General features: G+C 37.7%; 1 protein-coding gene across 2 annotated transcripts; it reads right to left on the reverse strand.

The window, feature by feature from the left end:
• Positions 1-22,289: 22,289 nt before the first annotated feature.
• Positions 22,290-190,267, reverse strand: LOC306888434 (nectin 1b-like). Of its 2 annotated transcripts, none has more exons than XM_079446734.1 (6): positions 189,540-190,249; positions 129,800-130,174; positions 127,690-127,989; positions 125,304-125,421; positions 118,335-118,486; positions 22,290-22,958 (listed from the first exon to the last, which is right to left on the reverse strand). In XM_079446734.1, the coding sequence occupies exons 1-6, from the start codon at positions 189,592-189,594 to the stop codon at positions 22,807-22,809; spliced, it is 1,152 nt and encodes a 383-aa protein (XP_079302860.1). In that variant the 5' UTR covers positions 189,595-190,249; the 3' UTR covers positions 22,290-22,806. The 2 variants fall into 2 exon arrangements, with proteins under 2 accessions (XP_079302860.1, XP_079302859.1); XM_079446733.1 differs by lacking the exon at positions 22,290-22,958 and adding an exon at positions 91,519-95,663 and having other exon boundaries at positions 189,540-190,267.
• Positions 190,268-288,358: the final 98,091 nt, after the last annotated feature.

Here is a 288,358-nt window from a genome sequence, read left to right on the forward strand (position 1 = left end):
AACCAATTCAACCAAGAAAAAATGGCTTTAATAAACATCACATTTGTGTTTACATTTTCATTTACTGAATTTACAAAAAAATAAAATAAATTATATTAAAAACAAACAAACAAGCCCAGTTCAGTTGAGAAAAATAAATAAATAAATAACAAATTACTAACACAATTAGATACTTTTTTATGGAATGATGCAATATTGGGTAATATTGTTTTTTATTATTTCCATGTTTTTATTGATTTTAATGTCTATTTCACTTTCTTTTATGTAAAGCACTTTGAATTACCACTGTGTATGAAATGTGCTATATAAATAAACTTGCCTTGCCTTGCCTAACACTTTAGAATAGGGGACACTTATTCACTATTAACTATGACTTTTCCCTCAATAAATTCCTAATTTGCTGCTTATTAATAGTTAGCAAGGTAGTTGTTAAATTTAGGTCTTGGGTAGGAGTAGGGGTGTAGAATAAGGTCATGTAGAATAAGGCGTTAATATGTGCTTAATTAGTACTAATAAATGGCTAATATTCTAGTAATATGCATGCTAATAAGCAACTAGTTAAGAGACCCTAAAATAAAGTGTTACCCAATATTGCAATGCATTACTTTTAAAAGTCACTAACACTGCGAGTAACCAAAAGGGGAATTAATTATTAGCTTTATTGAACTGAAAAAAAAGCTATTAAAGAGGACTTAGAATCGATTTTGAACCCTATCTTTAATGCAAAACCTAACTAGTATGTTGTAGGCTTGCTGAAAACCAAGCAGGGGTGCATTTCCCAAAAGCATAGTTAGCTAACTATGATTGTTAGTTCTATTGAACTCTATTGGTAATGACGGAACTTGCGACCATAGTTGTTTTTGGGAAATGCACTCCAGGTCTGTAAAATCATGTGCATTAACATGAAGAGTCCAGTCGTTTCAGCAGTCAGTATTATTTTGCATACAGCAGGTCAACTCATGAGGTCTGCCATCTTTAAATACAACTCGCTTTATGTTGGTGACTATTATGGAACAGTTTTGCTAATGGAATAAATGAATCATGGCTTAAGTCGCATTGTCATTTTTAATAATTATTTGTAATAATCTCTTATCATTTTTGTCCATCTATAGGTCCACACAACCAAAATGCTCAAGCTTCAAAAAGTACATAAAGACATCAAAATAAGAGTGAGCAAGTTATGATACGTTGGACTGTTAAATGGTTAATTTTGGTAACATTAGATCACTTCATTAGTTAACATGAAAAACAATTCTAAAGCATTAATTAATATTACTTAATTTTAATGTCAACATTTACTAATGAATTATTAAAATCAAAAGTTATAATATTATTTAAAGGACCTAAGCTAGTTAATGCATTAACTGACAATAAGTAATGAGACTGTTAACACATTAAATTAGGGAACACTACTCAATATTAACTAGTTGCTTAGTATGCATAGTATTGGCTGATTATTACTACTTATAAAGCACATATTAATGCTTTATTCTGCATGACCATATTATATCCCTTATCCCTTAACACTACTCAATACTTAAACAAAGCTACTACAACAACTACCTTACAGCAAATTAGGAGTATATTGAGGAAAAACACCGGTTACACTTTATTATGATAGTCCAGTTTAGACATTCTACTAACTATAAGTAACTTTATAGCTACATATCTACTACATGTCAACTAATTATCATTAATTTGCAACTACATGTCTACTAACTCTCAGAGTAGACTGTTAGGTTAGGTTTAGGGTTAGTAGAATAAGTTGACATATACTTGCAAAGTTTCTCATAGTCAGTATGTTGTATGTTGTGGACCCATCAAAATAAAGTGTTAGAAGATATTAAGCAGGCAGTCTACTAATACTCTAATCACTACTAGTTGACATGTAGTTGCAAAGTTACTTACTGTTAGTAGAATATCTAAAGTGGACTATCGAAATAAAGTGTTACCAAAACACTTAGTTAATAGTGAATATGTGTTCCCTAATCTTAAGTGTTACCTTTACATTTGTGCAATGCACAAATATTTAGCAGCACGTTTAGTTAAACTCTAACTCCTTCATTGCAGTAGTTACACTGCAGAAAGCATTCAATCACCCGCTGTCTAACCCAACCCATGACCTCACACATAACACTTCAGCACACCTGGGCCTCGGCACACACCTGATGTGGTTCTGGAGAGTTCCATGCAAACACCCGATATTCAATTTTACTTCAAATAAGTCACCAGTCACTGAGTTTAGCAAAAACGGTAGAACGACATCTGGTGAGTCATAAACTCTCCAATTTTCTGCAATGTAATTTCATTCATAAAGCCTGAATATTCTAATAAAAGCCAGTTCCCAGAGGAGAACTCAGACAAAACTCAAAAGCAGATGTCAAACTGCCACACACATGTACACAGAAGCTCATGCACGCAAGCACACATTCTCCCACGCAAGATGTAACAAGAATGTGGGTTCATACAAAAACACACATCTGCGCGCACACATACATACACGGACGCTGCTCCAATAAGTTTTTGGGTGTCGTTATTTGCATCGCTTGAAGGAGACCCAAATAATTCTCAGTGACAGGTGAGCTGCGCAGGAGTTGCCATCTAATTTCCAGAAAGAGGAAAGCTCTTTCCTCAAAAATGTTAGCAGTCAAACATCATCCTGCTCATTCTGACAAGATGTCTGCGCTGATAGATAATAAAGCACGATCTCTCTGTGTGAGTGTATGTGTGTGTGTGTGTCAAAAATAGAGCAAGGGTAAATGCTGTATAACACTTCTATATTTTACACAAATGCACTAAAACGTACATTTCTAGAGACAAACACACCGCCTCATGTCGCTGTTGAGTTGCATGACCTTTCCACGAGGCCAAATGGGCTCTGTAAAGTCAGGGCTGCTTTGTGCATGAGTGCCTCTCTCCATTTCCTTTTTTATACACATCACTTCCACTTCACATCACCTTATATCACACCAGAACAGAGGCGTGGCACTGGCACACGGCAACACACACGGCCTGTATAAACTCTCACTGCAGATAAACACACATTCATAGTCAGAATAAAAAATAAATAAATACAAATAATAAAAATTAAAACAAAGTGAAATTTGCATTGAGAAAAATCAAGCATATTTTTGAACCATTAAGATTTTTCCATTTATGCACATTATTATGCAAATTTCTAAATACGCATTCTCATTATTGTAATGCATGGAAGCCTGTTTCTGCCTGAATTAAAACAAACAAACAAACATACATATATAAATAAATTTTATCTCACAATTTGAACTGAACTTTTTTTTTTTCTTAGAATTGCAAGATATAAACTCAGAATGCTGAGGGGGGAGGGGGAAACACAATTACAACAATGTTGTACTTTTTCTCCATATTTGCATTTCACAATTCTAAATTGTACATATTTTTTTTTTATTATTATTATTATGAGTATATATATCCCCCAGAAATGCAAGAAAAAAGTCTGATTTATGAGGTATAACCTCTGTTTGTGAGTAATAAAAAATAATATTTTATAAATGTTTAATTCATTTTAAAAAGTCATTTATTTATTTGTTTGTTATTCAGTGGCATAAATGGGCTTCCATAGTAATACAATGCATCCAAATAAGTTTTTTTTTATTTTCACTATTCTTACACGTTACATAATGATTATGTGAATGTGAAGGGACTGAGTGATTAATTGTCATTACAATAATAGCTTTATAAGCCTAAGAACATGCCTACATTTTCTTTAAACTTTGCTCTTTTTCTTTTGAAGTTGTGCAGAAAAAGGCTTGACACATGTTCTTGACAGGTTTCTTGACATTCACCCAGACAGAATCGCACACACATGGTGTTGAAAGCCTAATGGTCCAGCCTGTGGGCTGCCAATACAAAGGTTGCATGTTTCACTACCAAAAGGATCTGAGTCAGTAACTAAAGAGTTTCTGTGCTCACTGTGGCCTCAAGCAAAGCACTCTACCCAGAGTCACTTTTAAAGGACTGTGCCTCAAACGATTGAGCAGTAATTTGCTTAAAAGGGGTCATACAATAATTTGAAATATTATTTAATATTTCTTTTCTAAGGTTCACTCATAAGTCAAGATTTCTTGCATCCAACAGAGTCATAATTTAGTTGTTCCATGACCATTTTCCACCTTCTCTTCCACCCATACTGTTAAATGGATTGCTGCTGTGCGTTTAAGATTTCCTTGTAAATAGAGTGCTCCAGGTATGTCGTATTTTTCTAGGCCTGGAAATTAGTTAGCATTTTAGTACTTCCGATTTCATCGTCCTGAACTCAATTGTTTTTGTTTAGTTTTTTTTTGGAATGGGTTTTTTGTTAAATGCCTGAAAGAAGATCTGTGGTCAACATAAGCTCAAGATATTTTCACTTTTTTATTTCATTGTACTTATTTATTTATTTTTATGCAACTTAATGTACATCAGTAAAACCAACGTTTACTTGTTTTGAAAAAGGAGGTTGCATCACTCTAAAAAATGCAGGGTTAAATACAACCCAGTGCTGGGTAAAATATGGACGAACCCAGCAATTGGCTTACTGCCCAGAGGGTTGGGTTAAACATTTGGCTGAAACCAACCCAGCATGTGTTCTGTCCAATATTTACCCAGTACTGGGTTGTATTGAACCCAGCATTTTTTAGAGTGTAACAAGTGGCTAACTGGGAATACAGAGCACATACTATTGGGAACCTTCAGAAAGATCTGCAGAGCTGTAGGTGCTACATACAGCCAGCTTTCCCAAATGTTACTCTTTTTGTCAGTTTTATTGGTGTTTAGGAACAGTTTCCACTTCCTCTTAAATATCTCACTGATTAAATTAACTATGAACACTAAATAGGCAGCAGTAATATGTAAATATGTGTAGCCATGTACTGCTACATCAATCCACAAAGCTATGGAATGAGTTGCTCAGTTTTATTGCACTGGAGAAAATGTTTTGAATTTTACCTTAAAATATTTTTAAAAAATAGCTGATTGACTCAAATGTGAATGGCTCGTAAGCAGAAATGGCCCATATTTCAAGTCACATTATTCCATGGGGGTCATTGCAACTTTCATTGCTATGGATGGCGATGCTAACCTGAATGCTTTCTCCAGGTATTGCTTCCTTGTTACAGACACACTCATCCATAAATAAAAGATGAAACTGAAAAAGAGCTCTAAAAAGATAAATAGTTGAAGAAATGGAACACGTACGTATGCACTTTTCACACAGACAACAATTACACACGATAATGATGATGCATTATAATTAATATAAAAGCTGCCAAGAGTTTATAATTCTACCAAATCACAAATCTGCATATGCATGCAAATGTTGCTCTAAATATGAGTAATGTAACTGCCAGTCTAAACACTTCTTACAGGCTGTGATAAAAGAATCAGTGAATAGTGCAGTGCTTCTAGAATGTGCAGTTTATTTTACTACCACGCTGTGAGGTGCTATCATCTTGTGCACCTCTCGTTCACTGTCTGCTGTTAAACAAATGAATATGCAAAGTTTCAGGGTTAAGTACAATTGTGTGTAATTAGTTGCAAGAAAACAATCTTCTGTTATTGTTTGGTCTATTGTTTTTTTACTAAATGTCTAGTGCAGAATCAACTAATTTTCTGCTGTAACGTCAGTACTGCACAGCAAAAATGACCTCATGTGTGTCCAGCCTGCTTCTATTTAAATTTGAGACAGACACACGGTGCAGTTAGAGCAGACTGGGTCTTCTTGACCCGTGTCCTCAGAAGCTGCTCCCAACTGGCCACAGCTGGAGACAGATGTACTGTATCGATGCAGCGTCCAATCAGCAGCTGCCCGCTGTCGTTAGACTAACATGTTCCTCTATCCAGAAAGCTGTCAGTATCTGGATTTTACACGACTAAAATAAACATTCACCAATGCTAAAAATGCAAATTGATCACTATGTAAAACAACAGGGATGCTCTGAACAGTTGCTCTCTAATTACAGTACTTAACAAATTTTATTCCTCAGATGTAAGTCTCTCTGCTTAATGAATAAATGTAAATGCAGCAAATTCTAAAATAATTATTTATTTCCAAACCTATATTCCCAAACATGATGCTCTGACATGTATTAAATACATAGCACACACAAATACTGGGTAAAAATATCTTTAGATTAAACTATTTTTAATCAGCACTTTTTGGTAAGAAAATCCCTACATTTTGAAGCCTTCACATTGGGCAGTGTTGGGAAGGAAGTTGTAACCTCTTTTTCAGTATCTCAGCTGTTTACATAATAGTGGAGCTTTTCCAGTCTCAAGCTACTTTCCCATAAAGTTGGTGTAGTGTGACAAAACATAACTGTTTTAATGTCACATTGTATAAAGCAGGTACTTTCATAGCGGAGCGAGCTGAGGTTAATAATCAAAGATAATCCTCCTTAAACTCTAGTAGTTTTCAGAATCAGAATCATTTTAGCAAATTGGTTTGTTTGCAGGGTTCATGTACACTGACTCACTGAATTACTGAGAAAAATGAAGAAAAAAAAGTTAGCAGTTAATTGCTTCTATTAATTAGTTTTATATGACTCAGTTAAACAAAGATGGCAATCACTTTTACCTATAGTTTTTGTTTCCCTTTTCTTTTTTGTCTGTTCAAGTTTTTAAGCACCTGTTCAAGTTTAGTTATATAATCTTTACTGAAATAGCCTTTTAATTAGTTTAAAAAAAGATCACTACTTTTTCCAAAAAAGCAGCAAGATTGTAGTTTAACTACATTAAATTACTAGTAGCTTTAATGCTACCTCCCAAAAATGTGCCTAAGAATCCTTAAGGTACGGTGGCCGAGAGAGCTCAATGCACTGCAAATAGAAAAAAAACACCAGCAAATTAAGAATACAACTTCATCAATTTGACAACACACATGCTGCAAATGCTCAAAACACAACCGAATAAAGAAATGTACTGCAAAAAGAAAAAAACACCTGCAAATTAAGAAAACAACTTCATCAATTTGACAAGACACACACTGCAAATGCTCACCACAGAAACAAATAAAGAAATGCACTGAAAATAAAATTCTTTATTTGATTGTGTTGTGAGCATTTGCAGTGCATTTCTTTATTTGGTTGTGTTGTGAGCATTTGCAGTGCGTTTCTTTATTTGGTTGTGTTGTGAGCATTTGCAGTGCGTTTCTTTATTTGGTTGTGTTGTGAGCATTTGTAGTACATGCTGTCAAACTGATGAAGTTGTTTTCTTGATTTGCTGGTACTTTTCTATTTGCATGTGTTTTCTGAATTTGCTGCATGTTGAGCTCTCTTGGCCACCGTAGTAAGGGAATAGTTCACGGAAAAAAATAAATAAAAATAAATGTTGTTTGTTTGTTTTCATGAAACAGAAAATAATCTAAACGCAAATGTGTAGATTATTTTCCATTCATTTTTTAATGGGTGGGGTGACCAAATTCAATGACAAGATGTTATATAAATAATGATGAATAATGATAAATAATGTCAGTCTGTTTCTCACAGAAAAAGGCTCTGGGAGCCTTGAGATATAGTGCATACCCCTGGGAGTCATCTGGACCAATTTTGTGGTACTTTCATTGTGCTTTTTAGTAATTTTGGAGCTTTCACAGCCCCAGTTCTTATTCACTTTCATTATTTTGAAAGGGATAACCAGAATATTCTTCAAAAATTCATCTTTTGTGTTCCACAGAAGAAAAAAAGTCACACGGATTTGACAGATTTTTATTTTTTAGTCAACAGTTAATTTAAAATGCTGTCTGGGTAGGTAGCTCACTAGGTTTTGGAACAGCTAGAAAGTATGTTTTTGTGTGTGAGAGAGAAACACAGACTTACAGAGAGATACACCTTGAAAGACAGCGTCACTTCCAGATGCACCATTATCTTTCTTCAAAGCGACATAATAATGAAAGCCAGCTAAATAATTCAGAAACTTCCTCCGTTCCAGCTTCTCTTTTCAGAAAAAAAAGATCACTCCCTCTTTGATCCCATTTTGAATTAAATGTGCTTGCTCTATAGAGAAAATTGATGTAATTATTGATCCAATTAGACTTATGAGGTACCACAGTGGTTTACCTTTTTTTCCTTATTGGGTATCAAGCAGAGACACAGAATAGTGCTTTAATTCAAATGTTTACCAGGTATGAATCACAGCGCTGAAAAATTGATTTGACTACTAAAATCCACCAGGAAAGAAAAAACCACAGACACAGCAAGTGCATGGAAAATAACTTGCGTTTCTGCCCAATGAATTCTGTTGCATTTCAACTGCATTGGTTTAAATGGCACACCATACTCTAACAATCGTATATCTGATGAATGAAGACAATGACACTCAACACTTCTTAAAAAAAAATGGAATTAAGCACAAAAGTGTAAAGAGCAGTCAACATATTAGTTGGTTTGCCATCACCTAAAAGAAAAATCATTATAGGCTTTATGACACTTTGAAGTAATTAAGGCACACAGATAAACAAACAAACACACGCACGGAGAATCTATTTAAAAAAAACAAAAAAAAAAAACACTGCACACTTCACACCATGGTAAAGGCGTAAACAAGCCAAATTATACCTTTTATCAGCATTTCTAATGAACAAAAAAATTAAATAAAACATAATAAATCCACTGCCAGGCGAAGACTTAATTTCTTCACTTTATTTAATTCTTATTGACCTTGCTTATTTACATGTATTCATCAAGCTTCTGCATTGCGATCAAATTCCTGATCTTGAAATATGAATTCAAGGAAGCAGGATTAAAAATGAAAATGAAACTGAAACTAGTTCATACACCACATATAATATTTCCAGAAATTTAACACTTGTATGATAATGCCACATACAGTCACGAATCTGGTTCGTGGCCTTCTGTGTGACTGCCACAAGAGGTCATCTCTCCATCATATTGACTCTCACACCACACATCACACTGGACTGCATTTCCCATCATCCATTGCACTGATGACACACACAGCTGAATGCACGGATCACACAGCCATTTCACTATCACACGCTCACACCTGAGAATTATCACACAATCACACACCCTACTTAAACTATGGACTTCCTTTCACAGATGGTTGAGTATTGTCTAGCGTTTAGCACTCTCTTAGTGTTAGCTACTTACCAAGCCTTTCCGTGTTTGTTTTTGTGTTCAGTCTCCTATATTGTTCTGCGTTTATCACTCTCCGAGTGTTAGCTGCTTTACAGAGCCATTCCTAGTCTCTGTTTCTTATTTTAGTTAGTCTAGTCTTTTCATGTTGCTTTGTTCCTGATCTTCTGCCTTGTATCTTGGATTAACCCTTTGCCTTCCATTTGGACTCTGTTTGCCCCTGCCTGGACCATTGCTCGTGTACCTGGATTACCTCTCTTGTCAAGCCCTCTGGATATTGTTCGCCGATCGAAGACCACGCCAGTTTGCTTTAGTGCTCCTCTCTCTTGCCCTCAATATACCTGTTTGCCATTTGTTCGACCCTACCTGTGTTTTTGACCATGTCTATTAATAAAAGCTTGTACATGGAACCCGCACACCTCCCATTTCGTTCGCCATGTTACACATACAGTATGTAAGCAATAGTTATCATATACACACATATGCACATTTGCACAAAATATTTATATCCAAATGCCACTGGAGGTAAGACATCTGCACTGAAATTTGGAAAGACAGCAAGACTAAAGCCTGAGACACACTGCACGATTTTTGGCTGTCACAGACGAAAGATTGACATAGTGAAACAATCGTGGAGAATCAGAAATCGCCATGATTGTTTCGTCTGGGACAGCGGAAAATAGGGGCGTGTGTCTCAGTGAGATAGCTATGTTTAACAATTCAATAATTAAGTTTTTTTTTTTTTTTTTTTTTACCAATTCAGTAAACAAGTTAAAGGTTGCCCAGGTTAACCACCTGGGCAGAGCACATGTACTTTTTTCCCTTACACTCCAAAGTGCTTTTTTTTTTTTTTTTTTAATAAATCAATGCTATTGGCCACACTTACGTTTGTCTGCCTGTTTTAGAAATCTTTAGCCAGTGAGAGGTATTAAAAAGAGTTTGTGACTAAATCGTGTTGGATCCGCTCAAACTGTCGGTAAAATCTCATAACTCAACCCCTTCTATTTGGACTGAATGAACTGAAGTCCCACAGCAGCTGAACAAAGTCTTGCAAGGGTAAATAAAGATATTGTTGTTTGTCTGTGTACTTGGCGGCAAACAGATTTTCCTTTTGAAATTAGAAAATCAAAATTGGGAATCGAGCGTTCACTCGTTTTTTGATTTAATATTGAAAGTACAAAAATGAGAAAACAGCTCCTTTTTCATTTTTTTCCCAAGAAACGGAAAACAAGAGTAATTTTCATTTTTCGTCCAAGCGTAGAAAAATGTATAAGCAGCTTGAATATTCGATTTCTACACGTGGGCAGGAATTAAACGCCCCTTTCTGCTTCAATTCCCGCCCACGTGTAAAAATTTAATATTCAAGCTGTTTATACATTTTTCTACCCTTGGACGAAAACCGAAAATTAAGCTGAATTCTTTTTCGTTTCTTGGAAAAAAAAAAATGCAAGAATGAAAAAGGAGCGGTTTTCTAATTGTTCTACTTTCAATATTAAAACAAAAAATTAGTGTACGCTCGATTCCCGATTTTGGTTTTCGAATTTCAAAAGGGAAATCCATTGGCCACCAAGTACACAGACCCATATGGTTCATGTTTACGCCAAAGATTTACACTGTTAATATGCATATATTCGCTAGCTAGCTAATTTCTTAATCTAGTAATTCTATACTTTCTGTTAATCTTCACTTGTATAAATGTAGTAAAACATGGTTTTATGTAATGTTTTAGTAACTGAAAAAATAAATAAAAATACAGAATCAGATCAAGGTGATATTTTATCATTTTATCATGATACTTTATATTGTATCATGCAGAATGTAATCTGTAGGCCTATATATTCTGTATGTATGTATAAATAGGTTTAGGAGGGGAGATCTCTGGTACAATTCATACTTTTCACTGCAACTGTACTTTTCACAATATTATTTTTTTTTTCATTGCTGGCTTATTTTACACCTTCTTGAGACCAACATCCTTGGTCCTCCACAGTTTCAAGTTTTTGCCAGGTATGCACAGACATGTTGGATATGGTATAGTGACGGTATGGCTATGGTTTGTTATAATCTCCCATTTTGGCTGGAATTGTGCTGGACGTAATTAAATTATTTTTCAAAATAGTTTTGAAAAAAAATACTTGACTCATTGCTTAATTACCTTCCCCTTTTCTCAATGACATGGGCTACATAAACAGGTTAACCAAGTAATACAATTTAGCTTATAAAACAAAATAGCTAAAAAGATATTCTAACTATATTACTACGGTTATTAATACTGAATAAGTCTAAAGCTTTTGAGACTATTATTTTGTGTTATTTAATTTGTCATTAAGATGTGACCAGACCAAAACAAAAAAAAAGGGGGGGGGGGGGGTGCCCTTTTTCAGTTTCAGCACATGCCCCTCAAACGGTCAGTGCACAGCCCTCCCGGAAAGGCGCTCTGGAGGCCTCTCAGGACACACACGGACAAGATACAGGATGGGGGCCACCAGAGCAGAACAGACAGGTCGGACAAGGTGGAGCGGGGAGCTTAGAATGCCATGCCGGTGCAGGGAACTCAGGAGGCCATGGCAGATGGTCCTAGTGTCCCCTCGGCCCGGACACTCCATCCACAGTCCTACCCAAAAAAAAAAGAAAAAAATCCATGGGGTAGCTAGGGGGTATCAAGAGACCTCTAGGGCTAAACAAAGAGGACAGGACAGCCCACGGGAACAGGAAGCCCTCCTAGGGCTGAGCTCGGATGCTGAGGCTTCCTCTGGGCATGACGAGGAGTCAGGAGCCCACCCAGGGTCACTCAGCAACCGCCTCCACTTCAGTGACAGGAGAGGCCCCCGACGAGTCTCCGTGGAAAACCAAGACTCCAGGGACATGGCACGACACTCCTGGCCGTTATGTGTAGACTGGATCCACGGGAACTTGCTAGCGGGCCGGCGGGCTTGGGAGAGCCGTGGACGGCGACCTCCCGTGAACAGCGGGCTTGAGGGAGCTGCGGACGGCGGCGGACAATAGGGACTTGCGGCGATCCCGTTGAACTCCCACACAGCGGGCTATGGCAAGAAGGACGAGTGGCGACTTCCATGCCGCGGAGGAAACAGACAGCCAACAAAATAAAAACTTTTCAAAAAATGAACAAAACAAAACAAGGTGAAGGGGCGCCGCTTACGGTTATGGTCTGGTCTTCTGTCATGGTGCACACAGCAGGGAGGAACAAGGAACACAGAGACGAGGATGTAAACTCAAATAACAGTCTTTAATGACTCCAAACAAGGCAGACACAGACACAGACACAGACACAGACACAGACACAGACACAGACACAGACACAGACACAGACAGGAACACCGGGGAGTAACGAGTAGACCCGATCAAAACTAACTAAACAGACAGGACTATAAATACACAGGATCATCATAGATAATGAGACAAACACAGCTGGACAAAAATTAACTAATAATCTCACTTAACAAGGACAGGAAACAAACCAAATAAGGACACAAGAGGCGGGAACACGACACACGACAGAGGACTGACACCTACTGATGTAACCTGCAGATTTATTATTATTATCTTATTATTATTATTATCTATTTTATTTTTTTATTTTCTTGGATATACCAGTTCAATATAAATTTAGTCAAAATGTCAAACTTCAAAATGGACCCAATACTATATATATATATATATATATATATATATATATATAATTTTTTTTTTTTTTAGCAAGTTCTTGGATGTTAACAACTATAAATCCTTAGGCTGTGTCTAATGCAAATGTGAATCCAGTCTTCCATTAGGTAGGATTTAAAGTGTGCTGACATGAACAGGCCTACAGGTTAACTGGTGCATACAAATATTTGAACCCGCTTGAACGGTGCTGTGGCCAGCATAAGAGTGCATGAAACATAAGAGTGCAGGTTTTCACGAGGATGTCTGGCCACCTTCACAACCTGCCCTTCTCCTTGGTCTGTCGGCCATGAAAGGCTCAAGGCAGCTTAAGAGGTGAGATTTGACAGGGATAGAGAGAAAAAACATAGCTAATCCCTGCTCTGAAAATAGTAATCTATGAGAAAGAGTTAGGAAGAAGGGGAGGAGACAGAAAAAAAAGGAAAATTACTTTCTGGAATCCTTTGACAAAGGAAGTGAGGCTATCAGTGGAGAGATGCCGTCTAAATCCGTAGAGAAGAAGAGAAGGTTTAAATATGATGTCTTTTTTTTTTTTCGATCAGAGCTACAACCTGGCCTGTCACCGAATCCAAGTTTATCTTGTGTTTCTTTATGACTTCAGGTCCGGATCTCCATGGGCAGGATGTGAAGTGAGGCCAGTCTCTGGCACCTTCATTGATCTCTGTTGATCACAATCTTATTTGGTAATTTAAATGCTAATGACACTTCTAATTGTGCAACAGGGGGAACGCAATTTGAAATGGAGGAGCCAATGATTTGCTGGTCTTTGTATCAAATAGGATCCTCTCTACTGTTAAAAGAGTGAGGAAATGACATTTGGGATTTTATTATGATGTGCCTCCTTCATCAGACCAGACCCAGACTAAATTAGCTATCTATCTGTCTGTCTTTCTATTAGTCTGGCAATCTATTTATTTGTCCATCTGTCTCTCTGTCTCTCTATCTGTCCATCCATCTATCTACCTGAACGTCTGTCCATCTATCTGTCTGTCTATCTATCTGTCGGTCCATCTATCTGTCTTGTCTATCCATCCATCCAGGTATCTGTCTATCCATCTGTTTATCTATCCATCCATCGGTCCATGTATCTGTCTGTTTATCTGTTCATCTGTGTATTTCTATCTGTTTATCCATCCATCCATCCATGCATCAGTCAGTTTCTCTGTCTGTCTGTCTATCCGTCCGTATGTCTATCTATCTGTCTGTCTATCCGTCCATCTGTCCATGTATCTATCGGTCCATCCATCCATCCATGTATCTGTCTATCTGTCCATGTGTCTATCTATCTGTCTAACAGTATATCTGTCTGTCTATCCATCCATCTGTCCATGTATCTGTCTGTCTATCTGTTTGCCCGTGTATTTGTCTGTTTCAACCATCCATATACAGTTAGGTCCATATATATTTGAACACTGACACAATTTTCGTAATTTTGGCTATGTATTCCACCATAATATAATTAAAATGAAACAAAGCTTAAAGTCTGCACTTCAATTTCATCTTGATTAATTCGATTGGTTGAACAAAAATATAGCATAAAACGCTTAGGAATTACAACCATTTTTATCAAAATTTTTCCCTCCTTTATGATGATTTGCCAGGGCTTTACTACAGCTGACTTCAGTTGTTCTTTGTTTGTGGGTCTTTCTGCCTTTAGTTTTGTCTTCAGCAAGTGCATGCTCAATCGAGTTGAGATCAGGAGATTGCCTTGGCCGTTGCAGAATATTTCACTTTTTACCTTCAAAAACTCCTGGGATGCTTTTGCTGCATGTTTTGGGTCATTGTCCATTTGGACTATGAAGCGTTGCCCAATCAACTTTGCTCCATTTGGCTGAATCTGGGCAGACAGTATATCCCTATACACTTCAGAATTCATCCAGCTGCTTCTGTCCTCTATCACTCCATCAATAAACACCAGTAACCCAGTGCCACTGGAAGCCATGCATGCTCATACCATCACACTGCTCCACCATGTTTCACAGATGATAGTTTATGCTTTGGATCATGAGCTGTTCCAAGCCTTCCCCATATGTTTTGTCTTCCTGTCATTCTGAAACAGGTTGATTTTATTCAGACGTCCTTTTTTAAATGTGTTTTGGCAAAGTCTAATCTGGCCTTCTTTGCACCTTGTGGCGAACCCTCTGTATTTGCTCTCGTGAAGTCTTCTCTTGATTGAAGACTTTGACAGTGACACGTCTACCTCCTGGAGAGTGATCTTCACTTGGCTGGATGTTGTGAAAGGGTTTTTATTTACCATGGAGATGATTCTCCGATCATCCACCACTGTCGTCCTCCGTGGATGTCTGGGCCTTTTTATGTTGAGCTCACCAGTGCATTATTTTTTTCTCTGAATGTACCAAACTGTTGATTTGGCCACTCCGAATGTTCCTGCAATCTCTCTGATGGATTTTTGTTTTTGAAGCCTAACAATTGTCTGTTTAACTTGTAAGGAGATATCCTTTAACCACATGATGTGGTTCACAGCAACAGCTTCCAAATGAAAATGTCACACAATCAACTCTAAAACTTTAACCTGCTTAATTGATGCAGAAATAACGAAGGAATAACCAACGTCTGTCCATGAAATGGCTTTTGAGTCAATTTCTCTAATTACTTCTGGTCCCTTCAAAAAGGGGGCATGTACATATTAAAGAGCTGTAATTGTTTTACCTTCCCTCCAATTGTGATGCGAATACTCTCAAATTAAAGCCCAGAGTGTGCACTTTAAGCCCATATTCATTATATAACTGTAACTTGAATATGTTTTGGTCAACAGCTAAAATAATAAACAATTGTGCCTGTCCAAATATACTGCATATGGACCTAACTGTATGTGTCTGGCTATTTGTCTTTTTATCTGTCCGTCCTTCTATCTGTCTGTCTATCTGTCTGTTTATCTATCTGTCCGTCCATCCATGTATCTGTCTGTCTATTTGTCTGTTTATCTGTCTATCTGTCCCTCCATGCATTTGTCTATCTATTTAACCTTTTGCTTAGCTGTCTGTCTATCTGCCCATGTCTGTCCGTCTGTTCATCCATCCCTTTATCTACACAGACAGACAGACAGACAGACAGACAGACAGACAGACAGACAGACAGACAGACAGACAGATAGACAGATAGACAGATAGATAGATAGATAGATAGATAGATAGATAGATAGATAGATAGACCGTTATGTGTCATTTAGGCCACGGTGAGAACTGAGAATTATGGGAATCGACTATTTCTGACGGACATCATAAAGCCATCAAGAGGCACTGAGTCCACATATTCTTATAGATGTTCCTGTTACCAGATTCTTTGTCATGACTCTGAAAAGCTTTGATTTGTACTTCACCTTGATTTCAAAACGACTCTATTGTGACATTAAACACTGCATAAACATCACAAAGAGTGATACATGATCCTCTCCAAAGAAAAAAAACAACTAAACATAAATTAATTAATTAATTTCAAATGATCATGAAAAATATTATATTAATATAAATAAATATTATATAAGGAATATTATATTATAGTATTAATCTATTTAGTGTACAGCTTTCTCTATACTGTCCCCAAACAGTTTTACTGTCCATTACACCAAAATGCCAAAATCAGCATTCAATGTCTGAAAACTAATTTGAGGAAGTTTCATTTTTTAATATTGCATGTAGTCAAAACGGTTCCTAATAGAATTACAAACATAGACAAGCACAGATACGACAGCTCTACTATCACTGAAACACCAACAACAAGCAGCAGGAGATGCAGACCAATGTTCACCAGGGACTCATATTCTGGACATGCAGACAGAAACATGCTTGCAGGCAACACAGGGAGAGAAAAGAGACCAACGGACTTTAGAGAGTTTTAGCATATTGAGCAGAGTTTGCAGTGTCAGTCAGTGTAAAGTAGTCTTTATAAGTAAGGCTAGATGAGAATCCTCTTGAGGAATGATTGTTACACAAATAACTTTTCCTCGAAAGAGTGCATGATGAAAGCGCACACTTCAAAAAGCTCAACTTTGTAGCTTGCACACATCATTTAGGCCTTTCTTCATCTCTGGCTACTGCAAAGTCATCCAAAAACTGTACTGCGTTTGTGGTCTGGTCAAAACTATTAAAACTTTGGCTGGGCAGTACAAGGAATTCATACAAACTTTTTTTTTTCTTTTCTGAGACATATGAATATCAGAGAAACAGGGGAGTTTTTATTTATTTTATTCTTTTTTGCACCTCATGTCTCAAACTTTGATATAATTCCTTGATTTATCTGATACAAACTAAACTAGTTTATAAATCTACATGTTTTACTTTAACATTAACATTGGATCATAATTTATGGTGGTAATTAAATTTATTTAAAATAATCATTATGTCACCCCACATCACATTAAACAGGAGGACTTGTAGATTTGGATGATTCTGTCATTTTACTAGTAATTCCATTACAAATCACAAATCTATTACAAATCAATGGAAGCCCAAAGTAACACAAAGCAAGTAAATAAGCAAGTGAGTGAATGAATGAATGAACGAACGACTAAACAAACAAACAAATTAATGAAATTCTTATTATTGTGATTTTGGGTTCCCAATTATGCACTGCAAAAAGAATAAAGAAAAACAAGTAATCTTTAGTATTGTTGTCTTCTTTTCCAGTAAACAATGAAAAACAATGCTAGTGGGGTGTGAAAAATAAAAGGGAAAATATATTAATATATAATAATATATTATTAATAATAATCTCCTAATCATCTTTTTTTTTAATGCTCAAATGCTGCTCACACAGAGCTCAAAAAAGACAGAACTGGAGGCCATCATGCCACACAGAGACTCTATGAGGGGAAATTCAGAAAGGTGGTTGACTAGGAGGCTGTGGCCTTTACTTTCCTGGTGGGGGATTCGGGTTTCTCTGGGGCCTCAGTCCCAGGGGCCTCTGGCTTTGTCACACAGCTCTCAGCCACAGCGATGCTGGGATCCATGGAGAGAGAGAAAGAGTGGTTACTGAAGCAAAGCTGCAGAGAAAGACAGCAAGCGAGAGACGAGAGGCTCATTTGTTCCTAATTCATTCCTGTGAGATGAAATCAGCGTGCTTTATTTGTCTCTTTAGGCCTGTCGATTGATTGCGAGAGAGAACGTGGGCAGATGCCAGGTCTTTAGCAGGCTTCTCCATCTTAGGTGCCGTTTCACAGGGTCGACTGAAGCGTATTGACTCTTGACACAGATAAAAGGTGCGACTGGATGCGTGTTAGAGCTACAGCCGAATGCTTTGCTTTGACACTTATTGCAGCTGCATGGGGTGATTTACATTTACCGACAAACACAAGTGCTCCATTTACTGCTGGGTGGTAAATTTTGAATTCTTGTGGGAAAACAATAACACTATGTTAAATTAAGATGATTTGAAAACCCCTTTATTTTTTCCTTCATAAATAATGACAGTCATGACAAACAAAATAAATTTAGGCAGGAAAAATAAGGCATCCTGAGTAAATCACAGTGGGACAGAAAGTGAAAGCAAACAAACAGCTAAGAGGCCTACAGTACAAACTGATTTAAAAAAAAATAAAAAATTGTGAAGCTGTAAATAAAACAATGATTAAACAATCATTTTTTTTTCTTGATCCTAAATTAATTTTTCTCTTGATCTCAAGTTAACAAAAGTTATTTTCTCTACATAAAACAAGCAGTTTTGTCATTACACAAATTACGAGAAATCTTGTGCCTTGAAAGTGAGACTGGTGTTTCATTCACGACGGGTCGGCAATAACGTTGCATACCTAACTTCTTTCTCAAGTGCCAAAACAGCTTTAGTTTTGTCGAGATCACAAGAAGATTAAGTTGTGATCACAAGAAAGAAAAAAGTAGGCCTTTTTAGGCTTCCTTGGGGCTACAAGAAAATTCTATTTCAGTCCTTTTACTTCAAAATTTCGTACAAATGAATAATTAAGTAAATGTGTTACTTGCTGTTTCTTCGCACATAACTGCAACATTTATTAGCAATTTTCTACACCATTTTAGTGCATTTGCTATTAAAGTGAATGTTATAAATATCACGAATTATTAAATCGTAAATGTGTATGCCGGTTTGTTAAAATATTGTTTAATAATAATAATACAGACCACCGTTCCAACTGATGCTTAGACCTGCTTCCAAACTCAAATATCAAGCTTTCAAATCATAAAACGAAATGGCATGGATTTTGTGAGAGTCTCTCAAATGAGCATCATAATTTCATCTCTGAGGTAATTAATAACTGTGCCAGATTTCATGCACCCTCACACTGGTTTGCCAGGGCGATGTTCCCATGAAGGACAGAAGCCAACACTCTCCAGTGAGGGATTAATTACCCTCTCAGAAGGACAGATTACACTAACTTTAAATATCACAAGTTAAATGGTGATAAACGGCAATATGCTGATTTACTGATCCTAGTGACTCAATGTGGGTTGAAAGTAATATTAGAGTCCCATGGCAGAGAAAGAAAGCCATATGTCTGCATATTCATCTCCCAGCGTTTATATTTTATATGAGGGCAGTGGCCACACTGAATTTTGGCCTGCTCACTAAGCATTCTGGGAAGGATCTCAGAGGGAATAGTTAGCTGGAAACTGGTTGCAAGTCCTGTGCAATATGTTTCAGCAGTCTCTGCTTCACAAATTAGAGAAATACTGTTAGGACTGAGTTACCCAGGACCACATCAGGTCAGAAATCAGTGTTACATGATGCACATATTGCTGATCAACTATCACTCACTATCTTCATTCATAACATTGATATCTTACATACTGTAAGAATGTGAAATATCGCACATTTACCTATAAAAGACAAGATCTGATCAAATTATTTACCACAAACACAGTAAATGTATCTTGTATTTGGTCATTTTAAGTAAATGACAGCCCATGGGTGGACATTATGCAAATGTGTTACTTTGTGACGTACAGTCGTAACAGAATAAGATTCGAATTCCTAACGACTCATTTAGGTGATTGCGAGCTGACTCTTTTTTTGATAGACAATAACTTTATATATCGTGCACTTTCGGTTTCACAACTTTGCAGAAAGTTTGTTCACATACTGCTACATGACACACTGCATGAAAGGTAATATTCGAAACGGCGTAATAGGGGCACTTTAATGATGGATTTGGTGTTTCTTACAAATACATAGCTTTTCACTTGAAATGACGTTAATTGATGGTCTGGAGTCATATGGATTACTTATGGATTATTGTGATGTTTTATCAGCTGTTTGGACTCTCATTCTGACGGCACCCATTCACTGCAGAGGATCCATTGGTGAGCAAGTGATGTAATGATACATTTCTACAAATCTGCTGAGATGAAGAAACAAACTCATCTATATATTTTCAGCAGATTGATTGGTTGATTGTTTATTTATTGTGAACTATTTCTTTAATAACCTCTGTCAGGAAATGCTGAAATGTCCCTGCTTATAGCTCTTGCCTTTTTGTGTAATAGTATGCAATTATGTTTAATATACTTGCTTGGAAAGATTTAAAGTGAACAATGATCAAAATGATAGTAAATGACCTAATTTTGACTATATTTTTTGTTATTGTTCAGATTATGGTCACATCAGTGCAGTGCAGACAAAAGCACCCTTGGGTGTCAGAGAGGAAGAAAAAGCGGCATGAAGATGTCATGGGTTTTTTGTGAAGTTTTCATGCGTCAGCAAGTCACTAGCATGTTCCCCCTATTTGTTTTTATAAGCCACTGGAACATTTCCCCTTTAAAACATCTCCATTCTCACCTAATTTCATTTATAAAGTTATATGCCACAGACAACATCCACACAAATCAATGTACTTTCAGTATGTAGTATTTATCTTTGTAACTTGTCTTTATTTTATGCATTAGTTTAAAAATTGTATTAATCTTTTCAATAATTTAATTATTAACATTTTGTTTCAATAGTCCACTTTAGACTATAACTACATAACTATAAGTAACTCTGCAACTACATGTCAACTAAATTTCATTAGAGTAATAAATATTAATAAAAGCAATATTATGGTCTTTTAAAGTATGTAATTTTTACGATTACTGCACACAGATTTTTTTGAGTACTTGTTCAGTTGCTATTTTAATTTTGGAAGCAGTCTGTAATTCTGAGACAATTTGTAGAATTGTTTCTATGATTTACTTAGGCTTATAATGCTTGTAGAAAACATGGACCAGAATGGTATAGCTTATCATTATTCATTTCTAACAAATAGCCTTCTCAACTATAGATGCTCCCAATCACCGATCATCAGGGCCAAAGTTTTGGTCTTTTCTGAGTTCCCATGTAGCCCCGAGTTTTGTGAAGTGTGCGCTTCAAACCGTTGACTGTCAAGTGTTCTGTTTATTTGTCATGCTTTGGGATTTGACAGGCTCTGGTGCTAATCTGATGTGTCTCCTGCAATCAGCCCTGATTGAAACACCTGTCTCTCAAATGGAGAAATGGACAAATCAGGTCTACATAGCAATCAGGAAACCTCTTTAACAAATAGATAACATGCTCTTAAGCAATCAAGTGCATCCACTAACAGAAAATGAGAGATGCATTCATAAATGCTTATTTTCTGGATATTTTAAGTGCGATGACCCCAAAGTATTGAAGGTTGTTCTTTCATTAAGGTACCTAGAAGCCCAGCATTATGATGGGATGATGCAGAGTAATACTTTCAGAAGTCTTAAATATTCACTCCAGTTGGGTCGCTGGAGTTTCTGAAGTGTAATTCTTCTTTATGACAATGACAGGCTCTGCATTACCGTTTCAATCACCTTTCTCCAACCTTTAAAAGCAATCTGCATTCATAAAAACTCATCTTTATGGCTATCCACAAATCATTCAAAATGCATTTTTATTAATTTATTTAATTTTTTTAACACTTTTACTTAATTATTTGTATTTATTTATTTATTTATTTATTTTTTCAACCACGATTGTAGCTGTCTGTCAGTGGATACAGATCACAACCACAATATATACGTTTTTAAATCTGATTTTACAGTGAAATATTACAATAGTAATATATATTATTTAACTTTTATTTTATGTTTTTAATGCATGTTTTCAAATAATAATAATAATAACATTGTTGTTGTTGTTTAAAACCATTTTATTTTACAGTGAAATGTCACAATAATAATATTAATTATTTTGTATTTATTTAGTGATTTTTATTTTATTTATTAACAGTACTACTACTACTACTACTACTACTACTACTAATAATAATAATAATAATACTTATAATTATTATCATTTTTATAATTATTAATTTTTTTATTTTTTTATTAAATGTTCCCTCCTGATGGAATAAAAATGGAACTCAATCCGAGCATCTTGAAGAATCGGCTAAAAACATATCTCTTCCATCTTTATTTGACCCTCTAACTCTAGCACTCTCTATTCTAATTATATTCTTTAAAAAATATATATATATACAGTATATCACTAGCTTTTCTAATCTTCTTGTATTCTATGTTTATTTTATTTATCATGCAATTAACAAAACCAAAAGTGGCCTCTATAAGCTTGCTCTATTCTTTTTCTATTCTATCTCTTTTCTTTTTATTTATTATATAATAAAAAAATAAATAAAAAAACTTGCTACGTGTACTGCGTTAAGCTAACTGAGACTTGTTATTGCACTTGCATATCATAACTATTTGTAAGTCGCTTTGGAAAAAAAGCATCTGCAAAATAGCTAAATGTAAATGTAAATGGTAATGTAATTGTTGTTGTTGTCGTCTTTATTTTTGACCGACTGACTGACTGACTGGCTGTTATTTAATTACAAAAGCAGAAACGTTTGTTTGCATTGTTTGGAGCAAGAGATTTGTTTGCATCTTGCTTTATGATTTCACTGAAATCCTATAAAGAAGATGAAACTTCTGTTCAGTGCTTCCGCTGTGTTACTGTAGATTGATCCCTGCTGTAAGCAATTGCATAAAGTGGTGGGGACAAAATTGGCCATGGAAAAACGTGTCCACAATCATTGTGAGTGAAGTACTTACAGATCGTTGTCTGTTTCTGTACGGGGCTTCTGTCCTCTCCTGTACACCATACATATTGTGGCCACCACTCCTACAATCAGACCGGCCACCACCACAACTCCCAAGATGCCAAAAATACCGCCAGGAGGTCCCTGTGGCATCGGTTTTTCTGCAGGAGAAGAGAAAGCAAGAGCATTATGAATTGTGCCTGATTCATCCCACCACCATTAAACAATCAACGATTCTGAATCACAAACATAAGAGTTTGCAGGCTGACACAGCACCAGCTGACCACAGATAATCAAAACATCATGTGTTTATACTCCGTTCATTCCTGCAGCGTGAAGAAAACGCAGTGTGGGATCAAGAATGCATCTTTTCCTCAGATACATTACTTAATCAACAATTAGGCCTAATATTGACAACAGGTTTTACTTTGGAAGCAGAATTCAAGTCAGTGTTTTTTTAAGAGGCACGATGGTTGAGGTCAGAGCTTAAAGGGACAGTTCACCTAAAATGAACATTCTGGCATTACAATATATACCCTAAAGTTGTTCCAAACCTGGCTGAGAAAGAAAGAAAGAAAGAAAGAAAGAAAGAAAGAAAGAAAGAAAGAAAGAAAGAAAGAAAGAAAGAAAGAAAGCTATGGAAATATCTTCTTTGGTGAGCAGCAGAAGAAAGACATTCATACAGGTTTGAAACGACATGAGGGTTAGTAAATGGTGAAGCAATTTTACATTTGGGGCAGAATATCCCTTTAAAAAGTATGATAACAGTGTTAGAAGCACAGCAATGAAAAATGAAAGTAGTGACACACATTTTCTTCCATTATTTGACATATATCTGAGTGTAATGGCTTATTGAAAAAGAAAATTGGATTTGGCACTCCAAAAATTGCAAGGTCAAAAAAAAAAAAAAACATGCATGGACAAATCGTTAACAGAAGGGTCTATATCTGCCAAAAAACAACCAAAACAAATTAATAATGTATCAAACACACATCTTATAATAAAGTTATTGGCATAGATCGTAATAACATAAAATTGTCTTTTTTTTTTCAGCTACACATCATCTTGAATGCATATGACTTTCTAGGCTTGTGCAAATTCAGAATTTTAGCAAACTAAAAAAAAAAAAAAAACACGGGAACTTGAACTGAAATAAGAAATAGAGGCCTGTCAAGCCACCATTGACATTTTATCTCGACTTTTTTTTTTTCTTTTTCTTTTTAATTGTAGTTGAATGAATCTGAAATTCAAAGTGGAATATGAATTTATTAGAATTTTAATTAATTAATTCATTCATAGGTTTAAATTTCAGTTCTAGTTCCTGTTTGCTATATAAATTCATATTGAGGAACAGAAATAAAATTTGCAAAGCATCATGGGAAAAATTCTTCCAAAAGGTCAATAATAACCATTTCTTTCTTTGGACTATTCTGGTTTTAATCTGGTCTGATTCTAATTTTTAACTGGTTATCTATACAAACTAACAAAGGCAGCAACAAAACACAACAACAACTTGAGTCCTTACTGATGTTACTCTTAAAAAAAAAAAAAGAAGTCAGTTTTACCAGTGCATTACAATGCAAGGTCAACGCAAGGTCAACGCATTAAGTCACTCTCAAAGTTTGCGAGAGGTTACATTCTCACAACCTTTGAGACTGAGAGCAAATATATGTGTGAATTTCAGTCGATACTGTTGAGGTGTGAAGGTAAAGAGGTTTCTTCTGTAATCCTTGCATCAGGGCTGAAAGCAGCAGTTTCCTTTGCATTTCAGTAGATAAAACTCAGCCTGGAAACACAAAAGCCACAGTGCAGTGATTTCCACAGGCTAATAATATTAGCTCCTTGCTAGATTGAACCGTTAACATTTACTTAAGTAACTGAGGTTGTTTTAGGACTGCAGTCAACCCACCACATAAATATTGTTTATGAATTTTTTTTTTTTTTTAGCATGTGGGCTTAGCAATAATGCATGAACTTAGGTGCTCCCTGTGAGAGCACTATAATTTTAGATGTTAATATTTATGCAAAAATGCCAGCAAAAACAGTCAGACATAATGCATTCCAGCAAAAGTACATTCTCACATGTAACCCAAGTGAGCAGCTGCTCGTGGGTGTTAAGCCACTGGGTTTTTTGGCAGACTATTGGGGCAAATATGTTCTGAAGACTGCGGCAGCTGTTGCTGACTTTATGATTGGCCTCCAGTTTGTGTCAAAAACAGTCAATGTTGGCTGCAAATGTCAACATGGCAACCGATTTCACTGTCAGGGTATCTCATAAAACTGGTGCAGTGGGACTGATGGCCAGCAGGGGGTGAGAGCGTTCACGGTGGCTCCATATGTACTACAATCAGTCACATGTCATAACTCGTCTGCATAGACTAGACTACCCATCCAAATTATGCTCAGACGTGCAACACTTAGATTTAATCACTAAATACAGCCGATGACAGAATTATTGTCGACAGGAACCAGGCCAAGAAATGTAATATAACTGAACACAATAAGCGAGAGCTCTTTGTGGCTTCGGTGCTCTTTTTCTAATGCTCATGTCATGAATAACATTTAATTCTGCTGTTTGATGGCGTTCTGGCTTGTTTTACAATAGTTTTTTGTGCTTCCATGGCTTTCTAGGAGATTGTGCTGTCATATACTGAGTGCCGAGTTTGATCGATTTGCTTGTTTGATTGATTTACATACAAGTACATTTACAGCCAGGAATGTTTTATTGCTCAGTGCTTGATCTTTCTTAGTTTGAAAGACTTTATGGAGGTCTCAGCTGTTTCATTGAAATATCAATTGTGTCTACTTTTGATAAAATTCATTAAGATAAATAAAACATTTACGCAAATGAGAGACAGAGAACGAGTATAGTGTGCTATAAAATTGACATGGTTGCAGTGGAAGAATTTGACGAATATTTTAAAATCTGAGCACAGTTTGACAGATAATTTTGAAACTCTAGAAGTGAAATATGTGAGGTTTTTTTTTTTTTTTTTTCAGAAAAATGAAAAAACTAAGAAGTAGGACATTTGTGTCTCTCTATTTAATCACATTGCTGTCTAGAAGAAACAACTCAGATATTGAAGAGATCTCATTTGTAATTTATATTTCCTGTGGGAGTTCTAACTCTACTGGTTTGAAATGTAAGACTGCAGTTGAAGTTAATTTCTCTGTGCAAGACTAGTTATTAACTGAAGCTAAGAGCTACATTTCGGCATAGCTATACATTTAAAATGGATAGAAAAGTATTAATTTGATGAGAGTTCATATTGGTATCTTTGACTTTTGATTGCATAACTTGGTATCTTGGCAAATCTGTGCACAGTTTGAGACATATTGATATCTATTCTGAAACTTTGGAATAAAAACATTAACATCTCAAGTAGAAAAAAAATGCAAGCAAAACCCTTGGATCTCCTTTTACGCTCTATTTATGCTCATTGGTGTCTAGAAGAAGTAAATGAAATATTAAAGAGATCTCATTTGTAACGTGTATATCCTATGGGAGTTCAAACTCTATTGGTTTGAAATGTAAGATTTCAGTTGAAGTGAATTTCTCTTGGCGAGTCTAGTTACTAACTCAAGCTAAAAGAGACAATTTGGCGTGGCTACAGAATTGAAATGGATAACACAGTATTAATTTGATGAGAAATACTGAAGTTCATATTGATGTCTTTGACTTTTGATTTTGTTGATTTGTTACCGTGAAAAATCTGAGCACAGTTTGAGATATTATTTATATCTATTCTGAAACTGCTTTCTATTTAATCTCTGGTGTCTAAGAAAAAAAAAAAAAAGTAATATTAAAGAGATCTCATTTGTAACTTATATTTCCTCTGGAAGTTTAAACTCTGTTGGTTTTAAATGTAAGACTGCAGTTGAAGTGTATTTCTCTTTGTAAGTCTGGGGTTGAAGCCAAGAAAGACATTTGGATCTGATATTAAGTGTCCAAAAAAGTAATTGGTACGTTCTAATAATGTGATATGAAAAAAAAACAAGATATGTCAAATACTTGACTATCATTGTTGCTAAGAAAGGGTGGATCTGTCTTGTATGAATCAGTATTTTTCATTAAACTCTAATCCTCAATCACTGGCTGTTACAAGATTATGAACACGGATTTATAAAGTTTCATCCATGCCAAAAACAAGTGTATGCATTCTCGCTGATTCAGTAGTACTAGAAAGATGGACAGAAAACAGAATAATGCATTCTCATGAATCTTTAACTGCTGAGTACTCCATCAAACATCAAGGCACAATGGCTCAGACTCACTTCCAGAGATCCTGAATTGAATGGCAGAGCAGCATTAGGATTCCGTCCTCAAACAGAGTCTACCAACCTCAATAAGCAAAACCTAGCAAACCTAGGGCAGAATCAATGGCTGCTCCCCTAGTGCTCTGAGAATCTCTAAACACTTTCAAGACTCTACTGAGTAAGACGCCTATCTATAGCCCCCATGATGCCTTTATTATTATCTGACCATGAATGTCTCTCCCGACAGGACGAAGCTTCTGTCCCTGGGTTTTTTTTCCCCCCTGGCAGCTTCTGATCGCTTGGCTGACTCTCTCTAGAGCACAATGACGGACATTCAGAGCACCACTTCACATAACGGCCGACAATGGCTGCGCAAGCCTCCACACCTGTAACCCGCCCCACACCGCTCTCACTTTGTGCTTGACACTCAGCATGGACAGTGTAAACAATTACATGTCTCTTCGGGACAACTGCTTTTGGGGCCCTCACTGACCTAAGGCGCTGTGCTTTCTGCAGTCTACTTGGAAGTAAAAATACTTCACAAAAAAGTATTCTACACATTGGTATTTTTAAAAGACAGACCAAAAATGACCATTAAATATAAAGACATTTGATAACGCTCTACATTTCATGCATGGTCACATGTCACAAGCTGTAAACTATACTTGTGGAAGCCTCAGATAGCTACACTGCAGAGAAAAGGACTGTGATTTTTTTTTTTATCTTTCTCTGCCAAGATATTGGGAGTGTCCCACCGAGTAGCCAATCAGAACCTCTGAAATCAAAAGCCGTTTGGACTGATGAAATTAATTAATGTTGAATTATCGATATAGTACAAAATAACATGCAGAAATACTTGCCACTTTTCACAAGTATGGTACCCATTGGTGTTGCTTGGATATTTTTAAAAGCATTGGAGGCAGAAAGCAAGTTTTTGTTGAAAGACCTTTTTGATATGTTAGATAAACTATTACATAATATTAACCAAGTATGGAAAGTAGAGTTTTAAACATATCAAAAGTCTCCCCTCTTAAAATGGTAATTTTGGTCTGTTCTGCTGTACTTCATAGGTCCTGATGTTCTTCATAGATCTCAACTGAATCCAATAATCAAAACCATAAAACTCAAAACCATGAATCTTATTATTTTAATCAACTTATTTTAAGTAAAACAACATGGACACTTTCAACAGCATGATGGGAAATTAAATAATTACATATGTATTGTTATTGTCAAGCTCGACCATTCAACCCTGTTACTGAAGTTTTTGAGAAAAAAAGCAATCAAATATGATTGATTGATTGATTGATTTATTGATTGATTCATTGATTCATTCAATCATTCATTTTATTTTAAATACATTTCTAAATGATAGACTTTTTATTCTTTATTCAAAGATATGTCTGATCTTCAGATCATTTTAAAGACAACATTTAGAGAAAAGGGGCATACAAAAAGGGCTTTCTGCTATGAGTTTTATTCCCATAACTGTAGTTGCCCTTTGGGCCTGTTTTCCATTGCCTTAATGCAGCAGTCAGATACAATTTTGTGTTACATAACACAAACACACAATGAGGACAAGAAAAGGTTCAAAATGCAATTTTCCTTTTATGGATCAGAGCCTCAGATACACTGCAGAGAAAAGGAATGGTCATTCTCTGCTAAAATACAGGGAGTGTCTCACCAAGTAGCCAACCAGAACCTCTGAAATCTCTTAAAAAAAAAAATAATAATTTTAATATATATGAAGAGTTTATTTGCAAAAACAGATAACTCTGTTTCAAAAATCATATCTTTTATTCTGTTATCATGTTTTTTTTATCATGTTTTATTGTGTTATTGTTTTATTGTGTTTTTATTAGGGGTTCAAGCTCGAAGTGCTGAAACCCTATTGTAACTGTTAGGATTTTTATTATTATTCTTCTTCCCTGATCGTGTAGAACAAACCGTAAGGCCTAGAGAGCTGAAACTTTGTCAGAAGGTAGTAGTCTGGCTCGCTACTCAGGCGTAAAGGCTCACCCCAATCGGCCTATGGGGGGCGTTACAGCGAACAAAAATGTGAAATCGCTAATAGCTGCTAAACCGCTTGTCGTAGACTAAAAAAAAAATAATACATTTTTAGAATCCTTCGGTCAAGGTGGACAAAAGCCTAAAAAACAAAAATCATATTCGCACTGTGAGGTACGGTTTTTGTGTCCAAAACCTACTTTTGCGAAGTAGTCCTAGGTTTTTCACCCAATCTAAACCAAACCAGTGCAGAAAAATTGTCTGGACAGTGACTATCAATAATTATCCAAAAAAAATTGAAATTTCGACTCACTGTCACAATGGGGCACCAAAACGTTCAAAAGCGGAGGGCCAATTTTATGAAAAAGGCTATAACTCGTGAACAAAATGAGATATCTTCACCAAAACTCGGTTCACATGTGTATGAGCTCAATCTTTGGTTAAATAAATAAAAAAAATGTGTAGCTCTGCCACTTGGTGGCGCTATAAAATGGAAAAAATAAACATAAAAATGGCTATAACTATGCAAGCGTTAGTCCAATTGACCTGAAAATTGGTATGCAGTGTCTTTGTCCAATGTGCCAAAATTGTCTTTGAGGACATTGGCGTAACTAAAAAAACATGACCGCCATCAGCCAATGAAGTTTGAGCACCTATTAAACAAGGTTAACGGTGGCTGATTGGAACGAAACTCAGTAGGCATGTTTGACCCATGGCCCTAAAGGTCTGTAAGAATTTTGAAAGAAATCGGCCACTAGTTGACGCTAACAAGATTTTTTGGCTCTGTAATCACGTGGTGTTTCACCCATCCACATAATATGCATATCATTTGATAGGTATCCACATAATGAGCAACTTTGCCTCAAGAAGTCCACTTGATTGGCTCTATCACTCTTTCCTCTCCACCTGTAGCTGGTGTGTGGTGAGTGTACTGGCGCCGTTGTACTGTGGCTGCCGTCGCATCATCCAAGTGGATGCTGCACACTAGTGGTGGTTGAGGAGAGACCCCCACATGATTGTAAAGCGCTTTGGGTGTACAGCAATACACAATAAAAGCGCTATATAATGCATAATTCATTAATTCATTCAAGAACCATTGCTGTCAATCAAACTGTTCATTAAATATTCGCAAATATGCGAAAAACCTACTTTTGCGAACTAGTCCTAGGTTTTTCGTTCAATCTCGTTCAATCTCATTCAAACCACTGCAGTAATATTCTCTGGACTCTCTAGATCAATAATTATCAACAAAATGTTGAATTTTATCCTTTGCTTAGCTACAATGGGGTCATTTAATAAGGGGGTGTGGCCGCATATATCCAAACGCCTATAAAACCTAAACAAAAACTCAAAACTTTGCGAAACTTGGTGAAGACATGTTACATATGACTCTTAACAAGCATGCGATGTTTTATGGATATCGTACCATAGGTGGCGCTATAAAATTAAAACATCAGTTTTCAATGTTTTATGTTTCAAATATCAAAACTTTATTTATGCATTTGTAACTGCAGGTTAGCATTCTATGTCTCTCTGAGTTGCATTCAACAGTGTGTAAATGCATCTAAATAACACTTCAGATTCATTGCAAAGATAAATTTTGTTGATACTGATTTCATTTGCTTGGTAATAGCCCAAATGCAAGAATTTGTCTCAAAAGATGATGCACACTTTTAGAAAAAAATGGCTGAAAAGTAAAAATGCCCATAACACTTATTGGAAAAGATTAATTTCTATCACTGATGTGAACTGACCACACATAATATGAAGAATATAAAAAAAAATCAGGAGCCAGCTGTCCATGGTAATCTTTAAGATACCAGCACAATAACACCCTCAGCAAAATATTGTCTAATTATTGTTATAGATAAAATCCCAGAAAATAATATCAAGATATAATTTTTTTGTCAATTTCGTACACCCCTAATTAATGTTATTTAATTTACATAATAATTGATTGATAATAATTGTTAAAATCAATATAATTAATACTTTTGGCTTATCCATAGTTTAAAGTCTGAAATGTAAAGTTTATCATTTTATAAAACGGTTTGTTTTTGTGAAAACTTGTATCTGAATACTTTTGGCAGTCATTTTACAGTTTAATACGGTACTATAGACATTGCCTTACCCCGCTCATATGGTATTAATTTTTCTTGTGCAGGTCTTAAAACAGGTCTTAAAAAGTCTTACATTTGAGTTTAAAAATCCTGCAGAAACCCTGTAGCTATCAGTTTTTTTTTACAATTATGCCAGATTATGATTACAGTAAAACCTGAAAATGACAAATAAACTCTTATGAAGAGAAGACTTGCAATAAGTATTGTCACTTATTTATTTTAAATATATATCTCTGCAACAAAATGTGTGTGCATGTATGTCTGTGTATGCGTGTATGTAAATATGCTTATAGAGTATTAACATACTAGTTAAATCATTTAATGTCTCTCTCTGTCTGTGTGTGTGTGTGTGTGTTGAGTCTGTGAGCCTATTCTCCATTTTGGATGTGTTTAACTGTCAGCCATACATCCAGGTTGGCCAAGACCACCTTAAGTGCTTGAACCCCGGTTATTGCTGCTTGCAGCTATATTTTTTATTTAATTATCTTAACCAGGTAAAAATAACCCAACTGCAGTTTGATTGAGATTAATTGGAATGCACAAGGAAAAAACATGATTTCTGAAAATTGTTAAAAATCTGTTTTTGCAAATTAACTCTTCATATATATGCTGTACACACACACACACACACACACACACACACACACACACACACTCACTTGTTCAAGTAGTAAATTGCACTTGATTTTGGTTTTATTATTCGCAAACAAAATAACTGTTTTCTGTTAAACACACCTGCAAACAGTTCCTCCCTTCACAAAATAAACTTTTCTCTCTTTTAAGGAGGGGGAAGAAAGGATAAAATCACTAAAGTCCAGTTACATACAGAGTTGTACAGCCGTGGCCCAGAAGGCTAAAATGATTCTGTCATCATGGCGAAAGAGCAAGGCTTTGTTACAGCAATTCTTATTAATCGCCTTGTTCAAGACCTAGCTCCATGAGGGATGGAAAAATCGATCCAGTTCTCAAAATGTATAGCTAAGCATACAGAAGGAAATTCAATTAGCCCCTGCAGGATGGTGTTACAGTAGTAAAGCCATGCATGCTGGAATATTCAATTAAACTTGGAAATGCATTGCTGCGAGAGGGAATGCAGGATATATTGAAAAGTCTTTTAGACTCAACTTTTTCCATTTAAACTTTAAGGTATTATCCATTCTTTGATTAAATTGCTGATGATCATGCCCAAGGAACTAGATTATGGAACACCTGTGCTTCAGGTTTGAAGACATGAGATATTAAAGAGCCTTTTTTAATGAGATATCCTGTCTTATATGCCAGATAAAGGACATCCCACAAGGGTCACTGACATTATACTCATTTCTGATGCTTATCTCTTATTTAACTACACATTAAAGATACATACAATGCATGATCCTAATGTGGTGCAGCAACATGCATAGTTATATACCGTACATGTATAGTATAGTTACATACAATATATACCGTATACAGTTGTGCTCATAAGTTTACATACCCATTGCAGAATGTGCAAAAATGTTAATAAGTGAAACAAAATAAGGGGGATCATGAAAATTAAGTTTTTTTAGTACTGTCCTGAATAAGCTATTTCACATAATAGATGTTTACATATACTCTACAAGACAAAATAATAACTGAATATATACAAATGACCCCATTCAAAAGTTTACATACCCGTGAATCTTAATACAATGTGTAATTTCCTGGAAGATCCACGACTGTTTTTATATTTTGTGATAGTTGTTCATGAGTCCCTTTGTTGGTCCTGAGCAGATCAACTGCCTGCTGTTCTTCAAAAAAAATCATCCAGCTCCTGCACATTCTTTGGTTTCCCAACATTTTCTGCATATTTGAACCCTTTCCAAAAGTGACTGTATGATTTTGAGATCCATATTTTCACACTGAGGACAACTGAGGGACTCAGACACAACTATTACAAAAGGTGAAAACATTTCCTGATGCTCAAGACAATGCATTAAGAGCCGGAGGATGTAAACTTTTGAACAGGATGATGTGTAAATTATTCTCATTTTGTTTGTTGATGATATATATATTATTATCTTGCTGGATCTGTCTTATGCTTTTGATACGGTCAACCACCAGATCCTCCTGTTAACCCTATTGAGAAAGGGCATCTCAGTGGTTTGAGTCTTACCTCTAAGATAGGTCCTTCAAGGTATCTTGGAGAGGTGAGGTATCCAAGTCACAACATCTAGCTACTGGGGTGCCTCAGGGCTCAGTTCTTGAACCACTTCTTTTTTTCTGTCTACATGGCATCACTAGGTTCTGTCATTCAGAAATATGGCTTTTCATATCACTGCTATGCTGATGACACTCAACTCTACCTCTCATTCCATCTTGATGATCCGACGATTGCTGCTCGCATCTCAGCATGTCTAACAGGCATTTCTTGCTGGATGAAGAATCATCACCTTCAACTCAACCTAGCAAAGACAGAACTGCTTGTAGTTTCAGCAAACGCATCACTTCATCACAATTTCACCTTCCAGTTAGGCTCATAAACCATAACTCCTTTAAAAACAGCCAGAAACCTTGGAGTTGTGATTGATGATAAGTTGAAATTCTCAGACCACATTGCTAAAACTGCCCGGTCCTGCAGATTTGCATTATAAAATATTAAGAAGATCAGGCCCTTTCTCTCAGAACATGCAACACAACTCCTTGTTCAGGCTCTTGTTCTGTCCAGACTTGACTATTGCAATGCTCTCTTGGCAGGTCTTCAAGCCAATTTCATCAAACCTCTACAATTAATCCAAAATGCCGCTGCAAAATTAATCTTTAATGAGCCAAAAAGAATGTACGTCACACCTCTATTCATCCATTTGCATTGGCTACCAATAGCTGCTCGCATTAAATTCAAGGCATTAATGTTTGCCTACAGAACCACCACTGGCTCTGCACCCCTTTGCCTAAATTCATTACTTCAGACTTATGTACTCTCTAGAAGCTTGCGTTCTGCAAGTGAACGGCGCATTATTGTGCCATGGCAACAAAATCACTTTCACAGACTTTTCATTAACTGTTCCCATCTGGTGGAATGACCTGCCCAACTCAATCCGAGCAGCTGAATCCTTACCAATTTTCAAGAAACGGCTAAAAACACATCTCTTCCATCTTTATTTGACCCTTTAACTCTAGCACTCTCTGTTCTCAGTCTTCTTTTTATTCATAAAAAACACACACACATTTGACCCTCTATCAATTGCATATATATTCTCTAACTGCTTGCTTTTCTTGTAAAACTATTAGTAGCTTTCTTTTTCTATTCTATCAAAAAAATTAAATAAAAATAAAAATCTATGTGTACTGTGTTAGGCTAACCAAGACTTGTAATATGACTTGCATGTTGTTGTTCTCTTGTTGTTTTTTTATTGCTTCTAATGTCCTCATTTGTAAGTCGCTTTGGATAAAAGCATCTCCTAAATGACTAAATGTAAATGTAAATAAATATATATATATATATATATATATATATATAAAAACTTTATTTTTTTTTTTCATTTAGTACTGGACTTCAGAAGCTACTTACATGTTTTCCAGAAGACAAATTAAGTACAATTTATCCTGATCATCCAATTTAAAAAGTATACACCCTTTAATATCTCCAGTCTTTCTCTACACAGAAATGAGATACATGTAGAGCGAAGTGAGGCTTTACTAGTTACCAACTTACCAAAGTAAAAAGTCATACAACAAAGTTTGAAAGCCTTTAGATTTCTGTATGAACTGCATGTCAGCAGTAGTTTCAATCAGTCACCGTTTATTTCTTTAAGGCATTTTAGGAGAAACATCTGAGATGCTTAAATAAAACATAACAGAGAACTCCATCAAGTCTTCTCAGCCATGAAAGAGCAACCTCTGAGCAATAAACCTTTCCTCAGGGAAGGCACATCAGACTTAACTTTTCTAATCAGCGCATAACGTGAATCTTTAGTGTCAGCCACCGAGAGAAAGATACATAAAGTTCACGGCAGCAGGAATCACTTTGCTAGCTGATCCTTTAAGGCCAAACCCCAGGGACTCAATATTATTCTTTAGTTGTTGTGATAGCGTGTGGTAAAGGCCATTGAATTATGTTGGAGTTAAATAATGGCCTATCAGTGCAACTGCATTACAGACAACAGGCTATTTTCTGCTGTAAGAGCAGCAGGCCTGCCCAGAGCTGTGATCAATAGGTTTGTAATGCACTATAAACTTTCAACAGGCGGCCGAGCTGGCAGGCCAGAGCAGCGGTCCCCCACCCGTCTCTAAAAGCATGACAGCCTGTTTGTGGATCATAAAAGAAGAATCACTGGGGCAGCATTTGACAGCCTTTCTGCTATGATTGCTCAGTTAAGGTGCTCTGTGAGCAAAGTAATTGAAAATTCTATTTGTTTTGACATTTGTGGCCATGAGATAAGAATAGAAAGTCCATTTAGGGGGAATCGCAGTTGAGTTACATGAGAGGATCTGATGAACTTTAATGGCATTTCGGGAAAACACTTTGCAATTCTTCCACGTTTTTGGAAGTTCAATAAAACTTTCATGGTTTGATGTGAATAAATCTTCTTTTGCTCTTTTGTGTATAGTAGGGCCCTATAAAATCTGCTTTATTTTTATTTTATTTTTTTGCCCCAAAATTATGTTTACACCTTTTAAATATTTCTGGATTCCATCTTAATGATTTAAATTTTAATAATCAAAAATTAAATTGAACTTTTGAAAATGTTCACAATTTAATATATATATATATATATATATATATATTAACAATAGCAATGCCCTATGAAATGTATTTTATTTTGTCTGTTTTAATTTCATAATTTATTTAAAAATATATTACAAATCATGGTAAGGAATGAATGGAACATTAACAATTTGATTAGTATTTTAAAATACAATCAAATTCAATTCATTTATTTTATTTGTGTATCTTTATGTATTGTTTTACAGTGACTTTGAGTGGTATTCCTTTAAAGAAAGAAAGAAATAAGAAGAAAAAGAAGAATGTTTAAATAAACTATATTGTTATTATTACTTTGAGAAGGATATTTTACTGCACAACAGTTATGTCAGTCATAATTATTCAAGTTAAACGTCTTAGGTTACGTATGTTACCCCAGTTCCTCGAGGGAACGAGACGCTGCATCCGAGAACGCTAGGGGAATGCCTTCAGCATGACCGCGCTCTGATACAAGTGTAATTTGTAAAAAAAAAAAAAAGGACGTGTGGTGGAACCGGCGTCAGCTTCAGGAACGAAGCAACCGCTCGTAGGGATGCCGGAAGTATGGCATCGAGACGCAGCGTCTCGTTCCTTCGAGGAACTGGGGTTACATACGTAACCTAAGACGTTCCTCTTCAGGAACTCGGAAACATGTAACTAGGGGGTGTCTACCCACTGACTGGCCACCAAGAGGGGCGCGGTAGGCCGGTAAAGCCACCACATAGACCTTCAGGGTGGAGTGGGCTAACCCTGCGGACGAACAGGCCTGCACGAACTCCAGAACTGTACCAATCAGGCAGTTGACTGGTCGAGCTGGCAACCTCTGCACCATGAAGTGACACTTCCACTCTAGGGTGTACAATTTCCTCATGCTGTGGAGGAAACGTGTAACTAGGGGGTGTCTACCCACTGATTGCCCACCGAGAGAGGTGTGGTAGGTTGAATTGCCGCCACGTAAACCTTCAAGGTGGAGTGGGTCAACCCTGTGGAGAGTTGGGCCTGCAGGAACTCCAGAACTGTACCAAACTGGCAGTTGACTGGGTCGAGCTGGCAGTCTCCGCACCAGGAATTGAAAAGTTTCCACTTCAAGGCGTACAGTTTCCTCGTTGAGGGAGCTCTGGATTGGAGGATGGTATCAAAAACCTCGGTTGAGAGACCGGAAGCTATGAGTTGCGCCCCCTTAGGGGCCACCCCCACAGCTTCCACATCTCCAGCTTGTGAGAGGAGATCCCTCCTGAAGGGGATCTGCTACGCCAGCCTGTACAGGGGGCTTGAACGCAGACCTCCTCGGTGGTTGATGTAAGAGACCACCGCTGTGTTGTCGGTACTATCGCACCAACACACGGTGATCTTTTAGGTCTGGGAGAAAGTGTTTCGGTGAAACACCGGCAGCATCTCCAGGCAGTTGAGACGGCGAGCACGCCACAGACCGCGGGCAGAGTGGCCCCGCACCCCAACCGGTGAGGGACCTGTCCGTCGCTAGCGTTACGCGGCGACACGGAGCTCCCAGCACCGGGCCCTGAGACAAGAACGAAGGTTGTCTTCACATGTCTAAGGCACGTAGGCACCGCCGCATGACCTTGATCATGCGAAGCGGGCTTCCCCTCGGGAACAACCCCTTGGTCTCGAGCCACCACTGTAGGGGTCTCATGTACAGCAGGCCAATAGGTATCACATTGGACGCAGCTGCCATCAGACCCAGCAGTCTGTAAAACTGCTTGACAGTGAGTGACTGGCCTTTTGTCACTCTCCTGACTGCCGTTTGGATCGACTCAATCCAAGCAGGGGACATACGTGCCTGCATCGTGGTCGAATCCCACACCACACCAAGATAAGTGGTTCTCTGTAATGGAGAAAGCGCACCCTTCTTGACGTTCCTGTCTTAACCCCAACACTTTCATGTGAGCGAGAACAACATCTCGATGTTGAGCGCCATCTGCACTGGTTGAGCGAGGAGAGTGCTAGGCCGAAGGGAAGAGCCCGATATTGGTAAGCTTTGCCCCCGAAAGCAAAACTCAGGAACTCCCTGTGAGTGGGAAGGATGGAGATATGGAAGCATGATCGATCGTGATAAACCAGTCATTGAACCTGATCTGAGACACAACATATTTGAGGATCTTGAACTTCAGTCTGCTGACTGAGCAGTTCAACTGATGCAGATCTAAAATTGGACGCAACCCTCCATCCTTCTTGGGAACTATGAAGTAGCGGCTGTAGAACCCGGACTCTCTTTCGTGAGGAGGGACCACCTCGATGGCCTCCTTCCTCAAGAGAGTACTCTACATCTCGTTCCATTACCAGAGCCTACTCGGGGCCCACTAGAGTAGGATTCACCCTGTTGAATCAAGGCGGAGGAGAACCAAACTGGATTCTGTAGCCTCTCTCAGGACCCATGGAGACACATTTGGCAGTAGTTTCCACACAGCCAAATAGTCTACTAAGGGAACCAGTCTCTCGAGACTGGCCTCCGGTGTAACCAGAGCGGCTAGCTCAGTGTCCTGGAATGGCACACCGGCAGGAGATGGCCGAACTAGCTACTCTAGAAACCCCTGAAGGGGTGGCGAGCATCTCAGCTCCACTAAATTTCCGGGCGGAAGAAAACTAAGATCGCTGCGCCCTGGAACACCGTACATGGCAGGCTTGGCAAAGCGATCTCCTGAGGGCAATGAGGAGGGACGGGCACCGTGTACCGCGGTGTACACTGCTCTTCCCCTTAGGGGCCTGCCCTCATAAGTCCTGGGCCATGAGCACCAGGACTGCCTAAGCCAAAGTTTCCTATTGAAGCGACTGTCCTCAGACCTGCGTCATCTTCAAGGAAGACTAGACTGGTAGAACCAGCGCCTGAAAGGCAGGAGCCAATGAGACACGCTTGGCAAGGGCTCCCACACCGCCAGGTGCCTACTAAGGAAACCAGTCTCTGGAGACTGGCCTCTGGTGTAATCACTGTACGTGGCAGGGTTGGCAGATCAGTCTCCTGAGGGCACTGAGGAGAGATGGGCACCGTGTTCCACGGTGTACGCCGCTCTTCTGCAGAGGGACCAGCCCTCAGAAGTCCTGGGCTATAGGCAGCAAGATGTTATAGCCGAAGACTATCCAGCGAGAATGACGGTCCGCAGATCTGCCAGATCCGCCAGCTCTATGCACGATCCCTGCGATCTCACTCGCCGCCATTCACGTCCACCTCCTCGGAGGAAGACAGGCTGAGCATCGAGCCCTCTCTCTAGGGGGAAGAACACGCTGGGCTTCCAAACTCAGAGAGCTGGTACTGGATCTAATGGGAAGGAAGAAGATAGGGGCTCGCCTGTCTTCATTCCCTCCACCTGATCCATCTGCGATTCCCACAAGCGCAGCCACCGCTCCGCCTCGGCGAAAGCGGGGCCGGCACCACAAGGAATGCAGGTGAAAGCTCCCTTCTCAAAGAGAGCCCTCTGAGAGCAAGCATATGCAGTGACAAACGCTCACAAGCTCCCTCGAGAGCTGACTCTACGTGCTCTGCTCTCAAGCAGACCACACACGGACTGTGTGTATCCCCAGCAGTGAAGAACACACAGCCTGTAATGCGATCTGCTCTTGCCCTTCAAGTGCTCTTTTCTCTGCACTTTAGACATAGTGGAGCTTATTTCAAGTGACAAACAACACTAAATAAGACTCACAACACAGATCGACAGACACACACAGAGTAGCGGTTGCTGAAAGACAAAAGCTGATGCCGGTTCCACCGCACATGCGTTTATGCTTCCTGGCCATTACGTCACCCGCCCGTGACGCCTCGCCCATCCATTGGACAGATTACACTTGTATCAGAGCGTGGTCACGCTGAAGACGTTCCCCTAGCGTTCTTGGACGCAGCTCGAGTTCCTGAAGAGGAACCAAACTTTTATTTTTATTTGTTTTATTTTTTAGTTTCTGTCTATCTGACAATACTTTCATCAAATGAAATAGGGAAATGCTCATAAAATGACATTCAGAGCAGCTCTGGAGATGACATGTTGATTGAGAATTTATTTATTTTAGGTTAATATTCACAGTATTAAGTTAATATTGCAGTATTAAGTGTATAACTCTACTTCTGATTTATTTGTCTAAATTCTACGACTCTGTCCATGTTTCCATGATTCCATTTGCATTTTCCAGGTGGCAGAAATCATAGGACCACAGACTTTAACAATATTCCCAGTCTCTGCTTTCAAGCCAAGTTTAAGCCCCCCGAAAGCTTTCTAAATAAGCAAAAATATTTGAAACCCACCTAAGTAACCAAATATTTGAAAAATCTAGAAATGCCACTTCTGTCTTGTCTCAGAAAGTGAAAAATTGTCATTGATTTTCAATGAGAGCAGAGAATCCACCCACATATAGACCTGTAGCATCCCTGTCAGCAGAGTGATGTCTCTGCCCCTTCTGGATACGACCTTGATGATTAGTGATGCAGCCTCCTCCTGGGTGACAGACACCTCCATCACCTGTCAAAGGCGCTAATGCAGCCCCCCTGAGCAGCTCCATGGCCTCAGATCCTTAACGTTTTGTCATGTAAGGTTCTTTGTAAGTTAACATTCAAAGGTATATACATCATATACAGTGTTCATGGTTACATTCTTGTTATATTTTAGTGCATGTCATGTGACAAAATGATATGAACGTTTACAGAAAGCACAATATTCAAGGATGGTCTGAGCTCCTCGGAACAAAACTGATCTCTAGTGTATATATAGTAAGTCAGAATTGTGAGATACAAGTTGCAATTACTTTTATTATTTTATTTATTTTTATTTCTTATTTTATTTAGTGGCAGAAACATGTCTCCACACTATATAGTTTATGTTTACATTGAAACATTATTCTAAAATAACAATGGCACCTTAGGGTCATGTAAATACCATGGTATATACTATTCATAAAGCACCTGTACTGTAGAAAATTACTGTTTTATACCACCATGGTACTGCAATGGTGCTTGTATGTTACTGCTAGTGAACGTTAGATTGGTTGCACTTTATTTTACAGTATGTGTACTTACAGTATAAGAAAGTTATTGTAATGGTTAGTAACTACATGGGGTAGGGTTAGGTTTAGGGGTAGGTACCTAATTATTGTAATTACTATAATAAGTACATAGTGTGTACATGAGAAACAGGACAGTAAAATAAAGTGCTTCTGTTAGACTCATACTTGTATACAGAAACAGCATCAGTGGAACAAGACAAAGTATAAGCAACCCAGGGAACTTCAGCACAATACGAACAGTTTATTAAAAGATAAACATTCCTCTAACGGCACTTTCATGTACCACACACAGTGTGCCAGACGTGAATGTGAGATCCAGCTTCCAGACACCACATGACATATCAGTTTCTCAATCTGCAGATGTGAACTTGTGCTCTGTATCTTATATCATGCTGAGAAGAATCAGATTTCATCATGGTTGGATCAAGGGAGGAAGGCTGGTATATTAATGCATGATGGTCACAGCAGGCTCCTTCCCCTTCAGAGCGATACAGGCCTCAGTGCTGGTCACAGTTCTCCGAGGGGAGCAAGGGCTGGGCCATGCAGATTTCCATTTGTTTATCATTTGAACTTTCTGCGTCATTAATTCTGCCGTCATTCTCCAGCCCGACTCACTGCATGAAATTCACCACTGGCTAGCAATGTGTTCCTGTTTGTGACCACTTCAAGTTGTAATTGATTATTGATGACATCATATGGTTTGTCATAAACAGTATTTCCTGTTTAGTAATATATCTGTTATTACGAGCGTAATGAGATAATCATGGGCAACCAGTTTTATTTATTTTTTCATTGTGTCCTTAATGAATAACATATTTGCCCCTTTCAAAAACCTAGTGAGTGGCCTTGCTTGATACTGTCTACATAGGCAGCTGCCTTCAAATGTATTATCCTTAATGAAATAGCAACATTCTCATGAGTATTCATATGCATTTCTAGCACACATACTTTTGCCTAAAGAGACATTTCAAATTCATACAAAAATAAATAAATAATTCTGTCATCAAAATCAGATATTTTGAAGAATATTAGTAACAGCTGACAGTAGCAATTGAATTCTCGAGGTCCAGAGTTGAAGTTTAAGTATTAACAACTTGTACAGTTGTGCAAATATTAACAATTTGGTTACATATAGGTTGATTTTATTGTATGTATAAGACATTAAGTTATTTTTTCAATAGCATTCATCAAAAGCAGTTGACTCATTTACTTAATTTTAAATGATACATTTCATTTTGTTCTGTGTGACCTCTGGTGCCAGCGTGCTTCAAAGGATTACATAATCTTAAACAAGACTACACTTTTTTTAGACCATTAAGTACACTACAGATGCACCATAAATAATTATAAATGCCAGGGGCGTCTGCAGGATTTCATATGAATGCACGCACAGAGGGGAGGTTTTTAAAAATATATATATTTTTTTGGTTACACTTTATTTCGATAGTCCACTTTAGACATTCCATTAACAGATCAAATTTTACTCTGTACCCCACACTAAACTATTGCATGCTGCCAGTGAGCATGCCACTTAAATGTAGTACTTTGGTACTATGTTTAGCCCTTTTGTAATAAATTATCATGATTAAACTTGTGTATCTGTTACGTTTTTCATTATGTCCTCATACATTATATGTACACATATTTGTATTGCTTTGACCATTCTCTGTAGATCCCCGTAGTTCTCTCACACCTCAATTATGTACAATACCTGCATGCTATTTGTCAAAAAGTACATTTTTGTATCTATGAATGTTACATACAATTACCTATTCATAAGTAATAAATGCTGATGGAAGTTTATGACCGATTCCGAAAATTCTCTATGAATGACAAAAATAGGTTTGCGAGAAAACCAACAATTAATTTAAATAGTTTGATTTTAGCTAAAGTTATTTCTTTCACTTTGTCAACCATCTTATATTTTATACTGACCTCATCACAATTGGTTCCGAGATTGACTTTAGCACAGCGTATACATGCTAAGCTTCCTTAAAATGGGACCAAAAGATGGCATAGTTATGTTTGCATCTGCAGCCCATCTAGTGTGCCTTAAAAAGCTGTCTAGGGTGGCACCTCACAAGGTATGGAATGATATTGTACATCTTAAGACTGTGTCAGTTCATATTAAGGATTGGCGCTACATGCATGCAAACATCTTGAATTATCAGGCACGCTTCCTTGTCAGTACATCTCATGCAGAGCATGTACCTTTGGTGTGAAAATGAGAGGAGAAAGGCATCTCAATTGCTATGTGAAGAGCCCTGTCACTCTACAGCTGAGTATTTTCTATCTTGGCCTTTTACCCTTTTAAGATCTTTCAAAAGTTTAAAGTGGCAAGACTCCGCTGTAACATGTTAGTCACACATTGCAGTATGAGTTGCGCATTAAAATGAGAGGCCCTGAAATTAGCTTGGCCCACCTGGACCAGACCTCCTCCAACTGATTAACAGTCTGTCACCATGACTGGCATGCTAGTAGTCTTAAATTGAAACAGGTTCAGCTACTGATTCTCTCACTAGCGTTTTCTCATTTTTGTCCAAATTGTCTTGAAAATATAAAAAAAGGCAAATTTGCTCACCCTCAGGTCATCCAAGATGTAGATGAGTTTGTTTCTTCATCAAAACAGATTTGGAGAAATGTAGCATTACTTCAATTGCTCATGTATGGATCCTCACAGTGAATGGTTCCCGTCAGAATGAAAGTCCAAACAGTTGATAAAAAAACATCTCAATAATCCACAAGTAATACACTCAACTACACAGTCCATCAATTAACGTCTTTTGAAGTAAAAAGCTCTGTGTTTGCAATAAACAAATCCTTCCTTAAAACATTTTTATCATGAAACCATTAATTTTAGCTAAAACATTAGTCCTCTATCCATATATGGCTTTCTCTAGTGAAAAAGTATTCTAATTTAAATCAGAATATGCCCAGAAAAAGCACTGTTTACAAGCAAAAATAGTCCAAAACAGTTCTAAATATATTTTGGTGGATTGTAATGTGAGAGGACAACAGGGAATGGACTTTTTTCACTGGATGAAGCATTAAGTCGTGGGGAAGTCGTGGCCTAATGGTTAGAGAGTCGGACTCGTAATCCAAAGGTTGCGAGTTCGAGTCTCGGGCCGGCAGAGATTGTAGGTGGGGGGAGTGAATGTCCAGCGCTCTCTCCACCCTCAATACCACGACTAAGGTGCCCTTGAGCAAGGCACCGAACCCCCAACTGCTCCCCGGGCACATAAATGGCTGCCCACTGCTCCGGGTGTGTGTTCACTGCTGTGTGTGTGCACGTTGGATGGGTTAAATGCAGAGCACGAATTCCGAGTATGGGTCACCATACTTGGCCGTATGTCACTTCACTTCATTATTATGGATTATGGCCAGATGCAATGGTTTAAAGTTAAAATGCCTTATCGATCAGCTTTTCCAGGGTGCAGTCCGGGTGCTGAATTGGCCTGCCTGGGGTCCAGATCTTTCACCTATAGAGAACATTTGGTGCATGATTAAACAAAAAATATGTCAAAGACGACCTCAAACTCTTCAGCAGCTGGAAACCAATATCAGGCAAGAATGGGACCAAATTCCAACACCAAAACTCCAGAAACGCATAACCTTGATGCCCAGATGTCTTCAAACTGTTTTGAAAGTAAAATGAGATGCTACACCATGGTAAACATGCCCCCGTCCCAACAATTTTGAGACCTGTAGCAGGCAACAAATTTGAAATTAGTTCATTTTGAGCATTAACATTGTAAAATGTCTGTTTAAACATATGTTATGTTATGTATGTTCTATTGTGAATAAAATATTGGCTCATGTGATTTGAAATTCGCTTAGTTTTCATTTTATTCAAATTTAAAAAAACGTCCAAACATTTCCAGAATCCGGTTTGTATATAGTTTCTATCTTCTGTTATATGACCTTCATTTTTCAGATGCATAAGTACAAATGCAAAATAAAAAAAGACTGCACTCCTTTTCTGGCTCTCTTCAATTGATGCACCATCAAATAGAAGGACGCATCTGCAAATGTATTAAATGTGTAGAGACACACACTCCCATCTGCATTAATGCGGTGCACATTAGACAAAACAGCTTTTTCAAAGCTTTTAATACTGCACTACGCACATCTCACATGGAAAAGGTTCCCGCTGGCCTGAATTCTTTTCCGAAGGCTCCACTGCTTAACGCAAAACACTGAACCAATAGCTTCTCCATACATCACTCCAGAGTTTCTGGGCACCTTTCAAGAAAACAGACTGAAAGTTTAGTAACTGACTTATGCCATCATGGCAATGAAAAGAGAATATGTCTGCCAATGATAGCCACCTGTTCCTTCCAAAGACTACAGTGATGGGTATGTTATTACAACCTCACACTCCTGGTGCCAAGACACTGAGACAACTCCATCAAAAACAGAACTGTCTCGAGAGAGAGAAAAAAAATGGGTGAGGAATCATGTGGGTACAGAGAAGATCTGCAAGCAATTTATGCAGAGTAGCATTGCTGCTTTTTTTATTTCCCCTTGTTTTTTTCCATGTGAGCCAAATACCACAGGCCCCAATAAAGAAACAGAAATGTGGTTTAATGAAGTTCATAAATCTGTGTTATTTGCTGCCAACTCAGAGCGCCACTTAATGTGTCTGCAGATCCTTCCCTCCTCGTTCACCCCGCTCCCGCCCACCCCATGCTAAATCCACACTCTCATTAAAGTTACACGTTTTCAAGCCTGTCTCCTTCAGAACCACAAGATCTTGATGTCATTCTGTTTTCCACTGCCATTTTCCCACTAACGCTCCATGGATGAAGACATTCTTCCTCGTCCTGACCGTGTCATCCATCCGGCCCTTTCGGTCTCAGCCCTACGTGCTGCCTTCTGGGAAAGCACCTCTGATTGTTTCTGATAGTTGTTCTTCACTACTCTGCAGAGGGCAACACTTTATTAAGGACAAATTGCTAACACCTGGTATGTGTTTATTAAGACAAATCTGGGCACATTATTGGCTTCTGAATCCTCTGGTACGAGGGGAGAAGCACCTGAGGCCATTCAGCCTCTTTGTGGCCCATAAACAAATAAATCGCAATAAAAGAACCACCCAGCTGTTATACCTTGTTACGAGACGGTAGGGCTTCTAATAATGTCGGAAATTTTTCTTTTACAAGTTTTTTTTAATATGAAGGCATTAATACGCCATTTGTTTTGTTCCAGTCACACACTGTACAAAGACCCACAATTGCAGCTTGTTTCCGACTGTGCTTTGGGGCTTTCTGTTCACAATGAGTAACTTTTTTTTGTAATTAAAGCTGTACTTTAACCTCAAATGCTCATGAAAATCCCATTCCTTCCCACCAAACAGAGATGGCTAAATAAATAGCAGTTGCATGACCACTCTAATGTGGGCACACAATCAAAAATAGATCATTATTTCCATTGTTTCCTGTCAGTCCGGTAAGGTCCAGCAGGAGATCTCTGTCTACAGGTAATCATCCTTCAAATATAATTGATCATTAAAATACCACAAACTGGGCAACTCAAGGCTTTCCAGCAGGCTGGGTGAAACTAACTAGCTCAAGATGAGTGTACCATTCAAGCCTGATGTCCAGCAGAGGAATACCATGAATGGTTGTATTCTTTTTAAAACTGAGCGTACACAATTTTTTTTTTGGTCCTTTACAATCATTGCTTGACAGATTGTACCTCCAAGTTTGATGTCCGTCATTATGACATGTCATACATTAAATTGGGGCTTGCCGTTTGTGAGAGGTATACCGAGAGGATAATTAATGATCAGCTCTAGTGAACTGAAAATGGCTATTAAAGAGGAGTGGATTCCCTATAAATGAAATCGATTCCAGATTCTTGATTCCCAATGCCTTGGAATCAAGAAATCTTTTTTTTTATTTTTGGAATCGATTCCCAGCCCTAATGGTTCACTTTACACCACTCATTACCGCCTTGCACTCACAAATGAGTGGAAATATATGGATAGTAGATATATTACATTATATTTCCTCCTTTCAACACCACAACTCGGCATATAGAAATCTCAGTTTCCTTCTTGTAAATATGAATTTGCTTAGTCATTCAAATGCTCTAACTCCATCTGAGGGGCACATATAACCCAAAGAAATCTTGGGTAAGACCCAAGACTGTTGACTGTTGATTGTGTTTTTAAACTCCATAGTGACATGAAATTTGAAAAGTATTGTAAAAAGCAAGCTCTTTCGATAATGTAGTTAATGTTTTGTCTTTGAAAGGAATATTTCTTATACTGTCAAAACATGGCAAAATTCATTGCATAGGATATTAAATGGCTGGTGTTGAGAATGTCACATTAAATAGACAAAACAGTGGCAAAATTCATATGCAGTGTGCACACAGAGACCTGTGTGTCTGGTCATGAGGATATAAGCAAACCCTGCATTTGTCAGCGCATCTGAATTATCACTCTGTCAGGCTGGCAATGGCTGGTTAGATGTCCCTTCTGTGACAGCTGAAATCACACGTACATTTCGCTCTAATTAACTGTCGGAGAACATAAGGAACTGTCATGCAGTCAGCTGGAATAAATTTAAAGCAATGCATTATGAAACTTTGAGATTTGAGTTGATGGGGCACAAGAATATTGTCAGGAGTTAGTAAAATATCTACTGACATGCTACTCCTGATCGTCTATAGAAGGTGTATTTTAAAGCAATATCAGACTTATTGTTTTGTAGGACTTTTTTGTTGCTGTTGTTGCTTTTGCTCAAAATATGGAATGTCCCAGCTAATGCATGACAGCTGACAACCCAGTGGACAACCCACTGGATAATGAAAATATTTCCAAACAAGGTCAAAGTACTTCTGCAATGCACTGTAGTGGTGTTTTAATCCAGAACAAGTCATTGTTTTTTGAACAGATTGGTTAAATGAATGACTTAGTGCTTTGATGAAATGTATCAAGCTTTCCAATGCTACTTATGAAACAGATAACAATCTAGGACAAATCGATTTACTACAATTAAAAATAACTTTCTAATTCCAGAGAGCTCCATTTAGGATTAAACCATTCACAATAATGATTTGGGTTTGCTAAAATTACAGTACACGTGTGAGAGAGGAGCATTTAGGACGAACCAATTCACTTGAATGATTCAGACAAATGCTACGTTTCAGAGAGAGGACCATTTAGAATGAGCCAGTTCACTACAACAAATCGGATTTGGAAGTTTGATAATTACCTCATTTTAATCGGCAATTCTTCGGGCTATTATTCTATAAGTTCTGGTGGAAATACAGTGAAATTAAAAGAGTGTTTTGTTATTAAATTGAAATTAAACACTACCACACCAATAAGCTAGTTATTTTCTCCTCAATACTGCACTGTATTTAGCTCCATATGTTGCTGTCACACCAGTGTCGGCTCTTCTAGTCCAATTTTGATACAATATGAATGATCTGCACACATGTGGTGAGGGTGTAGCTTTTGAATTGTTAGAGGCATATGCACAGCATATAAAGCACATTGGCAGCATGTACAAGTACCATAAATTAATTTAGCCAGTGAACTGCAGTGAGAGGCTTTGATGTCCCCTTAATGCTTTCCTGGTCCAAGGTCAGGTGTTAGATTTTATACGAAAATTCAATTCATTCAGTACCGTGAGCAGCCCCACCAAAGCCCTTTCTATAACAATGCCATTTCCTTCAACGTGCCAGGCTGCATTTTAATTTCAGGGCATCTATAGTATCAGCTCAAAACAGGAAACCCATAGTACTTTGGTAGAATCTGATTCTCTCTCCTTTTTTATTAGCAAAATTGCTGCTTCCTGCGAGCCAAGTGTCTCCACGGTTAGCATCAAGAGGTCAGCGCTTTAATTTCTGACTCCATTTAACAGCTTGCTGCACAAAGACCCAGGTGCCATGTGTAAATATATATATATATATATATATATATATATATATATATATATATATATATGTGTGTGTATATATATCAAATATATATTTGCGGTGTGTGGGTTTTCAATTAATCTATAAGCTAGGTAACGCAGACTGGCTTTCTGCACAGTGATTTCTGGCTCTCAATTCCAACTGCAAGCTCAGATAAACAGAACTCAGTATACAATGAGTTTACGTGGAGGCAGCTGACTTTTTAAATGATATTTCAATTATGTTTGCCCTCTAAATTTCTCCAAATCCTCACTTGTAGCTGGAATGTACTTATTTGATCTTTTCCTTTTCGTACAATTAACTGCAGCTGCAGTTTCCAGCTGATATTAACTTTAGTGCCAATAAACAGCAACAATTTATATTCTAAAAATGTTATTATAAATTATGAATATATGGGCAAATGAACAATTTCTAATTACTTTTTTTTTTTTTTTTGCATGGTTCCTCGCACAATACTTACACAAAGGTGCATGCAGTAATTTATGAACTAATGTACTACTAGCTCCTTATGCATGGCATTTCTGATGTAATAAACTTGATCGGAAGCTCACCTGGTACAGCGTTAAACTTGCAATTAAATTTGCATTGGTACAAGGCCTGTGGAACACGTGTCACAACACTCAATAAAAGAGCTCAAAGACGTGCAGAAGCAAGCTAAAATGGTGTGGTTGCATCCGCCAATTTATTTTTCTCATGTTTGCTTTTGTTGACACTATGTTTAAAGTAAGGTTTAATAGGTGGTAGGCCTATGTTATTCAACGCGAGAGCATTAACCTTACATCATCACTCACTGGACATTTAATTTCTGATGTGCTGTGATCAATGTAATAAAACACTGTTTCAGATAAAACTGAATGTGCTTTGAGTGCAACTCACTGGACATTTCACTTCAAAACTGCGGCCAAACGTGTAAGGAGCAATTAAATATAATTTAGCAGTCCGAAAACCAGTCAGTATCTTGTGTGACCACCATTTTCTTCACGCAGTGCAACATATCTCCTTCGCATAGAGTTGATCAGGTTGTCCACTCCTCTTCAATGGCTGTGCAAAGTTGCTGATATTGGCAGGAACTGGAACACGCTGTCATTTACGCTGATCCAGAGCATCACAAACATGCTCAATGGGTGACATGTCCGGTGAATATGCTGGCCATTCAAGAACTGGGATGTTTTCAGCTTCCAGGAATTGTGTACAGATCCTTGCAACATGGGGCCGTGCATTATCATGCTGCAACATGAGGTGATGGTTGTGGATGAATGGCACAACAATGGGCCTCAGGATCTCATCACGGTATCTCTATGCATTCAAAATGCCATCAGTAAAATGCACCTGTGTTCGTTGTCCATAACCCCACCGCCACCATGGGCCACTCGATCCACAACATTGACATCAGCAAACCGCTCACCCACACGACGCCATACACGCTGTCTGCCATCTGCCCTGTACAGTGAAAACCGGGATTCATCCGTGAAGAGAAACCCTCTCCAAAGTGCCAGATGCCATCAAATGTGAGCATTTGCCCACTCAAGTTGGTTACGATGACGAACTGCAGTCAGGTTGAGACCCCGATGAGGACGACGAGCATGCAGATAAGCTTCTCTGAGACGATTTCTGACAGTTTGTGCAGAAATTCTTTGGTTATGCAAACCGATTGTTGCAGCAGCTGTCCAGGTGGCTGGTCTCAGACGATCTTGGAGGTGAAGATGCAGGATGTGGAGGTCCTGGGTTGGTGTGGTTACACGTCGTCTGCGGTTGTGAGGCCGGTTGGATGTACTGCCAAATTTTCTGAAACGCCTTAGGAGACGGCTTATGGTAGAGAAATTAACATTCAATTCATGGGCAACAGCTCTGGTGGACATTACTGCAGTCAGCATGCCAATTGCATGCTCCCTCAAAACTTGTGGTATTGTGCTGTGTGATAAAACTGCATATTTTAGAGTGTCCTTTTATTGTGGCCAGCCTAAGGCACACCTGTGCAATAATCATGCCGTCTAATCAATGCCACACCTGTGAGGTGTGAAGACGAACACTGACGCCCTCCACAAAGAGGGTAAGTCACAGAGGGTCATTACTGAAAGGTGTGGCTGTTTACAGAGTGCTGTATCAAAGCATATTAAATGCAAAGTTGACTAGAAGAAAGAATTTGGGTAGGAAAAGGTGCACAAACATGGGATGACCACAAACTTGAGAATACTGTCAAGCAAAGCTGATTCAAACACTTGGGAGAGCTTCACAAGGAGTGGACTGAAGCTGGAGTCAGTGCATCAAGAGTCACCACACTCAGACGTCTTCAGGAAAAGGGCTACCAAGCCACTTCTGAACCAGGGACAACGTCAGAAGCATCTTACCTGGGCTGTGGAGAAAAAAAACTGGACTGTTGCTCAGTGGTCCAAAGTCCTCTTTTCAGATGAAAGTAAATTTTGCATTTCATTTGGAAATCAAGGTCCCAGAGTCTGGAGGAAGAGTGGAGAGGCACAGAATCCATGTTGCTTGAAGTCCAGTGTGAAGTTTCCACAGTCAGTGATGATTTGGGCTGCCATGTCATCTGCTGGTGTTGGTCCACTGTGTTTTCTGAAGTCCACAGTCAACGCAGCCATCTACCAGGAAATTTTTGAGCACTTCATGCTTCCTTCTGCTGACAAGCTTTATGGAGATGCTGATTTCATTTTCCAGCAAGACTTGGCACCTGCCCACACTGCCAAAGGTACCAAAAACTGGTTCAGTGACCATGTTGTTACTGTGCTTGATTGGCCAGCAAACTCGCCTGACCTGAACTCCATATAAGGTATTGTCAAGAGGAAGATGAGAGACACCAGACCCAACAATGCAGATGACCTGAAGGCCACTATCAAAGCAACCTGGGCTTCCATTACACCTGAGCAGTGCCACAGGCTGATTGCCTCCATGCTACGCCGCATTGATGCAGTAATTCATGCAAAAGGAGGCCCAACCAAGTATTGAGTGCATAGAAATGAACATACTTTTCAGAAGCCTGACATTTCTGTTTAAAATATTAATATATAAATATAATGTTTTTTATTGATCTTATGTAATATTCTAATTTTCTGAGACAATGAATTTTGGGTTTTCATTATATGTATGCCATAATCATCAAAATTTCAAGAAATAAAGGCTTGAAATATTTCACTCTATAGCCCTGTTCAGACGGGACTAGTTTTACAGGGGGTCATTAAAGGAATTTGTGTTTCACAGACGTACTTGGTGATTTTAATCCCGTATGAATCTGCAATGTCTGTGTTTTTCTCAGACAACCTCTGTAATAATTCCAGAGCAAATGACCTACTGTTTTTCAGCAAACTCAGTGATCCTCTGAGAAAACTAATCCTGTTCGAATGCGATGTCTGTGATTGCCGTTTAATTTTTTTTCACAACGCTATTCCTTGTGTGTTTTGGCCAATGTGAATTATCGTAGATGCTCTTACTGTGCGCACATTTTATATATTTGCCTCCCTGCAAAGGAAATTTAATTTTTTTTTTTTTATAATAATCAAATCAAGAGCCAGAGCACATAAACTGTTAAGACTGGCAATTGTAATATCAGCATCAGGTAAAATTATTTGTGTTCATTTCTGCACTCAATTACATAATATTTACTTACATATGTACCTGTCAGGGTTCTGTCACTTCGGTCTAGTTTATTCATGGTTTTGTGACGGAGCCCTGACACTCCCTTCTTGTCTTGTTTTCTGGTGAGCGCGTGGCTTCGAGTGTGCTCGAGCTGCGCGCTCTCTTGTCTGCGTGCTCTGTTTCATGTTGGGGCGTGGTGTTCGGATCCCGGCACTCCTGTCTTGTTCAGACTCTGTTCTGGTTTCGTGTCGGGATTCGGACACTCACGCTCCAGGTTTGTTCTTGCTGGGGAGCGTGCGATTTTGAGTTTGCTCGGGTCGTGCGCTCCTCTGTCCTCTGTCTGTGTGTGTGTGTTTTGTTCGGCACGCGGTTCGGTTTCGGCCGCATGCTTTTTCTTGTTTTGTTTTGATCTGTGCTTTCATGTTTGTCATGTTTTGTGAACATGCAGCTTATGAGTCTCCTCATTATCTGCGTGTTCGTGTCCTGTCTTGCACATGGCTAGTGATTTGTTTTGCTGGCCATGTGCTTGTGTTTTTGTTTTGTGTGAGCACATGGCTTGTCTTGTTTGGTTCTATGTGCCATGTGCTCATGTCAATTGTCTTGACCCCACCCACCTTGTTTCCTAATTATTGGTTAATTTTCCCCACCTGTGTTTACCTCATTACCCTCCTCATTTGCTCCCTTTATAATCTCCTTGTGTTTGCAGTCCTGCGCCAGTTCGTCGTCGTAATTTCCCCTGTCGTGTGCTGATCCTGCTTTGCCTTGTCGTGCCCTGTCCTGCCTTGCCAAGCCTGCCAGCTGTCCTGTTTTTCCCCTACGGGGTAGTTTTGGTTGGTTTTGTTTATTTTTATTATTAATAAAGCCCATTCTCTGCAGTACTGAGTCCTCGCCTCATCCCTTCTCCCCACAACCTTGACAGTACCTTTATGAAAATTAAACATGGGTTTACTACAAATAAATAACTAAAGTAAAAGTAAAGTAATCACACATTAACATGGTTTTACTATACTAGCCATTTAGCTTCACCATAGTATTTGTGTGATTATGGTAATCAATCCGAATGATACGCAATGCACGCATACAGAGCGTGTGATCTCTGAAACACCCAGATGTCCAAAACAGACCCTCCCACCTCTGTAACAAACACGGAGATGTTGGTCCCGTCCGAGTTGGTACATGCAGCAGCTAGAGTCCTTACTAGAACCAAGAAGTACAACCAAATTAGCCCGGTTCTGTCAACACTGCATTGGCTCCCTATCAAACATCGTATATATTTTAAAATCTTGTTAATTACTTATAAATCCCTGAATGGCTTAGCTCCTCATTACTTGATCGAGCTCTTATCACATTATAGTCCTCCACGTCTGCTGCGTTCTCATAACTCTGGCCATTTGATAATACCTAGAATATCAAAATCGACTGCGGGCGGCAGATGCTTTTCCTATTTACCCCCCAACTCTGGAACAATCTACCTAATACTGTTCGGGAGGCAGACACACTCTGTCAGTTTAAACTACATTAAAAACACATTTCTTTAACCTGGCTTACACATAACACACTAATACACTTCTATTATTCAAATCCGTTAAAGGATTGTTAGGCTACATTAATTAGATCAACAGGAAGCGGGAACACTACCCATAACACATGATGCACACATTACATCATAAGAAGAATGGCATCTACGCTAATATTTGTCTGTTTCTATTCTGTTTCTCAGTCTGTGTCCGGATCAGATGGTGGATCGGCGCCGGGAGATGATGTATGTGGCCCTGATCGTCGGCAGATGCCGGACACCTGGATGAGCCCCGGGAACATATCCCCAGTCACCGTAGCCACCCGATCCGGTCCGTATACAGCCCAGATGGTCACTGCAGTCACCAGATCCAGTCCGTATCCAGATCAGATGGTGGATCAGCACCCAGAGACGACCTCTACAGCCCTGAACGTCAGCGGAGACCAGGACACCGAGATGAGCGCCAGAGACAGATCCCCAGTGAGGACCCCGCCACTTAGACAGCCATCGGGAAAGACCACTGGAACCAGTTGATCCATTACAATCTGACTTTGCTGCAGTTGGAATTGAACTGCTGGTTCGTTTGGCCAGAGGAGAACTGGCCCCCCGACTGAGCCTGGTTTCTCCCAAGGTTTCTTAAGGGGTTTTTTTTCTGTCACCGATGGAGTTTTGGTTCCCTGCCGCTGTTGCCTCTGGCTTGCTTAGTTGGGGACACTTCATTCCCAGCGATATCGTTGACCTGATTGCAAAGACACTATTTTAACTGAACTGAGCCGGATGATGACATCACTGAATTTAAAAACGAAATGCCTTTAACTGAAAATCTTTTTTTTAATCTTTTCATTTTACATTATTGACACACTATTTTCCGTTTTTGATATTGTGCAGTTGCTTTGACACAATTTACATTGTTAAAAGTGGTGGTGACTTGACTTGACTTGAAAATCGCAGACGTCAGGTGATAAGAATCGAAACTCAAGTGTAGTTTAGAAAACTAGTCCCGTCCGAATAGGGCTTATGTTTAATGAATCTATATAATATATGGGGTTCACTTTCTGAAATGAGTGACAAAAATGTTTTGACCGTTTTCATGATATTCTACTTTTTTTAAAATGTACCTGTATATATAATTGTTTTGTTGTTTTTTTGGTGTTTGGCTTAGTGTTATGTTAGAATCATTATTATACTCATACCTTTTGTTCTTTAATATTTTGAATTGTTTTTAGCTTTATTTTTTGTTTTTCATTTAAATGTTAAGTTTTGACATTTTGTTGTATGCATTTGTCATTTTTATTTAATTTCTTTATTTTTAAAATGTGTATAGGTAGTATTTATAAAGTTTTAGCTTTTAGTTTTGGATCTATTTTAAGTTGTTTTAATACTACAATTGATTGCTTCTGCGTCCTCATTTGTAAGTCGCTTTGGATAAAAGTGTCTGCTAAATGACTAAATAATAATAATAACAATAAATAATAATAAACAATCCTTTATTTATTTGGTTTTGGAATGCCATTGGTTGAGTTAATGATGACAGAATGTTTATTTTTGGGTGAAATATTCCCTTAATGGTCAAGCTGGTTTTTGGAACATGGTAGATAGTCCAAGCATGGTCTTCTAGTCCAGCTAGATCCCCACCAGCTGGTAGTCTAGCTAATGGCTAATGACTGGCTAATATTTTGAACGGATTTTCAAGTAGGGACTATGTATGAAAATACCATGGTTTTACAATCTGATACCACCATAGTACCTTTGAAAAGGACAGTAAAAAGAAACCTCTACATTTTCCAGAGCTTTTTTTTTTTCTCCATCAAATATGGCTGACAGTCAAAAAAATAATAATGTGCATGTGTGGATCCACCAGATGTCAAAGATGAAAACATACATAAACATGTCATCACAGGAAGGGATTTTCAGCATATGTGGAAATATATAGCAAACTCACACAGGTTAATCAGGTACTTAAGTACACACATAAATTCTTCAGTTTGAATTATCTCATACAATCCATGATGGAAATGAAACGATGTGATGTGTATTTTCCACGTTTTCCCAGTATTTTTTAAAGCGCTAAAGCAGGCATCCTCAAATCTGGCCCACTCCTGCAGAGTTTAGCTCTAACCCTAATCAAACACACCTGAGCATGCTGATCAGAGACTTCAAGATCATTAGAAAATCACAGGTAGGTGAGTTTGATCAGGGTTGGAGCTAAACTCTGCGGCAGATTGGACCTCCAGGGAAAGATTTGAGGAACACTGCGCTAAAGTGATCATGTACACAGCTTTGCCAAAGTTTGAGGCACATGACTTCTCCATGCATCTGAAAAGGATATAGATGCCTTAATCATCAAGAAAGTGCATACTGAGGTTTATGAAGCAATTTGTTCACCGGGTTCATAGCTGGCAAACCTCAGAGAATGTCTGTCATGAATTCTATTAATAGTATGAATGTGGGGTCTTTCATCCCCTCCAAAAACACAAGTGAGACAAATAACACACTCTCGACGTCTCATTGATGGTGTGAAACACTAGCGCACCCTCTATCCATTTCTCTCAGCGGCCCTCCCCCATGCCTAAGAACAATACGCTTGATCCACACCTTTCTGTTATTGTTAAGGAAACACTGGAGCGTGCTCTCCAATCTAGAATGCATTTCCCCTTGAGCCCTGTCTCTGTCCACAGCCAAAGATTGCAAGCTGAGCGAGTGCAGGGAGACTGTTGAAAAATATAGAAGAATGGATCTAAAAGCCAAGGCAGGAGAGAGAGAATGTGAGAAATGGTTTGGCTCCATGGCAAAAAGAAAAAAACAACATTATGAGGCGAAAGCTGGTGTGGAGCGCAAAAGACAAAAGAGCAGTTGTGCAGCAGAGAACACATGGCCAACAAAGTTAAGCAAATGTTCAGCACAGCTGTAACACCAATAATAGGCACCAGCTATGTTATAATACGCATGTCATCCACATTTGTCGATTAAAGGGATAGTTCACCCAACAATGAAACAATTCAGTCAAAATGTATTGATCCCCATGTCATTACAAACCTGTATGTCTACAAACCTGTCATTTTCACTGAAAATCGACTACTTGGGAACCAATAGTGTTTGAGACAGCACTTGGCATTTCTCTAAATATGGATAAATGACATGATGCTATATTTTGTGTAGTTTTATGATGAACATGCTTTTAATTTATGAATTAAAAAAATTATATATATATATATATATATATATATATATATATTGGGTAACACTTTGTATAGGGACCAATTCTCATTATTAACTGGTTGCTTTTTAGCATGCCTATTATTAACTTATTTGCTGTTTATTAGCACTTATAAAGCACATACAGTATTCTGCATAACCATATTCTACATCCCTAATCCTACCCAATACCTAAACTAAACATCTACCTTACTAACTATTAATAAGCAGCAAATTAGGAGTTTATTGAGGCAAAATACGTAGCTAATGGTTTGTTAATAGCAAGAATTGGACCTTTAAATAAAGTGTGACCTACTTTTGATTTTGATAGGAAAATATGCAACACAATGAGGCTGTGGTGACATTTCTACAAAATGATACTATGTTGCTACTCACACGCATTGCAAAAGTGAAGTGACCAGTAAGTAGCAGAAATGTCTGGCGAGTGAAAATAAATATTAAAGGGGGGGTCCAATGCTGTTTCATGCATGTTGAGTTATTTAAACTGTTAAAGAGTTGGATTATCGTGTTAAACATGGCCAAAGTCAAAAAAAAAAAAAAAAACGATGGACGTTTAACAGTATGTCTGTGCCAAATACACACTTCCGGGTTTCTTACAAGTTTCAGAAAGTTTTTTTTTTTTTTTTTCGATCATGGCTCTTCGTGACGTAATGAAGGCTGGAACTCCTTACATTGGCACTTCTCCCGACAGAATTTTTGGATTTTTAATTTTTGGGCGAACTATCCCTTTAAAAGTGTTTTGAGATCATAACATAGTAATACGCAAGAAACAATGGGGGGGGGGGGGGGGGGGGGGGGGGGGGGATCTGCACTTGTAATAATAATTTGGTGACAAGGAATAAATGTTTTTGGTGTATCCTGCCACTAGTGGTTATTTCAGCTGGAAACTGCAGTGAATTGTATGTATTTTTATTTTTATTTTTTTTCCAGTGAGCCTGCATTGAAACTGTTAATAATTTATTTCCTGATAGTTGACAGGGAACAAAGAACTTAACTCTCATTTTAAGACAGAACATAAAATGATAAACATGCAAATTGTCACAGGGAACAAAAGAACTACTATCATATGATCATACAGTCCCAGTGCTCAGGGAGTAAATACAATACAGGAAGTATAACAGCCCACGTGAAGACAGGTAATCCAACCATCCCAGGCCAAAGATCAGCCTCAAGCGATTACATGTGATAGTCAGGGTAATAGACTATCAATTCCAGCACATCCTTGGTAAATTGACCAGTTGATTTGAAAGAAATCAGACACTTCATGGCAGAGTGCCACAAATTTCCTACCAGGACTGATGATGAGAGGGCTTAGGTCCACTCAGAAGGAGAAAATGCCAACTTATACTAGGATAAATGAGTTAGCAAAGTCAAATACAAAGTGTCTTTCATTGCTCAATGTCTACCTACACCCATCGTTTATGATGTCTCCTGATGGGAATTCTGTTCCCGCCTGATGCTTTTTGGGCAGGTGAAATGAGGCTATTTAATGCACAGCCTAATTTCACTTCACAACTTGCTGTCGGTGCACTGACTTTAAAGATGGGGAGGTGAAGAAGGTCATTCTCAAACAATGAGGAGGGGAATCTGCTGTCAGGCTGGGAGGGAGGCTAAGCTTAGATCTTCCTCTGGTCTCTTTAATAAGGATGACAATCGTAATTCCACATGCATACCATCTCATCCAGTGCCCAGACCAAAAATTGTCCCTTCCCTATCTACACACTGCTAAAGCACACAGGGAAATGTCAAAAATCTTGCCATGGAAGCTGCTCAGTTTCAACACACACACAAATGAATATACACTACAGTATATTTTAGGTGCTAGCTGTTATACTTTCACAGTAGCTTTTACTGTAGTACTTTTACAATGTAATACAATGACAGGAAAATGTAAATGTGTCCTACAGCAGGAAAATATTTTGCAATTTTTTTTAAATTGCTGTCAAATCTTGTAAAATCATTCATTTCACCATGGCATCTGAAAACTCTCACAGTCAAGCGTCATCTTAATGCAGACTGAAATACCCACAGAGAGGTCGCCCTGAATGAATGACCCTTACATAAAAGCGTAGCTATTCAGATGTTCTCATATGAAAACTGAGGTTTCTGGAATATTCAGGCATTTTTCATCAGTGCTTACGTTTTTATTATGGTGCCGAAATATGGAAATCCTATTAATTACAGTTTAAAATAGACCAATAATTCCAGAGCTGGACCCAACATTAACAATAAGAGCTACTTCATGTGTAAATGGCAAAAACACATGAGAAAAACACCCTTTTCACCAGGCGTTCATTTAAATTTGCAGAGGAATTTATGGCAAATCTTACAGGATGCCAGGCCTGCAGTCATTCTTTAAACACAAAGTGCTGTGACCTGGCTTATGGGTTTGAGAAACCAATGCAGGAAGTCATGAACATACACGCACACGCACACACACACACACACACACCTTATGCAAATAAACATGGCAAATTACTGCCTTTTGTCCTAGAAGTAAGGATGTTTTTTTTGTAGGGAAAACAGCTGAAAATGTTACTTATGATATTTATCTTTTTTTATTTTTTTATTTCCTCATTAAAGAGACCACCATGGAAGAATAATATACTTTCTCAGTTTATTTTATAGTGACAGCCGGACAATATTTACAAAAATGTTTTGGCATTTTACTATCAGATCCATTTTAGACACACAGTACATGATGCATAAGCTACCATGAAAGCTACTTGAGTTGAATGAAGACGAGGGAATTCATGTCCTGATATGTCAGCATGGAATCTGCACTGTGCAAACAAATTCAGCTTTCCTACAGGAACTAGACAGATGTACTAAAGCACAGTAATACACACACACACACATGCAAAAATGGCACTGGGGAGTATTTTATGTTTGAGTACACTCAAACACAAATACACATACACACACACTTAGGTAAAGGAAAACTGTGTGTTCTCATGCCTGGATGAAAGTGCCACACTGGAATCCATTCGTGCGGTTTAGCCTTGTCTTCAGTGATATGGCAAGGGTGGCCAAACAAAATAGCACTCTGTACACCTCACATTCTCCCTGTGTCTGTAAACGCTGAATATGACCATGGAAACTCTCCGTGCATCCAACCTTTGAGAACTGATCATCATATATTTCGCTTTTAATAATTCATTTCTCAGCGTGCTCTGATTTTCATATTAAAGTAAATTGGTCCAGGTATAATAGTCAACGTAAAATGCCATGACTTCAGCAGAGTTTCATTTTCCGGCTCTTGAATTCACAGACATTTGATTAATCTGGAAAGATTCTAATAAGGGAAAAAAGTGAGGCGAGCATCGCTAGTACTATTGCTCATAGTTAGTGTTAGTGAACTGAACAAATCCCTAACCCTGAGTGTTAAACTTTCATGTGTAATTTTATGTGCAACAGACATGAATGGTTACTTAAATCATGTAGCTTGTTGAGGAAAGGTGTAATTTTACTCTTCCGAATAAAAAGTACAGCTGCTACTGTAAGTAAAACAAAAAAAAAAGTTAATTGTAAAATATAAAGCCACTCTGTCAGACAAGTCAAAATTGTAGTACTAGAAACTGTCACACTTGCAAGAAATCTAGTCACATAGTGTAATATAAAGTCATGATTATGAGAACTAAAGATGCAGTTGCAATATAGAGTCACATTGCAAAATATATAGTCACACTTTAATATATAACATCACAATTTGTTTCTTACGAAACAAAGATGCAATTGCTTCATATAAGGTCATTGCAAATGCAAAAATATAGTCATGCGAGATATAGTCACATTTCGGGATATAGTGAAAATTATTTGCAATAACAAGAAATAAAATCAAACTCGCAAAATATTAAGTCACATTATGAGACATGACATCGCAATTACTAAAAACAAGGTTGCAATTGTGATACAGACTCGTTGTGAGATATAAACTCATAATTCAATTCACAGTTCTGAGAAACAAAGTTACATTTGCCACACATAATGTTACAAATGTGAGATATATCTTTGCAATTACAAGAAACAAAGTTGTAATTGCAAGATATAGACACACTGTGAGATATAAAGCTATGATTAAATTCGCAATTACAAGAAACAAAGTCACACTTGTGAAATATAAAGCTACTTTGTGAAATATATATATATAGTCACATTAGTATTTACAATTACGAGAAACAAAGTCACTTTTGTGGCATGTAAAGTCACACTGTGAGATATAAAGTCCATTTGCAAGAAACAAGGATGCTATTGTGAGATACATTTTTCAATGTATAATCACTTTTCAAGATATAAAGCCACAAATAACAGATATAAAGTTGCAAAGGTAAAGGTAAAGCAGCAGGACATAAAGCAAATATAAAAGTTGTAGTTGTTTGGTTTATTTTCCCCAAGCAGCTCTACTTTTTTTTTTACTTTAGTTGCTGAAGTAACCAGTAACTGCAATGCAGTAAAAATAACAATGAATCCGTCAAACAATGTGATGTGTTGTTAAATTGAGGTGTGTGTAAAGTTTATTCCTGACAGACTGCTTTTTGCTCTCTAGATTGCTGCTGCTGCTGCTGCTGGATAATCTAGTGTGTAGGTGTGTGTATGTGTCAGTGTGTTTTAATTAAATTTACATGTGAACTGGGAGAAGTTGAATTCAGAGGAGGCAAGGTGAAAAATGTCTCGTTTTCTTGTCTTCATTTTGAGGCTGCTTCTTATCTTCCTTTACTCTTGGCCACTGCTCAGGTTATCTCCCAAATTACTCACAGAACACATTTATTTCTCAAATGAATCGGGCTGTTCGGAGATGGCCCCTGCTACCAACCCTCCTCCCGACCAGCTGTGCAATGGTTTTTCATACAAAGTTGCGACGATTCACCAGAAGTGTGCTGAAGATCAAAGCTCACATCACACGGTGCCTGCACACACACAGGTTTAGTCATAAACCCTAAACACAAGAACACAGAGATATTTAAAACTCTAATCACACATCAATGCAGCAAAATAGCTGTCACTTTTGAACACACAATGCTTTCACGCTGTTTATATCGTTTAATGCTTCAGACTTTGATTCTACCCAACAGGTTTTCTGCTAGAACATCCAGCTTCAGCTAGCAGCTGTGTTTTGAAACATGGTAGCTAGTTTGTAGCTGGTCTAAGCTAGTCATTAACTTACCCAAGCTCGTAATACATGAGAATGCATTGACACAATGTATGGCCATTAATGGAGAAAGAAGTTCTTTGCAGCCACATGGTGTAGTTGTGACATCTGCCACTAGGGGCTAATGAAGGCCTGCTAACCAAACATTGACTTGAATGACACTAATATGTCAGACTCTTTAGTCTCGCCTAGCCAGACCTTCAGACTAACAGCAGAATGTCTGGACACCATAGCAGCTTTCATTGGCCAAGGACTGCCCAAGAGGCCATATGACCGATATGTAAAGCATCTAATTACAGTTTGTTTTGTTTAATGTCATGTTTAGGGGCCTGAAATGTAAAGTCGATGTTCCTACAATAACAGACTGGCATGCAGGCAATAAATCGTTCTTTCAAGAACGTTATCTTCAGTCGTCAAGAGTCTATGCCCGGAAATGCATCAGGTGGTCCAAAATGGTCTGCCCAGAAATTCTGTAGAAATCTACCAAACAGAGGAAACTCAGAATATGACGCAAACCTGCAATAATTAAATATGTTAAATAACACAAATGTATCTAATCTAATTTTATAAACCGATGTCTTTGCTGCTGACCTTTGATGATCCAGTTCAACCATACTAATAAGCAAAAATGACTTCAGATAAACTAAAAATTGTGCTTCGTTGTTTTTTGTTTTTTTTTATTGCTGAAGAGTGTTGAACATTCTTCTCCTCTGTTCTACTGTACAGACGTGAATTTACTTAACCTTCAGCCGGAGGTTTATTCATTACACTTTTTGGTGTGAAAGGGCTTTTATATTTGCTATAAATAGAACTACTTATATTAAAAACAAACAATCAAGCCCTGCTCGTGAACGTGAAAGTAACGAAAAAGTAACGTAACACATTACTTTCCATAAAAAGTAACTAAGTAACGTAATTAGTTATTTTTTTAGGGAGTAGTGCAATATTGTAATGCATTACTTTTAAAATTAACTTTCCCCAACACTGGACACAAGCTGGTATTCGATAATACAATATTTCATGATAATGAACATGCACAATATTGTTATCATAGGCAAAATACAGTGAATAATTATTTGTTACATTGATTTTTGAATGCATTTTAAGAATACCTTTCCCATCAACTGATTAAAATGCACAAAAAGGGCTACTTTAACACTGTTGCCGCAGGTTGTTTTTCATGTCCGCGGGTTGAAGTGTTTGGGCTAGTTTTGAGTAGCAATTGGGCAGGTTTTGTTGTGAAAACCTGACAACCACGGATGAGAAGTGCATGGCGGAATGAGTGAAGGAGACACACTGAATGAAAATGCACATTCACTCTTTGACAGCAGATGGTGCTGATGGAACAGCAGAAATACAGACTTTACCATGACAATCTCGTAAACAAAGTAGCCACACTACATTCTGTTTCTGGACAGGATTTTTACCTGTATTTGCTGAACAAAGTGTTGGTAAGTCCACGTTTATTATATTAGAAAAGCTATACACAAGTGTTCATTTCAGCAGGAAACTGTAGTGAATTGTTTTTACCTGTATAGGTACGTTTTTGGAGATTTACAAAAATGTACTTTAGGTAGAGGCGCATTTTTCCAGTGTTGGAAATTCATCCACTTATGTTTCACAGAAGAAAAAAAATATATACAGATTTTGGAACAACATAAAGGTAATGATGACAGATTTTTCATTAAAAGACAAAACAAAAGTATGTAATGAATTCTGCAGATATCATATTTAAATGAAGATGTATTTGTTGATATGAATCACATACTGTAGTTTACTTCTAGGTCATTATTACAAAAGAGCACTTTCTTTTTCATTTTCACTCAGAAGGGGTAAAGAGCAAAAACTGTTTTGCATATTTACAGGCATTTGTGTTCCACAGAGACGACAGATGAACCAAAACATCTTGAAATGAAGTACATTCACGGCTGGAGAAGTTTTATCAAACCCTATGCAACTTAAACCAAAAGCCATATAGCACTCTGAGATTTTCTGGGGACAAATCTCTTGAGAGTGGTACTCCAGAAGAACTGAGAAGTTAGCCTTGTTTATGAAACACAAAAGAAGGATTCTTAAACCTTTTTAGAAAAATCTGAAGGAAAACAATGACCACCGTATTATTTCAAGATCTTGTTCTGCCTGATGTGCCTGTATGTCAGGCCTGATTTCAGAAAACCTCGAAACTTGGCAGCATTTGTTTTCTTTTTGCTCCGTCTTTCACTCTCTTTTTCCTCATCCCCATCTGTTTTCAGTTTTCTCGGCATGTGTGACAAACAGCAAAGAAATTCCAAACTCAAGTCTCTCTAACCCCAACTACCCCCTTCCCCAATCTCCCTCCCCTCCCTCACTCTTTTCTTTGGCAGGGCGGCTTATGTCTCACATTTAATCATGATTACTTTGCCAGCCTGCAGGGCCTTTAACCAATTGTGAGGGGGGATAGAAAGAAACAGAGCTTGAGATGGACAAGAGGATATTTGGAAGCTGGCATCTCTTTAGATTTGGAAGTCTAACCATGTAACCAGCATGATGCTTGTAAATTAATTGGCAGCTACAATATATTAACTTAGTCACCACTGCAGATTTGAGCTGCTGTCAGATTTGAATGGCAGCCATTTTATCACAGTCACATCAGCTGGGGATGATGGGTGAATGGGGTGCCCTGAGGTGCATTGTGTTGGGGGTAATGGTACGGGATATGTTCTGGGAGGGTAAATTAATATAATCTGGCAAATTAATTATGCAAATGGAGTTCGTGCAGCCAATAACCCTGTTGGATCCATTGATCTTAAGATGGTAGTTATGTTTTGGGACATGATAACATGTTTGTAGGTGGTCCAAGTTGGTAAATAGCTGATCACTGGCTGTTCAGTGAGCGATCGTGTTTTCTTTACCAAATTAAATTGGTATGACTAGATGTTAGCTGGTTTGTTGTTATTCTAAGATGGTCTACCAGTTTAGACAAACTACGATTAACATTATCATATCAGATATGGGATGTACTTTTTACCCACATTTCCTGGGCTGCTTTTGGGGAAGCATCAGGGCCGTTGCTGGCCAATTGGGTGCCCTAAGCAGAATTGTATTTTTGTGCCCGCTCCCCCAAATATTATGGATGTAAAAATAAATAAATATTAAAAACACCCACTATAGGGGTCAAAATAGAACTTTAATAAAATATAAAAGTAAACAAAATTGTAATTTAATTGTATTATTTTAAAATTACAATTTTAGATCTAGACAGTTACCTATGGCTATTATTTTATTAATACAGTTGTCTGATTGATTTTATAATCACCAGCATTCAAAAATTACACAAAAGAAAATTGAGCAGTTTTACTACGATAAATGATACCATGGATCATTTTTGTAAGGGTTGTGATGTCCACATGTTTTGAAGATAGAGGCTGTAGCATTTCTATCCCAAAAAAGTGGCCAAAAATTTAAAATTAAGTGGATATTTGAATTAGTCTAAATGTTTGGTCAATATTAAAGAACTTGATCGTTCTGTAAGTGTATTAATATGTAATGTACATATCTATTTTGTATTACATTATGTATTTTAACAGTGTTTTTCAATGAAACCATATGATTATTAATTAACCAATCCTTATTGCCTCATTGTTTTTATATAATGCACTTTAAGTCATTTTAAAGGCTGTTTGTTGGCTTAGGTCTGTTTTTATAACCACAAAAAAAAAATATCTTAATACTTCTTTGTAAACTATTATTTGAAGTAACAAAACCATTGTTAATTTTAGGTTACCATTCATGGGTACAAGAACCATGAATTTTGGTTTTATTCGTAGCAAAACCATGGCTAGTTTTCGTAAGGGAGCATGGAAAGTCAGAGAGAATATTATATGTGTTGTTGGTGGTTAAATTATTACCGACATTAAAACACGTTATTAACGTCAACAGCCAAAAAAGTTTTACAGGATTATGAATGTAGGCTACCTAAAAGTGATGGCTTCATCTTTTTTCCTTTTTCTTTTCTCAGCGCCGGATTGCTGATGTCTTTTCACGGGCATAGCTGTCCATCAATTATGATAATTTGCTCTCAGCCGCAAAACATGAAGTGTGAGCGTTCACGGACACGTGTGATTAGCCTACTGCGTCTGCGTTTTTTGTAATTTTATATATATATATATATATATATATATATATATATATATATGTTAATGTTTTGATTTGTATTTATGTATATGTTAATTTTAATACTAATATAGAACGAAAGTGTTTTGTTTTTTTTTTCCCCGGGAGTTGGTGCCCTACGCAAACTTCGTATTCTGCATATAGGGAGCGGCGGTACTGTGTAGAATGGATCTATAGTTAAATTCAGATGGAAAAATCTTGGAAATCTAATTTAATCTAGATTTATTTTAGTTTACTAATCTTGGAAATCTAGTTTAGTATGGGTCCAGAAACTTTAACACCATTTTTGTATTAAGTGTTTTCAAGTTTACATTCTTGAGGGTGAAAAAAAAAAAAAAAAAAAATTGAAAAACAATAAAAATAATAAAATACTAACACTAAAATTATAAAAAAAAAAAAAAAAAAACATTCTAACATTTTTTCACAGCGATACATCTTTAAATATAAATAAATACAAATATATATTTTTTATGGTAAAACATGTTTAGTTTTCTATATGCATATAGTAGAAAAAAAAGGTTTAGAAATAGGTAAAATATTTTTTTTATTTTATTTTAATTGCTCCCACATCAATACTGACAATGCCAGTGCAATTTTTAGATCTAAATGTAAATATCCAGACCAAAAATGAGAGCTACTGCATTAACCCTGAAGCTAAATAAATAAATAGTATGTAAAATACATTGTTTACACACTCAGAAAAAAATAAGTGCAAAAAAATGGCTAAACAAAAAAAAACGGTATTTACAAGATGTTGAATTCTTACAATGTTAGAATTTAGAATTTTTTTTTTTTTTTTTTTTTTTTTTGACAGTGTACTGTAGCACATAATGCTAGCCTTTTGTCTTCCATGTGTGAGATTCTAGCATATATTAGGTTATCTTGTCACATCAGCTTCAGAGAACAACAAAACAATTTGTGCATTGGACTGGTTCTTTTAAATTTGCTATCTGTAGCGTGTACATTAGTTAGGCCTTTATATTTCAGTCGCTCACGAATTCCCCCCAGACAATTCGCAAAGTAAAGAAATATACAGAAACAACATTACTGATGTGACAGTACACACTCCTGCTTTTGATCTTATTGGAGAAAAAAACTGCACATGGCTTGTCACGCTCAGGCTTATAGAACTTCTTCTCTTGTCGACAGGGCTCTTGATGTTTGACGTGCTGTAGATTGTGGCAGATGTTGAATGTGAAATGAGGTACATTCTTTTAAAGGTCACAGGCACCACTCACAGGGCTGTTTACGGCCCTGAGTGATGAATGCGTACTCTACGCTGAGCTAGTTACCTGTGCCGAAGCGTAATTCCTTATTTCCATTTGTAAGTATGTGGATTTTAATGTTCAGAACCTCACGGTCATTATAGATGTATGGTTTTCTACCGAATTCCTCTTAAATGAGGCATGTCTATGAATGAATAAACACATTACTCATGTTTGGCTAAGATCTTAGCGTTTTTGTGTTTTTATAGCCATTGCGCTAGCTGAAATGTCATCCCTGACTCTGGCCCTGTGGTGCTGACAAAGCTGTTATAGACAGACGGAGTTGATAAAAGCAGACACCCAATAGGCTCTCTGTTCGCTGCCTGCCTGAAACCTTCCATTACACTGAAATGTCGCAAGCTAGTACAAGGAAGCCTGGTCCCATAATAAGGCAATGGGTAGTCTGTTCTGACTGAAACCACAAGGTGAGCTAGAATGTTCTGCCTTCAAGGTAGTACTTGGGTAGAATTTTGATGGCATGGAATCTAGAGCGTGTTGTAAAGAAGGCGCTTAAAGTACCAAGTGAGGATTGAGAGACACCTTGCCTGCCAATAATGAGATGGAATCCAGTTGTCTCTGCGCTGAGGCTTTGATGATGTGGTGCGTAATTACAGAACTATAAAAATGGAGACACAAATCCTAATAAGGCTTGATGAAAGCATACGCCTTCCGGGAACTATCAAGAGTAAACATGATCAACCATTACCACTTATTATGCATCAGTGTTGCAAGTCCTAGCTCAAATAGATTCAACTTGGTGAGTGGTGTGTTGTTTTCTCTATTTTACAGTAAAAAAATAAATCAATAATAATAATAATATATATATATTCAAAAACAGATAACTCAAAAATCATGTTTTTTCCTTGTGCATTCCAATTAATCTCAGTCAAACTGCAGTTGGGTTGTTTTGACTAGTTAAAAAAAAATATGATTTTTGATAAATATCTGTTTTTGCAAATAAACTCTTCATATATATATATATATAATTATATATAATTATTATGGTTTTATTTTTTTCTGTTAGTTGGGTTGATTACATACATGAGTGAAAAAAAACTAGTTTAAAAGTCGTGCCAAGTTCTTATAAATGTAATCTTTGTATTATTGAATTCATATGATTTTGAAAGTGTTTACACAATTTTCAAAATGCATTTATAAATGTATTTATTTCCTTCTCTGTTTCTGCCATGGGATTGGCATCCCATGGTAACTAGGGATTACACAAGCTTCAGTCTGGACCCAGCCCTTGCAAAGACCTGAGATGACCGAACACCTGAGAAGAGATGGTGCCAACCTCTCAGAAGAACTCAGATGATGCCAACTCTCAGGCAACATACAAAACTACCCAATTTTCTGTAAAGCTGCTTTGCAACGATTTGCATCATGAAAAGGGCTATACAAATTTGAATGGAATGAATTTATTTATTCTTTCTTTCTTTCTTTCTTTCTTTTTCTTTCTTTCTTTCTTTCTTTCTTTCTTTCTTTCTATTTTTGCAAGTTTGCTGGACTGTATGAGTTGATTTTGTGGCAGGGTTATTTTTTATATATATATATATATATATATATATATATATATATATATATATATACTAAAACTTTAAAAATAATAAAAAGTTGCTTCAAATAAAATGAGGGGGGGTGTAATCTAAAGTGATGCCTTGTTTCCCTCTTGTTACGTGTAGTTACTGTATAAGTGAAGTGCAGTGACATACTGCCAAGTATGGTGACCCATACTCAGAATTCGTGCTCAAAATCCATCCAACGTGCACACACACAGCAGTGAACACACACACACTGAACACACACCCGGAGCAGTGGGCAGCCATTTATGCTGCGGAGCCCGGCGAGCAGTTGGGCACCTCAGTCGTGGTATTGAGGGTGGAGAGAGCGCTGGACATTCACTCCCCCCACCTACAATCCCTGCCGGCCGGAGACTCGAACCCGCAACCTTTGGATTACGAGTCTGACTTTAGTGTAACATCCGCGGGCTGTAATCTAAAGTGAGGTCATGTTAGCAAAGGGCATGGAAAAATCAAGAGTTTGGAAACCACCAGCGACACCAGAAACCAAGAATGACATGTTCGGCAGAAAACAACAGAAGTTGATGAAAGACACATCATAAAAGCTGTGAAAATTAATCCTAAAAGACGTGTCTGTAAAATTACCAACAACTTCCAGAAAGCTGGGGTGATGCTCTGACAATCTACTGTCCTCAGGAGACTTTGACACAGAATTACAGATGCTTCACAGCAAGATGCAAACCTCTGACGAGCACCAAAAATAGAAAGGCAAGATTAGAGTTAGCAAAAAAGCGCAAAGGTAAGCCAGAAGAGTTTTGGAACTGTATGGACCGATGAGACAAAGATGAACCTTTATCTAAGTGATGGGAAAGCAAAAATGTGGAGAAAAAAAGGGAACTGCAAATGATCCCAAGCATACAGCCTCATCTGTAAAGCATGGTGGAGGTGGTGTCCGATTGAACATGAATTTCACCAGCTGAAGAGGAGAATAAAGGCAAAAACTCCCCAAAACAAGCAACAATTGGAATTGGCTGCATTAAAGGCTGGGAAAAGTATTTCAAAGGATGAGACCAAGAGTCTGGTGATGTCTATGGGTCACAGACTCACTGCTGTGATTGTGCGCAAGGGATCTGCAACTAAATAATAGCTTTTAATCTTTTATATCTGCCTTATGTTCAACTGTCCCAATACTTATGCTCACATCAATGAGTGGGATGAACTCTAAAAGTGCTGTTCTTTTTATTTGGTAAAACATGTATGTGTTGAAATGGCTAATAATAAAATGTGACATTCTGTAGTTTTGTCTCATATTCATCTTTTAATCATATTTGCTAATGTCTTGACTCCACAGCCAACAGAGCAATTTTGTCTTTACTGTTCCAATACTTATGTAGGGCACTGTATGTATACATGTATATATGTATTTGAGGTCAAAAAAAAAGGGGTCTAAAACATCACTATGAGTAAGCCATTTGTACTTAAGGGTGCTAATGGTGGGCTCTGGGGGGCCCGGTGGTGAGAATTTGTGATGTGAAGACTTGTTTGCCCAAATAATAGATGGGAAAGGGTAGTGACAGAATCTTAAAACATGTATTTTTACTTCCTGAGAAGAAGTGCAGGAAATAGGAGCAGTTTGATTGGTGTGGTTCAGATCTTAAAAACAAGACCAGATGGTACTGGGATTGAAACCTTGAGTATTGTGCAGCTGTTGTTCCCTTTAGGAGTACCTTGCAAATGTGCCGCTGTGAACTCCAAAAAGCACAGATAAGGGCCCAAGCACTTCCATGAACAGATGTGGCTACAACAAACAATATTAGGAGTCCGTGGCGGCATCTCCTTACTGCCGAAACCACATCAGATCTCTGCAGCTAATGACAACCAGCTGAGTGCTTAGAGTCACTGTTCTGGGATGGAGACAAAATATTATGCCCTCGGTCCCCAAGCACATTTTAATCATACAAGCCTCATTCTAAATACAATTAATCAAACTGCACACTCACTACCTGCAAAAACAAACACCCGTCCCGACATGGATCACTTGCTACTATAGACCATGCTGACAAAGTCTTATTGTTTTTCTAAATTTCTGCACAAAAAGCAATTGCTTTCTTGGGACTTAAAGCAGTTGAGAACATGTAAATAAGTCTATGCAAGTTGTAAGCAATCCATACCGTTGTTTATCGTCCATCAAATAGAAAGTAGCGCCCTCAGCCAGCGACTGACACTGCCAGCAAATTAAGACCTACAAAGTGCCTCTCCTCTGATTTCTCTTCAAGCTTCACCAAACAGGGTGCGAAAGCTGTCATGTGTTCCCAAAACTCCAGGCTTCACATCGATCAATGGCGGCTTCAAGCCAAGCGCCTCTATCTGCTTTCTCCTGCTCTGTGGCTGGTGGCACGTCACCAAGTGTGTTAGCAAGAGCCATCGTATGCTCGTATTGGGCTGCAGTGCCGGATTTGTTCTCTTCTGAAATAATTAAATAAATTTACTCCAGGTCTCGATGGTAGACCGATCAGCCACCCTTAACTGGAAGCAGTTTCCTTAGCTTTATATGTTTAAGTTCTGGGGTTTGGAAAAACAGTGATAAAGATTTTGAGAGAAAGTAACTTAAATAAAAGCAGCCCACTTACTCTTAGTCTTCACACATACAGCGATTTGTAGCAACAAAGTGACCAAAAGACATTCACTCCCAGTGAGAGTTGGTGATTGTGATGTGGACATGTCCAGAGATGCTACAAAGTTGAAGAAAGATTAAATGTATGCAAAAATTAAAAATAGCGACAGGCAGAAATTAGAGGGGTAGTTCATCTGTGGAACATGAAGATATTTTGAAAAAAAAAAACAAAAAAAAAACAGAGGGGTGCAATGTTGTTAATACCCATAGGCTTTTTTGTATGGACAAAAATATTGAAATATTCTTCAAAATATCTTTCAGTGTTATAAAGAGGAACATACACAAAATCATATTTTTTTACACAGTATGTAAACTGATTATACCACATTTTAGATGCTAAATGCTATGCAGTAATTTTTGCTGGACAATTGCTTACACAGTAATGCAAGGCATTTTTTTTTCCTAAACTTTGGATTCCACATGTATTTATCTTTTTTCTTGAATGTGGAAGACTTGCCAGACATATTTCTGGTGTTTCTTGTCAAATGAATAGGTTTATGAGCCGATTAACCTATGAAAATGGTTTTACAAAGCACATAGTTCCATCACTTTACAATGTCACAATGACCGTCTTTTCTCAGTGCCTCACTTGTCAAAGTTTAATGATTGGGTAGATGACATGAAGCAGCTCAATGTTAGCTACATTGAAGACAGATGGGTTCTCATATTCTACAAAAAGCTTCCAATTGGGGTGAAGTTCAATGGATTTGTCTACAAAATGGAGAAGAGCACACATGTAACTTAGTTGGGAAATATTTAAACTTATGTTCTGCAATCCATGCTAGATTTTCTCTGTGTTCTCTTGTTTGGATTGTTAACAGAAACCACTGCACATGCATGATCTAAATTACCTGGCATTGCTGTTTATTCTCAATAATTAGTGATAGCCTCAGATGCAGGATATTTTCATTCACTAATAGATATTGCATTTGTAGGTATCACGACAACCGTTATATTACTTTTCCATTACAGTTCATTTTTAGTAGCTATAAAACTGATTCCTTGAAAAATTATGACATTTAATCTGCAATACATGTCATTAGTGACCTTATTTTCAAAACCTATGGCCAGTTGTGCAGCCCACCAATAACATTAGGGTGTGCAGCAATAGGAACGCCCACTGCGACCAACAATATAGCCAATCTATGACCTCCAGAGAAACAATAATGTTGTATGTACACATGAATGGGTCCAATACTCTGAGCTCAAGTCAGTGGGGTATTTGGAGACTTATATGAGGTATATCAAAATCTCCCCTAAAGCATCATTCTTTGATTACACTGGAAGATGATGTGATAAGAAATTTCCTGTTTAATAGGCGGATTTTATGAGGTTGATATGAGCCATGATAAGTTGTAACATTGCTCTAGGTGTACTTCGCCAATATTTTTATTGGCTCTGTAACTACAAACTGCAAATTAAGAATGTAGATTTTGAGTTGATGTAATCAACCATGGTGGAGAAAGTATATTTTGTATTACAATATAATATGATTACAGATGTCTGGGTGCTCGTAATCTTAAATTATTGGCATTCTGTGGCATAAAAAGTGCAATATTGTTTCTTAAAGCATTGCGGATAACTGTGATTGTGAAACATAAATTGTATCCAGCTGATGTACACTGCTACACACAAAAATGAGAAATACATAATATGCATTATGTTTACTATCATTCACATCAACATATGTTAAGAAAGCCATTGGTTTGTTCTTCCATTCTACTGCACACATGCTTTCCATCATAGTACAGAGATTACGTTGACCTCTCTGTATATCAAAGGTTCAGTATCTGTATTTTATCAATTTTAAGGAGCCTCTACTGAATTCAATACAGAAAAGGTCTCTTTGTCCAGCACAATAGCAGTTCTGATTGATGGGACTCCTGAAAGAACTGCCAGAACAGAACAGGACCCTCTATTTCAATTCCCCGTAGGAGATGAGTTTTGTCAGTTGTCAAAATGGAGAGCAGGAGGGAAAGAGACGCTGATTTAGTCTTCCTTTCAGAGAGACAAGAGACCTCAGATAATTTATTACAGACTAATGGTGCAAATCAGCACAATTGGATCAAAGATTGTTTGACATACATGAACAGTTCTACCTGAAATCTTTCTTTAAATGCTCCTTGGCTTTGATTGGATTCAGTGTTTTGAAAGAGCACATCATCAAAAGACATGATAACGGTATTTTTTTTTTTCCATGCCATTTGCATGTCCTTTTTATAGCTCATCTAAAGATAGTTAATAGTCCTGTGGTGAATAAGTTAATTGTCCAGCTCTGTGGCCAGGTTTCACGACTGGACATTATTGATGATATTTGCCTTCTGAAGTGCTCATAAACTGGGGAGGCGAATTTCAAAAATAAATTTTGAGGTAAAAAAAGACCAAATAAATAAAGAAATAGTAGTTTACTGTAAAACTAATAATATTTGTTTTAAAAATCATTTATAGTGTATAAAATACTAATATTTAAAAATAAGTACAATGTATAATACATATTATTGGAGTATGTTTTACAAGAAATATTATTTCAGTCTTTCTACTTAAAATTGAATGTGTTACTTGCTGTTTCTTTGTAATTATTTGTGAAATTTACTAGCAAATACGTAAGTTTACGCGACAATGACTGTACAAAAAACGGAAACATCATTCCTTTTGCATACGGATGACAATGTTGTCAATATGATCTGTGAAAACGACTAAAACTGCTGTATTATGCATGCCGGGCCAGTATGTGGTGATGTCAATATTTATTTTCATAAATTTTCGAAACATTCTTCGAAACATTTTCGAAGCTAAAACTAAAACGGTGTTGTTTACAAAACCTTGCAAGAAACGCGTTTTCAAAAGTTTGCGTTTTCAGGCTCCTTAAATGCCATTTTTGGTGCAAATGAATGGAATGGAACAAATGAATAAACACCCCTGAAAGAAAATTATTTTCTAGCTTTATCAAGTAAACAAGCTACTACTCCATTTTCCCCATGTAACTAGAAACTATTTTAGACAAACCAGTCCCTAAACTGTGGTCTGTCACTTGTTCTGTTTAAGTGGCTGCAATGTGGACAAGACAAGGTCAAACGTGTGACTGCACAAAGCTAGTAATACTGTGACTCTTTGTGGAAAACAATTAGTTTAAATACAAATTCTGCTTTAAGCCTGTTAGCACACGTAGCATTAGCCCTTGATCTTAGATCAAAGGTGTGTTAGGACACAAAGAGCTTTGTAAGAAGGGGACGAGGAGGTCTAGATTCGGTTAAGAGTTGTTTTCTGTGTTTAACATGGCATGTTAGCACACACGCCTGTCCTCTGGCAGACTGCCCTATTCTGCCACTGCCTCCTACGGCTTGTGTTTATCGTAATAAAGAACAGCGCAGATGAAGCCAAAAATCTTTCCGCAGCTAGATAAAAAAAAAATACATTCAAATAGCTTTTTATCACTTATAACTTCCAAAGTTTGACAAACATTATAGGTATTTCCTAAAACAGTAATTAAGGAAACATAAAACAGCCACATGGAACGAAGGGATGGGAAGATGAAGAGATAATCAAAGCCAGTCAAAACAGAAGTAAAACAACAAAGCTGGAAGCAAAAGACGTAACAAGATCTACCGCGACCTTTGACCTCTGCTTCTATTGTTTAGCTCACCTTTAAGTTAAAAGCCGGGCTTCGACATTCCTTTAACAAGAGCAGCATTTGTCCTGTGTCACTTACAAATCCGAACAAAACCGTCTGGAGACCGGATCTCTTTGTACTGATGGACGCCAATTATTGTACTCAGACGTGAATGTCAATAGCTGGCTCGGTTTAGCCTTTAAAGCGGTTAAACACAAATATATCCTCTTCCCTTTGTTGTCACAGTTAAGAGCTACAACAGGTCAAAATACTCATAAATTACCAGAAACAAATATTCTCCAGTTCAAGGTCTTTTTGGGTTTACCAGGGTCTAAGCCAAAAAGCCGCTATCTGTTTTGTTATTCACTGCACCTCCCTCTCCGAGGGACTCTATTTAGAGGTTTCCCTCCCCGACTGCTTTTATTTGTGCAGCGTAGCCTGGAAAATTACAATCCTGGAGGGATTCTGATCAGACCATGTCAATTTAACACAATCGTAATCCACAAAGAGGAAGCATGTACTCTGACTCAACAAATCAGAATTCCAGAAGGAAATCTGTAAAACTGGAATGTGAATACAGCTCCATGTAGATGTTTCAAAGTCTGTCTAAACTATTGAACACATGTCTGTCACATTGTCAGGTGCAATCACCATACATAATTCAAATACAACTATAGTCAGTCAACCGCATTGTGTTCATTGAAGTATTAATTGTGTATTATTATTATTATTATCATCATTCATTTTTATTTATAAATAAATATATGCATGCATTCATTCATACATACATATTAGTAGGACTGAGTGATATGAGTATTTGATATGACCAATAATATTATCAATGTCAATCAATATTTACATTGAATTTCATACAATTTCATGAAGAAAGCATCCCTCATGCTTGTTAGACATCAATAATGGATGTACCCCCCCCACCATTCTAAATAAATAAATACATTGTATTTTATTTTATTATTTATTTATTTGACATTAAAATATTAAAAAAGTAAAATAACATTAACATACAAATGCATTTAAAGCATTATACTTTTTCCATCTGTTCAATCAACTAATGCAGTAATCTGGTTTATTCAACTAATGCAAAAAAAATAAAAATTCATTATTAATAAATTTTATTATAAAAATGATTATTATTCCCTCCCCCTGACTCCCATTGGTCATACAATGAATTCTAGGTTAGTTCCAACACACAAAACAGTGTTTAGAAAGCCCCACTGAGCCATGGTGTTTCAGGGCGTTAAATTATGATTGACTTGCAGTTGTTTCTGCTCACTAAACAGAGATAAGATGACGTATTTCCATTGAAAATACATTTAAGGAGACTGCATAGCGTGTCTATGATAAACATTGTTAAAACTGTATTTTGTTGTTCTACCACAGTTAAGAATGCAGTATGTACTGAGTGTCCCTGAGCTGCCTGGGAACAAAGGGCCGGAGTCTGACAGGGCTGAAGTTTGTTTGCATTTTGCAGGAATCAGCACAGAAGGGCAGCCTGGCAAATCCACACTAGTAACTTAATCAGTATCGTGGGCTTGTTGACTCTGCAGGTGAAGAGGAGAGGTTATAGACTCTGTCAGCAGGAACTTCACGCCGTGCATGCGCCACGGTGCCTACCAATATCTGACTGATGTCGAGCAGTCCAGGAGGACAGGTAAACATGTATTGGTTCAAATAACAACAGGTTGTGAAAAAAATATGCGTTTTTTAAGGCAAATAGTGTCACCGTTTTCACAGGTTTGCATCATGGGTGCAATACACACACACACACACACACAAAAAAATGATGACATACAACAAGCTTTTTTGACCATGTCGCCACATTACAAATGTTCCAGAGCTAGTTTCTATTTGATTCACGTCCAAACTGTTTTCTGGAAACATTTTCTGGACAATATATATCTCCAGACTATATTTCAAATCCCATGACATGACTTCCTTCCTTACTTTTACCGGGCCTGGGACGGTAATACAGTACCTACAGATAAAAGAGCTGTAGCAGGACAGAAGGGTCTAGTAACCTACCGTTAGCATGCATTTGTGAACATATTGCAAGTTCACTATATTATAAATCACCACAGTAACATTGCGTGACACTTGAACATACAAACAGAAGTCCAAAAATACAGCAAAAAGACATCTGGAGCTCAGCTGTGAGAACAAAGACTCTTTCCTTAGTTTCAAGGTGAAATGCAGTTAATGTTGAAAGCTTGCTCATTTAATAGTGCGTTTTTTTGTGTGTTTTTTTTTTACATTTAACCCAGAAATGTATTTTTCTAAGGGATTTTGGAGTCCAAAAGGCATTCATGACTAGATCAGCTGAGCAGACCACCAAAACATAAATGTTTTAATGTATGGCGAATAGAAACAAACTTGAGAGAGAGACTCATAAACTGTTAACTTCTTGGGAAATGAATTAGATGTTTTGGTAAAAGTCAGTTTGTATCTTCTAAGGATACAGGAAAGAATAAGGAAAGAGTTTTTGTTCTCACAGCTGAGCTCCAGATGTCTTTTTGTTGTATTTTTGAGTATTTTGAGTATTATTATTATTATATTTTGGGAAAAGTCTATGTGTATTTCTGAGAGATGGTTCTGCTTAGCATTTAATTGCTCAAATATTTTACATTTAAAAGTGAAAGGAAAAAAGTACAAGTAGAGTACAAGTAATTTAAAAAGGATATTTGATCCTGCTGTTGTACAATGCAATTTGTATGAAAATGTCAAATTTTTAGAGGAAGGAGAAAAAAATAAAAACAATATCAACCCTAAACCCATATGAAGATTCATATGAATTCATGCAAATTCTGCAAAACGTTAATTAGGTAGAAATTGCCATGACAGTGTGTTGGGCAGCTTTAAGATTTATGGCCAACAACAAAGAAATGGAAAATCCACAAGAAAACGGTGTGTTTGACAGCATTTTCTTTTTTAATACAATCATTTTGCTTGGTGTATAGTGCAGAAAAGTTTAAATCCTGCAAGTAACTTGGCAACAGTTTGTGTATATTGTGTGTGTTTTTAAGGTGTGGTACTGTAATTCATAGCAGATATGCTGACAGGCAGCTGCCTTGAGACATAAATACTCAAAATGTTTTTGTCGAATGGAAACTTATTTGATGTTAGCTATTTATATTGTACAGTTTTGTTTCTGCATGCTAAGTAAAAGACAAAGAAGAGGGAAAACAAATACGACAGTCTCAAGAGTCTAACACAAAGTCATATTGACATGTGAAGAAACAGACAATGCTCTTTCTTTTTCTCTCTCGCACAGCACACACACACATACTCAAATCTCTTAAAACCCAACTCACTTAGAAACTCCTCATTCGGATCCCCAGCCTACCCAGAATGCTTTAGCTGAACAGAGGTGTCAGCATTTCCACAGAGGCTCTGGGTTTTGAGTTCTTCTCTCTTGGCAGGCAACATTTAATAGAATAGTAATGTCCAGCTCTTAAAGGGATAGTTCACCAAAAAATGTGCTGTTAATTTACTCACCCTCAGGCCATCCAAGATTCGACTTGTTCTCTTCAGTAGAACAGGAAAGATTTTTAGCTGAAACCGTGGTCCTGATGATTCATAAAATTCAAGCATATACAGACAGCAAAATTATTATCCATGGGGCCTGACAATATATTGAGGTCTTATGAAGATAAACAATTGGTCTGTGCAAGAAACTGAACATTATTTATAATAAAATAAACCAAAAGTACCGTGAACTGGTACTTTTGAACAATTTATTTCAGTGAGCTGGTTAGATTCACTAGTTTGTTTACGTATTCACACAGTGTGGTTTCCTTATATACCAAGCATATAAAGTCAATAAACTTGTCTTCATCAGCTCACCTTTTTACATAAACAATGAGAAAATCTTTAATTTGGGCCCTTCATTCAAGAGCTCGGTGCTCATATCAGCGGCTCATTGGTCTTCGGTCCGAGTCAGAACTGTTTGCTCGGTTCAGTGACTGTTGGAGGAACACGAGCATTGAATGAGTTGGCAGAAACAGCATTATGGAACCATATACGCCGGTATTTAGGCTTATTACCAGTCGGAGTGACTGTAAATTGTACGAAGGTGAAGTTTGTTTGAGTAACTTGTAGATCTGTGCTGCTCAAGCCGCGAACTGTTTCAGACGGTCCGGTCCGATTTGGTGAACTGGTTCAACTCATTCACCAAAAAGAACCGGTTCAAAGGAATGATTCATTTGAAAACCAGACATCACTCCAGACTGTTAGCATAAGGTTCTGGATTACAGGTAATAATGCTGTAAATAATGTTCAGTTTCTTGAATGGACTGATAGTTTGGCTTCATAAGATAAAAATACATCACCAGGAGCCATGGGTAATAATTTTGTCTTGCCTGTATGTGCTTTTTGGACTCTCAAGTGCCTGTAGCCGCTGACTTACATTTTAGGAATCTTTACTGTTCTACTGAAGAGAAAAAGTCACCTACATCTTGAATGGCTTGAGAGGGGGTAAATTAGCAAATTTTAATTGTTGGGTGAACTGTACCTTTAATGTGCTGTTACTGAAGCATTGATTGTATGGGTACGCTGGCTCACTTTCATTTCAAAGATGCCAAACAGTTAATCCCAGAGACTTGATACATTTGTTTGCTCAGCAGCTCATTTACAGAGCTGTAAGTGAGATGCAAACAAACACACAACTAAAATGTGGTGCCATGATAATAGCAATAAAACAAACTCATACTCAATTAAACCCTTTCAAATATACATTTATGCAAAATTGATAAGCTTCTATGTGAGCTACCAAAGATATTAAACTGTTCAATTTGAGAGCATATCGCTACTCACTGCAAAGCATATATTATATAGATTTTATTGGATTTACTTGTGCAGAAATGCCAGAGGTGCCAAGGCGGTTCTATGCAGTTGCTAGGATATAGCGAGTGGTTGCCAGGGAGTTGTTATGCTTTTTTAGGGTCCAGCTGGTGGTTGCCAGGACATTGGTATGTGGTTGCTAGGGTGGCATATCTGGTAACTAGGGTATTTATATGTGGGTTGGCAATAAAGGTTGGTTGGTTGCTATGCCGTTTCTATGGTATTGCGGGTAGTTGCCAGTATGTTACTATGTGGTTGCTAGGGCGTTGTAGCTGGTTGCCAGGGTGTTTATATGTGGGTGTAAGGGTGGTTGGCAGGAAAGGGGTGGTTGCCAAGATATTGTTAGGGAGTTGTATGAGGTTACAAGGGTGTTACTATGCAGTTTCTAGGGTGCTGTGGCTGGTTTCAAGGGTATTTATATGTAGGCATTAGGGCGGTTTGCAGGGAAGCTTGGTTGGTGGTTGCCAGGATGTTGCTAGGTGTTGTAGGAGGTTGTCAGGGTGTTGCTATGCAGTTTATAAGGTGTTGCGGGTGGTTTCCACTACATTGGTGTGTGGTTGCTTGGGTGTTGTAGCTGATTGGCAGGGAATTTTATGCAGGTGTTAGGGTGGTTTGCAGGAAAGCGTGGTTGGTGGTTGCCAGGATTTTAATTTTATTCATCTAAATGACTGTTTTGTCTTTCTTTTGCATTAATACAGTCTTATGTTTAAAGACTGTAAATTAATCTCGGAGATTTTATCTCACATTAATATTAATTGTGCATTTAGATTTAGTCTTGTCTGACAAATGCATTACTAAATGTATTTCTAAATTGTAAATCTGTATTGTATTACTAAAGTGACAAGATTTAAATGGGTGACTCTCAAGAAACCTGTCAAGAACAGGTCTACAAAATAAGAAGTTACATTTAGTTAACATTTTTTTATATTTTTGCTACTTAGACTTAGACCCCGACAACCACAATACAAAGAAATCTAAACAAAATAAAATAATACTTAATAATTAAAAAAATAAATAAATAGTAATTCATGGAAATGTTTGCTGAGCTACTTTTAATTCATGCTGATCTAAACGAATGTATTGCAATAAAAAGTATAGTACAGTAACAGTAACAAACAAAAACATTTTTTTTTGCAATTAATAAACTGTTATTCAGTAAACCAAATAATTAGTTGCGCGGATGAATGAGCAATAAAACAAACAAACATTATATTAACAAACCATATGATTAAGAATTTTACAGTGTAAGGGAATAATTGCAGACAGAAAGTATTTTTTACACCACCGTGTTCTTACTCTTGTTAGGGTGTTGCTACAGCAAACACATTGTGGTTTTTGAATATGTGAAACTACATGCCCAAATAATAATCTATGTTTCATAACAATTTTTATCTCTCTATGGTACAGTATGAAAATATCTCAATTTGTCCCTACATGAAACACTGCATACAAGGAATTAATATTTCTGTATAATCCATGTAGGCTGAGGCAGTAGATCAAATACAGTTCTCTATAGCTGCATGTATAATGTAAAAGTATATTTGTATATTTTATGTGGGTTAGAGTGTCTGACAGCATGTGTACATGGAAAGCTGTCAATGCACTGGCTTCACAAGAAGCAAATAATGCAGCGGGAATATCAGAGAATAACCAGATTTACTGTCTCATAATGTCTCATGATTCATTGTAATGAAACACTTCTTGGTTTTGCTGCCATAAAAAGAAAATTACGAAAAAAAAAAAAATCTGTGAATGTGGAGCTCAAAGCAGAACCAGATTAATGAGAGTCTTCTTGACTTTAGTATAGAAGTGACTCTGTAGTGCTGACGTCTGTCTGGCACAGTGATAACAAATTACACTGACAACATTGGTGAGATATTTGGCACCTTCCATAACAGGGTACTGCTTTTTTTATCAAATGGTCAGTGATGTGCTAACTAAGGCATCAGTTGACTATCAGCCTCATAAGGTCAAACTAAATATTAAATGAGCTGTTTTTGATTTTCATTTTATACCCAATCCTGTAACCATCATTTTGGACATGTCTACAGACAGTACAGATTTACTCAAGCACATACAGTATCTATTGAGCTGTTTTCTGGCAATAAACTTACCACAGGAAACTACACCAGAATAGGTAATAGGATTGTAGATTTACCGTAAATTAACCTGTCACTCTATAGGGTCTTGCTAGGTGAGGTTTTACAGTCTTTGGCTAGTAGCTATTGATAACAGTTTGATAATTTGTACAATAACCGGTATAGCTGATAGTCATTGATTATCATTTTATTTATTCATTTTTGTTTTCCGAAAGTTTTGCGTGATCATTTTGTCTTTACAACTTGGTCTGAACATTTGTTAGATCATTTAATTATTTTTTTTTACAAATAACTTTGCTGGATTATTTTTTTGAGAATTCTGTTTTAAAACAACTTTGACTGATTTGGCATTTTCTGTTTACAATAAATTTGTCTGATATTTAATTTAGTCATTTGTCTCATTATTTCTTTGAAATTTTCCCCTAAAATAATGTTGTCTATCCTAAAAGTTGTCTGGCATTTTTTCCCTAAAATTATTATTTTATTTATTTATTTATTTTTCCTTACAATAACTTTGTCTGATCATTTTGTTTGGTTTTTCTTTGTCTGATTTTTTTTTAATCATTTGTCAGATCATTTGTTTATTTTTTTAACAATAACATTATCTGCTCATAATTTAAGTCTGTTCGTCTTACAATAACTTTATCTAAACATTTTAATTAATCTCTTGCCTGATCATTATCTTACAAAAATGTTGTCTGATCATTTGTCTGTTTTTTTTTTATTTCAACATGTTTGTCTGATCATTTGCTTGATAATTTTTCTCCAATAACTTTGATAATTTGTCTGATCATTTGTTTTATTAATCTTACAATAACTTTGATGAATTTGTTTAGATAATTTTGTCTTTACAATAACCTAGTCTGATCTTTGTTTTTCCCATAATAACTTTATCTGATCATTCTGTTTGATCATATGTTTTACCATTTGTTTGATATTTTAATCTCAGTCAAGAAAACCCCTGAGGTGGGGATGAGAATACAAACATTTGATATGTTTTTACTAGTGCTGTCAGTAAAAAAAAAAACGAATTAATCGCACGTTTCTGAAATTAATCGTGATTAATCCCACCTAACATTAAAGTTTTTAAATATACTTTTATATTGCAATAATTTCATATTCAATCTTCAAATTAATGTACAAACAACATATTTTTAATATTTGTTAATGGTATTTTATGACTGAAGGTCAGTGTCCGATACCAAGTAATACTGATTTCCCTATATATATAAAAAAAAATAAAAAATCCCCTAATATTTAACCATTGACTATAGCCATTGAACATTACATTATAATTAAGAGCTATCAATTTTAAAATGTATTAGATTTTAAAAACAACTTATAATTTAAGTGTACTTAAAACAATCTTCACACTCATTATACTAAACTCATTATAATAAATACTATATTTAGCTAGGCTACATATGCCCCTCAGCAGAAATATACAGAAATTGAATGAAGTTATCAAGCACTAAATTCTAAACTAAATACAGATAAATACTTACAGCTATATAAAAGTTATTGATTTCCTCTTTTTTATTTTGTTTTTGATGACAAACATCACAGCAGCTGGTTATTAGGTTGGTTTTGGCTGCTATTTCTTTAAGAGCTACTGCTGCTGAACGTAACGCGAATCTGACACGCATCGTATTCTCTCTCAACTCTCTTTACCTTTCCTGACCCATTTCAGGTTGGACCCATTTCAGTCTCTTCTAATGAGCTGACGAGTTGAATCGGGTGTGTTAGATGAGGGAGAGGGCTGCTCCAGGACAGTTTTGAAAATCATTTCAGAGACATGTTCTTAACATAACTCATATATAACATAGTATATGCTCGTATGGTTTTAAGGCAGCTTTAATTGCCTTTTTGGTAACTTCATGCCTTAACTGACCATGCACATAGTTTATTTTGCGCTTGATAGAGACTACACCGCGCTTTGACTCGTGCCTGCCACTGAAGTGAAGCTGGAGCACGTGTCTGAAACGTCTCCGGTTTGATGTGATCGTAAGACGTTCTGCGACTGAATAAATGCACTTCTTGTCAAGAAAAAACAGACAGCAGTTATGAGTGGGGTGGCCAACCCTAGGCTCCCACCCGCGTTAACGACGTTAAATAATTTTAACGCGTTAAACTGAAAAAATTAATCGCCTGCGTTAACGCGCTAATTTTGGCAGCACTAGTTTTTACATGTAATTTTTTTATTTATTTATGTATTTATTTATTTTTTTAATAACTTTGATATAATTGATCAAACAAGTGTCTCAAATACTTGCAGTAGCACTTTATTTTACAGTCCTGTTCCCCATGTGCATGCTATGTACTTATTAAAGTAATTACAATAACTGGGTAATATCTAGGAACTAACCCTAAACCAAACTCTACCCCATGTAGTTACCTGATATTACCAGTACTTTCTTAGGTATGTAGACTTTAAGTATAAAGTAAGTACATGTAAGTACACGTAGTGTAAAATAAAGTGCAACCACAAGTGCCATGTGACTCAGAATACATAAATCAATAATTGTATTGTTGACTAAACTCTGAACTCATAACTTAATTGCTTGCTCTGGTATTTGGGTTTATGATAAAAAAAATACATATATATTGTGGTCTTATCATAAACTGACAGCTAAACAAACAGAAGTGCGCAAAGAATACAGGATGTGTTCAATGTGTACATATGGTAAACCAGGTTATATTGAAATTATAACAGAGATACGGTTAAAACACTTGTCGTTTGCACATTAAAACATGCAAATATCTAAATTGACCTACCATTAATATAATCCTGACATATTATATTCAATATCGGTATAATGACTATGCCGTGCAGTGAATAACAACGCAAACCTAGGAAACAGCATGATTTTTGAGTGAACTGTTCCTTTAAGCACAAGATTTCATATCAAATTCACTATCTTGCTATGACCCTGGCTGTGCGGTTCATGGGAGAGTCTCATGTAGCCAAATTCCCTTTGCCTGCACTGCTGAGTGACACAGCATGGAAGTTCGCTGAGGGAATGAGGCTGATTCCATATCATTTAGGCTTATCACGAGTGAATATGCTTTCAAAGGCCCGTGGGGCTACAAAGAGAGCTTTGAGGATACGGACAGGCACAGCTGCTCTCCAGGAACCCTGGCAAGCAAGTCTGGACTCTCTCATTCCCATCTGCGATTGCTTTTCAGGGGTAGTTCAGCTGATCAAGTGCTGAATTTAAAAGCACTGGATGATAGAAAAGTAATTGCCCTCGCTGTGAAAATAGACCATGCACGTTGTATAACTTATTCACAATGAAAGGGGGAAAATATAGTGCTCTAATATTTTTTACTGTGATTTCTAAGTGCAGAAAGTGAATAATTTGCATTGCTCAAGAGAACTATCGCTTTGCGCGGTGGGGAGGCCACATCCAGCTGTTAGCGCTATTGGGATTTGGAGCACATAGTTGCAGTTCTCTTGTACACAGACAAAAGCTTTTTAAAAGCTGTGTCAAATTCAAGAGTTACAAGCCATTTAACTTCCTGAAACTAATACGAGTACAAATTTATGCAGTTTGATCTCATGCTTGCTCATCGGTATTCTTACGTAGGATGTTTGGATAGACAATAAAACATACAATACTGACATACTGACAAAATCTACAACAAAAAAACATTTTAGACTGGTCAGAACTGATATTGCTGGACCACAGCCATAGGTGACCAAATTCAGTTCACAATCACATAGTGGGACTTTAATTTAATAATGGTGGAGAAATCATTTTGAGAAAGAGACTGAATTACAAAATTACTTTAACTAAAAATAAATAATAAATGTTACAGTTTATTAAAAAGTGGCTCTTTTATAACATATTGATTTTGATCCTTTAACTGTTCCCTACTAAAAAAAATAAAAATAATAATATAATAATATGTTTAAAATACATGTATTTCAAGTCGTCATCTTTATTTATATAGCGCTTTTAACAATGTAAATTGTGTCAAAGCAACTGCACAATATCAAAAAAGGAAAATAGTATGTCAATAATGTAAAATGAAAAGATAAAAAAAAGATTTTCAGTTAAAGGCATTTCATTATTGAATTCAGTGATGTCATCATCCGGCTCAGTTCAGTTTAAATAGTGTCTTTGCAATCAGGTCGACGATATCGCTGGAAATGAAGTGCCCCCAACTAAGCAAGCCAGAGGTGACAGCGGCAAGGAACCAAAACTCCATCGGTGACAGAATGGAGAAAAAAACCTTGGGAGAAACCAGGCTCAGTTGGGGGCCAGTTCTCCTCTGGCCAAACGAACCAGCAGTTCAGTTCCAACTGCAGCAAAGTCAGATTGTAATGGCTCAACTGGTTCCAGTGGTCTTTCCGATGGCTGTCTAAGTGGCGGGGTCCTCACTGGGTATCTGTCTCTGGCGCACATCTCGGTGTCCTGGTCTCCGCTGACGTTCAGGGCTGTAGAGGTCGTCTCTGGGTGCTGATCCACCATCTGATCTGAATACGGACTGGATCTGGTGACTGCAGTGACCATCTGGGCTGGATACGGACCAGATCGGGTGGCTACGGTGACTGGGGATATGTCCCCGGGGCTCATCCAGGTGTCCGGCCTCCGTCGACGATCAGGGCCACATACATCATCTGCCGGCGCCGATCCACCATCTGATCCGGACACGGACTGAGAAACAGAATAGAAATAGACAAATATTAGCGTAGATGCCATTCTTCTTATGATGTAACGAGTACATCATGTGTTATGGGGAGTGTTCCCGGTTCCGGTTGATCTAATTAATGCAGCCTAACAATCCTTTAACGGATTTGAATAATATAAGTGTATTAGTGTGTTATGTGTAAGCAAGGTTAAAGAAATGTGTCTTTAATCTAGATTTAAACTGACAGAGTGTGTCTGCCTCCCGAAGAGTATTAGGTAGTTTGTTCCAGAGTTTGGGTGCTAAATAGGAAAAGGATCTGCCACCCGCAGTCGATTTTGAAATTCTAGGTATTATCAAATGGCCAGAGTTTGAGAACGCAGCAGACGTGGAGGACTATAATGTGATAAAAGCTCGCTCAAGTACTGAGGCGATAAGCCATTCAGGGCTTTATAAGTAATTAACAAGATTTTAAAATCTATAAGATATTTGATGGGGAGCCAATGCAGTGTTGACAGAACCGGGCTAATGTGGCCATACTTCCTGGTTCTAGTAAGGAGTCTAGCTGCTGCATTTTGGACCAAATGTAATTTGTTGATCAAGCGTGCTGAACAACCATCCAATAAAGCATTACAATAGTCTAACCTTGAGGTCATAGACGCATGAATTAGTATTTCTGCATTTGACGTTGAGAGCATAGGTCGCAATTTAGATATGTTTTTGAGATGGAAAAACGCAGTTTTACAGATGCTAGAAACATGGCTTTCAAATGAAAGATTGCTATCAAACAGCACACCTAGGTTCCTAACTGATGAAGAAGAATTGACAGAGCAGCTGTCAAATGTTAGATAGTGTTCTAGGTTATTACATGTGGGGTTTTTAGGTCTGATAATTAACACCTCTGTTTTTTTCAGAATTTAGCAGTAAGAAGTTACTCGTCATCCAGTTTTTTATATCGACTATGCATTTCGTTAGTTTCTCAATTTGGTGTGTTTCACTGGGCCGCAAAGAAATATAGAGCTGATTATCATCAGCATAACAGTGAAAACTAACACCATGTCTCCTGATAATATCTCCGAAGGGTAACATGTAAAGCGTGAAAAGTAACGGCCCTAGTACTGAGCCTTGAGGTACTCCGTACTGCACTTGTGATCGATATGATACCTCTTCATTCACTGTTACGAACTGATGGTGTTCAGATAAGTACGATTTGAACCATGCTAATGCACTTCCACTAATGCCAACAAAGTGTTCTAGTCTATTTAAAAGAATGTTGTGGTCGATAGTGTCGAACTCAGCGCTAAGATCCAGTAGAACTAATAAAGAGATACAACCACGATCAGATGATAGAAGCAGGTAATTTGTAACTCTAATGAGAGCAGTCTCAGTACTATGATACGGTCTAAATCCTGACTGAAATTCCTGACTGAAATTCCTCACAAATACAATTTTTCTCTAAGAAGGAATATAATTGCGAGGATACTACCTTTTCTAGTATCTTTGACAGAAAAGGGAAATTTGAGATCGGTCTGTAATTAACTAAATCTTTGGGGTCAAGCCGGGTTTTTTTTTATGAGAGGCTTAATAACAGCCAATTTGAAGGTTTTGGGGATTATCCAGTAATGAAATAATAATAACCAAAAGAGGATCTATGACTTCTGGAAGCAGCTCTTTTAGTAGTTTAGATGGAATAGGGTCTAAAATACATGTTGTTAGATGATTTAACTATCTGATGCGATACTGTAGCTGACGGCTGCATGGTTACAATTTTATCTCTGATAGAATTGATCTTGGAAGTAAAGTAGTTCATAAAGTCATTACTGCTGTGCTTTTGGGAAATGCCAACACCTGTTGATGCTTTATTTTATGTTAATTTAGTGACTGTATTGAATAAATACTGGGGGTTATGTTTGTTTTCTTCCAGAAGAGACGAAAAGTAATCAGATCTAGCAGTTTTGAATGCCTTTCTGTAGGATAGGGTATTTTCCCGCCAGGCTATACGAAATACCTCTAGTTTTGTTTTCCTCCAGCTGCGCTCCATTTTCCGGGCTGCTCTCTTTAAGGTGTGAGTGTGCTCATTATACCACGGAGTCAGACTGTTTTCTTTGATCGTCCTTAAGCGTAAAGGAGCAACTGTATCTAAAGTGCTAGAAAAGAGAGAGTCCATAGTTTCTGTTACATCATCAGGTTTTTCTGCGCTGTTGGATATACTGAGGAATTTAGATAAATCAGGAAGATTACTTACAAAGCAGTCTTTTGTGGTAGAGGTGATGGTTCTACCATACTTGTAACAAGGTGTAGAATTTACAGTTTTAGATATATGGAGTTTACACAAGACTAGATAAACATCTGAGATATCATCGCTTTGCTGCAGCATTTCAACATCACTAACATCAATTCCATGTGACAGTATTAAATCTAGAGTATGATTTCGACAATGAGTAACTAACCTCAATAGAGTTCAGAATGTCTGAATGAATGCTGATTCTAATGCATCTTTTTCATTATCGACATGCATGGATATTAAAATCGCCAACAATTAAGACTTTATCTGCAGCCAGTACTAACTCAGATAGAAAATCAGCAAATTCTTTAATAAAGTCTGTGTGGTGCCCTGGTGGCATGTATACAGTAGCCAGTACAAACATCACAGGGGATTTATCACTAACACGTGTTTCTCTAGATAATGTTATACGCAGCACCATAACTTCAAACGAGTTATACTTAAAGCCTGCCCTCCGAGAAATACTGAGAATATTGCTATAAATTGTAGCAAAACCTCCCCCTTTACGTTTCGGACGTGGCTCATTTTTATAGCAGTAATCTTGGGGGTGGACTCATTTAAAGTAATGTATTCATCTGGTTTTAGCCATGTTTCTGTCAAACAGAGCAAATCTAGGTTATTATCATTGATCAAATCATTTACAAAAAGAGCTTTTGTAGAAAGGGATCTGATATTCAGTAAGCCAAGCTTTATCAATTGTTTCTCTGTATTGTAAACATTTTTTTATTTGTTGAACATCAATTAGATTCTTACTCTTAATTTGGTTTGGACGTTTTCTGTATTTTCTAGTTCGGGGAACAGACACAGTCTCTATAGTGTGATATCTGGGTGAAGGAGTCTCTATGTGCTGAGAATTAACTGACTTCTGTGACGTGAGGCGGCTAGCAGATGGTCAGTTAGCCAGTCTGTCTGCTTCCTCACCTGGGCCCCAGTTAGTCAAGTACGAACTCTAAGACTATGTGCCATATTTCTAGAGAGAAGAGCGGCACCACCCCAGGAGGGAAGAACACCATCTCTTTTCAACAGGTCAGGTCTGCCCCAAAAACTCGTCCAGTTTTCTATAAAGTCTATACTAAGTATGGTTCAAATCTATTAACATATTTACTGACATATTGCTCGGGACTTACTGACATTAAAATTATAATTAAACTTTATTTGGAGTACTACTTGTGCGCAATGCACATTTCTTATTATTAAGCCTAAAATGTGTTTTAATTTCACTGTTGATGAGGATTATGATCTTTGAAGAATATCAGTTTTTAAATGCAAGATATTTAAAGTATTCTTGCAATAGTTCCACTTTAGCACAATCAAATATACTTCAGTATATCTTCAGTTGGACTTCAGCACTACTTCCGAACAATTAAAGTCCATTAAGTACAAAATTAGTTGTTATAATTTAGCAGACTTTAAGTATAGCAGATTAGTATACCAAAAGTACAATTGGGTATTTAGTACATAAATATGTAAATGCATTTGTAGTATACTTAGCATGAAATAAATGTATTCCAAATACACTTTAGTATGTTTTATTGTTCACTAGGGTAGTCAGTGTAATGCACAGCCTCTTGTGGCATATTGCTTTATTATAATCAATACTGTAGTACTGTATGGATACATTATTACAAGTATATTTTATTGTTTTTTGTATATATATATATATTTTGTACGTTATGTAAGAATAGCTTTAATACTCCATGGGTTATTCAATGTGACAGTTTGTATACCGTTTAAAATATAATACAATTTATTATGATCTATTTATTATAGACACTTTTCTTGTGTATATAAAATCATGCATGACCATCAAAATGGGACGACTCATCTTTGACTCATAAAATAATTAAATCAGATAAAGGTTAATTATTATTGTATGCTAACACTTGTATAAACAAGCATTAAAAAAAAAAAAAAAAAAAAAAATCTCAGATTTGCAGAACAAAGTCAATGTAATATTTTGAATATATTACAAAAAATATTTGTTGTAACATTAAATATGCTATACTATATTTTTATGTAAGAAGTGTGTGTGTGTTTGTGTGTGTGGCACTAAAACAGTGTTGCATAATTGTGAAGCGTAGAGAAGATATCAAATAAAAACATCATCTATATTGAGTGAACTGGGACAAAGCATCTTTGAACATTTAAATCATTTAATGTTTTAAAGCAAATACAGTTTACTTCACTGGGTCAACACATGTGAACAATATATATATTTTTTCATATCATTACCGACCTCAGCAGACATACATTCACACGGCTGCATGAAGACAAGATCTTTCTTTATGTTTTTGTGTTTTTTTTGTTTGTTTGTTTTGTTGCAGTTATGTACAAAGTCATTGTAATGCATCAACCCCACGTCTCTATACAGAATCCATTACCATATCAAAACTTATCAACCCAAGTCCATGTCGAAGTAGATTTATGGCAATAAGCTATACATCTCCAGTTATCTGAGCTGTCTAATTTGTTTTCTAGCTCAGCTTGCAATCAATGTCCAGACTTGAAACTCCTCTGTTTCTGTTCCCCTAACATACAGTAAACCCAACTATAGTTTCCAAAGTACATACATTATTTACAGTGGAATGTCAGGCTTTGAAGTGGGCAGTTAGAAAGACATGAGACTCTGGAATGCAAAAAAAAAAGACTTTATCTAAAAAAAAAAAAAACAGAAACATATAAATGAAGGAATACAAAGCAGTATTTCGTCTGTTGAAAAATATTTAAAGCAAAAAAAAAAGACAAAATATTATTTTCTTAGTATGCCCATGCCCTTATGCAGGCTATTTAATGTTGCTAGAAGCATCAAATTCAACTGATCCAGCAGAAAGGTTACTGTGAAAAGAAATAAGCTGATATGCGTATTAAAATTAATTATAGTCAATTGAATTCTCTTATTTGACATTTAAAGCCATAATAGCCATTTGGTAAATGGATAACTTGTGCTTAGCTTAAGAAAACATACAAAAAAGAACCATTAATTAACAAAACCCTGGGAGCACAGGGGTCAATGAAAAGAATGAAAGAGAAAGAGAAATTAAAGCAATAAAAAAATGACATATAAAATTAACAACTAATTAAACTTCTGGAACAAAAACTTGTGCTTTAGCTAAAGTGATGTCAGTCTCTTTAACCACAACCATGGTTATATAGCAGGTTTCCAGTTGTGAGCTGGTTAACAAAGAGCTGACGGACCGGCGATGGGTTGCTTTTGTATTTTGTCATCATACGAAGCAGAGAGAGAATATTTGTATTCATGAGGGTTTAAAAAACCTGGTAAAAACAGCTTTTGTAATACTTGAAGTCCAGGTGATGTGCTTTCCACCACACTGGTCAACTTGTGTAGATTCATATATGTATCATGTGTATGTTGTAAAAATGTACAGTGAGGGCAGACAATAACTCTAAAAAAAAAAAAGAAAAGAAAAGAAAAAAATAGTCAATATGTACAGGATTCAGATATATATATATAAAAAAAACCTTACATCTCACACGTCATAGGCACTGCAATTTGTATAACTTTACACATTGACCTTACTAATCTAAAATACAAGGTTTGCTAAGCAACAAATGTACAGTTTTTATTATGTGGTCCGTTTTAGGTCAGATCAAGATGTGCATGAGGTCTACCATCAAATTGTTTATTCATTTGTAGCCTAGGTGTAAACATATTACAAGTTTCCTCATATGACAGACCACAAGGAATCTTCTGCTGCAAGTTCTAGTTTGTTTATTATGTGGGTTATTTTAATAATGGCTTCATTTACCAGCTTTAATGCATGTTATCATTTTTAAGTCTCTTCTGCAGATTTTCTAATACAAAAAATGCCACCAGATTCCATGAGGGCCTGCTAACCTACAGTAAGTGGCGTTCATCTGGAGTTCCCCATGTTTTCAAGTCCGCCTAGATTGTCTGTGTGAATACAGCGGTCCAGCTTCCTAATCTCTCGTTTTGCAAAGAGCCTTGTTTAAGGCAGGCAAGGGAATTAAATATTTCATGGACAAGCCACGATAAATTCCACTAAAGCATTTTTTGAGTCTAGAAAGAGATATGGATACAGTTAGGGAGGTTATTTTTTTCTGGAAGTAAAATTATTTATTGGAAAACTGCCCAACCTTTTGCAATCACCAAACCCTGATGTAAAAAGTGCGATAAAGGCTGAACCAAACAAAGAGCGATTAAAAAAGAAATGCATGCATAAACAAAAGCCTTGAAGCTTGTACATTTTGCAGTCTAACAGGTATGTCAGGACTTTGACGAATATCCATTTTATTTATTTAAATACATACTAATTTGTAGACAACAGATCTGCTCCTCATAGAGGATCAGGAAGGATTTGGAAAGGAATCCAGGCTTTGCCGCAGATCCTGTGGTTTCAGAGATCCAGCAGTACATAACAAGCCTTTCTTTGATGCCCAGTTGCTGCCATGTTTACCTCCGATTTCACTTTGGCTCGAGACTTTTCCGTAATTTAATTTCTGTGCTTTTACTGCAACCTACTTTTTGGAAAAAACTACTTCCATCAAAAGGCTCTATATGGTGGTTGTCAAGCGCTACACGCCTGTGCCGTAATCTCCTGTGGAACTAAACATTACCATTGAACCTGTTCATATTTACAAGATCTTGAAAACATTTTGACCACTCCACATCACCAACTCTAAATAACAAACTCCCTGTCTTTATAACACATTATACAGGATTATCCTTTTGTGTCTTAAGAGGAAATATATTTTGGAAAGCATCGCTGTGATAACACTACACGTGATGGCACATCCGAGGAGGATCTGTGAATGGAGACTGACTAAGACTGGCATGGAGAATGAGGGGTGGGTAGGTGGGTGCAGTATATCTGTCTAGGCCCCGTTCTGCATGCTCAACTGCAGTGTGCATATGACTAACGCTGCAGATGTGTTCCTCAGCTCTCAGGGTAGCTGGGTCTTAAAATAAATACTGTTTTTGGAGAGCAGTCAGAACCCACATGCTTTTTTGTTCCATTGGATTGTACGCTTCCAGGCCATGCCACATTTTCGGACCCCTTGATCTACATTCAGTTGGGAGCGACGTTTGTACCAAGAACCACAGGATTGTGATGTTTCCATTAAACACAATAGTGCTAATGCAACCTTTGACCTCGTAATGACACATGTAGGGGCGGGAATAATTATTGTACTATTTAGTTCCACATTTTCTGGTTACCAACACTCCATATAAAAACAAGACTATATAAAAATGAACAAAACCTTTGATTAACATAAAAGTAATGGTAATATGCTAATGAGATTAAAAAACAAGACAAACAAACAATAAAAAACTAATCATACATCCAGTGTAAGACTTTCACAACATGATCAGCAATATACCCCTTTCCAAAACAGTTACAGTCTCTTTTTATACGTTTAATACATTTATAATAACAAAATGAGACAAAAAGGATAATACACTGTAATATTTTCAAGCGACCTGCCTGTCCAGCCTTACTGGATGTTGATTGGCATCAGTCTGTGAGAAAACCTCTTGTTGTAGCAGGTTCATCTAAATGCGAGTGGATGTGCAATGATGTTGTCTTGTTGATGCTGCAAGCTATTTTTCTACAGCTGTTTATTTCGATGGGCTCTGATGGGGGCGGAGGTTACTGGGTCAGGGGTGGGATGTGCAGATAGGGATAAACGCATGGAGGAAGGGTTCTAGTGATGGAGGTGGATGGGTGTGGTTAGATGCAGGAGAGGGCAAAAGGTCGTTGATCTTTTTTTTTTTCCCTTGACGTTGCATGCCACTCTACACATACCACTCTTTCTTTGAAATAACAGAGCCGTCGGTTTGGGAGACCATGTCGTCGGCAATCTCGGGCTCGGGGTCGTACTGGAAGGCGAGAGTCCGTTCGTCGTAATCACGACTTTCGCCTTCGTCTACGGTGAAATATGGTCTCTTCAGATCCTCAGAGTTGCCGTCGAAATCTCGATCGCCGCCCTCGAAACCGCCGGGCCCGCTAATTTGTGCCGGCTTCTTTTCATCGTCCGAGTCGTCGGGGTATTGCAGATTCTTAGGCATCGGAGGATGAGCGGGCATACCGCCGGCCTTGCTGTATCCGTTCCCGAACACGTGCTTTTTGGTGCTGTAGTCGCCCTTAAAGGTGCGCTGACGACGCCTCAGGAAGAAGACGAGCAGTGCGATGGCGGCCACCAGCAGGGCCACCCCACCAACCGCGCCGCCGATGGCAGCACCGAAACTATGCTCCTCCTGTGGTATCTCACGGTCATCAAAAGGCGAGGAGTTAGGGAATTCTGGGTAGGAAAACACAGATGGAAGGGGAGAGTGTGTCAGTGCTCTGGTGGGAAGGAGGTGCATTTGTGCAGGTGCTCATTTTTGATGAGGAAAGGAACATAGGGGAGGAGAAAGAAAAGGGAAGAAAGGAACGATCCCCCGCCCCATACCCACAACCACCCACCCACTCCCACAAAACCAATCCATTATGACAGCTTAACACAGAAAAGCAAGAGCTGAATGTTTAGTCTCATCATGCGCTTTATGTAAGGACCACAATAACAAGTACTCAAACCATTTTATAAGCAAAGATAACAAACAAAAGTCTTGAAATTTAGGGTGCCTGGACACTAGAGCAGGGGCGTAATGTTTTCATTTAGTGTGCATTGGGACCCGTTTCTAATACCCACCTAACGTTTTGTTTTCGGCATATTGGTTGTACCACATTGCTTTAGTTTTGGGTAAGTTATACAAGGACAGAATTTGAACCCTGGAAGGTATTAATTGAAAGATTCAATCAGATTGACCTAATATTACAACCCATTCTCCCTCCTAAGGCACCAAAAACTGAAGCACCTTGAGCTTCACTATTAAGGTACACCTAGGCCAAAGGTCACCTCCAGCCCTGCTCCTAAAGAGCTACAGTTCTGTCCTACAGATTTCAGCTCCAACCCCAATCAAACACACCCAAACCAGCTAATCAAGGTGTTCAGGGTTACTTGATAATTACAGGAAGGTGTGTTGGAGCAGGGTTGGAATTGAAGTCTGTAGGACTGCAGCTCTATAGGAGCAGGGTTGGAGATCCCTGCCCTAGGCATCACTATATCAATGAACTTGAAACTCCATTGCTTTCAATTGCTTGCCTTTTTCAACAGATTAAGATGGATTCAACATATATCACAAAGACCAAATTATACCAGAACATATAATTAAATGACAATAAATTATTGAGTATTGATATCAAAGGTTTTTCAATGGACTTCCTAATTCATTATAGCAACTGAGGTATACCTTCAGCATACTAATAGTGAAACCATGCTTTAGTTTTTGCCTCCTCGGGAATGAGAATGGGTCGAATGCGAATGGTGTTGCAGTAAATGTTAAAACTTTCGGTTGCTTTACTTTCTGAAACAGTTTTTTCTGATATGTCCTTGAGCGATGCACAACACTTATTGAAATTAATTGATTTGAAGTAATGTCTGACTTGGCATAAACTCTAGTGTTTAGGTGCCCTTGATCATTTAAGTTATTTCACTGCAACACTTTAATCAGTCTGGAGGTAAAGCTTGCGTTAAAAGTAACAATCAGCACAGATACACTTATAACAATAGATCAGATAGCTCTTTAATTATGAGCGACCTCAAAAATTACGATTCAACATAAGTACAGGTGGCTTGCATTTGAAGCTCTTGACCTTGTTGGCTTATATGGAATACATTTTTATAGCGCCCTCTTTTATTCTCTTAAACCATTCATGAAATACATTTATTTCTTTTTACTCAATGAATTAAAGAACAGATAAAGAACCCTAATGCTGCAGGTGAAAGACAAAGAGAGGACTACCGCTTTCAAAAGTTCATAAAGTCTTTCTAATGAGTGATGTGGTTTTTACAGACATGCTGGAACATGAATCCCCTGCAAGGGTACTGTACATGGTTACAGCTGCCACACAGCTTGTGGTTTTGTTTTCAAATCACACAAAAGACATGCATCCAACAGAAAGCAAGTGACACAGCAAGTAGTAAGCCCATGCAAAAAGTCAGTAAACCATTTCTTAAAATTACCCACAGCATTGAGATTTGCAAACAGCAATTAGAGTTGAAGAAGTAATTCACACACGCTCACACACATACACAAAAGCAAGGCATGCAACTTTTTTTTCAGCATTGGATCATTCACAATGGCTGGATTAGCACCTTACATGCGGTTTCTAAAGGCTTTTCTTTATGCGGCACTCCTTGTAAACATAACCAAACCGCTCCAAGCACTATAATAGGTCAGTGCAAAAATCTGCCAACACACAAATATAAAACATAACCAAGGGGTTCTCTAAAATTAGGTACAATGAGACAAAGCAACAAGCTATGTGTCTTCTACAATGCATTTTATTGGTCGTCACGTCCAAAATCCCAATCCAAATCATAATGTCTGACTGGATCTGACTGTCACAATGTAAGAAACAAAGACATCCAACAATGTCTTCTATGAGCTCCTTCAAATTGCCAACAAATGTGTCTTTCACACGTTGTGTTAACACAACAGTTGTGCATTGTTAGGAGCACAACGCAACATCTGACAACAACTATGCAGTAGACGCTAGACACCTTGCACCATATTTCCAGTCTGAAGTCTATGCCATTTACATGCGCTAATAGAATATGCCGGGTAAAAAGGTCAGAGGATGCATTGCAAAGGTTTCTGACTGCCTTTTGCGACAGTGACTTGTTGAATATAGGCAGTAATAAGGCGGTCAGGGTGAGCTGCATTTGACATATTCCAACTCTTTAATGAGCTTCCATTCTAGACCTGGCAGAGCACAGTCTGGTACCCACCACACACGCGGTGATGGTCAGATATTTCTTTTTGACACACTCAGACAGCTTGTAAAGGATTACGGTCATAAAATGCAAGAACCTCTAGGGATTTAATCCATCTTGTCCTTTAATCTAAGAATATAAAGTTAAATGCTAATAGGGAAGGGAAAAGGCATGGCATGCTTTCAGAGGATACACAAAGTGCACAAATAAAAAAAAAAATTCTAGCTACACAAGCTCACATTCACATATTTTTGCATTTGAAATATATGCAATTCATAACACAAAGCTAGAGTGATTATTCTTTGTAAAAAAAACTTTAAAAACAAATAAATCAAATATTAGTGGAGTACATTTTATAGGAAAATGTTATTTTAGTTTTTCTACTTAATTTTATTTTTAATTTAATGTGTTACTTGCCATGATTGTGTAATTATTTGCTAAACTAACTAGCAGTTTCTGAGAGAAAATAGTTTCGGCACCAATTTCGTTGCTGCAAATGGTGCTATAACGTGTTTTAGCATAAGTATTCTGCCTTTATGGTCAGTTTTCTTTTTCAAGTGAACTACTGTCATGATAGGAACAGTTTGAAGAGAGCCCTGGTAAGAAAGTTGGTTAAAGTCAGTGAACTCTTGAAATGTTTATAGCTAACAGTATATCAACACATTAGTTTAAAGACACGGTTATTTTAAGCTAACTCTATCGCCCCCTAGAGTGTGGAGGATAGTTAGCGCCACAGTACTTCTGGCCAAACATGAACTAAACATTTTACCACTTTTGTAATTTGCTATTATGACAGTAAAGAAATGGAAAATAAAATAAAGAAAAATAAATAATAAATAAAATAAAATAAATTGGCTTGCTGGTGTAAGTTGGTTTTGCACGGCCCTTCACATATTTACTGTTGTATTTCATTTTTAAACTTTTGTGAGTATCTTAATTAACCACCTATATCTGTCAGGACACTCCTGTAAAAGAAATAGTTTAATCTCAAGGTTTCTTTCTTGGTTAAAAAAAGGTCTAACAATATAATGGGCTTTTAAACGATTTAATTTCCTGTTTTAACTCCATTAAACCATTATTTCAAATTCTCAAACACCTCTCATTAATGTTAATGGCAAATGTTAAGGCTAACAGGCTGCCGTTTCTCATATTGGGGGGTCAAGGGAACAATTTGACTTCTGAAGTCTTTCTCTCAACTTTAATTACTGTGACACTCCACGGCTAAAGCCATTCAACCACAGGAACCCATTTATGTATACTCTACCTCCCTCTCTCTGCTTCTCCTTCCGCTGCTCTTTCTATTCTAGGTTTAGTCAGAGAGTGTCCACACTGTGGTTTGGCCGCCGGTGGTGCGACCACTCTCTCAGCTATCAGCTCTCAAGTATTAATCTGGCCTTTAATGGGATTAGACGAACTGGGGGCTTCATTATACTGAGAGAGAGAAATCCACAGGACTGGAAGAGTTGAAAGGACCAGTCTTCTTCCTCTTATTCGTTCCTCTTTCCTTCAGTGCACCTTTCTGTCAGTATCTCCTCAGCTCTCGCTCCATCACTCTAATTGGTAAACTCGTTTTGTGCCCTTCATTCTTTTCCTGCTGAAGGCTTGTGTTTATACTGCTACTCATTTATGACACACCATAACTAGCTGCAACCAGACAGAAGCATTAAAACTGCAAAATGACCCCCATGAAAAATTATTGCAGATTATTTCAAACTGGAGGCCCCTTATGACGCCTATAAACATTTGCCACCCAAGTGGGGTTTTTCTGAAAACATAAAAAGTAATATGGAAAACGTGCCAGACTTAATCCTTATTGATGCAAAATCTCAATAAAATGAAAACTAATGTGTGTTAGACTGGTACATACATTATGTCAGACTAGTTTTGTCATTCAGGCCAGTGTTATTTTAGTATCATTGAGAAAACTAATTGAGATTTATATTTTTTTTATTAATGGTTTGAATAATTTTTTTTTCTGTTTATATTTTAATTTTAGTAAACTTTTTTTTTTTGTTGGTCTTTTTAGTCTTGGTTGTCTTATTTTATTAATTAAACTACATTATTGTGTCATACATTTCTAAGATTTTTTAATACAAAACTGTTTGGTTACCCACATTCTTCAAAATACCATGTTTAATGTAACAGAAGAAAAAAAAAAAAAAAAATCTTGAGCGTGAGTAAATAAAGACAAAAATTAATTTTTGGGTGAACTATCTTTTTAAAGTGTTCATTTAGTCCTGGTTGTATGCTATAGATCCTTTAAAAGATCTTTAAAAAGACTCCATCAGGCTCACAAGAGCTCTCAGATAATCAAAGGTATGGAGACTATAGATGAAGTCCTTGACTTGATTTACAAAGCGAATCAATGGCAGTATTCGCCTTACAGCCAAAGTACTGAGGCATGATGGGAAAGAAAAGATGTTCCCACACCCCACTTCAAGATTCTGATTCTCCATATCTGTCCACATCTTCCTCAAAAACACATTTACTGCCCATCCTTGACAAATCATTTTATTTTAACTGAACTATGGAAGCTCAATGCTAATACAGTTAGCATTACGCTAGCAAGATCTAGCTGAAAAAAGAAAACAAAAACAGCTACGCTATTTAGATGTCATTCATTACCTCAGGAACTACGTTGTGTGTGTGCCTGTTGTTAATCACACAGGACTAATCATATTACCACAAGGCTAATAATTCAGCAGTCTCTGGCTGCTTTTTTTCATCGGATGGCAGGGAAGCGGAGCGAGGTGACAGACGCGTAGCATGGTTGCAAGAGGGGCGGTAGGGGTTCTCAGCCTTCAATGCCATGTCGCCAACGGCTACACCTGCCAGAAGATAGATAAAACCTCACTCGCAGTGTGTCTCCATCTGCCCTTATACCATTAAAGCTGACAAAAGAAACCGCCTATTAACAAGCCTCTGGGAATATGCAGATACTGCCGTAACCTTGAGCTGCGGTGGACAAATAGAGCCCTGTTGAGATTAACTGGTCGAAGAACCATGAAAAACCTCAATTCAATCAAAGAGCGTGGATTTATAATGTGTGACGTGCTGCGCTGCAGTCTTCCAAATGATTTTCTGTTTGGCTAATCATTAACTGGCTTTGAAAAGCTGTGACAGTGTTTTGTTTTTTTCATCTCTTGCTAGCCTTTAGATTTATTTACCTTCATTTCCTTCCATACCAGCATGTCTACGTGAATGTGTATAATCTGTTGTGACAATTACTAGTGGAGAAACACAACGTCCAGCATATGCTCTCCGAGAAAAGTGTAGGTAAAATGTAAATTAAAACACATAAACAAACACCAAGCTTCCATGCTAATGAAAACACTGGCTTGAACAGACGCTTGACAGCTACTTCATAAAGAACACGTATCCACAAAACACTATCTATAAATGGTGAAGAAAAATTGAATAAAAAATATAGCCTATGTAAAATAAAAGTTTCAGTCAGTCAGGCGGCTGCCATCACTATCATACATCTAAATGACCTGATGAGCTGCTCTGCTCATCTTATGTGAGATTGACGACACTTCTGAATTTATCTCTCACCAGAGAGTGTGGAAGACGTTTATGAAGCAAACAGCATTGTGTGAATGTACGGGTGTTTATGTTCTAGTATGTGTGTGAGAGAAAGACTCCGGGGGAGTTCAGGGGTATGAAATACTGTTGTTGTTTACTAACTAGGGGGTGCTTTCTCACTCAGACACCTCCATGCTTTTGATCATAGCTTAAAAATGGGGTATGTATTTTTTCTAAAACGCTTTAGAAAATGCGTCGGGGCCGAGTACCAAAACAAACTTGTAGCCAATCAGCAGTAAGGGGCGTCTATACTCATGATGCGAGGAGAGAGCGCTCAGTGCACATGACGGACATAAGCTGAGCAAAGCGACAACAGAAAGATAGAGATGGCAGGAAAAAAAACAAAAGAGGAAAACGTCTGCAGAACAAAAGAAGTCTACACCGTGTCTACACCAGACGCGACGGTTGTCGTGTTTTGCGCCGCGGCGCGCTGCGCCATCAAAGTCTGTCTACACTGGACGCGACAAAGCGACCGTTGAAAATCATTTGAGATGAACGTGGCAGCAGTTTACTGTCGGGATCAAGTGTAGACCATAGAGATATATATGTAGATGCCTCATTAGCGACTGTTTCTATGGGCCACTATACGTAAGCCATCCGCCATTTTGTAGCGGTCAACTTGACGTCATTCACCAGTGTAATCACTGAATATTCAAAAGATACCACAATCCTGCATAGCCAATGGTCTGCGAACACAACGGTTCTGTGTGAACCTACAGTATGGTGAATGACGTCGAGTGGACCGTTCCAAGATGGCGGCTGCATCCACGTGCCTGGAGTGGTCAAATAGGGCGTCTATATATGTCTGTGGTGTAGACAGCATTATTAGTGATTATAATGAGTTCTATAGTATTTTGTGGCGCCGCCCCACTCGCGTCCGGTGTAGACACGGTGTTACGATAACGCAAGAAGTAGGACCCGTGCAAATATCGGATCAGCTTTCCAGCGCTGGAGAGAACTCAAGGAGCAGAAAGGCCTGCAATCGGACACGGAGGTTGCTTCGTTTATTCTCAATCGGTGAGTAATATTGGTTTTGCTTTGTTTCACAGAACTAATCGTTGCCTGGGATGCGTAATGTGTACGTATGTGTGAGGCGGAGCTATATAAATAGGGGCGAGACCCTTTTGGGGTAGGGGCATGTTTGTTTTGGTGATTTCAAATATCAACATTGGCTACCAGAAATAGTTTACCCCACCTTTAAGAGTGATGTTCAAATTATAATTAATTAATCAACCAACACTACAGTAACTACATAAACAGTCAAAACACCTTCGAAACCACCCTCACAATGATTTTCACAGACAACGCCACTTACATTTTGTAGAGAAAATGTAGAAATGTACAAGTCTAGTTATTATCAGTCATGAACAAAACTTTCCCTCAAATCATAATTGAGGTATCCTCAGTGGCTCATCACATTCATTCTCCACACTGTCCCATATCTTCGCACCATTCCAATGCATTATGATGCCTGTGAGAAAATTGAATTGTGTGATTTTGGCTCATGTGATGGAAATAACTATTGGTTTGGAGTATTTTTTTCTTTAAAAAGAAATATGCTGTTGCTAAACCGAAAGTAAAAAAGATTGGAAAATATGACCATCATGGTCTTTCTTCTCTATGTTTAGACAGAGCTTAAATATGGAATTTTATATATATATAAACATTTTATATATATTTTATTTATGGAATATGTTAATACACTGCAATAATGAATTGCTATTAAACTCATACTATTTTTGTAGTTAATTTTGGAATTTTGAATTTGCTAAAATTTGACTAATTATATTTCATCAATATAAAACTTAATTATTTAATAACATAAAAATAAATACATCAATCAACCAACCATTTGACAATGAATCTAGATCTCGTCTGTTTACTAGGTGATTGTTGGCTAAAGGTTTGCAGCTGTTTGATGTGTATGAGCAAGTCTATACAAGCAGCATCACAGTGCCGGAGTCCATTCACATTCTTAACCTCCATCACCATCATGCTCTGATATTTCTACACAACAGAATAAATGTCCAGCTGAGGCAGGGAGACTAGATGAAAGCGAATATAAAGACAGGGAAATCATGCAGCAAGAGATGTGAGCAGAATATAGTGAATGAGCCAAAAAAGAGGGAGAACAGGAAAAAGAGAATGACACAAAAAGAGAGTTAGGGAGGGCCGGTAATGGAGGAGGATATGTTTACTCAGTAATTCAAGTGAGAGAGCGAGAGAGGGAGAGACTGAAATTGCTTGTTACTCTCCTGACTGGATTTGCCCACGGTTGTGAAGTCATGGAAATGTAATGCTGCCACAAAGGATAAATCCTCATCAGCGGACTAAACTCAACAAGCAAACTTTCTCTCCAGAACACCACAAAAAAGGCTCCTTCTCTCTCACTTTTTCTCCATCTTCTTACTAGCATGCTATCATTCCTTTCCTTTCTTCCTTACAAGGCTATGCACTTTAGCCAAATATGGCCAAAAGGAATATTCCGGGTTCAATAAGAGTTAAGCTCTGTTGAAACGTTTTGTGATATGCTGCCATTTACCTCAGAAAATAATTTTGACTTGTTCCTCAGTTTGTCACAATGACAGTTATGCACTTATTTATTTCTTAGTTTTTTTGCAGTTAACGTTTATAGTATTTCAAGTAATTACTTTTTTTTTTTTTTCTTTTAACCAAGTATAACCACTCTGATTCATATTGGTTTGGAATGACATGTGAGTTAGTGAATGATTACAGATTTTATTTTTTTTGTTTGCATGAACTACCCCTTCGACTGTCACTTCAAAATTTTCAACCTTTAAACGCGAGTCTGCACTGAGTGATAACATGACAGAAAACTGTTGACATGGAGAGATGATGACACATTCAAGGCTCTGACCTGAACTCGTGCTGGCATCCGCAGCTCAGGAGAGATTTTATCCAGAGAGCGGGGTTGGATTTTTAGACATCCTACCGAAGCACTGGTCTAATCTCATTTAGTCGCGGCATCCTCGTATCAAACAATTGATCTTCCTGATAGAAAATCGGCTCTTGCAGAACACTATAAAGGCGCGGCTTGCTATTTCTAAGCTGATATGCATGAGATCTTGACCAAATCAAGACTAAATTAATAATCATTTTAGCAGATGAGCTGTGCTGTTTGTCAAATGCAAACATGCCGTCTTCATCTGGCTGTCACAAGCAGCTGATGTCAGGCGAGAAAAGAGGAGGAAGCAAGATGAGCAAGTGAGGCGAGCATCTATATTACTGTAGCTTATATTTTGGGTTGGAGAAATTCCTCAAATTTCTACCCTAAGTGTTAAACTTGAACACGTACCATATGTTTAGCAGATTGTGTTGCATACATAGAATAAATCACTTTTGAAAATGTCATTTGTTGTAACAATCACGTAAAAGATAATATCATACTTTCCTTAAACCTTGACTACACCATTATTCGATTTTAATTATTTATTTGTATTTTTTATTTTTATTTTGGAGAGTCACACCATATGACTAAGGCCCTGGCATGATTAACCATGATATTAACTATAAATATGATATAATGACTGCTTCATTCGCCTGTCAAAAGTCTTTCAAATATTAATAAGCTGTAATAAGATTTGGTGCCAACCTACTCGATAAGTTTTGTTTGTTTTCATTCTTTTAAAGTAAAAATCCTAAAAAAGGATTAGTATACTTATTATAAAAATACATAATATTTATAATATATAATAGTAACACATACATGAACCTAAAAATAATATTTATAATAATAACAAATAAGTTATTATCTTTTATTTATTTATTTTCTAATATGCTTATCGCAGATATTCAAATCATTGTATTTATGAATTGCATTTCTTTATGTATTTTATAATAAATGAAAAGACAGGTCATGTCATTGATCCTTATGCAAATGAGCCAATGTTTTGTTAACACAACCTCCTTGGCTACTACCAATAGACCTTAATCATGCTAGACGCCATATTGAATTTTAGACGGATGAAAAAAAAATGCTACAAGTGATAGTCTTACATTCTTTACAATGACACACACTGTATAAAGGCTCTAGATAACACGTAATATTCAAAACTCTCTCAAAACTTGATAAATGGAGTTTTTGTCTACAGTGAAAGTTTTTTTTTAACAACACCCAATATGTTGTTAAACAAGAGATTGATACTTTGAACACACTGTACTTCTATCTCTCACAGCCATGTTTTCATTCCTGTCAAAAACTAAGGTTACACTTTATTTTGATAGTCCACTTTAGACATTCTACTAACTTTGTAACTACATGTCAACTAATCTTCATTCATTTGCAATTACATGTCTACTAACTCTCAGTAGGGTAGGTTTAAGGTTAGTAGAATAAGTTGACATATACCTGCAAAGTTTCTCATTGTCAGTATGTTGTATGTTGTGGACCCATCCAAATAAAGTGTTAGAAGATATTAAGCAGATAGTCTACTTATACTCTAATGACTGCTGGTTGACATGTAGTTACTTACTGTTAGTAGAATGTCTAAAGTGGACTATCAAAATAAAGTATTACCAAAATTAAATATGGCTCTACCTTGACTAAGGTTAATGCTTGTTGTTGCATATTTATATAAAAACACTACAAAATAGTGTAGAAACAATTTTCGTTCAGAAATTGCTAGTACATTTCACAATCATTTTCCAAGAAATGGCAAGCAACACAATGATTTAAACCTGAAATGCTGAAGCAGAAAAAAAATATTTTCGAAGAAGATTTTTTTTTACACTGTAGTATGTAAGCAGTATGCTAGCCTTACTCTCTGTTGTTTTTGGGTCTATTTTTACCCTGATAAGTTTGGTATGCTCTTTATAATGAGTGACTCACCGCAGAGGCTCTGACCCTGGGTTACTGTCTGACCCACTTACTCACCCTCCCAGGACTGATGCTCACAACAGTAACAGACAGCGTGATGACAGGAGGAGGGGAGGGGAAGATGACGGGGGGCTGAACACTGCCAGAGAAAACTCTGCACTGGCTGTGTGTCCTGCAGTGTGACTACTCCATCACAGACTGCAAATCTACAAATCTCCTCCCACAGAGAGCAGAAAATGGCCTCCGTTGTAGGAGGGGACAGGGGCGTCATTAATCGCAGATATGCGCCGTGGCTGTCTTCAGCCCTTCGGTAACACGCACATCTGCCTGTTGTAGCAGAGGTGGTATGAGGAAGTGGAGGACAAACCAGACACATATTGAAAATAATGGGAAAAGGTGTAGGATTTAGTTTTAAATAATTTTCACTCAGGATTGCTAGTGAATTTTACAAAAAAAAAAAATTATATGTGAGGTTTTGAAGTAGAAAGACTGTGCTAGTATTTTCTTGTAAAACATACTCCAATAATCCAGTAATTATTTACAACTTTGATTTATTTATTTTTTTTCATACCCGTGCTGTTAACAGGACATTTAGATAGCTATTTTTCACTAAATAGATATTTAGTGGCTAACTGCTGACCATTCTGAATGAATGAATAAGTAAATAAATAAAGTAAGCATTGCTGGTCATAAGCTTTTTTCTGTAGATGATGGATGCTTCTTAACTAGCTTAACTAATGAGTAGAGATGTACCAAATGTTTAACAACTGGAAATATTCGGCTGGAAATAGCAAAATAAGCTCTTTCGGTGTTTGGCCGAATAAGCGAAAAGACCGAATACATTTTACCGAACAATGATGTGAAGCAATCAAATAGAGGTGCAGCAAATATGTCAGCATTTAAAACTGTCTGAGAAAGACGCAAAAATCATTACATGCATGTCTTATATGAGAAGAGTAAGAGGTGGTTTTTAATGGTATTCGAAATTTATTTGATGGAATTTTCTTTATGGAATATTAGATTAGAACTGTTAACAGATTTAAATGATTAAATGCTATTAATGTCATACAATTTTAATTAATGAATTAATTATTCATCATAGAGAAATTTGCTTAAATATCGTGTTGCACTACACAGACTTTGTCCAAGTATATGTGCAAAATACAGAATACCCTGTCCCCCTGTCATTCCACCTTTAGTCAACTAACAAATCATTGTTCATAGGTGTGGTATAACTAAAGCCTAGTGGCTATCTATGAAAACACATATACTGTATGCCTCACACACAAACCAGAAATATGTCAACAAAGGACAGAAAACTGCAGTCATCGAGCGACTTCAAAGGAACTGGCTGTAGCTGTTTCTCTCTCTTACAGAGAAGTCTCTCTCACACTCCCAGCAGAGAAAGAGACCAAAAATGCAAAAAATACAGCAAGGACGACGTGCACATGCTAATATCTCATTTGGATAATGAGGCAGAAGCTTAGTGGGCGCTGAAAAGTGGAAGTCACTTCCTGTAGAGAGCAGAGCAGGCCTGACTTTACACTCCATCAGTCCAGCACACTCAAATCTCGCCCAGGTGCTCGCCCGCCGAGACTCACGAGACGCGGCAGCGCTCACCCGCAGCTGGGAGGCACAGACCCCCCGACATGCAGCTTTGAGCTTGCTCTTCAATCGCCTTGACAGCCACGTTGTCCTTGTGGTGAGAGTTTAATGATACACAAAATCCACATGTACGTCCTGCGGAGGGATGAATTATGCAGCAGGCAGCGTGTGGGAGCTCACAGTGTCATATCAGTCCGATTGAGACCGATTCCGCAATGACAAGCAAGACAAACAAATTTCACATCGCTGGAGGGATGTCACACCAAGCAAGACATTAAAATGCCTCATCAGGGTGGTACTCAGAAAGAAGGAGAGGGAGTGAGAGGATGGACGAGAGGGATGGAGACAAGGAAACAAAAAAATAAGTGGAAGTGACAAGGAGTGAGGTTAAGACTAAAACAAATAAGCTAATTTGAAATGAAAACCGATCGTATTTGATTGCTTCATAAACATCCCTGGTCTTATTGTGATCAAAAGATATCTTATTTTCATATATATGAATATGATTAAGTGCTTTACAGAAGTAAAATTAGTTGCAAACACATTTACAAGAAAAATAAAATATTGAAAAGAGAGAAGAAGGGATTTGATTTACTTCAGCGAGATTTGATTAAATCACGAAAAGTAGGCTGATATAAAATCACAGTTATGAAAAATAGTAGTCCCAGTTGTGAGATAAAACTGTAATTAGTAGAAATTGCAGCTTTGAAAAATAAATATACATTTTGGAAGTCTGTCACAATTGTGTTATGTGAAGCTGAAATTATGATATATAAAATCACACTTATAAGGAATAATCCCACTTGTAAGGTAAAAGTAATAAGAAAAAAGGTAGAACTATGAAAAATAAAGCCACAACTGTGAGATACAAAATCGCAAAAAAAAAAGAAAGCTGTGATATGTGAGATATTTAAGTTTAAATTTAAATTATGAGATAAATTCGTACTGTAGTTATAAGATAAAACTGCAATTAGGAGAAATAAAGTTGAAACAATGAAAAATAAAGTTACAATTATAGGAAACATTCACAATTATGAGTAATAAAGTAACAATTATGAATTACGAATCTGACAGATATTTAAATATAAAGCCACAATTATGAGAAATAGTCCTATTAGTGAGAGAAAATTGCAATTTGAAATATTATGTTGAAATCATGACAAAAGCAGTCAAGGTAGAAACTACTCTTAGGTAGAAATAAGCATTTATTAAGAACATAAATAGGGTCAAGTTGTGACAACCGACGTGTGCAAAGTCTGTCCCTCCCACCGTTCTCCTCAAGGGCCATAAGAACAGCAGGAATCATAATTCCTTATATGTGTGACCAGCTCTACACTCGCTGGGATTTGTATAATTGGAGTTTTGTATGGCGAATCAGCCCTTTGCTCCGAATAGCAGCGTGAACAAATTTCAAATGAAGCCTGTGTGATGTGAGCGGAGTCTATCAATATATTAAAAGCCCTGACGTTTTCATGCAAATGAAATGCCTCTCAAATGACTTCTTATCAATTCATATCCCAAGCTATCTCTCGCCTTTCTTTGTGTCGTGTTTCACTTTTTCGGTGCCGTTTTGCTGTCTGCCGCTCTCTTCCTTTTCATCGTTCACATTTTGCTCCCTTGTCAAGCCAGGGAGGACAGAACATGTGACAGGAGCGAAAGAAGAGACCTTGACTCAGCCACTTATATAAAAGCAGGCAAACACCCTCCGTCACCCCGTCCCAACATTCACCCTCATGCCTCAAGGGCTCACTTACGTTTCCGTTTTATTCAATGGTCTCAAATGAATCCCAATATTGGGTCCACTCAAGCGTTTCTTCCAGCGACAAGTATTCCTTTATTTATTTATACTTCGGTTGGTGTGGCTATGTTTTATTCATCTCATTTTCACCTTGTGGTGGCCATCTTTCTAACTTCCCTCTGCCTTTTTTCTCTCCTTCTGGTTCTTCCTCTCATATTGAACTTCATTTTCTGGCCGTGGTGTGAGGGATTGCTTGCTCAGGCGAGCGTGAACAGTTGTCAGCGGCGTGTAGCGGCACTAAGCTAAGCGGTCTTGGCTTCTTAAACGGAGGGGAGCTAAGTCACCCATACCATATTAACCCGTGTTGTGCAACACGTCTACAAACAGGTGACATCATGGGCCTTCCTGACCCGGATGAGAGATAAGAGTATCACTAAGTCATTTTATAAAAGCAAGCGCACACAGAAATGAAAACTAGTGCCCTATGATTTCTGCAATGCTGAAAACGTGGCTTTTGTGTCTGTGAATATTAAAGCACAACATAGCTGCTCTTTACACATATTCAAGCACACATTATGCTCTATGCGTTTTTAGTGTCTGTCGTCTCAAAATATTAAGACACTTCACCAGCATTTTATCATTTAATTTGATAAACCTATAGTCAGATATAAGCACAGAAGCAAAATTAGTTTCAAAACAACCCGTCAAAATAAAAGTTCAGTGTAATTTGATACAATTGTGACAGAAATGCATTATCAAGAGGAAAAGATAGAAAGAATGAAAGAGAGAAAGCAGATGGAAAGAACCACACACTTGCCCTCTTCTCTTTCTCAGGCGCGATAATTAGATAATTACGGGACCATCTTACACCACTCATTCTTACTCACTGTTCACATACATATGAGACTAGCGGTCTTCAACACTTCCCACACAAAAACCCAACACACGGTTTGAAAAACCTAAAGCAGTCGGCACATAAATCTCCTCATTCATTTCTTTAATTACAGATCCGGTTCTTCTGATTGAGGAATCTCTTGCAGGCTAACCGCTAACTCAAAAGTTTTAGACCTCAAGTAATTTCATTAGACAAAGCTGTTGGAAATGCATGTCATAGGAAATATACAAACAGATAATGCAAATGAGCCTACCTTGAAAAAAATAACTGATCCAATTAACAGATTAAATGGTTAAGTTTGTGCTCATGTCCAAAGGAAAAGATAAAAGATTGAGCAAATTATAGAAGGTAGAATTGTTTTTATAAACAGTTTACTCTTCTTTTTTTCAGGTAAGTTACTTATGTAGGTATGCATGTATTAAATAAATAGATATAACAATTCAAGGCCAAGTTGTCACCAATGCAATGTACTAATTACAATATCTCATGGCCAAAACAAAGGTTTAATATTTTCTTATGTTTGATATTTTTGTATTTTTACACCATTTACACTAACATATCATTATTTATTTTTGTTTTGTTTAATTAATTAATTAATTTATCTATGTATTTATTTACTTATTTATCTAGCTGGATGGCCCGTACCCAAATCAAATGATGCAAAAAATCAATATAAGTTTTTGCAGATGATTTTGTTTCAATTTCTAGAGTCTGTTGTAAAATGTCAAAATCCTTTCCCTTATAACTGTACATTAAATCTAAAATATCTTATTGACTGGCTGCGACTGTCTTACATTCTACACACTCAGTGTGAAAAGACAAATTGCTTGTCAATGAAAACTTTAAGACATGCTGTGATAGGCTATTTAAATGGCGCTCACAAAAGGTCAACATGTTCAATGAACTGTATGTTTTTTCCTGAGCAGTAATGCTGGAAATGTTCAATAGCGTAATACCCTTCAAAATTTGTGTCTACATTCAACCTACACCGTGTAAAAAGAACAATAACTACCCTACTGATAGCTTAAAGATTCAAAAAGAAAATTTCTGATTGTGACATTAGGGAAACCGCTAGCACAGTTAGGTGGCCTGAAAATGAACCTAGCGTAAAATTATTTAACACTCCTCACGCATTCAACTTCTATCTCCAGAGAGAAAGAGAGCGAGAGATAGTCAGCATGAGAGATAAGATGAAAGATTCAGTTCTTAAGAGCTTTGTCAAAGCACTACTGTTAATCTACAGCGCATGCGACAAGCGATCAAACAACTTGACAAATTATCGCTCCTCTGAGCTTTTTAAAAGTGTATCCTCCACTGAAGCAGATTTTTAATCAAGATGCACTGGGGTGGGTCAGGGTACTTGAGATTCAACCCAGTATATCTAGTGGAATCTACTACACCCGGGTTGTAATTTCCATTCAATTGTGTGCAGCGTAACTGCGTTTGACGAGGTGAATTTCAATGGAGCCAGATGTTTATTACTCCATGTCTGGGCACCGAATTCGGTCGTTCCATGCATGCAAAGCAGGTCATATGGAATGCAGTAGTGGCCACATGGTTTGGGTAAATTTCCACCAGTACGAAAGACGGCTACTGCACAATCACTAGTTTTCGTGTGTTTTTATTTGGAGGACACCTCGTTTTGCATTCTGTCCTGCATGAATGTTAAGTATAATCCAGTCAGAAGCAGGAGCAAAGAAAATCTGCCTGGCCTCAGCAAGGCCTGTCCATAGCTATTCGGGAGAAGAGAGATTGTGTTTGAAGTTTATGAAGCATCAGCACACGCTTTAACTGAGCCTTCCAGTGCTAATGCCAATTCAATCCAGTGTGGGGGGGGGGGCATAGGAAAACATACAGAGAGAGAAAGAGAGGCACTATTAGCTCTCATTTTAACACAGACTTAGTTATAGTTATCTGCATAGCAAAAAGTCCTATTATGAATTATTAAAATTTAAAAGAACAGTTTTCTATTTTAATTTATTTTTATAATTGTTTATATATTTTATTGTTGTAATTTCTATTTCAGCAGCCACCTTAATGTCACAATATGATTTGGTGCTTAAGAAACATCTCTAAATACACTCAGTGTTGAAACACCTTTTTTTTGTGATACACTACCATTTGTTTGTGGGAGGGGATCGAGAAAGGTCCTCGAGTCAGGATTCAAACTCGGGATGCCTGTAGCCCACACGACTATCGACGCCGCCTCAATATTATGTTTTACTGAATCATTTAAATTAATTTTAAATATATATTTTTTCTGTTTAACATCATTTTATTGTCATTACATTCCATCTTTCATCTCATCTTTATTAATGTTGCCAAAAGCAACAAAAAAAGAAACAACACCACAGAACATTTCTGACAGCAACTTTGCTGAATGGATTAACACGGGTAGAAAGAGAGACAAAACGTGTTAGTCACACACAAAAGAAACAGAACCCAAGAATGAGAAAGAGAGCACAGCTGTTAAATTTGAGATTTTCGCTCTTTGAGATCTCCACAGTTTCATCTTCACAATGTTATCATCTCTTCCATACAGTCTCGCGGTTGTTGCAAGCTCCTGCAAAGGCTTGCCAACCTCGCCATGTGCTTCACACACAAAACTCTCCTTCTCCCAGGTGCAGCCAGGCGAACAATGGACAACTGCTTACACAGTTCACAAGAAACTGCGGCAGAGACGTGTTGCTTAGCGTAAGCTGCGTCCCTCTGGCACAGACGCCGTCTTTGCCGTTGCCGATACCGGAGGAGCTGGTCACGTGGAGGCTTCAGTTCTCACACAGACTCTTTCAGGAGCGATATGTATGGAACTAAATGAGCGCAAAACACTGTTTTATAGCATTTGAGTGGGCTGATTTTGCCAGAGGTATCACTTCCACTCTTGCTACAGTATGAGAATAAGGCTGTAATAGCCCATATGTGCTCTTCCGTGGAGAGGTTTCCCTCTAGCCATGATAAGAACAGATGGAAAAGCCTTATAAGCATCTCATTTGGTCATGCAGGCTGCGCTACTAAACTACAGGGACCGTAGAGCTGCGGCGGTGAAAATTTACAGACAGTCAAGGAGGTTTTGCATTGTATCCTGGACTGACTGCGATTAGATTATGCCATTGTACTTTAAAGTCAACATGAGCTGTTTGCAACCCATTTTACTTCTGTCTAGACAGACATTCAGTAATAAAAATTAGTAGGGCAGAACTTGATTTTATCCATCAGGCACCAGAGTGTTCCAGACGGTTGGAGGATCGAAAAGTAAAGAGAGATTCGAGAGTCCATTTTGATTTAATGTTGAAGGCAAAACACCACAGGTAAATAGAGGAAATAAATAAATTAATTAAGAAATGTAAGAAAAGTTTTGCCCAAAAGTTATGTTTAAATATGCAAGTTAATCATTATCTAATTATATATGCACTAATTTGCATATATTCCAAAACAAAAATCTTTTTTTTACGTTTAAAAAGCTTGTTTCATTTTGTGTCTTATCACTCCAAAAATCTGAAAATACTGAAAAGTGGAAAAAAAAAAAAATCTGTAAAATTTAGTGTGTTATTGTTATTGAAGTGGAGATCTTTGGCTCTGTGAATGAGGAAAAAAATATTCTGAGAAAACAGCCTTCAAAACATTTATTGTATTTGAAATCTCCAGACAGAAATAAATAAAGAGCAGTAAAAAAAAAAAATAATAATAAAAAAAAGTTTTTTTTTTTTTCTTCACTAAACATTACCAGTCTTGACCAGTTCATGAACAAACAATGTTTTTGCTTGTAGTGTTTAGCCTTAAAGTGGTTTGCAACCCATTTTACTTAACCTGGTGTGTTTCTGAGTCAAGATATATTTATCAAAAAAGTAAGAAGGGCATGACTTGATTTTCACCAACAGGCATTGATTGGAGTAACAGTTGCACACCAGAATGGAACCAGATGGTTGTAGGATTGAAAAGTAAGAAAGATTTGAGACGTCAGCCAATAAGAAAAGTAGTTTCAGAGGCAAAACAAGTTATTACATTTAGATAAACAATTATACATTTTTTTGGAACCAGAATGAGACCAAGAATGTGTATTAAGAAAGTAAATATAGGGTCCATTTTGATTTAAACAAATGATTCTGCAGTGACTACAGTCCTCAATGCATTGTGCTTTTACATCTCAGTCACGGATATTAATGAAATACTTACTGTACAGGAATGTGAATGAGATTAATATGAAGTCATAAAGGGAGAACAGCTGCTGCCATGGAAGTTGTGACTACAAATAAAACTATAATGAACTCATAAAAAAGGCATGATGAAATTGAAAGATTCAACACTGCAGATGAGCACAGCGTATAGAATATTTAAAGCCACAGTGTGTCATTTCTGCAGCACTGGTGGCACCAGACAAAATTGCAAAACTAATGACTATTTCCCAAACGTATCGTTCATTGTTCAGTCAACCAGGTAGCCTCAAACTCACGTCACTGCTTCATGTTGAACACCTTTACACTGCCTGCAAACAAATACCTACAACTGTCTTGCACAAAAATAAAAAAAAACTTTACACATTTGAAATACATCACACTGACAATCCCTCTTCATAAGTACAATTTTGATACTTCGATATCTGTGAGCTCTCCCACAAACATGGATCATTCCGGATGGAATGATCCATCAAAGGATAGACGTTGCCGTAGAGGAGGGATCTATCATCAAATGGGCACATGCAATGCGGAAACAATCCCCAGGCATTGCCAAACAGAGGTCGGAAAGAACAAATAAGGCTTTCAGTGCATGTTCTGCTGGTGACCTTTGGACAGCGAGGGGGAGAGAGGAGACTTGCAAGTTTATAAAAATTACGTTTTCTGAAGAGAAACTTCCTTCTGTACAGAAATGAGGGGACGTGAGCTCATATGGAAATGTTTCACAAATGGGATGTACTTAATAGCTCGATTGTTTCTCCTAAAGAAAAAAAAATATTCTTTTGATAAAGTTTCCCATATTTTTTCCTAAGAAAATGACTTAATCTCACAAGCATGTTCAGAAGAGATCCCATTCCATAAAATAGCAGACATCTCAAATGAACTGAAACTTTGTATCTATATGTATCTTTATACTTTGTATCTATATGTATCTTTATGCAATCTATATATCTTTAAATATTTGTATCTTAGCTACCTGTACACACATTAATTTTATACTTCTATTCTCTTAACCATGTAAAGCTTGATTTTTTCCCCCAAATGGAATAGTTTGGATAAACTAAACAAAACAAAAAAATTGCATATGTGTTTTTTGTTGAGTATCGTATTTGATACATTGTGATTTTTATGGCTCATATAGTATTATATAAAACAATATGAACATCATAATCACGGAAAACACACACACACACATAATTCTGATTCTGACAAAACAATACTTATCAAAAAAATAAAAATAATAATAATAATATTATTATGTTGTCTCTCTATATCCCCCAATGATATATCTTAGTAAGATGATGTTTAAATGCTTAGGTTTTATGATCAAAGTTCTGTAATTTTCATCATTGGGGGACAAAATATACTGTATATTGTGAACAATGCAATACAATGATAATGTTATGGATAATAAAGTAAACCTAAGTTGCCTCAGTCCAGTAAGTGTTCATCTTGAAATATTACTAACAATATAAAAGCGTTTGCTTATTTTTTAATGTAAACGCTTTTATATTGTTAGTAATATTTCAAGATCAGGTCGTGGGCGTTTTTATAATTATACTAAAAGATCTTTACTTGCTCAAATGAGACAAAAGGAGACTTGTGTGTAATATAAGAGATAAACTATAAAAAGAGCAATAAAATGTACTACTGCAAAGTACCAAAGTTCTGTAAACTCACATCGTGACCTACTGCTGAACTCTCACCATTTCCTGCACTGCCGATTTGAAAACGATCAACAGCATCTCTTCCAAAGCAGACGTGCTCTATACATATCAGCGGCGGAAATTTCCCCCCTGCGGAATATTTTCCTTCACCACTCCTCATTCGATATCAGCCATTCAGACTTCCATTAATGCATTGCCTGTGCCTGCGGAGCGTATCATCAAAACCTGCCACGGAATGAGATGACATCACCGCATCCGCAAAACACATCACCAGAAACTCCAGCTGAGACGAGGAAGGTCTGAAAGTTTACACGCAAACACACCCACGCACACAAATAAACGCAATGACGGAGAAAAGCCAAGCCGTCGACTTCAGCATGCAAAGCTATGCATGTTAGAAGCTCCCCATTGAAGCACGTACAAGCTATTATCAGAACAAAACTGCAGAAGCCTCCTCTCTCTTCAAATATTGGACCAATTTTGAGGTTCTGCTCGGCAATCTAGAGCAGCATCGCCTCCTTTCATTATCGTCTTTTGTTCTTAATGTATTGCAATGACTGAAGAGCGAACTACAATTAGTGAAGGCAGAGGAACGGCTCCGGTTTTGCTCTGTTTTCATTTGTAGTTCTTGTTTTCACCCAAGTAAAGGCGGAGAAGACGGAGAAGATGTGGGAGGCGAAAATAGCTAGGAGAAATGTGAGTTTGTTGCAAAGTGCTTGTGATCAGTACTAAAGAGGCAACAAAACTGTGATGTTATTTTGGGGGAAAATAACAGAGTGCTTCATTCTGTATCTCAGCATCTGTCTGTGTGTGTGTGTGTGTGTGAGAGTATTGTGGCTGCTGGCAGCATAGCCTGATGTGTGATGTGACTGTGAGAAATTAAAGAAAAGGAAATGACAGCAATTTCTTCTTCTTCACTGTCAGGTCGAGCAAAAAGTATTTTGACACTAAAGCCACACGTCAAATGTTTGAATGCCATTTGCCTTAGATAATAAATTTACAAATCAAATAGCAGTTATTCTAAAAACAGCACAAATACACTTTCTTTTTTAATCACAAGGATTAAAATTGAATTAAAATAACTTTCTGGTTGTCAATCAACTGTGGATTAAGAGACAGGCAAATGCATTTTTATTTGGACTGCCAAAGGAACATTACATTGGAATTAAATCAATCTTATATAGTGAAGAAATTAATTAAATATAAGCCAATTTTGTTTTATTGCTTTTTTTTAATTTACTGTAATTTATTTTGTTGACAGCCCTGGTTGTAATAATAATAATAATAATAATAATGAATATACCGTTATAAAATAATAATAATAATAATAATGAATATACCTTCCTGGAGAAAAACAACGAACAAAAAAGTTTGTTTATATATTGACTGATTTATTTGTAATTGATTTATTCTTCAGTGATCATCAGTGCTCCATTGCATCAAAAAGTTCAAAACTCCCTTGGCTTAAGTGTTCGAATACTTTTTGTAGCCACTGTTTCTGTGTGTTTGATCAAGAGTGTTCAAGGAGATTGTAAATGAGCTTGTAAAATTCCAACAAAACTCACATTTCTGGAGCTACAATCACCTGGGCCCAAGCTAAAGCTTTTCCAGCACCAACACACACTTGATAACTCAGGTAAGCATCCATAACTTACCCGTCACGTTGACCTCTACCAGTCCAGAGCGTGTGCCGATGCTATTGGTGGCGTCGCAAACATACGTCCCTCCGAACTCATAGGTCACCGGGCCTTTGAAGAACAGGGTGTTGTTCTTGATTTCAATATTGTTGGGAAGCGATCCATTCAACCTGAGAAAAACAGACAGATAATATTATTTAGCTGACTTGTATGGAAACAGAGTTGGCTGGGAAACGACACCAACTCACATCGGGTAAGACTGGGATGGTCGGGTTATATCAGTGGATCAACAGTTACTATGAGGACAGATGCAATCTTCTTTGTTAAAACAAACATACCAAGCATACCAAGAACTGCACATCTCAAACCGGCAGACATGAAGGGTGGTACTATAAAATGACTGAACGGGTCCTTACAGGCCTGAAAGTTGCCCCAGGAAAGAGGGAGTAATTTAAAATGGTGAAAACAAACAAAGACAAAAAGCAGAGATGTCACATGTGGAAACAAGTCAGCGAGTTTTGCTGCCATTCTTTCCGTTCTGGGCTGTTGCACCTGACGCTGGATCCCGCGTGGCCAAGACAAACCGATCAATAAAAATATGGAGTCTGACTTGCAATGTGGCTACCCTTAAGACTTTAACTGTAGTGTCCTAATTCTGGACTCTTCAACTGCCCCAAGGGTCTAGACCTGCCCCGTTCTTCTTCTAAAGCTCGACAGAGGTCACAATCTCTGGCAGATGTTCTTGTGGCAGATGTTCTCTTTGCCTCTTATCAGAGATCAATAGAACGATGCCTCCCCAGGCACCAGACACCTTCAGATCATCTTGTTCCCACTTAAGTTTCTTCCTTCCATCTCAGTGACACCCGATGTCTTTCAGGGTCTAGTTGACTGGTGGTGTCCTTTCTAAGTACCTTTCAAACCTTCTAACGGTAGTGTTCTCAAAGCAAGAGATACGAAACAATCGATCCACTAGTGCAATAAGGCATCCAAACAATGAAACGGACCATTTATTCAGGTCAACAAAAGGGTGAGAGCAGAAAGCACGGCACAAATTAGGTCAAGTCTCAGTTAGAGCAGAACAGAACACGCATAAACATTGTGTACTATAAGATGAATTACAAAAAGCACAGTTCTGATCTTATTTGGGTGAGCCTCATCCGAAGTTGTTCATATTTTACACAACTGTGAATGAACATTAATTGAATTCTATATTAATGTGGCATAAACATTGATATTACCAAATATTTCCAAACTTGATTGTTTGATTGCACCTTTATGCTTTCTGTTTTAATATTGCCATAGGAAATACTGACAATGTATTAAAGTGTCTGCAAATATATCATAAAATGAAATCATTGGTTTAAGGATGTCCAAATATATGAACAACCATGGGTAATAATTCTAAAACTGAACTGTCTAATTCTTAAGTAAACGATGTTGATGTTATGCTAATGAACTATAGTATATGGGGTGGTGGTGGCGCAGAGGATAAGACACATGCCTTTGGTGTGAGAGACCCGGGTTCGAATCCACTGTGAGACACCAATGTGTCCCTGAGCAAGACACTTATCCCCTAGTTGCTCCAGAGGCGTGCGACCTCTGACATATATAGCAATTGTAAGTCGCTTTAGATAAAAGCATCAGCTAAACGAATAAATGTAAATGTACTTGGTTGATGAATCGTTAGTTGTGATTATTAGTATTAACACATTACATTATTATACATTGGTGTCTTTTATCACTATGCTGTTGTCAGTGTTTCATAAAAGCAAAGCCCCTTAACCACTACAGTGATTTTACCATGGTTAAAGGTATGATGCAAAGCAAAGCAATGACTACTAAAAGTTCAATTACAAAATGTATAACCCTCACTAACACACACCACTACGTCTATTCTCAGACAATTTCACGCAAAGCAACTCCTAGCTTAGGTTGCATTGTTTTTCAAATGCTTTTTTGTCTTTAAACAGAAGTCATCTGTTTTCTACTCTTGTTGTAATATTCATAACCCATTTGAGGACAAGGCCTGCGAGACAGATTTCAGCCGAAAAATGCAGAAGGTATAATGCACTTCCCTAAATGCTAACTGCTGCAAAGCAATCTGATAAGATCCAGCAGACGGAAGACGGGAGGAGAGATAGATAAGGAAATATGTCACAATGAGCTGTCTGAAGATAAACTCTGAGTGTGAGTGTTTATGACTGTTCTGCTCACTTTATGATATATTTATAGTAAGAATCTCTCGGGCATATTTTGATAGCTGGGAAATTAACGCAAATCTAAAACTGATAGTGTGCGTAGGTGTGTGAGAGAGAATGTGTGAGAGTAGTCTCATCACATTTCAAAGTGAAATCTGAAATAGAAATTATATTTTGTGTAGTCATGCTTAGCCATACTTTTGAGCATCAGTATAAAGAATGGCCCAAGAATCACCCACTTAGGAAAAGACTGTCTGGAAGACGCGTAAAGCGATCAGTCGCAGTTCACAGTTTCATTACAGGAAAGTTAATCTTAAATAGTTGCAAAATAGTTGCAAAAAGCCAGCCAATCAGATCAGAGCTTCCCAGATCAAAAAAGCGCTCTCCAATTTTGTGCAATACACAGCAAGCGGTTACTGAGCAGACTGTGGCTGCTTTATGGCTGAAACTAAAGTTTGTGTGAAATGGAAATTGCGGCTGAATTTACTTGACGCAAAGATTCAATGATCTTAAACTATTATAACATATTTTAGAATGAAATGGAAAATTTCACTGAGAATATTTAATTCAATTGGATGTGAAGTTGAGTCAACTTTACAGTATTTTACTGTATTCCTGAATGAAATTGAACACTGAATGAGATAAAACAGAGGGCGGGGCTTGGTTTTAGTGCACCTGCTTGCCATCTTTAACTTATAGCAAACTGACTGGTTGGAGGGGAGTGATTAAGAATGTTCTGCCCAATCAAAGATGAAATGCTACTTGATTAAAGATTACAAAAACAAACAAAAACATTTTCCTGTGAATTTACTTGCACATATTAATTGTTCACCACAAGACTAGGAATGTGCGTTATCAAAATCACTTTCTTGTACTTTCTTAAATAACTTTCTTGTAACCTTATATACAGAGAAAATTATTTGTAGGTTGACAGAAAACGTAAACACTGTGGCACTTTCAAATCATTGCTTTGTTTGTTTAAGAATCCAACCAGGCTGACATAGCAACAGCGGCTCAACCCAATAGTGTGGGTTTAGGGAAGTCTATGCATTTTATCGACCAGCAGCAGATCATGGAAGTGTTTGGGAAACCTGTAAAAAAAATTGTTTAACTTCATTTGGTGAAGCTAGTGGTGCAGAAATTACACACTTCGACACAGACTCTGTGTTCTTCCCAATGCAATTATCTGTGCATTTTCAGAAGGGCATTTGTGTAACATTCATGCATAATGTAAAATATTCAGCTTTTATACCATGTAACAGACTTCCGCACATTTGTAATTGAACTGCAGCTAGTGCTTGTGTGTATATCCATAGTTGCTCTGTATTGAAATGTTCTGCAACAGTGTGGTGATGACCTCCAGTGTAGTGCCCAGGGGACCCTTCAGAACACATTTGGTGTCCGCTCTCCACTGCTGCTGTGGCCGTCCCCTCTTATCTGTCACACCAGCGCCCATGTCTTTCCCCATCACTGTCTTCTCTTTCTCCTCACTCTGTAATCACACCATTCTCCTCTATCTTACCTTATTCTCCCATTGTTTATCCTCACGCTTTTCAAGCAACTCCCACTGTTTGAATGAGATAAATATTCTTGCTATTTTTAGGGGTGCTTGCATATTTCTTTTATCTGCTTTTCAAAGTGAGTTGAGTCATCAGTGTTAGTGTGCATATTTGTGTTCACTATACAGTGTTATTTTTGTAACACTGATCCTATTCATTCATCATTGATACTTTTATAGCTTTTATTAATATATATATATTTTTTCTTTTTTATTACAACAATAGAGTGTCTTTAAAAACCCTTCTTCCTTCCGCCATGGATTCAAATCTCACGTTGACAGTTTAACAGTTGAGCCAAAGCCACCGTTATTAATTCAAAAATGTCCCTTTACAACTAGTAATGAAAGAATGTTGAGTTGCTTTATTGAAAACGTATCATATTACTGTATATAGCTCACTGTATTATGTAGCGTATTATGAGAGAGAGATGGACTGAACGAGCGTGATTACCTGCATCTGATACAACATTCATTCTTCAGCTCAACCTCATATTCACAATAAAACATTAGATTGAATGTCGGCCAAGGAAAACAATATCTTTGTCATACTATCCTTTCAATTTTATGGTGATTTCCGATGACAGTGCTGCTCATTGCATTTGTTGGCTGCATCTTACAAGGTATGTTGAAAGTAAAAAATAACTTCCTAGTTTACAACTCTGTTTCAGTCTCTTTCAATATAAAAGTCTTTACTGCTGACTTACTCGTAAAAACAGCCTCTTGTCGCCATCTAATGGTGTAAAACTAAAATCACTGTCACAAACACATGAATACTATAATTAGTACTATTATTCATATTAAATATTATTTATTAAATAATAATATTTAACATACAACAACAATAGCCATCATTGCTTTCATTTTCTTGTACCTCGCCTTTCCCCTTCTCAATCCCCATTTTATCCCTTTCCTTTTCTTCTCTTTGATTCTACTTCCAGTCTCAGCATACCAATTACTAATAAAAAATGCCTCAAGAAGACCTAAGCACCATCCATGAGTCCCTCTTCACAAAGTTGGCTGCTGTATATGTGTCCTTTGATACCCTGAATAGCCCAGAATGCTCAGTGCTTTCCTCTCTCTCTCTTGTCCTTTCTCATTAAAACTCACCCCAGTCCACAGAGTCAGTGCACCCTGAGCATTGCCAGCTATTAATCCACCACAGCTGAAGTCCGGTGACATGTTTTCCTTTCCCAGCTTTCGCTGCCTAATTACTGAACAAATTGCCACATTTATCTCTCCGTTTTTTCTGCATAATTCCTCCATTTTTAACTGTAACACAACCTGAACATCCACTGTGTCAAATGTTGTTGGTGGTGTTTGGTATTGCTCACATTTACATACACATGCGTTCATGGGAATTTGCTAGGTGATGAATGACGGGATATTTCGCCGTGCTAATTGGCATATAAGTGTGGCACAAGCGGCAATGCTGTGGCACTGAATTATAATGGTGCACAAGGGAGTTCAAGCAGAAGGTTACATGGGTCATCTTACAGAGTGGACCTGACCCAGGGGCTGGGAAACAATCTGGAATAACACATTAAAAACTTTATCAGCTTGTCTCATGAATATTAATTAGGTGATGTAACAAGTGACAGGCTGATAGGTCAGGCCAATTAATCGGCATCAGCTTGCCATGTTCACTTGGCCCAAGTGTGTAAGCTCTAAAATCTGCCATCTATCCATCCATCCATCCATCCCTCTGTCTGTCTGTCTGTCTATCTATCCATCCATCTGAAAAAAAAGGTTAATATAAGCTTTTTCAGCATGTCACTAAATTGTAGTATGCATTATGTATTATTGTACTCATGATTACTGCTATTTTATTATTATTATTATTGAGGAACACATTTTTTCCAAACCACACATCCAGTACTAAACTCTCAAAAGACACACACAAAACTTCACAAATACAAATTTGTAATTTGTAAAAAAAAAAAAAAAGTGCTATAGTAAAGAAAAAAAAAAAAAAAAAAAAAAAAATTTGTGTGTGGGGGTGTATAATAATTAATACAAGTTAAAATGATTAATGAGTAATGGTTTCCACGCCCTTGACCTCACATAAACACCGGCATTGTTCACAGAAAGGTTTATAAAACAGACCTGAGACTGTCTTGTCAACATATTAATTTGGTAGGCAAAGCAATGATGTCATTTTTTGCCAACATGCTTTGCATCCAAACCCGTAGCACCAGTAACTCGACAACAATACCCATGAGAAGACTCATACTGACAAACAAGACTCGGTCTCACTGTATATCTCATTCACTGTTCTTTCAAACCGGTATATTGGTAAGGTAAACATTCAGAAGTACACAAAGCATTGCTTATTTTCTCATGTTTGATCTTGTTTGAAGGGTTATCAATGGCTCCGTGAGTTCTGAATAGAGCCATTGTAAATGGCTTTACTTATCTTGATTGAGTGCTAACCACCAATGACTGAAGAAGTAGTTTACGGAAGGAAATTACCTCTTATCATTCATTACATATCTATGCTGTCATGTAGTATTACAGGAGAACTCTTCAAACATCAGTCATCTTTTATTTAGTTTAATGATGCCGACACACAACCAGTCAAACATTTGGACACACTGAGCCTCATGATCTTAAAAACCTTTTGATCTAAAGGCTTACGAGGAAATGCTTGACATTAGTTTTTTTTTTTTTTGAAAAATATAAATTATGCATTTCTTAAAAAAATATAAAATTAAATAAAAAAATAAAATTGTGTTTTTTTTAAAGGATGGATTAGATAGTAAAGGAAAATATCTATCTATCTATCTATCTATCTATCTATCTATCTATCTATCTATCTATCTATCTATCTATCTATCTATCTATCTATCTATCTATCTATCTATCTATCTATCTATCTATCTATTTGTTTGTTCATTCACTCGTTAATTTAGTTGTCCGTTCATTTCTTTCTTTCAATTGTTCTGAAGACTCTACTATTATTTTAAAATATGTTAAAAGTAATAAAAATGAGTAGGTGTGTGCAAACCTTTGACTGGTAGCATAAATATTTGATAGTAATGTGTAATTTTTTTCTTTTAAATTTGCAAGAACTGTTTCTTTTGTTACTTGCAAACAAACCAGTTGGCTTTTTATTCTTCCTCTTTATGTATTTTACTCAAATATATTACTCATTCATCTTGTTATATTGATAAGCCAAGGCAACAAAGTGATTATTCATAATGTGGATTAGTAGGTCAAGCAACAATAACTCACAGTTTCCACTGGTAGACGGTGACGGCTGGGTTGGCGTCTGCATTGCACGTTAGCTTTACATCTTGACGATTCAGATACCAGTTCCCGTCGAATCCCTCGATTTTTACCTCTGGCTCATCTATATAAAAGCACAAAAAAAAGGCAGGAGCTCAGACAGCTCTTCTGGGTCACATGACTTGATGATGGGTGCTTGTCATGATACTGATTAATGGTCTGGGCTCATAGCTAAAAGGTCAAGAGTTTATTTCTTAAGCAATTGGGAGGACAGCCAACAAGTGAAGGGTTACTGAGACTACAACCACCACTGTGCCCTTTAGCTACCCACTTAGCCGCAAGCTGCTCCAGGGCAACTATTCTAGAAATTGGCCTAATTGGATAAGAACCTCAGCTAAATGCCAAATTTCAATTCATTACAGCACAATTTTTCTATTAATGACGATATTAAAATGCATTGCATACTTGATGGTACCGGTCAGTAATTTCTATGTCTCTTCAGATTTATTCTTAATTGCTTTCATGAGCATGTATAAGGCCGAGCAAATTCAATTTGGAAATGTTATACCAAAGGGTAACTTGATTAACAAAACACTCAAAGTAAATCAAGAATCAGGACGAGTGATTCTCTGTGAACTTACTGCTGGACTTTCACACAAACAACCGCACCGCAAGAACAATGCATTCTATAGCGTAGCGTGGGAGAATGGGTGGATTTCCTCTATCAGTGTGCTGTATGGGGGCTGCTATACTGCTCTAAACTGCCCTGAACAATAGCTGATAACAACAGCGGCTGAGACAGGCCAGTGACACATCTCTTCCTGCTCTGAACCTCCTCCGCAGGACTTGCGTAACAGTAAAGTATTAATGCTAACATCTTATTACCAAGCACACATACATTTTTTATGTATTGTTTAGGCATTATTTGACATTCCAGTAGGGTTTTATATAAATATGTCAGTAATCAGACAAGTCAGATGGATCGTTACATCATTTAAAACAGTTGAATTAAATCTGATCTTTGAGAAAACTGGATAACATACACTTATGCAATTATGTGATGTATAATATGTGACCCTGGACCACAAAACCAGTCTTGAGTCGCTGGGGTATATTTGTAGCAATAGCCAAAAATACATTGCATGGGTCAAAATGATTGATTTTTCTTTTATGCCAAAAATCATTAGGACATTAAGTACAGATCATGCTCCTTGAAGATATTTTGTAAATTTCTTACTGTAAATATATCAAAACTTAATTTTTGATATGTCATATACATTGCTAAGAACTTTAAAGGCGATTTTCTCAATATTTAGATTTCTTCTTTTTTTTTTTTGCACCCTCAGATTCCAGATTATTTAAATAGTTGTATCTCGGCCAAATATTGTCCTATCCTAATAAACCATATATCAATGGAAAGCTTATTTATACAGTAATGTATAAATCTCATTTAAAAAAAATTGACAGTTAAGACTGGTTTTGTGGTCCAGGGTCACATATGTGATGTATATTATAAAGGCTACACTACTGATCAATTTTTTTCACGTTTTTGAAATATATATATAAAACAAATAAATAAAAAATAATAATATACATATACTATTTTAAACTGTTTTCTATTTTAGTAATACTAATTTATTCCTGTGATAGCAAAGCTGAATTGAATTTTTTTAGCAGTCTTCAGTCTGACACACCATAAATTATTATACTGATTTGGTGCTCAATTATAAATCATGGTTCTTATTATTATCAATGTTGGAAACAGTTTTTGCTGCATGCTACATTTTTTCAGGATTCTTGATGAATAGAAATCCTAATGATAGTATTCTAATGAATAGAAAGTTAAATAAACAGCCTTTATTTAAAAAAATATATATAATAATAATATTTTGTACCATTATAAATGCCCTTTCTGTCACTTTTGATCAATTTAATGCATCCCTGATGAATACAAGTTATGATTTATTCACTATTAAATAGTAAACAGCAAAAACTGATTTCAACATTGATAATAATAAGAAATGTTTCTTGAGCAGTAACACAATATTATAATGATTTCTCAAGAATCATGTGACACATAATACTGGAATAATGATGCTGAAAATTCAGCTTTGCATCACAGGCATAAATTAAATTTTAAAATATATTGAAACAAAGCAGTTTTTTTGTAATTGTATTAATTTTTCAATTTTTTTTTTGCTGTTTTTACTGTATTTTTAATCAAGTAAATGCAGTCTTGGTGAGCAGAAATGACTTAATTCAAAAACATTTGAAAAAAAAGAATTATCCCAAACTTTTGACTGGTAGTATATTTTATACATGTCTATTAATAACATAATTTATTGTGTTCCTGCAGAAATTTGAAAGATATGAAGAAAAACATTGTTCTTACACTGAACGTTGAGTATGACGCTGTCTGTAAAGCGTTCTGCACGGTAGGTGACGATGCAGGTGAGCTTCTGACGATGGGTCTCACGGCTGGGCAACACGATGTAGTTGCTGCGTACGGTCACGGTGCCATTCGGATTGCGCGTTTCCTGAAACGTGGCTTCGCCCTTCAGAGTGGTGTCCCATTTGATAACGCTGGGAGGCTTGCCGTTAGCCGACATGCAGGTGGCCACGGGCATCTTGCGTTTTGGTGTCCTTGCCACGATGGTGGGTGAAGTCAAGCTCATCTTAGTCACTGGCCGTGCTGTAAGAAAGAAGTAAACAATAAAAAACAAGAAAAGAAACACTGTAAGATACTAAAGAAATGTGTGAACAGAGGTGCCCTTGATCCAGTGCCTCTAACGCTAATCTCGGCGTTCTGAAAAGTAGTTTTTTCCCCGTCAGTATAAATCAAGCAGTTCACTAATTTATTTTTCCCCTACCCTGTGTTCAAAGCGAAAGCATCAGTCAAGCACTCAAACAGATGTAGAAACCACTCGTTTCTCGCGGTGCCCAAAGTCATCCAATCTTGATCCTTTATGGGCTGCCAATTAGCAATTAACAGGCCCGCATCAAAAGAGAAGATGTGTGTTTATGTGAGTGCGTGTCAAAGAGTGCTGATAGCAGGACTGAGGTTTGTGGCGAGGGTTGATATGACATGAAGAGGCTCTTTGAAAGCACTGAGCTGGTTATCTCCATTCAGGTTGCTCACTCTTACAGCAGTGCCAGCGTTCTCAGAGGACGCATGTGAACGTGATATACAAAATGGGCTTGGGAGTTAACAAGCAACACTAATAAAAAAAACTGTACTTGAGCCAAGCAGCTCCCTTTGTTGGCGTAATGGAAAACATATCAACACTTCATTTCTAATTAGATCTGCAATCAGTGGGAGCATAACCCACCTCTATAACAAGATACTGAGGAGGAAAACTTTTATTGATGTCTGTTTAGGACATTTATTAAAGTTCACCCAACAACAGAGACTTTTTTGCAAGACTTAAGACTTAAATTTAGGCAGAATGTCAGAGAATCTTTTTTTTCAGCTCAGACATTCTGCTTAACCTCTGATTTTGTGTGTCAAGGAAAATAATACAAAGTTGGATTCTTTTGATAAAATGATAGCTCATCTTCACCTGTGTGTGTAGCTTTTGACAAGAACGTGTATGAATGCATTATATCTGCAGGTCGAGGCTGAGATGCAGCTCTTTCTGTTGTGGTGAACACTGATCAATACATTTCGAGCGTAGTGAAGGTTTTAACCAAGCACATTACAGACCCGGAGCGGTCAAGGACAAAGATGATTTTTTCTGAAGGGCTTACAGGTTTATGAATAAAATATTGCTGAAACAACATCCATTTACACCTTACTACCTGCTAACCATGATGACACCTTTAATCAAAAATATCTCACCATGTCAGTGCTAAGAGTGTGGAGAATATTCAAGAAAATGACACCTACTTCTGTGCTGTCCATACGTGCTGCGTGCAAATCAGTCTGAAAATGGCACTGAATGTGAATGTTTGTATAAAACATTCACAAAACAATTATAGTGAAAACTATCACATTTCATGTGAATTCACTTCAAATTGTTTGTAAAGTCATTCTTGCATTAAAAAGAGGATTTCTGTGTAAATCATAAATATAAAAGTATTAACACAAACTGCAGCATTTTATAAAAGCAGTGTTTATGCACAATTTTGTAAACTGTTCGTAGAACATTCATTCAAAGAGTTAGTTTTTTTTGTAAAACTCTTTGTAAAAAAATATTACTGTTTTATTTTTATTTTTTTGTATCATTGTACCATGTAATGTGAATAACTGCATGCATAGCTATTCTTACATACATTTTAGTGTGGGATATAAATGTTTTTGAACAAATGACACAATTTGTTCTACTTGTTATTTGTGAATGAGGGCCACTGTCACATTAATGTGACAATGTCAGAATTATTTTATGAATGACAGACAAATTAATTCTGTTCATGTTTCATGAATGAGGGCCATTGATGATCTGTTTGTGAATGTGCTCTTTTCACAGGAGAACAGCAGTATAAATGTAGCGTGGTAGTCTTACCAAAGACGGTGAGGTTGACCATATTCTCCCTGTTGCCTGCTGGGAAGGTGGTGTACTCGCAGATGTAGGCCGCCTCATCAGAGAGCCGTAGTTTGCTGAACACAATGGTGGTATCCTCAAGAGAAGAAGGGGTCCTCTGGCGCACAGAAGGGTGCTTGAAGCTCACACGCTCTTTGAAAGGGGCCAGCACTGATACTCCCAAGGCTGGGTTAGCGGTGGCGACGTTTTGTTTGGTGCCATTTATCAGCTTTTGCCAGGTGACCTGAGAGATCTTCACTGGTGGCTTACCGTTGATGAAGACACATCGCAGCTCGACCGTATCATCCACAAATCCGGATTTACTGGGGTCCGTCTGCACCGACTGCCCGTTCCCTGCTGCAGAAAGACAAGAAGAAGGACATTACAAACAAGTCAACCAATCCATGCTGAGAATGATTGTTAATGCACTAAATGTATCAATACTTTGGTAATTTAGAAAAATTGTCTTTAAAATAGTTAACACAAAAATTAAAATGCCAATTAAAATTAAAATGCCATCAGTATTTACTCACCCTCAAAAACTCGTTCATCTTTGGAACACAAATTAAGATATTTTTGATGAAATCTGAGCGTTTTCTGACTCTAAAAAGACAGCAACGCAACTGACACGTTTAAGGCCCAGAAACATAGCAAGGACATCGTAAAATAGTCCTTGTGACATCAATGGTTCAACCGTAATGTTATGAAGCTATGAGAATACTTTTAGTGTCATAAAGAAAACAAAATTAATCACTTTATTCAACAATTCTTCTCTTCCGAATCACTGTCCACCAACATTCAAGATTGTTGAATAAAGTTGTTATTTTTGTTTTCTTTGAAGACAATTTTAACTATGTCCTTACAACGTTTCTGGGCCTGGGAACGTTTCAGTTGCATTGTTGTCTATGCAGGGTCAGAAGGATTTAATCAAAAAATATCTTAATTTGTGTTCCGAATATGAACGAAGGTCTTATGGGCTTGGAACAACATGAGGGTAAGCAATTAGAATTTTCATTTTTGGGTGAATTATCCTTTTAATACCAATTTTATTTTGAGTTGAGCTACCCATTTCATGTGTTACACATAACTAACCCAAAACCTAACCCTAACCCTAAGTTGTTAATTGATATTCCCTAGTATTGTGTAATTACACTGTAACAATATTACCTTAACATAAAACGTAACCAAAAACTATTTAGATTATATATAAGCATATGCTATCTGTCCATATGTGTTTTTGGTATTTATTTTGAATATGCATCATGAAAACAGACAACCTTAACTGAAGGTACAGCAACTCATTGACTCGACTCGGGCTTTCTCGCTACAATCGAGTGCGTCAAAACAGCTAGCATGTCAATTCAGCAAGAGTACTTCAAACGCCAAACAGAACTAATTACAAGTATGGCAGCGGTGTTTACAGGCAGCATTAGGTCTTCAAGAGCGCCGGATGTAGACTTTCCCTGCATGTGTAATGATGGTAGATCCCCCCCTGACTCTGATCCTGACTGCCAACCCTCCCACACCACTTCATCCTAATTATTTCTCATTGGTAAACATCTCGGTGACAGCCTCAAGCACCTATTAATGGAAACAATGTGGGATCCAGTCTGAGTGTCCCCACAATGATGGCACTCGAATTAAGCTACAATAAACCAGGCAGGCAATTAGTAGTAAACAAATGGGTTTTCTATTTTTTCCGGCGTTCAGGAGTACGGAGGTATCTGTCACGTAGAAGATGCTTCCATTGCCCCCAGTTAAAACAATAGTGGTTTTGTTTCTCAAGATAACCCTGAAGTACGGCATGCCCCACAGTCAAATGCATCTTGTTTTGGCAGGCCCTTGGCCTTTTGTCTCCCTGGTGACCTTCTTTTACCCCCTCCAGCTGAGAATGATGTGTCAACACTTGAATACCTCCTTCTCGCCCCTTTCTTTTCTCTAAAGTCTTGCTTTCTTGCACGTGCTATTACTCATACTTTTGTTTAACTGCCCCCTTTACCTTTCAATCATATTTTCTTTGTCTTCACTTCCTTAACACCTGACCAGACAACCGGCTCTTCTTACATTTCTACCCTGCTTATGCTTTTTCAGAAGGGCTATGCATCCATGAGCGCTTTCAGTTCCTGTTTAGCTCTAGAGAGGCCATTCATAACAGAAGCTTTCCTGACCCGTGAATAACTCTGAGCCAAACGTGTCCCTGGAGGGTCCATGAGTTCTGTTGTTTTTAACAAACCTGTCGTAGGAGACCCCGAGTAGATATATTTCTCCTCGCCGTCAGGCGCTGTGCTGTCCTGTTGGCCTTGATTTCTGCACAAACATATACTAAACCACATACCTTCACCTCCCTCTTTCCCCCTCTCCCTCGCTTATTTATGACTGGCAAAAGAGGTAATTACCTCCTACAGAGAGACCTTAGCAAAGAGGAAGTAACTCTGAACTACCGCGCTTAATCATGCCACTCATAAAAGTTAGAAATACTGCAGGGGAAAACAAAACAGAGGGAAACTGTTGGTCATTTGACCAAATGAGTGCTATTTAGATCCCTTATATAAATATGTATAGCATTTGCTACAATAATGACATTATCGTTCTTTTAAAAGTGAACTTTCAAGCACAACTTAAACTTTAGTTCTTCATCTTACATTTCGTTCATTCGTCGTCTTAAAATGTCAACACTATTACCATGTGTATAGTAAACAACAGATGATTAAAAAGTGGATGTTTGTAGAAATACCAGTACGATATTTCATTTCTAAAAAGAACGTTTTAGTTTCGTGAGCATCTGTCAGATTAAACTGATGAACTGTGAACACTTTCTGAATATATTCTTACATTGAAATTAGTATTAAAATTATTAATTTGGATTGAGATTTGTTCACACATTATTTGTTTGATAGCAAGTTACATATAATATAAAATCATACAATCATATGCATTTTAAACATCCCTTATTTAAATGGTGTCTTTTGAAAATTAGACAATAATGGGCAATTTTAAAGAGTGAATTACTGATTAGGAATCAGCTTCCTACTGATAAGGGTATTCGTAAGCCATTTTAAGAAAAGTTGAAATACTGGTTTGAGCACAGGCCTGTGGGTAATATCAGTCATAAGAGTTCAACAAGTATGGGCAAGTGTTTAAATGCTTAGGTCAAGACTTGTAGTCATTTGAAAGATAATCTGGGAAAAGTTAAACTTGAGAAGACACCGACAGTCTAAGACTAAAATTGGTTTCATGACCAGCAGTGCTGAAACTAGCCACACATTTAGAGAGAAAGAGAGAGAAGCAAGTAAAATATGCGCTGTCCAAACAATGAACACAGAAATATGTATGTTGTGTGTGTCTGTGTTTGCACGTTGGAAAAAAAAAAGTTCAAGGTCGCCACTGCACAAATCTGAAAGCAAGACACTCAAGATTTCAGAGAACAAATAGTACAGACCTTGAAAAAAAGAAACTCTTATTGCTAGCAAGTTTCCTCTTTATCATGCAGTGTTACACTAGTAGTTTCAGGTTTGTTTTGGAAGAACATGAAACTTAAATCATTTCCCCATGAATTCAGCTGTGTTACTTATTGGTGGTTACTTACTGGTCCATAAGAGACCCCCTAAGTATGAGAATCAATTGTGATGCTATCTTTAGCAAATATCACTTATAAAGGAGGGAACCAGCTGGTGATGTGTCGGTTTTTGAACCAATGCACACCAAACCCTTCATTTCTCATTTACCCAGGCGTGTACGGATGATATATGTTTGACCAGAGTGTATAGACCCATCAGCAGGCACTGTGAAACGACAGATTGATTGACTAATCGAGTTTGACAGAAAGACGGCTGGCAACCTCTGCACAGATACCTTGGGGAACACCTGTGTCCTTGTACACCTTGGTTTGACCCTGTTTCCGCTTGCATTTGCTACCGTGACAGGGTCAAAACAGAGGAAAGGCCATGTGAAGTACCAATACGATTTATAGCTTGCCAACATCAGTTAGAAAAAACATCCGAGGCAGATTTAGAGGGAAAGAATATAGGCCTAGTTCACTTCAGCTGTATGGAGATGTTGTTAGTGGGGGAATAGTAGGGAGACTATATTCTGCTAACTCCCTCCTCTGAGTTATCCACTTAGTCCACCACAAATAAAGATCAACTTTTGAGGGAGTTTTAAGAGAGGGGTAATTATACGGCTCCAGAACCCAAATCCTCACACTAAGGAACCCAAAGCCTCTGGGCCCCTTGACCCCATTTCCACCTCCTCTTCCTCCACCTCAGGGCTGAAGGGGTCTTCCAAAGAAAGTAGGAGATAGAGAGTAATTATAGCCTGCACAGTGGAGTTGAACAATAGATGGCAATCAGAGAGAAAATTTGAGAATATAAACACTTCTATACACAATACAAGAACTTAAGTTGCTACGAAACGGAAGCAAGGGCAAACAGACCGTGAGAGAACGTTGTCGCTGGCACAATGGTGCCCTTGAAAGTATAACAATAAAAGTTGAGTAAGACGATCACTTGCAGACATCTGAATAACGATGAAAGTGAAGTATCGCACCGCAGAACAAATCCAGAGGTCTTAAGGTATCATCTAGTGGATCTGACAAACACACCCAGACAACATGGATTCTACTTCGTTTTCCAAGTCTCTTAGCTGGACTACATGCAGAAACTTATAATGTGCAGGGAAGTAATTGCGTAGATATGACCGTGAGGCATATATGAACAAGTTAGAAGTGGCTAAAGCCTTTCACAATCCCCAAAGTTCAAGGTGTGTTAAAAAATCTCATTTAGTCATGTTTCATCCACCCATCATGTCTCAGAGAATGACCATAAAACAAGTCCAACATATGAGTGATTAGTCCCTTAGTCCCTCGGTGAGCAAATATCAGTTGAACCAGCAAGAAGAAGCATTATGAAGTATCTTACAGAGCTTTACATTTACCTACCCCAGGGAAAATGTATTGGTCAAACGGCCAATGGGTTGGTTTTTTTTTTGGGGGGGGTTGGAAAATTGATGCCTTCAAGTCAAAAAGGTTCATAACTCCTGTTTTATTGTATAAAATGTAACTGCTGTTGTTTCCAGGCCTACTTTTCACAACAGATCACATAATCTGTCCTATTCACTCACACACGTGGACCATGCGGTGGGGGTGCGACGAGGACACCTCCTGTAAGACGTAGCATCAGTGCGGAGGCACACTCCAAACAGAGCTACCATTCTCTGGGACAGCAGCCTGACCGGATCCGCATCTCTCCCCGGGCACGAGGCACAACAGTGGACCTGCTTCAGGCCTCCCACAAAAAATGATGGCATTCGGCCCATCTCATTAAGAAAACCGCAGAAAGGCTTGTTTAGAGAGTCTACAAAATACGCCCCATTGTGTGTGGGTAATCTAATAGCAATCCAGGTCCTTCAGTTAGGAAAAAAAAGAAGAGCTCAGTTTCGGTGAGGACACTAATATGTTTATGTGCTAGAGAGTGATGATACGGTTCCTGCCAGCACATCCCGCTCACGCTGTGGGCACATTACAACGCTGTATCGCGTTAGCAGCTAAAAACAGAGAAGAGACTGCGACGGTGGAGTTCAAGAGTAACTCTAAAATCAATGAGGAGAATGTAATGAATCCTACAGCCGGCCATGCACGTACGACTCATTCTAGTGTGTTTGTTTTTGTGCGCGTTTCTGCAGACGTGCTGGGCTGTTGAGCGCTGCATCTACCTCTAAACATGGCTATTTGATTCCTGTTTTACCAGCTTCCCTCATCTACTGTGTCAACCTTAGCTAATATTTACCTTCAGCAGAAACCTGCTGCAACATATGGTCAGCACTCCGGCTTTCACTTGCGCTCTACTCTCGTCCCTTTCTGCATTAATGCTTAAACTTTACACACATTTCCCCTGAATATCCCTTTTCCTGACAGACCATCTACCATCTGCTCGATTGAGGTGGTGTGTTTACCTGAACCAACCTGCTATACAGGAAGTTATACAGGTTGTGCATATTCTGTTTTTCAAACAGTTTGGTACATATCATCAACATACCCTAAGGGTACCGCTCCCATCAGCTCCAGGGATAATTTAAAGAGAAATCATGCTATTTTTGAAAAGTGGATGGGAAATATAGCAACAGTCAGAAACACGGTTATTATAGTAAACTAAAACAGAAACTAAAAAATAAATAAAATACAATAAAATAATAACTTATATATTACAATTCCATAATACTTTGTCTACATTTTTTTTTACATGACTTGAAATTATTATGATTATAATATCATTGCAACATTACAAGTTAAAATCAATTGTTTAAAAGTCACGTGTGAATTTAGGCAGTACAAAATTATAATATACAGCATGACAAAATGTGAATATAAAATGAATATGATTATTTTAAGTATTTGACACTAAAAAACAAATACAATCAGTTCTTGCATTATTAACTCTCATTTAGCTGTATATATTGACAAATTTAATTATTAAATTAAATTAGAAATGTTTTTCAGCCCGATTTGAGCTAAAAGAGGGTAACATTTGTAAAATTTTAGTGGTGATGTGCCATATGTTTTATTTTTTAAGCGTAGGCTTCGCAAACAGCTTTTGGCCTTTCCTCATTCAAGCATATAGAAGCTGCTCTTGCATAACTTGAAAATAACTGGCCGAGGGCATTATCAACATCGAATAACTTGCTTAAAAGGACATTGCCCTCATCGAAAGAAGGCACTGATTATACAACCATATGTTGCTTTCTTCCAAATTTGACTATGAAGCCAACCCCACATGGCACAAGTCCAATGCGATGTAGGACGGAGCGTACAGGCCCACGCTGCTTCCCCCCTGAGAGTGGTTTGAAGGCGTTGTGAAAATGTCAAGGGGATGCATCAGCATACCTGTGTTCTGCTCTCTTTCTTCTCATCACTCTTTTTTACACACCGATTCATCTTTCACAGCTCGGCCTGCCAGCTCTTCCACTACATTTTTATATCCACAATCCAACAGCAGGATAGATGATGTAATACACACGCATATAGGCTTTGAATTTCTTATATTGCACTCTTTATAAAGGTAAATGGATGCAGTACAAACTTTAAAAGTTTGTTGCATCATGCAAACAAAATCATTTATTTTTTTATACTGGATAAGATCACCGATTTTTTTGGAATAATTTATAGACATATATGTACTGAAAGCAATGTGCAGCCTTTTATTGAGCCTAGCATAACAAGTACATTGTATAATCACTATAGATTTTTTTTTTTTTATGATTCATAATTCCCATGTTAATTTTATAGATTTTTTTCCCCTAATAATATACATTACCACTAATAAAGGCTAGATTAATTTGATCAAAATTAAAGTAAGAATATTATTAGAATTATATTAACGGTTTTCTATTTTAATATATTTTGGTGAACATAAAAAGACTTATTGTCTCTTTATTGGAATTTCAGTGATTTCAAACTTTTGACCTTTACTGTAAATTAAAGATATAAAATTTTGTTTTGTCTCGCTAGAAGTTCAAAACAGGCCAACAGTATCTACAATGTGTAAACAGACCGATACCAGACTTGGAGACAAGGTCGTGCTCACTAACGTTCTCTCTCTGTCCCTCTCGAAACGTGAACAAGGACACTGTCATAGTTTCGGTAGGGCTGAGGAAAAAACAAACACAACATTTGCCCGTACTTGCCCTAACAGCTGATGACATCATCCCGATACGAGATACCAGGCCACCTGTCAAGAGTCAGAGGAAGCGTGGGGCTGTTAGGGTCAACAAAACTTACGTAGTTAATGATTACAAAGGCCAGCAAAATAACTACACAGAAACGGCCCTGCTTGTTTGCAAAAGACAGACAGAAACTAGGCACAAAGACACAAAGATAAGGGGGAAAAGGCTCAGCTGGCACCATTACATAAATGTGTGCATAAATGCATAAGGGGGCTTTACACAGAATGGTATTCAGCTAAATTATTGATGTCCCTATTCAGTAAAAAAGCTTTTTATGTGATACACAGGAAAGAGTGACAGCTTCCTTTACTATGTGTATTCATGCTGTGCTTGGAGTATGTATATATTTGTGAGCGGATCTTTCTGCATGTGTGCGCTTGAATGTGTTTAATGCACTGGTGTGTGCGCAAGGATAGGTTTGTGTACAAAAGGACAACGGCGAGCCAGTTTCTAACAACCTAAACATATATAAATGCCTTTAACATACTGAGATGTTTTTAACGAATCACTGTCTCCTGTGGATAGCAACACAAAAGTGACCAGCATATCTCAGTGGGTGATTTACAAGCAACGTAACCAAACAATACGACCACTGCAAGCCTGCGAGTCACGGTATTGTTTATTTGGATCCCCATTAGCTTCCACAGAGTGGTTGCTAGTCTTCCTGGGGTCCTCAACTCAATCAAAACAGACAATCGTACAAATAGTTAAAAAAAAATAATTGACTTATCACATCACAAACTATACATCTCAGCAGAAGCAGCACTTAAAACATACATCTACATATTTATAAGCATATCTTCACATTTTCTTCGAAATACATATGTACAGTTACTCTTTCTTATATCTATGGGAACCATATTCCAAGCAACAGAACCTCAATAAAGTACAGTCTTTTTCATTAAATATGTTCGTGGACACGGTAAAACAAGTTGATCCCTACTCACTTGACGTGTGCTATAATCATGTCTAAGTCCCACATAAACTTTTTTTCAAAGAAAAAACAAGGAGTATGATACTTGAATACCTTATAAAAATACACCAACACTCGTAAATGTAATTTAACCTTCACCGGTAGCCACGATAAGTTTCTATGCATATCACTAACATTGGCCCGAAACTGATAATGAAGCACTAGGTGTTTCATTGGTACCCCGTTAATGAATAAATTCAAATCGGCAGCTTTAGTCATACTATTTTTGTTACTAAAAACAATACATTTGTTTTTTTCTAAATTTAAAATCAGTTTATTAATTCGAACCCACTTCGTAATTGTTAACAACTCACAACTTAAATTTTCCTGAAGCTCAGTTAATGTATGTGCCGTGGAAACATTGTAGAATCATCAGCATACATAACTATATTTGCCTTATCAACAACATATGGTAAATCATTTATAAAAATGGAAAACAATAATGGCCCTAAACAACTACCCTGTGGTACACCACAGTATGTATTTTTAGCCTCCAAGAAAGATCCATTATAATACACTCTCTGTTTTCTATTAGAAAGATAACTTCCAAACCAATCAAGAGCTGTGAATGAAAAAACATAACATTTTAGTTTAGCAACAAGAATGTCATGATCAATAAAATCAAAAGCTGCGGTATAATCTAATAAAACAGCACCGACCAATTTCTTATCATTTAGGGCTGCTAACCATTCATCTGTCATGTGCATAAGAGCAGTACTTGTGGAGTGTCCTGGTCTGTAACCATGTTGTGCATTAATAAATAATCCATTGATTCTAAAATATTGTAAAATTGGTTTAAAAATAATGTTCTCCAAGAGCTTGCTCAAAATAGGAAGAATACTAATTGGCCTACAATTAGATCCTGAAAAGTCTGTTTTTCCCTTTTTAAGTAATGGTATAATTTTAGATTATTTCCATAGATTTGGATATACACCACTAAGCAAACATCTATTAAATATATGACAGATTGGTTGAGTGACCTGATTAGCTACTGTTTTTAGCAATTTGCCATCTAGATGATCAACTGCACAAGATTAAAGACTAAAATTAAAACAACATATTTACCTTTCATCATTTTAACAACAGGGATACACACTAATCGTGAGTCATTAATATACATATTAGATCTTAAATTATTCACTTTATTAATAAAAAAAAGTGTTAAAATAATTAGCTATATCTAAGGGTTTAATGATAAACTGTACCTCATGTCATTCTACACATTATTTCATTTAATAATTTTATTTTATCTTCATGTGAAAAATATCTAATCAATAAATAATGTGGCAATGGATGGCCATTACTGGTGGGCCATAAGTAATGGATTACACCTGAGACGGTCTTTGTCTTCGGGTTACTGGGAGGTGTAAAGGGGATTGGAATCAAATTAAAGTGAATCTGAGAACAGATAGAGAGAGAAAAAAAAAAATACAAAAGGGGAAAAGAGCAGTTTATGAAATTTAAGAAAATTGGATGTAGGGTACTGAACAGATTATTTCATTATAATCAACTTTAAAGGGATAGTTCACCTAAAATTGAGAATTTGCTGGGGGGTTTTTCACCCTCAGGCCAAGATGCAGATGAGTTTGTTTCTACATCTGAAAAATTTAGCATTATATCATTTGCTTACTAATGAAACCTTTGCAGTGAATGGGTGCCGTCAGAATAAGGGTCCAAACAGCTGATAAAAAACTTCATAATAATCCATAAGTAATCCACACAACTTCAATCCATCAATTAACATTTTGTGAAGCAAAGAAAATCCCCTTTTTTCCATCCATATCAAAATCCACCAATGCAATTTGTTTAGAACTGTTTTTTTCCTGTAAAGAGTGCTTGATATGTGCATATTTCTCTCCTAAATCAGACAAGACAGCTTTTTCACAGGAAAGCGAAGTATTATGAATAGAAGACTTTGCCAGAAGCAACAAATTGAAGTTTAAAACATCTTAATGATGGATTTGTTTATTAAAACAAGCTTTTTAGTTCAGAAGATATTAACTGATGGACTGGAGTAGTGTAGAGTACTTGTGGATTATATTGTGATGTTTTTGTCATCTGTTTAGAGTCTCGTTCCAACGGTACCCATTCACTGCAGAGGATCCATTGGTGAGCAAATATGTTCAAATCAAGAAACAAATACATCTACATACTGGATGGACTGAGGGTGAGTAAATTTGCAGCAAATTTTCAATTTTGGGTGAACCATTCCTTCAAGAGAACAAGTCTGAAATGTGTCCAATGTGGGTAATTAAACATTACAATACAAAGAGACATGCTCTAAAATATTTACTCTAGTATAAAATAATAATAATTTCACAGAATACACTCAACATGAGTCATATCACAGAGTAAAGCGTCATGCAACAGTGTGCAATACAACATAAGCCCACAGACTCAATAAAATCATTGTCTGGTGCAACTCCATGTCTGTAGTTTGAGTGACGGCTGGGATGTGTTTTGTGTCTGCTGCTGAACCGATGGCCCCATGCAACTGATGTGCACCTTGGGCTACACTGTATACTCAGCACATCTTGCAGAAAAAGCATTTCAAGTTCAGCCAAAAGCGGCGCTGGGGAATATGCTAAAGACGGCCATGCATGACAAATCCTCTCCCTGTCCATCATCCTCAATGGGCAAAATTTCAGTCTGGAAAAAGTTAAAATCCAAAGTGTTCCCAAGGAAAATCGGATTGGAGGTAAGTATAACGATTAAATGGATTACATGGGTGAGTGATTTAAATGTTATGCATGAACAAACATGATGCAAGATTTCAGGTTGAGTATGTTTGCAAAAATCACCTGAAAATAATTATTCAAAATGTTATTATTTATCTGCATTTATTAATCTGTGGTAATAATGTAACATATACTGTAGCATGCTATTACTGTGGCATTATTTAATTTATGTAAAAAAAAATAAAAATCTATCTATCTGTCATGGCAATATTATGGTTTTTAGACATATAGACTTAAAGTACCATATATTCTTTGAAGCATCTTGTAAATACCATGGTACATCAATATCATCATAACAGAGCTATAACATAGACCAAAAAAAAAATACCAAGGTACATCAACATCATCATAATAGAGCTATAACATAGACCAAACTAATAGCCAGTACTAAAAACTGACCTATATTTGGCCATTTTGAGAATACTGGTCAATGACTGTCGACTTAAGTGAAAAAAACAAAAAAGTCATAACTTTGTGGACTTATACCTTTAAATTTATATATTGTATATGGGTTTAATATTGTCTCAATACTGGTATTGGCATTGGATACTTTTCGTTAAGGCTTCTGGGTGACTTAACCTGTGATTAGCTCTCCAAACTCCCAAGGCTCCTGTGACTAACAGTAGCAACCCCCCCCCCCCCCCCCCCCCCCCCCCCCCCTGTTGGGAGGGTTAATCTAAAAACAAAAAGAGAACAGATAATCAATATTTGATGTGAGGTGCTGCTGAAATCCTCAAGCCCCCTACTGTGTATCTCTGATGAAAGAGTTTTATGAAGATTTCTTAGAAAGAAGTCATGTTGAGAGATTCATCCATTTTTAACGATTTGTAGAAAAATATGAAATGTCCATCTGACATCAAAGAGCATGGTTTATTATCAGGCTTTAAACAGGCCAGTATTGTGGAAAGAGGACAGCTGGGCCGGTGGGCAGCTTTGGTCTCTCCCCCTCATTCGACAGAGCAGATTGATCCATTAACATGTCCGGTTGGGAATTCACACTCCCACTGGAGGGGGTAGTGAGAGAGTCTGGACCACTCACAATTAACACATACATTTAGTATGCAACCGGCCAGTGTCATCATCTATTATCTGGCGCTAGATGAGATCATAGAGATTTATAACTGGAAGAACATTGGGAATAGTTAGCCAACACTACAATAATGAGGAAAAGACTACTTCTTAAAAATAAAAATAAATCTTCACATTTTCATATTGCATTTACAATATTCTTGATTTTAAATGAGTTTTAGGGCACTTGACTCATTACATAAGGGTTTAGCACTTTTTGTGTCAAGACAAATTAGTTAACGCTAACAAAGTTGTTAGCAATCATTATCGCTTTTGCAAGCACTCACTATTTGCATGAACGTTTGGCCTGATGCTAGTCTTAAATTCAGAAGAGAACTCAGCAACTTAACCTCATTAAAAAAGTGGGTAACACTTTATTTTAGGGTCTCTTAATTAGTTGCTTATTAGCATGCATATTACTAAAATATTATCAATTTATTAGTAGTAATTAAGCACTTATTAATGCCTTATTCTACATGACCTTTTTCTACATCCCTAATCCTACCCAATACCTAAACTTAACAACTACCTTCCTATTAATAAGCAGCAAATTAGGAGTTTATTGAGGGAAAAGTCATAGTTTATAGTGAATAAGTGTTACCTATTCTAAAGTGTTACCAATTATGTTTAAATTAAGTTTTACTTCATAAGATGAAGATTTTGGTCATATTACAAGCTTCTTTTTTTTTTTTTTTTAATCAGGAATGGATTATTGCATGGGCTAACCATGTTGAGATCACATGATCAGATGATAATTTATCTCTCAAACCCTCCTTATCAGACACTTCTGCTTGTGAAATAAACTAACTATGGTTGAATGCAAACAGAACATTTTCCACCATGGCATGTGTAACCAAAAATGTGGATTTGATGTGGATGTGACTTTTGTGGATGCTGCCTCCACACCACTAGGTGTCAGTAAGTCTGAAAGGGCTTCCATATCAGCCAGTGCAATATTAAATTACTATGTCTTTTCCATCAGAATGGTTCACATTCTGGAGCAAGAGCTTATTCTCCATCAGTTCTTGTCCAGGCAAACTGGAGCCTGTCACAAAACGGTCGCACCTTGAGAAATTGAGAAATGAACTATGACACTACTACGTGTTTACCTGACTATAATGAGTGTAAAAACAAACTTTGCGGAACCCGTATAACCTAGAACCCACTCTCATGTGGCAGAAATGCATAGTTTGAGAATTGGCACTGGCCTGGAACCCGCACCTGAATCGTGTCTGTGGAAAAGTGCTATCAGAGCGCTAAACTAAAAGAACAAAGAAGGAGAGACAAGTAAAGAGGTTGATGCATATAAATCATTCAGTGTTTCTGAGGAGAACTCCAAGAGTATGGGGCTGTACTATTTCCGTGACCAAGACCACAATGAATCTTTCCAATGGCTCTTTGGAAGCGTTCCATTCTCCACACACAGCCCACGGAATGCTCACCACATCTCTTGTGCTCCTTTAGTCTCCAGTGCATGTGCTACCCAGCTGGGTAGAGGGACGTCAAGTCCCCCTCCTCCAACTCTTCACCACACACCACATTTCAAAGATTTTCCCATATCCTCACATGCACACACATACGTACACACTTCAATGCATAGAGGGTCCAGAGCACACCATGTCTAGGTCCAAGATCCAGTTTTTGCTTTCCCTACAATAGTTCTAGAAACCTTCAATGCGACTTTTGTTCTAATTACAGAAGCTTTCCAGAAATCTGTCAGATTATCTCAGCGAGTCTGGAGGTTGTTATTCCAGGTCGCACATAAAAGAGCAGAGGAAACCCAATCCAAATGACACATCATCTATCATAATGCATGTCCTTCCGTCAATAACCTCCCTCGCCAACAAAACCCGGCAGTCTGCGGTGCGATGGGTGGAACTTGATATTAGGATGACATTTTCTCTTAATTTAAACGCTCACCAAATCGCTTTGTGGTCATCAAGCGAACGACTGCACAGCAGCACAGAGCTATTGTAACATTCTGATAGCATCTAAGCAGAAACAAGAACATTTCATTCCTAAAAACGCAGAACGAGAGATTTCTCAGAAGCGAAGTGCGGAACCGGAGCGCTGATTGCACATTTGAAGAGTTAAACATTGAGGCACTTTTGGCTTTCATTTAAGTGAAAAGTATCTGGCTACGAGATGAAGACGAGAACCACAAAACCACAGGTTGAGGAGAGGGAGAATGTCTGAAAAAGTCGAGGGGTGGAATTAGTTACAGTATTCAACACAAGACATTAGAAGTCCAACACTGTATATTGACATGAAGGCCATGAGGTACAAGAACCCACCAGAGGATCCTTCTACAAAGAACGTTAGCATATGTGTGTTAGCAAATAGCGTTTTGAAAGTCATTGTGCTTGAGGAAAGGAAAATTGCATGGCTAGCTCCTCATACTTCAATGTAAATGCAGGCCTGAGGTAATTGCCCGGGTGTCTGAAAGCAACAGGGTGGGTGGGCTCACAAAAGAGGGTCTCGGATGGAAAACAAGAAATGGACTTGTGGGATTTTGCAGTGGGTCTAAAAATCAAAGGTTAATGAGAAGATTTTTTCCTTTTCCATAAAACAACTAGAATATGACATAAGATGAATCAAACAACATGTCCATTAGAAGACTGGGCTATTGGGAAAAAGATGAAATGGTTCTCTGTTGATAAAGTTGATAAATTGATAAATTTCTATAATTTATTGTTGATAAAGGGTGTAAGATGAGTAAAATGATTTAACCAATTAAGTTCAGAACAGTTTAATGTAAATGCAGTGACAGCAGTTTTAACAATTTTCTTCATTAATAGCCATAAAAGCTACAATACAATTACCTGCTGTTTCAAATATGTATTTAAACTCTAAACCGTGTCAGTCTGAACGATGAATTCAAACATCCCCAAAGTAAACCATTCTTGCAAGGTGAGACAATTCCCTTTGAAAAGAGTCTGCTTTTCGCCTGATACCCTTTGATAAATAAAGGGGTAAATATATAAATAAGTCTAGCTGACATATCACAATAGTGTATTACTATTGATCAGAGACCCTGAAGCAAGCGAGAAAAGGGGCTCAAAGGGAGATTCAACAACTCAATTAGCTTGGATTGAAATTACTGTCACTCACTGAACCCTGCAAGTGGAGGAGCACCGCTCGAAAGAACTCAAAACCGGGCACAGTCTTGGGAAATCTGCAGCTTAAGGGAGACAACACAAACTTCCTAGCAACAAAGGATTAAACTCATCATCACTTCCTCTCATATAACAAACCGTATATTCCGGAGGAAATGACTCACATGCCCCAGATGCTTCCACTGGAGCAACAAGTCATTGAATTTCTATAGTTCTTTTTTAAACACCAAAAATGTTGCATATAATAGCGACTCATTTAAACCGCTGCCAACACGCGGCACCCACCTGGAGAATGCAGCAGCCTGTTTCTGCCAATGCAATCAACGCACATTTGCAATTCAGTGAGGAGAAAATGAAAAATGCACCATTTTTCTTCTTTTCTTTTTCTAACGTTTTACAGTTTTTGATTGAGCTGTGCCGTGAAATTTCTATAATGTATATATCCTGTGCTAAGTCACATTATATCAGTAGTCCACACAAAAAATGTCAGTCTGTTAGGATTTAGTCTAATATTGTTCCAAACCTGTATTATTTTATTATTATTATTCATTATTAATTTTAACTACACATCAACAAAACATAAATATTCAGATATTTGTGGATACTTTTTCGGCATCTTGAGCCACAAGTGTTGTGTTTTAGTTAGTTAAAAGGTTCAAATTTTGTCATTTACTCATCCTCATGCTGTACCAAACCTTTATTAGTATTTTATTTTTCTTCTGTTGAACACAAAAGGAGGTATTTTGAAAAATCAGTATGAGGAACAAAAAAAAAAAAAATACAAAATACCATGATATAAGTCAATGGCTATCAGCAGCTGTTTGGATGGACAGAATTTTCATTTCTGGGTGAACTATACCTTTAAGACCTAACAGTTGGTTAGTTGATCAGGGATTTAATTTTTTAAGACATACAGTTTTGTATGTTCTTTTTCTCCTCTCACAAAGGCAGGAAAATAGCCCCTCATTCTCCTTTTTAACCATTTTGTCAAAGTGCCAACCCTAGGCATGGCCTCTCCCTTCCCCTCCCTCGATCTCTCCACCACTGTCCTGCTTTGAAAGGATTGACGGGCTCTCAGACAGAGCTGATTATAAGCTTTAAGGTCAGAGAAGTGGGACAGCTATTGAGTGAACACCTGTCTGGCCATACACACACTGCCAACCCAATGCAACGCTATGATGCACGATCAGAGACTCCAATAAAGCAGGCCTGTCGTCCCCTAACACCGCACACACACTCATGGGTGAATGCCCAACCTGTCTTGGCCAAAACATTATCATTAAATGCCAAAATCATCTTTTAAAAGTGCTGGAAACGATTTGCTAACCCTCATCCTCTCTCCAAAACCCATGTCAGCAAACCCGAAAGCACAAAATGATTCCCAGATGGAATAGGAGTTTCTTATTTTAACTCATGTTTGGTGTTAAAATTAATTAATACTTTTAAAATACCTCAAAAAATGGTGCATACTTTGTTCCTGAGGCTTTTCTCCAAAAGATGAGTATGCTCAGTTTGAGAAAGCAATCGGCATTGTAGAAAAACATTTCCTTCCTGGCTCGAGATTTCTCTGCAGTCAGCCAAACCCGACGCTGTCCTGAAGTGCACTTTTAAGTCAATTCTAAGATGTACGACTGTTTGTCACTAGTTTGAATACAGCAGCACTGTATTTTCTGCGCTATCTCTAGGAAGAAAGACACAGTTGCTCAGTCCTTCAAGACAAACAGCGCTGCCTGAACTGAACAAGATCCAGCTTGTCTGTCATGATTTTGCTCATAGTGGTTAAGCAAAATTTAATTTGCCTGAAATCAATTTCTGTGACATCGGTAGCATTCGTTTCAAGACATGCATATGCTGCACATGGGTGTGTGACACGACTTCTCAGGCAGTGACAGCAGTGTCTTGTACTTTAAGTGCTATACTGAAAATTTAATTTTCTTACTCAGAGATCCATAAAGTTATTAAAATATCCAACATAGAAAAATAAATGTGAAAAAAAAATCTAATTTTTAAATGTGGCACAAACTGCTCAAAAGTGACTGAATATTGTGTGCAAAAATATACACCCTTTATCCCTGTATGTACATTTTAACCTAAAACCATATTTTTTTTTCAGTTGTTTTCAAAAACAAATTTCAAAGAAAATTCATTAGAAGTGCATGTGCCGCAAGTTCCAGCAAGGTGACTGTCTGATTACTATTACCACATCATTAAATGTTATAATCAACATACTGCACCAGAAGTGTGAACTGAAGTGTTCGTGGGATTTTTATGTCTATGAAAAGCAAGAGGTTTTGAAAGAACTTCTTAATGACTGTTTTCTGCTTTCAAAGGTTATGCCAAAGGATTACCGGTCATTAGAGGCAACTTTTCAGGCTCTCTTCCCAATAAGTTTTAGGCATTACAGTTTGCTTGGCACGTATGTTCTTTCATAAGGACTTACACTGCTTTTCAGTCCAGAGTTAAATTTTCATCTGGAGATTAAAACTGTAAGGCCATTTTTTTAAAAATAAATGTTTAAACTAAACTTTTACATTTACTGAAGAAAAAAGTTGTGCTTGCCTATGCAAAAATGTATTCTGGGTGGGCCCAAGTTTCTATGATATTGCGGTAGCCTACATATGGTATTTTCTTAGCCTTTTCACTTTAAAAAAAAAGTATGACTGCTCAGAAAAGCAGTCATGTAACTCTCATCAAGGCACGTTTCAGGTATCATTCATGTAGGACAAACATGCTGAAGTTCAATAAATGGCGTTACGGTTATGTTCATTTCCTAACCTTAAATAAGAGCAATAGTCACAATGATGCTTGCCTTAGCAATATACTTCAGAAAGAAATTCCCAAGCATCAAAGATACTACTTTAACCTCCCCAGAACCTGGCTAAAAACTAATTTTCCTCCTTCAAAGCCATTATGTGCCTTCATCTTAGTTTAAAGATGTAATACTCCTCTGCACAATCGGAATGGTGTAGTGTGACCTCAAAGATATTCTTAGAACCGATATGCAGTTTGTGGATACTCTATCAGGCCTGGCGCACATCGTTTTACCACCAGGTGCAGGAGTATCTCCTGTTTTGCAAGTTCAGAAATCCTTTCCCATCCAACACAGTGGCTTAACCAGTCTAGCCTGATACGACTCATGAAAAAACACAGAGAACCGTTGATTGCTTGACCTTGCTTTATTTTCCCACAATGATGAAAGCAAGCATTTGAAAAAGATAAAAAGGCACTCAATGTTCCTTCGCAAAAACGGTGCACAAAATGTGGGTTACATTAAATGTCAGATTCAAGTAGACTGAGACCTAAAGACTACACATTTAATGCCATTTTTAACCTTAAAAGAGAGCCTAATTCAAAGACAATAACTTGCTTTTCGTTAATGCAGTAGTATTTAGAAAGGTTCATGTTCAACAAATCTGACATCTGGTTTGCTTTCACATCATATTATCTACAGCTGAAAGGTATGTATTTGTACTTGGTGAAGTGTAAATGTACGAATGTTTAAGTTTGGGAAGGATTCAGTTCTTGGGTATGAGATGAGTGAATCTGTTCCCATAACTGTCACCTTTGTTTAGTCATATTTATTCTAGAACGGCATGGCATGGATGTTCACACAAACTTGACTTGCAAGTCAAGTCCCTTTGTGTTTATTTCACGAAGCCCTTTACAAGGTCTACACCAAACTCAGTTCCTGGAGGGCCACAGTCCTGAAGAGTTTAGCTTTAACCCTAATTAAATGCATCTGATCCGGCTAATCAAGTCCTTCAAGGTTATTTCTAAACTACAGGTATGTGCATTGGAGCAATGTTGTAAATAAACTCTGGACCTCCAAACAGCTTCAAAAAGTAACATTTACGCATTTGGGATATTGTATCCAAACTGACTGGAATTTAAAGTATCCCTTCTATAAACTCATGCATTCCCTGTGATTCGTGCCCATGACCTTGGCTTTGCTAACACAATCGTTTGAGCTACTCAGCTCTTTCTACATCAAATTCTACTCAGAAATATTCCAAATGTAAACATACTGCAAAAGCACAATGATAATTAAGACTTGTTTGCACAAGAAAATCATATCCATAATTCATGCATTTAATTCGACAATGATCAAAGGTAAACGTTTACGCTGCTGTGGGGAAACAAGAAATGAGTTCCAGTTAATAACCTGGTTGTATTCCCAAATCAAGAAACTCTTTTGGTTATCAGCAACGAAATTATTAATTTTCATATTTAGCAAAAGCGTCCACACAAATTACTTGATTTTTTATTGTAATACTACGGCTTTAAAGATTAAATATGCAGGCAGCACAACAAAAACAGCACTGATGAATATGTATGAGCGCTTCCAAGCCGTGCACCTGATTCACTCAGCCGAAATCAAGTGAACCTTATAGTGACCTACTTAAAAGAATGCCAGATGACAAGGCCATCTCATGCTTTTTCATCTTGCAGTCAAGTGAGGCAGAAAGCCCCACGCTGCACCGTATTTTAAACAGGCCTCCTTATCAACGTGGTGTGGGCATTCCTCGGGCGGCGCAGGGTTTGGTTGATTAGCCCTGTGAAGGGCAGGACGACTCTACCCTCCTACACTGGACCACACCGATGCCACTGCTTCTGTTGTTAATGGCGTGTCCCACCCCTGCAGTGTCAGACTCGAACGGTCTGACTCTTCTGCTTCCCACCATGTGGCTCGCAGCACTCCGCTTGGCCGGTGGACTGTGACAAGTCCGGGGCTCCAAGGTTGTTTGTGCTACAGACAAGCCAAGCCTACAAGGCAAAGGTGACACTTAAACCTGCCGCCCAGCCCGACCAGATGGCAGCTGTTTCTTTAATCAACAAAGGTGTCTATAGATGACACTTGGCATACGCACCTGAGAAGAACCTGTTAAGCATTCAGAAGTAACACAATGCAGGTGTGCCAGAAAGTCGGTGTGAGCAAAGGTGAAACGAAGCATCACGACAAGCAGGAACATGACTTTTCTATAACACCCAAAGGCTCACAACCGGCGCTGTGCTCTGATCGTACACTTCTCATTAATCTCATAAATGATGCATATGTTTCTCAAGAAGTGGGCGCAGCAGACAAACCGCAGGGAGGCTGGCCACTGTGAAATCTTATGAGGTAGCGGTGGAAGGGTTTTAACCCACAATGGCCGAGTGAGTCAAGACATGCTCATCTGTTGAATAGTGCTGATGAAATTCTACACTGAAGCAGTTTGTGTCAGTTCTAGCTTTTCTTGCAATCATTTCTTAGCGTATGACTCAAAGACCCAATCCCACAATCCCCGGGTCGCTGCTTCTAGGCTGTCAGGGGAAAATGAGACCGACAAAGGTCTTGCTCCTTAAGAGGATCACTCAATAGCCACTGAAAATGGTGGATCAATGAACCCATTGTATATTTTTACAGGCGATAGCATGTTGACAAAAAAAAAATAAAAAAAATGTATTACAAACAGACAGTGGGAATAGCTGCCAACACCTCAGAGGAGTTCATAGTAGTCATTGCGCTGGGGTCTACATCAGACAAGACAAAAGGAGAAATGACAAAAACACCTACTTAAGACACTCCGTTCAATATGATGGATGATTCTGCAATACTTTCTTACCACTACACAGTGGTTGGGAAATAACTGGTGAATAATATAAAAATGTGGTTACTCTAAGAGTTCACAAGACAAATCACCACAAGGCTAACTGGACCAGTGAAAATGTCATGAGATTGTATGGTTATTTACCATTTAAATTGTTCTTCCTTGCTCAACATGAAAACATGAAACACCCATCTAAACACCATTTTTCACAATGCAATGGATAAAATCACGTCTCCCCATTTTTGTCTTGCTGATTCCTATTTCCCTCCGAATAAAGTTGAGAAGTAAAATGTGTTGTTAACGTCATTTCATGTTGAGTTTAACAGTTGATAATACAAATTACAACTCTGTTTTATTGCCAGTTCAAGCATCTAGAAAATGACATGTTTGATTTTTAGAGTATATATATTTAGAGTATAAAACAACCTGCAGCATTGACGATGTGTGTTATTTGGATATCAGAATGACCTTTCGATGAAACAGTGGACACAAATGCAAGGTTGAGCGGATTTGCTCTATTTTGTTCAAAGAGCAGCGCTTTCTGATCTCTTTTCGAGATGTTTTAATGCCAGTTGAGTCACCAAAGGCCAGAGAACATCTGCATTAATATGAACATAAGGCCTGAGAGCCGGTGTGAGAGGATGCTTTTTACACTCCCTCACTGTCTGTCAACACTTTCACTCGATGACCTTCAAGTTGCAGTCTCCCAAGCTGAGGAGAAGAGAAATAGAGGGAGAAAGAAGAGAGGAAGGAGGGGAGGGCACAGGGCACAACAAGAGAGGTCTGGGCTGTGGCCTTGCTGAGGGTCTTACATCAAGACTTAGCTTCTGAATTCTGAATTAAGCTTCAGTAACAAAAATTGTGTTAGAACTGGTAAATGTGTTTCATTTAGTTATTCAGTCTAAAAAAATATTTAAATCATTTCAGCCAATGCATTGAGACATATACCGAATAAGATATTTTTGAGATGTACATCAATGATACATATAAAAATAGATTTAAATGTACATAGCCGAGAAAAAAAAAAAAAAAACATTTTTAGCTATATAGCTCAGCTCTAGCATCTAACAGGATGACAAACGACCACAGAGTAAAGCGTCGACATTTAAACAAAGAAAAGCAAAAATTAGAGACACCCATCGCTTTCATGTCACAAAAAAAAAAAAAAAAACTTAAAACTGGATAATAATCACTAGAGAGGAAAAAAGCAGATCACTTGCTTTCAGTTGACTTGCATAAATATGCAGCGGTAATATAACACTATTACAGACACTTTGTCAGTGCAAAAACAAAACGCCTTCAAAAACTAAACCACACACCAGTGTCCACTGGGGTTTGGCAGACTGAAGTATCGTATTGTGCAAATGTGGCACTCTGAAAATTGATCAATGAAAAAACAAAGCCGGACCTGGGCTATCCTGAGCGATTTCAAGCATGCACGAGAAGTGTAAGTGTGTGCACATATATGTGTGCGGCCTCATGATGCCTGGCTTTGTGCACGATTCCTTCCGTGCGTCTCACATGACATACTGCCTTTGCGTGGGCAATATTGACTTGACAGCAGAGAAAGGCGACGAGAGAGAGAGGGAGAGAGAGATGGTAACTGCGCAACCCCGTCAAAAAGAGAAGAGGAAGTGCTGAGCTTGTTATGCCAAATGGCGTAATGGGAGAGACAGGAGCGTGCAGAGCATCAAATTTTTATTCGAGCAGCAGCACACAGTTTAGAAAAGCTTTATGGATGCAAAATATCCTCAAGGAAAGGCACTCTATTTTTAGATCGTGATGGGCACAGTCTAGAATAATTTAATTAGTTTAATTAGGAACTGCGGTGCGTGACCGTACCAATGTGCTTTTTTTCTATTTGTTCTCAGGTTTGATGGCGCAATCGCTCCTTCAGCCCTGATGTTTAAAGTTAAATTAGCCATTCATTTGACATATTCACTCAATGAAGGCACACCGGCTCCATTCGAGTTCAATATTTATGTTTTCCGTGAATAAAAGGCTGAAAATGGAGCCTCATTTGTTGCTGCAATTCAATAACCCACCATTCTCCCTTTCCAGTACATGGGGACAAATCCAGCCAGCCACAATCCTACTGTTTCGCATTCAATAGACCTACCTGGCATCGAGAAGCAAGCTGGGACAGGAAAAAGAATTCAAAATGTCAACCGGCTTCCCAGCAGAGGGAAATATGACCCAAAATGCAATCGTACAAGCAGGGGTCAGCTTCTCAAGAGGAGACCCACGGGCATCAACAACGTAGCACTGCAAAATTAAAAGGGGACGGTCTTTTTGAGCTCGGCATGGACAAATTAGAAATGTCCAAGCATGTTGTGTGCTAAAACGACTTGTTTCTTTTCAATGCCCATTAACTTCCGTTGTGCGGTAAAACAGCAAACCAGACAGGAAAGTAATTACAAAGAGTCGAGTGTCCAACTACATTTGGAACAAATAGACTTCCCAAGCCCATCGTGCTTCTATATGCACCCCGTTACTAGAGACACCTGCATCCAAACTCTGTGTTCCAGCCTCCCAGATGCAAGCGCCAGATGTACCCCGAGCCGAGCCAGCTTGCTGGAGAAAATAGATGGGAAAAAGGAGGTAAAAATAGCCTGGAGAATCACAACGTTGTTATAAAAAAACAGCACAGCAGACTCAATGAGAAAACCTGCTAAGACCTCCCCAAAGAACCACGGATATAGACGGGAGCGCTCGGCTGAATCGAACGGGGATTTGACTGCCCAATGCATTTGGTTCGTAATGAATGCACTTCCTATTGCTGGAAGTAAATGGAACGATTCACCAAGGACCTGTAGACACAGGATGCAGTAATATTAATGGGCCTATGCTGAGAGGACGGATGTGTGATTCAGGGACTTTGTCAAACTTTGTAGGAGTCTGGCAAGGAGAATGCCTGGACGGAAAACAGGCAGGTGGGGGATACAATTGAAAGCGTCGCTAGATACTCTCAGACCTGAGGCCGAGGAAACGACGAGAGAAAATGATGACGCGTAGGACGAGTGTAAGAGGAAACCGAACTCTACTGCCCTCAGGGGTGAGGTTAACCGAAGAGTGCGATGACAATACAGTCAACAAGTTTTGAAATTTGCTTCTCTTGCACTGGAACAGACGCATACATAAGACACAAATCCAGTCTTGCAAAATCTGCCCACGCCAGCAAAATCTCACCTGAGGACCAGCTAAACCGCTTCCCCAACTTTAACGTCCTCAGTAGGAGACAACCGTAACGACGCAACGTAACGGATGAATTGTGTTGAAATATCTCTTTTTTTTCCCACACTCACACACTCTTAGGAAGACGGGAGTGGCCGTTTTGCCACAGAGTTGGTCCTGTAGTTGCCTTCCTTGTAATTGTCTACACATTGGCGAGACCGCAACATCGCCAATATGAGAAGGTTACAAACCCAGCGGAACCAAAGCCAGAAAAAAGCCAATGTGATTCACATTAAGTGTGTCACTCAAGCTCTGTGGCTGATAGCTGTCCTCTATATTAAGATATTGTGTATTTTGGGCAAGAGAATACAGTTAACCTAAGGGGACAAATCACTACATAAAGGACTTTCACAACTGAGGACACATGCAAGAGAGATGTGCTTGTCCTGATAGAAATAGATCTTTATAAATATGCTGTGGTGAAAGGCTGTGAATTACAGTGGCTATCAGATGGTTCACAAAGGTACTTTGATGTATACCATGGTAGGGACTGCACAAAACAACAGTATTTATGGCAAGAAAAATAAAAAATGCACAACATTCTGTACCACCTACTCCTAATAACAATACTGAATAATTACTATGTTCATGTTCTATGGTATGTATATAGTATTCAAGGTTCTTCAAACAATGGTATTCAAGATACTTCAGTGTTACTAAAGACAAAACAAAGAAGCTTGGTTGGTACTGCTCCAACTTGTTGCAAAGTGGCACTTCTATGAATACGTAACGTGATAATACCATGTTTTTTGGACATGTACCATGATGATTCTGTTTTAAGGATATTTACCAAGATTATACCATGTTTGTTGAACATGTGCCATGGTATTACTATGTTTTTTTAGGCATGTACCATGGCGATATCACATCTGAAACATGATTACCATGATACCACTACTACCATTGCACTTTCTGGCCCTTATAAATAGAGTAAGCTTACAAGTACGGAGTGGGACGTACGTTTACAAATAGCACTTCAAGGAAAAACGGTGCATTTCCTGTTTAAAACATTCCCGTTTTATTTCCATCCCTTTCTGTGCTTGTTATTTTCCTCTGCACACAGTAGTTTTGTAGCTGTTAAATGCAGGGTGCCTCTGTTAAATGCATCTCTATCTCTGAACCTGGCTTGCACTCCGATGATCAGGAAACGGTGCCGTGGTCTCTACGATTCCCACAGAATACAAACACGAATTGCAGCCTCTGAAGAGAGCAGGATGAGTACGTGACGGTGAACAACAGCTTGATTCGGGCTGTGCAACTGGAATGATCAGTGTTTTTGGTTCGTTTTGGAAGCTTAGCCGTAGGGGTGTCTCAATTGGGCTGAAGCTGCAAGAACAGACTTGTTCCTCCTGTCACAGTTACGTCGTCTTCTCAAATAAAGCGAAGAAAGACAGTGATCGCACAATAAATGCATGTTGTGATAATTCATTTAATCTCTCTTATGACATTTGCACACAAACACAACTTGAAGAGGAGCGGTAGAACACACTATTTGAGTGCACTAGGAGCTCCTCTGATAAAAATAGAACCTGAACTCCGTTTGTATTCAGACAACTACCGTGTTCACACAGGACATCGTAGAGCTACTTTAATATACTTTTTCCTCTTTCATAAAAATAACCATCGGGGGCTTGTAATTGACATTAAATATGGAAAAATGGGACAACGGGGTGTGCTGATGGCTTCTCGTCTTAACTGTAATCGCTCATCGAAATCTCGCATGCGCAAAGATAGAGCAGTGACACTTATCATTGATTCCTCTCCCTCAGAAACCGAGTTTAGGAACTACATGCCTGGATCCATCATTCCCAATTAGGCCACACATAAATGCAAATGACCCATTTTCTTATTATCAGCCACTCTGTAAATCACTCGGATATTACCGCCCTTGACAATTTGCTGGATCCAAACAGCAAAGGTGGGATGGAGATTTTTAAAACACAGCCATTTATGTTGAGCCAAGCTTTGGTTATATAAAAGCAATTGCGTAAGATCCTTTTTTTCTACCATTAGTCGCAATAGCCTTCATGGTTAATTTCACTGCAGTTCAGTAACCTCCATTATTTTAAAAAGGGGTCTCTTTTATGCCTTAAACCCTGCAACGATATTCATATTAAACCCTTTGTGTCGTGTCTTTATAGACAAATAAATGTTCAAATACATTATGTTCCATCAGCACTATTGAGTCTTACAAGATAGTCCTCACCACATGTAACGTTGGAGCAGAATTACATAAGCATCCATAAAAGATGTTTACAAACCATCATCCATATTTATGTTTTCCCCATCATAACACGTTTTTGTGTGATCTCTCATTACATTGCTTTACAGCAACTTTGCAAGTTTTCTTTACATTTAGGCAAAGTTGTATTGTGACCTGGAAGGATGCAAATTTTGCTCCATTTTGGCTACGACTAACTGTTAAGATTAAAATGTTCTGCCATTCTTTTTTGAAAAAGTAATGATTGTTAAAAAGTAGTGTACAATCAATTGAAGATAGACAATAAAACAATATCAAACTGACTATAAGTCAAATTAGTCACAGCCATCAAACTTTAAGGTGCCAAAGTTTTTAAAATGTATTAATAATAATAATACATTAATATTATTATGCAAAGTTTAAAATAAAAGTGGTAGTAAAAATCCTAATGAAAAAAAAAAAACATGTATGGCAGATAGAGTTATATGGAAAATGTATATATCATATATAAAAGGTACATATCTGCCATATATCTACCACCTATAGAGCCCATAAAATAATAATAAAATAATTATTAGGTCATAATAAAAATAGGTTGTTTTTGGAGACCAATTTGGTGCACTGGAAACAATCATTTATATTCAGGAAGGGAAAACAGTACTGGTGGACTAAGACAACCCTTTGGAGGCAGAAGGCCAGTTTTACAGGCAGAAAACCATACATTCATAAATTGCAATTATGGGAAGAAAAGTAGGGCTGGGGTGAGGTCACACCTTCTGTTTACACCAATGAGGATCTCATCAGCATTGTACACTCACTCTCTGGGAAAACACATCAACGGCATCTCTCCACCGTCAACCCAAATTAGAGTTTAATGACCACAGTGTTGCCCATTCACTATTGTTTCCCCCCACAGATCCATCCCCTACCCGCAACCATCTGTAGCACCTTCATAATGTTTATCATACTTCTCTAAACAGCCCATTTTCTCATAATCACACTCTCTCGCTTATACAACCCCTCGTGATTGCCCCCCTTCTCGTGCATTTTTCCCCTCCACTGAGATTGCATTGGTTCTCGGCCTTGACCTCCATGCCCCAGAAGCCTTTGCACTTGTTGTTATTGTTTCCTAAGCTTGGCCTTATTCACACACTTGGCTCATCGTGGTCGGGCTGAGCGTCAGTGTGGCATTATAGCCTGGCATTCTTCAACTAATTGCCCTGAGCTGGATTTCCCAGCAAGCCTTGCACCCAATCAGCAGCCACATCCAGCAGTGCTGATTGCATGCCCGGGGGAGGCTGGATGCGGCTCTCTATTGGGAATCAGACACCATGGAGGAGAGAAGGATGGAGGGCGGAATCGTGGGATAGGTGCATGGACTGTAGCGTCTGTTTGTTGTCATTCACAAGAGGACAGCAAGCAGCAGGTGGAAAGGAAAAGGATGAGATGAGATGGAGGTTAGGCTACAGAGCCAATTATTTTCACCTCTTCGGTTGGCCTCTGCCAGCAAACATGTAATCTTAAACGCTCTTACTGATCCCAGGGCAACTCATGGAAAGAAATAGCGAGAGACCTAATAGATGAGATCAGATAGAAAGTGCTTATGCAAGAGAGAGTCTTTCTCTCCACTATCTGTCCTCCATAATTCCACCTCTGTACTCACTTCCTCTAGCACCCTATTAAAGTGCACATGCATTACTGAGCTTCTCAACCGGCCACTGACTTTACATGCTGTAGGTGAAATATGGAGTGGGAAATGATGATGTTGGAAAGGCATTATCTGTGTTAGTGCATTTGCTTCATTTCTCTCTCTCTATCGCTGTCTTGCATTACTGCTTTGCTTCTCAAGGATTCCACATCTTGCATCAATTAATTTCTGACTTTTTCCCGTCCCTGTGATTCATGTATTGATTCATGTAAAGAAGAGATTGCAAGTCAAATGAAATATTCTAGAACAATGGTGCTAAATGACTGTCATGTTCACATATAATGGTAATTAGAAAGGACATCAAAAAATAACACAGCACAAATAAATAAATAAATAACTGCACATTCTAAATAAGTAAAAAAAAACATGGCAAATGTTTTTCATAGCGTATGTCCAAAAAGCAAGGCAATATCATGGTGCAAGTCAATGAATAAGTAATCAATAAGTAAATTTATCAATCAATAAAGCAAGCAAGGTAATACCACACTACATTACATTAAAAAAGTACAAATGTAAAAAAATAATAAAATGATATATATTTAACATTGCAATGTATGTAATTTTAGTTTAAACTTATAGGTTTTGCTAGTAAAAGAAAATATAAATACATTAAAAGTGGAAAAACAAATGGTAAGAAAACATTCCTAGAAGTCTGTGATATATAGAGCAGATTTTGATAATTCAAGTAGATAGGTGTATGAACATTTTATAATTCATGAACTATATGGTTATATCATTTTTGTAAAAACTGCAAATAACACACTGAGCTAAACATGAAATTCTGAAGTAGAAAGACTGAAATAGTATTTTCCTTTAAAGCATACTCAAAAAAAGCTTCTTTTTGTGCAAGATCTTGAAAAAAAAAATTATTTATTTTATTTCATTTTTGTTTGTTTGTTTATTTAATGGTGCAGTACTTTTGTAAACTTTGTGGTTGGTGAAAAAAAAGAGGGCAGAAAAGACTGAAGCCAATGAGTGTGTGTTGGATCAACGAGCCGCTGCAAGCAAGACAGAAGTCAGAACACAATGTATCAGTGCGTGTACTGAGAGGTGTTTCTGTGTCCCAGTCGTTCCAGGTGAACTTAGGAGGGAGTCTGACTGTGATGGGCTGAGATACTGTGTGCTGAGGTGATGGAAAACTGCCAGGAAGTATAAGACAAGTGTGCACACACTTATACTGGGGTGTTGTGTGTGTGTGTGTGTGGGTGGGTGCTCTCTGCAGTGAGGGAGGGATCTCATCTCTGCAGTAGCAGTCCAGCACTGCTGTTCCTGCTTAGACCTTGAGCACCGGAACCTCTTAACAATCCCACTTCATAAAGAAAGGCCAACCTCAGTGCAAGCTCGATGGCCTTTTATACCAGTGCAGTGAATAAACCAGAGAGACTACATGGATAAGGCATGACGCAGAGCAGTCAACTTCACTTTATGGAGCCAGGAGGAGCGGTCTTTGAAGTTGAGGAGCTGAGATAGAAAAATAGAGGCTGAATTACTTACTGCTCACTGCTTTTATGAATTCTGGGATAGGGTTTGTAAACAGGGCTTGAGATACATCCACTTGCCAGAGATAATGCACTATATTGCATATGAATGAAAAGAGCATTGAATTGTAGGAAATATAAGTGGTTTGCTCTTTTATATACCATGATAATTGTATTGATAGTTCTGCCTCCATCGTTATCCATGTTGTTTGAGTGCCCACGGCCTTCTGAGAGCAAAATACCTTGATCTATGAAAGCACATGAACAAAAGGAGCAGCTTAGACAGCCTGCCAGATGAGAATGTGAAAGAGTAAAGTTTGAAGGAGACTTCTCACCACCTTCCTTTCCTAGCAGCCCCTGATGTGTTTTTCCTTTCTTGTGCTCTCCGACATTTTCCCTGTTATACAATGAATTAATGATTTGAGAGACATCAAGTCATGCACCTTTATTTGGTGTCCTTGGCGTCTTGAATCACACAGAAGTCCAGGCTCCCTAGTTACCATCTCACCAGTGCGCCTTTCCCATGGTGCTTGTACATTGTGTGTTAGCTTGTCTTTGTTCAAACACTCAGCACCACTCCTTTAAGATGCTAACGCAAACCAGACTGTCTCAGGGAGCAGCAAAAGTCATTAGCCTCCACGCTGAATAGAGCCGTGTGCTGTGGAATTAAGGTTACAAAGGTTTTCTCATGTAAATGACTTGACAATGCCCCCAAGAGGTGTTTAAACCCCAGCTGTAAAACCCTAATTCTCCAAACACATTAGCATTTGCTCCATAGCGACACAGGCTAAACTTAGAAACCTGGAAAATAAAAGCTACAACCTTATTAATACACAGACCGTTTGACAGAGCAGTCCGACTAAGCTTTTTATTCCCATGTTGTAACAGATTAGATGACAAATTAGACAGACTGACAAGAATGTCCTAGGGAAAAAAAACACTAATCGCTAAATAGTTTAATAGCTAGCATATTTTCTTTGCAAATTGTTCTGAATGTAAATTATAATTGAACTCACACCCCTAATTAAGTGCTGAACCTGACCAAAGAAGTCAAAACAGAAGATTTTAAGGGACATGAAAAGCAAATATTTAAATCAGCCCTCAATCTACATCATTCATAAGGAAAGTTTAACGTAACATTTCAATAACAAGCATAAATGCAAAGCATAAGTACTGTGATTATCACTTTATTATATATTTTAGACATCACAAAAATGGTTCCTTTCCTCGCTTAAAAATATCGGTGTTCAGTTGGCTGACAAAAGAGAATTTGAGTTGTGTCAGAAGAATTTCAACAGATTTTCCAGAAAATAAGATAAATAACTTTTCAGAAATAACAGTTGAACCCAGTTAAAGTCACTGTATGAATCACATAGGACACATAAGCATTAGTACTTTTAATACTTTGCAGAGGAATCTTTTTTTTTTTTGTATAATCTCACACTGTGAAAGTAGCTGAATATCAGATGTGAGCTTGTAAGCCTCCATCTAAATAAGTCCATTACAAAGTCTTTTTGTTGCTGTTTTATTTATTTCTTTGCTTAAGCTTTGTTGCTAAGAAATACTAATTTTCCAACATTCTATATATGCAGGCTAAATTCATTTAGACAGTCAGATATTCCAACTTCATAACTGAAGTAATATGCCCAGTAGTTCATTATTGTTAGCTTTGGCCATTATATGCTAGGGTATGTTTTACATATGGCGTTTATAATTCATACACAGAGGAATATCCATTTTTTAAAACACTTTTCAATTAAACACCATAGTCTTTTTAAGATTCCTTTGATATACCCTTCTTTAACTTCATATTTCAACTGGAAAATAAGTGAAAATTGGAAAGTGGATGCATGTGGAAGACCACAAGTCCCAGAGCTAAAAGTGACAGTTTTATAGGAGCATTAAATTGGTTTGTTCTGGAAAATGAGAGCTGCAACCTGAAAAAAAAGCCCCAAAAAATTAAAAGTTAAGAAACATAAACTAGAGTCATGTGTTAAATCCCATTGTTTCATTGCAGTCTGTGTGAAATATTTTTCCAGGCATAAAAACAGAGCGAAAAAAAGGCACAACATGAGATATATGGTATTATTTTCCCAAATCCAAGCCCTTCCCTCTAATAAAAGATTTCCAAGCAAATAAAAAGACAAAAACACCAGAGCAGCCATTTTGGCGCACTTTTTCACATTACCAAACCAAAAGCGAAGCCAGAAGAAACAAAGCAAGACACGTGAACCATGCAACCTTTCCGAGACATTACCCATTTCGGATGGCATTTGATGCAATGCTCATTTTAAAGAGCAAACATTTAAAATCCTGACATTACCACTGCAGTGTTAACTATAACTAGCACGCCTGCCTTAATGTTTGATGAACACAGAAGGTCCTTTGTTGTGTTACTCCCTTTTGCATGTCTTAACCTTAACCACTGGCTTACTGTTATATCCAACGGCATGAGTCAGCGTGTGCTAAAACAAAATGTCCACCCCCACTTCCTCTCTCCATATCGAGAGTGGAGGGTGCTTGTGTTCAGTAGTTGGGAACGCTGTCAGGCCCTGTGAGTCTTCCAGCCCTGCTGCGTCACACTAACTTAACATCTGCGGCTCCCTATCGGGCGGAATATCTCTCTTGAACGTGCCACAGCACACGCAGCTCCCAAACACGGATGAGATGCCGTAAGAAGACGTCCTATATGATAGATTGCACCATGCACGTGAGGCTGTGTTAGTGCACACAAACGAAAACTCTGTGATTGATCGGATTCTATATATGTACCATCCATGCATGCAGAATAAAAACGTTGCAGAGAAGGAATTCTGGGTAGTGAACTGAGGCTATAAAGGCTGTACTGCCAGAGACTTGAGACTAAAAAACGTTCTGTGTAATTGTAGGTTCACATGAAATCTACATAGAGTTGACTTATGCAATTAGTCATACACAAACACACCAAATAATCTTGATTATGCAAATTGAACCATGTAATGACGTATAAATTAAGTGAGTGTACATGAGCAACTTGTACATGAACACTCATCACGCCTGACATTAAGCAGAGCTCTTTACATGTGTTTCCTGTCTACTAATCATAAACTTGCTTGCTCAAAGACATCTTTATTTTTTATCATCACTAAATGCTTGCAAACATTATTTTAGTGCAAACATTTGCATCTTATTCATTACCCATCCACAATCTAGTTTAACCAGGCTGGTATTTTCATAACTTTCAGTATAAATTTGGTTCATTATAGAATGTGCCTTATTCACAAAACAGTACTTTTTGCATGGTGCAATTAGCATTTCACTATTAGCATCTGTTTTTTACTGTAATGTAATTATAAGAGAGACATTTCATTTGTCTAATTTCATTGGGATCATGGCAGCAGTATTTCATCAAATCAAGGAGAAAACATTATACTGGGCATACATCTAAACATGCAGTGTAGCTGAACATACATTTAGAACAATCAAATGCCAGATGCACAAAAAACAGAATGTCCTTTAGGTAGGTTCTTGAAATATTCGTAAGCATGTTTCTTAAGAACATGTCCTTTTATTTAAACGTTGTAGCATACTCACGAGGTTGCCTTGTGTAATGCAATAAATTCAGTACTTTAACACTGCTAAAACATTTAGAACATTATTTCTGCTTTTTTGTTTGTTTGTGTGTACTAAAAGTAAGAAAATCTGGTCCCTGAAAACCGCATGCAAAATCATTCATTCTTAGAAGAGTCTTCACATCTCCTCTTGTAAAACCTCACGTGGAGCTTTAGCACCCATGGGGCACGTGTGAGGGATGTCGGAGAGTTACATCTCAGCCCCAAAGGTTCTAGGACGAATGGCACCATGCTATTCTACACGAAACAGAGCCTGAAGACACAGCTCAGCATCACTATCATCATCATCGTTGTCATCTTCAAAAACAACATCCTTCTCAAAAAGCCCCTTACATGCATGGCAATGGCTTTCCACATGCATTATTGACAGCAGGGTTCACCCGCGTGAGGTGGAAGATTACAGCAATAGATGGAAATGTAATGAACTATGACTGCTATGCTCGGCTGAGCTGTCGGATTAGAGGTACGATGAGAATCATTTGCAGGGTATTGCCGTAACGGCAGCACAGTGTGAAATGCATTCTGTTTTATATGTGTATATATATTAAAAAACTAGCACTGTCACACAAAAGACTGATTGATTGATTGATTTATTTGTTTTTAATGCGTTTACTTATGCATTACTACTAAATATGTAAATAAAATTTAGGCTTATATGAAGTAAAGGGAAAAAAAAGAATGACTCGCTCTGACCTCTAGAACTCTCAGATCGAGTTTGAGAAAAACTCAATGCATCTCAAGTGCAACTTTGACCTTGGCAAAATACATCATGTAATATCTTATCACATATATGCCACCAAATACAGGCCATTCCTTTCCCTGATGCAGGAAGCAGTGCCGATGAAATGAAAACACTATCTCTAGAGATGCTGCATCATTTTAATCCGTTCCCACTGACTCACGGCTTCACAAACAGAAGGAAAACTCAATTTGGAGAAGAAGAATCACATAAAACCATATTCTGAGAGCTCTTCGAGGATGTAGAATCTGCGACAGGCTCGCATTTAATAACCTTGACCGCGAAAATGCTTTCGTACTGTGTTGCGGAGCACAAAAAAACAATTCAGATTCAATTCTGACAGAAATAAGTCAAGTTCTGAAAGCTCCTCTGTTTAGTTCACCTCCAGAAATAAATTGAGAGAAAGGCCCCTACATGCCAACTGGTCTTCCCCACACTTGCCAGTGCTAAGAAAAGACCCTTAAATGGAAATGATGCGCTCACACTTCTGGCCCCATTGCTGGCTTTTACTTCAAGTGCTGATCAACTCGAGTGACAGGGGTTGGTTCAGTTAATGCAACACCAACTGGAAATCCCACTGTAATGGAGAAGTTGAGATGTAAGCACCGTATGGTCAAGACATTAAGGTGACTAGAACAACCTTTGACCAAATGTAGGGGGTCGTAGTCAAACAAAGGGGTCATCAATGGCTTATGTAAACACACGGAGGGCAGCTTGCAGTGGAGTGCAAAACCTATTAGCCTTTATGTTGACTTAGGAGCAATGTGCTTTTGTTATTAGCACTGCCCAGTGTGCTCTACTTGTACTCTCTCGTTGTTTCTTGCCATATTGAAGCACAACGACCCTGTGTGCCACGCTTAGTGCAAAAAAAAAAAAAAATGCGGGGGTGTGGGCAATGAAGTATAGTAATGAATTGTGACAGCTCCTTCCCAGGGATGAAAATATTAAATCATTACTTTTTTAATGCAGTCTCTCGCTCTCAATCTCGCCCTCCATTTTTTTCATCCTTTCCTCTCCCCCAACGGCTCAGAGCAGGGATGGGGACATCTCCGTATAGGATTTTCAAGCAAATCAATCAATTAGCTGTATGTGCTGAGTTCAGTCTGAGCGTGGAAGCTGGGGGGAGTGGCCTGAATCTGAGGAAGCGAGGGGTTGGGCAATGTGCAGCGAGCGTGCTTCTTGCGAGCACTTACTCGTGCGCACAATGGGGTCAACACGTGACCCCCTCCAGCACGCAGAGCATCCCTTCTGCGACGTTTCGGGGCTGGACACACAGCACCATCTGATTTTGCTCTACGCTGTTCAGTATTTTCCGACACACTGAGCTGTAACCGAGGACAAAGCACAGCCCGGGCGGCTAAATATACATCATGTGCAGTACTCTAGAGATCTGAACCGAAACAAACCGAGGCAGGGTAATCCAGATCGACTGCAGTCGCAGAGGGCTCGTTCATTTGAAATATTCGAGTGTGGGTACGTGAACTTGTTAGAATTCAGTCCACCGGGTAGACAAATGCCCTCTGCAATGATTAGGGCATAAAATGTCACCGATTTGTAACTGTGAAATCACGCTGCATTCCGTTACTACTAAATGGCTGGCAAGTTAAAAGAAAAAGCAGCAAGAGATATCTTTCATCTTCACCTTTAGAGGGAGCGTTTCCCTGTGTCCTATGCAACCTTTCACCCGTTCGTGGTTTAATCAGCAGTCCTCTTTCCCAGGAACCTTGAGTCAGTTGCATGTAATCAGCCTTTGCAAGTTGCCATGGCACTGATAAACGGCTATGGGACTCTCGCTGCACCATTTCCCCATAAATATAAACCGTAAATCCACTTTTTCATGTCAGGTATAGAAGACAAAATGGCAATTGCAGACACCGCTAATAAATACATCTACTAAATAAAGCAGTCCGTAAAGAGATGGCAAACAGTTCTGGAAGCAAAGCATCTCAGCAGACAAGTGACCAGACATTTGGTAAAGCCAAACCAAAAGAGGACCTTAAATAGCAAGATTGTGTCTCAATGAGACGATCTAAAGGAGAAGATATAAGTCCAAAACACCAGAGAGTGTTACAGCAGCATTATGGATTTAGACCAAAATGGCTCTGATCCCCATTTCTCTTGTTTATGCAGCGTTATGATTCTTAAATCCGGCATCTGAATAGGTTCTTCTCTAGTCATTATCTCCAATTTGCAAACACATAAAGAAAATAAGAGGTAACAAAAGCATTTGAGGCACTATCATACCCCAAGCAGAGCTTGGAATGCCTTTAATTCAAATATAAAGTAGCATTTAATGACAGTTTATCTGTTTTCCTCGCAGCTGGGCAGGCTTTTCACTGTGGAAGGCAATTGCTATCTGTTGGAAAAAGCCGACTCCTACTCTGAAAAAGGATGGCAAAACCGTCTTTGTAATGGTAGATAAACAGTGCAACTGGAATATACTGAATGTGGCTTTTCTCGCTCTCTCTTTCCACTCAGTTATTTGTATGCAGCATCATTTGATAAATTCAGCTAAAAAAAGGTGGGTGGTAAATCTTACATAATGCATTACCATTATCCTACATAGGTCATTTTAAATTACGGTAATGGTATACAAATGCTGTAACAGATGCTCACAAAGACGGATGGCATAAGTTGTTCTACATTGACATTGTACTGAAAGCAAACCCAATAAGGCTCTTCATTTAGGTGAAATAAAAGCCCCAAGGGACAGTTTAAACTCCTATGATATGTAGTGTATTCGCAGCTTTGCAATGCCTCATGATTTGTAACACCTCTAGTGCTTCCTTTCGTTCGTACCTTTGCATATGCAAAGAACAGCAACACGCTTACGACAGCGAATAATGCTGCGTTATTCTCCTCTACTTATCAAGCTCTCAGCTTACACAGACACTTACACACGTTCAAGTCACAGTGCAGGTGATGAGCTGTCATTTATCAAGAAATATGACAAACACAATGTTTTTGTCAAGAAAACACTCTATCATAAAGCGCTGACCATGTATCCCGGCTTCACCGTTGATATCTGATTAATCTGTGTGGTAAGTGTGCGCTGTCAGGACTGGCGTGGGGTTTCTTGAATGATGGATTTTACAGCCTGGATGCGTGAAAAGCAGTTGTGGATGTCAAGACTCCCCTGACACACATTCAGTGCTGATCAATCTCCCATTCCGCCGCCCCGGGCCTGCCCCCGCCCATCAGCATCAATCCAGCACAAGTAAATACAGTGAGTGGCTTAATGCATCTCCATTCTGTTCCCATAGGACCTCCCAGGTCAGAGAAAGAGAGAGAGAGAGGCAGTTCTCACATATAACAAGAGCTAAGAGATCTCACAGAGGATAGGTAGGCTTGCTTTTTATGCGGAATATCCACAGGTTGCCCATATTTTATGAGTGAAAACAACCATGGATGTTAGTGATGGATCAACATATCGGCCACGATGATTATTTGGATGATCTGGCCATTGCGAGAGATAGTCATCAGCAAATGACCAGCTCAGACAATTACATAAAAAGTGTTAGTTTGATTATGTCAAATTTAAAAGAAACCAAATATCACAAATCAGCTTGTTATCACAATGACTTGTTATGAATTGTCAATTTCTCAGAGGATGCATTTTATGCATGATTTATTTAGGTAAATAAATATGAATAGTTAATTTTAAGATTTACTTTATGACTTTTGATTGTGAATTTTTGAGGTAGCTTAGCAAATCTGAGCATTTTGAGATGTTGTGATTTAAGTGAGGAGACAAAAGATTACTGTAGTATTTTGCTCAGGAGAAACATTCATCAAATTTAAGAAGCAGTTGTGATATTAAAGTTCTTTCATTTGTGATTTGTTTTCTTTCTTATGGGAATAGTTTTCAATTTGAACTCAAGTACGTTTCATCAGATTCTTCTAAGATCAAGTGATCTATGACATCCACAATAGTTTTATAACTTTATAATTGTACTGTATATCAGCAAGTGACATTGTTTCTAGTTTTATTTCTACCAGGGAATTTCAATAGAAACCTCTTAAATGAACACTTAACCGAAAACTACATAAAGAGTCTTGTGCGATGACAAAGTAAACATTGAGCAACACAATTTTCTTCAGAGATTTTCCTCTCATGCAGTTAAGGAGAATGAATTAAACAAATCACGGCCCGTGTACACCCACACTTGCTCACTCATCTAGTCTCACAGACACACACAGACACACATACTGTATCAAATCAAGATCACACAACCGCAGAGTCAGCAAATACTCCAGAGTATCACATAAATTACAGCAACGTTTCAACATGGCCCCAAATCAAGACCTGGGCAATGGGCCGGCGGTTGCAATTCTCTCAATCTCTGCTTCATTTCTGAAATCATTACACATAGTCGGCTCAGCAAAACCCTGCTGAAAATGTGTACAACAAGTAGTTTCATTCCAGTGAGTTTTAAAAGTCAGAACAAACATGTGCACACACATACACTAATGTTTTAAGTGACAAAGACAAAAAGGACGAGCTTGAAGCAGTGGAGAGGAGCAGTGTTAATTACAGCCAATGCTAACCATGGTGACACCTGTTTGAAAGGGCTGTGCTCACTTCCCTCTCTGCTGTGTCCAGACACTGGCTTGATTAATCCCAGAGAGAGAACTTTAATCATGATCCCTGCACATATGGCCCACTAGAGCCCAGCCCCCATCGCTACCCTTGGGCAGAAACATCTGGATTTGTCATGTTACGCAGGTGGAATAAAACATAATGAACACAACTGGTTCTGGCACTTATTGGACTCAAAAATTAAAAACTCAGTAAATATACAAAGTATAATGTACATGTAGTTAAAAACTGAATCCATCCTGTGTTGGAAGAGAGATCAACGTTCATGAGAACAAGCAGAATGTTGCCTTTTTCTGTACAACCAATAAAAATATGCATATCAATCAGCATATATATTCCACAACAATGCATTATCAGAAGCCTTGTGAACATTAACATAAAAAATGCAGCACAGAGATGCTCCCCCATCACCAGGATCAAATATCGTTACCTTCCTTGTGGGAAATTGACAAAATTGTCTTGTTTTCTCTGACAGACTCTGTTCGTACCTGCTCACTTAGTGAACAGCGAGAGCAAAGGGTTATACGGTGCCAACAATCTTTGGCTGATATACGGTGACTGACGTTAAAGACAGGGTTGTTTGACAGGCCCTGTAGGTAGTAGGAAGGAAGAATTAGGAAGGTTATATAACTTAATAGTATATGAGCAAAATTGGCTCAAAATGGCAGAACTATCTAGAGAAACAGGGAGAAATGCTCTGGAAGCTTGGTCAGTAGTTGTAAGTCTACATACACTGTGAACAGCCAATAATGAAATCAACATAGATTCCAACTCCCATAATACAGGAAGAAAGAAACCACGGAATAACGAAATGGTGCAAAAATATAACATGCACACCACACTGATTCATTCGCTACTCAAATCCATCATCTACAGCTCAGTATTTCATTTCATGCATCCAAGATTCCATGAGGAAGACATGCTTCCAGGAAGACGGCCATCATTAATTGCAGGCGATCCGCATGAACACAACGAGCCATGTGCACAATGGAGCACACGCAATTGTTAAGCCTGCAAATGGCATAGATCAAAACACAGCTGTAAGTGAGAAAAACAAGCCACGGGAAAGTCGCTGGAGAATGTTCAGTATGGCTGAATATTTCACGGCAGCAGGGAGCATGAGGCTAATACTTTCCTGCTGCTCCGGCACGTCACCATCCAGGTGTGGCAACACTGACTTGCAGGGAAAATGAAACTGCAGGAGAGTATTAACTGAGAGTGTTGTATTTAACACCTCACTCCAGTGATGCGTGTCACTGAGAGGCAATTAAAGAAAAAAAAAAAGCAATGCAAAAACACACAGGCATCTTCATACAAGGGACCGGCTTGATCTCCACACACTGAGATCAGACGATCTCATTAAACCTCAAACGAGACTACAAACAAACAAACAGTATCGCTGACCCTTAATAAACACATCATATGGTTGAGAAATCACTGCCTTTCAATCGGGATTGTCCATGAAATGAAGAATTATGCATGCTGTGGTTGGTAAAAGTATAAGCTGCCTTTGTGTGGCTGATAAGTATATTTCTCTGTGTGGTCGGTTAACCTAATGTTTTCCATTCTACAGGAATTCTATCTTTTACAATGACTGTGGTTAAAAGAGGCAAACCCTGGTGAACGCTGAGGTCCAAGGTCCTGGGCAGGAATTATCAATATGCATAGTTAAATATGCATAAGATTTTTCTTAAATTATTTTTTTAACCTTGAAGGAACGTTTAAAAATCTGATTACTGAAATTATGAACATTACTGATAATGACTGTAATCAGGTTTAGACACCTTATCTTGTTATTACTCATTCTTTTCACCCTAGAAAGCCCAGCAAAATAAAGACACTGAAACAGCTTTTCCAAAGAGCAAACATAAAATAATTTAGTTTTTGAGAGTAAGAAACTGAACATGTTGCAGCTAACCTAACCACATTACTAAACAGCGTAGCTTTTCCAGGAATAACAAGCCATTTTTATCCACCAATCACCTGAACAAATGAACTAACTGATTAATTTTAATGTGTTGGTTTGTTGAGATGTTAAACATCGACAGAAGTTGTTATCCTTATTGTTCTGTGATGAACACAGCTAAATAACGAAATACTTCTATGAGTACCTCAGCAAATGCATAGCTTGTCTATAGTTGAACTTTACATTTTGAGTAACACGGTTCACATGTTAACTGTCAGTTTAAGCTACAGGACCATGGCTGTGTTTGGTTATGCAGATGCTTATGTGCAAATGCTTAACAGCAGGAGAGGAAGGGTATGCACGTCTGTCGGCCAATCCCTTGCCGGAATCCCAGGCATGACACTGTCATGGCACAGTTCTAGTGCCCCAATGACTGCTGCATACCCCACACCCCTGACCCCTATTTCCCTGTTGGTCAGTGCCGTCGCAGATCCGAAAAGTCTCCCAGCATTTCCATGGCGACTGGCCCTGGCTGAACAGATGGCCTCAGTGTGCTGAGCAGCAATTAAAGAGGGGGAGAGTGCAGAGGAGAGAGAGAGAGAAAGTGGGTCAGGATCAAGGGGAGTGCGTCCGATTCTACTGTGCTGCACGTCCACAATATAAACACACATACACATGCACGCTTACGTACTCATAAACAGATTGACGTGTGTGTCTGTGCACACATATACTCATGCATCACCGCATCCCTCATTCTCAGAGCTCTCCATTCCCTTAACAAAACAAATGCCCTATCCATCCCCCTAACATCACGGAGTCACAGCAGGAACACTACGCAGGGCTTAAAAGCTTTGGATCCTACTGGAGAAAAAGCACTGAGAACTCATTCCCCCAAAAATAGAGAGGATCTATCGATAACGTCTAAAGTCAGGAGCCCTAGTGAAGAGAATAACGATACCAAATCCCAGCCAATTGGATTAACCCTTCCCACTTCTTCCCCGCCCCCTACATCTTTACTCCACATGATTACTTCCACAAGAGCAGCATCCTGGCACAGCCTCCACATTTTTTTTTTTTGTTCGTCTAGTAGTAGTAGTTAATTCACAAACAGTGGGGACAGAAGCTCTCCCTTAACACCATGGGCCTAATTCGAGTTTCCCAGATGGGTTCCACCAGAACTTTCATATATCTACATTCAAACACAGGCTCAACCCGAGATTAAACACGCCAGTTTAATGACCAAATCATTTTATGAATCCATTAGTTTATACATATTGCTTAAACATGTGGCAGAGATCAAGTGTTTGTTGTAGGAACTTTAAGGGGTTTTGTGGTCCAAGCGATCCAGATGAGAAACAAGGGGAAAGACATAAAAAAAATAGTGAAAGAGAAAAAGATTAACGACACAGGGGGAAAATGAATAAACACATTTTTCTTTAAACAGTTCTTCAGCCAGTCAGAAGTCCCTTGCTGCTTAAGAACATGGCTTGGGCCAAAAAGACGATCTAAGCTTGAACTGCGGTCAACCCTGGAATGGGTATTCATTAAGAGCTATAACACTCCCCTTGCACCCCTAGTACATCCCTACAGATCATGTCTGTAGATCAGCCCTCCCATCCCCCCTGTAAATCTGTTTTCCGTGAATTAACAAAAGAAAGGTTTAGCTTTAACTTAAGTAATTTCACAGTGTACCTCAGAACTTGGCAGCATGGATGGGTCACATCCAAGACCTTGGTGTTTTTCTTGCAGTCATAGGAACAGTATGGGGCACTGTATTGAGTTCCTTTTTTCGCTTAATTTTCATCATGAGATTTGATTTGCCCTTTCCTGAGTGCAGTTTCTAGGCTCCTAGCAGAAAAACCCGACCAAATAACAGTTCGGTCCATCAACTGTGGGTAGACAAACAACAGCAGTGAGAGAATTTGGATTTGGAGAGAGGCAAATGGTGGCGGCATCAACGTTCTTTGTGGCAAGGAAAACTTTGCCTCTTACTCTCTTTAACCTCCACAGAGCATGCTGGAAGAATAGAATCAGAAGCCACGCTTCCATAAGCATCACAGGGTGCTACATTGTCTCTGGCTATGGCCATGTTGTTGAGAGGTGGATTATTTAGCTTGTATGAATAAATGCCCCTCCCTCTCCCTAGTCAGATATACCGTTGGGCAAAAAAGTATTTAGTCAGCCACCAATTGTGCAAGTTCTCCCACTTAAAAAGATGAGAGAGACCTGTAATTTTCATCATAAGTACACTTCAACTATGCGAGACAGGATGGGGGGGGGGGGGAGAATCCAGGAAATCACATTTTTTAAGAATTTATTTGCAAATTATGGTGGAAAATAAGTATTTGGTCAATAACAAAAGTTCAATACTTTGTTACTTATATACCCTTTGTTGGCAATGACAGAGGTCAAACATTTTCTGTATGTCTTCACAAGGTTTTCACACACTGTTGCTGGTATTTTGGCCCATTTCTCCATGCACATCTCCTCTAGAGCAGTGATTTTTTGGGGCTGTCGCTGGGCAACACGGACTTTCAACTCCCTGCAAAGATTTTCTATGGGGTTGAGATCTGGAGACTGGCTAGGCCACTCCAGAACCTTGAAATGCTTCTTACGAAGCCACTCCTTCGTTGCCCGGGCAGTGTGTTTGGGATCATTGTCATGCTGAAAGACCTAGCCACGTTTTATCTTCAATGCCCTTGCTGATGGAAGGAGGTTTTCACTCAAAATCTCACGATACATGGCCCCATTCATTCTTTCCTTTGCACGGATCAGTCGTCCTGGTCCCTTTGCAGAAAAACAGCCCCAAAGCATGATGTTTCCACCCCCATGCTTCACAGTAGGTATGGTGTTCTTTGGATGCAACTCAGCATTCTTTCTCCTCCAAACACGACGAGTTGAGTTTCTACCAAAAAGTTATATTTTGGTTTCATCTGACCATATGACATTCTCCCAATCCTCTTCTGGATCATCCAAATGCTCTCTAGCAAACTTCAGATGGGCCCGGACATGTACTGGCTTAAGCAGGGGGACACGGTAGCCTGGTAGGTAGCGTGATGGTAGCCTTTGTTACTTTGGTCCCAGCTCTCTGCAGGTCATTCACTAGGTCCCCCCGTGTGGTTCTGGGATTTTTGCTCACCGTTCTTGTGATCATTTTGACCCCACGGGGTGAGATCTTGCGTGGAGCCCCAGATCGAGGGAGATTATCAGTGGTCTTGTATGTCTTCCATTTTCTAATAATTGCTCCCACAGTTGATTTCTTCACAGCAAGCTGCTTGCCTATTGCAGATTCAGTCTTCCCAGCCTGGTGCAGGTCTGCAATTTTGTTTCTGGTGTCCGTCGACAGCTCTTTGGTCTTGGCCATAGTGGAGTTTGGAGTGTGACTGTCTGAGGTTGTGGACAGGTGTCTTTTATACTGATAACGAGTTCACATAGGTGCCATTAATACAGGTAACGAGTGGAGGACAGAGGAGCCTCTAAAATAAGAAGTTACAGGTCTGTGAGAGCCAGAAATCTTGCTTGTTTGTAGGTGACCAAATACTTATTTTGACCAGGAATTTACTAATTAATTCATAAAAAATCCTACAATGTGATTTCCTGGATTCTTTCCCCCAATTCTGTCTCTCATAGTTGAAGTGTAGCTATGATGAAAATTACAGGCCTCTCTCATCTTTTTAAGTGGGAGAACTTGCACAATTGGTGGCTGACTAAATACTTTTTTGCCCAACTGTAACTCTTGGCACAGACTGAAGCACAACGAGGACTTGGCTCCCCACGTTAACTGGCTCCACAGCTTTTTGTGGCTTCCATACTGGCTGATGCCACAGCTAAACCAACCATGTAACGCCTCAAGAAACGAGCCAGAGATTAACCTCCCGTTCAGTTCTCCTGGCACAGTTGCTCTCAGAAGGTGCGAAAGGGAGGGGTAAGGGTGGACCCACTGTGAGAATGAGGTGAAAGTGTTCTGGAGGAGAGAGAGTATTGTGTCTTTGGCTTATCCTTAGGGAGAGGAACCATGCCTGGTTGTTCTGCTCTAGGAGTGTCAATCCTCCATCTGTGTAGATTTCAGAGTTTGTTTCGTGCAATGTCACAGCACCTGGAACTGGGCAGGGAAAAGCCCCACAGAGCAAACTTGGGTTAAGTGTCTTGCTCATGGGCACAAAGGTGAACATGCGTGGCCTTCTTTTCAAGGAGACTGATCCAGCAATCTTATGGGTTACCAGTCAAGACTACAACCATGACAGTTCCATACGAGCAGATTTATCATACATAGGCCACCCCTGATGCATGGGGACATGCCAATGTACTACACTGCACATATAACCACACAGTTATGATGTGGATTATCAATTTCATAAACAAACATGAGTCAATGTGACTATAGCAATATGACGAGCGTACCTCTCTTTTACTTGGGGCATTTATCTACATCACACATTCACCTTGCAATAAAATGATCCACTAGATCAGATTTCAGGGTTTTTAATGTCAATGCACACTGCTGTCTGAGACACTGGGGACATGCACTATTATTGTGAGAGAAAGGAACCACACCCTGTCGCAGGTGGCACTCAGGTGATTTAATCACAGGTGAGGCGGCAGGCTTTATAATGCACTCGGGGACAAAGAGTCACCCCTGGTTCAAAAGTAAGAACTGCCTGGGGCAAGTCAGGGTTGAATGACTGCATTGGGGCAGTGAATTTGTGCTGTGGAACATATCGGCAGTCTGTTCCATTAGTGTGGCCATCACAATGCCTGAACAGAATATTCTTCCCTCATTTTTTAACACCTCTCTACGTTATTTCTCACCCTCTGTCTGTCCCTTCTCTACCACAGGAAAGGATGAAATCTATAGGCTTCTCTCTTTTTCTTTCTGTTTTTTTTTCTTTCCATCTGTCACTTACACTCACAAATTTTGTTCCAAAATCTAGTGAGCTGCCTACGTAGACAGCATTTTGAGGCATCACAGGAGCACTTTGCATAAAGACTGTTAACCGTATGATGTGAAAAATTCAGTAGAAGTTTATTGCAGAGCTACACTTACACCTGTACAAAACCCCACACATACACAATGAAAGGTGAAATGTGATGTGAACCCACTACCCACAGACATGTGAAACACAAAAAGTGCTAGAACGGTGGTGGATGTGTGGGTGCATTTGGGCCGAAATTTTCCCTCTCTAAATGAAGTAGCGACATGGAGCTGTGCGACCATGCCTGAAACTGGTGAATCAATATCAGACAACATTAGTTACTCTGGCATCAGAGCCTGCCAGGCCAGAACAGGATCAATGCCAAAACAGCAAGCCATCTCTCAGTTTATCTTCTTCTTTCACTCGGCAACTGTCTATATCTCTACCTGTCTGGCCAATCAGAACAATTTCAGCATGAATGAAAAGTCCAATTCTGAGCAAGTTATGCAAAAACACAACCTTCCAATAAACAAGGATCTGGATGTTTGCCCATAGCAGGTATAGGAGAGAAAATCTCCAGATTTTACATCTCAATTGGTAGCTGGTTTGGGATTTCAGAACAGCTGGAGATAGCTGAGAAGGTATTGATCTTAGGTAGGTCTATCCGAGCACTTTCCTGAGTCAGTGTAGAGTCTTAGCAGGACGCAGTGGGAGCAGATGTGCACTGCCAAGCAGGATAACTAAAGCCTGTTGTTGTTTTCTAAAGCAGACCCATTTCTCCTCCCTTTCTTACTACAACTATATTGTTGCTTTGAACCATGCTCTGCACTCCTAACAAGTCTGCAGCCTGGAAATATTAAACAAGTAACTATCAAAACTCATGAAAGAAAAGGAAACATTTCATCCAACAAACACATGCTCGTTGTGTCTCTCTGCCTGTGCAATACATAACTTGGGAGCTGCATAAAGATCTGCAAATGGTGCGTACATCACTACTTTACAGTTTCTTCAAAGTGGCTTCAGCCAATCAGATTTATTTAGAATGCATTACTATTTTGAATCGGACTACAATTTAAGAGTTTTTCTATTGATGCTCGACAACTTTGATCATTTCCTTTTTTTTTAATTTGGGATTTGTTCAAAATAAACCAAAATGTAACAATTCAAAATTACTTACAGCATGATGTAATATTTTTATCCATAACTACGAACTAGATCTGCTTAGCAACCCCAGTCCTTGCCTTCCCTTCATCCAATCTTTTATTAGTCAATTACACAAACACACACACACACACACACACACACTCACACATCCATCCAATACAGGATCTGTAGACTTACTGTCCCCTTGGAGAGAGAACAGGCAGGAAAACTGCAGCCATATTCATAGAATTCCTCTTCTCTTTTCCCCTGACTGACGCTTTTGCGCAGGCCAGTTATCACCAGTGCATGTCTCTTTTAATGGAGGCACATCAGCCCAGCTGCCTGTAGTAAATTGACTTGTTCAGTCTGAGGGGCCTGTGTGTGTGTGTAAATGTGTGAGAATCTGATCTATTTTATTTCAGAGGCATACACAGGATTTTAACAGAAGGCCTGGAATTATCCAATAGCTCAATCCCAGATCAGTGCTCTGACTAACCGCCCCACTTCTCTAGCGTGACACCATTACCCCTGCTGGATGCCTCTCAGCAGAGCCCTCACTGGTTTATCTCATATGGAGCCTGTAAAGTGGAAGGCTTGATAAAGACTCAACATAAACCCTTACATAGGCATTTGATAGACAGCTATAAAGCTCTGCTACACTCCTCAGAAATATATTATTATAGAGAAGCAGTGATAGCGAAATATGTCCAATAAATATACAATGATAAATATTCACTTTTTACAAATGCCCTTTGCAAACTTAAACCTTAAATGATTATGTAAAATATATTAAAACATTTATAATAATTATAATTATATAAAATATATTAGAAGACTTAAATATTTTGACTACATGATTTATATACTTTTAAAATGATAAATGAATGTAAATCACATACTTGTACCCTAATCCAACCCCCCTAAAAAAAAAAAAAAAATGAACAGCATTCCAACAAAAGCTCTGATCTACAATATCATGTTTCAATTAAAATCTAAACATGATGAGTTAAATTAGCAATGATGGATTACTGTTTAGTTCTTTTGGCATAGAAAAAGAGAATACTGTTTGAAGGAAATATAAAGCAGAATATTATCTGCTTCCAATTTTGGCCTAATCAGACAGATTATATAAAAAAAAAAAAAAAAAATGCTGCTATAACCACTTGTCATATCTTGCACCCCTAATGTATTATATGCACATAGAGAACCACACCTCTGTTCATGTGCTAAAATCTTTTTTAACAATGTTGCTCTTCATGCTAGCAGCATGACTAAAGACATCCATACATGAAAGAAAATGTTCTAAATGTATGTTATTTTTTTATCCAAAAGTTAACAGCAGTGGCCTAGATTAGTCATTTACTAGCCATGGGCGGCCTTGCACCCCAAACCGTCAAATCTTGTGATGACCATGAATTTGAGCAAAGTTCAGACTTTCATGTAGAGAGAGAGAGAGAGAGAGAGATGATAGTGACAGACAGAACAGAGAGAAATGGAGGGATTATTTAGGCCGGCCTCTGAGAGGATTCCATTTAAATGAGGAATCTTAATGAGCTGATCCATGGAAGACACAGCCGGAACCGAATAGAGAACATACTGAGAATTCAAATTCAATTCCATAATTTGAAATGACTGAGCAAATAGGATGCTGAACTGAAAATCTGATTCAAACCTGATTCATAAATGAGCAAAAAGTTTCATAAAAAATAATGGTAGGCTAACACTTTAGTATAAGGACCAATTCTCACTATTAACCAATTGATGGTTAGCATGCCTGTTATTAACATATTGGCTGTTTATTAGTACTTATAAAGCACATATTCTTCATGACCATATTCTGCATCGCTAATTCTTCCCAATACCTCAATTTAACAACTACCTTACTAACTATTAATAAGCAGCAAATTAGGAGTTTGAGGCAAAAACTATTTTTTTTTTGTTAATAAAATTAATTTGTAATGAATAAAATGTAATAAAAATAATCTACTAGTGGTCTCATATTCTGCATTTCAGGGAATAAACAGCCATAATTAAACACAATTAACTCATGAATACTGGACTAATGCAATTCCTCTTGTAATTCCTTTTCTTGCCATTCTAATTCATCATCCTGTGGCCAGCTCAATTCAAATTCCTAGTTATAAATTGAAAAGGTGCCAATTCTGGAAATTCTGCAAGAAAAAGAAGAGAAAATAAAAGAAGCCAAAAGAAGGAGGAGGGGAAACACTGCAGTAATACAGCTGAAGTATCTGTTCAGCAAGTGGAAAGCCAAGGGTGGGAATCACTAAATCAGATTAATACCAAATCAGAACAGCACAAGCAAGATTGGCCCCCATTTATTGATTTCCTTTTTCTTTAGTCGGCTGATTCAAGTATTTTGAACAGAACAGGATTTTCAGGGGTTTGAAGCAGAAAATTGCAGCTGCGCTTTGCAGATAAAACAAGAACTCCATTTGGACGGATTGGAAGGGAGAGGTTCGTGTGATCAGGGACCTGGAAAACAAGTGTGTGTAGCAGTGGCGCATGCATACACGCAGGCGAACGCAGACAAATACGTTCTGCACTGAGACGTCACATACACCCTCATCCGAAGGACGCTGAGGCTAAAGGTTCCCCGCGCAGAGTCATTTTCAGGTCAATGATGCTAAAATTCCAAAGCCACTAACACACTTCACAGACCTACCTAAAGACCCTCCACCAACAAAGAGAAAGAGGATGCGCTTGTGTGTGCGCGCGCATGTGTGTTAATTTAGCACTTACTCTGTTTTTAGTGTTATTTGTGCTGTCAGCAGTGCGGTGCAGAAACACTCTATGCTGTCACATCCACTTCATTATTTAGTTCAGGAGCTCTCACTCATGTTTAATTCACCATCAAGCAGCTACGCCACAACTAGACAGAGCCGCACAGCACCGCCTAAATGTGCACTACAGACTCAGCCGAAAAACAACGGCGGAAGTCCTGCGGATACAACATATTTGCATTACAAAAGGAAATCACTTTTTAAGAAAAACCATGTACACTGTTAGACATTTCTGTAATTTCTACAGTTATTTATTGCATATCACCCAGTATAATACCGCAAATTAAATTTATAGTAATTAACTGTAATACCCTTTGCATCATGGGAATTTTCTGTGAAGGCAGACCCCACATACAGTAAGTCTTACTGTATTTTTTTTTTAATTGCTGTATTCCTCTTTGGCACCATTCTATTGAGGTTGTTTTATTTTCATAATTTCTTACATTTGGATTGACACGATTTGCCTTGCACCGTGTCTACAACGCCGCAACAGCTTGGGACTGACCACACTGGATGTGTTACATATCAGTGATTGGAAAATACGTTTGTCCTTCATGTCAGAAACAGCGCGAGCGCTTGGAGCACATCTGTACATCAGAAATATACCGGGGCATCACTTTACTGTCCGCATCCACTGTAGATAGTATATATAATGGGTTCTATATAGTTTTTTATAGAGTCTGAGGAAGACAAGGAAGCAGCGGGGCAGCGCCGTGGGTTTTTCCCGGGGTGAACCCTTGAGAGTGGAAGAGTTTCGGAAAATATCTGTCCTGTGTGTCAATGCACCTTACGAGAGAAGACGTGCAAGCAAGGTAAAAATATATGTACGTTTGTCTGTGTGTTTGTGTCAGGTTTTTGCACACCAGTAATGTTACAGTTACCCGTCAACATGACGGTAGTGACCAACTTTACTATGGTAAACTGCTCTGTCGTTTCAAACGACTTTTGTTAGCTTATTGAATTAAGTTACCGAATTAAAAATATTTTTAACGAGCAACGCTTATCTTATATTAACATTAGGTTAACTAATGTGAAATTTTGTTTAGGTTAGTTAGTAGTTAATGTTGTCCAGTAGCCTATTAAGAAAATAAAATTGTATGTTAGCTGAGTTAAAAAAGTTTTATGGCTAGCTGCTTTTTCTAGTCTTAGAATTAGAGTGTTATAGTTTTTGATGGAATTTAAGGTTTACTGCATTTTTTTGTATTTGTGTTTTAAAGGCAACTGCAATGAAGCATCAAGTAAGACATGTGGAGCAGCGCCAGCCACCCTGAGACTGATAATTCATAGTAAGAGAACAACTATGGTTTTGAGAGGTTTGTGTATTCTATATGGGGTTTGCCTTTTAAAAGTGTGCCATTTCTACTTCTCGTTGGGAGTGGATGGTGAGCAAAGGTGGTGGCCACATTTTGGAGCAGCACCTGTTTGCAGATGACTATGTATTCTTTGGCTGTTTGTCTTTTTTCCCCATTATGTTTCTGTTGCCTAAAGATTCTTTGTGAGGATAAATCCAGAGTAGGACACAACATAATGCACCGCAAAATGTCCTAAGACAGAAGAAATGGTGAAGATGCACTGTTCCAGCATTGGATGACTGTATTTTTAATACAGTGTTATACATGCAATGTTTTAAATAAAGAATTTGATATTTTGTAATTATTGTGTCTGTTTAAATTGAATGCCAGTAGTACCTATGTAGAGTACAAATAAAATGAGTTTTATCTTAAAATAATAAAATCTAATGAAATCTATATCAAAATGTCTGAATTACAGTTGTATACTGATTAATTGGACTTAATTATTTGGTCATTTACTGTAAAACAGTACAGTTTGCAACTGTAAATCAAATACAGTTTGCTACTGTAAATCTTAATTACAGTACAGTAAATTACTGTCAACGGTTTTGTCAGTAAGTTACTGAAAAAACCCTTTGAAATGTCTAACAGTGTATGTATCACTAGGATATTTCTCAGGAAGAATTCTGGGTAAAAAAATAATTGATGAGCATATTCTTCTTCTTTTTAAGTATAAACAAGCTCAAATTGTGTCACTGCAGTAAGACAAAATGCACTCACATTCAAGAAACCAGTTTTAATAGTTTGCAGTGTTGCTTCAAGTAGAGGTATATTTTAAAAAGATATGTCGATATTTCTGAAAATAATATATGGAAAACCGCTTTGTATCCAAAGCGACTTACAAATGAGGACAATGGAAGCAATCAAAATCAACAAAAGATCAATGACATGCAAGTGCATTTTATTATTATTATTATTATTTTATACTATATAAAATATCTTTGATTAGCATCATCATTTTTGTGGTGTGAAGAATGACAAGAATACTTCGCAAGCACATACAGCATTTATTTAAACTGGATTATGGGTGGTTAAGGAATAAGATGCAGGGTTTTGTGCTGAAAAAAAGCAAAACAAAAAAAAAAACTTTTTGTGAAAATGACAAACCCATATTAATAAGATACAAAAATGAATTGTGCTTGCATCAAAATTCCCACTGCGCACAACACAGGAGTTCCAACCAGCATTTCAAATGCTGCATTAACAGTCTGCAGGGGTTGCTAGCAGTGGTCCATGAGGTAAATTCACCATAGTAATATTATTTGGCTGTCACTCTGACTGTTCTTCCTTAGCTCGGGGCGGCTTTCCATGCATCACCCCAGTACCGAATAAACCCAGCTACTCCAAGGGAATTGGATGGAGCTCTCATCTGCATGCTAATATTTAACCATCCAACCCAAATGTCTGTATAATCACTTTCGCTGCAGAACTCCATCCGGTGAGCGGCCCCCGCCAAACGCAGTGCCATGTGTCATTGTCAGACAGTTATGACTATCTCTCTCCAAGGAGGACAGACAAACAGACAGAAAGACATGCAATAAAAGACGTTTCCTGCGACCACTTGGGGTTAAGCAGCACTTATTGAGGTTTGGCTGATGAGTTCTGCAGGTTTTTCACCCTTACAAGCTCCATGACCCTTTGGGAGACACCTGCTTCTGATCAACGTCCTCTTTTATGACCCTGCTTCATCTGGTTTTTAGTTTTTTAAAAGATCCACTTCAAATAAGAACACATCCCCATCTGGCAATTACAGGCGCATGTAACAAGCCAATCAGCTCAAAGACATGAAACCGCGGACCATTTGGGTCAACTTCAGTGCGAACGAGCCAATTGTAAACATCTGAAAACAGCTAATCAAGAAAAGTGTTTCTGGCCATGGTAAACAACGCAATCAAATGTTACATTTTGTATACAGCAAATATTACAAAACCAAAAATGAGAGAAACTACTTGAAGTAAATCCTGGATACCAGAACCTCCACAGTTAGTTTTCACAAGATAAGCACCAATAAGCAACAAGCTTAGTGGGTAAACAGAACCGAAGGTGTCTGAAAGCTAAATTATTCAAATCAAGTTGGTGCCAAGTTATTACTTGGATTACATTTCAGAGCTAGACAAATTCACATTCTGAATAATCGCATTTCTGTGCTTGATGCTCATCCATCATTGGAAGTGTTCATTCCCCCAAAATGTTTAATCCAACTAAGATGAGCATTTGGAGTTGAGGAAATCGCTTTAACCAGCCTGAAAGGCAATGATCTATATGAGGGAATATACCACACAGATCTTTCCCAGCCTCACAATACAGTGTAGACAATTAAACAGCAATGGGAAAGGAAGTGAGGCGGGGGGGTGGCTCATAGATGAAATTATCATGACATCACAACAAACACCTGTGTTTCCGGGTTCCTCAGACAAGCAGCTTTTAGTGTTGAATATACAGTGAGGTATCATTGAAGCATTATATAGTAGATATGTTTGTTTATGAAAATTATAATGAAGTGATACCTTCTGTAATATCTATCTATCTAAAACACTTTTCACTCATAACCTGCTAGTAAATTTCACTAACAGTGAAAAAGCAGTAAGTAACAATGAATTATTTTTTTATAACAACAAATTGTGTAAATTGTATAGTGCATATAGTTTTCCACAAAAAAAAGGCAAGCAGACATATGATATGTATCTCTAACCCTAGAATACATTTTTACAACAATATTTTTACTGTATTGGACTAATTAGACTTTATAAATGTGTTTTTTAGGTTATATTAAATATTAAAATACAATTTTGAACACAATGCATATTTTACTTTACATTGGAAGTTAAAATTAGTCATTTCCAACTTCAAGGTTTGTGTGATGCCTTGGACAATGGGTGTCACCATCGGGATGAGAGATGATAATCATGATCAATTTTGCCGAATCCTGGACTTTTCATGATCTACCAATAATAGAACTCTAGTTTTTGGAAAACCCCCCACACACAGCACTTTTCTTTATCATTTTCAGCTCTTCAAATCTAAAACAGCTCTTTTCGAGTGTATCTGAAGAATTCAAAAGTGTCGCCACTGACAAACAGCAATTTCATGTATACTCTGCTGTAAAACCTCACCTTTCTGACCATGTTCTCATTATGATGAAGAACTGGAGGCAAGTACCCATTGACACAACTGTAAAACAGAACTACAAGCACAGCCAACTAATGTGACGTATTTGAGTGAAGTTTGTATTGGGATCTCTTACATTTGTGCAGACAATGTATTCTGCTCACTGAAGCCGAGTGGATTAGGTATGCTGCTGCTGTTTTGGCACAGTCAATTTAATCTTGAGCACCGCTGTGGACTACGGTTCATGTTAATAACTTTCTACACTGTTAATTTCAGGAATGGCTGGGCAGACCCCATAGATCACTGCTGCTTGATGATGAGGGGTACACGATAACCTGCTCTCTCACCTGTAAATCACACCTTACTTTGTTTTACACTGCAGTACTTAAAAGTTATATTTACCCAGATAACAATGCAAATTGCTCTGTTTCAAAACTACTACTAACTGAAACTGACCCTCATAAGCGAATGGTTAGGGCACCTGCATAGGAGATGTAATTAGCATGTTGCCATCCTAACAATATGATACCCTAAAAATAAAATGCACAAAACAATTATTGAGTAAAATACTCTACTGAAAAGTTTTAAGCTATTGTTCAATACTGAATAGATTTTATACATATTTACACATTGCCAAATTGGTCACAATGCATTATGGGAGTGCTTTCTCCACAAAGCATATGTGTGATGCTTCCATTTGGCTACAAGATAGAACTTTAGAAGGCAACGTAATTATATTTTGGAACAGCCGTCGCGTTGGGAGCTCACCTATGATACCTTAAAATCACGCCTACAAAGGAGAAAGCATCTTCGCCAAGTCTGCAGCGTTTGAATAGACGGCTTCGATAACTAGATTTCAGTACAGCATATGAAATCAAGGTTACTGGGAGAAATAACACAATTATCTTAGTAGAATAATAAATAAATAAAACTGCCATCTTAAGTCATTTAAAATGCATGACTAAACTCCAGTTCAATGAATGGGCACACTGACAGATGAAATCGATAAATAGAAAGAGGCTTTTTAATGCACCTCATTGTTAAACACCGTCAAAGAAAGCTGTTATAAGTGTTAAACGGCATCAAAGCGTGACTGAAACTGCTAAAATCAGGTCCCTTCACCCAAACCGTTTCAGTTCACGCTTACATAATATATTCTGATGTGAACTGAAAATGGGACTCACGTCAAAGCGAGTAACCTAATGCAAAAGTAATGAACGTTTTACTTGAGAATAAAACAGATTTTCAACACATTTGGAAATACAATTGAGGAGTGTTAACCATCTGTCTGAATTTACCCTAGTTTATCGTGGGTGGAGTGGAACAAGTGATGGTTTTACACCCACACACACACACACACACTTGTTTGCCATTTAAGCCATCTATTGTTGGGGTCACAAAAGCTTGTATATCACTTAGACCTTCAAAGCAAGCTGACATTAATAGGCTCACCTTTTGACCTCAAAGTGAATGACCGAATTCCTGTTGTTGCACATAAAGAAAAGCATAAAGCCAATTGACGTGAAAGAGAGCCGAGCTTTTGCTGCAAACGACATATATTTTCCCCTAGCTGAACTCTTTTACGAATTTGCAATCTTTCTTGTGCACATCCCTGAAAGACCCCGGGCAATCTGATATTGCTCATCGCAGCAATTTAGAGAGCATTGGCAAAACTCACAAATTAAAAATGTCACTCAAATATGGCTTTCACAGTCAATGGGATAATCAAAACTTGCAAGGGGGGGGGGGGGGGGGGGGGGATCACAAGATTTTCTTCTTCTCTCTCTTGATTGAACCACTTCAAACGAAATCCAAACATGATTCCTCCAGCCAGGAAAATAATCCTGATATTTTACATGAACCACAGGATCATCTCTACACAAATCAGGCAAGACTTTGTGATCAAAGAGCAGAACGCACAGAATCAGCTGTCGTGCTCTGAGGAAAGGGGACTCAAGGCTAACAGGGTATTTGTTCCGTTTTGTTTAGTAAAATATTAAAGCCGACCTGAAATCAGAACTGACCCTATTCTTCTGTCATGCTATTCACAATTTTGAACATTTCATCAGTGCACATTATTTCAAAGGAAAGGGAAATAAAGAAATTACTGTGCTGTTCCCCTCTTATTTATAAAAATATAAAAAAACACACTAGAAAATAAAATGTTGATTGAATCAGTTCTTGATCAGCAATTCAGTACTCACTGATGTGCTGAAACTTGCCATTTGTATTTGCATCAATCATTGACTGAATTTCATGAAAAAAAATGCAGTGGTTTCTATATTGTACATATTTCAATTATAAAGTTCACTGATAAAACCACCTTTCATATTGTACATGCAGTAGCTGAAAGAGCTTTAGAAACAGGTGAAAAAGCATTTTTGGCATTCAGCCATTTTTCTACCCTGGATTAACTCGACTGATTGTGACACGCGCTCATAAACCACTTTCCTGGGTATTTCACCTTGAACCAGCCCTCTTAGTAAAATTGATGTTTGTGGTGGGTTCAAATAATTAAGGTATAGATCAGCGCTCCTCCGTGAAGTACTCCTTAAACCGGGCCAAACCATGATAAATGCTTATTTCTGAAACATTAAAAAGTTTTCCATGCCATACATAGAAAAACTATTGCTAAAAAGGTATCACTGGAGGAAAAAAATGATTTACGAATCAATGGTGGCTCGCCAAACACTGGAGGTTAGAAGAAATTATCCATGTAGCATCTGTTTTACTCTAAAGGGAGAGCTGTAAGTCATGTAATCACTATCAAAAGGCACAGTCCGTTCCATTACTCTTCTCTTCCATCTTTTTGCGTTGTTGAATGAATTTTAGCCGCAAAGAAGATTTAGATGTGTTTTTATATGAACAAGGGAAATTACAGCACAGGCATGCTGTATCAAAGCCCAGAATGCGTTGGTGAAATTCACCATGCATGCTTTACAGCAGCATTGTTCTGTCTTCCTGGAAGAAAACCATCATGTTAAAGTAGAAGAGCCCTATAAACAAGTAAAAGGGATAGTTCACCCAAAATCATTTGCCCACCCTCATGTCATTCATAACCTGCAAGACTTGCATGTGGAACACAAAAAACATATTTTGAAAATGTTGGCAATCAGTTTTCATGACCACTGACCATTATGTTTCCCATGCAGAAGAAAGCAAGTCGCACATGTTCGGAAAGGCATGAGGGTAAGTAAATCATGACACAATCTCAATTTTGGGGTAAACAGTGCTCTTAAAAAAGACTTGCGAGTTCATAAAGCGTCAATCTACCGATTGATCTGGCCTAGTGCTGAGCCATTTCAGGCATTATCAATAGATCGGCACACCTGATGGTTTCCTCGAGCCGCATTACAATCAACAGGATGCAAATTGCCCTATTAATAGATTAGTCTGGCGGGTTCCAACTTGGCAAAAAAAGGGGTGTGAATCTCAGAGCAGATAACATTATACATTACAACACTTCTGCCCATGCTTTTCAATGGAAGAGCCTTGGGCGTCGAATCACAGAATCCATATAATTCATTACACTTCATTATTGTTATACTTCGAATCAGAGTTAAGCATTCAGCTGTACGTGTAGCTGCACGTGTTTGCGAACGCAGACAGAGGGCAGCCCTGCCAGCTCTGACATGTACATGTGCACGTAGTGTTGATTTATGCTGAGTGATTGCTTTGCTTCAGAAGGAGAAACAATAACCAGATGTCTTCTAAGACCCCCATTCCAGCTGTTAATTGCATGGCAAGTGTCTAGTAAACACTGCGCAGAGGTGAACAAAGAGGGATGTGTTCAGTGCGCCCGGGTTGTGTATATCATTTAGATTTGCAAGGTGTCTTGTCAACAGGGCATGCTTTGGTTTGTTTGCTCAAGGATCTTGTCTGAACGGATCTTTGTGACTTTTTGTATGCTCCTATATTTTTTTGCCCTGGGATTTTATTGTGTACGACTTTGAAGTCTTAAATTATAGCCTGGGAAGAAATTAATAGTTTTGTGCATGTCATTAATGTCAAGAAGGTGAAATATTTTGCTCTGTTAAGTTAGCCGTCATTGCTAACGGTGGGAAACGCAAGCCAGATAATTCTTTCTGAAGTCATCCCTTACCCACAGGAACAAAAGCTCAAATTTGCTGACTCTTTTAATACTGTGTGCTACCATCGACAATTTTGCTTGGGCACAATTCCAGATCTAGATCCTGTATCATCTTGCCATGCAAGTTTAGATCACATGACAAAAGTCTACGGGGAACTGAATCTGAAAGCAGCCTTAGAGACACACAAACATTTGGTCACCGTGTGGTTCAGACAAGGCTGTTCTGTTTCTGGAGTCACGCCAAAGGCAACATGTTCAAGCTAAGATATTTGCAACTGTACAATGTGCCATATATTACACAAAGCTTAGCGATAAAATCATCTCCTTATGGTAAGAGCTAGGAATTCAGTGAGACTTGCAAAACTTTTAGCAAAGCATTCTATCACTACAAAGAGCAGCAACACATTGAGAAGCAAAATATCACTGAAATGTTTACTTTTTCTAAGTCTCCATCACTTAAGAGTGGAAAAACGAGATGATACGAGGAATAATCACCCAATGAAAGGAGGTTCAAGTGTTATCACATAAGCCTTTCACTCAGCTGACCCCAAACAGCTGTTTTGACTGGCTTAACTTCCTCTACAGAGCCACTGGGGGCAGGCCAGAGATGCGCTCTAAGACCAGCCAATACATCAGACGGTTTGTTTACAACATTAGAGGTCAGCAGTGCAGTATTGATTGGAAAATATACTCTCAAGAGCAGTTTATTAAAAGACACCAAACGCTGGTCCAACAGTAGTACTGTCAGAGACTCTGGGGAATGAACATGAATTGAATACTCTTGCTGATAAAGGAACAGGATGCGTTTTAAAGGGGGACTGGCTGTTTAAATCAGGTTATTGTGTTACTCCATGTGATGCATTTGTTTCACAGGAAGGAAGGTTCAGGTAGAGCTGATGAACGAGGGAGGGCAGCTTCTCTGATCTTCACAGAGGAGTCACACCCATATATCAATCAAAGCAAGTGCTTTAATCTGGCAGCCAAGAGAAAGTTCACTAATTGCAACCCACTTGACCAGATAATGCCAGAGTTTCTTTTTATAGTTTACAGACACCATGAGATGTCATTTTTGTATGAACTGCATTTCTTGAAGCATTTTAATGTTTTAAATAAATGATATTTATTTTTGTTTATTGATTTACTCAAAACAGTAAACACCTGACACAAACTGTTTATGTAATAAAAGCAGCAGTTATTTCATTATCAGTTTGAAACGCGAATCGCTTCGGGTTACTTGACCCGTCTCCATCCAAGCCACTCATTTGACATCTGGCGTCAAATGATACCTACTGATAATTAAATAAATAAATAATAAATTATTATCCTTTATTTCTTGAAAACTAATTTACTCATCTCTCTCTGTTCCCTTATAGGCTCTTACCTGAGCTGTCCAATAATTCACAACTAACAAGCAGCACACATATTCCAGCGCAGCATCACTGTCGCCATCTGCCTGCATCTTATGCTCTCACGCGTACACTTTGAGTTCATTTATCTTAATTAAGGCAACACTGTATAATCAGATGGTTTAGTTTAATTTAACACAGTTATGAACCATGCACAGATCTGTCTGATCTGACAGATAACAAAAGCGCATTTTTGACTAACGAAACATCCTTCAGTGGAGCTCATGGACTTACCTGGAGCGTTTAACGCGACCAGCAGGACGATCCAAAAAGTCGCCAACATCGCCATCGCGCTTCACGCCTTGCGCCGAATATCCGATCTGATATCGCGATCTGCAAAGAGCGATCCGGTGATTCATGCAACTTCAACACAATCCACTTCTGTCCACCCTTCGCTATGCGACAGAAAGTCAACTGTTAATTAAACTGCATTCAGTGCAACGTGAGCCAGGAATCTAGATCAAACCCAAAGCTCGAATATTAGATGTTCATCGCCTCTCTCTGATTCTGCAGATGAAAAGTCCGCTGGATAAGTTCAGGGATCCCGCATCCCAAGCGTTGAATCCAGTACGGCTGTTCAACCCCCTCAAAACAGTGCCCTGAATAACGGGGCGTTTAATGCATCCGATCCGTTGACTCCACAATACAAGTACGTATAATAAGATTATTCTGTACTTTTTTAGTAACCAGAATATGTCCTAGAAGTCCCAGCGGTCCCGGTCTGTTCCCACAGTTTAGGAGTCTGGGGATTATCAGATTATAATTTTTTTGTTGTTGGGTGCTGAAGATGTATCAACAGACGTGAAATCCGTTCCGAGTATTTTTTTTTCCCCGAGAAAACGGACTGATTCTCCAGAATATGGCAACAATTCCGTGGTTTGGCGCACTTCGGGCACTGCTGCCACAACCTGAACTGTTCTAGTGTAGCTGATACAAGCGCTATCAGAGATCCGAATCAGGGTGACGTCAGAAAGGGGCGGGGCTTACACTAGAAGCACTAGTAGGAGGATTTAGTCCATTGTTGCCATGTCCGCTTATAATAAGCGGCTCTGTACTTGTTTTAGTTTGTAAGTATGAGCAATGGTGGTCTACAGTATTTGTGGATTATTTCCAGATCACATGCAGGTTTCTGAGGTTTGTTGGTACACAAATAGCAGCTGTCAAATATAATCACTGACTGTTTTAGCCACACTGTAGTCTGTGTGATGTCTTTATTAAGAAACCTAGTTTGTTTGTCACATTTTTAAGGGTGTTCACACTGACAGTAACTTGAAGAGACCAAGCAACCTACTGGACATCATTCATATTCAGTGAGACTTTGGCAATTTCTGCTGATGCGAGTGACGGCACAAGCAGCAATGGCAGAGCAGAAAGGCCTACTAGAAACTAATTAATCGCTGTCATTGTGAACAGGGCTTTCCAGTCTCTCTCTTACAAATGCATATATTATTTTATGTGATACATGAAATAAAATAAATAATTCTCAATGATCCATATTACATTCATAGGAGAGAAAAAAACTGCACAATTAGGCCTACTTCGTTTCGTCAGCTCAAACTACGTGCTTTCACGATTGAGATCTGGCAACACTGATTTAGTCGCCATTGCGCAAACTTTACTCTGAGGGGAGGATTAAATTCGCAGACATGCTGAAAAATATATGCGTAAAGAGATCTTCTGCATGATAAACCGGAAGATATCAACATGAAATTATCATTTGTGAGGTAAAATGTTGATTTTACCCCCCCGACTGCCTATTTTATTCTATCTTCTATTTACAAGCCAAACAGTAAAGGCTTGTCAACTTTAAGAGACTTTGCGTTTAACGCTGAGGTTTATCAATTAACATTTAATCTAACTTTATTATTTATTAACAGTCGTAAATATATGTCAGGTTGGACAGTCAGTGTGACAGAATATGAGGTGATTGAGGAGGTGGAAGTAGTAAAACACTTCCCTCTGCTGGTCACCCTCCCGTGAGTTCCTCTGGGTAAACCGGACAGCGCTGTGGGAGTTCAGCGTTACCGAAAACCCTTCTCTTTACAGAACTACGCATCAGTTTACCTCACGTGAGGATGAGTAACTTCTCATTGAAATCAATCAATGCATTGTTGCCAGGTCTTGCAAGAAAATGCACATCCTGGTCTGAAAGAAGACCACAATAAGCACATAGTGCATTCTGATTAATAATAATAATAATACTAATAATAAAATAAATAAAACATTAATATCAGATCATAAATATATACTTTTTTAAATATATATTTGTTCACATTTACATAAATTATATTTTAATGAATTATATTTAGTAATAACATGTAAACTAGAGCTGCACGAATCTGGATAAATTGAGAATCAATTTTTTTTACTTTATAAATTGGAGATCACAATTCTCTCACAAAATAACGTGATTTACTAGTTGTTCTGACAAAATCTTTAAAAATATATATATACATTAATTTGAACAAAAAAAAAATAATAATTCAATGGAGGAGTCAGTGTCTCACTTCATAAAGACTTGTTTCACTATTAATATCTCCTGAATGAATGATTCAATGTCAAATACATTTTTTAAACGGGTTGTCGCCACCTCCTGGAGGAAGATGATAAGCGTTACAATACAAGCGTTGATACTTTCGCTACTGCAGACAATAAGTGTTTATACTCAAACGATAAACTCTTATCCCAGTGCTTCTGTTATTTAAATGTCTGTAAGTTGTAGCACAGAAATAATGATGTGCGGTTGAAAAGATGTTTGTGTCGCTCTTTCTGGATCAGCAGCAGCATGAATGCAGATTTGAATGTCGTTAACACCTGTTTCACATCGTAAGCGTCAGTGGAGCTTGGGCACCGCGTGTTTTTTGTCTGACAGCGTTCACATCGGAAGTCGACCCTCTGATTCCTCAACATCTCACGCTCCACAGACACTCGCGATCTGAAACAGTCGTAATAGACATAGCTGAATCGTTGTCATTCAGGAATAAGATCGCATGTGTGTTTGAATCAAGATCACAAGCGCAATTTTTAACGATTAATGGTGCCGCTCTAATGGAAACATTGCAAAATATTTTGCCAAGGATATCGTCACGTTCTCGCGAGATCAGTCGGATCTTGCGAGACACATCGGATCTCGTCACATCCCTAGTATTTATATACAAGAGCTGAGTATTTGTAGGGATCCTACAAAATCCTACAAACATCCTACATCCTACAAAAATGCCCAAAGTCACTTATAAAAAGCGGGCATGGCAGCTATCCAAACCACATAGCCTAGTGGTTGGCAAAATGACCAAAATCTTATATCCCATTAAAAATAATGGTTTGCTTTCATCGAGTTACAAATAAAAAAAGAGAAAATAATCAAATAAAAGTCCATATATATATGCACTGCAAAATAGCCGATACACTTGCGAGTGCATGTGCATTTAATTATAAATGAATGCAGCAAGGTGCGACTCTTTAAAAAAAACTCATTTTGTTGTGCCTGACACCTTTTAATAAGTTCTCCTTCATCTTGACCTGTTTGGGACCTATCCAGCTCTTTATTTGTGAATTATTCATTGTTTCTTTGTCACTATCATGTGTAAATAATGTAAAGCAGTGCTGCCCACTGATAGCTCCAGAAATATATCTACAGCAGTATAAATGATGCAGCAAAACATCTACCGGCTGACACAATTCTACCATCGCACGGTCTTAACATCATACCACCCAGCCCTGCTGCCACAGTCACAATAATCTTGAAATGAAAAAGTGCTAGTAACAGATGCCGTTTGCATGTGATGAATTAAAAAAAAAAAGGACAGAAAATATGGTGATGATATTGAACTCCGTATTTAATTTAAATGCACGCACAAAATCCAGTTTCCCATGCACTGTGGGTGGGAGTTTCTCTCAACAATTTACAAATTGGAATGAATGATTTTATTCATCAAAACATCCATTCTGAAGTGTTGATGGAACAACACTGTTTAGTTTGTAGGATCTGGTGTTTGATGCATGGAGTTTTTTTTTTTTTTTACTCTTAGAAGAAATTGAGAGCCCCCAAAACATCTTCATGCTCTGTCCAGGGAAACAGACAAACCTCAAAAAAAAAAAATATATATATATATATATATATTCTACAATGAATATGAACGATCCACTTCTTCTATTGCACCATTCGACCCATGAAACAAACACATGACTCGTAAAGTTTACCCATTGCATGAGAGTTCAACCCTTTACTGTTTGTTTCTACAATAAACAGACACTCCTTTCTCCTCCTATTTTCTTTGCCACAAATACAAATGTGCTAGTTTAGACACACAAACATGCAGTTTAGCCATCCATTGTGTAGCTGCGTGAGGTTGTATACACATCTCTAAACCTCACGCCAATGGGAGATGAAAAACAATCACAAATACACAATATTTATTACAGTTTGTTCCACCACAATATCAGCAATCACAGCTGTGCACTGAACGATTTTCAGCAGCAGAATGGGATCACATGCATATTTGAGTCTCTTAAATCTTTTAATGGGCACTGAACGGGCCCTTATCGATATTGTGTGCATCGATGTATATATGTCAGAATTACAGAAGCTTTACACTCTGATGAACCTCATTTATTAGAATCAACACTAATGACCACGCTATTGGAAATTACTCAACTCATGACTGATTTAATGATTAGGGAGTAAAGCTGTATGCAAATATGCGTACTTCCCGACTATGTAGAGAAAAACGGTATGTAAAAAGATTAGTATGTCTGGATTCACAGTAGGCAAAATAAATGATGACTTACTACTTCCGGCAAGATTACAGTGTGCATCCAATGGACACTCTATCCCATGAGGTCATACATTTTTAATGGTCACTAAGTATTCAAAAGAATGCATTTTCGAAAAAAACAAAATGGGACTAGAACTAAGCAATGAATTACTGTTTTTGCAAGATTGAGTGAATTGCAAAGAAGAATATATATATATTATATTTAGAATGCAATGACAGTGTTTCATTCAACAAACAACCTAAAAGCACTGCAAGGATAACGCTGCAGACTTCACACGCAGTGCTTCAAGTCATTTTGCGCGTCCCAAGAGCAGAATGATGTATGGTGTAACTGGACTGTGTCAGGATCTGAGCAATTTCCAGGAAGTTAGAAAATAAAAGAATGTGTTTCCACTTTGGATGTCACCATTATATTGATTCCTCTGGGACACAACAACAGTGTTAGGACGTGTTTATCATGACCAACAATGCTGTGTTGTAGATATGCAGCTCGGGCAGCAGTTGAAACCCAATACATATGACCGAATTTGTAATTGACATTCAATACAAACAATATGATACACAGGATCAGACGTCCAAACAGAGGAAACACGCCTGTCGTTGAGTAGAGTTGTGTTACATTCTTGTTCCTACATCTCTCATATTTCAAATGAGACATTTCACTATTAATAAACGGATATTTACAAATAATATTAGGCCACATGTTTTAATAATATTTTAAGGTCAGTTTAACATGGCCATTTATATGCATTTTTAACCAGCCCTGTCTCACTGTTTATACATTGGTATTAGTTTTTAACATTTACAGGTACAAAAACATACTTTGGATAGATAATGAAATGTATAATATGGATGTAAAATGTAAACATTACATATAGCTATACAAAAACATAATATTTTAATAAATATATTTGCATAGTTACATAGTTAGTTTTTTAAACCATTTTATAGTTATGATTTTGGTCCCTTAACCCTACCCCCAAACCTAAACATACTGTATAACCACTTACAGTATATACTGTAGTATATATATATATAAAAAAAGATATATATGTTCAATGACCATTTTCATATACTGTATATATACCATTAAATAGATTGTTTAGAGCCGTTATTACCACTCCTACGTCTAGCCCTAAACATTTCTTACTGCTGTCTATGAATATAAAACAGATCACAATACAGCACAAGTATAATCAAATTAATTTATTGCAAAAATGCTAAAAAGCAGTGAATGTAGTCCAAATGACTGAAGATTTCTGAATAAAGTTTCTCACTAAATAATTGCATGCATTCTGAAGATTTGGATTACAGTGCATAAATAAATCGGATTACTTTTAAAATGATATAAAATAGATAACATTATGGTGCATTTTCTGTCACAGCATATAGAGAAAACACATTTTCAACAAGTGTAATCTTGTTTGAAATGTCCATTAAGTAAATAAGTCAAAAGTATTAAACAAATGCCATTGAAAACCATTGAATATCTCGCTGCTGCACAGTGCTGTATGCTATATCTTGCCTATCGGCATATTATCAATTTCCTCTTTGCTCCACGGTGTTTTTTTCACAGCATAAAAAAATGGACGTGTGGTGTGAGAACATGAGAGTTGGAAACCCTGTGTTAATACATCAGTATGACATTTTTTATAGTCTATGCAAAAGTAAGTACATTTACATGAGGTAGAAACTAATTTTATTAGTGAGATCACAGTTTTGACCCGAATTGAAAAGGCTGTCCCCCCCCCCCCCCCCCCCCCCTTAAGGCTTTTAAGACCATGTAAACATCATTTTAGCATGTGAGTAACAACACAGCCCTTCCTTCAACAACAGCCTCTTTGCATCTGCATCACATCACAACAGGTTCACAAAACGGTCAATGCTAAAATGTGCTGGACAAACTGTCAATAGTATCATCCTATGCCGCTGGTGGTGTTTAGAAATAATAGATCGAACATGTTCCCTCATTATTACTTCACAGAAAGACTAAGAGGCTGAACTACATTAAACTATAGAAAAAAAACAAAAACTTTGTAATAAGTATAACTGACATACCTAAGTTTATGGATTTTTTTTTTTTTTACATTAGAATCTATAAAACATCTCTCTCTCTCTCTCTCTCTCTCTCTCGCTCTCTCGTGGTGTGATTAGCTTGTCCCATGTCTGTCAGTTTTGTTGGTCTTTAAAACTTCCTTCATCGACCTTGAGCTTGAATGGCAATAAATAAATAGATCCCACTTTATATTAGGTGGCCTTAACTAATGTGTGCTTACATTTAAATTAATAATTTGGTACAATTATTGTGTACATGTTTTTACATTGGACTTATATTTTTAAAAATACCTATATGTTATTACATCTGTAATTAATTTCTTTAATAACATTTATAATTACACTGATGACCTATCCCTTACACCTTAACCCACCCTTAAACCTACCCATACCACCAAACCTGTCCCTAACCTTACCCGTGTCCATCTCAATAGCAGCAAAAGTGTTTTGCAATACAATATGCCGACAAGAAGTACATTGTACTTATTTTTTGATGTAAGTACATAGTAGTTAAGGCTACCTAATATAAAGTGTGACCAATAAATAAAACTGATGTTTGATAATACGTTCACCATGAAGTAGTTTGTGCATTGCAATGGGTTTGTGGAAGAAAAACTGTATTGGATCAGAATCGGAATTGGAAAAACACAATTGGAAGAAAACCAGACTGGAAAACTGGAGGCTTGATGAATATCACACAATACAGTCAATAGGAAAAATGCACAGACAATCTACAGCAGCATTTTTTTTTTAAACTGCATATAGAATACAAAAAAATTAAATTGTTGGGCAAAACTTGCATTTACAAAGCACCACCTGCACAGTCTGATTCACAAACAATTAACTATTATGAGCATCTTTAATGATTCATTCAAATAGATACAATCACGTGTTACCAGTCTTCAGTTTTAAGTGCCGTTGTCTTTGTTGTTCTACTGTCAGAACAATCAAATCTAGCATTATGCACCAACTGTTGACGTCAACATTCTGAAGACTTCTATATACAGTGCCCTCCATAAGTATTGGAACTGTAAAAACAAAATTGATCTGTTGGCTAAGACATTTGTAAATGTCTTGACTCCACAGCCAACAGAGCAATTTTGTCTTTACTGTTCCAATACTTTTGGAGGGCACTGTATGTTTATTCCTTCTCTTTGTGAAACACGCATTATTTTATGTTTTAACAAACAGCGGGCAAGACATGCTTGTAGGTGACTTGTTCAGTTGTTGTGCGTCTGATGATCACGATAATTTTCTTCAACAATAACTAGTTTGATGTCAGCGGGCTCTTACATTTAAGAAAAAAAAAAAAAAACAGGCTTCTGAACTGAGACATCACAGTGGCGATGTAAACACATGCTGTCCATTGTACAATTCTCACTGGATCCCACTGAAGATTATCCATATTAAGGAAACATGCCAACTGCTTATTAATTAAACTTGAATGTGTGTACAAGTACACAAAAACCATATTCCGACTTGGTCTGATTATTTAGCCATAACTGTAAGGCAAAGTCAGTGCCATCTGCCCGCTCAACCACCCACCATCTGGGACACATTTGCCTTTCTGTCCATGATATCACTTCATTGGGTGTTTATCAGTGCTGCAGCTCATACAGCTCCCCACTGATGGGACTCTGTAGGGGGGAAATTCACGCAACTGTTGGGTCAATGCTTTGACAGTCTCCTGTGATTACAGGTGAGACAACAGACAGCACGTCAGCCCCACTTTGTCAGCTAATACAGACCCACTGACAGAAGCTTTGAGCACTCAGTTAAAAGTATAATAATATTTGACAAGTAACTACATTCAAAATAAATGCAAAGATTACTGCATAAGTACTGCATAATTTTTATTTGCATATCCAGTGATGCATTGAAAAAAAGAAAAAGGTGTAGGATTACTTTGGAACAATTTTCACTCAGAAATTGCTAGCAAATTTGACAATAATTACAAAGAAATATGGAACACTGAATTAAACATGACATTTTGAAGTAGAAAGATTGAAATAGTATTTTGTTGTAAAACGTATTCTAGTAATCATATTTATTATCTATATTATATTATAATATTTTTTACTGTATACCATAACTTATGTCAAATTCGGAGATTGTTCTGATATATTAAAACCACTGGAAATCTACAGATGGCCTAGTTATTTATGCCCAGAATTAATTTTCTTAAGGGAACAAAACAACAAAAAAAAGCACTTTTTGAAACCAATCCACTCCAAATTTACTCTCATATCTGATACATGCTAAAATTTAGTGACACTAAATGTTAAATTTGTTTAAGTTTTCTTGATTATGTTCTTTTCTTCATTACGTGGTCATTGTGCCCCGAGCCTTGAATTGCTAGTGCCCTCCAAAGCCTGAGACTGTCAAAGAAAGCTGAGCTCCATGGCCCTTCGGGCATGTCGTGCATAAAGCGTTAGGGCCCTCTAGCACATGCCGACCTAGGGCACCCTGGCCCTGAAGCGCATACTTCAAAAACTGGGCCCTTAACACGAGGCCTCTCAGAGAGTAAAGGGTGAGCTAAAAACCAGGGCCCCCAGGCCCCTCTGCACAAAATGTTCCAGGTTAATGCAACTTAAGATTCTAACAAATAGTAATGCATGCACATTTGAAGCATCAGTCAGGACATTCATGTATCTGCAATACCTCGAAGTAGGAATAAAGCAGTTAGTCAAGTTATCATCATTTAGTAAGTGGACCACTATAATCAACAATTATATAACTAACACAACAAATGTAAACATTTCAAAGAAAAGTCCTGTTATATATTTTGTAGCTACTTTTCTGCCATCTTGCAGTGCTGTAACTTGTGATGTCACAGGGTTAGTTGTCTTCCCATTCACATTCAATATTAACAGTTTGTGCTTGTTAGACAAGGTAAGGCAGTCAAGTTTATTTGTACAGAGCCCTGGACTATGTGGCTACAAATTAAGGGCCAGATTTACTAGCAGCCAGCGCCCACGCAAACCATCTTTTGGTGTTAAAAGTAGTACTCTCAGGATTTACTAAAGATGTGCAGTGAAGAATTACATTCTTACATTCTTAAATACAGAATTATATAATTATATATATATATTGTGGCGGGAGGAGCAAACGACAGACACAGTGGGCGTGGCGTCAAGCCTCGGAGAGGTTTTTATTAAACAATAAGGGATAAAATAAAGTGTCCAAAGGGGAAAAAGTGTCCAAATAAACGGGGAATCTGGTGTCCTCGTTGTGCCGCGGGGCTTGTGCAGGAAGGTAGTGTTCAGAAGGGAAGGGTCCAGGGAAGGGGCGGAGTCCGGTGGCCGCACGCGCTCCCCTCTCGGGGCCGGGAGCGAGTGGCGGCGGCGTCTCGTGCGTGGCTCCTTCCATCTCCTTGGTTCCCGGCGCTTCTGGGGGATTCGACGGCCCGGCATCCTGGCCCGTCAGCCATCTCACGGGTGCGGCAGTCCTCCTCGACGCACCCTTCCTGGACCCACGAGGACACCAGCGTGCATGCACGGGGAAGAGACCGGTCTCCCGAGGAGAGGCGCGCTCGGCGTTTAAACGGCGGCGGTGATGAGGCTCTATTCACGTCAGGTGCGCCTCATCACACGCCGCCAGCCCTGCGTGTTCAGCGCCCCTCCCCTCTCACACACCCACTCCCGTCGGGAGCCTGGTGAAGGGCGGCGAATACGGGACGGGGTGGTGATGATGGACAGGGGGGAGGCAGCCGACTCGTCACAATATATATAGTCATGGTCAAAAATATCGGCACCCTTGGTAAATATGATCAAAGAAGGCTGTGAAAATGATCTTTTATTTAAAAAACAAAAACAAAAATCTAACCTTTCATTGGATAATAAGAATTTAAAATGGGGGAAATATCAATATGAAATTAACGTTTTTCTCTAATACACATTGGCCACAATTAACGGCACCCTTTCATTCAATACTTTTTGAAACCTCCATTTGCCAGTTTAACAGCTCTAAATGTTCTCCTATAATGCCTGATGAGGTTAGAGAACACCTGACAAGAGATCAGAGACCATTCCTTCATCCAGAATCACTCCAGATCCTTCAGATTCACAGCTCCATGTTGGTGCTTCTTCTCTTCAGTTCACCCCACTCATTTTATATAGGGTTCAGGTCAGAGGACTGGAATAGAAGAAGCTTGGTTTTGTGCTCAGTGACCCATTTGTGTGATGTTTTTGAGGTTTGTGTTTGGATTATTGTACGGTTGGAAGATCCAAACATGGCCCATTATAAGATTTCTAACAGAGTCAGTCACTTATTGATTTTTTATCTGTTGGTATTTGATAGAATCCATGATGCCATGTGTCTAAACAAGATGTCCAGGACCTCCAGCAGAAATATAGGCCCACAACATAAAAAATACAGCAGTATATTTCATTGTACACATGGGGTACTTTTTATCCCTGTGTTCACCAAACCCATCTTGAGTGTTTGCTGCTAAAAAGCTATTTTTTTTACTTTCATCTGACCATAGAAGCCAGTCCCATTTGGAATTCCAGTCATGTCTGATAATTGAATATGCTGGAGTTTATTTTTGGATGAGCTAAGAGATTTTTTCTTGAAACCCTCCCAAACAACATGTGGTGATGTAAGTGCTGTTTGACCCTTTTTTTTAAAGGTTTTCTGGTAACACTTTATTTCGATAGTCCAGTTTAGACATTCTACTAACAGTAAATAACTTTGCAACTACATGTCAACTAGCAGTCATTAGAGTATAAGTAGACTATCTGCTTAATATCTTCTAACACTTTAATTTGATGGGTCCACAACATACAACATACTGACAATGAGAAACTTTGCAGGTATATGTCAACTTATTCTACTTACCCTAAACCTACCCTACTGAGAGTTAGTAGACATGTAGTTGCAAATTAATGAGAATTAGTTGACATGTAGTTACAAAGTTACTTATAATTAGTAGAATGTCTAAAGTGGACTATCAAAATAAAGTGTAACCGGTTTTCTGACCCTGATATTTTCTGAAATTCTCCAGCTGTGGTCCTTGGAGAGTCTTTAGCCACTCAAACTATCCTTCTCACCGTGCATTAGGACGATATAGACACATGTCCTCTTCCAGGCAGTTTCGTAACATTTTATGTTGATTGGAAATTCTTAATTATTGCCCTGATGGTGGAAATGGGAATTTTCACTGCTCTAGCTCTTTTCTTAAAGCCACTTCACTAATTTTTGAAGCTCAATTATCTTTTGCTGCACATCAGAAATATATTCTTTGGTTTTTCTCATTGTGATGGATGATTAAGGGAATTTGGGCTTTGTTTTCCCTCCTATTTATATTTCTGTGAAACAGGAAGCCATTGCTGGATAGTTCTATGTTCATAATCACCTTGGAGTGCTCAAAATTGTGAATATGAATGGGAATATACTTCAGAGATATTTTACTCATAAGAATTTCTAGCGGTGCCAATAATTGTGTCCAACGTGTATTTAAGAAAAACATTTATTTCATAATGATATTTCCCCCCATTTTAAATTCTTATTATCCAATGAAAGGTTAGATTTTTGTCATTTTTTTAAAATAAAAGATCAATAGGATTAACAATGTGTAACGCCACGCCAGCAGAGGGAGCCCTCACCTGAATACTGACTGCATGCTCCCTCTGCTGCTTCTACTTCCACTTCCTGTTTGGTACTTTAAAAGCGATCACCATGTGCTTCCACCTTGCGAAGTATTGCCAGTTTCACCTGCCTTACCGAGCGTTTTTCATATACCCTGTCTGATTACCTGTTACCGTCTTGTTTTGCCTCTGGATTATCGAGTTTACGGATCGCCCCTTTTGGATTGTTTGCCAGTGAGGACTGCTTTATGGTTTGACCCCTTTTGCCTGCCTTTGTCTTTTGCTCTCTAGATTTCCCCTTCTTGCTACGTTTGTTTATTTGGACTGATCACCCGGTATTGACCCTCTGCCTGCTTTATCTCACCGCTGCCTGGAATACGTTTGTTGCATCTGCCTTAGACTGCCTTCTGACACCGACCTCCTGCCTGTTTTGTGTACTCTGCTTTTCTTAATAAACATCCGCAAATGGATTCAACTTCTGCCTCAGCGTCCCCGTTACACAATGCAGATTAATTTCCACAGCCTTCATTGATCATATTTACCAAGGGTGCCAGTGTTTTTGGCCATGACTGTATATATATATATATATATATATATATATATATATACAGGTCCTTCTCAAAAAATTAGCATATTGTGATAAAGTTCATTATTTTCTGTAATGTACTGATAAACATTAGACTTTCATATATTTTAGATTCATTACAACACAACTGAAGTAGTTCAAGCCTTTTATTGTTTTAATATTGATGATTTTGGCATACAGCTCATGAAAACCCAAAATTCCTATCTCAAAAAATTAGCATATCATGAAAAGGTTCTCTAAACGAGCTATTAACCTAATCATCTGAATCAACTAATTAACTCTAAACACCTGCAAAAGATTCCTGAGGCTTTTAAAAACTCCCAGCCTGGTTCATTACTCAAAACCGCAATCATGGGTAAGACTGCCGACCTGACTGCTGTCCAGAAGGCCATCATTGACACCCTCAAGCAAGAGGGTAAGACACAGAAAGAAATTTCTGAACAAATAGGCTGTTCCCAGAGTGCTGTATCAAGGCACCTCAGTGGGAAGTCTGTGGGAAGGAAAAAGTGTGGCAGAAACGCAGCACAACGAGAAGAGGTGACCGGACCCTGAGGAAGATTGTGGAGAAGGACCGATTCCAGAGCTTGGGGGACCTGCGGAAGCAGTGGACTGAGTCTGGAGTAGAAACATCCAGAGCCACCGTGTACAGGCGTGTGCAGGAAATGGGCTACAGGTGCCGCATTCCCCAGGTCAAGCCACTTTTGAACCAGAAACAGCGGCAGAAGCGCCTGACCTGGGCTACAGAGAAGCAGCACTGGACTGTTGCTCAGTGGTCCAAAGTACTTTTTTCGGATGAAAGCAAATTTTGCATGTCATTCGGAAATCAAGGTGCCAGAGTCTGGAGGAAGACTGGGGAGAGGGAAATGCCAAAATGCCTGAAGTCCAGTGTCAAGTACCCACAGTCAGTGATGCTGGTGTTGGTCCACTGTGTTTTATCAAGGGCAGGGTCAATGCAGCTAGCTATCAGGAGATTTTGGAGCACTTCATGCTTCCATCTGCTGAAAAGCTTTATGGAGATGAAGATTTCATTTTTCAGCACGACCTGGCACCTGCTCACAGTGCCAAAACCACTGGTAAATGGTTTACTGACCATGGTATTACTGTGCTCAATTGGCCTGCCAACTCTCCTGACCTGAACCCCATAGAGAATCTGTGGGATATTGTGAAGAGAAAGTTGAGAGACGCAAGACCCAACACTCTGGATGAGCTTAAGGCCGCTATCGAAGCATCCTGGGCCTCCATAACACCTCAGCAGTGCCACAGGCTGATTGCCTCCATGCCACGCCGCATTGAAGCAGTCATTTCTGCAAAAGGATTCCCGACCAAGTATTGAGTGCATAAATGAACAATTATTTGAAGGTTGACTTTTTTTTTGTATTAAAAACACTTTTCTGTTATTGGTCGGATGAAATATGCTAATTTTTTGAGATAGGAATTTTGGGTTTTCATGAGCTGTATGCCAAAATCATCAATATTAAAACAATAAAAGGCTTGAACTACTTCAGTTGTGTTGTAATGAATCTAAAATATATGAAAGTCTAATGTTTATCAGTACATTACAGAAAATAATGAACTTTATCACAATATGCTAATTTTTTTAAAAGGACCTGTATATATATACACTCACTGGCCACTTTATTAGGTACACCTTGCTAGTACCGGGTTGGACCCCCTTTTGCCTTCAGAACTGCCTTAATTCTTTGTGGCATAGATTGAACAAGGTGTTGGAAACATTTCTCAGAGATTTTGGTCCATATTGACATGATAGCATCACGCAGTTGCTGCAGATTTGTCGGCTGCACATCCATGATGTAAATCTCCCGTTCCACTTCCGTTACACACCAATCAAAAATGCGATCAAACACTGTATAAAAACGCGCACAATATACTCGTGAAATAAAAACAAACTCAATGCACACATCATAATCCCATAGGAGCCAAAAAAAAATATGTACATAAATTAAACAATATTACCCAGTAATAATCTTACAAATAAGCAACAGCCCAGCAAATAAATATAAATATCACTCACGACTAAGGGCTTCTTCCTGCTCTTTTTATAAAGCGTTAGAAGGTATAGACATTTGAAAAATGTAACCTATAATTTTGTTTCTCTATTTAACAACATTAACTTAGCCTAGCAAAAAACATCTTCCCTCAGGTTGTTAGGGGTGTCTGGTGTGTAAAAACAAAGAGCACAAAGAAGGAATAGAAAAGGAGTTCTTTTAATTAATCACTGACTGAGAAGGGCACAACCAAACGTAAATCCAAAATTATAGCAGACAAAAGAACATGGGAGAACACAGGCTATAAATACTGTAATCATGGGGAGACAGAAACAGGTGAGGAGCTAATTAACTAATCAGGGTAACTAAGGAAAACTAGGTCAGCGGAAGACATGGCAAAACACAACTAAAACAGAACAACATGTAACACAGGTATTTGTATTTATTAAGCACCGATAAACACAACAACAGTTGACCATAGTGCTGCAGATAAAATAAAAACCAGTAAAAAGAATAACATCAGTAAACTCAAAAGATAATTGAACATACAAAGTTTAAAAAGCCAAGATAAGAAAATAAGATTTAAATTAGTTTTAAACTTTCTAGACAGAATTTGTAGCTTTCACAGATAAAGGAAGGGTAGGCTATTCCATAGCCTCTGCCCAACTATTGCAACTAGTAAAAGGTAGATAGTATGTTTTCTAGTTGGATGTTGAGCTTATGATCAATAGTCTTTGCATTCGCCCAAACTGATTTGCAGAAATCAAAACGCGAGCCCCGGGAGCGATAGGCGGCAGAGGATTCCGCTTGGTCTTAAATCCTTCCTTGAGCGGCTACATTTGCAATTCAAACAATGCTTTGGAAAAATAATAATTTATCTGTTATTTGTATGGTCTAGGTGGTCATACATCATATGCCTGCAAATGGGACAAACTGATGCCTTAAATACAGGACGATTCCGTGTTATACGGAACGGTTGGCAACCCTATATAAAATGCAAAAGAGAATTAACTTTGGGCTCCCTAGTGTTCGGGGCCCTGAGCTGCATGTTGCCCATTAGGATAACGCAGCCCTGGCTGTATACTGTTTGCAACATCCCATGATTCAGAGAAGAATTCCATGTCAAAGAAAGTGGAGCCTAGAGCACACCTAGTGGTAGTCTGAAGGTCAAAATGGAGCAAACAATTTCAGAAACTTCACTTTGGCAAGCTGTTTCAAACTCTTGAAACTAACCCCAAAAAATGAACTTCGCTTTGGCCTGATTTTGTTCAAAATGACATCACACCAATTCATTATTAAATTTCTCTTGATGTGTATCACTTGACAAGCTTCAAAGATGAGCACCTAAGCCCAGAGATCATGGTTCTGCATGGCCCTTGAACGCACATCTTTGGAGCCCATTCATGCAATGACAGTGAACGATAGGACCACCCATCTACATTTACATTTATTCATTTAGCTGACGCAAGCGACTTACAATTGCTATATATGACAGAGGTCGCACGCCTCTGGAGCAAATAGGGGTTAAGTGTCTTGCTCAGGGACACATTGGTGTCTCACAGTGGATTCGAACCCGGGTCTCTCACACCAAAGGCATGTGTCTTATCCACTGCACCATCACCACCCCGCCACCCTGGTCTACATGGCAGTAGACCAATTAAATACAGAAATCCATCTGTCAAAACACCTGTACACACTCCTAAAATTAAAATACATTTCATGGATACTATGTGGCACATGTTTTTGTCTTTGGTTTGGGTTTATATTTTGTTCAGTTCAAAATTTCTGCCTCCGATTAATTCATTTTGGCTTTGTTCTTGTAAAGCCCAATCTGTTTCTGCAGCTCACAAACACTCCGACATCCTGCAGTACACATGAATATTAATGAAAATGCAGAAAAAATGCCCTGAAATAACTGATTGAGAAGCAAGGGCCCTTGTACAAGGCCAGTAATTCTGTGTGAAACCTGTTTGCTTAGACATCTTTATGAGATTAGAACCAATTTAAAATCCAACCGGACTTTACCCTTAGGCTGAACTTTCATTTCCTTATTTCAAAAGGATGCATCGTTAACATTATATTCTGTCTACATTCATTGATGTACTGTATGTATCAGCTGTGTTATCTATCACCATTATGTTATTTTAGAGATTGGAGGGAATACTGCATCTTGGAAAGAGAGGATGACCAAGCAGGTTTCAGTAACTGTAAATGTTTCTTCCAATTGCAACTTTATTTTTCATTATTGCAAAGTTTTCATAATTTGTTTTGATTGTGACATTATATCACATTGTGAATTTATTTCTTATTTGAATTTTTTTTTTCTTTCAAATTTCATTCACAGTAGCAACATTTCAAAGGTAAAATGGTCCATTGTCTGTTGTCAAATAACAATATTATATAGCCTCTAATTCACCTGTACCCTAAAAAAAAACACTTCTTCTTCTTCAAAAAAAGGACACAATTCTGCACAATGTACAGTTGACAAAGAGAGCTAAACAGAAACTGAAATACAAAAGGACCTCAGTGCTTTATATTTATGTATTGCAGAATTGCAACTACCTTGGAAAAGTACTGATTAATTTTCTTTCTTTTTAAGCTACATTCATCCATCCATTTTCCATACCACTATCTTCTCCAGTGTTGCAGTGGGATGGAGCCTATTTTTAAACTACATTTATAATAATAATAAATATGCTAATTAGAAAAGCTTGAATACTGTTCATTTGATTGACTAATACTACTTTGGATAAGAGTTTAACAGAAGTCTTCAGAAGTCTGACAGTGTTAGCTCAAGAGACAGCCTTACATCATCATATGGTGAATTACTGAACATGGCTGGACATGGATAAACGAGCCATTAGGGACTCAGCTGGGATAAAGCTCATGCCTTTCCATGTGTGTTAAAAAGTGAGCACAATTATCATGCACGAACATCTTTTTTTTTTTTGCTCATTAGCAATTTCTCTGTGAAAATAGTTTCAAAGTAAATCCTACACCCATTTTTTTAATATATATATACAGTGTTTAGATATAATGGCAAATTCTACGTAAATACTGCATATATTATCATATTTTGCCCTAGTAATCGCTGAGGGGCTGCCCAGCTTATGTTAATACTGTTCATAAACTGCCTTACACTCTTTAGATTTATTGCTCCAAAATGTATTACCTCCTTCTGACCTTGCTGGTCCATTAAAGCAAGCGCTATCAAAGATGAATACACTGATAATCTGATGAGTACGTATTGCTGCAGAGAGGAGACCAGAGCTCCATCAGGAGCAGCAGAACACAGAACACATGCGATGCTCAGATTAAAGAAGGCTGGTGTGTTAATGCTCCAAACGTCCCTGGAGTCCTGTGTTGTTAACACTAATCACAGTTGTTGATGTGGATATTCACAGGGATAACTCACACCGTAAGCATGAAAATGTACAGATGTGATACTGTGTCTGCTGTGCAATTGATATCACGGGGTTTATGTTCTTTAACAACGTTAGTGGAGAGAAAACAGCAAATGTGAAAATAAGAAACATCCACATTTTTGCTTATTTAGATTTATTAAAATAAATGAATAAAAAACTCCTAGCATCTTGCAAATCCAGAAATCTGCATTTGTACAATTTGTATAATTTGTATAATTTTCAGTTGCCATTTACATTTTTATAAACAGATTATTAGCCAGCTGAACTGACTTGAAGCAGTGAATTAAACTGTGCTAATTGTAAATAACAAGTCAGGAACAACTTCCTGTGAAGGTCCCTTGTGAAAACACTCGTAAACTTTACATATACATTAAAAAAAAGAGTACTTATGGAAATAAAATAATTTAAAAGAATATACTTGAGTGCAAACTGAATGTAATGTTTTCAGGCCCTTAAACGACTTATATTTACAATTAGATGAAAATGTATTATAGTTTATATGTTTTAAATGTGTTTAAGTGGGTTTTTTCACCCACTTAAGTAGGACTTAAGTACATTTTTATATGTATTTTCATAATTACTTCTTGTCTTTGAAATAGTTAAAGTGTACTGCTGAATGTACTGACATTTATGGTAAACTAAAATATAGCTTAATGTAATTTCTACTGAAACATGTATATCATGTGTTTAAATATATTTGTAATTCCAAATGTGTAACGATGCAATTTAGAACATAAAAACTAAATTAATTAATAATAATTACTACAAAAATAAAATCAATTAAAATAATAACTTGTGTGTGATATCAAATGTAATATCAAATAACACCCTCCAGTTAAAATTAAATTACAGTTAAAAAGTAGTTTACATAGTATGTAGTATGTTAGCCAACAAATTAAAGGGATCATCGAAAAGAGCTCATTAGCATTTAAAGAAACATGGATTAAAACATATATATATATACACTGAACAAAATTATAAACGCAACGCTTTTATTTTTGCCCCCATTTTTCATGAGCTGAACTCAAAGATCTAAGACTTTTTCTATGTACACAGAAGGCCTATTTCTCTCAAATATTGTTCGCAAATCTGTCTAAATCCCGAAAACCAATCAGTATCTGGTGTGACCACCATTTGCCTCACGCAGTGCAACACATCTCCTTCGCATAGAGTTAATCAGGTTGTTGATTGTGGCCTGTGGAATGTTGGTCCACTCCTCTTCAATGGCTGTGAGAAGTTGCTGGATATTGGCAGAAACTGGAACACGCTGTCGTATTCACCTTATTTTGCAACGCGGAAGTAAATACGATGACGTACTTCCTTATAATGTGTTAGACTTCCGTTTCGCTACCTTGTAGGTAAGGAGCGATGTGGGGAGAACACACAGAGAACACTGTTAAACGCCGTGATGGTAAATATTTACCACACCCGCGGTGTATAACACAGTGGGAGGATGAAATGAAAAAGTGGCCTGCCATAACTTATGAGGACATTTTAAATTTTGTTGTGTTGTCGCTCGGAGTAGAGGGGTCTTCGATGCGGAATTATAAAAGCACGGAGGCATATCAGTAGCTACGTTACCTGCACAGCGGAAAAGTCGGTCGAGTGCTGGTACATGAAATAGACAGCGATTTCGTGTTTTTAAAAGCAGACGTGAATGCAAGTCAAAGTGGCGCAAATGTGCATTCAGAATGTTAGCTTCATTCACCATTCATTTCATGGACAAAATATGCAGTGAAATATGCAATGAAAGTGAATGGTGACTGTGGCTAACATATGTCTCCTTTTTTGTTCCACTGAGGAAAGTATTCAAAGTATTGGAATGATGTGAATAAATGATGACATGTTTTATCTCTTTCATCTGTGTAAGCACTTGTTGATAGTTTTAAATTAGTAATGCAATTTTTTGGTCCTTATCCTTAAACTGATTACTGTGCTGTGCAGCATTAGGTCGGATTAATAGCATCCAAAATAAGTTATAAAATAACTTAAATATGTGTTTCCTTTTGTTCCATGAGTTTTGAAAAAGTGACGAATTGGTGTTTATTTACCTAGCACTGCTAAACTGTATCATTTTCAGTGTATGTTGGGGGGGAATCAAAATAAATTGCATCTTGACATTATGATTTGTGTTTGTGTGTGTGCATACAGGGAGAAAAAAGTAATATAAGGTCTTGAAAATAGCTTCTTCACCCTTCGGAGATGCGTGCAAATCATAGGGTGCCTCACATCCACATTCAGCTCTTGTGCGTGTATTATGATCAAAACAAATGTCTTGCAGGTATTTTTTACCTTTGAACCAGCTATTATGACACCCTCTAACTGCGCAAAGTACGCCAGTCTTTCTGTAGTCCATATTAAAAGTTAACTAGCCTGTAAAATCTACACAGTCGACGCAAAACTACGTAATCACAATACAACTAATATTAGCGGAAGTGCTTTACCGGAAATCTGACACATTATAGTTCGAAAATGGCGGCGTCCGCGTTTACATGAAAAATAAGGTGAATACACCGATCCAGAGCATCCCAAACATGCTCAATGGGTGACATGTCCGGTGAGTATGCTGGCCATGCAAGAACTGGGATGTTTTCAGCTTCCAGGAATTGTGTACAGATCCTTGCAACATGGGCCCGTGCATTATCATGCTGCAACATGAGGTGATAGTTGTGGATGAATGACACAACAACGGGCCTCAGGATCTCGACACGGCATCTCTGTGCATTCAAAATGGCATCAATAAAATGCCCCTGTGTTCGTTGTCCATAACCTACGCCTGCCCATACCATAACCCCACCATGGGCCATTCGATCCACATTGTTGACATCAGCAAACCGCTCACCCACACAATGCCATACACGCTGTGTATAACCAGGATTCATCCGTGAAGAGAACACCTCTCCAAAGTGCCAGTTGCCGTTCAATGTGAGCATTTGCCCATTCAAGTTGAATACGACGACGAACTGCAGTCAGGTCGAGACCCCGATGAGGACGACGAGCATGCACAAGAGCTTCCCTGAGACAGTTTCTGACAGTTTGTGCAGAAATTCTTTGGTTATGCAAACCGACTGTTGCAGCAGCTGTGGCTGGTCTCAGACGATCTTGGAGGTGAAGATGCTGGATGTGGAGGTCCTGGGCTGGTGTGGTTACACGTGGTCTGTGGTTGTGAGGCCAGTTTGATGTACTGCCAAATTCTCTGAAACGCCTTTGGAGATGGCTTATGGTAGAGAAATGACCATTCAATTCAGGGGCAACAGCTCTGGTGGACACTCCTGCAGTCAGCATGCCAATTGCACGCTCCCTCAAAACTTGCGACATCTGTGGCATTGTGCTGTGTGATAAAATGCAGATTTTAGAGTGACCTGTGCAATAATCATGCTGTCTAATCAACATCTTGATATGCCACACCTGTGAGGTGGATGGATTATCTCGGCAAAGGAGACGTGCTCACTAAGACAGATTTAGACAGATTTGCGAACAATATTTGAGAGAAATAGGCCTTTACATAGAAGAAGTCTTAGATCTTTGAGTTCAGCTCATGAAAAATGGGGGCAAAAACAAAAGTGTTGCATTTATAATTTTATTCTGTATATATATATATATATATATATATATATATTTGGCATTTATTAAAGTGTTAAGAAACAGTCATGAAAGTGTACTCTTTCAATATATTGTCATTTTATTTAATATCATATTAACTGCAAGTACAGTATTTTTTAATAGTACACTAAAGTGCACATTTCATACAATTAAGCCCATTAATTACACATTTACTGAGAGACTGAGCACTTTGAAAGTCAATAATACCATCCAACATACAACCAAAAGTTCGACAGTAACATCAACTCATATAGTTTGTGGACAACCAGAGACCTAGAACGATCACCTCATCCTCTCTTTTTCACTTCACATGACCATATAATTCAGATTGTATCATTCAGAGAGCATTTGTGCACAGAGTGTATCATTCAGACCAACTGACAGACCATCAATCCTCCCATTTTCACATATACCGCAAACAGGACAAGCTATGTGCCTCTGACCACCCGGTTAGTCACTTTACAGTGCACACATTCCTCGCAGTGAGGCCTTTTAAGCTTCAGCCTCAAATGAAAGATGTACAGATACGCCAGACGTCTGTTGTTGCCCCTGCCATTCTCCTCAGCCCATAACAGTCCTTCAACTTCACTGACCTCTCCAAGTAAAAGCTTTCTAAAAGTAAGGAGAGAGAAAATTACCAAAAGAGCACCAAAGACTTGAATCACACAACAGTGCACTTTGTCCACCCTGTGATTACAGACCATGTGTCGACCGTAGTGATGTTAGGATTTAACATAGAGTGTCCTGCTGTGAAATGAAACACCCTATACGAAGCTCAAGTGTCACAATATTACTCGAGCGAGCCTTGGCCCACAATGAAGAAACCCCGTGGTGCAAAGCATTATGGGAGATAATGCTACAGTGTAAGTCATTCGTGGACATAAAATAGCAAGTTTGATCCACTTACCCTGTAGAGCTAAAGATATGTAAATAGGAGGTTTGAATTACAAAACCCATTCCAAAAGATGCTTAGAAATACTGTTCTTTGATAAAGAGTTGTTGGGTTCTTCTAGTTTTTATTTTATCAACAAAATTACAAACTTTTTTTTTTTTTGGTGAATTTTTCTGTTGACTTTTTTTTGTCAATATGTAAATATGACAATTTCAACAAATAATAAAATAAAATATCATATATATGTTGTTTCATAATATTTATAATAATATTCATAACATTTATAATACTAATAATAATAATAATAATAATAATAATAATAATTATTATTATTATTATTATTATTTATTTAGTAGTATAGTAGTAGTAGTGCTACCTACTAAGCCACTGCCCATAATATAATATAATATAATATAATATAATATAATATAATATAATATAATATAATATAATATAATATAATATAATATAATACTCATTTTGTCATTTCTATTTTTGACAGAGTAAACACCATATTATTAAATATGTAAAAATTAGTAATATAAATAAATTTAACATTATACGGAAATTATGACTTTTTAAAGTATATTTATAAAGTACATTTAAAGTATATTTCTGCAAAACACAAAACTATTAGTTAAAAAAGCAAGAAAAAAAAAAGAAAAGTTTAAGCCAAAGTGAACGAATTTAGCAAAAAAAAAAAAAAATCACAGTTGATACCATAAAGTATCTTAAGCAATTATTTAATACCATTAAATTTAAGCTGCAGCTGAAGCCAGGTTTGACTTCTGAGTTGGAACCAATTGTCCGAACAGCATTTATTTACAGCTAGCTAGCTGAGATTCAGGGTTATCTTTGAAGTGTGTCCCTCTCTGCTGCTTCAAACCTCAGGAGAAGCCTATTAGATGTCACAGAGTATGTGTTCTTGGCATGAAAGTGCATGGAGCAAAATTGCTTCTGCAGTGAGCAAATAGATAGACTCCCAGTTCAATGACAGTTCAACAGACCTGGTGCAAATGGAGAGAGAAAGTGACCAAGAGGGTGTCACATGCTTCCTAGCTATGAACAGATGTGTGGAGCGAACAGTCTGGGCTCCACAATGTTCACAAACAGGCAAATTGAGCCACACAGAAGTTAATTACATTTGTGTGGTTTTTTAATATGGTGTGCTTCCAGCCAGTAGTCTGTCAAAGCCGTTTGTAGATAGAAATATTTTACGGACACTGGTGCAAAATAATTGTATAATTGACTTTCACGTATCGGTTCCTTATTCTTTAGCAAACCAGCGAGCCAATCAAGAAACTATTTAGCAACACAGTTTGAAATTGCCAGCAGGCAATACTTGATATAACAGCTAAGTGAGAAATCGAGAGCTTTGACGGCAATGAGGTAAATTCATTACCTAACTGAAACAACATTGTCTCGATCACAGAGCTGAGTCTGTCAGAAGCCTCAGGTGTTAATTGTTTTCATCACAGGTTTTGATAGTGGTAATCTGTTTCAGTTCCAGCCCTGTTCCTGAGGACACTGCAGTGGTTTGAGAGAGACGACATGATTTATGTGGCGCTCTTATCTTCTGCTTTTGTTCCTCTATTAGGCAAGAGCCTCCAGCAGGGAAAAGAGTATCCGTTAAAATACTGTGGGTATGTCACATCACTGTCACCATTCTCTCCTGGACACCCGCCATTGATCTTTAGAGCCTTTGTGAGGTAAATGACTGATATACAGCGCTGAAGAATTAACGGTGAAGTGATTGCCTTGATCATGACTGAGGTTTGTAATTAATATTGATGCGAGCCCTCCGCCAGCCTGATCACTTATTTCAGTCGTACTTACAAGTATGAAAAATATGTGTGCAAAAATTTTAAACAAAATAAGGGCCTTACTTTTCCTCTTTTTCAAATAAGAGTCTAGGAACTTCAACCTTTTTCACAAAATAGATTTGATATGAGGGTGCAGTTATGAGCAATGAAGTCTCAATTGCAAGATATAGTTGAAATATAAAGTGACAATCATGAGAAACAAAGTCAAATAAAAAGTCGCAATTACAAGAAATAACCATAATTACAAGAAATGGTCACACTGGGAGATACAGTCATAGTGGGAGATACAAATTAGCATTCTAACCAAAAAAACCCATTCAAGAAACAAAGTTACAAATAGCAAGATACAAAATCATATACTGTAGTTGTGATGTTATAACGGCCATTACAAGAACAAAGTCAGAGTGCAAGATATAAATCACAATTCTGAAAAATAAAGTCGCAAACGTGATATTTGAAGTTATAATTGCAGATAGTCTTCTTTTGATAAACAAAGTCACAATAGCAACATGTGAAGTTGCAGTGAGTCCTATAAAGTGACAATTATGAGAAATAACTACAATTACAGGAAATTAAGTTATAGTGTGAGGAAATAAGGACTTTGTTTGAAATAGAAAGTCACATTTACATAAAATAAAATTGCAAATCCAATATATATAGTGAGATACAAATTAGCTTTCTAAAAATAGTTCCCATTTAAAAAAAAACTCATTTGCAATAGAAATATGTAAAGTTGGATTATGATATAAAGTGTCAATTACAAGAAATAATCTCAATTACATAAAGTCACACTATAAATATAAAGAGATTATTCAAATTAAAGTTGGACATGCAACATTGTACAGTTGTGAGATATAGCCTCACATTGTGAGATAAAAAGTAGAAACTAAGTCACAAAATCAAGATATAGTCTCAATAATCAAGTCAATTACAAGAAATACAATTACAAAAATCAAAAAGCAATTACAAAAACACAAAGTCACACTGCAAAATATAAAAGCAGAGTGTGAGATATAGTTACAATTACTAAAAATAATGTCACAATACTGTAGCAAGATATAAAGTTGCATTGCATGATATAGTCACAATTAAGAGAAATAACCACAATTACAAGAAAAACTGCAAGACATATAGGCATAGTGTGAGACATAGTCACAATTATGAAAAATAATGTAGCAAATGCAAGATATGAAGTCACACTGCATGATATAAAGTCACAATTACAAAAAGTAAGTTGCAATAGAAAAAAAAAAAAAATATCAGAGTTTGATATGTGAGAAATATGGTCACTCTTAGCGGAAACAAATCATATGTTTTAGCAATGGTGAATGATAATGCCATTTTTATAAAATAATAAAAACATAGTGTACATCTATGCTAAGAATATTCTAGTGATACATTACAAAGTAGAATTGTTGCTATTTTAATTACTAATGGCAGGTAATGTTGTAGGAGATATGTCCCATATCTCAAGAGTCAGTGAAATGATTTATCATTGAATGCGAATGTGAGGCAAGCATCTGAATTTCAATGAGCTCTTCAACATATCTTACAGCAGGGGTCTGTCTCAGAGCAGCAGTGTCACTGCAGTCTAATGACACAAATGTGCTAGACTTTACTCCGTATTAATAAGCATTCTGTCCACCTCAGCATTCCATATTTCCCCAACAACAGCTGTTTCCACTGATAACAGCAATTCAGACATCAGATTACATGAGAAGATGAACTACGACTCTTGTTCTGAAAATCCTAGTCAACAGTTCCCCTGATTGTGTAGATCACCATCCTCCTCCATGCAGAGTAATAAGTTTCTTAATGTTTTCTGGTGTTTGAGTGGCCCATGCCACTCGCTGATTCTTTGAACAATGGCTTCTTGACATGGCGGGAGCCGGGAGGTTATCAGTTCTGGACCCCAGCTTTAAAACCTGCCTTGTGTAGTTATTAAGGAATGAGATATTTCCTCCTAGCCCACAACAGCTGTATTTGAAGTGACAAGCAAAGAAGGAAGCAAATCTATAAATAACATGACAAGCGTCTGCTTATGGAGATAAGGCAGCTATTGCATGACTTTGATTAAAGTCTGTCTTTCCTCAGCACTCCGAATCTGCTGATTTAACCACTACAGATGAAGAAAATCCAAGATATTGGCTGGCATGTTTATTTATTATCCTCCTTCCCAAGATGAAGTTAATAACATAACATAAACCTTGATGTTTGGATGCAAAGTCATGGTGTTTTGGTCATGAACAAATCACTGTTCATTCTTAATTATGTACTGACAGTAAAGTGAACCTACTGAACGAATGTGGCCCTATAATGATTTTTTGTTTGTTTGTTTCTTTGTTTGTTTGTTTGTTTTTTATTGCCAATAAGGAATTGTTATTGGACAACTCTACTGGAGTGCAACCAATTAACTTTAAACTAAATTTTAAAACATGCATCCCTAAAAAACAAATGCAGAAAATGTAGATTCAGCAAATAGTAAATTGTGTTATATTTCAGACAGGCTATATTGTCTTATTGTCTGTTTTTGCTCAATTTTGGCAATTAAAATAATACCTTTAGAGCCACGGCAGAACAGTTTTGCATCTCCACGCTACACAGCGCTGTTTCGTTTCCGAATGAATCTACATTTTTAACTAATCGTGTGAACCAATGATTGAATGGCCCATTCATAAACAGAGCAATTTATGTCATTCCTGAATAAATCAGCAGTTTGAACAAATTGAATGAACAAATGACTCACTGACTTACTCATTAAGACAGTTACCTACTGGCAGTGTTACTTTCTTATATAGAGTATAATTTCATAAAAAAAAATTAAAAAGTAAGTAAATAAATGTGATAGTTTACCTACAATAATACATACACACATAAATAATTTACTCACCCTCAAACCTGTATCACTTACTTTCTTTTATGGAACAATAAACAAAATGATGTTGATAACCAGAAGAAAAAGGAGAAAGTTGGTGGTAACCAAGCTGATTTGGTTACCAAAGACTTTCATTATATGAACCAAAAATTATAATATGTTTTTCAAATTATTATATTCCATAGTTTATGTTAGGCCATTGTTGCCTAAACAATTAGGCCTTGTGTGTAATACATTTTTAGGTTGAATCAAATTAATTATTTATTTCTAAGGCTACTTTTTGTAATATCTACTTGATATATATATACAGATAGGTTTATATATATTTAGACACTGACACAATTTCCATAATTTCGACTCTGTATGCCACCAGAGCAGAATTAAAAATAAAACAATCAAAATGAAATTGAAGTGCAGACTTGAAGCTTTAATTCAAGGGGTTGAACAAAAATATAACATAAAATGCTTGGCAATTACAACTATTTTTTATACACAGTCCCCCAGTTTAGAAGCTCAAGTGTAATTGGACAAATAAATATAATCATAAATAAAATATTCATTTTTAATGTTTTGTTGAGAATTCTTTGCAGGCAATGACTGCCTTAAGTCTGTAACTCATGGACATCACCAGAGACTTGGTTTCCTCTTTTGTGATGATTTGCCAGGGCTTTACTACAGCTGACTTCAGTTGTTGTATGTTTGTGGGTCTTTCTGCCTTTAGTTTTGTCTTCAGCAAGTGCATGCTCAATCGAGTTGAGATCAGGAGATTGCCTTGGCCTTTGCAGAATATTTCACTTTTTATCTTCAAAAACTCCTGGGATGCTTTTGCTGCATGTTTTGGGTCATTGTCCATTTGGACTATGAAGCGTTGCCCAATCAACTTTGCTCCATTTGGCTGAATCTGGGCAGACAGTATATCCCTATACACTTCAGAATCCATCCAGCTGCTTCTGTCCTCTGTTACACCATCAATAAACACCAGTAACCCAGTGCCACTGGAAGCCATGCATGCTCATGCCATCACACTGCTCCACCATGTTTCACAGATGATATCATATGCTTTGGATCATGAGCTGTTAAGCCTTCTACATACTTTTTTTCTTCCCGTCATTCTGGTATAGGCTATATAGTCTTAATTTAAGCCATCCAAAAAATCCAGAAGTGGTCTGGCTTTTTTAGATGTCTTTTGGCAAAGTCTGAATGTACCAGACTGGTGATTTGGCCACACCTAATGTTCCTGCAATCTCTCTGATGGATTTGTTTTGTTCTTGAAGCCTAACAATTGTCTGTTTCACTTGCATGGAGAGCTCTTTTTACTGCATGATGTGGTTCAGCAAGAGCTTCCAAATGAAAATGGCACACTTAGAATCAAATCCAGAACTTTTACCTGCTTAATTGATGTAGAAATAACGAAGGAATAACCCATGTCTGTCTATGAAAAAGCTTTTGAGTCAATTGCTCAATTACTTCTGGTCCCTTGAAAAGGGGGGTGGGGTACATATTAAAGAGCTGTAATGGTTTTACCTTTCCTCCAATTGTGATGAGAATACCCTCAAATTAAAGCCCAGAGTGTGCACTTTAAGTCCATATTCATTATATAACTGTAACTTGAATATGTTTTGGTCAGCTGCTAAAATAAAATAAATTGTGCACGAATCCAAATATTTTTGGACCTGACATATACATATACATACACTCACATAAAGGATTATTAGGAACACCATACTAATACTGTGTTTGACCCCCTTTCGCCTTCAGAACTGCCTTAATTCTACATGGCATTGATTCAACAAGGTGCTGAAAGCATTCTTTAGAAATGTTGGCCCATATTGATAGGATAGCATCTTGCAGTTGATGGAGATTTGTGGGATGCACATCCAGGGCACGAAGCTCCTGTTCCACCACATCCCAAAGATGCTCTATTGGGTTGAGATCTGGTGACTGTGGGGGCCATTTTAGTACAGTGAACTCATTGTCATGTTCAAGAAACCAATTTGAAATGATTCAAGCTTTGTGACATTATCCTGCTGGAAGTAGCCATCAGAGGATGGGTACATGGTGGTCATAAAGGGATGGACATGGTCAGAAACAATGCTCAGGTAGGCCGTGGCATTTAAACGATGCCCAATTGGCACTAAGGGGCCTAAAGTGTGCCAAGAAAACATCCCCCACACCATTACACCACCACCACCAGCCTGCACAGTGGTAACAAGGCATGATGGATCCATGTTCTCATTCTGTTTACGGCAAATTCTGACTCTACCATCTGAATGTCTCAACAGAAATCGAGACTCATCAGACCAGGCAACATTTTTCCAGTCTTCAACCGTCCAATTTTGGTGAGCTCGTGCAAATTGTAGCCTCTTTTTCCTATTTGTAGTGGAGATGAGTGGTACCCGGTGGGGTCTTCTGCTGTTGTAGCCCATCCGCTTGTGCGTGTTGTGGCTTCAGAAATGCTTTGCTGCATACCTCGGTTGTAATGAGTGGTTATTTCAGTCAAAGTTGCTCTTCTATCAGCTTGAATCAGTCGGCCCATTCTCCTCTGACCTCTAGCATCAACAAGGCATTTTCGCCCACAGGACTGCCGCATACTGGATGTTTTTCCCTTTTCACACCATTCTTTGTAAACCCTAGAAATGGTTGTGCGTGAAAATCCCAGTAACTGAGCAGATTGTGAAATACTCAGACCGGCCCGTCTGGCACCAACAACCATGCCACGCTCAAAATTGCTTAAATCACCTTTCTTTCCCATTCTGACATTCAGTTTGGAGTTCAGGAGATTGTCTTGACCAGGACCACACCCCTAAATGCATTGAAGCAACTGCCATGTGATTGGTTGATTAGATAATTGCATTAATGAGAAATTGAACAGGTGTTCCTAATAATCCTTTAGGTGAGTGTATATATATATGTGTGTGTGTGTGTGTGTTGAAGCCGGAGGACAAGCTGAAAAGAGTAACTGTGTTATGAATGATGTTAACTCATTTACTTTTTTCTGCTAAAGGAGATTGAATATGTTCAGTCAAATCTTGATACTTCAGACAATAGTCTTTCACCATGGGTATAAAGGAAAATCCCTCAGCCCCCGTTTTAACTTTGATACTTTGGTGGAGCTGGCATGGCAGCGGTCTGTATCTACTGTTCTCAGGGTCAGGGCCGAGCGCTAGCCCTCTCTCAGGCTGCCAGAAGAGATGACATCTTGATGCTCTTGTCTTCAAAAGAGAAAAAGCGAGAGTGAGACAGAAACAAGAAAATGCAAATCTTAGCTCTATCAAACAAGCTTTCAAAAGCCATTTCAGACAAGAACATTGGCATTTTTTGCAGCGCAGGGCTCAATAAACACTGGCAGGTGCTTGCTGGCATGGGTGAAGAGTTAATCATAGCCAAACACTATCCAGATGAACACTGTCAATACAGTCGACTGTGATGGAAATAAATTGCACTTGTGATTGTGGCAGGCCTTTCAACTGTTTATGTAAGTTTCATGGAGAGTTGCTCTTAAACAGTGATTTGCATTTCATATATGCTTTCGTTTATTGACTTCCCACAATGCAAAAAAAAAAAAATCATATCTGCTACAATGTTTCAGCTTTTTATTGTATATGGTGCCCATTTATAATTTCTTTTCATCATAGCTTTTTCAATAATGCGTTACAATAAGGTTGTACTAGTTAATGCATTAGTTAACATGAACTAACAATGAACAACACATCTGTTCACCATTACATAATTTTTATTAATGTTAACTTGTATTAATGCATTAGCTAATGCTATTGGTAAACTTAATTCTAAAGAGGAAATGATCTGAATATCAAATTATATGTTAAGTTTGTAGACTGTTTATTAAAATGACTTACCACTTACAAAGTGGTTTTGCGTCATGGTTGCATCCCCACCTCAGGTGGTAACTTCTAATAATACAATGGCCCGTCGTCAATTATTCCTTACATAATTCATAGGTACAAGAATTTAATAAAAAGACAATTGGAAATTAATCTCTGTGCAACTGTAGTGAATGTAATTGTTTTATTTAAAATAAGCAATAAGCAATACATACTGTTACCTATTTTCTTTCTTTAAACATATTTTTATATTATTTATTTGCAGCAAATAAATACATTTCATATCACATTTCATTAAAAAATATATATTAATTTAATTATTGATGTATTTAAATTTTGCAGCCTCATTTCAATAATTCTGACTGGTTTTGTTCAGGCTTGGAAGGACATTTTGTGCTCTTATTTCAAAAGACGGAAAATTTGATTATTCATAGATATGATTCCTTCAATACCATTTGTATGTTTTTTTTTTTTTTTAATAAAAAAAATCGATGAATATTTGTTGAAGTCTCTATTAGACACGCACATTCCCAGCAACACACGTGATACTACAAGACTCCTGCATAAAACCGGCTTAACCTCAGAACCAGACCTCTAATCAGCCTACCACGCTTATGGAGCAAAGACTGCGAACAGAAGCACGGAAACACCGGTCCGATAAAAGGACTTACATCTGGGAGAAAAGGAAAGAGGATGGTGATTTTTCTCAATCCGCTTAAAGGAAAGAGTAAAGCTCATTTTCCTTATCTCAGCTCAGAAAAGCAGAGAATCGATACTATGTATATTTTGGTCATTTTATCCACTCTCTTTTCAACATTCATTCTAAATGTATTACATTTTGCACAAATTCAGTTCGCTGATTCCATATGCATATAAATGCACTGTTTCGATATTGGGTCTTTATATGCAAAATAAATTCCATTTAATTACACGGTTGGTAGTGTCACATCTTTGGGTGTCCTGATCCAGTTTCCAGTGCTGGATCCACTCACTATAATGCTCAAAATGCACTATTGCCCTGTTCTGCTGGTTAAAAGCACATATAAGGTAATAAAAATGATAAAAACTATACAGTATCTTACCTAGTATCTTCAAATTCTTGATTTAAGGCCTGATTTACTAAACAGGGCTAATCAGTGTGAGAGTGTGATCCCATAAAACTTTAGTAAATCCCTTTCCACGATTTATTTAAATACTCTCCACCCATAAATTATGTGGGAAACATCTACAAGTGCATATGCAATAACTGTGTCCATGCCTTTTCATCACTAATGTTGCAATGTGTTTTCAGTAAATACTGACTGTTGTTTTTTTTTTTTTAATGCCAAAACAGGGTTTGCATGTTTGGCGCAAGCTGTTAGTAAATCTGGCCCTCAGAATTAAATTCATCCGAGTAGAAGCAACTTATATGACTCACTACACTGATGTATCACAGACCCTGTGGGCTAATGTAGCAGATGTTAACAAGAAGAGAAATAGGACTTTCTGGAATCTAATTGATCCGGTGAAAAATTAATTTACAGGGATTTTTGTAGACGAGTTTAAAACTGTTGGCTTGAGTAGGAAGATGTGTGAGCAGTCAAAGGCTTATTGGAAATAAATCTTATATAAACTGACTGCATTCATTCGACTCAATCCTCAACTATAAAATCTTTTCAGTAATTTGAAGTAAGTATACTCAACACAACATGTGATAGGAAAAATAGCTTGAAGAGAAATAGTCTATGCATTTTCATTGATCCAATAGCTTTTTTTCAGTAATTAAGTAAATTACATGAGAGCGCACAATGAGCTGTAGATCACACTATTAGTGCCAATTTTCTATATTCATTACTGAGTTGCCCAGTGTAATAGCAGCTCTTAGTTTTAGGGGTTCAGCTGTTTCTTATAGTCCAGACCTTTTCAGGACCATTATAATGACTTATATAGAAATACATGGCAGCCTTCTTGCTCTTAGAAAATATCACACACATATGCAGTTGTCAAGTCGTGAGCTTATGCAAAAACTTTTTGCAAGGTCTCTTTGAAAGTTGAGTGACAACAATCTGTATGACTCATTCTCATTTGACAGTTGTATTTCGGAGTACAAAAACATTCTTTACATGGATTTTGGAGAACAGATATGCAGTTGTTAAAATATTGAGAGAGTTGTACAAGTAGCCAACAGCATTATATGTTGTATGCAAATGTATTACGCATACTCTAACCCAATCATCACCCTGAAGGTGTGTTCAAAATGACAGTAATTTGCAGCAACAAAGTGATAAAGCGAATGTAAAATGAAGTTATTCAAATTATTTGAGGTGACGTGAGGAACAGATAACGTTGAGAAGTGTTCAACTTTATGCAAATGAACAATGTTGCAATGCGGCGACAGCCAATGGGAATGCAGACAGACAGCTGCCAGCCATTGTAATCGAAGTGCCATTCACTAAGGCTGTATTATTGCAATGTCTGTAAAAGCGAAGTGTCAGTGTCATTTGAAGACCCTTGAGTCCAATTCCATTTTGTTTTAAATGCAGGAATGTGTGCTTTTGTACGGGCGATGGGGCTACTAGGAACGTTGTACCGGGCCCTTTGATAAGGGGGCCCACAAAGGCACTCTATGATGTAACTTAACCCTCTAGGGCCTGAGGGTGTTTTGGGGGCCTGGAGAACTTTCGACATGCGAAAAAAAATCTTACCTGCTTCCATCAGTCAGCACACTGTATGTAACTTTGTAATCTATATAAAGCTACACATAGCAAACCTACTGAAAAAGTTGTCTGTTACATATAACTGAAGACATATACTTGAATTTACACATGAAACATATAGTGGTACAGAATAAACATTAAAAAGTGTAAACAGGAAGAGTGCAAGATAAAAAAAGGGTGTAAGGTTTGTAGAAGCCCACTCTTACACCCTATGTATAACCTACTCTCTCACGTAGTACACAGAATTGAACAGCTATACATCTTTGTGCCACTCTAGGAAACAGTTCCTTTTCAGCTGAACACACAAGTGAACATCACATGCCTGGCATTTCCAAGGAGTGTCCTGCCTCTTACCATGCTTTGCTTTGCAAAGCACACAGGTCCGGCGACCAGCGCTGTTATCTGAGGCCTGCTCAGCTCCTGGAAATGGCACATGGTGAACACTGGTCTGTTTTGGTGGTATTTTCTGTGACACACCACAGAGCTCTGCCATTAGTTCTTCCATAAATTGCTTGTGGCTCATGGTGCCATAAAGCTCTTTGTGTACAATAAAAGCATTGGTGGCAGCAATGTCCAAGAAGTGTAGAAAGATCTTTCTGTACCACTTCATTGTTTTGTGCTGTGTACTGTAGTACTGTAACAGCTGATCAGACAGGTCAACGTCCCGCATGTGCTGGTTGTAGGCAGTCACAGGTGCAGGACATGGAAAACTCTTTGTCCTCCATCCATTTTCTGTTTTCACCCTCCTCTGCACAGTGTCTCCTGTATAAGCAGCATGGATGGTGGAACAGACAGACACCTCTCGTGTGTCCATCCACTTCACAAACACAAGATGTTTGTCTCGAATCCACCTGATGGAGCCCCTCACAGATTTTTTGGTGAGTGAGTTAGCTGCATTCCGAGGGCAATCCTTCCTGTTGTCTCTGTAAGTCCCACATGCACCAAACTTCAAATCAAACAGGTCTGTTAGGAGCTTGGGACTAGTGTAAAAATTATCCATATAAACATGGTACCCAGAGCCCAAAAGTGTACGGTCTAACAGAGATGTCACAGCATCATATGACAGTCCATGGACTGTTGGAAAGTGGTTCTTTCCTGTGTACACAGCAAAATCTACAGTATATCCATTTGATGAGTCCACAAGAACAAACAACTTGAAGCCCCACCTGGTTGGCTTGGCTTTCATGTACTGAGTCATTCCTGTGTTTGCGTTGCATGCCACCATTTTTTCATCCACTGCTAAATTTTTTCTTGGATGATAGATGGCCTTACATGCAAGCCGGATAGTGTCCATGAGGGGTCTGACCCTGAAAAGACGGTCGTGTTCAGCTGTGCACCTCTTTCTGTCATTGTCCTGGTCTGCATCTGGGTGACTCATGTGGAGATTCCATGAAATGGTACAGTATCTGTCCCTTGACATGATTGTGGCAGGAAAAGGAACAGAGAAAAGACTGTCCTGCCGTCAGTAGTCTCTGATGGATCTCAACTTCACCAAGGCCATGTAGAAGAGTAGCCCAATGTAGCAGTACAGCTCACTGATGCTGACGTCTGTCCATTTATATTTATGGCCCTTTGCACGTGCCCTGGCAGCCTGGGCATTGGTGTTTTGACACAGAGTGGACACAGCAGTTTCAGAAAAAAAATATTTGAATAGACTCATGAGAGTGTGTGCATCACATGGTCTGTGGTCCAGGTTCCTGTGCGGGCAGAAATCTCAGAGCCTATGGAGCCATGTCAACATCAGTCTCTGTTTTCCATGACCAAGTGGGCTGCTTATTTGATTTAGCTCTCTTTGCTACAGGTTCTTTTGCACGGTTATTCTCACATCTGAAAAAAAAGAGGGGAGAAGGGCCCACCCATAAAATTATATCCCATGACGTCTGAATTTAAGCTAGAGTTAACCTGCTCACCGCTACATACAAATGAAGTAATTTCTCACTGTCGTTTCATTATGTGAAACTTACTGTAATGTCTGTGTTAGCTTATACTTTTCTTTTTTGGAACCCGAGATGAAACACTCTCATGTTCCCGTCTCTTTAAATGGATAGTTCATCCAAAAGGAATGTTTGTAAGCAAACATTTGCTGGTAGCCATTGACTTCCACAGTATTGTATAGTATTGTATTGTATTAATTTATTTATTCATTTAGTTGGTTAGTTAGTTAGTTTCCATCTTATTATATTTCTCCTACTCCTGTGATGGCAAAGCTGAATTTTCACCATCATTACTTCAGTCTTCAGTGCCACATGATCATTCAGAAATCATTCTAATATGCTGATTTTATTATTACCAATGTTGAGAACATTATATTAATAGTTTTGTAAGAACTGTGATTTTTGGTCAATTTAATGCATTTTTCCTGAATATAATTTTTTTGTTTTGTTTTTCCCTGAAAGTGGGCTGTACTTTATATTTTTCTTCAAACATTTTATACGTGCCTTCAAATACTTCTTGGAGCACTTGAACAACTGATGAAACTATACTTGTTTGGTAGAGTTTGTTGCGCCCTAAAACTACTATGTTATGCTAAGGAGATATGCCAGCTTACTCATTTCAAAGGGCAATCAAGTGTCCTTGCATATTCAGAGTCATAATGTCTTTACTTTTTCTTCCTTTTCTTTTTATAAGGCTGCTCTACCATTCTGTTCAGCATCAGTGAGGCAATGACAGCATTGTGAATAGATGCAGATTCATATGGCAGAAAGAGATGAGCATTCATGGGATTCTGCAGTTTTGTTAGTGGCACAGACTTCATTAAAATTTGAAAATAGTGTCTTTGGTGGCACATTCATTAAATGCTCAGTTCTCCGGACTGTTCTGTTTCTGATGTCATGAACAATTACATTGTTTTGTAAGCCATAATGGCTTTACTTGAGCGGTGCCAGCTTGTGACTGTCTAACATTTCCCATTTAAAATACTATAAGAGAATAATTATGGATGGTACAAAACAGAATAGTTAATTAAAGAGCCGACAGACATTCAAATGGTGTTGTGTTCCTTTAACCTCTCTGGCTGGCAACATTTTGAAATTACTGCTATTATTTTTCATCCCACTCAATGTGACACATTAATAGTCAGTGACAGCTGCGGTCTGTGTGAGTCAAGCCTCACCCATTAAACCAAACGGCAAGGCCAATTAAAGGCTAGAATGATTTGAACCGGCTGATGCTTAATTGGTTTAATGTTGTTGATTTGACCATTACAATGTAGTTGTGGTCAAGTTGTCATCGGCTTTGTGATATTTGTATTTATTTTTAACAGAGTGACATGCTTTCTGTAATCAAATATAGGTTAACAGTAATTCATTCATTCATAATTCATTCATTGTGTACACAGATTTGCAGGGAATCAGGGCAGGGATAAAGTAATAATACAAAATAATAATATTTAAAAATATTAGTTTTTATTGATGCAATCATTAAAGCGATTATTTAAAATATTATTATATTAATACAATGTTTAATTTTAGAATATTTTAATTTAATACATTTTAATTACAAAGGTTACCAAATAAGTGCAAGCACAGTAAACAACAACAAAAAAGCAACCCAGGCTCATTCACAGTACTTTCAAAGCAAAATAACCATAAAGGCCATACGTATGATGATATAAAAATGTCAGTATATATTAGATTACAAATCATGCGCTGTACAGTAAAAGTGTTTTGAGGAACTGCGTGAAAATAAGCATTTTATTAATCAATAATCTGCCCCTGTAATCCTAATTTTTGTGAAAAAGAATAACAAGTTATTGATGTTTTACTACCACTAGTGTTGACATCAGCAGGAAACTGCAGTGAACTGTATGTATAGGTACGTTTTATTTTTATATATTTTTGCAAAAGTGTACACAGAGGCATGTTTTTTTCCCCATTATTTCTATGTTGCCAAATAGATATACGCATGCATACATGCATTAATAAATAAGCAGCATGCTGGACATTTTATCTGCTTATGTCTCATTCCTTTAATTGATGAGTTCCACTTACTGTCTGTCAAATGATTTCTTACCTGACAAGCAGATGTTTTGCTAAATTAATTTTATTTATCTTTTCTCCAGCACCGTTTGAGTCATCTACACCTCATTTACCAGAGGACAAGAGTGGATGCAAAATTGATAGGCCATCAACTGACAGAGCACCTCTGGGAATTAGACAGCGATTTCCCTCGCACCTTGCCATTCACAGGGTCTGAGATGGGGAGCTAATTGATTCCTGACAGGCTTTCCCAACAACAGGTTTCTCTCTATTCAAATCCGTTTATTTGCTGTCTCTTCATATGCTCTGATACACACTGTTTGCTAAGAATTATCTGGAAATTTACAGCCACTTGTGAACTTTGCAAATTCACTACATATAGGACTTGTTAAAGGCACATCTGATGATTGCTATGGATTTTTTTTTTAAAGTTTAGATATGTTGGCACTTATATTGCATTAGTGCTGTACATGGAACTGTATAGTATGCTTGAGTGTTATTGTTTAGATGCATGAGTTGTTGAAGCACCACTAACTGCTTGCCAGTTGGCCAACTGCCATAATTATATACACACATCGAAAATCCATGACCCGTGAAATGCTTGTGAAATGCTTGACTGAGGCACATGAATGCTAAAACAGCACAATAGTTTAATGCAGAAGTTGTTACTGAACTGCCTACACTGGCATAGTTCTGCTTGCTGCTCTATGTAGCACATAATGGTTTACCTTGCATAATCCAAACAGCCACTATTCCAGTTTAGTTAAAGAAATAGTTCACCCCATAAACATCACAATAATCCATAAGTAATCCACACGACTCCAGGGAGTGAACTGAAAAGCTGCATGTTCCTAATAAACAAATCCATAATCAACACATCTTAAAGGGGTCATCGGATGGCCATTTCACAAGTTGATTCTTTAGGGTCTTAATGAAAAGTCTATAACATACTTTGGTTAAATTTATCAATGGTAGTGTAAAAAACACCCTTTTAACCGGTCAAAATCAGCTCTGTTTTTAGCAAGCCATTCTAGTCCATGTTGCTTTAAATGCTAATGAGCTCTACTGACTCCACCCCTCTCTTCCGTGGAGTGTCGAGACGTTCTCATGAGACTGTTTACTTTAGCCATAAAACTGGCTAATTAGCTCATTAGAAATTAGCAAACCGTTATACTTCTTCAGTGGATGAAGCTGGATCACGAATGATTAACGCGAACAGACGCATTTAGGCAGATAGGGGATCGACGCATTCCCTTCAAAACGAAAGTAACATTAATCATCTGCATCTTCAGTGGCTCAGATGTCCAAGGATGTATCGCTGCAGTCTGGAGACCTCCAAGAGGGAGGGACTTACGCTGCAAGTAGGTTGGGAGACCTCCAAGAGGGAGGGTAGGTTTAGGGTTGGGTTTGGTGTAGGGGATATAATTTGGTGTAAGGAGATATATTAATATTAAGTCCTAACCATGACTGCGACCATTAACAATGACTGCTATGTTCATTATTACATCCAACAATAAAACAGCTCAATCGCTAATCGGAGATGTTCTTGTCTTCCCGTACATCGGAGTCGACACAATGGTGGCCAGCTCTCAGCTCACTCAGGGCGGGTTTAAGGTAAGACGGTCTTGACAATCAACTATCGTGGGAGAGGCCTGTACAGAACTACATCATTCTGACAGGAATCTCAGAACAGCCTGATTTGAGAAAGGGGATTTTAAAATAGGGATTAAAAAAAAAAAAAAACACTGGGTAATTTTTTTTATCATTATAGGATGGATGTGTACACGCACTTCCAACCCACATTTATATTCGAACAACTTGTAAAGTGAATTTAGCATCTGGGGACCCCTTTAAATTCAAACCGGTGCTTCCAAAATACGAGTCGTCTATCCAGAATTTTATTCTTTCAGTGAAAAGTCTGGATCAGGAGAGAAATATGCACAGATCAAGCACAGCTTAGAAGTGAAAATAGTCCAAAACAAAAGTCCTAAAGTATTAAGTCAATGGATTTGTTGTAAGAGGACAACAGGGATTGGACTTTTTCACTGGAGGAAGTTCTGCTATGGATTATGAACTCATATTTCGGCAAGACATGACTGTTAAAAATGCCTTATTGATGTATTTGTTTCTTACAAACATGCAGCTTTTCACTTCACAAGATATTTATTGTTAGACTGGAGTCATGTCTATCACTTGTGGATTATTATGATGTTTTTATCAACTGTTTGGACTCTCATTCTGAAGGTATCCATTCACAGCAGATGATCCATTTGTGAGCAAGTAATGTAATGCTAAATTTCTCCAGATCTATTATGATGAAGAAACAAATACATCTTTATCTTGGATGGCCTGAGGGTGAATATATTATTTTTTTTTTTGTTAATTATTTGTTTAATATGTATTGATTGTTCAATCTTAACACTTGTGTCTTGTGTTTGTTTGTTTATTTATTCAATATTCATAGTTTATGTTTCATAAAATGGTGAGATGTGGCTGAAGACAACCAGGCACTGAATGAATTATATATTGACTGTTAAAACTGTTCTTCAAAGTTGTTGGCTGGATTGTCACCTGTCGACGTTTCCACTTTTCTCCGTATGGCCATTTGAGGCTTTGTAGAGAAAAAGATCAGTAAAGATTTCACATAAATGAACTATGAAATGACAGTCACGCTGCTGCAGGTCATTAAGACTTAAACAACATCCAGAGCTGTCTGCTCTTGTAACACAATGGCACAAGACGATAAGCCCAAGTGCAATTTAATTTGAACAATGACGAAGTAAAATAGTCCAATATTCCAAACACAATGACCTGACTCAAAAACTCAAAGACAAGACACAATGTACTCAGTTTCAACCTCAGACTGACCACCCGCAGTCCATTCCCTGACCATCTGACGGGTGTTCTGTGTGGTTGCTTACTGGCTCAAGTCAAAGTCTCTGTGATATTCTTGGCCTCTAAAAATGTATTGAATCCCTTCATATAAATATATGAGATTTTTCCTCCTATTAGTATTATCTGGTTTGTTTGAAGTGTTTAGTTTTAAGTTAAAAATTCACAAGCAGATTCCATTTCGTTTTAGTTATTTGTGAATTAATCCGTATTTATATTTTTAAGGATTACTGCATTTTTTATACATCACACACACACACACACACACACACACTTATACTGTATATATATACTGATGAGGACATGCCATTCTTTTCTCTTAATTAGCTTCACATCTCCTTACATAGACCACACAGTGTTTCCTGCGTGACTCAAAGAGGAGGATCATGGGAGGACACTCAGCCCACTGCTGACATCACAAATTACTAGTTGCCTGCAATGCCGTTGTGTAGCTAAAAGATCACAGCCATTTGTTTCTAACAACAGCCTTCAACAGATGACAGTAAGGGTGCCCTGTAAAGATATCCATGCATAGACATGAATGTGGACTCAACCTTTCGCTTTGTAGTTCAAACAACCTTTTATCAAGGAGCTTGCAGAGCGTGAGAGAACGTGGAGACAGAGGCAGGTCTGACCCGTCAACTCAAAGCAGATTAGAGGCCAAGGGAAGGCGGGAGAGAACTAAGGAGGGGGTTTAAACAGAAATCTAAATGCAAAACTGGTCATTTAACAACAGACTGTTTCATGTATTCAAATGTAACTCCATTTATGATGCAGTTACTTTGGAAGCTTGTTTCTGCTATGGAATTAAAATCTCGCATTTTTGACATTTTCATCACAATTGCAAGTTTAGATCTTACCATTCAGGAAAAAAAAAGAATTCTGAGTTTACATATTGTAATTGCAAGTTATAAAGTTGTAATTGCAAGTTAACACCTCGTATTTAATTTTAATTTAAATTAAATTCAAAAGGTAATTGTGACTTTTTATCTCACAATCCTGACTTTTTTTCTCACCACTGCAAATTTATATCTCACAAAGCAGACTTATTTATTTTATATCTCGTGATCGCAAGTAATATAAACTCGTTACTGTGATTTACTTGCAATTCTGACTTTTTCATTTTTCATAATTATTTTTTTTTTAGTAATAACGCTAACCCTAACTTTTTTAATCGCACAATTCAGTTTTTTCCTCAGAGATGCGTCTTGAAAGTCTGCCATGTTTTCTCTTCTCTTAGAATTGCGATATTTCACAATTCAGACTTTTCTCTTTCTTTTACCTTTTTAAATCCTTTAATTATTTTATTTTATTTTATCATTTGGAAGGAACAATCTTCCCGTATATTACTGAAAATTATTATTTTGTTATTTTGCATCTTTAAAATGCGTCCCTAAATATATTTTAAATACAACTTATGACAAATAAATACAGAGATGTCCAAATAGGATGACTTTTTAGTTGCCAAAATCTCTTGTGGGTCAGTATCTCTGTAGGATTACTTATGTTTTGTGGCTATTGGCCTACAGGAATTAACATGATGATATCTGGGATCTTGCTTTCCACACAGTGATGCAGCACCGATTATCCTCAGAGCCACCGATCTGTGAGTTCAAATGCAAAACTTTATTAAATATTACTCAATTTTATCAACATCATTCTACTTGTTACTCACAGAATTTCTGGGTCTCGTTACCATTACTCTCTGTCATGGTTTATGATCTCAGACAAGACTGCAGTCTATTTCTAGACTACTAAAGGTGATAATTACATCAATTACTAGTTGGAACGTTACCTTTAACTTTACAGTGAATTTGCAAGAATTGCACAACTCAGAACGCCTACTCTGCCACTGTAATACAGTAAATATCTCAGTGTTTGAAATCCCAGAGGATTTCATAGCTCAGGAGACTTAATGGAGTTCTCAGTAGTTTCGCTGAAGTAATAATGCCATCTCAGATGTTTCTTCTGCCATAAAAATAGACATAAATGTAACTGTTGACCTAAAGTAAGGCAGAAAAGCTTTAAAGTGAATGAAGATAGCATATCAGATTATTAAATTTTGGTATTGGATAAAGAAATGTTTATATTGAGATCTACTGTATGGCTTTTGATTGCAAACTTTGGTATCTCAGTAAATCTGAGTATAGAGATTTATTAATTTACCGAGGAGACATTGGAGTTTTTTTCTCAGGAGATACATCCAATATACTTTCTTTTTCCTTTTTTTCAATAGAATGAATGATGTAAAGCATCTTCATCATTTCAGATCATTAAAATGGACAGTCTTGTTTTTGGATTGACAGGTCTTAGCCTCGAGAGGTGTAGTTTTGTTCTGGGTTGTGCAGGACTTGGACTTCATTCTAATTCTATGTGATGTAGATTGGAAGTTAGCCTTTTTATTTTGTTCCTTTTTTATTACCGTGTATTTCATTAATAACATGATCAAAGGATTCACACGCAATTATATTTTATCCGTTTTTATAATGGCAAACTCATAAACATACTGAGCTGTTCCTGTGACTGCAGAGCAAAATTTTGCCTCCGGCTCTGTTGTGCTGCAATTCTCTGTTGTTCTACACTACCAAGCACCAAACTCCATAGACCAAACAGTCTGGGGAATCACTTTGAAGCTGCTGGCTTTGAGCAGTGATAGTACTTTGCTATAGTTGACTGACACTGCCGTTAGACAGAGCATATGACATTCAGTCTTATAGCAGCAGAACTTGTTGACTTTCCAGTTCAGTTTGAATGGTATTTTATGAGTTTATACTGGAGTTTGTTTCACACAACATTATGCCTTGACATGTGTTTGTCCTTTTCACAAATAAATTGGTCATTCACTCACACACACACACACACACACAAAGTTACTTGTCCAGAAAGACAAAGGGATTGATTGTGGTGTAAATGTAATTTATTCTGAAGCAATATTCTCATCAGTGCTCTGCAAGCTTTTTTAAATAAGCATATTTGTGATATTTGGCCCTTTACATTGATTTCCAGGGCATTTTTGCTTTTATAAAGGGCCTACCCCTATGAAATATTTTAAAAGTTATCTGTCATGTCAATTTCTTACATTTTATTAGTTAATTAAATTAGAATAATAAGACTATAAGCCTCATACCAATCAAATGAAAATCAACAAAATCCTCTGCGTAAGAAGCACAAAAGCTGCATTTGAAGTGGCATTTAGATCCGAGCTCAGAGATAGAGATTTATATTGCAAAATGACTGCATAAATAGTGTTATGTATTTATTTATTTGCTTATTTATTTACATACTTGTAAATAAATCATCATGGGTGGTGATGGCGCAGTGGATGAGACACATGCCTTTGGTGTGAGAGACCCGGGTTCGAATCCACTGTGAAACACCAATGTGTCCCTGAGCAAGACACTTAACCCCTAGTTGCTCCAGAGGCGTGCGACCTCTGACATATATAGCAATTGTAAGTCGCTTTGGATAAAAGCGTCAGCTAAATGAATAAATGTAAATGTACATACTTAATATGTAATGATACTTTTTACACTGGCAATAAGTGGCAGCAAGTGATGAGAGAGTCATTGAATCATTCATTGAACTGAATTGTTCAATGAATTGTTATGAATAGGTAATTTAATTGCTGACTCAACCGTTCAACAGTTGCTGCTCAGAAATACACGACTGTAATCATTGTTTGGAACTTCTTTCTGCAGTCAATATTGGTTGTGCAGTGTTGATGATGATCCTCTCGCTATGAGGGCCTGGACTCATCGGTGGCATTCCTCATACAGGGCATCAGAAGACACGAATACGCTCTTCTGATGATCCTCTGGACACACCTGCAGGAGTGTTGCTCCTCTTTCTGTGTCGTCTTTCCCTTGACCCCTCTCATTCTACACTCTCTTTCCTGCTCTCCCCTCATCTTCTTCTTGAATATGAACACTGAATTTTCTTGGGAACAGATGGGTCCCTGCCTCAGTCAGTACATCATGTCCAAATCATAGCAATCTGCCAAGGCAAACAAGTGGAATGTATATGAAGTCATCCAAGAGCCATGCAGAGGCGTTTCAAAGCAGTTTGCAAGAATGACAGTATTCGCTTACCCTCGTCCTTTCGGAAAAGGCATAAGTCATTTGCATACCATTGATTCTTGAGTAGCTAGAAGTGTTTACCAGCTGAGGAATTATTATGGATTCATCTGTTAAAGTATGGTATTTTTGCTCCACTAATTGGAATGGCAAAAATAATGAGTGTTATTTGAAAATTCTCAGCGTGAATTCACCAATTGAACAGGCTCCAGATATGTAATTCCAACCTTTTAAAGTACAGAGTGAGAAGGATGAATCAGTGTTCATTTAAGGGCAACCCTTTGCCTGAGCCCCGCTCAGCTGCACATTAACAAACTACATGTATGTGATTCATTGCCTCTAAGGCACTTTGTCAACTTCCACATCGGAGCTCAGGGTCCAGGGCAGTGTGCCATATATGGAGCAATATATTGGTGTCCAGTAGCGGATAACATAGAAGGGAGGACTGTCAGAGTGATTTATTCAGATGCAAAAGAGAGAGAGAGAGAAAAAGAGAAACCTGCGGATTATAAAAAACAAACAAAAAAAAACTGTCAGCTACACCTCCGGGTCGCATCAAGGCAGTGAGGTGGAAAGCGGCGAGACAGTTGTTTACAAATGCATCCGTCTGTTTGCTCTTCACCACGGATGGGAATTAAAAGGCAAATTAGGGCCGTTGCGGTGGCGGTAAGTGTAAGGATGGGGGAGGAGCAGACGGAGAAGGAAGGAAAAACGCTTTCTGCAGGATGAGATTTCATCAGGGAATCAGCATCAACAATCAATCAAGCAACCTTGGTTTGGCTGGATTTAAGTGGTTGTGTTATGCATGTTGAAAGTATAATGTAAAAAAAAAAAAAAAAAACGATATGGCAAAGCATTCACAGGTCAGTCAGAGATACTGAGAAACATGTATGCGGTCAGATGATCAGCATACTTGTCACTGATGTTCTGAAATTACTGTGGCAATCAGGACTGGGTTCATCACTGGAGACCAAAACAATAATTATGAAATGGATAGTTCAGGCTCTGAATTCTGATTGGATGAGACATGATCAAAGCGATTCTAAAATGCTAACATGTGCACACACACACGCATGCACACCAATGCACATCAGTTGATAAACAGCATAGCAGGATAATAAACTATATGCCTGACAGAAGGATTTATTCTGATTATTAATATTATGATAGTAATAATAATAATAATAACATTATAATTAATTAAACACAGTATTTTATTATATTTAGCATGTATTTATTATAATATTTTTGTCTATACTTGCTTGTTTGCTGAGTTTAATAACTGTAATTTCCTGGTTTGGGAAGTCTGAACAGTCTCTAAAATTAGGTCATTTTCTGTCCCAGCATTAAAATGGCCCTGTGCACAAAATGAGATTCATATAGAATTTCTATTTCCAGACTAAGAGAGGTGTTAATTACTTCAATTACTAGTTGGCACATTATCTTTAACAGGGAATTCACAAAATAATTTATGGCACATCATTTCTACTCTGCCTTTGTAACAAAGAGCTCAGTGTTTGCAATCCCACTGTAGTTAATAATAATAATAATACTTATTGTTTTTATTATTATTATGTTTGTAGAGCTACAAAATAAGTATAAGAGAGGCACCCAACTGAAGCATACTGCCAGACAATGGTTATTATGCTAATTTTTGACTGCACAGGGAATATTACCCTCCAATACTGATAAAAAATATAACCAGAAAATAGGCCCAATTGTTCCTACATAAAAAGTGAAATTGAGACTTTTTTGTTAATACCCTGCAAAAAAGACTAAACAGAACATTGCAGAACATTGTGCATTTTTGTTTCGTTTGCAATACAGGGATAATAGCTTGGTAAAGGTTGAATCTCTGATTATAGCAAAAATATTGAAAAAGGGAAGAACCGGTGGCATGTTATTTTCTCACTGGATGAAAAGAGTAGTAGTTTCCTGGGAAATTCAGCATTGTTGTACAGTTATCACCTGCCTTTGAGCTGTTTATATAAATGTTTTATAAGTCTGAAGACACAATAATTCAACGCAAAGCTCCTCACAGTAATATAGACTCAAAAACTTCACACTGAAGTTCACGCAAGCTACACATCATTTATTGAATTTGACATTGCATCTGCCGTTGTCCTGTGTATGTAATGGAAAATCAGTTATCATTAAGCAAGATTTGAAATGTTCCCGGTCTATATAAGAGGGAATATTTACAATGGAAGATTATGAAGGGACAATGTTCATTTTAAACTAAAAGTACTATTGATTTTGGCTTTTTTCTCATCTGTTTCATCAATAAGGCTTATATTATATCCAGTTATGCATATTGATGAAGTAACTTCTCATATGTCAATAAGATCAGAAAGAAAGTTATGCATATTATAGTATTCCTTTTTTTTTGAGACAAGTACTAGTTGTAGATGAGTTACTGCAGCCCAAGAAGCAGGAAGGAAGCTTCCATTTCCCAGGAGCAGCAGTGTCAGCATGACTTACACTCTTCCAGAAATAGTCTACTGATAGGAGGTGAGGATGTCAGCCTGACTTAGGTCAAACAGAAAAAGAGGCTTGGGAGATTTTACCTGCTGAGTGAACCTGTGTTTTTGGTCTGTAGGGGTAACACAGGGCACTTTTACACATTTATTTTTTGACATCCACTTTGGGCTGTATACTTTCAAATGTGGTTGTAAATCTCACCTGACACTTGTATTTAATTCGCTACTTAATTTGAACATTTTCATCGTTGCTTTTCATCATGCCAAGATAGGCTAGGTCTGGTTTGAAATCATCACCTGGTTAGTGGAAACATGGAAATCCCTGTGTGGATTGCAGGGTATACTTTAACATTTGATAACATGTGTGTATGTAATGTGAATTTAAGTGGATCTGGTTTGAAGAAAGTACAATGTGGTCCATTACTGACTGTTCCACTCACAATGGAGAGAAATATGCCTGAAGTAATATTGCAGCTCCAAGATGCACAGCGTAAATCTGCTAAAAGCGGAATAACGCGTTTTTATAAAACACCTAATTAAGAGGTTATGTAAATCCAAAAATGATTACACTAATTAATGCACTGCTTGCTGAAGTGGTTATTTTCAATTAATATGTGTGTATATGGTGCTATGCTAAAGTGTTTGCATATGTGACAAAAATTGTCTAAAGTGTTTGCATATGTGACAAACTGTTCCTTATATTGCCACGATAATGACTGACTACAACATGACTACATTTACATTTTTAAAGGGCCAGTACAGAGAGAAACAAAAATGCAGAATTTCACACTTTGAAATGTGACAACATAAGGCAAACATTTATATACAAGGCAACACACCATATGTATATTTATATAACATATTATGTAAATTTTCAGATCTTTGCATTAAATATAGCTGTTGATGTGATGAGAATATTCACACCTGTGGAACTCAAGTAAGTTTAACTTGGACCCAAAAACCTGATCCGAAACCCCAATATCTCACTTGACGTTTACCTTGTTGACGTCACAGTTGTTTTAGTAATACATTGTGCGAAAATAAAAAAAACATGACGTGAATTTTCTCTTATGGCAATATATACGGATTTTAAGGTTGTGAAGATATCAGAGCAAATTTGCTTCAAAATTTGGGATCACAATGGGTCATTCCATGACCATTTTTTTTTCTCCCCTAAAGCAATTCACAGAGGTTGGCTGATTGTGAAGATGGTTCCTAGGTAGCAATTTACTATAAATGTGCAGATGGTAGTGGTCACTGGTGATCCTTACTAACCTTCCAGTGGGTGTAATTCACATAAATTATGGACTCACATCTCCAACCCTTAAAATGGCAGCCTAAAGTACAAGAGAAACACCACACCTCATCAAGCTTCATCCAGCTAAGAAGAAGAAGAAGAAGAAAAGAAGCGAATATCTGTGAAAGGCTGATTATACACAATTACTACAGTAATTGCATGCTGGAGAAAAAGGAACAGGGTAAAGATGCTGTAAATGAACAGGTGTTAAGGACCCTATGAATTCAAAATTTGCACATATTTTTTTATTAAATGGACACTTTGCCCAAAAATACAAATTCTGTCATCATTTACTCACCTTCATATTATTGTAAACCCGTAAGACTTTGATTATTCTTTGAATCACAATATTTTTGGGGAAGTCGTGGCCTAATGGTTAGAGAGTTGGACTCGTAATCCAAAGGTTGCGAGTTCGCGTCTCGGGCCGGCAGGGATTGTAGGTGGGGGGAGTGAATGTCCAGCGCTCTCTCCACCCTCAATACCACGACTGAGGTGCCCTTGAGCAAGGCACCGAACCCCCAACTGCTCCCCGGGCGCCGCAGCATAAATGGCTGCCCACTGCTCCGGGTGTGTGTTCACGGTGTGTGTGTTCGCTGTTGTGTGTGTGCACGTTGGATGGGTTAAACGCAGAGCACGAATTCCGAGTATGGGTCACCATACTTGGCCGTATGTCACTTTGTCAGGTTTCTGTCCTTCTACGGAAAGATAGATGACCAAAACTTTGTAAAACAAATCCATATGAGCTAAACAATTTAATACAAGTCTCGTGAAGAGATATGGTTGCTTTAAATAAATTACAGATTTAATTTAAGTTTTTATTCACCTATAAGAACATATAATATACTGAGTACATCACAAATGGTAACTACAGAACCTCTCAGGTTTCGTTAAATAATCTGGCAACACTTTATATTAAGGTGTCGTTTGTTAACATTAGTTAATGTATTAACTAACATGAACAAACAATGCACAATGCATTTATTACACTATTAAGCTTTGTTAATGTTAGTTAATGGAAATACAGTTGTTCATTGCTTATTCATGTTAGCTCACAGTGCATTAACTAATGCTAACAACAGGGGTGATAGTAGAAAAAAATCCTGAGCCTGAACTTTTTTCCCTGGGAGGTAAGCGGGCCCCTAAGCCAAGATATATGCCCTGATCAACATAATTGGCAAGCGGGATCCAGGGGTGTGCTCCCCTGGGAGAACATTTTGATAAATAGTCCCTTAAATGATAGATTCTGGTGACTTTTGTGGATATAAATGGACATCATTCAGACATGAGATGAACAAACCCAATACAATATATTACAGTAGCATCTTTGTGTAGAGCACCAGAGCTCCTGGGACCCTGGGCCTGGTAGGCCTGTTCATTAATCCGTCCCTGCTTTTAACTAGTCACTTTTACCTGCATACTTATTGCTTGTATAGCATACTGAGACTACAGATACTACAGCCATACCAAGAAAGGTCAGTGGGTGGCAATTATAATACTCCAAAGTAAACTACTTACTGATTAGTAGCCTAACCATTGACTTAAGGGCATGAACAAGGAGATATTCATTTTTCTGCTAAATATGCACCATTTATTTTAAATATGTTTTTGAAACAGTTACAGTGCAACAAAACCGTATGTAATACAACACTCAATTTGTTTATTCAAAACCATTTGCTATTAAGAGAACAATAATTGGCAATAATTTAAAGTGCTTCAAGAACTGAAAAACAGTGAGAAAATAAATAAAAATAAGCAAATACAGTTTACTACAAAAAACATTTTCCCCTTCCTTTCCTTTTTGAACAGGTTTTTGGGTTAGCAGAACCTCCCCTTTCCATTTGCAACATTAACCTTTTTGCTGGCAAGGTGCTGTGTTTTCACACTGCCTGCATCCTCGTCATAAAATCGGACCAGTACATTTAGAATCTTATCCATGCTTTTGTCCGTGGCCTCATCAATGTTAAGTGAAAACATGTTATTCTTAAGCTTGTCGGACAGATTTCTTTTAAATTCTGGCGAGATGCCGTGTGTAATAAGATAGCCCGCATGCTGTCTCGAGACAGACAGATGCGTAAGGGCGAGTTTATCCTCCGCTAATTTCTGACACAAAGTGACGAGTGGATGAGCGATTGCAAACGACAGATCAAACTCGGCAATGAAGGAGCACAAGCAAATTTTTAAATCAGCCACGCGATCGGTCATTGAGGGTCGGATATCTGCTGTGGCTGTTGCCCCCGGCAAACGTGAGGTGTGTTGAATTGCTCGGACAGCTGCTTGATGACTAGGGTCTAACTCGTGCCGTGGCAGCACTTTTTCCCCGCTAGTTCCATATAATATTTTCATTGCACACAAAGTGCAGAAACATGCTCCTGGTTGCCGGAGTTTTTGACACCAGCTTCCAAAGGGCTTTTCGTCTCTATCCACCTCCTCTATCCAAGACCAGCGCCATTTATTCTTTATGCCTTTATCGACAAGTTTGGTGTCTTCCCCTGGCTTCATAAAGTTGCACTCCATGACTTTGGCTACGTTTCACGCTGCCAGTGTGGGAAACACTGTCGTAGTGTATGGGGAAACACAAAACAAAATCGCACGTGGAGTGACTGCTGAATCAATCTGATTGGCCAAAACCCAAGACCAGCCCCTACCTTATTACGGATTGGCTGAAGTAGGCTTACTGGTGTGGTTTAGTGAAAGCGCCTCTCAGATCTTGGGAATTGCCAGATCACGCAAACATTTTTTTTTTTTTTTTCGCAGACACGTCTGTACGCCGGAGTGCTATCAGGCCTGTAACAAACATAACTTTGCTGAAATTAACATTAACTAAGATTAATAAATGGTGTAGAAGTATTGTTCATTCTTAGTTCATGTTTACTAATGTTGTTAACTAATGAACCTTATTGTAAAGTGTTACCGATAATCTTAATTTTAATTTGTGTTTCGAAGATACACAACTCTTATGGGTTTGGAGCAACATGATCGTGAGCAAATAATGACAATTTTCATTTTTTGGTAGTACTATCCCTTTAAAATCTAAGGAAAGCAAATATGTTCAATTTAGTGATGATGCCATTAATTATTTGATTCTCACTGGAACTCTCATCTCAAATACGGAAGCAATCAATCAACAATTCATTAGTAATCAATGCCCATAGAAAATTAATACACTGTCCTCTTCATAATTCAAAACAATGGCTCATAATTGCTTTGTGTCGGAACTCATAAATTCATGCTGTTCATTCACAGTTCACTAGATGCTAGGAGGGCTTCCTGCACAGCTGGTCCTACTAGACAAAGCAAAATAAGTGTTGAGGAAAGCCGTTATTTCTTTCCTTGGCTCTGGGAGAAACGGCTCACAACAGCTGCAATAATTTGCCTCTAAATAGATATTCTGGATTATAAAGAGAAAGACAAGACTGTGTTCATGGAAAGTATGGGTTTCCAGGTGTGTGCGAGCATAAATGGCTTATTTCTGTCATCCAGCACCTTTTGAACCTATTGTAAAGTAGATGTTCATAAACAATATATGGTTGTGTTGTAATTTAAATAAATATTTCTACTCTTGACTTTCAGAAATATGACCTGGTTAAACTTATTAATAAATTTATTAAAACTTTTTTATTAAACGAATGTGATGAAACTGGAGAGCAAATAAGATCTATAAAGCAAAGCTATTGCTTGAAATGCCATAAAACATCAGAGAATTAATAAACACCCTTGCTAATAATAAAGTTCATGTTCTTGTTTTACTGGGGGACTTCTTGAAGAGCCATGGTTTTTTTTGTGTTTTTTTTTTTTTTTTTTTGTTAGACATAGCTTTCCAATCCAATCCAGCAATTAAATTATATAAAATAATTAAATAAATAAATAACTTTGAGATCATGATGGTAATTGTAATCTAGATACCAAACAAACAAACAAATAAACACACAAACAAATAAATAAATAAATCAGCTAATAACCAAAGTAAAATCAATATATTGTGCATGCCTAGATATTACAAAACACCACTTTTTACCAATTAAAACAATATTTACAGGGAGAAAAAAATAATAATAATAACGACGATGATGATAATAATAATTATGAAATATTATGCAACATTCACCCTCCTGCACACTTAATTGTGATATTTGGATTAACAAAAACAAACTATTAGGATTTATGTCCTTAAAAATGGAAAGTTTCATATTTTATTTGGACATTTTCATTTTATTTTATTTGGACAGTGTATGTGATGGGGGCATAAAATATGTTCTGCATAACAGGATTGACCAAATGTGGGCCGTTGCAGTGCCGTGTGGGCATTTGAAGGCTCTGTATATGGACACAGTCTGTGTGGGGAGCTGAACAAACGCCGGGAAGGACTGTGTCCAACGAGTGCCACATCTAATCAGCCTCCATGTGTCCTTCACAGGGCGCTCAGCCGGAAAAACTGAAAATTGAGTGGAGCCATTTCTCTCTGGAGCTCTTGCTCTCTCTCACTCCTTCTGTTGCAGAGCTAATGTAAGATATAAGATTTCATAAGTGGATTACATAAGTGGATAAAAAGAATCTGACCTTTAATTCATGCAGCATTTACCTACACCAGCATAAATACAACATCAAATCATACTGCAGAGTTTCTGCACGTCAGTCTAACTGCAGTCTAAAATTCCAATTATCCAGTAGAATCTTGTTGGACTCCTGGATTCCTATTGGATGTTGTGTAATATTTTAGGAACTATACGCACATTATACAATTATAGATTTTCATTCATTTCCTTTTGATGTCCTATCCATGGACTTTTATCCTGTTGGCAGCTAATCATAATAGTCTTAATCAAATCTAACTCTATTTTAAATCCTTCCATCTACATAGGCAGCATCTTAACTGAAATGGAGCCTTATAAGTTTCTGAAAGTACATTTGAGACTTGACTCATTGACTGATTTTAAGTTTCTGTTAGCATGTTGCTAAGCTAACAAGCTCATTCTCTAAAAATAGTCAATTTTAATACATGCATCCTTATCTGTAATCAATAATTTATAAATACATTTATAATCAAAAATGTATCTTTCTACGTAAAGATGCATTTTGGGATTGCCTTCTCTGCAGAAGATGCATGCAATGCTACCTTAGAATTTGGTATGAGTACCTTTTAAAACAGTGTTCTTTAATATATGAATATGATGCCTTGAAATGTAGCCTATGTAGGTGGCTCACAATGTTCTGAATCTAGTTTCTGTGATTTTTGTTTGTAAGACACAAATCCATCAAGGCAATAAACCTTTTGGCAAAAACACTTCATAATTCATAACCCATATTAATGCTTCCTCTGGAAAAGTCCTATTGCTCTCTCATATCAAAATTTTAGATATGTTTTAGAACTATTTTGGACTTTTTTTTGTTTGCTTGTTTTTGTTTCTTGTAAACAGTGTTTGATCTGTGCATATTTCTCTCCTGATTCAGAGGAGAGAAATATGAAGAAAGCAATATTAACATTGCATGTTTTCTCTGCCTTCTAATTGAGCCACTTTGCCGTCCAATCACCTCGTACTGTGTATAGGATCTGTCATTAGAGCTAGAACCACCGGCGCTGTTATAAAAATGCTAATGAGTTGCTCCTCAGTCTGTATGCCTGCTGCAGCACTGATACATGGACACAATGTTAGTTATGAGCTTACTGGAGTGATTCTGTTATGGCATATTGTTGTGACATATTGCTTTTCAACTTTCTGCAAAGAATCAATCCTGTTCATTGAGCAATACTGTTAGTGTCTGATGAGAAGGTTATGTTTCAGTGGATGTGAAACTTAGAACAGTTTGATGATAGGCCTACTTCACTATACAGCTCTTGTTTATAAGGGACAAAGATGTGCAATTTTTTTAATCATTTAAAAACCTCATGTGATTTTGTGAAACACTTACTGTGCTTGCAAGCTGAATGGTTGACCTAAATGTCAAGTTTGACAATGTCATTGCAGGCAATTAATAAGAAGGATAATAATAATAATAATATTAATAATAAATAAAATATAAATTTGACTTCAATATAAAAAGCAGCAATTATGTCATTTTTAAGAACAAGTTGTAGTAGACAACATTGTTTAAATAAAACATTATTATAAAATCAGTTTGAATGTAAAACTTTAAAGCATAATTGTGCCTGTCAGTGCAGAATGCAAATGCCATTCGCCATTAAAAATCATTAAAGAATATCATTATAGGATATGAAATGCCATTGAAATCAGCACTATTGAGTAATAGCTATAATGAAGACACTATTGACAAGAACAGTTAGTGCTAAATTCATATGCTAATTGTAATTTATAATAAAATGACTTTATATAAACTTAGATAAAGTGTAAGCAGCAGTTGGTAGACAGGAAGCTCGGTTGCAAATTCACAGAATAGGAGACAGGTATTGAAGTGGCTGCTTTCGCTGCTGTTTTCCCCAGTCAGCATGGAAGACTTTTAGTGCTGAATTAACAGTCCTGCTGAGATAAAGGTTTGTTTCCTGTCAGACTGAAAGGTTTCTTGCCTGTGAAAAGAAGTTAGGAGGTCACATATCATTTCCTGTCTCTGTAGCCATGGACAAGTATGACAAGTTTGAACTAATTCTTACTTTGTTTTGCGCAATTTTATTGGCTTGATGAGAGTTTCACTTACTAAGCCCATTGTATATTAAATACAACATTCATTTCTTTACCACTGTGCTTCTGATTTCTCAAGAGCTGTTGCTAAAGCTGAATTATACATCAAATAATTACACAATTAATACAATTATCAATTAATCACAATTAATCACAATAATTACACAACTAATACAATTACCTGTCTAATTGGCCATTAAGTTCCCCAAAGACCATAAGTCATTAGACTGATTTAGATTTTTTTTTTTCCTTGCTAGTCTTCTAAAACACACACACACACATACATATATATACACGAATACATACACAGTGAAAAAAAAAATACAAAAATGATCCCCTGCTGATTTTGTACATTTGCCCACTGATAAAGAAATGATCAGTCTATAATTTTAATTAGTAGGTAGTAGGTAGGTAGTTTTAAATGCATTTCAAAAAAGTTATAAATTGATTTGCATTTTAATGAGTGAATAAGTATTTGACCCCTTCACAAAACACGATTTAGTACTTGGAGATTGGATTAGACCAATCCTCTTTGCAGATCCTCTCCAAGTCATTAAGGTTTCGAGACTGACATTTGGCAATTTGAACCTTCAGCTCCCTCCACAGATTTTCTATGGGATTAAGGTCTGGAGACTGGCTAGGCCACTCCAGGACCTTAATGTGGTACCTCGCCTCATGGTACCATCACAGAGAGGCTCAAAATCACTCTCCAGAACATTCTCGTTCACCATTCCTGGCTGGTGGAATGATCTTCCCATCCCTATCCAGAATGCTGGATCCCTGTCAATCTTCAAGCATCAACTGAAAACTCATCTCTTTCAACACTACTTGACTTCATCCTAAACTTAAAAAAAAAAAACTTTATATTTCTCTTTATTTATTCCTTCCCTTGCTAGCTTGTACTTATTTGAACAATGCCTGAGACTTGATGTTGCGAGCACTTCCTCTGTCTGATTGCGTCTTCAAGATGAATCGCTTTATGTATTCCCCAATTGTAAGTCACTTTGGATAAAAGCGTCTGCAAAATGACTAAATGTAAAAGTAATTCTTGAGGCACTCCTTTGTTGCCTTGGCCATGTGTTTTGGGTCATTGTCATGCTGGAATACGCATCCACGATCCATTTTCAATGCCCTAGCCCTGACGGTACATGGCCCCGTCCATCGTCCCTTTGATGCGGTGCAGTTGTCCTGTCCCCTTAGCAGATAAACACTGCCAAAGCATAATGTTTCTACCTCCATGTTTGACGGTGGGGATGGTGTTCTTGGGGTCATAGGCAGCATTCATCCTATGAGTTGAGTTGATTCATATATTTTGGTCTCATCTGACCACAACACTTTCACCCAGTTCTCCTCTGAATCATTGGCAAACTTCAGATGGGCCTGTACAGGATTTCAGTCCTTCATGGCGTTGTGTGTTACCAATTGTTTTCTTGGTGACTATGGTCCCAGCTGCCTTGAGATCATTGACAAGATCCTCCCGTGTAGTTCTGGGCTGATTCCTCACTGTTCTCATGATCATTGAATCTCCACGAGGTGAGATCTTGCATGGAGCCACAGGCCGAGGGAGATTGATAGTTATTTTGTGTTTCTTTCATTTGTGAATAATTGCACTAACTTTGTCACCTTCTCACCAAGCTGCGTAGCGATGGTCTTGTTGCCCATTCCAGCCTTGTGTAGGTCTACAATCTTGTCCCTGACATCCTTGGACAGCTCTTTGGTCTTGGCCATGGTGGAGAGTTTGGAATCTGATTGATTGATTGCTTCTGTGGACAGGTGTCTTTTATACAGGTAACAAGCTGAGATTAGGATCACTTCCTTTAAGAGAGTGCTCCTAACTTCAGCTCCAGACACCTGGGAGCCAAAAATCTTGCTGATTGATAGGGGATCAAATACTTATTTTACTCATTAAAATGCAAATCAATTTATAACTTTTTTTGAAATGTGTTTGTCTGGATTTTTTTGTTGTTATTCTGTCTCTCACTGTTCAAATAAACCTACCATTAAAATTATAGACTGATCAGTGGGCAAACGTACATTTCTTTGTCGGTGGGTAAACGTACAAAATCGGCAGGGGATCAAACAATTTTCTTTTAAAATAATAAATAATAATACATTTTTATCATATATATATATATATATATATATATATATATATATATATATATATATATATATATATAAACACTGTTTCACACTTTCTATAAACCAATGATTCCTGAAAAAAAAGGGAAGTAGCACAACTGATAATGATAAGATCATCAAATCAGCATATTATAATGATTTCTGAAGGGTCATGTGACACTTAAGACTAAAGTAATGGCTGCTAAAAAAAATCAGTTTTCCATCACAGGAAAAACATGCATTTTAAAAAAAAAAGTGAGAAACAGGTATTTGAAATTTTAATAAAATTTCATAATATTACAGTTATATTTAATCAAATAAATGCAGCCTAGGTGAACATAAGGAACTTCTGACTCCAGTCTTTTGAACTGTAGTCAGGAGGCGGAGTACTGACACAGTACATTGTCAGGGTCCTGGACTGTTTTGTTGTGTTTTTGCTCCTCATGTGTTCCCCGTGACCCAGTTTCTCGAGGTCACAGGGAACCTCGTTTCGTCGACCCGCCATCACCTCAGGACTCCTCTCCTCTGGCTGCGCCTCGTAGCTCCGTCCCACCGGCTCCGTTGGGCTCCTTCCTCCCTTCAGCTCCACCTGGGTCCTCAGTCGCTCTGGCTCCGCTGCGGATCTCCGGACCTCCGCCTCGGTCGCCGGAGCCCTCGGCCCCCCGGATCCTCGGCATCCCCCTGGCTCGTTGGCTCTCCGTCTCAGCCTCAGGCTCCTCCACCACCTCTGCTACCGTTGGTTGGTCCCCTGGAGTCGGGAGCCATCCCTTCTCCATGGCTCCTCCCTCCGTCGGCCATCTTCATGGCTGTGGCCTGGGTCCACTGTGCACCTCCTGCTCCAGGTCCCTCCTGTCTCTTCCCTGGCTCCTCCCTCCTTCATCGCCTCCTTGGTCTCTGTGTGCCGGCCCCTCCTGGGTGTCCGTCCTCCTCCTGAGCCGCCGATGTTTCAACGGTGCGAGGCCGCACCTTCCGGGAGGGGGGCGATATGTCAGGATCCTGGACTGTTTTGTTGTGTTTTTGCTCATGTGTTCCCTGTGACCCAGTTTCTCCCCAGTCTGATTGTATTAATTTGGTCCAGGTGTGTCTCATTGTCTTCCCCAATTACCCCAAAAGCCCCAGTCCTTTCATTTAGTGTTTGTCGGATCTTGAATGTCTCTCCATGTGTTCCTGTGTACCCTGTTGGACATTAAAGACACTCGTTTGTGAATTCCTCGTCTCCTTGTTCCGTGCTTCCTGAGAAGTGTGACATACATATGATTCAATAATTAAAATTATTTGTTTGTTCATGAAAGTTTCTGCATGCTATTTGTCATGCATTGAAATCTGCAGGTACATAATGTTTATTACTATTGTTGCACTGACAATTATAAATGGACATAACTAAATATCATCATTCTTCCTTTTGTAGTAAAATAACAAAAGCATTATTTATCATTTTTAACCTGATTTTTACTATACTTTTTATCATTGCAAAACACATTTTGAAAATCTAAAATGTTTGTTCCGCTATAGGCTATATACTGTATATAAAATCATCATGTGTCAACAAATATAAATACATAGATATACATATGTATTAAAGTGTAGTTAAAAAGCTGAACAATTTTAGAGGATCTTTTTAGCGATCTCTCCCAGCTGTATGACTACTGTATCATCGTACACTAGCTGTGCTTATTCTCTGCTGTTCTCCTGCTGTCAGCCCTGGTCTTGTCAATTCCTTGATTATGTCTGCCTCCAACTTTTTTCCCCTCATCTCATCTTGTGTCATTTGATCTTGTCTTGTTTCCTAGCTTCTCTTAATCTTTAGATGAGTGTTCATGTTGCACCTAAAGCATAACGCAAATGGAATAAATGAAACTGCTGTACAACCTATACAATACACAATTCAAACTCTACTCCTGTTTTTCCCCTTTCTTCCCAGGCCTTGTGGGAATGCACTGCACTGTAAGATGGGTGACTTCATTAGCACAGATGGCCTGAATCTGAAAAAAGTACTATTTTTAACCATAACTGACTTGTTATTATTATTATTTGTTGTTGTTTGTGTGTTACAGTGCGATAGTTTCTGTTTGTTTGTTTGTCAGTTTGTTGCAGAGATGCATCAGGTAATTTGTAACGTGACAGGACTAAAATGAGGGTGATTCTTCTTTAGGGCTGCTGACCTGAGGACACATGCATGAGGGAAGAGCTGTTTGTTTTGTGATTTATAGGGGGATGAAAATAAGGTACTCGTGTTCCCTTCAATAAGCATCATATGAAATCAAACCATAATTTAACCCCCTCACTGACGCAGCATATCCTGGTGGGTTAACACTAAAGGAAAACAATTTTTTGTATAGTGTGCATAATGGAGAGAAAACTACGGAAGTTCTAAGCGGCCAAGCATTATTATAATTTTTCTGTCTTGTTTTTTCGTTATCACGACTTAATTTTCTCGTGGTCACGACATAACGAGTTGTTTTGTCGTTATCACGACTTAATTTTCTCGTGATCTCGACATAACGAAAGTTGTTTTGTCATTATCTCGACATAACGAAAGTTGTTGATCTCAACGTAAAAAACGTTTTCTCACGACGTAATTGTAGCTATCGTGAGAAAATCAGGGCCGCTATATTGTCTTCGACGATAAAGTTGCAGACCCGACAGCCTCCTTCTCAAGTGTCGAACACTTATGTGTAAGTCGTCAATCACTGACAGACACAGAGCTATTTCAGTTTGAGTGAGTCCCTGATCAAAGTAAAAGCGAATACGATCATCCATGATGCTGCGATGATGCTGCTTCTATAGCATTTTCTCATAACTTTCGTTATGTCGAGACCACGAGAAAATTAAGTCGTGATAACGACAAAACAACTTTCGTTATGTCGAGATCACGAGAAAATTAAGTCGTGATAACGACAAAACAACTTTCGTTATGTCGAGACCATGAGAAAATTAAGTCGTGATAATGACAAAACAACTTTCGTTATGTCGTGATCACGAGAAAACAAGACAGAAAAATTATAATAATGCATGGCCGCTTAGAACTTCCGTAGAAAACACCTGGAACATGAAGGTTAGTTGTGTATCAGGAATGGTTATGAATTACTTATGGATTACATTTTCTGCAATTAATGATAATTATAAAACCTAAGCATTCCTGCCAAGCAAAGATAAACACTATAGTAAAAGATATGGCACAAAACATCTGCTCACTAGCTACTTTGTAACATTTCAGACAACAGTTTTTTGTTCCATTACATTGTTAAAGGTAAAAATTTTTAGTTATTCATTCCAACCATTTCCAACTCTTAAGTTTTTAAATGAAGTTCCCCATTGTTATTTATTTTTTCTCTCTCTATAAAACCAATAGAGATGAAATGCTATGAATATGCTATGAATATAACAGTGGCAAAGACATTTATTTTTTAAATAAATAAAGAAAATTGGTTAGCCAGTGTGGGGCAATGTCTGACGTGATACAAAGGAAAATATATTCAGATTCGGTTCAAAGATGTGCCAAAATACGCAGAGACAGACAATGAGGTAAAACAACGGTAGATATTGGCAATGCTTTTACAAGACGGAGCAATTTGATGGAATGTTTGGTGCTGCATCTGAAAGCCAAATATTTACCTACACTATAGTATGCAAAAAACAGTAGGCAAAAAGTGCCTGGATGACTTCCGCTGTGATTCTGAATTGTGCATTCAATGGCACATTAATATCCCATGAGGCCACAGGAAAGGATTTATGAAAGGCAGTGAAGCGACACAACTGACGCTGGTAAGTCGCATGATAATAACAACACGTCGGATGTGGACTGTCCAAATTTAATTCATATTAACTATATTTATACTACACAGAACATACTTTATTAATGGTTATGAAGTAGGTTCAAATTCATATCTAATACCTATTCCACCAGTACACGGTTTTGGATGCACCATGTGTTTCAATTGATATGCCGAATTTCTGGAGTTAAGCTAAACTCAACATATTTTAGCTCTTTATACTGTTAAGCCCTAGACAAAACTGTAATTGTAAGGACTGCATAAGTGCGTGCATATAACATCTGGGACATGATGAGAGGCCAGGTGACAAAAACCTTATGGTAAGACTGTGCACCTTGCTGGGTATTTGGGTTTGATTGAGTTCCGCCTCTGCTGCACCTTGTCCTGTGTAAGAGAATTACCTTTCTAGCTGCAGTTGTATAGTAAAAATGGAACACATTAATATTTAATAGATAGCCATATGCTTGTTTGAAAATAATACCTGGCACACCATTCATCATTCCATTAACAACACTTCAGCCATAAAAACCTGCCCAGCTGGGTTACAAAGCCTTCTCTGAAATTACTTTTAAGAGTCCTGATTGTATATGTTCTGCTGGAAATGTTTTTTTGTTTTTTTTCTCAGTGAGTGAGCAAATAGTGACTGCAGTGATATTACAGGTTAAAAGCCTTTTAAAGGTTTGTCACAGGTTACTGGGGGGGGGGGGGGGATCATCAGAGGTTAGGAAGAAAAAAAAGCATCCGGTATTCCAATCCTCACATATGTTTGACTGAAGATAACTTCATAATGCTGCCGTTGGGGTTTAGAGCCTTTTCTGCACATGGGTGTTTGAACGGCGAGATAGTGTTTAAGACGAGTTAGGTGTATATATTTGGTATGTGTCCACACGCTAGCATTTTCATGGAGAAAAATCACTTCAGCACAAAGCAAGAGACAGGCTTGGGTACGAAATGTCAAAAAATTAACCTGATGTTTTCTCCTTTCTTACTTTCTCTGAGGGAAAGAAAGAAAAATTTTCATTTCACTCTGTCATTGTTATCAGGCGGCTGCGCTCTCATCCTTTCCTAATCGTAAAGCTTTTGTGACAGGTTTTTGCAAAATGATTCCCGTTTACTTATTTATTTCATATCACAGAAAAGAGACAGTGAGGGATAAACATGCAGTCGTATCCTAATTCACTCTGGATTGGGGGTGAGTTTGTTTGTGTTTATCTCAGGAGTTTCTGCTGCACATTTTTCTCACCCCTCCTCAGGCTATCCGCTCATTGTGTATTTACCTGCAATTTTCAATCAACGTGACAGAACAACAAAACATTCTTTCATTTAATTTCAAATCGTTATCTCAAAAAAGGTCCATTTTCATGCAGGGTTTTACACGCTTGAGGAAAATTGCATTAACGACATTCTAATATTTGTTTTGGTCATATTGGATAACTTTCTGATTTAGATTATTTGACAGGTTTGTATGACTTAATCTAAAATAATTAATTTGTGGAAAAGAAAAAAAGGATTCTTGGATGTTTTTAATTAGCATGCTTGATTTATTTTGCTGACGACTCAGTCTGTTAACAGATCTGAATAAACGTGATAACTTTACAAATTTGCTGGTTGAATTATATGAACCAGTTTTTTTTAACCTTGATTGTCAACAAATTCTTTACATAAAGATACAAAAGTGTGTCTAAAACGTTTTGAATAATCTGGATTCTGACAGATTTACTGAACATACATTTTTTGTGTGTCTCTTAACTTACATAAGGCCCAACATAATTTTTTTCTCCAACAACGTGAGAGCAGTTTAATCCATTATTTTATGTTTGCTTAAAAAAAGTCTATATTGCAAAATCTTATGTTGATAAATAGGATTATAGTGCCAAAAACTACATTGAACTCTACTATTTATCACAGTGTGCAGTACAGATGCTCTAACCTGTTTATGTGTGCAACGAAATAAATACACATTGCTCATGTGCCACAGTACATCGCGTGTGAAAAAAGGCAAACAGTTTTAAATAAAAATACGTTTTAGGGGATTTATATGAGCTTGATAGGATTAACATACACTACAAACAAGAGTTTTTTTATTTTGCTTTTTTCTCTCCCTGTAACTGTAGGCAAGTTGTGATGAACCCAAGTGCAGTTTATTACAATCCAAAAGTGAGCAAGAATGCAAGAAACAAGGCTTGGCTTGGCAAAAACATGAACAAGATTTGGCATGGCAAGGCAGGGCAGGGACATAAAAACATAAACTCACCAACAGAGGGATACATGAACACAATACAAAGCTAGACAAGGAACAATGGCAACATGAGGGCTACTTATATCAAACAATAAGGTTCACATTACAAGAACCAATCAATGATAAGACAGAACTAAAGAACAAGACGACCAATGAAAACATGACGCATGCAACCAAGGAACCAGTCAGAACATAACACACAGACAAGGGAAGCATATGACATATCACATGAAGGCAAGGGACTCACATGAAAACAGAAACAATAGGTGTGTTTGACTTAAAGCAAGTCATCAATTAAACAGGCAATGACATGAGAAGCTCTATACAATAGGCTGCAAGCTAGACAAAGAAAGGGATTAAGAGTAATTAATTTATTTGTTTATTTATTTTAACATACTTAACTGAAGACAGATTTGTATATGTTTGAAACCGACATACTTTTGTGCAAATGGATGTTTGTCTCAAAACTTTATACTTATAGGTCCAGTCTCTCCTATAACTGTAAATCAAAATGAAAATAAATGGTGCGATTCTCGGTACTCTACAAATAATTCCCACATTTATCAAAAATTGTCATTAAGATTTTCCTCAGCTGCCCTGAGCCTGAAACAAGTGATGTCAAATCACATAAGAACAGCCAACACAGCATTTCCTCCGCAGTCAGAGAATATGGTTTCTCCTGCTCTAGACACAGACATGAAATATAGCCATGTTATCTGTGCAGAGGGACACAGGATCCTGATGCAGCTCTAATGGATTCTGTGCCCCTAGTTGCTCCTGGATTGGTTTATTCCAACTGTGCAGACAGAAGGCAACAATCTTTAGGTGCACTTGTGATCCATCAGTGAGATGGACTGAGGAAATCTAACAACATAGATGTGGGTGGTATTATCAGCTTGACAAAAGTACTGGGCCGACCATAAATCATCTACTAGAAATCTGCCCTACAGGGAGCCAGAGTTCCATCAAGATATCACTGCTGTAGGAAATGTCTGCATCCTCAGATCTGCAATTTTTTTCCCTCATTCCTTGTTTTTATTTAACACTTATTCATGCTCTGAAACTTCTGAACAGCTTTCTTTCATTTAAAGTTTCACATCCCAATAGGGCCGTGCCTAAGAATCCTTGGCCCCCTGGCTATATATTGCTTTGGGCCCTGTAACTTTTTTAAAGGGATCATAACATACTTAGTTTTATTACTTTTACTTTTTTTATACTTACAATGTTTTTTTCAGAATTGTGGTTTTCAGGAAGATCTTCTACCCTCACTCTTAAAATATGGACTACTTATATATATATATATATATATATATATATATATATACACACATATATATTTATTCCATTGTCTGTCTGAATACTGGATTCTGATTGGCTGGCAGGTATGCAGTAAAACCGTTTAATGCACATGTAGTTCCAAGTCAGTTTAATTACCGTTCCATATTAATGCGCTGCTTTAATTGATGCACACTAACCAACACGCATCACTCGCACACACACACACACACACACACACGGAGAGAGAGAGAAAGAGTTCATATATCGCAGATTGCGCTGCACACACATAAACTTGTTGTCAAAGCTTCAATTTGTATTTATAAAATAGCCTAGATACTAAATCGTTACATTATACTCCTCAGCAACGATGGTAAAATGACTGTTTTTGAAGTAATTGTTTGTAGAGAGAGACGCACAGGGTAATACACACACAACTGTCATCCCTCTCTTGATAATTAACTGAAATACATGCTATAATTCATTCAAATAAATGTGATAATTGTGATTTTACCGCACTATTTCATCTCTGTGTCTGATTTGAAGCAGGCAGAATGCTGAGCTAACAGAGCCTTAACTGACGGAACAAAAAAAATCAGTACCCATTCGGTCAAATATTGCGCTGCAAAGAGCAATACTAGTTTTAACTTGTCTATAACTTGGCAAAAAAACATGGAATAAGTAGGATAATCAACAGCTAGCCGTGCATTAAAGGATTTTAAACATACGACGTGGAGGCAAAGAACCGCCCGACGCAAAGCGGAGCCTTGATTATCCCTTACATATTGTGTGTCTGTTTGGGAGGGCTGTACCCTCAACAAACACATATTTTGTTCATAAAATTTAACAACTGTCAAGATCGGGCAAAAATTATCCAAATATGTAGTTAAAAATAAACTTCAGTCACTCATTTCACAATGCATTCGATTTCTTCGGGAGAATCTGCAGAGCTGTAAGTGTTACACGCAGCCACATTTTACTCTAATTACTGTTGTTTCATCTCTAGAAATAATATATGTCCAACTACCTCCATATTGCAGAATTGATACCAAATTATATGCATAAATAATGATTTGGTTAATGTTTCAGAATTCTGGGGTCAGACATCATGCTTTCAGAATGAGTTTTTTTTAAGCAAGTTATCTTATGTGCTGTCAAATGTCTGTTCTTTAATTAGTTCCCTTATGTCTGTTCTTCGGTGTTATTACTTTCCTCTGATTTACTCTAATTTACTCTGGTTACTTTTCTCTAATCTAAATTTTTATGCCAACTTTTTATGCCTTATTTCCCTTAACACTTAATTAGTTATATTAGGTATAATCCACCTTTCACCCAGTTAGCCACAGCCTTGCTTCCTTCATCAGACTCAAGCAAATGACTCATGCAATTGCAGTAGTCCATATAACCTATGCATTATACACTCTAAAAATGCTTGTTTATCTGTTTATTTATTCTTTTTATTTTTAAATATTTAGTATTTGAGACTGTTGGGTAAGAAAGCTGGTGATAATCATTTATCATCAGTAACTCAACAGTGTTACCGTTGGGAATGTGGCTGTAAAAAAAAGAGCATGCATGTTCCAACCGAGTGCCAATACCACTTTAACTATCCATGTGTCGAAAATAAAATAAAAGTTTAGTCTGCATTTGTATTGCTTAACACACACATATATTTTGACAAATTAAAATTGTGTCCCATCCATTGTTATCACTATGTCAATCACTGCAATTTCGAAAGAGAATCCCACATATACCTATTAGAGTGAAGAGGAATTTATATATGTCACTCCTGAAATTTTGGAACATGTATGTGACTACTGGTCTTCAAAGAAACACACAATAAATTCTGAAATATATATATACAGTGCCTTGCAAAAGTATTCATTTTTTTCACGTTTTATGTTGCTGCCTTATGTTAAACTGCTGTAAATGACTTTTTTTCCACATCAATCTACACTCAATACCTAGAATATGGAGTGATAATATGATAATACCTAGAATATCAAAATCGACTGCAGGCGCCAGATCCTTTTCCTAGTTAGCGCCCAAACTCTGGAACAATCTACCTAATGCTGTTCGGGAGACAGACACACTCCGTCAGTTTAATTCTAGATTAAAGACACATTTCTTTAACCTGGCTTACACATAACACACTAATACGCTTCTATTATTAAAATCCATTGTTAGGCTGCATTAATTAGATCAACCGGAACCGGGAACACTCCCCATAACACACAATGTACTCGTTACATCGTAAGAAGAATGGCATCTACGCTAATATTTGTCTGTTTCTTTCTTATTCTGTTTCTCAGTCCGTGTCCGGATCAGATGGTGGATCGGCGCTGGGAGATGATGTCTCCCTGATCGACGGCGGAGGCCAGGACACCTGGATGAGCCCCGGAGACATATCCCCAGTGAAGACCTCGACTTAAATGCAATAAAACTAAAACTAAAATAAAATAAAATAACTAAAAATCTAATAAAATACCTAACTACATAATACTATTATTGTTAGAAATTGCAACAATATGAAATATAAATAAATACATTTATACATTTAAAATTTTAATTAAAACAATAAGTGAACAATAAATAAACAATTATCTCCTGGCCAGAGGAGAACTGGCCCCCCAACTGAGCCTGGTTTCTCTCAAAGTTTTTTTTTTTTTCTCCATTCTGTCACAGAGGGAGTTTTGGTTCCTTGCTGCCGTCGCCTCTGACTTGCTCAGTTGGGTACACTTAATTTCTAGTGATTATCATAAATTTGATTTAGCAGATACTATTTAAACTAAACTGATCTAGACAATGACATCTCTGAACTCAATAATGCAATGCCTTAACTGAAAACACTTTTTCACACAGGGCCATGTGGGTTTGGATTTAGTTCTCCCTTCATAAAAAAAAACCTTCATTTAAAAAATGCATATTGTGTTTACTTATGTTATCTTTGATTTAATATTTAAATTTGTTTGATGATCTGAAACATTAAAGTGTGACAAACATGCAATAAAATAAAAAATCAGGAAGGGGGCCAACACCTTTTCACACCACTGTATGTGGAGATAGGATAAATCTACAGAAGGACAAACATCACTGCAACACTCCACCGCTCTGGGCTTTATGGCAGTGTGACCAAACTCAATCCTCTCCTCAGTGAAGACAAAAGAAAACACACTTGGAATTTACAAAAAAGCACCTAAAGGACTCTCAGAGTCTGAGAAACAAGATTCTCTGGACTGATGAACCTCAATTTTAAGCATCATGTTTGAAGGGAACCAGCTCTGCTCATCACCTGCTGAGTACCATGCCAAAAGAAAAAGTGTGTTGGTAGCAGCCTCATGCTATGAGAGAATGAGAGAGTATGAGCTTTATTGCCAGGTATGTTTACACATACGAGGAATTTGTTATAGTGACAGAAGCTCCACAGTGCAACAGAAAGACAGCAACAGGACAGGACACAGATAATAAAAATAATAATATACAAATATACAAAAAAGGCAATGTACAAAAAAAGCAAAAACACAATATATAATATAGACAATTCAAGACGATGCAAATTTAAAATGTAAATAAGTATGTGTGATGAATAAATGATGTATAGTATGGCGTTATTTTACTGCCAAATGTGTGCTTGAGCACCTGCCTCTTTTCCCCTTGATGCCCAGAGTGCCCTTTTGTCAAGGCAATTTTTTATTTTTTTGTAATTAAACGCCATTTTGTGAAGGCCTGCTCAATCTAACTATTAGTAGAATTATTTAATAATAGTTTAGCCATAAATTATCCACACAATGACCATTCACCTGACGATCTCATCCGGGAGGATCCCTCACGTTCAGACACGCCTTTAGGATGCCCTTCAATAACGTCCGCGGCTGCCGGTAAGTGGAGTTCTCAGCGGAGCGGTGTGCTTGTAAACTTATATTATTGAATTATTATTATTTTACGAGAACGGCGTGAAGAGATCATGCACAGCTGTTGTTTATATTGCTGTGTGTAGCCTGTGGAAACAAGGTTAGCTGCAGCAGGGGGCTACAATATTTTTGTTCAGTGTTTTCCTAATGACAATTTTATGATTGGTTTATAAAGGCTACTACGAACACCCTTTTCCCATTTATATCACAGAATAATTCAGGAAATATATTTGATAGTTTGTATACTAAATGATATGTCAATCAGCACTGCATTTTTCATATAGTTTATTTATTACCTGAAGATAACTTGAAAAACACACATAAACCATATATTTTCGCAATCGTGTGTTTACTGTCTTCACGTTTCATCAGTAAAAACGTTTCTGCTTTTTATTCCGCTCAGCTACAGCGATAGCCGTGTGAGTTTGTCCATACGTCAATAGTTTCTGCGTGAGAGCGCCCTCTGACTTCGAGTATGAATGAAACATGCACTGCACGAGAGTGTTCAGCTCTCCTGATATACACATCTCCTCATTTTGGATACGAATAAAATCAGAATCAGAATCAGAATCAGAATGAGCTTTATTGGCCAAGTATGTTTACACATACAAGGAATTTGTTGTAGTGACAGAAGCTCCACAGTGCAACAGAAAGACAGTAACAGGACAGGACACAGGTAATGAAACAAAATAACAGGAAATAGCCAATAACCAATGTACAAAGCAGCAAAAAAAAATAAAAAATACACAATATATAATATATAATATAGGCGACTATGTATGTACAGGTGAAGTATGTGCAAATTAGAAATGAGAAAATAAAATAAGTGAGTGTGGTGAATGGATAATGTATTAGTTGTGTGTTCTACGTTTATTTATTGAGTGTTCATGAGATGTATTGACTGAGGGAAGAAACTGTTCCTGTGTCTGGTCGTTCTGGTGCTCAGAGCTCTGTAGCGTCGACCAGATGGTAACAGTTCAAAGAGGTTGTGTGCTGGATGTGAGGGGTCCAGAGTGATTTTACCAGCCCTTTTGCTCACTCTGGATAAGTACAGTTCTTGGAGAGTGGGGAGGGTTGTACCAATGATTCGCTCAGCAGTCCGGACTACCCTCCGTAGTCTTCTGAGGTCAGATTTGGTAGCTGAGCTGAACCAGACAGTTATTGAGGTGCAGAGGATGGATTCAATGATGGCAGAGTAGAACTGTTTCAGTAAGTCCTGTGGCAGGTTGAACTTCCTCAGCTGGCGAAGAAAGTACAGCCTCTGCTGGGCCTTCCTGACAATGGAGTCAATGTGAATATCCCACTTTAGGTCCTGAGAGATGGTGGTGCCCAAGAATCTGAATGACTCCACTGCAGTCACGGTGCTGTTCATGATGGTAAGTGGGGGGAGAGCAGGGGGGTTTCTCCTGAAGTCCACGATCATCTCCACAGTTTTGAGCGTGTTAAGCTCCAGGTTGTTGAGACTGCACCAGACAGCCAGCTCCTTAACCTCCTGTCTGTAAGCAGACTCGTCACCGTCCTGGATGAGGCCGATCAGTGTGGTGTCGTCTGCAAACTTCAGGAGCTTGACAGAGGGGTCTTTAGATGTGCAGTCGTTGGTGTAGAGGGAGAAGAGCAGTGGGGAGAGTACGCAGCCCTGAGGAGCTCCAGTGCTGATGGTTCGAGTGCTGGATGAGAATTTGCCAAGCTTTACTAACTGCTGTCTGTCTGTCAGGAAGCTGTTGATCCACTGGCAGACGGAGGTGGGGACGGAGAGCTGAGTTAGTTTATTTTGAAGGGTTTCCGGGATAATGGTGTTAAAAGCAGAGCTGAAGTCCACAAACAGGATCCTCACATAAGTCCCTGGTCTGTCCAGATGCTGCAGGATGAAGTGCAGACCCATGTTGACTGCATCATCCACAGACCTGTTTGCTCTGTAGGCAAACTGCAGGGGGTCCAGTAAGGGTCCAGTGATGTCCTTCAGATGAGCCAGAACCAGTCTTTCGAATGATTTCATGGCTACAGACGTTAGTGCCACAGGTCTGTAGTCATTTAGTCCAGTAATTTTGTGTTTCTTTGGGACGGGGATGATGGTGGAGCGTTTGAAGCATGAGGGGACTTCACACAGCTCCAGTGATCTATTGAAGATCTGTGTGAAGATGGGGGCCAGCTGCTCAGCACAGATTTTTAGGCAGGCTGGTGACACACCATCTGGACCAGGTGCTTTCCTTCTTTTGTTTTTCCTGAAGACCTGGCACACATCGTCTTCGCTGATTTGAATTGTAGGTGTGGGGGAGAGAGGGGTTGCTGGAGGTGTGAATGGTTGTGTGGAGGGGTGTTCTGGGCGGGTGTGGGGTGATCGTTCAAAACGACAAAAGAACTCGTTTAAGTCGTCTGCCAGGTGTTGATTCTCCAGAGTGCTGGGGGGTGGTGTTTTGTAGCTGGTGATGTCCTTTAATCCAAGCCACACTGAAGCCGGATCGCTGGAAGAGAATTTGTTCCTGAGCTTGTCAGAATAATTCCTCTTTGCCACTCTGATCTCCTTTTCCAGTGTGTATTTGGCCTGTTTGTACAAGACTTTATCCCCCTTTCTGTGAGCATCTTCTTTGGCCTGACGGAGCTGTCTGAGTTTGGCAGTGAACCATGGTTTGTCATTGTTGTAGAATAGATGAGTCCTGGTAGGAATGCACATGTCCTCACAGAAACTGATATATGATGTTACAGTCTCTGTGAGCTCGTCCAGGTCATTTGCTGCAGCTTCAAAAACAGACCAATCAGTCAGGTCGAAACAGGCTTGTAAATCCCGCTCTGTTTCGTTAGTCCATCTTTTAACAGATCTTAATACAGGCTTCGCAGACTTAAGTTTCTGCCTGTAGGATGGAATAAGATGAACCAAACAGTGATCAGAGAGTCCTAAAGCTGCTCGTGGAACCGAGTGATATGCGTCCTTTATTGTTGTGTAACAGTGATCCAATATATTACTGTCTCTGGTGGGACATGTAACATGCTGTCTGTATTTTGGCAGTTCACGGGAGAGATTTGCTTTATTAAAGTCCCCGAGAATGATTAAAACAGAGTCCGGGTGTTGTTGTTCACTCTCTGTGATCAGATCAGCGAGTTTCTGTAGAGCTGTGCTCACGTGCGCTTGCGGTGGAATGTAAACACTCACGAGAATGAACGAGCAGAACTCCCGCGGCGAATAGAACGGCTTGCAGTTAATGAAGAGCGTTTCTAGATCTGAGCAGCACATCTTCTTTAAAACAGTTACATCTGTACACCACCTCTCATTGATGTAAAAGCATGTCCCGCCGCCGCGCGATTTCCCCGTTGATTCTGTGTCCCGATCTGCTCTTATCAGCTGGTAATTAGGCAGATGGATCGCGCTGTCCGGTATGTCGCCATTCAACCAGGTTTCCGTGAAACATAGAGCAGCAGAGTTAGAAAAGTCCTTGTTTGTCCGGGAGAGCAGAAGGAGTTCGTCCGTTTTGTTGGGTAGAGAGCGGAGATTCGCCAGATGGATGCTAGGCAACGCCGTTCTAAATCCGCGCTGACGAAGTTTCACGAGCGCGCCGGCTCTCTTTCCCCGTCTGCGCCTCCTGAAGCGTTTGACCAGAGCTACAGCTCCGCCAACTACAATGTCCAGCAAAACGTCCGAAAAATCAAAAACCGGTAGAAGATTTTGTGGTGTGTTCTGCCGAATGTTCAGTAGATCATCCCTGGTAAAGCTGATCTTATTTGAAAAACAAAAAACAGGAAAAACAAACAAAAACAATACAAACACCGAGGAGCAACGCACAATAGCTGCCATCAGCGGCGCCATTTTGTTTGGAGAGGTCATGTCTCTTTTAATTTAAGTCTAGATTTCAATCTAGAAACCTCTATGTGAAAACACCTGCTCGAGCTTGAATAAAGTGCGGGGGACAGATTTAAATTTTATTAAAATTAATATAAAATATAAAAAATGCAGCTAACATATTTCTACACACAGCAATAAAAACAAAGGTGCTTGTTCTCTTTCGTTCTTGCGGTTTAGAAGTTTAAAGCGTATCGAGGTGTCTTGTCTTTTTTTATGTTATCTAACTAAAAACTGAAAAACTGAAAAAACTGAAAAACTCTTTCCCACTCTGATCTCCTTTTCCAATATGTATTGGTCTGTTTGTACAAAACTTTGTCCCCCTTCCTGTAAGCATCTTCTTTGGCTTTACGGAGCTGTCTGAGTTTTGCAGTGAACCACGGTTTGTCGTTGTTATAAGTTAGATGAGCCCTGGTAGGAATGCACATATCTTCACAGAAACTGATATAAGATATTACAGTCTCTGTGAGTTCGTCCAGATCGTTTGCAGCAGCCTCAAAAATGGGGCTGTTTTTCAGCAGCAGGGACTGAAGGACTCATCAGAATAGAAGCAAAGCTCAATGCACTAATATATTAAGATAGCCTTAATGAAACCCAGTCCAGAGCATTCAGAACCTTAAAATTGGTCAGAAGGTTTACCTTCCAACAGGACAATGACCCTAAGCACACAGAAGGAGTGGCTTATAGACAACTCTATGAATGTCCTTGAGTGGTCCAGCCACAGCCTGAGCTTGAACCCAATCAAATATCTCTGGAGAAACTTGAAAATGTGTATCTGACCCCATCCAACCTGGCAGAGATTGAGAGGTGAAGAGGCGAGGAGAAGAATGGCAGATAATTGCCAAATGATGATGAGCAAAGCTTGTCGCATTAAACAAAAAAAGACTTGAGACTGTAAAGGTGCTTCAGCTAAATATTTAGTTAAGGGTATGAATACTTATACAATGTACTTATTTATGGACAATGGACTTATTTGCCAAAGTCAAATTTGGTCTTAAATGCTATTCAATATTTAATATAAATATAAAGGTTATTCAATATTTAACCAATGACATGACAATGTTTTTTTGTTTTTTTTTCTTCTTCACTTTCTGCCTTTTTCCCTGCACTTTTTATCACTCACATGCACATGTTGTTTAACTTCTGCCTATATAAACGTCCCATCATTTAAGGTCAGACATTTAACTCAACCCCGCAGGGTCAAAATGGCCCAGATTTGATTGTTTTTTAACTAATTTTAATGTATTTCTAAGTCCTTTCGAACCTTCTGGAGCTTTGTGTGACGAACAGAATAAATCTGATGTTATTAAATGAAAACCTTCCTCTTTAGTGCAGCTCTCACAGGTCATTCTTCCCCCTACATTCTCAAATGGCTACAAGACGTGAGAACCAATGGCAATTTGGAACCAATGACACCAACCAGCAAACCGAAAAACCTTTTGTGTCTAGAACTACGAGTTAGAAGCAGCAAGAAATTCAAAGGAGTGAAGAATAAAATAGTTTTGAAAAAGGCCTTCACACTATGTTCATATTACACACACAAATGACAAAAGATCAGAGGGCTTCTATTTCCCTGGATATAACCGGGAGAATAAACCCATGGTGAAATGTTTGATCCTGGAGGCTTGCATAGTTGCAGACGTGAAAGACACAGAGAAGCAAAGTAATAGAACGGAATGCTGAGCCCTCGAGCTTGCTGCGGGAAATAGCAGAAGGAGAATTATTCAGCATTATTCAGAATCACCATGCTTCCAGACAAGTGTGACAGATAGAACTGCAGAAGAAATAACAGAGAAAAATAACAGCACGAGATATCAGAGTCTCACTAATGCTGATTTCATGGGGGTTCATAAAGTATTTGCATGCATAAAAGAGGTTGCAAGAGCTGTGATTTAAATATTTACGGTGGTAAATGACAGCAAAAGTATTCTTTACTTGCTAGTTTGCTTTTAAAGGAACAGCTCACCCAAAAAATAAACATATTTGTCATAAAATTATTGCTTAAAATCTGATCTAATCAATGATCCAGTTGAATGATCCAGTTCTTAAGTACAATTAATTGGCAGTAGTTAAAAACTTAATTATATTTAGGTCTGCTTCTCATCCAAAAATACCATATAACTTCTGAAATATAATACTGTACATGAGTTATAATACATGGACTACTTCCTCAGTACAGTTATTAGAAAGAGCTTTTCACTTTACATAGTGTTAACTGATGGACTGTGGATCATTGTGATGTTTTTATCAGCTGTTTGGACTCTCATTCTGATGGCACTCATTCACTGCAGATGATCCATTGCTGAACAAATTAATTTCTGTGAATCTGTTCCGATGAAGAAACAAACAAATATCCATTTTAGATGGCCTGAAGTTGAGTAAATTTTCATTTTGGGTGGACTATTTCTTTAATAGACATTCTTTACACTGAAAGTAAGAGATGAAATGTTTTGCTGAGAAGGGAAGTGCGCCAAACTCCTTTCAGGTACGACCACATCTGTTCTGCTGGTTGGATATGACTTCACCGCCTAATGCACCATGCTCATTACTTATCTCCTGAAGACAAGAGGAGCTCAATCTTACGATGAAATGATGCATTGTGTCTTTCAGAGATGTAGGTACATGCTTCTGCTGCACTTGTGAGGAAGCTTATCTTTAGCGGGCAGTTGGGCCTCAAATAGACCAAAAAAGTCCTGCAAAACAAAGTCATGAAACCCTTTTCCAGGACATTAAATTTATCTATTGTTCATTTTATTTGTTTATTTAATTTTTTGGCAAGTCTGCAACAATGTAATGTAAAAGCCCAGACACATTGCCCTTTCCTTGCAAGAACTGATATATTATGCTAATGAACTGTGTAAAGTCTTGAGAAAAATATTTATCCTTAAAAGAAGGAATTAAAGGAATGATTCACTCAAAAAAAAGTACTGTACTTTACTTCTTATGTTATTGCAAACCCAAAACCATATAATAAAACCATATAACGATATATATACATACTGTATATAATACGTATAACTTCCATTTAACAAACTACAACCTGAATTCCAGAAATGTTGGGACATTTGTTAAAATTGAATATGAAAAGTAAAATAATTTCAAATCACAAGAGCCAATATTTTATTCACAATAGAACATAGATAACAAATGTTTAAACTGAGAAATTTTACAATTTTATGCACAAAATTAGGTCATTTCAAATTTGATGCCTGCTACAGGTCTCAAAATAGTTGGGACGGGGGCATGTTTACCGTGGTGTAGCATCTCCTCTTCTTTTCAAAACAGTTTGAAGATGTTTAGGCATCGAGGTTATGGGTTTCTGGAGTTTTGGTGTTGGAATTTGGTCCCATTCTTGCCTGATATAGGTTTCCAGCTGCTGAAGAGTTTGTGGTCATCTTTGACATATTTTTCGTTTAATGATTGGCCAAATGTTCTGTATAGGTGAAAGATCTGGACTGCAGGCAGGCCAATTCAGCACCCAGACTCTTCTACTACGAAGCCATGCTGTTGTAATAGCTGCAGTATGTGGTTTTGCATTGTCCTGCTGAAATACACAAGGCCTTCCCTGAAACAGATGTCATTTGGAGGGGAGCATATGTTGCTTTAAAACCTTTATATACCTTTCAGCATTCATAGTGCCTTCCAAAACATGCAAGCTGCCCATACCGTATGCACTTATGCAGCCCCATACCATCAGAGATGTTGGCTTTTGAACTAAACGCAGATAACACGCTGGAAGGTCTCCCTCCTCTTTAGCCCAGAGGACACTGCATCTGTGATTTCCAAAAAAAGGATCAAATTTGGACTCATCTGACCATAGAATACTTTTCCACTTTGAAACAACCCATTTTAAATGAGTCTTGGCCCACAGGACACAACGGCGCTTCTAGACCATGTTCACATATAGCTTGCTTTCTGCATGATAGAGATTTAGTTGGCATCTGCAGATGGCACAGTGGATTGTGTTTACCGACAGTGATTTCTGGAAGAATTCCTGGGCCCATTTATTAATGTCAATGACAGAATCATGCCGATGACTGATGCAGTGTCGTCTGAGGGCCCGAAGACCACAGGCATCCAACAAAGTTCTTTGTACTTGTCCCTTACACACAGAGATTTATCCAGTTTCTCTGAATCTTTTGATGATGTTCTGCACATGTAGATGATGAGATTTGCAAAGCCTTTGAAAATTTGATGTTGAGGAACGTTTTTTTAAAGTATTCCACAATCTTTTTATGCACTCTTTCAAAAATTGGAGAGCCTCTGCCCATCTTTGCTGTTCTTCTGCTGGCGGTAATCAAACAGCGTTGCATTACTGTGGGCGCCCCCTTCTGGATTGGGGGTGAATTGCCTGTATTCGTTGTAAGGCCTCATGCACCGAACCGAGATGTCCGTACCATGATGGTTCGGTACGAATACATATATTGTTCCCACCCCGCCCCCCCATGTATATACTGTATATATATATATATATATATATATATATATATATATATATATATATATATATATATAATTTAAATATGAAGCTTAAAATTAATTGCCAATTCATATAATAATTATATTAATATATTATATGAATTATAAATAATTACAATTAATATAATATAAATATAATAAATAAGTAGCTGCAAAAGTCTTTGACTGTAAACTGCTTTAATTTGGAGCGAGAGATACGGGGGAGTGGCTTCATTGCATCAGATATATGTCACTTTGCTCACAGCTGATTGGTCCAGTTTGGGTTTGCAATCTCTAACCCAGAATAAAACCTGGGGCACATTCAAGCTCACACTGGTGCCCAACGTTTTGCTACGGCTTCCGGGTTGAACAACATGTTTCCTGGAAACGGTGTGCAATGGGGTTTGAGATACATTTTCTCTTGTTTGGTGGGTGTGTCAAAAATGTCAGCCCGATCAGCAGCAACATGTATATAAACCACGTGGTATTAAAGAGACAGCTCGCATAATGGGTCCAAGTGAAGTCAGTATGCATTCAGTATACACACCAACTGAAGATATTAGAAGACATTTTTGTCATAAGAGTTTTATAGTAACATAGCATATCAGCATGATGATGATGAATTTGTAAGTAAATGTAATTAACATCAAAATAAATTCACAAGAACAATAGGGCTGCAACAAACGATTATTTTTGACAATCGATTAATCTAACTATTATTAGAACGATTCAATCAACTGATCGTCGATTATTTCACGGATTAATCAGTAGACTTTTTTATTATTCGGCTTTTGCAATTAGTTAAAATATTAAGTTATACATATTCTAACATTAATAAGGGTCACTTCAGCTTTAGAAAAGAATATTATGTAATAACAATTATTATACAATTAATTGGTAACATTTTACAATAAGGTTCAAGAGATCAAGGTCCTGCGGCGCCCGGGGAGCAGTTGGGGGTTCAGTGCCTTGCTCAAGGGTACCTCAGTCGTGGTATTGAGGGTGGAGAGAACGCTGGACATTCACTCCCCCCACCTACAATCCCTGCCGGCCCGAGACTCGAACCTTTTGGATTACAAGTCCGACTCTCTAACCATTAGGTCACGACTTCCCCACATTGGTAAATGCACTGTGAACTAACATGAACAAATAATGAAGAACTGTATTTTTATTAGCCAACATTAACAAAGATTAATACATAAATGTAATAAATGCATTGTTCATTGTTCATTCATGTTAATTAATTAATACATGATGAGATGACACACAAGATGAGATGACAGACAGAGACACTCTCTCAGCATTTAATTAACTACATGAAAAAGTAACTGAATGACACATCATTCTGCCTGACATCTCCTTTTGTAAGTCATATAGATAAGAAACAAAATATAGGTAAGTGATAAAATGCTTTGGATATACTTTTTTCACAACATACTGTCTTAAAATAGGGTTATGATAAACAAAACAGTCCCTAGCTAGATCAAGCTTTGATCTCTGTAAATCAAACTGTCACTTTAATGAAATATTTTTTTCCTACTATTAAAAATATTTTATCATTAGCTAGCTCCACACTGGACAGCTGCTTTATAACAAAAAATCAAGTTGTAATTCTAACTGAAAGCGACACTGACTTAGGTTTTTCCTGTTTAATACCGTAAAGCTGCTTGAATTAAGGCTATCTATTGCATAAAGTACTATAAATAAACATGATGTGACCAGACTTTACTGGAGTAACGTTACGTTACTGAAAAGCAGAGCTCATGCAAACATCCACATTGTTGTAATCAGATGCATTTTTAACTGCTGTTTTCACACTGCTGTCAGTTTTTATTGTGTTTATTTCATTACTGAGAGGAAAGTGTTCAATATATATTTACATATTCATCCAAACGCCACTTAGGTTCGGATGCATTTTCTCTGAAGCACTTCTTCTTCTTCTTCTTTTAGTTTAATGGCGGATCGCAGATTTCTTTTGAGTTCAAGCTACTAAGAGCTGCAGCAGAGTCTGAACAAAGACTCTGAACAAAGACTCTTCTATCCATTGTAATCCTAGGATTATGGCAACAATTTCAGCTGTGAATACAGATACTCCATCAATAATTATTTTACTTATTTCAACATTAAACTCAGGTATATATACTCCTGCTCCTACATGCTCACTTCCTGAGTTTTTAGATCCATCAGTAAAAATTGTCATGTAATTATAATAATTAATTTTCACATAATTATTAACCAAATATCCAATATTACCCCTCATTCCTTTCAGCCCATACTCTCTTCTGTTCTATAAGATGAAAGTTTACCTTGGGCACTGGGAGTATCCATGGAGGAACATTACCCCATACAGTGTTTGGTGCATATCCTACCCTGTTTAATCCATATTCTTCAGCTACATTTTGAATATTCCAACCAAATCCATTTTCTTTGTTGTGCATACTCCCAACAATCATTTAACACCTTTATAGCAGGTTGTTCCTCTCCAGATCCTTTTAACTTTAATATATACCAATGATAGCTTTGGCCATCTTATATATAATTGTTTTAACTGCACCAATGCTGATTCTTAATGATCTGAACTGAATTTTGTCAAGTTTTTCCAAAATACTTTTGGCTGCTGCTCCATATACCATACACCCATAATCTAGACACGACCGTATTAAGGCCCTATATATATCCATTAATGATAATTTATCTGCTCCCCATTCATACCCAGTAACTGACCTCATTAGGTTTATTACCTTTGTACATTTTGTTTAAATCTGATTAATATGATTCCTCCATATACATTTCTCATCAAACCATAGTCCTAAGTATTTGAACTTTGTTACCCTTTCCATGCTTTGACCGTATAATTTAAGCTGTACTTTATCTGTCCTTTTCTTTCTAGTAAAAAGCATGTAGCATGACTTTTCTATTGACATTTTAAATCCCCATTCATATGACCATCTTTCAATATTCAATATAGCACTCTGTATACTATTAGTCACGTTTAATATTCTCCCCCTTTTCCATATAGCCCCATCATCTGTGTAAATTGATGATCCAATGTCTTTACCAACATTCATAAAAATATAATTTATCATAAAATTAAACAGGATCGGGCTGATAACACTACCTTGAGGAATACCATTTATAATAATAAAAACTTTGGAAAAAGCATCTCCAATTTTAACATGGAATATCCGATTATTTAAGAAATCTAAAACCCAGTTGTAAAATCTTCCGCCAATACCCATTGTCTGCATTTTAATCATTAAACCTTCTCTCCACATAGAATCATACGCTTTCTCAATATCAAAGAATACTATATTCAAAACCTCTTTCATGCTGATTGCTTTTTCTGCTTCATTGCTAACTTTCACTAGTGCATCTGTCGTAGATCTTCCTTTACGAAATCCACTTTGACATGGGCTTAACAATTCTCTTTGTTCTAGATAATATGTCAATCTACGAACAATAATCTTTTCCATCCATTTACATAGATGATACGTTAGTGCAATTGGTCTGTAGTTTCCTGCATTGGTTGGGTCTTTACCAGGCTTACCAAAAGGTAATATCAGAGCACTTTTCCAGCTATCAGGTATTACTCCTTCTCTCCATATCTTATTAAACAGATGTAATATGCTTTCCAATGTTTCATCTGGTAGTTGTCTAAACATCACATTACATAATTGGTCCTCTCCTGGGGTTGAGTTCTCTGAAGCGCTGTGTGTCTCTTCTCTTGAATTGCATCCAGTAGAGCTGAACTACATTCTTGCGCTACAGCGCCACACTGGTCGAACTGCAGTATTGCAGGCTCTTACATTAGCTCATATGAGATCAAACGACTACTCGACAAAAATATTTTTCGACAAATTTTTATTGTCGACGTTATCGATAATGTCGACTAATCATTGCAGCCCTAAAGAGCAAGTATATTGTTTGCACGTTTATTGACATTAAAGGCTAAATAATAATATTTGTGACAGTAGTGTGAACTCAAAGCGATCCTGTTTTCTTGCTTTGAAAATGCTTCCCTTCACATTTGTGCAGAGAGTCAACAAAAGCAGTTCACCAGAAAACGCTGCTCTGAACAATGTCAGCCACAGTATCTCTTTCATGTCACTAAGAATATAGATTTTTCAGTCTTTGTTACAAAGCAGTGAAGATATAAGCCTCATTGAGCGGGAATACTAATCAGATGTTTCATCTGTTTATTTGGGAAGCTGGTGGGAAACCCAGCACTGGCCAAAAATCCATGCCTTTCACAGAGGCAATGTCAAAGAGTCACCGCAGTCTCCACCAACGACACTCACCAGATCCCAATCCCCTGATTTCTAATCACCGCCACCTGTCAGCACTCATCAACAGCACTATATCCCTGCACTCCTCCCGTTCACTCACTGTCTGGTCTCAACAATTCCATGTTGACTAACCTGACCCACTTACCTTTTGTCTACTTACCAGTTGCTCCAGTGTTCCTATCCCTGTTCTCCACCTCTCCACAGTCTCCATGCTCCGCTGTTACCTCCGGATCCCCTAGAAAAGGAATAAGGACATTCACACTCAGATAAGCCCCTAAAGACATTCCCAGTCCCCACCTGCTTACCTGGACATTTTGCTCCTCTCATTCCCCTCTGTTGCTACTCAATAAACCTGTTGATTGTATTGCACTTACCTCTGTGTCCTGTGTCTATCTGCTGACAGGCAACAGGCAATATAAGACATCAATGGGTTTTGATTAATCATCTTTCATTAGGTTCAGTTAATTGGATATATTTCCACATTTTATTATAATTTAACTGTGTGATGGCAATGGCGAATTTTAAGCAGTAATTGAGTGCCAAGGATTATGTGACTCTGAAGATTGGAGTCATGGCTGCTGAAAATTCAGCTTTACCATCAAATGATAAATTTGATTTTAAAATATAATAGAAAACTATATATATATATATATATATTTATTTATTTATTTATTTTTTAATTATTATTTTAAATTGAAATGTAAAACAAATTAAATATTATTTTACATTTTATTTTAATAATTTCAAAATATTACCAGTAAATGCAGACTTGGTGAGCATAAGAGACTTTTATATAAACATTTGTAGTTCACACATGTTCTCAATTGAACCACCATTGCCAGGTGTAGTAAAAGGTTAGTCCCGCTTAGCCAGACCTTCAGATTGACGACCAATCATAGTTTGTTTCGTTTAGCGTCATGTTTCGGGGCATGGAAATGTTGCCACAATAACAAACCGGTGAGTGAAACTATCGGATGTATTTTAAATATTCTATGCCGCGAACTTTAAATATTTCACATACTTTTGAAAATCCAGTGTTTCGTTGACCCTGGTAAGCGTTCGTCGTCATATTTGTAAACACAATGGCTTTCTTCTTTTGTGAAGGGGTTTGGCACCACGGCATCTTTGATTCCCAGCGGACCGAAAAATATCCGGTTTAATTCAACGACTTCGACATTCCTGAAGTGTTTCCAGAAAAGTGTGCCATATGCATCATGTTTAGCCAACCTTCCGTGGGCATGACGTCTGAGGCTGAGACTAGTAAAAGGTTAACATTAAACTATGTTTAAAATATTTCAGTAATCAGTGTATAATATATGTGCATATCAAACTGAGCTTTAGGTGAGTTGTTTTGATTGTTGTTGGTGTGTAATCAAGCATGCCAGTTTGAATTGTACTTTCCTTTGAGTGAAACACTTAAATAGAGTTCTGCTTTTTTGTTTCTGCTTATATATTTTATCTTTGGCCTTTGTTTAAATGACCTTGCAGACATTACAGCAGTACATTGAACTAAAGCACAGTTATAAAATAAGCTTTCTTCTCTTTATACCAAGCATAACCAGTGGAATAAAACAGGAAAGCTGAACTGATGGGTCATAACCAAAACAAAAAAAAAGCACAACAGGGGAAAACAATAATAGTAAATAATAAAACACAACTGTGTCTACTTTTACTCCATGCCCCATGATGTTTTGCACAGATGGTAAGAGGAACTTCTTTTAAACTGTAAATAATCAGTGACGAATCTGTTTAAAAGTGAATGCAATGGAACATCAAAGGGAAATTTAAAAGTGTAAAAGCATTAACAACTTACTTTCAGCAGACCATGAATAACCCCAACAGCTCAGACGAGTCTTTCCGCAACAATATTATGGATGTGTTAAATATTACTGTAATAATATTATATAACACAGTATGTTTCGTTGATCAAAAATGTTTATTAACAGGAACATTGATAGATAATTAAGTGATTTATGTCCTTTTAACATAACAAAATTGTGTATTTTTCAATGCATTAGAAACATTACAGTCAACACTGCTAATATGGATTACAAGTGAAAACGAAGAAAAATTATTTTCTTTTTAAAGCGCCCGTGTGAAAACAAAGCGGAAAAGAGACGTGAGGATTAAAGGAGAAAAAAAAAGAGATTCTTAGTGCATTCCAGTGAATTATTCATGGGATATGGTGTTTATTAAACGGGAGAGAAGGCCAAAACTGTGCAGTGTCTGCTGTCTTTTCTTGTCATTCTGTTACAGCAAAATACAAAGGGAAAAAGAAAATAATCAGCAAGAACCAAACACAGCGACTGAAAAGAGCTCTTACCATAAATATACTTGTGATAGCAATGTCACATTAAAATACCAAGCCTTATTATTGTCCTGACGGATACAAATGGAGCATGAAGGAAAATGTACAACTTATTCAGTCAAACTGATTATTTGTAACCTTACAATTTGAAATAATTTGTTTCAATCATTTTGAATGGAAGTTCTCCAAACTGGAAGTGCCATCCATAACTTAAAACAGGCTTGTTCGGAAAAAGGTGGATAAGCTTATGAACTTATAAAACAGAATGTGTTGGCAAGGACTGTGCATCCAGTCAAATCCAAAATTTACACAGAATGCATAAAACAATACAGGCAGCATATTTACACATAACAATTGCAGAAATAATTGCTTAAAATATAATTTGATGAATATGGTAATATGAATACAGAAACATGAGATGATTAATGCAAATGAATAATAATTTAGCACCAATTATAACTGTGCAACAAAATCATAGAATGATTTCTGAAAGATTGTTGTGACACTGAAGACTGGAGTAAGGATGCTTAAAATTCAGCTTTTACAGAAATACATTACATTTTTAAATATATTCCAACAGGAAAGTTATTTCACAACATGAATGTTTTTACTGTATTTTTGATCAAATAAATGCAGTCCTGGTGAGTATGATACTTCTTTAAAAAAAAAAAACATTAACAATTGTCATGAATCATAAGTTTCCAAAACTGAATTAATTTATTTCTGGCAAATATGTATTTTGAAAATATAAATTTCATAATATATTGTAGCTCACATTTTTGCAACCTTTTCAATACATACTACTGTATTTCTTGAAGAAAAAAAGGTATTCGAACATTATTTTAACTCTTAGGTGAGACAGATAGACAAGTAAAAATAAATCATATACATTTTGGATACCCTGAGACTAAGAATCAACATTTTCTGAATATTAAAAACCTTTTGCTGAATGAAGAACCTTCATCAAAGAACCTTAATTATAAAATATCTGCTATAATAACAAGACTGCTCTAATTGATTTACACAGAACCAAAGCAGCATTAGATAGGTCACTGACATATTTTAGTGCACCGTTTATGCTGCATCGTGTTTTTACACGGGGTTTGGCGCCACTGAGTCTGTTACGATCGGGTTTAACTCGTCTTTTATTACCTGTTTATCCATCACAGGTGATTGGCTCCAGTGAGTCAGTCGCAGTGTGACAGTTCTGGATGATTCATTGTGAGAGTGTGGATGGTCGGATGGAAGCCAAGTGAGAGACAGTCAGCTTCACTGCGGATCCAAGCATCAGAGCTCCGTCCAAACGGAGGAAACATTAGAAGAGCCTCCAGCTATTTATAGAGGGAAACAGAGAAATACGGAGAGTTGTATAACCATTTGTATGCCAATTCTCTCACAACTATAAAAAGCCACTCTTTGTTCTTTTTTAACATGCAATGTTCATTTACAAACGAAAACATCTTGAGCTACAGTGCAATTCTTTGAACTGACACGATGAAATTTTTAACATGACAAAATAATTAACATCTATGCAGTTGTTTACGGCAAAATATTGCCTTCAAGGTGGTCTTTTTGACAAAAAGCATGAATGTTCAGCATACCTGAGTACAGAAGGCTGAATGCTGCATTGAGTGGGTTTTGTGAAATAAAACCTTGAATACTGAGAATGTATGGATATTCTGTAAAAGTTGCTGAAAACAAGCCTTAGTGAAAAAAATCAGCGCTGAAAGTCCTATTTAGCCTAATATGATTATATCATGATAAACTGATTTGGGAAAAGAAGATGCAGTTGAGCTATGGGAGAAAATGTGATAAACATTTGAGAAATGTCCTGTTAAGGAGGAATAATGAGATGATTAACGCCATTAATCACAGGACATTTTCTCTTTTTTTCTGCACAGCACAATGGACCAAAAATAGAGCTGACCTGATGAACATGAGCTTACAAAGACTAGGGTGAGAGAAACATCAGGGTAAGATTAGGCAAAAACAGTGTAGTCTGAAAAGTTTAGTGTAGTCTGATACACAAACAAATGGATCATATGAGTCTTTTAATGCATACATCAAAAACATATAGCATTAGAATAGTATTACTCGAATGTTTAGAATAATTAAGATTTGTGTTGTCGTTGTTTGTAAAATGTCTCTTCACCAAGGTTGTGTTTATTTAATAAAAATTACAGCAAATAAACAAATAATAACAATAATAATGTGAAATATTACAATTGAAAATATATTTTGATATGTTTTAAATGTTATATCATTTTAAAATGAAGATTTCATTTGTAAAAACTTAACTCCATTTTTATGTATTTTCAGAAATCATATATATATATATATATATATATATAATTTATTTATATTTTTTGTGCATCCAAAGTAATATCAATCAAACTGCAGTTGAGTTGTTTTGATTAAGTGATAATAACTTAACAAATACAGTTAACTTACAAAATGAAAACTTGTGAAAGTATGTGAACCCTTTAGAATTGTCTATATTTCTGCATAAATATGACCCAAAACATCATCAGGTTTTCATATAAGTCTTGAAAGTAGACAAAGAGAACCTAATCAAGCAAGTGAGATTAACATTTTCTTTGTCATTTATTTGAGAAAAATGATCCAGTGTTACATAGAGTCCATCTGTGCAGAGGTGTTTTCAGTCAGTGCAATGACTATCAAATGTCAGTACGTGACCTGTTTTATTCAAAGAACAAGGATCTGTCAATTGCTTTGTAACACAAATTGCTAATCAGCCAGTCACATGGCAGCAATTCAATGCATTTAGGCATCTAGATGTGGTGAAGACGACTTGCTGAGTTCAAACCGAGCATCAGAATGGGGAAGAAAGGGGATTTAAGTGCCTTTGAACGTGGAATGGTTGTTGGTGCCAGACGGGTTGGTCTGAGTGTTTCAAAAACTGCTGATCTACTGGGATTTTCATGCACAACCATCTCTACGGTTTACAGAGAATGGTCAGAAAAAGAGAAAATATCCAGTGAGCGGCAGTTGTGTGGATGAAAATGCCTTGTTGATATCAGAGGAGAATGGGCAGACTGGTTAGAGATGATAGAAAGGCAACAAAAACATATAGCATATAACATGTCGGAGTATTTTTTCTTTCTTTTTTTCTTTTATCTCATCACGCACTGACGTGTGTATGGAATGTATTAGTGTAACGGGGTTTTCTAGGGAAATAAACCCATCAAGTCAAGGAAATTGAGAATTAGAATTGTTGCTATCCACAAAGATGGCCTAGACTATAAGAAGTTCGGTAACAGCCTGGAACTGAGTTACAGTAGTGACCAGGGTCATACAGTGGTTTTCTTAGACAGGTTTCACTCGGAACAGGCCTCGCAAGGGTCGATCAAAGAAGTTGAGTCCTTGTGCTGTGTGTCAGGTGCAGAAGCTGGCTTCAAAAAAACAGACGCATGAGTGCTGCCAGCATTGCTTTAGAGGTTGCAGAAGTGAAAGGTCAGCATGTCAGTGCTCAGACCATACGCCACACACTGCAACAAGTCGGTTTGCACGGCCGTCGTCCCAGAAGAAAGCCTCTTCTGAAGCTGGCTCACAAAAAAAAGCCTGCAAACAGTTTGCTGAAGACAACCTGGCCATGAGCATGAATTACTGGAACCATGTCCTGTGGTCTGATGAGTCTAAGGTAAACTTGTTTGGCTCAGATGGTGTCCAGCATGTGTGGCGACACCCTGGTAAGGAGTACCGAGAAAATTGTGCCTTGTCTACAGTCAAACATGGTGGTGGTAGCATCATGGTCTGGGGCTCCATGAGTGCTGCTGGTACTGGGGAGCTGCAGTTCATTGAGGGAAACATGGATTCCAACATGTACTGTGCATTCTGAAGCAGAAGATGATGCCCTCCCTTCAGAAACTGTGCTGAACAGCAGTTTTCCAGCATAATAACCACCCCAAATACACCACCAAGATGACACTGCCTTGCTGATGAAGCTGAAGGTGATGGAGTGGCTAAGTATGTCTCCAGACCTGAACCCTATTGAGTACATGTGGTGCATCCTCAAGCGGAAGGTGGAGAAGCACCATGTGTCTAACATCCAGCAGCTCCGTGACGTCATTGTGGAGGAGTGGAAGAGGATGCCAGCAACCACCAGTGCAGCTCTGGTGAATTCCATGCCCAGGAGGATTAAGGCAGTGCTAGATAACAATGGTGCCCCTACAAAATATTGACACTTTGGACACAGTTTTGACATGTTCTCTTAGGGTGTATTCATTTTTGTTGCCAATTTGTTTGGACAATAATGGCGATATGTTGAGTTATATTTAGAGGACAGTACATTTGTCCTTCTGTACAAGCTGCACATCAACTACTCTAAAATATATCCAAGTTTATTTTTTTGTGGTATTGTCCCTTGAGAAGATATACTAAAATTTTTGCTGAAATGTGAGGGGTGTACTCACTTTTGTGAGATACTTTATATGAATATGATCTTCAAAAGAAATATAGCACGCAGGTTATTCAGACTACTGTGATTAATTTTATATATAGACATTTATAATACTACTATATATATATATGGCTTGTTTTGTTTACTGTGCTGAGAGGTGCTGAAGTTGTGTTTGGTCTCGTAGTCTATCGCATACCTTGTCAGTGTCATGTGCTTGCTTAGCCCTTTGTTGCGATGAACAGTAAAGTGTGTTTAAGCGCTAGCATAAGACAGTGTAAAAAAATACTCTTTGAGAGAAGCAGTCAATCAGCAGATGTTAAAAGCAGATCGTAAGTGTATTTATTTCTTCTTAGTGTGTCTATGCAGGTTCATTACAGACAGGTACTGTAAGACTAAACTCCGAAAATCAGTTTGAATATTGTTTGATTGATAGGTGAGTAGGCGGGCCTGTGCCATTGTCTGGGACACATCAGATGGATTAGCATTCGCATTAAGGTGCAACGAGGTCACATGCATTTCTAACAAATGTGATTTGAGTGGTTGGATCACAGCATGTTTGGACCTATTGGCATCAGCATTTGCATTGATAGAGACAGGTGTTTGATGGGTTTGTCATGTAGATTTGAGAGGTGTTGTGCGCTGACAAATTGATGTGCCACACAGTATTTTTGTACATGATCATAATCAACAGATGACATTATTTTCAACAAAGTTTTGGAGGATGGATGGTTTAACCTCTAGTCTAATAGATGTGTCAGTCTTATAAATTAAAAATAGCATCTCTCTGAGAATTAGTGGGAACAGAAAACAGAACAAAGACACAAATTATCTTTCATAAGGTCTAAAATATTGATACACTGAAAACATTTACATGCAAGTGGGTCAATTAATGTTCTTGTTGTATTTTATTTTTTTTGTTAAAAAAACAAACAAAAAAACTTTTGGATAATTTAAAATAGAGTACTTATTTGCGGAAGAGGATTTGAGCCAAGCAATAATAAAAAAAATAAAAACCATCTCAAGATTAAAGTCATTAAATTTCAAGAAAAAATCTCGAGATAAAACGTTGAGATTAAACTCATTAAATTTAGAGAATAAAGTCATTGTGTTTTGAGAAAAATTCGTTAAATGTCTAGAATAAAAAGTTGAAATAAAATATTGAGAAAAAAGTTGTTAAATTGCTAGGGACAAAAAGTTGAGATAAAATGTTGAGAATAAACTCATTAAATTCAGAGAAAAAAAAAGTTGTTAAATTTGACGGGAAAAAAAGTCGTTAAATTTCTAGAAAAACTTTTAAATAAAATGTTGAGAATAAACGTATTAAATTACGAGAAAAAAAGTTGAGCATACACACACTTGTGTCATGTTCATTTCATCTTGTTGGATAGGGTTATTCAGCGTCTTCAGTGGCAGAGGGTGGAGGGTAATGCGCTGGGGATAGCGTGTGATATGATTGACTGGGTTCGAGGCTATCTTTTGCCAAACTCACTTTTCTTATCACATATCACATCGGAGAAGTGGAAATCAATTGCTTAACGAGTGTTTAATAATAGTGCATTAATTAGGGGTAGGCAGGCTATAGGGAGGGCTTTGTTGTTCCAATAAGGCAGCATCTATTTAATAATTTAAATAATAATGTCGAATAATAATTAAATAATAATAATAATAATAAAAAGTTTTTCCCTGAATTTAACAACTTTTTTTTCGTAATTTAATGAGTTTATTCTCAACATTTTTACTTTTTTCTCAAAATGTATCTACTTCTTTCCCGTAATTTAATGAGTTTATGCTCAAAATTTTTTCTTGACTATTTTCTTGAAATTTAAACATATTTTGTTTCACGAAATTTAAAGAATTTAATCTCGAGATGGTTTTATGTTATTTTGTTTTATTGTTATTAGTGCTTGGCCCTAATCCTCTTCCGTAATTATACTATATTATTGTTTTGTTTTTTTGTTGTTTTTTTTAGATTTTGAAAAGACACTAAACTGTCTTCTCTGAAGAAGAAAAAAAAAAAAAAAGTACAGCCAGTATATTATATTTGTTTGCCAATTTACCCCAATACTAATTCAGCATCTTGGGCTGCAGTCATGGAAGCCAGCAAACAAAGCGGATTGGAGATTCTATCTATTAAAAAAGTCCACATATGCTGGTTTATGATTTTCGAGTAACAAAAATACTGCAAACACATATGTTAGCTGATCAACATGCAGTGTAAGGCCCATCACTTGTCATTGCAATTTGCGCTTGTTCTTGTTTTATGTTCTCAAACTGGCAACCCACATAAGCTTTAAGTCTGGAAAGGAGAGGGCGATGGAAATAACTTTCTCCAATATTTTGAATTTGAATTGCCGTAACTGTTTCAACTGCATGCGGTATTGCTCCTTTAATAAAGGCATTGACATCTAAACAAAAGTTTAAAGAAACAGCTTGGGAATTCCAGTGCTTTCTTGCTTTTTCCACCTAGAAGAGCTTTAAAATATTATCCCTGTAGCCCCTGTAATTCAGATCTTATTGATTAATAGACTGTGACCAGACAGCCCTTGATATTTGCAGAATTAGTTATGTGAAGTTTAATTTATAGTTTTATTCCTGTGAATAAAGTCGGCCAAAAAAAAGTAAAAAAAAATAAATGTGGAGATTTTGACTAAAGTAAAAGCAGTTATTTTGTTATGCCTAATGTGAAGGGTGCACTTTCGTTGCCAATTCCAGCTTAAAATCAAAGTGTGATAAGATGTTTGTAGAAAAAAAAAAAAAAACTCATTCAACGTTCCTTTCCGTAAGGCTAGATTTAAGAGAAGCCAAGGCAAACTAAAGCAGGCAAGCTTTTACTGAGGATCTTAAAAAGCAAAGAGAATTCTTCAGTCAGTCAGTCATTGTCAAATCTTAATTCAACATCTACCTGCTGGGAGAAAATGTATCATTCATTATGGAATACGGGAGCACCTGCGCTCATTCCACTCCCATAGTCAGGCTTTACACATGTAGACTAATTTGATGAACTGTCACTGTTATCCCATTGCACCAGATTTACCTGCTCCAGCCTTTCAACGCACGCTCCCCCAAGCAGTAGTAATGATAATAGACAACTCGGACAGAAAGCACTGAAGATCTCTTAGATGAAAAACCATGCTTCTTTTTTAAGGTCACAATAGTTCCTATGGGTCATTCCAGACTGGCTTTGTGGCTGAAAAGACCTCGCAGTTTATATGAATAATAAAAAGATATCTACGACCCATTCTACATGCTGTGACAACATGCATCAGGGTTTAGAGCAACTAAAATGATGAGAGACAACATCTAGAGTCAGAGAAGATGTGAATGAAAAATCAATCACTATATTATCAGATTAGTTGGAGAAAATGTTATGCTTTATTTCTGTCATTTTAAAAGAAATAGAATTTTGACGTTTCCTTTAGAATTTATTTTCAATATTAAAGAAAACAGCATTCAAAATATGCAATATGAAAGCTAAATATAAAATGTATGAGATGAAATTGAATTAAATATGTAAATAAACAGACAGATTGTTACTTTGTTGAGAGATCAGGTTGTCAAGTATAATCATTTATTGACTCATAGAGTGTAGATTTGGCTATAGACCAAATTTAAATAAAATAATTAAATACATTAATAAAGAATAATGTGGTATTTGTAGTACATGTGTGACAAAATGTATCTAATTTGTTGTAATATTACATACAAAAATACATATTACTATATAAAATGTCATTTTCATTCACAAAATAGCAGTTTTTCTTTTTTTTATTATTAAATTAACAGTTGTAGACACTATATCTAGTATGCAATGGTTAAGCAAGTTTATTAGTGTCAATAAATAGTAAAGTAAAAAAAAAATTAATAAATTAATTAAATAATCAATCAATCAATCAATCAATCAATCAATCAATGTTAACCGAGATAATAAAAAACATTAAAACTTATCTTAAGTGTTTTAAAACATCACTTATCAAGTACTTAAAACACTTATCTCAGATAATTGCCAAGACAAAAATATCTGATATATTTATTTGAACTTTTATGTACTAAAATAACTAAAAAAAAAAACTGAAAATGTCAAAACATTACAATTACTAAAAATGTAACTAAATGTAAAATCAAAACGATTAAAATAGAGATAAAAACTAAATTACATAAATACAACAGACATTATTATATTAGGTTTGCAACTTGTACTTGCTCAAGTAGCTGTGAAAAACCCTAAAATTCATGGAGTTTAATGTCATAAAAAAAAGACAACGCTGAAGCAAATATTATCTTATTCATGTTGACAAAACTTCTCTTCAAAAAGTCTCAGAGGGCAAAAAGTATTTGACCACGGCTGAATTATGACCCATATTTTGACCTGCCCTCAAGTGCATCATTCCAAATTGCCTGGCCTGCCACTCGCATATGCTGGCTGGACCTGTTGCCCTCAGAATGCACTAAACCAGAAACTTCTTATTTCCTATGAATTATTTTCTGCATGAAAAATGCAACATCATAGCAACATGACAAGACTGATCATTAAATACCAAAATTTGTTAATCAGTATATCATAATAAATTCAAATTGCATCCTATTGCATAAAGACAAAAGACATACAAAATAAATCACCATATCACTGTGATTGGCTGATTACCCTGTCAGTGTAATAATGCCCACATCTCATGCTCACAAACCCGTCTGAATGGGTTAAACTGGTGGACAAGTCTGACTAATTATAAAGAAAACAACTCAGGCTCTCAGACATTATCACTTTCAGTCACAACTGAATGGGAATGAACTTGAAATTACTTGAGATTATCTCTGAGAGCTGTAACCACCATTACACTTTCAGTGTTTAATGGAGCAATGGTCCAAAAAGAAGCTCACTATTGATTATAAATGAATAGTAACTTTGCCTCCTCGTTTCAGAAGCTTGCCATACGCTACAGCAAACTGATGGCTGGACAGACAGTTTATCTTCTGAACATTCATGGTGAATACTGATCGGGTGAATGATGAAGTTCAATGCTGAGTGTGTGACAAATTGTCAAGCACATTTTAGAAAGATTGAATTTAAGAGATCACCTCCATCTCTATTTCCCCCCCCCCCCCCATGGTAATTAGGATTACTAATTACCATGGGCAAAGATAGCCGAGAGGCCTGGCACCCCCATAATGAAATGTTACAAAAATTTTAATTTAATGTTTTTTTTTTTTTGTAAAGTTTGATATATCTCCGTATCGCACAGAATTCCGTAGTAGCGAAATGCAACCATGAATGAATATTTCTGAGCTCTTGAGTAGGCTATTTATGGGCTCTTTAAATTAAGTATATCCACGTACTGTTTTAGCATCCTGAATTTTTAATGGAAGTATTTTCTCATAAAATTGTCTGAGAAGCATAATATTTCCATGATAATTGATCAATTAAACACACAAACATATATATATATATATATATATATATATATTATACATACATACACATATATATACACACACACACACACACACATATATACACATACAATCACCGGCCACTTTATTAGGTACACCTTGCTAGGACCGAGTTGGACCCACTTTTGCCATCAGAACTGCCTTAATTCTTCGTGGCATAGATTCAACAAGGTGTTAGAAACATTCCTCAGAGATTTTGGTCCATATTGACATGATAGCATCACGCAGTTGCTGCAGATTTGTCGGCTGCAGATCCATGATGCGAATCTCCCGTTCCACCACATCCAAAGGTGCTCTATTGGATTGAGATCTGGTGACTGTGGAGGCCATTTGAGTAAAGTGAACACATTATCATGTTCAAGAAACCAGTCTGAGATGATTTGAGCTTTGTAACATGGTGCATTATCCTGCTGGAAGTAGCCATCAGAAGATGGGTACACTGTAGTCATAAAGAGATGGACATGGTCAGCAACAATACTCAGGTAGGCTGTGGCGTTTAAACGATGCTCAATTGGTACTAAGTGGCCCAAAGTGTGCCAATAAAATATCCCCCACACCATTACACCACCAGCCTGAACCGTTGAGACAAGGCAGGATGGATCCATGCTTTCATGTTCTTTAAGCCAAATTCTGACCTTACTATCTGAATGTCGCAGGAGAAATCGAGACTCAGACAAGGCAACGTTTTTCAAATCTTCTATTGTCCAATTTTGGTGAGCCTGTGCGAATTGTAGCCTCCATTTCCTGTTCTTAGCTGACAGGAGCGGCACCCGGTGTGGTCTTCTGCTGCTGTAGCCCATCTGCTTCAGGGTTCGACGTGTTGTGCGTTCAGAGATGGTATTCTGCATACCAGAATACCTTGGTTGTAACGAGTGGTTATTTGAGTTACTGTTGCCTTTCTGTCATCTCTAACCAGTCTGCCCATTCTCCTCTGACATCAACAAGGCATTTTCGTCCACACAACTGCCGCTCACTGGATATTTTCTCTTTTTTGGACCATTCTCTGTAAACCTTAGAGATGGTTGTGCGTGAAAATCCCAGTAGATCAGCAGTTTTTGAAATTCTCAGACCGTCTGGCACCAACAACCATTCCACGTTCAAAGTCACTTAAATCCCCTTTCTTCCCCGTTCTGATGCTCGGTTTGAACATCAGCAAGTCGTCTTCACCACATCTATTTGCATTGAGTTGCTGCCATGTGATTGTCTGATTAACAATTTGTGTTACCAAGCAATTGAACAGGTGTACCTAATAAACAGTTGATTTCTTCACACCAAGCTACTTGCCTATTGCAGATTCAGTCTTCCCAGCCTGGTGCAGGTCTACAATTTTGTTTCTGGTGTCCTGTTCTTGGACAGCTCTTTGGTCTTGGCCATAGTGGAGTTTGGAGTGTGACTGTTTGAGGTTGTGGACAGGTGTCTTTTATACTGATAACGAGTTCAAACAGGTGCCATTAATACAGGTAACGAGTGGAGAACTTGCACAATTGGTGGCTGACTAAATACTTTTTTGCCCAACTGTGTGTATATATATATATATATATAAGTGTATGCACAACCTCAAAGTTTATAGGCTCATCTTGAAAGGTTTATATGTTATTTAAAATCTATTTCTATTAGAAATAAATGAATGAGAATCCTAGCTCAACCCTATTACTGAGCTCTATTCTGACAGCAAAGTTGTCACAGCAAAATGATATACAGCATATGCTGCTTATAAAACTGTTTACATTAGCACTGTTGCTGCTTATTCTGTGTGTGTCTGTTATTATCTGTTATTCTGTTAACTTAAAGAAATAGTTCACTCAGCAATGAAAATTTGTAGAAAATGTAAACACACAGGTCATCCAAGATGTAGATGAGTTTGTTTCTTCATTAGAAAAGATTTGGAGATATTTAGCTTTACATCAGTTACTCACCAATGGATCATCTGCAGTGAATGGGTGCCGTCACAATGAGAGCCCAAACAGTTAATAAAAGCATCACAATAATCCAAAAGTAATTGACACAACTCCAGTCCATCAGTTAGCATCTTGTGAAACAAAAATCTGCATGTTTATAAGATAAATATAAAATAATTTATTTTTAAACCATTGCATCTGGTTAAAATAACCATAATAATGCTTCCTCCTAGGGGTGAGATATATGATTAAAATCTTATATCACGATACAAGTAATTTTATTTCATGGTAACAATATACAGTATATCACAGTATAGTTATTTTTGCTTTAATAAGGTCTCTATGATGTCAACATTTTTGATACCGTAGAAATTTAATAATTCTTATCACCAGTGTCAATATCACACAAAAACTAATACTAATCTAAAAAAAAATATATATATATATATATATATATATATATATATATATATATATATATATATATATATATAAAGATATATATATATATATATATATATATATATATATATATATATATATATACAGTATCTCAAAGAAGTGACTACACCCCTCACATTTTTGTAAATATTTTATTATATCTTTTCATGTGACAACACTGAAGAAATGACACTTTGCTACAATGTAAAGTAGTGTGTACAGCTTGCATAACAGTGTAAATTTGCTGTCCCCTCAAAATAACTCAACACACAGCCATTAATGTCTAAACCACTGTCCACAAAAGTGAGTACACCCCTAAGTGATAATGTCCAAATTGGGCCCAATTAGCCATTTTCTCTCCCTGGTGTCATGTGACTGTTACAAGGTCGCAGGGGTGAATGGGGAGTAGATGTGTTAAATTTGGTGTTATTGCTCTCACTCTCTCATACTGGTCACTGGAAGCTCAAAATGGCACCTCATGGCAAAGAACTCTCTGAGGATCTGAAAAAAAAGAATTGTTGCTCTACATAAAGATAGTGTAGGCTATAAGAAGATTGCCAAGACCCTGAAACTGAGCTGCAGCACGGTGACCAAGACCATACAGCGGTTTAACAGGACAGGTTCCTCTCAGAACAGGCCTCGCCATGGTCGACCAAAGAAGTTGAGTGCACGTGGTCAGCGTCATATCCAGAGGTTGTGTTTGGGAAATAGACGTATGAGTGCTGCCAGCATTGCTGCAGAGGTTGAAGGGGTGGGGGGTAAGCCTGTCAGTGCTCAGACCATACGCTGCAAACTGCATCAAATTGGTCTGCATGAATGTCGTCCCAGAAGGAAGCCTCTTCTAAAGATGATGCACAAGAAAGCCCGCAAAACGTTTGCTGAAGACAAGCAGACTAAGGACATGGATTACTGGAACCATGTCCTGTGGTCTGATGAGTCCAAGATAAACTTATTTGGTTCAGATGGTGTCAAGCATGTGTGGCGGCAACCAGGTGAGGAGTACAAAGACAAGTGTGTAGTGTCTACAGTCAAGCATGGTTGTGGGAGTGTCATGGTCTGGGGCTGCATGAGTGCTGCCGGCACTGGGGAGCCACAGTTCATTGAGGGAACCATGAATGTACAACATGTACTAAGTTTTTTGTTTTAATTTTGATGATTAGAGCTTACAGCTCATGAAAATCAAAAATCAGTATCTCAAAATATTAGAATATTTACATTTGAGTTTCAATTAATGACCATCCCTACAGTATAAATTCCGGGTATCTCTTGTTCTTTGAAATCACAATAATGGGGAAGACTGCTGACTTGGCAATGATCCAGAAGACAAACATTGACGCCCTCCACAAAGAGGGTAAGTCACAGAGGGTCATTACTGAAAGCTGTGGCTGTTTACAGAGTGCTAGGTCAAAGCATATTAAATGCAAAGTTGACTGGAAGGAAGAATTTGGGTAGGAAAAGGTGCACAAGCAACAGGCATGCTGGTGTTGGTCCACTGTGTTTTCTGAATTCCACAGTCAACGCAGCCATCTACCAGGAATTTTAGAGCACTTCATGCTTCCTTCTGCTGACAAGCTTTATGGAGATGCTGATTTCATTTTCACTTGGCACTTGGCACTTGGCACCTGCCCACACTGCCAAAGGTACCAAAAGCTGGTTCAAAGACCATGGTGTTACTGTGCTTGATTGGCCAGCAAACTCGCCTGACCTGAACCTCTATGGGGTATTGTCAAGAGGAAGATGAGAGACACCAGACCCAACAATGCAGATGACCTGAAGGCCGCTAACAAAGCAACCTGGGCTTCCATTACACCTGAGCAGTGTCACAGGCTGATTGTCTCCATGCCACGCATTGATGCAGTAATTCATGCAAAAGGAGGCCCAACCAAGTAATGAGTGCATAGAAATGAACATACTTTTCAGAAGCCTGACATTTCTGTTTAAAATATGCTTTTTTTATTAATCTTATGTAATATTAAAATTTTCAGAATTTCATTATCAGTAAGACAATAATCATCGACATTTCAAGAAATAAAGGCTTGAAATATTTCACTCTATGTGTAATGAATCTATATAATATATGGGTTTCAGTTTCTGAAATCAGTGACAAAAAGTATTGACCTTTTTCATGATATTCTAATTTTTTGAGATTGGTGTACCTGTACTGTTACACGTGTATTTTCTTTCTCAGCTGTTTGCTTTCACTTAAGACCTAAATTACTGTTCATGTGGATACTTGCAAAGACATGCATTTTGATTTAACCTTAACCTTATTTAACCTTCCAAGGACTATAAAGCGGCAAAAATTACTCCCGAACTCTGAGCACTGTCTTCTCGTGTGCATGCCTCTCTGACAGCCTTAAAAACAGTTTCTGATAGCGTGCACATATAGCAAAATAAGTTCTCTTTTGCCATGATTGCATTTCAGTGGCTTAAAATCACTTGCTTTTAAACCACAATGAATAAAAACGAGTGCAAACAATACGTTTTCTTGACCACGTATCACACCAATGTCATGTGAGCAAGTACCCACGATGGCAGTGATGGTAGTCCAAAAGAAAAATAAATATTATGGATAGAGGACTCATATTTTGGCTGAAAGCAATGGTTTGAAGTTGAAAACACCTGTCTAATAATCTAATGCTTTAATACACCCACACAGCTTTTGGAGTCATGCCTTTTTAATTTGTGGATTAGTGTGATGTTTTATCAGTTGTTTGTACTCTCATCTGAGCGGCACCCATTCACTGCAGAGGATCCATTGGTGAGCAAGTGATGTAATGCCTAATTTCACCAAATCTCTTCTAATGAAGAAACAAACTCATCTTAAATGGCCTAAGAGAAATTGTGATATTTGACTTCAAAAATGACTTCATTTGAGCAAGCTTTTCTAGTTATGACAGTTAGACTAGTTAGTAGGCCAAACTACTGTCGTTTGATTTGTATTTTTTATTTATTTGAATTTTAGTTAAATTATGTCTGAATTTATTATGTTTGTATAGGTCTTTTATTAAGTTTTAGTTTTATTTAATTTGAGTTATTTTAATACTTCTACAAACTAAATGGAAATGAAATAATATATATTAAATTTATAAATGTGTGTATATATATATATATATATATATATATATA

This window comes from Barbus barbus (assembly GCF_936440315.1).
Source record: "Barbus barbus genome assembly, chromosome: 22".
Taxonomy (NCBI): Eukaryota; Metazoa; Chordata; class Actinopteri; order Cypriniformes; family Cyprinidae; genus Barbus; species Barbus barbus.

Bases quoted from the DNA above. Each gene is read 5' to 3' on its own strand.
- LOC306888434 (XM_079446733.1), bottom strand. From the start codon at position 189,594: ATGGCGATGTTGGCGACTTTTTGGATCGTCCTGCTGGTCGCGTTAAAC. The intron at 125,422-127,689 runs GTAAGAACAATG...GCTTTTATATAG, and splicing joins CGTCATACTCAACGTTCAGT to ATGAGCCAGAGGTAAAAATC. The intron at 95,664-118,334 runs GTAAGTTATGGA...TTTCCTACCCAG, and splicing joins GGTAGAGGTCAACGTGACGG to AATTCCCTAACTCCTCGCCT.